We start from the raw sequence: 288,358 nt of genomic DNA, 5'->3' as shown, positions 1-288,358 counted from the left end.
CCCTACGGACAATGGGAATTAGCATTAAAAACACCCTTGGGACACTCTACGGACAATGGAAATTTAACATGGCGAAAAATCGTGGGACACTCTACGGACAAGGGGAATTTAACATGGTAATAAATCGTGGGACACTCTACGGACAAGGGGAATTTAACATGGGATTTTTTTTTTTTTAAATTTTTTAAAAAAAGGGGTAGGCAATGGAAAGGCTATCTCTTTTCGAGAAATATGGCTGGCCCTGAAAAGGGCCTTTGGGTTTTTCTTCTTCTTCTTTTATCTTCTTAACTTTTTCCAACATCTTCTTAATTTGTCCATCATTCCTTTCTTCTTCTTCTTTTCTGTTTCCGGCAGCCAGTCCGGGTGGCCCATGGCCCGGAACTTCTCTTGGATTTTCATCCAGTTTGTGTTCAGTTTTTCGAATTCATCCTTTTTTCTTCTATTTTCTTCGTCTTTTCTTTCATTGGACCACTTTTCTTTGATCTTCTTGACCTCTTTGGTCAGCACATTCCTCATTAGTTCTTCAGCTTTCTTAAGTTTTTCTAACCCCCACTTCGCGAAACACCAATCTGTCCATTCTACAATGTCTTCTAAAAAGCACCTTGCACTTGTCACATGATCTATTGCTTCTTTTAACTTACCCACTTTGACATACGGTAGGTTAATTAAACCTTTGATTCTCTTCTCCTCATCCTCTATCATTTCTTTCACGATGTTTACGGCTAAGTGCAGGCTGTTTACTTGTCTTGAGACGAAGTCTTTTGTCACTTCATACCTCCATTCCTGTTCAACCCTTTCTGCTACACTCAATCCATCTACCATCCAATACCAACTTCCCATAAGATCGTTGTATAAAGCTGAAGCTGCTGGCATCTTCTTGTTTGCTTATTCCGTAGAATGAGCTCCAATGGCCAACACTGTTAGTTTTATACTGAAAGTGCGGACGTGAAGGAAAACATCCCCTGAAAAACATAAAATTGATCTTACCTAGATCATGACCCAACAACGCGCGGACGTGAAGGAAAACATCCCCACTTTTCTCATTTCATATAATATAACCCAAACTATACTCTCCACATACGCTAAGAAACAATAAAGAAACCCATAATCTACTATTCACACTAACTTACTTTATTAGTTACAAACACAAACACAAACACACAATCACATACACTTCCACTATTAATAAAGAGTTAGTGTTTATTTTCACACTACTCTACCTACACACACACATTGGCAAATGGATCGTTATTTCTTTTCTAGAGTATTGGGTAGCCCTGAAAAGGGCTGTTTTTTTGAACTCCTGATGCACCTATCTAATGGTTGCACCTTCCTGGCCTGGCGCCGCACACGCATCTTCTTCCCCAGTCTTCTTTCACCTTTCTTTTGGGGAGCGCAGAGGGAGGATGATTCGCTTCAACACCCCAATCCTCTGTCTCGGGAATATTGAACGACATCCTCTCTTCTCTTTTCTTTTCCTCTTCTTCCCTCTCTCTTCTCTCCTCCTCCTCTTCCTTCTTTACTCTTGCTTCTTCTACTATAGCCTCTGCTGATAGTTCGTTTACTATCCGCCTGGCATATTCCAGGTGCATCTGGAGTTCTAACAGTTTCACTATTCTGCTAGTCATTCTTCTGGCTGTGTTGATCAATCAACAAGGGTAGCTAGACTGCCCAGCGAGTTTCAATTTATAGTGAAAGCGCGGACGTGATGGAAAACATCCCCCTAATAACGTAAAATTGATCTTACCTAGATCATGACCCAAAACAACGCGCGGACCTAAAAGAAACACTCGCTCACTTTTTATGCTACCCATCACTATTGTAAAATTTTTATTAATCACTTCAATAGACTATCCACATACGCAAAGCAATCCAATCTAACCTAAAATATATACCTCTAACAGCCAAAAAAACCCAAACATCATTTTAATCTACTATCCACACCAACCTATTTTATCACTTACAAACACAATCACACAAACACACAAACTCATACCCTCACATTTTTTAAGAAAGAGTTAGTGTTTATTTTCACACTACTCTACCTACACACATTGGCAAATCTATCGTTATTTCTTTTCTAGAGTATTGGGTAGCCCTGAAAAGGGCTGTTTTTTTTTTGTTTTGCTATGGCATTCTTTTTTAGTTTCTAAGAATGCGATGTCCTCTGAGGATAGACTTTCTGGCGATAGGTCTGCTTCTTCGGAAAGAGAAGAAGAACTCTTTGGTGTCGATACGACAATCGACAAAGCCTCTGTCAGGTTCAGGTTGCTGCTGCTGCTGCTGCTGTTGTTGTTGTTGCTGCTGTTGCTGCTGTCTCTGAAGTCTGTACTTCTCTGTCCATTCTTCTTTTTCCCTGTTCATTTCTTCTCTGAAGAGCTCTTCTATCAGGTCTTCAGTGATTTTTAACATTCTCACATTCTCTATTTCTTCTGGCTTCGGTATCAGACTGTGTCTGACCCTATGCAAATTCACGTAGGCTTCGTTGAGCTTAGCTAGTTTGGAGCACATCTTCTTAGGAGGATGAGTCGACAATGGATGGTTAGACTGGGAACAAACCGGTTCTTAAAGTTAAAGCGCGGACGTGAAGGAAAACATCCCCCACACGGTTTTTCGAGCCGCAACGTTCATGAGAGGGATAGTAAGAAATGAAAGAGCATCAATCCAACATTCTTATAGCTAAACAAACCACAAAAGCATTTTTTCAAAACACAACATTTTTTATTCAAAAATCACTTAACACTAAACAACAACAACTCTAACATTTTTAAAAATAATCCAACACTATAACATCAAACATTTTTTTTCTAATCACAAACATTTTTTTCTCATTTTACAACCTACTTTAAACAGGGCTGACAACGTTGTGAATGAAATTGTGATTTCCACTGTTGGAAATCATTAGGCCATTGATGGACACTACGTTTCCTAGCTTGAGACAAAAGATAAGCATAATGGTCACAAAACCATCGATCTACTTTCACATCGTTTCTAGCAGAAGAACGAGGATCGAAATGAGTCACTAAATGTTCTAAGGAATAGCCCAGGCTGCGATGATGCAGAAAATACACACAGTACTGTCCACACACCAAGGAATCTGTGCCTTGTAATTTCACATTATTGAATCGGGTGGTTTGAGCATTTCTTCTCATAAAGTCGATGATATCGTCTTCCAAAGGGGGCAATCCGTACGAATCGAAATATTCCACACATCCTTCTTGAGGAAAGTAGACGGCTACCCAGTGGGTTCCTGGGAGATGACTGTCGTCCGTGTTGATCACGTAAGCTTGATGGTCTTTAGGTTTGCGATGAGGGAGTTCATCTTTAGCACAGACGACGGGATTCCAAGAAGCCGTATACGAACTGTGGTTCAAAAGGTAATAAAGTTCCCAGGTATCCATTGTTTTGTGTTTTCTTCTTCACAGGTAATAATAAGTCGTCAATTCGATCCTGACTTTTTGCTTGAAAATGTCTGACGAATAAACGGTTATTCGTTCTGTTTCCTCACTCTGATTCAGGAGAGCTTCGATACGATGGATCTCTTGAGTGGTTAATGGTGGACAAGAATGTTCACGCAAGTCTTTATACCACTGGTGCAACACGTCTTTGTTCGAGATGAGACTCCAAGCTTCGTCCAGATACTCGTCCAATTTTTCTTCTTGACTTAACATTAGGCATTTATCGTGTTGAATTTGACTGGGATGATCGTTTTGACATCCATAGCAATTTTTCTTGATCAATTCCGTCATTTTATCGACCAAGTGTTTGGCAAAACAGGAGACTAAATGGGCTTCTTGTTCTGGCCATCTCGACTTCATTATGATCACTTCTTCTTCTTCCACAGTCTCCTCACATTTCATGTCCAAAGTTTCTCCACTAGGTAAAGAGGGATAACAGTCTTCCATGACTTCTAGTAATCTAGAATGACTTCTCTCAAACTGTTGATTTCTATGGTATTGTCAAATTCTGCATACAGGATGACGTTCACTGTGTGATCTGGAGCTGGATGTGCAAACTGAAGTTCCACACGAATCTGGCCTGATTTTATAGGGTGGAAATGTCCCTCGTCGCTGCCTTGGTCTGGAGTGAAATCGAAAGCCCACAAAGCGTAGCCTCCTGCATAATCGTCGTACGTAATGCCGTGACTGGTGTTGGTTCCTAACTGTCCGGTAGCTTCGTACAGGGACAAGTACGACCTCAAATAATTCCCGTCACCAAACTTAGGTTCTAAAGGCCGGGTACACAAGGTCTTGCCATCGCGACTGACTTCAATCTTGGACACATTGTAATGTTGAAAGTTGAAAGGATTTTCGTGGTAGGCTCCGTTGAAGGCTGAATTCTTCACTAAACCAACAATCAAACGTTTGGGTAACTGTCCTTGGAACAGATGATCTTGGATCATGGATCGATGTCCAGCAGGAATGGTGAACGTTTTCACTTCCACGCGTCGGATCGGATACTTGGCCGTCGTTCTGCTCAACGTCTGACTGATGTCGTTACCTACTTTAGGCAGCACTTCCACACGTCGCACGTAGAGTCTGACATCTTCGATTTTGGTTTTGTAAGTGGAATTTTCTGCAGCCATCAAATGGAAAGCGGCACTGTTGCGATTCAGTCTCAAGCGGATATCCACCCCGTTCAGCAAATACTTTTCTTGCAACCACATGTCCAAATGCAAGCGATCCATCAGTTCTAAACTACGACTTAGTGCAATTTTCGCTCGTCGGTCTACAAATCCCTTTGAATGTGCAGCATCCGTAGCAAGTACAATAGCGTTGAACTTAGTTGCTGGGTCAGGTTTCCATACCACGCAAGCATCCAGATGAGTGTTCTTGGCGTTTATTCCATACGTCAAGAGATTTTCCAGGTACGCTCGATAAGGGTAAGTATCCATGCTGCTGCTGACCAGTTTGTTATTCAAGTACAAGTCCACTTCGCTGAACAAGGAATGCATGAAATTGTTGACGGGAGCTACTGCATCAGTATTGTCTATGTCATCGTTGTTCGCTTCGGTTACTTTGACTTTCAAGTACAGGTAACTGCTATTTAGATCGATGTAATCTTCGGGTTGTCCTTTGATTTCGAACTCGATGGGAGCAGAATCGGTCAAAGAGGAGATAGGAAGAAATTCCACCCATTGGGATTCTTGCATGGTCATCATGGTGGGGGGCATGGCAAACAGATCCAGTTCCGTCTTGGAACAAGCACAAGACTCTCGGTGCATCATTTTTTTTCTGTGTTTCAATAATCGAAAACGTCTAAGTCTCGAACGGTTCTTCTTTTCTTCGCCTTTCTCCCTTGAAGTCTGGTGAAAGGGTGTTTTCTTCTTCGTCGTCTCTTTCTGCCTTGTCCTTGCTGAATGCTTGACTCGGTAGCGTGCAGGGCATTTATAGGTGTGTCTCGTCGGCCTAAAATGTCTTTGCCTGTTTGCAGCAAGACATTTTTGCCTGCCCTCATGAAGGCTTCTTTAGGGTTTTGTTTGTCGATGATGACATTTTGGAGAAATTCTTTGCCTTGTGTCAGTGCCGCATCTTTCAAGGCGTGCAATCCTCGTGTCACCATCGGTTTCAAGACTGGAGCCACCGAACGAAAGGCCGATTTTAACATGTCTCCTAAACCGTGTCCTCGCTGTCGAGCAACCCCTCGGTACACTGGATACATGACTTACTTACTTACGAGTCGTGAGAGAACCGTTTTCGAAAATGGAGTTTCACCGTGACTTTTCCTTTGGTGAATGTAATATTTTGTCCCAAATCTCTTTTTATAGTAATGTTGACCGTGTCCAAATACGACTTGCTGACCGGCAAATAGTGAGGATGGACAAATTCGCGGTGGACGTGGTAAGTGTTTCCACCTTCCTCGTCAGCGATTGTGGCAGAATCCACTTTGAAAGGAATGACACGCAGTAACGGCACGGAGGTGTGTCCCACCACGTTGTATTCCACCACATCGGAATACACAAAGATCAAATTCAGTCCTTGGTTCAGTTCTACCGGGGTACGAAAATACTGGCCAAAAGACTCGTTGCTGTAAATGACAACTTTTTCTTTTAGTGTATTTTCTACTTTCTTCCTCATTTTTATGTCACCACCCAACATGTCAAACAATTCATCATTAAAATAGAAACCCATGATTTTTTCCCCCTCAGGAAATTTCATCAGGAAGCGACGAGCTGTTTTGTGGTATTCCAGGGTGACAGCTTTGGACTTGAAAGTCTTAAAAGCTTCCCCAAACACGCCATTAAACTTGGAGGCTATGGCGCTGACCAAATGTTGACCACTAAAATAATAGCCCGAGGGAATGAACAACTCATAGTCGGTCCACTTTGGATTGACTTTGTTTTGTTTTTTATGGGGATATTTGTTATTGTCATTCATCCACTTTTGCAATGGTTCGTCATAAACTTCCACCGTAAATTTACTTTGATCGTCAATGACATTGAGGACTTGGGTCGGGTGAATCATTTCTACCAAAGCCACTTCCCAATGGGCTTCGTGATCTAAGGGGATGGCCTGAGGTAATTTGGCTGTGTAACAGCACAACGTGTTATTGGGAAACACCTCCATGGAACTGTCACTGGGTAAGGTTAAGTAAAATTGGTTTTGGTGACTCATAATTCCAGAGTTCTGTGGCTGTCCGAGGGGTTAGTGGATGTCAGAGGCGTGTCTCCGCCCAAAATGGGGTTCTGGTTGTGGATGTTGGAGTGGTGACTGGCACTGGCACTGGACACAACGTTCCCGTTCGAGGAGAATTTCAGGGAGGGATTGGGAAGCAGGTAACCGATGCAACTGCTCAATAAAATGGTCCACAATTGTTTGTCTCCTTGTTGCAAACTCAAATTGGCGATGGCTGCCCCGATGACACAATACACCACGAAGATTTGGCAGAAAAAGACGATTTGCGTTTTAGGCACACGTTCTCCACACCACACCCACAAGGGTTGTTTTTGTAAATCTTGCACAGAAGAACTAGGGGAAGAAGGAGTGGTCGACGTAGCTGCGTCTGCTGCTGTGTGAAAGGGCATGATGGTCACTTCTTCTTTTTATAGTCGATGACTTGCGAAGCGTCGATCCAAGAATCGAAACTGGGTGGATATCCTTTCCAACGTACTTTGACTTCTTTGACACGTCGTTTGCCCACTTTACGGGTTCTGCGTTCGAGAATGCTTTCGATGTCGTACACGTCGTCTTCTTTTTTGGTGACACGTTGTAACTCGGGCAAATAAAACGTTCCTTTGAGTACTTCTCCGTTCATGTCTTCCAATTTATAGACGGTAGGATGACGACCATGTACTCGTCCAGTGACGCGAAACAGTTCGGTCGTCCAGTTAGGTAAGTAACCTTTGTCGAAAGTGCGTTTGGTTTTGCCAATGCGCACCCAATCTCCTACGGTCAACTCTCCACTTTTCTTGGGGACAGCCCTCGTCGGGGACGTACCAAACAGGCGCTCGAACACCAGCACTTCGTTGTCGGGAGTCACGTCTTGCGGGGCACGTCCGATGCTTCGATGGTAAGATTGGTTGTACGCTTGCACCAGGTGCGGTAAGATGTCGATGTACTTCAGAGTGTGGTGATGCGTAAAATATTTCCACATGCGTTCTTTCAAAGTGCGTTGAAAACGTTCCACGATGCTGGCTTTGGTTTCGGGATTCTCGGTGGTAAAAAAATGAATGTCACGTTTCTTTAATTCTTTTTGGAAAGCTTGGTTCAGAAATTCGGTGCCTTTGTCCGTTTGCCATCGAAGAGGGTGACGACCGCTTTGTTTCAACACCCGATGCAGGGCTCGCACTAACTCGCTGCTGGATTTGGAAGTCAAGGGCACGACCCAGGCAAATTTGGAAAAGACGTCGATGACACAGAACAAATATTTGTAGCCACGATTGTAGCTGGCCAAATGAGAGACATCGGCTAAATCGGCTTGCCATTGATGATCGATGCCTTCCACTCGGGTGCGACTTCTGGCAAACTTGCGTCGAATGGGTTTGTGCAAAGTGTAGGTAGCTTGTTCTTGTAACCATCGTTGCACTGGAGGTAAACGGAGACTTTTCAGTCGCGTTTTGGCAGCACGATACAATTTTTGAACTCCTGCGTAACCTGCAGGATGGGAGGGATCGTAGTAAATGCTGGCTAAGACTTTTTCCATTTTTTATTTTGTGTTGGTGTGTTAATAAGTCACCCACTCTTCGGTGATGCTACTTTGGGTGGGTCGAAAGGGTGTTTTGGAAACGGATTTACGTGTCCGATGGGCTACGGGAGTAGAAGTCGAAGGTAGTGGTGGTGGAGGTGGAGGTGGCAATGGAATGGCTTTGGTTTTCTTTTCTTTTTTCGCTTCTGGTTTCCCTTCTTTCTTTTTCACTTCTGTCGAAGGAGGCGTGGACATCATCTTTTTAACCCAAGCTTTCATTTCTTCTCGTTGGGGTGTGGGGGACGGGGTCAATAAGGATGCTGCAATCTTACTCGAAATGGGAGCTGCTGACGGTGTTTGAAACACTTCGCGCGTCTCTTCTTCCTCAGGTCTTTGTGGGGTAGCATCTCTGGTGACGGTTGGGGATGACAGTAGTGGTAGTGGTGGTGGTAATGATGATGATGGTGCTGGACTTTTCATTAAGGTCTTAAAATCTTTCAGAGTGGGTAGAGCTGTTTCGTCTAAAGCTTTCTGGTGAAAGAGTTGCAGTCTTTGCAAGAGTTGACCGTACTTTTGCGATTTTTCTGTTTCGGACAAATCTTGGCGATCCATCAAGGATTGCAATTCGTGTTGTAACTGGGACATCTCGCTCAAATTGGGATTGGGAGGTAAATGCGGGGTGCGTTGTTCTTACCACCGATGGTATTCCATCCATCGTTTGTAAGGCACTAAAGCTAGTTTTCGTCCTTCCATGGGGTTGTCAGGGGTGAATTCTGAGATCTTGGGACTTCCGAAGGCCTTTTTATCTTGCTCCCACCAGTCCTCCCAACATGGTTCCCAAGACTCCTTTCAGCATGGGGCCTAACAAGAGAGGTAAAATGCCTCCACGTTGGACCAACATCTTCTTTTTTTGACGAATGGGAATTTTCTTTTGAACCATTTGGCGAAGAACGTGACGATGTTTGCCTAAGCATTGTTTCTGGTGTTTGGACAAAGGGATCGTGCCTTTCAAAACGTTCAAACAACATTCGCACACGGTATCGATGACCTCTTTGGAGGCCGTTTGAATGAGTTTTTTTCGTAGGGGTGGAGAAGCTTTGGACAGGACAGATAACAGGTCCCCATGTTTGGCTAAACGTGGTGGCAGTCCTTTCCTTTTCTTTCCTTGGGGTTTTCTGGAGGGTGACATCTTTGAGTCTTTAGGAGCACCAAAAGAACACTGATACCCTACTTGGTCACAGGCCTTTTTTATACTGGAACGCGTCGCCACTGATTGTCTTTACGGCGTATCAACTTCATGACAGGCATGACACGTCGTGCAGGGGTACGTAACGGACTAAATCGAGTCAGTTCTTGCTTGGACAAATCCAGTAAACTTTGTAACATGCCCGATCTTTCATGGACTTTGATTTTGGGAGAAGGTAATTTGTGAGCAGCAGCCACTGCCGCTAAATTGGAAGGTCCTGCCACTGGGGAAGTTCTTTTGGGGGTCATCAACGGAGAAGTTCTTGGTGTGATTAACGTCTCCAAGTACTCTTCAGTTCCTGGTGACATCAACGGAGAAGTGGATAAACGTGAGGCTGTCGGAGACACAGTCACCGCTGTGGCAGGTCGTGGTTTGCGAGTGTAAGGCTGCGTCCTGGCCGAAGTGCCTCTCTTGCGACTAGTTTTCTTCTGTGGACTTTTCTTTTTCTGAGGACTTTTTCTCTGTTTCTTTTTCTGGGGGCTTCTTTTCTTTTTCCGGGGTGGTGTCTGGTAAGAGGAGGGTCCCGCCACTGGAGAAGTTCTTCTCTTTGGGGACCTGGTCTTTTTCTTCTTGGGGCTTCGTTGAACTTTTGTCTTAGGGATAACTTTGGGGGCATTAGGATCCCATCTTAAGAGTGAGCGAATGATGACCCCTCCTAGAGTACCGCTCCCTCCAGGTTTCAAAATGATTTATTTTTTGGTTTGAGTGTCGATGCGGGGATCGGCCAGTTGGACCAAAGCGACTTTGTTTCGATCGAAAAAGCGTTTGGTTTGATGAGGAATCTGAATGATTCCTTGGAGTAATTGACGTGCCGTCACCGTGAACCATCGTAAGACTTCTTTGAGACTAGCTTCTAAGACACGAGCTCGTGTTTGTGGATCTTTTTCTCGACTGATGCCATACAAGGCACGAATCAATTTGACGGGAAGATGCGACTGAAGGGACGTCATGTTCGCACTGAGTGTGAGACAGACGAAAAAGGGTCTGAGGTTTTTATAGATTTTTTGATGGGGAGTGAAATGAAGTCGAGGACGGAGACGAGTACAGGACAGGCCCTCCGTCTTGGCACCAGTGGTGAAACAAGTGGGTACGAAATCGCAAATCCTCGGGAGTGGTAGGTTTCAAATCGACGAGTAAATAGGCGTGTGGCGTTTGAGTGGCATTGTCGTACGCCTGAGTCAGCCAAGGCGTTCCTAACTGTTTGGCTAAGACTTGCACTTGCGATTTATCTCGAGGGCTTTTAAACAAGACCACGTAATGTGCATTGAGACTGATGGTGCGATGGGCTTTACTTTGTTGAAACAAATTTTGGGTGATGTAAACGACACTGGCATTACGGTGATGCCCTTTGCGCGTGAACCACAATTTAATTTCTTCTTCGTCTTCTCCTAACATGTCGTCGAAAATGACCAAATGGGTTTGACGGGAGTCAGAGACGATGCCGTCGTCTTCTTTAGGAATGCCTTCCACAAACACGATGGAATCGCCTTGACTTTCTCGCAAAAGGCTGTACGCCGATTGCCACTCTTTGTAACACCACACGATCCGTTGAGGTGGCCGATCGATCAAATGATGTTTATGTTCGATCAAACGTTTGACGAATTCGGTTTTGCCTGAACCGCTAGGTCCAGCAATGAGCATGTTAAAGGGATGGCGAAGATACAAAGCCTCCCAACTGGCACGATCTAAGTGTTCGTCGATGACTTTGACAGTAGAGGAAGAGGGAGCAGAGACAGCAGAGGTAGCCATGGTGTGAGAAATGTCACTTGTGACACGAAAAACAAACAAGACAAGAGTTTATATACTTTTTTCAGAACACGTTTATTGAATGTTTCAAATATGAACACGAAAGACAAAAATACATACAACCCAAATAGTGATGTACAGGAATATAAAACACAGCAAAGCGATCAAAGTGGAATATAAACAAGTGTCTGTACAACATGTTTTGAGTAACCAAGATGTCCTAGGGACAGTGTGTAATGTTCTTACAGTCTCTACATGAGGTATTGTCACACAAGTGTCCTCCCGGAATGACCTTTCAGGAATGTCCATGACAGTCCTGTCCTGAAGCGAGTGGTTGTTCTCGGTGACGGGTTCTTCTGGCACCGTCACTAACACAGGTTGAAAAGTAACTTTTTTCCTTGAACAACTCTTGTGCATACTGGGCCACTTCTTGGGTCCAAGCCTCAAAACCCCCCTTTTTCCAGTCACGAACATCTGTCCAATGAGGGTGTAAGTCACAAGCTACACACACATCGTCATACACGTCTTGGGTAGCTAAAAGTTGACGAATCTTTTTTTCCCGTAGAGGTCGAGAAGTATCCAGATGAAAACGCAAGGCTTTGAGCAAAAGAAGTTTTTCGTGACCATTTAAGGCCATGGAGGTGGTAAGTACTGATCGTAAAGAGTCCACAAGGAATCGACTGGTAAACGAAATCCCAGAAAACAAGTCACTAAGACACACACCACTTGTCGTCCAAAATTGAATGGATACAGTTCTTGTAATAATTGATGGTAATGATCCACGGTTTGAATATGGTCATTGAGTTCCTTCCACGGAATCTGTTGGATGACATGTGACATAAACCGTGGCATGGCAGCCTGTTTTTATATTCTCTTTTTTTCGGATGCAATACACGTACTTTCTAGCCAGAGATCTTCGTTCTCCAGTAGGGAATCTAAATCTTGCATACTGTAACCGAAACGTCAGAGTTCGTTTAGAAGTTTCCTCTTCCGCTAAGTAGATTCCACGTAAAATATGTTGGTAATCCTTTAACTTGTCTTCCTCAATGTATTGCTGTAGGTGAATCTCGAAGTAACCATAATCATGAACATGTCGATCATTAGCGACCTCAAAGTTTTGAACAAGGTCTGACCATTGAAAGAATTTCTGACGAATCAGTTCTCTTATACCATTCAGGTACCAGTGGTTAAAGATCTGGTGACGTATCGGATGCAATTGTTCTTTACGTTTGACTTGTATTTTGACCAGCTCTCGGTAAATGCGTTCTCTCAACTCCACAGGCAAAGCACGAATGTTCTCTTGTAAAGTATCCATGAATAGGTCATACAAAATCCTCTTTGGTCTGACACAAGAAATGTACTGTTTGCACAAACATGGTTTTAATTCATTGTCGAATCTAAATCGTTTCACCACTAATCTACACATTACAATTCGTTCAGAAGTTTCCTCTTTCACTAAGTTGACATTGCATGAAAGATGTTGGTAATTCGTTAACTCTTCCTCTGGAATTCGATGCAGTACGTTTACAATGTAGTAGATAGAATCGTCAATACCAAACCATTCCTTTTTATAACCAGGAGGTCGTTGATCAATGTCTGTCCAATGGAACACTTTCAACTCAATCAGTCCTTGTATAGCCTGAAGGTACCAGTGGTTCAAACACCGGTGACGTAACGGATGCAATTGTTCTTTACGTTTCACTTGTATTTTGACCAGCTCTCGGTAAATGCGTTCTCTCAACTCCACAGGCAAAGCACGAATGTTCTCTTGTAAAGTATTCATGAACAGATTATTATGGTAAGAAGTTATTTCAATGTCTCGGTCCCACTAAAGGTAAGTAATGACAATTCGGTGACCATCGAGCATGTTCAACGTAGGCCGAATCTTGCGGTTCCCAGTGGTGAAGTGACACACCGCAACTGAAGCACTTGACTTTATCTCCTTCGCCCAAGTAGAAAAATCCGGCTCTGCTAATTCTTCGGGGGTCGGTCCTCCCAGATACTTAGGCCATTTTCCTTTGAACGATTGAAGACGATTTTCAAAGTCGCAGTATTCCGACAAACGCACAGGGAACGAATATTCGTCTTTCACAGGTTCGTTTCGATGAGGATTGAGTGACATGGGCAGGAGTTTGCTCAGGGCTGGATGACATCCGTAGGGGGGTAGACGTGAAGGTGAACATTCCCCTTTAAAACGAAACCCAGTAAAATGTCCAAGAGGACGAGCGGCATCACTTTCGCATCCCACAGGTTTGACACGCACAGCATCGCTTTCCATGATAGGGGTAGGGACACTAAAGTTCCCATGATGCTTTACGGCATCGCTCAGGTCACAACGTACAGCATCGTACACATCGCAAGGCTCACAATCGCACTCGTCTGCAAACTCCGTTACGCAATTACAATGGTAACCACATGGACAATCGCAGTTTCCTTCCGGACATTTTCCGTCGCAATGCCTGGGTCTTATCCATCCAGTATTAGTCACACTAGAGGAAGATACAACTTTTTTACAATCCCCAAACTGGAACGATGTCTCTTTCAAAGTATTCATCTTGTTCGCTCGGTCTCGGTAGTCCCAATGAACTATCGATCTTGCCTAGGGTTCCTTTTTATATACAGACCAATACCAACGTGACCGTACGGTAAGGTGAAATGATTGGGAAGTCGCACTCGCTTCTGGTACACGATTTGATAGACTTTTTCCAAGGGTCGACTGACGATGTGGTGAGTGGGTAAACGTACAATCTTGTTCGGTTGATAGGTGGTCACTTTAAAGTTTCCATCCTCTCCCGATTGCAAGGCTTCTTTCAATACCCCAAAGTTGACCACTCGACTGGTACGATAATTCAGAGTCAGTCCTTTCACTTTGCACGTCGTGTGCACTTCTCCTTGTTTGTCCCGGTATTCGTAGCCGTAATTTTTGGGACCGCCACTGACGAAACTTAGAATCTTGTCGTCGGGATGCTCGTCTGTCCAGGCTCCTAAACGGTCTCCTTCGATGTTAGGGTGATGTTGAATCGGGTGATGGATGTAAATGCAACTGTCCGTGTCAAAGTACAGGACGCGTTCTTCTAACAGTTCTAAAGCTTCGTACAATTTTAAGCGAGCATGGGCTGTCACGTAAGCCGCAATGATGACATTTCCAAAAGGGTCGTCTTGTACAAAGTCCAGATCTTCTTCGTAATTGACCAAGATTAAATTCTCTCGAACGACGTCCACGTGTTTCATGTATTTGGTTTTGTCGTGAATCATCTGGAAGTAGCGGGAAGGTTCTGTCAAATATTCCGTCTTGGGTAAACACGGCCGTTGTGCCATTTTACCCCACAAGCAATTTAACATCACTTTGGCAAACGATCGCCTGCCTTCGTTTTTCTCGATGTGGTCTAAAGTGATGCCTTCTTGTTCGTAATATTTCTCTTTGAATTTTATTTGGTCTTCGGGAGTGTGACACCAGGAAGGATAGCCGCTGGCTTCTTGCTTCAGTTTCAAAAAGGCATCCACGTAGTCGGCGAAAATGCCTTTCTGAGTAGGGTCACCCTTGCGGTACTGTTGTGTCTTGGGAAAGTGGCAAATTTCGTACACTTCTAACAGTTGGTATCCCATGTCCAGAGCTTTGAACAATTCTACGCTGACCCAGGTTCCCGTCAAGGCCCGTTCTTCCTGGCTGTGCTGACAAGGCTGATCTTGGTTGCACGTTTCGGCACAAGTACGGCACAAGGGAAACATCAGTTTGCCTTGACAATGGTGAGGTAAGACGGGATGGTATAGGTTCGTGGGAGGCAAAACTTTGCACTTGATCAAGCCTTCGTATTGTCGAATGTTGACCAGGTCGATGTGTTCCGTCAACAATTGCGGGTGCCCTGTAGGAAAGCGACAATATTTGCACACGTAGGGATACAGCGAACACACATCCAAGTATTTGATTTCTTCTCCTTTCTCTTCGTCGGCTTGGTACAGCAAACAGGTGGCATTGGTCCTTCCTCCGTACAAACTATCCCTCGGGTTCAACGGGTCCATGAACTGGTAACTTTCCACGAGGCGTTTAAACTCGGGATCGGTTTTCATACGGTGATCGTACTCGTGTTCCCACATTTCCACCACTTGGTATCCTTGCTGTTCTAACTTTAGGCGTCGCTGACAAGTGTCCTGGTACAGGTCTTCCATGGTTCGTTGCAAAAACTGATTCTTGGTGCCACGGTCAGGGTAACAGACGAGACATCAGTGAAATAAGCAACCGTTAAACTCGTACACGATCTTGGGGTTTTCTAAGTCCCAGCCATCGACCGAATACGTTCCGATGGTCTTTTCGCCCCCTCCGTTGCGGGCATGCTGAATCCACTTGTCTTCCTTGTCGCACAAGTAATGTAACCAACGTAGGGCTTTGACCGAGTATTGACGTTTGACAAAGTGGGTCGTTTGAGGACTGATGACAGCCACGGTCTTTTCAGGCATGAATCGTTGTCGATACACTAAGGAACACGCTTTGGCAATGGTGCAAGCTTCTTTCAAAGGATCGACCCCTCCGTGTTCCATGAACAGTTCTCGAAATTTTCCACAGCAACGCCGTAAAATGTCCACGTCGGAACGACAATACTTTAGCATTTCTTCCTGAAAGTCGAAAGGGTCCGAGGCGTGAATCTGGTACCAAGCGTAGAAAGCTTCTCGTTGTTCGGTACGCATGTTGTCGGGGTCGTAATAGTGAGCCTCTGGTAAATGGGGTAGAACGGCATGTTGATTGGCTTCCGTATTGAAAAAGTGTGGAAAGTACCCTTTAGCCATTTCTGTCATTCCAAACGTTTTAGGCATTCGACTCAAAGGCATGGCCAAATAGCTCATCGAATCTTTAAACTGTACTTGTCCCACTTGCATGAAAATGATTTTGGCTCCGTTCAAAGTCACTTTAGGACGTTCGGTGCCTTGTTCCGTATAGTACCTCAAAAGAAACTGTCCATCGTATCCGGAGAAATTGTGAGCCATCACCGTGGCATGACGATGACAATCTCCGTAACGTTCGATGTCCTCTTGGCTCCACGTCTTGTCGACGGGGTCTAAGACCCATTGGGCAAAATCGGCTAACGTGTTTGGTCCCCGAAAGATTTTTTCACGCCCTCCGGGAATCTTGCTACAGTGAGGGCAATGACTGAAGATAGGTTCTTGAATGCACTTCTCGCACGCTCGATGAGCCACGCAGAAATTAGGAATGTGAATGCCAGTCTCTTGCATGCATTCGAAATCAAAAAAGATGAAATTGCCTTTCTTCCTGTGACCGTCCTCTTTCTCTGGTGGGGGTTGGTATTTTTGCACGTAACATTGGTGTTCCAAGTCCACGATGTGGTGACAAATGTGACATTTTTTCTTTCCTGAACATACGTGTGCCTTGGTACTATTGGTACGTATGACTTGTTCACACGTAGGGCACAATCTCAGGAGTTGACAAGCGCATTTTTTCTGTGAACCTTGCGTCTTCAAATGTTGTTGGTAACAGGTAGGGCTGACAAACGTGCGCAGACAAGTGGAACAAGGCACTGGTTCTTCGCTCAGACAGGGTGAAGAGGCCAAACATCCTGTGCATTTCGATCCACAATGCTTGTGTTGCTCTCGATTGTTATAACCATGGTCACATTTCTCACAGTAATAACCGTATACTAGGAATCCGGTGATACTGGTAATGGTATCGAAATGGTCATCGTGATGATAAACATGAATGTATTTTCCGTCCTTAAAATCTTGGCCTCGAAACAATAGAGGCCCGCGCATTTCTTGAGGGTGCACTTTCAAGGTGTATCGTGGAGCTAGGACATCTTGCAATTTTTGCATCTCAGGAATGCCGCAGGGTGTGTCTTTGGGCAGTCCGGCTTGTTGTAACAGGAGTTCTGCTTCGTTTCGTTGTTTGGCTCGGTCGGAACGTTGAATAGTGTCCCAGGTTCTTTTCCATTCTACCGTGTCGTTCTTGTTGGCATAGGTTCGTCCCACCACGATGGCACGGGCTAAACACATCTGGTCATGAGGGTTGTTAATTCGGACGAGACTCGTTTTGGTGTTGCGAAGGTCGTCCACCAATAACATCTTTTTGCGTCCTGTCCCTTGAGGAGGAGAGACGTGGGTCATGTCCAGTGTGGCTTTACCATCGGTGATGTCAAACTGATCATTAGATTGTTGTACGTGTTGAATCTTGTCCATGACTTTGGAAGCAGTCAATTCTGCAGGGGTGCTAAACTCGATCCAAACAGGGGATTTCAAACCGTCGTGTTGTATGGAAAGTCTCAAGCGATCGTCTTCTTTGGGTTGACATTGTCGCTTGAGTGCAGTGAGCAAAGAATCCCACACCTCGGTGATGAACACTTCTGCTTTCTCTAACGGCACTTCAGCCTTGAAATCTTTAAACTTCACCGTGTATTTGTAAGCCGTGGTTCTAAATTTTCTAGAGGAGCGCTTTTCCGTCTCTCGAATGGAATAGTACTTTTCAGGGTTGACAAAGGGTGGTGGACTTGGTTTAGAGGGTTCGGATTCTGGTTCACTCATGTCCTCTTCAAAATCACTGGCATGAATTTGTGCCAAGATTTCAGCCCTGGTACGAGGCGATAGATCACGTTTCTGCCTCTTACTTTCTTCTTCTTTCTTCTCGAATGAATGGGATCGTTTCATCTTGAAAGCAAAAAGTCAAATGACTCAAGTTCAAACACCATAAACTACTTTATAGTCATAGCAGACCAGCGTATATAAAAGGGGGTGTGTCTTGTCCTTTCACTATTCATTTCACTCTCAAGCCGAGCACAACGATGGAAGAGACTAACCAGATGGAACGTTTCGTCAGAGCTTTGCGAGGGGTCATTAGAAAATTCTCTTCAGACCAGCCTACGGACTACTCTCCTTCCTTTAGAGATAAAAGTCAAGATACTTGCTATATCTGTCAGAAGAAAGGGCATTGGTCTTCAGAGTGTCCAGACCGTCAAAAAAGAACAAAAACAGGGACTAAAAAAGACAAAAGTCAAGATACCTGTTATTATTGTAAAGAAAAAGGACATTGGTCTCCAGATTGCCCAAAAAAGAAACAAGAGGAGTCAGAAGAAAAGAGGGATTCTTCAGAAGAAGAGAGGGATTCTTCAGAGGAAGAGAGGGATTCTTCTGAGGAAGAAGAGGAGGAAAAAAGACAATTCTATTTACAAGAGGCAAAGAAACAGGAGAAGAAGAAAAGAAGAAGGGAAGAAAATGAGGAAAAGACGGTGAAGAAATTTAAAAAACAGAGAGAGTAAACAAGGAGAAAGAAGAAGTCAATGAACTTTTTATTAAAGTGTTGTGTTGTGAATTGGATTGTAAAAAATGGAGAAAAGAATAAATGAATGATAAAAGGTAAGTGTCTTTGAGTTGTGATTTTAAAATAAGAAGCTACACTCACGCACTCATACACAGACACGTACTATAAGGGTAAAATGGGTGGTTTTTGTTTTTTTGAGTTATTGGCAAATTGAAATTGTATTTCTTTTCGAGAAATGTGGGTGGCCCTGAAAAGGGCCTTTTTCTTCATGGTGAAGGGGTGAGTTTAAGCAATCAACTTTAACTGCCTTATGCCTTTGCCACGGCCAAGGCCTACTTCTGGACTGCGTAATGTTGATGATGACTGGGTTGAAATCACTAAGGGTGGTACGGTAGGCTTAGTCACAGGGTTGACGTGTTTAGCTCGGGAAGGTCGTATTCTCTTCGGTCGTGATAAAGAAGTCTGATACATTTGTTTCAGACTTCTTAACTCCGCTAAAATGTCCAACAGTACCGTGACCGTTTGATTTTCACCCTCTTGTTTCTTTGCTGCTACTTCTTCTTGCTGTTGTTGCTGTTGTTTTTTTTTCTTACCTCTTCTTCTTGTTGCTGTTGCTGTAGGAGAAAAGCCTGTTCCGCTTCCTTTTGTCGTTGTATAAATTTCTCCAATTCTTCTTTCTGTCTCTGTCTAAAATTCTCCACTTGCGGTAATGAAGAAGGTAACGAAGGTTCCGGAACAAATTCTTGCGAGGAGAGAAAATCCACAAAATCCCAATTCACCTCTTCTGAAAGTAAGTCCGAGTTCCCTTGGGCAGTCTCCCCTGCTGGTGCACCCCAATGGATCGTTTTCTGAGTTTCCGTCATGTTGAATCACTGTCGCATAGATTGACTGCACACAAGCGCTAGCGAATCTATATAGAGTACGTGACGTCACAGACTGCACTCTTCGGATTGGATGCGGGCTGACTGAATTCTGTAACGCGTGTTCGGATTGGTGAATGAACTCAATCCGTTTCAATCCTTCCTGTCCCTATAAATAAGCGCCGTTCACTGCATTGATTCACCTATTCTCGGAGCCTCAACATGTGGACAGACGTTGAATCTTCAACCCTTGTGTCAACAATGATGTTCAGGACGGACATGCTCATGTATGTCCGATCCAAGTGGACCGTTGTCCACAGGACCAACAGCAGCCTGTGGATAAGAAGAGTCTATATAGAGAGACAATGTTGCCTCAAGAGGACTTTGATGTATGGCCCTGCTGTAAGACGAAGTTTGAGGACAAGAAGATGTCGCAAATGCCCTTTATGTTAAGGGCATATTAACATAAACCAAAGGCCCTTTTCAGGGCCAGCCATATTTCTCGAAAAGAGATAGCCTTTCCATTGCCTACCCCTTTTTTTAAAAAAAAATCCCATGTTAAATTCCCCTTGTCCGTAGAGTGTCCCACGATTTATTCCCATGTTAAATTCCCCTTGTCCGTAGAGTGTCCCACGATTTTTCGCCATGTTAAATTTCCATTGTCCGTAGAGTGTCCCAAGGGTGTTTTTAATGCTAATTCCCATTGTCCGTAGGGTATCCCCATTCACTACTTATATGACAACAGATAGGTATCATTAGTTCAAACAAGCAGTTGACGGAAACACGACGGACTCAGGTCCAGATCATTAACTTTCATGTCTTTACGGCCAAGTGGGTTAAAACTATAACACGTATGTCTCGTGGGGTCTATGGCATATATATGTACATTTCGTTAAAATCCGTGTTTCTAGTATAATAAACATCTTATGTTTAACAGCATAGTAAGAGGTATCCTGAAATGAAACGATGAGTCGGGGTTTAACTTTTGTAACCCTATATGTCTTAAACTCGGGTCTTGGATTTACGATCTGGACGTTTAACAGTTTGCGTGAATCAGAACCTAAATAGTATGCCTAAACAGTCCACATTTTCCCCGCAGTCAACGGGAGCACGCAGAATTCAACACAACCAAACCCAATCTTAGAAAGAAAGACAGAAGAATACAACAGTTTTAATTGAAAAACATTGTTCAAAATAAATGTAGTTAAATAAGACAACAAAATGTCAGATACGGGGTTCGAGCTACTGGTAAACTAAATAAATTCGCAACATGACCCACCCCACAATAAAATATATTTGCTCCAAAAACTACACGTTTGAACATGTTCTTGATTTCACTACGGATTGAGCAATGGGAATTAGAACCAACAATAGGGAATATGAAACAAATGAAGGAGGACAAGGGAAAGAAGAGAAAATAAGTTATACAAGGGGGGGGGGGATAATGTACAATTTTAAAGACTATTCATACCCAACATTTCGTTGGTGATTGTTATCGGCTATGTCACATACAAACTGGAGTCATCATCAAACCCAACAATAAGAAACAAAGACAAGAAAAACAAGCAACAAGAAAGTAAAACGACAAAGCCTGCAACATGTACGCAGAACAAACCAACTGTAAAATATAGCAACATCTATTACATCCACTAAATGTTGTGCATTTTGTGTCTTAAAATGTCTTAGACAGAAAACAGTTAAACATCATTTACCATGCACAAATCTGGCAGCCTTTTTGTGTGTGTAATTTGGATTTTAACGTAGCTTTTAAAAAAAATTCAGCCATGTCGCTACAATGTCTGCAGTGTGGCAGTTTATAGTGATGTCAAGCACTGGGGCAAAATGCCGCAGACACGTAGCAGGGTAACCTTTTTAATAGTTTCATAATGTACCCGAATGGGACAGCAGGTAACCTTTTTAATAGTTTCATAATGTACCCGAATGGGACAGCATCTAAATTGTTGTTGTTGCGTTGCTTACACTGTAACTGCCTTGGTCTCAACTATTTTTAGATGCAAACTATATATATATATATATATATATATATATATATATATATATATATATATATATATATATATATATATATATATATATATATATATATATATATATATATATATATATATTCATTTCGAGTACAATAATGTTGATAATTCATTGGGGTTAAATACGATAAATAACTTCAACGTAGATAACAAGATCACCAGAAGTTATTTTAATAAGATTTGTGTATGAATAATCAGAAAATACAGCAGAACATATACGGTAAACCACTGACATCACCCGTGATCCTTTAAGTAGTCCGAATTTTTTAAAATAGCAAACGTCATACAAGTCATATAGGTGTTCAGTACCGACTATTTCACTAATGGGTGTCATATGTTGTGTGTGTGTGTGTATATATGTGTGTGTGTGTATATATATATATATATATATATATATATATATATATATATATATATATATATATATATATATATATATCGCTTGTGACTGGGATGAAACTATACATTTGCTGCGTAATAGGCATTGTGGCATTGTGCTAAAGTAAAAATTATATGGATTGATACAAAGTGAGACAGGGTAAAATCCACCCCGTTCCTTTTCTTTTGCCGCCACTATCCCCTGGGTTGTTTAGTATCATACCTTTCTTAACCTTTTCCTACATACTCCATAAGTAATCTTCCATTTAATTTATTTATTGTTTTCTTCTCGCCAAGTGAGTTGTTTTTGTTTAATGGAGAAGAACTTTGCATGTTTTTGTGAACCTTTTTCCTATTCTTTTGCAGACATACGAGAGCAAGAAAAAATTTAAAGTTGGAAGGACGAAACAATCACGCGGTTAAAAATTTAGAAACATTGCGACGGAATAATGCAATTTTACAATGTACCACATCGAAATATCCTCTTTAACATAATTTATGCCATCGACACGTAATAAGGGGTATACTTGTCTAATTATCCAGAGCCCAGTAAACACATACACAAAAATATATCTGTCGATAGTAGTAATATCTGGTAAAGTTCAAACGATATTAACATTACGCCGTAGATTTACTTCGGGGCTTGTAAGGGATCAAACTGGAATTAAACATTACGTCTCTATGTTAAAAATACTGTTCAACATTCTGCGTGTAGTGACCAACTCCGATTTACCTACTAACCAACGAAACTGGTAGAATGTAAAAGGAGAATTAAATCACACGATGATACTATCAGACACAATCAAGTGTATTAGTGATATATACATGGTTCCCACGCTTTTCTAAAGATACATTTCCAGGGTTTTTCCAGGATGAAATTACTTTTTTCAAGGTTCACATATGACCATTGCTGAATGAAATTAAAGAACATTTTTAGACAACAAAACACGCATTTTCTAAACCTAAAGATGTTTCTCTTTCATGGCTCTCCAAAAACATCGAAGTCAGAAAAGATACTCATGTACAAAACCACAAATTGTATCACACGAAACAAGTTTGATTATATTCCTATAAATTGGCATGTAAAGTCATTTCAATGTACAGAATTAAAAATTCTAACTTTATTTTGCTGAAATATGTTGCTAAGTGGGGAAAACATAATGAACATAAATTATGTTTTTTCCTTTCAAACCTTTAATTCTAAAGAATTCTATAGCAATATATATATATATATATTTCCTATTACAGTATTTAAAAAAAAAAACAATAAACGCAAATATTTAGGATCTTGTCTTGTAACGAAAAAAGTTTAACCCTGAATTTATCTGTGCCAATAAAATCCCAAACAAGATTTTTCAAACTACCTAATCTATTTAAGACGATCTGGGTAAAAATCCATCATTTAAAAAACATTTTCAAAAGGATTTATTTAAATTCTGATAAAGGACCTTCAAAATTTTATACTGTTGTATAAACAAGCCTGAATGTTTCGGTAAAGTCAACTTGTCTTCTTGTAATTCGTTAAACCAGTACCCAAACCTGTTTTGATACAGGGGCTCGTATCGTTATTTAATATATAATACAAGGAACGACAATATTTCATTTCAGCTCTGAGATTCAACAAATTTGGCTTAAAACGAATAGCAGTCAGTTTTCTAATCCCGAGTTTCTTCCGAATATTCCCTCCCCAATTTTCATATTTGGACATTTATGTTTGGGTGTGTGGTCATTGCAACTGCATATCGCAAATGTGGAATTTGCCACCACCGTGCGGTAGCGACATATGGTAGTCGCTTACCAGCGGGCCAACAAAATTTAAACTTATGATGTATCGACTCATACCTGCATGAAATCGATAGGAACATTATTTATTTTCTCTGAAATGTCAGGTATTATAATCGTTATGTCGTTAATCCGCTGACAGACAAGACGAAACTACGGCGTAGATGAAACCTGGCCCAGTACTCGCCATTTGCATTACTAGTCACATGACTTCACAAATCTCAAATGACGACATCGGAAGTCCAATGGTCCCGTGATATCAACAACAAACTGCTTTATAATGTTGTACGGAAATTCAATTATATTAAATGAACGTCAGATACGTTTTGTAAAAACCAGCAATCTGACCAGTCCGATTTATCAAGCAGAGAGCGCATGTCGACGTGGTAGTCACGTGATACAATAAAACTCCAGAAGTTGTTCTCGGAATATATAAATATGGATAATTTTGTGTTCTTTCATTTTTGTATTTTTATTACAACCAGTATACGACTTTCATTTAATGTCCCCCCCCCCTTCTCTACAACATTTGAAAATGTGGGTTGTTAGATTTGTGTACTCATGCGACTAGCAATGCAAATCGCGAGTACCAGGTCACATTTCATCAACGACGTAGTTTTATCATCTTTCAACAGATTACAGACATAACGATTTCAATACCCACGATTTTTGAGAAAATAAGTAACTTTTATATCGATTTCATCATCCATCACTCGATCTAACAACGTTTAAAGTTGCTAGGCCATCCGGTAAGCGGCTACGCTTTGCCACCACCATGTTGGCCTCGTGTGATGCCAGACTTGTTTTCATACCTTCCATGTAAGGAAAGATAATCGAACTGACTTTGAAAATAAAAGTATACTAGACGAATCTAATCCACTGGGCATTTGGATTGACTCAGCATATATGTTTACTGCAAGCAACCAAATGATTCATACTGCACACTCCGAATATTCTGGTTAGAACTCGATAAATTTAACTCACGATCAGTTTAGTTACTACTCAATTACATGATTGTCTAGGACGTCAAGTGGTGGCGGAAAATTCCTGGGTTCTTCCCGACTTTCATCAATATTTGCGAAATTCAAGCACTCTTCACGGTCGGGATTTTTTTTAATTATTTCTCCCGACTTTTTCCCGATAGCGTGGGAATCCTGCAAATAAAGTGGATGAAGTTCTATCCGTTGAGATTCTTGCATCGTCATCATCTAGGTGGCATGGCAAACAGATTGAGTTCCAACTCTGAATAATCGCAAGAATCTCTGCATTATTATTTTTGGTAACGTATATACTCTCGTATAAGCCGAATAAGTTAGGAAAAAAAATAATGGAAGAAGAGGGGTCGGCTTGTTCGCTGTCCAGCGTCTAAAATTTGACGGTTTTAAGTCTTTTTGTTGACTACTGTAAATATTGGGACAAGAAAAAATATTTTTTCCCGTGTCCTATGACATAAGCATGTAAAAAAACCAACATTTTCGGTGTCCCGACATTTATTAATCTGTTATAAAGTAGATTGATTAATTTTGTTATTATTTTGCATGTGCCTATTTTCTGATTTCACAAACATAAAATTAAATAAAGGTAAATACAGACTTCATAATTCGCGGGCCGGTTGAGTTTACGCGGGAGACCAGGTTGAACTATAATGTACAGTACTTACACAGTACAAAGCGTGCATAGCGTCACTTAAATTATTATTTATTCCCAAACATATTAGATGCAGATTTTGCTTTATTCATTGTTTCGACCAAATTGCATTCTTCCAGATAACATTTCGGCTAGTACTTAACACAGGTGCTCGACACGAGCTTTATGTTGAGAAAAAAAATATTCTGAAGGAAAAAAGTCATACAAAGTGACAAAAATACCTTAGATTACCCCCATACTATATAAGAGCGAAGGTACGTAAATTCCAAATACTTCGTTCCACCCATGACCCTCGATTTCCTGCCACTATTTCCGTCTTTAAAGGCACACAACCATACTCTATGGCTTGTTTTACTCCTGAGACATTTTTCTATTAATCAAGCCATCAACGGCATCATTGACTTTTCTGCGTTGTACCAAACTAAAGTTATGGGATCCGAAACGTGCGAATTTCGCCTGCTGGGACAAAGTCGTGCTCATGTGACAACTGAAAAGAGCTACATATAACATGCTTGCGACTCTATGATACATCTACGATACATCACTTCTTTAATTACAGAACTGTGGTAGATGCAAAAGTAAGTTTTTACTTACCGTTAACTAGATTCAACTTTAGGAATCCTGTTCCATGGAAGAATTAGACATTGTCTTCTTCACTGTACGTACATTGTATACAAGTGACTCTCATTTTCAAAGTATGTACACTATGCGGCATACATGTCAACGGCGAAATATGACTGGCTCAAAAAGTTAATACTTAAATAACATCCATGCATCAGAGAACCGTTTCACTACGTAGACTATTTGTACCCACTCAAAAATAGGTAATAACATGATCTCGTCATATTAGAAATAATTTGAATGTGTTAAATTAATGAGAGTATAAGTATAACCTTTGGAGCCAATCATTTCTATTTAGTATCAACTAGACATCATAAGAATTCTTTCTGTGAAAAGCACAATATCAATATGACCAGCCATCTAAAAGAAGCAATGATATTAAGATGTTCAAGATGACCATTGTGGAAGTTATATCAGAAGTCAGACTGGCACCATTTCATTCATGTCCAACCGCTCTGGTGGACTAAGTGGTTAGAGTGTCAACCTTAGATGTGGGAGGTCACGAGTTCAAACTTATGTAAATTTATTGTATCATGAAGAAAAAAAAAAGAAGTTTGTTTTCTAAAATGTAAATCTGTTGACCCATGAATGAAAGAAAACATTTATTTTGTTTCTTGAAATGTAAATTTGCAGCACCGTTAAAGAAAAAACATGAAATTTGATTTATTTTAAAGGTGAATTTGTTGCACCATTAAAGAAAAAAAGGACCATTAATTTTGTTTCTTGAAATGTAAATTTTGTGCTCCATGAAAGGAAATAAAAAAGAACTTTGTTGGGGTTTTAAAAAAATGTCAATTTGTTGCACCATGAATGAAAGAAAATACAAATTTTGATTTTTTAAAATGTAATTTGCACCATAAATATGACTAATCAAAGTGTGTAACTTTCACCCACTAAGATCTGGCTTCCAGAGGTAACCAATAGTAATACAACCATTCTGGTTGCCATGGTTTGAACAGCGTTCTGAATAACATATGACATAGGGTTGCATATAACAAACTTTACTTGACAGATAAGGGTATCACTGTGGTAACTCACATGCTTTGAACACTTGAGTTTAGAAACAAGAATGAAATAAAATAAAAAAGACACCATATGATGAAGAAAACTAAATGATTGAGCAAAATTTGTCAAGTAGTTCTTAAGTTATATAATTTAAAGAGTCATCATAATAAGAGATTACTTTTTGTAAACTTATGACTTTTTTATATATAGTTTGATTACTTTATTTAAAAAAATGGTTTGAATACTATTTTATGGTAATAATAACTGCTTTCTTTTTTTTGTTTTACAATATATTAATTCTACACTGATGTGAATATATTGATAAACACATTTCTATCTACCAAGAAATAAAACAGATTTATATATGGGCTGTTTCATTTAAGCATACATGGTATCCTGGGAAGACAGTTTAAAAAAAATATATACAAACCAGAGTAACCTGAATTACAAGTTTTATGAAAATGATATAAAACTCCAAACTGTATCAGTGGGTGACTACTCCAAGTGCATACCCCCGATACCAAATATGTTTACTGGAATTGCAATAAAAGACGAACTGAAAACTTACAACTTAATTTGAATTAAGTAAGTCACCTATATTTGGTTATGTTGTAAGCACATCTTTAAGAACTGTTTAATGAAATACAAGAAAAATTTATCAATATAATTTTTTTATCTGGAGAAATTTCAGCTTTAATTAAAATGATTCAAATTCTAAACTTTGATGTACTTAAATTGTAAAAATTATTATGCAAAAGTGTATTACCATTTTTCACACCTTTTCACTTCAATAATGAAACAAAATTACAACGATTTGTTTTAAAAGTGATATTAGATTTTTTCAGAAATATTCATCTTTGTCTAGGATATAAGAGTTCATGAGAATGAATTAATATGTTTGATTGAATTTGTCTCCCCTGATTTTTTAAAATATAAATTAAAAATTTAAAAATGTATTTAATATAATTTGAATGAATTTTGAACTTTTTTTCATGCCTAAATTTCTACTTTATATTAATTATACTAATTTTTAAACTTAAATACAGTGGAACCCCGCTATAACGCGATGATCGGGGTCCATAAAATCGGATCGCGTTAAAAGCGGGGTCGCGTTAATGCGGGGTTTTACAATATTTAACTTTTTTTTCCGAGAAGATATACGTGTATACATGTACAATGATCAAAAGTCGGCTTATCATCAGATGAATATTAACTGGAATGCATTAATTAAGATATATTCAAAATAATCGATGGCTAATATATTTATAGGTTATTACTGTGCATTAAAAACATTTACTAATTTTTATTTGTTTGAACGATAATACAGATTGACCGATAATACCAGACTATCGCTATATCATGAAAAGTGTATCAACACCGTATGCTACCGTGCTGTCGTGGCATGCAGTTCATCCATAATGGATGTAATTTCATTGAAAAACGTACAGATTTAAAATATTCAATAATTTTGTAATAGTCTGAATTCGTCATGTAAAATATAGGATGAACAAAATATTGAAACCATTTACTTGCCGTCTGATATCGTACGGTCATTGCATGCAGCTATTCCCGGGTCTACATACGGTGTCTGTACAAATTTCATACCGCTAAAATCTTATCATATGCGACAACTGCAAGAATAATTAACAATCAACGCATGATTTCAGCGTGCAAATAACTTTTATTTCAGATTTTGTGAACATCAAAAGAAACATGTGAAAACTGCTAAATTAATCGTTGCGCAAAGTGCAAAGTCAGTGTGGTTCCAAATTTAAATTTCATCATTTCTTGAAAAATATATCCAATGACGTTTGCTTCTTTGCCGCGAACTGTTGGGTTCTAGCAAAGTCAAGAATGTTTCTTAATTGAAGGACTTTGACGCTGTCAACATCTTGTGTTTCCAGCCACCTTAAACTTGCTTCTAAATGTACTACTGCTTCAGACACTTTTGGTGGGGGGAGTAATGAAGGCCTGCAATGGTTACGAATCACTTTTTATATAAAACAAAATTAAGCTGAACGGATGTACAATTTCATACCCTTTTAATTTACAGATAATAAAGTGGATATTATTTACTTTCAACTGTTTGTTGTTTGATCACACCGCCAAGCACAGCATACATGTTGGTGGCTTTCGTCCTTTGATGTTTATTAAATTGTGCGACTCTTGTATCAACCACAGCTTTGTCTGCTGTTTGGCTGTGATTGCAGTTAAATAAGAAGCCCATGTTGGCTATTGTTTGAGCAACGACTGTATACAGAATTTATGGAAGACAATCACAAAGACGATTTACTGGCTTTACTCATGGATCCGTAATAAGTAACACTTTCGATAATGTTTACTTCGGCTTAACAATTCAAAAACCTAATGAAACCAGTTTTCTCTTCTAGAGTAGAATACGGAGCTTCACCACAACCTGTTCAAATTGATAAATTTCAGAAGCCAAGCGTTGTACACACTATTTCTCGTATGTTATATATATCATATTATTTTAGAATTCATACACGATCACTTCTCCAAAATCACTTAAAGAACCTGGACAAATTGTTAAGTTCCGATTGTTTATTATTAAAAGTCATACGCGAATTTTTCCACCAAATTATAATAAACGTTTTACACACTATTTCTCGTACGTTAAACAAATATTTCCACGGTCCGATAAAAATACAAGTAAATGAATTTCAAATTTCAGGAACCATGCCACGATCATATTATTTTAAAAGTCACAACTAATCTCATGCCCAAAATGAAGTTAATTTCTTGTTTTGTTTTTTTTACTTTTCTCCAAATTTTTTTTCTCCATGTGTGAATGAATATACGAAATTTCGGGAGCCATGCTACGACCGCGTTATATCCGAATTCGCGTTATGGCGGGGCGCGTTATAGCGGGGTTCCACTGTATTGCTATAATCTCCATTTTCAGCATAGGCGGGTTGAATGGTTTCCTATCCCGAGTTTGCAGCCTCCTCAGAGTTCATGCATTTTCAATGAAAGTGATTCTGCATTAATAATTGATAAAAAACACTTTTATTCCAACTTGCTTAACATTATATACAAGATAAATAAACATGAGTTCAAATGATTTATTTGTGGCCTAGGAACATTTCTCCCATCACTGATAATTGCATATGGAATGGTTGAGCTGGACAGGTCATTAGTAGCGGATTTGGTATCTGAAATGTATCATAAAACATTAATTTGTCAACAAGCATTCGCACATTTGGGCTTGTGCTTTTAGGCTGTATTATATTTGGAGTAAATGATGACAAAAGTTTTAAAACACTATTTATACCAGGTTCAAACAATGTGTTTATAGCCTCTTCACTGGCTGAATCTTTTTGACTGCCATGAAACACTTCTGATGTCTGTATAGTGACACTTAGTGGGCTTTGCCTTTCTGAGTCATCTACATCATCAGCCTCTTCATCTTCATCATCTAATTCATTATCAACATCTTTCACTTTGTCATCAATGAATTCTGTCCTTTCTGGAATTGATAATGAACCATGAGGAATTGATTTGGAATCATCTTCAACATTGCTCTCTGAATCAACATGACTTGACTTTTCAGGTGCAGAAACTCCTTTGCTTTCCACTTCAAGATCTTCAGACTTCTTTGTAATATCAGTCTTAATTTCTTCCACACTCTTGAGCTCAATCTCAGCATTACTATCTATATCTATTTGTATATTACTATCTGCAATAGCGGTACTAATTTCTTTAACTAATTTTGAAATAGTTTCATTAAGTGTTATGTAAATACCATTCTCTACATTAGTATCCACTGTAGTGCCATATTCATCTATTTTTATATCTGCACCTGTTGTTCCTTTACCTGCATCCTGATTTTTTCTTGACTTGAGCCACCTAACTCCCTCCACAGTATCTGTGCGCTCAACAATGTCTAAAAGGGATAGAAGATCAAAATTATCATGAAAATCTTGCAACTCTGCATCCTCTTGCTTTTTCTGCGAACTACAACAGTGCAAGGAAGCCATGTCAATAGGATGAGCCTCGGTGTTAAAAACGTACCCACCAGCATCAATTATACACTCACCACTGGGGGTTTGAATCACAGTGCCACTACCACCATTACTGTGAATGAAGTTGTCTGGATCAAATAGAAGATAAAGATATTTGGTTGTTTCAGCTAAAAAGAAGCTTTCCATTCTGTTTTCCAGGCGATGAGTCCTGACATCTTTAACCTGTAAAAAAGTGTATACATCTGAATAAAATGGTTTTGTTTTAGAGTTTTACTGCACAGCAACACAAGTAGGTTATTTAGTGAAGAGCTAACAGGAGTAAAGTGCCTTGCCATTGGACACACCTGGTTAATAAACCTGGACTGATCAAATGGCAGGATTAAAACTCAAACCTTTCTGGTCATTAGTTATCATGCTAACCACTGAGCCACCACAGTTCCCACCTCCATTAAGCACCTTCTGTGACATGGGGGGGGGGGGCTCATTGGGCCAATTACACATCCTTGAGCTTGCAAGGGGTTGGAATATAAATGTGAAAATACAATATACAAAATTGAATTTAAACCTGTGATTGGCAGGAATACTTGGATAAAGCAGTATTTTATGAGTCATCTCCTTGATGCTGACCACTGTTGCTACATTTACACTCAAATGTATGGAGCTTTGACAATCCCATATTAACAGCCTGCACAGATTTAGTAGGCACCATATTTATTAGTTTTTATTTTTTCGAGGCAATATGTGCCAATTGCAACAAGTGGGATTTATGTGTAGTGCCATTCACTGCTTGTTTTCTTAAGTTCAGTGAATACTATAATGAAAGGAGTTTGTCACAGCATCGCAAGTTAAAATGTCTTGAAAACTGTTGCATCAAAGACATTCAAATCAGTTGAAAATGGGTAGGTAAAACAGGAAGCAAGTAATGTTGAAGAGATTTATGTACTGTCATATTTAAGATATTGAGTCTAGTATAGGGTTATTACAGAAAGTGCTAGAAAGATTACAGCCATGGTTAAACAAAAAAAATCCACCTAAACTACTAATTGCCGAAGTAACCCCTGAATGCAGACATGGAATTGTAAAGAACTAAGTCACTCAAGCTAGCTTTTAAGTTCTGAAAAGCACTGTATTATGAATTATTTGCAATTCCATAGTTGATGGAAAGAACATATAATTATATAAATGAAGATTTCATAATTAAATTACTTTGCATTGTTGATACTGGGGAAGTTTAACTAACCGTCGCATATCCACACTTGGTTTTTGTGCTGTGTTCAATAGACTCCAACATATCCACACCTATCTGTAGCAGATAAGGGTCCCTTGTAGCCTGGTACAAATACATTGCACCCTCAACCAACTCTGAAGATAAAAATTCAAAGATTTTATAATGCTCAGCCCTTGATAAAACAGCACAATAGTGATTTTGGAACGAAGCATTTGCAAAGTTATTTGCTATATAATTTGTAACTATGTTCACATAAACAACAATGAATTAATATAGAAACAAGCAATTCTCTGATGGCTATGGAGGATCAATTATTGGTAAAATGGTGCAACCTGATGGCTTCAGAGGGTTGATCTTTGATAATGGGCTGCTGGATACATTTAGCTGCACATGAAGATTCTTGGTCTAATGGGACTGCTAGATACAGATTGCTGCAAAAAGTCAATTCTTGGTGTACTTGGACTGCTGGACACAGAGGGTAATTCATGATATAATAGGCCTGCTGGATAATGAAGACTATGGAGGGTAATTCATGATATAATAGGCCTGCTGGATATGAAGTCTGTGGAGGATAATTCTTGGTATAATGGGCATGCTGGTTACTGATGTCTATGGAGGGTAATTCTTGGTATAATGGGGTTGATGGATACAGATGTCCACCAGAGGGTAATTCTTGGTATAATGAGGGCCTGCTCAATATAGATAGCTACAGAGGGTAAATTCATGGTATAATGGATCTGTTGGATACAGATGGCTGCAGAGGTAATTCTTGGTATGATGAGGCAGCTGGACAAGGTAGGCTGTCTGCTGGATACATATGTCTGCAGATGGTAATTGTTGGTGTAGTGGGGCTGCTGGATATAGATGGCTGTGGAGGGTATATTCTTGGGATAATGGGTCTGGTGGAAACATACAGAGTAATTCTTGGTATAATCATACCTGCCCTATTCTCATAAAGTATTGTAGGGTTTTTGACACACAAGAAGTGTGTCTGAGTTCAGGGGGCATTGTGCACGACACCCCAAAAGTGATGTCTAAATGAGAATAAGCTATCTTACCAGAAGTATTAAAATTTAGTTTAGCTAGGTTTTGCTTTCTTCAATGATGGCTCATTGTTTCCTGAATCACAACAGCATTTTGACAGTTTGCCTTACAATATGAATTACATTTAAACTCTATTCCAACTACCAAATAATCATGGTTTGTATTTTATATATGGAGCAAAATCAGACTTTAAAGAAATGTTGCCACCATTCATGAACTTGCCAAGAATTTCCAAGATAAGTCTGTTTCTTTGTTGGAACTTTTTGAGTATATCGTTGAGAAACACCAACATACCAAATATGGTAACAAAGTATTTTCTTCTGACTGAAGTAAAATACTTACAAGATACCTGTAACTGCAGTACAATATTCATTGCATGATTTTTGACCTTGAACCTAATATCACAGATTAAGATCAAATGAAAATGTCTCAGACAATGTCATGATGTATGCAAAAATGTTAGATTTGGTTGAATCAAAGTGGTTTCATTCAAGGTAATCTTCAGATATATCCAAAACTGGATTAAAAGGTTAAAAAAATCACTCATACTTGTAAGTGTTATCATGCTCTGTAATCAATATAACTAAAACCCTGAGTCAAGACCCTCAGCCTTAAAATCTATGTCTGGATGCTGACTACCAACTTGTACATTGGAATGCATGTGTGTGTGTGTGATTTGGATTTTTAACATAACTTTAATAATTTTTCAGTCTCATCATTACAATGTCTGCAGTGTGGCAGTTTATAGTGATGTCTAGCACTGGGGCATCATGTTGCAGCCATGTAGCATGATGTCCCACCCAGTCCCATTATCCTGACACCAGTCTGACCAGTCCCAACACTAACCTCTTAATGCTGACAGCCAAGCACATTGGAATGCAACTAAATTCAAATTGTTGGATGTATCAGGAGAATACATTTTCATTTAGGACCAACTAGACCTTGGGATGAACAAGTTTGTACAGTTTCATGACAATTCTCCCAGCAATTTAGGAGAAGCAGCAATAACAAACTTGTGCTAATGGACAATGGATGCCAGATAGATGAAGGGACATCACATAAGTTCTTGTGGTCTAAACCAGTGGAGTTAAAAATTGAGAATCCTCCATGCCAGAATGCTTCTTAACAAAGTTTGGTAGAAACTGCTGCAGTGGTTTTTGATATGAAGTTGAAAAAAGCAACTGTTGATAGATGCACAATGGGCAATGCACGACAGATACAAGGCCATGGCATAATCTCACTTAGCCTCATGGTCAGGTCACCTAACAAAGTATATGTATCCCCTAAAAATACACTTCATAATTTTCATAGCATGCAGAATAGCACATTGAAAAATTGACTTTAAGAAGAATAATTAAATTTCCAGTTGATTGAGATAGTACTGTTATAAAGTACAGTCTGTTTGTCTATCAAATACTTGTATTGTAAATGACTTCATATAGCCAGTGTTTCCCTTTACACACATTTGTGCATTAGGGACGCACGCTGGAGAAAATTGACACACACATTTTGTTGCTGTGCATTTTTTTAAATGCAAATGATTCACATCAATCGATCAGGATTTATTTTATATCCAATGCTTTGGATGAGGGATGGCATCGTGTATACTTAGAACATAGGCATAGCCTGGTTCCCTGCTTCATATGCTCCCTGCCTTGCACTCCGAATAGCAGAATGCAATGCAGGGAGCATTAGAAACAGGGAACCAGACAAGTATAGGCACTGTTATGATGGAGTAGCTTCCCCTAAGCTCTCACCTGATTTCTATCGAGCTCATCAAAATGTCGTCCAGATGTTTAAAGTCAATGTTTGTTGCACTAGAAAGTGATCACCAGATTAAAATGGCTTGGACTAAGAATCATTAGCAAAAAAGTGAAAGAAGCAGAACACAAAAGAGCAACTGTGGATCTAACTTTAATGAAAAATGGAGAAAATAATTCCCTTGACTGGATTACGGCACATCCATTAGGATTACCAGTGTGACTTTTGATTGTATGATTGCGAAGACTGCAAAAGTGAATAATCCTTTCATGACAGGGTTTAAGAATTTTAAAAAATCTGCCCTTGTTTGCCACAAGATATCTGGAGAACATATTATCACCCAAGACATTCTTTCACAACAAAGAAATCAGTAAACTTGCCGAGACAAATGCATTATTTGGATTACAAAGTCAGGGGGTAATTGCTGATTTTGTTGATTTTTAACTTGCTGCAATAAAAGAAAGCTCTTTAAGTTCAAGTGTAACTTATTAGAAAGAAGATTAATCATTAGCCTTTTTGATTTTTGGATAAAAGTGTTCTTGGATGAAGTACAATGAAACCAATGATAATACACATTTTATGACAGGCAGTAAATTAACTGCCATTTGGTTAAAAAGATTTCATTGGCTTTTTGTATTGGCTTATATGTAATGTGTTGGTCTATAACAATGCTACAAAAAGATTATAAGGAGACTGTTAAAAGTATGATTTTAAACTAAAAGAAAAATGAACTAATAAAATTATTCTTTGAATGGACTATGCATTTTTTTGTTAATTGTGCATGTTGGTTTATTTGCATTTTGAGAGAGAGAGAGAGAGAGAGAGTATGTTGTGCAAGTTGCAAAATTCTATTTCAAGCTGAAAAAGTGCAGTGAGATGAAAAAATTTTAGTACATTTTTTTACCCCATTTTTTATTTGACCCCAAGTTCTGATACCAAGTATTTTTATTTCACCCTTAATTTTACACCCCTGGGGGATACACTGTATTGCAGATATTGAAATTACCAACACCTTGAAACTTGAATGATATTACAAGGAATCAATTCTAAAATGCAGGGAAAATCTACTACCATTAATATTGCCTGTTACCTGGTCTAAGTGGATAGCCTTCCCTGCCCTGATAGGCTTCATTCTTCACAATGTTGTAAAACTCTGGAATAAAACCATACTGTTTCCATACCTGATGGAAGTTGTGAATGGTTTTCATCCCTTTATCTATATCACCCAGCAAAGCCTAAAAAACAATGAAAACAAATTCAGATATTTATTCACTTATTCACAGATGTTAATTTTCAAGATACTTTAAACTCTTGAAACTGTGATTCCTGTATTCTTTCATGTTTTTCTTCACAATATGTTAAATTTTATCTTTAAAGACCCAAGTAAGCCAGAGATCATTCACAGGACTGACATCTTACAACCAAACTGAAGAGCAGTTGTTCAAGAAATCTGGGTCATTAAGATGCTTTCCGAAGACATTTTTTCCAATGCTGTTGATTTCATAGCTATGAAAACAATTTTCAAGTTTTCTCTAACTTGTGTATCTTCATCCATATTTTTGATGGTAAATCAGCATTATTTGTGCTTTCTGTCCATGTTGGTAAAATTATGCTAAGTGATTCTTTTGCAGAAATCTGACAGGTTTCCCTGCCAGTCCTAAACCTATAGAAGGAGGAGGGTTGGGCATATGGGCTAGCAATCTCAACCTGTAAAAATCCCTTTGCATACAAAAAACAATAATGAAGGAAAACAAAACAAACCAGTGACAGGAGCAAAGCTGACCAGAAAATGGGGCTTTTTATGGATGGGACCAGAATCAACAATACATCTCCACCCTATCTCCTGACAACTAAGTCCTTGCATCTGAGTTGGATGCTGGAATATCCACACATATTACCAGATGGAAAAGCTTGCACATACTATCAGAGAAATGCACAATAACAACCTGTGCCTCCAGGGTCTGACAGAGATAAGAGAGACTGGAATTGGAAAGCACAGTTTAGCTACAGGAGACACAATTGTCTGGTCAGGAAGAAATAATGACAACAATCAAGGCAGAGTGGCACTTGTTGCCAAGAAAGAAAAGGTCAGCATCATTCATTAATGAAACCAATAAATGAGTGACTGCTGAATATAAGACCAAGCTAAAAGGTTGACAAGCTCCTTACAATGGTCAGATATGTTTCCAAGAAGAGGCAGAATAACCCACTGTATTATTGGTGAGATCATGATGATGGAGATCACTTGTGCACATGGGCAGAATGTCATCTTCAGCACTTTCCAGTCTTACCCTTTGATGGACAGTAGAGGCAGGCCAATGGAAACATGGTGATCAATCTGATTAAAATCAGATCTCCACTGTCCTACGTGAAGATCTAATAGCGACCACTTTGGGGTCATGTTCTGGTGATCTATGTTACTACCATAATCGCTAATTTTATCAGCCAATCAGATGAAGTTTTAAATCTTTGCGTTTATCAGACTGAGCAGTAAAGCCAAAGAGCATCAGTGTGCTGAATGATGTGTTTCACTCTCAAATTTCTGAAAGCTGTATTTCCATTCGCTAACTCAAAGGTCACCAGAACATGACCCCTAAGCAGTTGATCTCAGATCTTCACTCAAGACAGTGGAGATCTGAGTTTAACTAGATTTCATGCTGATGGACTGCAGGAAAAGATCTCCAAAGCAGCTCCCTCAAAATCACTTCAAGCACTACTCCATGCAGAAGGTGAGTGATTCTTTTATTGATGAAGTTATGTAAATGTTTTTCTATTTTTAGCAAAGGCAGCATTCTGAATGATGGATTGGCATCATTTCAATAAACGTGAAAGGTTTTCAAGCTAGGAATCTTTCTGTCAGAGTTGCTTAAATTCTGTTAAGTAACTTTCAAAATATGTTTTAACAGTTTTTATGTTCTTAGTAGCAGCAGCCATATTTCATTGCAGATTAGCATCATTTACAGAAACATAAAAGCCACTCAAACCAAATGCTTTTCTGTCAAATTTGGTCAAATTCTGTAAATTGGTTTTGTAGAAAAAGTCATTTAAAATATTTTTTTTGCTTTGATTTTAGTAATGGTGACCATATGGAGAACCATCACCTGTAAGATTTGAACCCCATAATTTCAAAATGTTTTCTGTCACATAAAATCTGGTCAGATTATACTGAGCAATTTCTGAGAAGTTGTTTATAGTATTTTCTATTTTTAGTAATGGTGGCCATATTTTCTAGCTGATTGGCATAATCTGTACAAACTTGAAAGACCTTTATGTCAGGATGATCTATGTAAAATATTTTTTTGGTGGGGGAAGAAGTAATCTTAAGATTTCTTTATCTATTTTTAGTAACAGCAGCTATATTTAATTAATTTATACAGAACTGAAAGCCGTTAAGGTCAGGATGCTTTCGATCTGAGCTAATTTTGAGAGTTGTTTAAAGGTGTTTCCATTTTTAGCAATGGTGGCCATATTGAGTAATAGTTTGACATCCACTGAACAAATCTGAAATGCCTTGATGGCAGAACTCTCCCTGAAAAATTGTGTAGTTACATTCTTTTCCCCAGAAAAAGATGTAAACAGCAAGTGTGGACAGATGATAATACATGATGCATGGCAGATGGTCCATATGATAAGCTTTCTTGGCATAATGTTTTGGCATGCTAACAAATAGACCATTCTGAAGCAAAAGTTCCTCGGGTTAATATGTTTAACCATCTACATTTAATACAATACATCCTGTATGTTTATGGCCTTCGAAAACTTCAGATTAAAAACTAAAACATTATTAATAATACCACTTCTAAATGAAAATGTACATTCCCTATTGCAGGCAAGACAAATAGATTTATATGTGCAATATACCCCAATGGCTTAAAGCCTTGTGATCATTTAAGTGAAAAAGAGAGAAAAAACACAAGGAAGGACATAGCTGAAGGAAAAGTTATGAAAACTTGGTTTAAGAGAGAGGGAGAGAAACTGAAAGGAACAGTGATATTATTCAATATAGTGCAGAAAACCCCATGTCCAACACATCTGTCAGTTGAGAATTGTGTCCATTTAAACATAAATTCTTTAAATCTTTTGGGTTTATACTGAAAGGAAATAGTACTGAGAAGAGGACCAACCACACAAGTAGGGAAAACAGTTATAAAGACAGTATTACAAATTACACCAATATGTACTATCTTGCAGTTCATTTACTGATTTATTCCTCTGTAAAACAAGCAGGAAGGATGACAATAAATAAAGGGATTGAAAACTGAAAGGAGTGAAAAATATAACCAATATTCAATATAGTGCATATAATAATATTTGATACATTATCTCCACGTGGAGAATTGTGCCAATGTACATATAAGACTCTTTATTTTGGTTAGAGATTGAAAGGAAAATAAGAACCAATGAGATATGGACCAAACACACGTGTAGCAAAAACTGTTATAAAAAGAGCTGAAAACTCTTCCAATAATATAAACCCATGAAGTTTTAACACTTCTTTTTTATCTGTGAAAGAATCTGAAAATGCAGTCTTTTATTAGCTTTATTCCTTACATATTTAATTATTCATTTCATGGGTATCAATTTTTGTGTTTTTGCAAAAAACTATATTTTCATCTGAACTTCAATTCATGCATCTGAACTACATGTTCCGCTGTCATAAAATAAATGAAAACTGGTACCCTACCAAAAATACAGTGCTCTTTTGATTATCTGCTAAGTTTGTACATGACAAAAGTGGGTGATTGAGGAAGGTGGATAATCAAGATTCCTCTGCTAGACAGATAGATAGACACAAGTAAATTAAAACAGTGAATCATTAAAAAATGATGCACTGATGAATGAAATGAATTTTAATAAAATTCAGCTTTTCACATATTTACAGATAATTATAAAACAATTTTACTAAAGCTTACATTGGCATTCTGTTAGTTAATCTCAACTGCATTCATTGTGACCTTTGTTACTAGCATTAATCAGGCACAGCCTTGAGGGCAGTCAGCCAAGACTGTGATTGCAATAAGCACTTAGACATGCACTATTGGTTTCTCAAGATAGGTTGAAACTAAGTTCATAGGACACATATGCTAATCATCTTTACTGGAGGAGGTCAATAATTGATATTACTAACTGAAGCATTCTAACTGATGAACACAGTGGATGTTTGAGGTCTGTGATCATTACTTATATATTGTCTGTACATTGATTATGGTTGGTGGATGATGGGGGTGGTGAATGAATATGAAAATTAAAGAGCAAATCAATTTATACATTTAAATTTATTGCTTGTAACTGAGGGTTGCACGAAACTGGGGGGGGAGGAGACAAGAAATCAGGGGAGCAGTGCAGTGAATTCACAGTATTACCTGTATACCTGGATAGTATGCATCCAGAGATGTAAACACAGGAAGAGTAATACTGCCTTTAGACATATGAGCCCACATGTACCAGTCATCACGCTTCAGATACTTTTCCACCGCAGTCTCATAAGCTGCAAATTAGGAGTGAAAACTTACATGAATTAAACGTACTGAAATAAAGTCCCTTTTTTTCACACACAGAAAGCATAAAAATCCTTATCAGTTTTATGAACATGGCAAATATATTTTCTTCCAACTTTGTTTTATGTACCAGAGTTGTGATTAAAAGAACGGAGGCACATAAATGATATTTGTGTTTTCTTGGAGTACCTATTTTTATGGATTTCATGATTAATACAAACCATGAATTAAATTCAATGAACACTGCTCATTATGTGGGAACAAAATGATCCCAATGACAGGAACTGACACCCCCCTCTTTTTTTTGGACAAAATAACAAAAACTAATAAATTAATTTGCAGTATTCAAAGTGATTTACAGTTATTTACATGTCTGCACTGGAATTCACCTCAAGCCTCCTGCCTAATTTCCACTTCACTACTCATATTTCATTATCCCTACACATTAGAATCAAGGATATTGTGATGCCCTCAATTTGCCTATCCATCTGTAATTCTATCACCACCTAAACAGCAGGGGGAAATTTATCAAACTTGGTTGATAAGTTGCTGATATGTACAATTTATCATAAGGTGTAATTGTTGGCCTCTTCCCCTGGTGTCCCCAAGGTGAATACAAAAAATGCAATGACAATGATATTTAAAAGAATTTTTGGACCAAACTTGATACATGCAGTTATAGCATGATACACATACAACAACAATAACAATAATAATAATAATAATAATAACAAGTACAAAAGGTAGCTCAATTAATCAACCTTGAGGCCTTTTGTTATCTACAATATATACAGTATATATATCACAATATGACAACGATTTAGCTAAACACAAAAGAATTGAGTTACTCTGAAAATCAAACAAAGTTTCAAGCTTGTAATACACAAGCATCATAGAGCACATAAACACGAATGAGTATCATATTATACTGAAAAAATTATCTGTTAAAAAAGCTCTATAAGCAGAGAAAGAACAAGGTAATTTTATTATTCAGATTTGTTCCAGTCTCTTAAGATTTAATTCATTTAAAGCACTGATTACAAAAACAAGAAATGCCAGGAGCATGCATTATTTCACTGGTAATAATTTTCCATACCAGTGGCTTGTATACTGAAAGCTTTTTTTAAAAACAATTCCTTCTTTAACTCTGGTATAATGAAATCTTTACTTTTAACTGACTTAAATTTTGAGAACCATCAGCATCTCTTGTGGAGAAAGATATTGCAAAGTTAGACAAGAATGGTGTTTTACTGGACACTTTATAAATAAATTTGGCCTTTCTGAAGAATATTTTATCATATATTGGTAAAATTGTATATAGCTAATTGAATCCTGAAAATTGTGTATAACTAATCTAGATTTAATAGTATGCTCTTTTTTTGAATCTTAAAAGTTTTATGCTCAAATTAGATTCACTACCCCAAATTACATACCAGTAACAATAGTCAAAATGTGGCTACAACTTTTACAAAAGATGATCATATACTAAAGGAATGAATGTTCCCATTTTCTTAAGTTGCCAAAGATAGCAATTAACCTTTCTTAAACATATGCAATGTTATTTACAAATACACCATGAATTTTATCATGACAGGTCATATTAAGGTTAAACTTGTAAACTTGGAGTATGTCACTATCTAGCCTTGCTCATTTGTGTTTTGTTGATCTAACAAGATAACTGGGTTGGATTTCAGATTTATAACAAAACACTTTTGATGGTGATACAAATACAATGTTTAATGATGAATGACTTGAATGAGAAAAGAATTATGATTAATACATGCGTGTATAAGACCCAAATACTGGGCAAATAAACATAATCTGCATGAACCTAATGATGCAACAAATGAAAATACAAATAAATGACTTTACACAGTACAAGAACAAGGGTGAATGATTCACTAATTTCACACGACGAAAAAACTGAGGAGTTTACTCAAATAGTAAAAATGAATTCATTCAAATAGTGAAAAATGAGGTATTTTACTCAAATAGTAAAAAGATGAAAACAAAGGGACATATCATACAAAATATCTTTACAATCCCAAAACACTGGGTATTACAAACCCCAAAATTAGCCTATGTCTAAAAGATCACATGTATGGAGTTACACACTGTCACCAGCACACTTGGCAACCAGCCAAACTGGTCAATCAAGCAGTCACTATTCCAGGTAGTCACCGACCACCATTCAATTCCTTGGTCAATCAAGCAATCAGCGCCCACCAATTGGTCAGCAATGCCCAATCACCTGCTACTCGACAAGCAACACTGTTCACTCAGCTCTAAAGCTGCTATGGTTCAGCTTTACAGCTGCTATGGTCAACTTCTATGGTTAACTCTACAGCTGGTACCACATCAACTCTGATCAGCTCAATAGCTCAAGATGTGCAATCCTTTAAGTAGACTGCTCACTGACAAGACATTCTGTAATGTGATGATTTTAGTCTTACAGTGAGACATTTATACACAGACGATGCAGCCATACATCCTCTGTGTGCTGGAAGTATTCAGTTTTTCCCATCAAAGCATTTCGCACATGTGGCACAGGATAAATCGAACTCACTGTTTTTAAATATTGTTTAATATACATAAATCACATTCAGGTATCGTTGTACAGAAAAAATGAAACCCAAGTACATGTATTTAATAAATAACAGGATTTATACAATGCTGTGACAGTTGAAACCAGTAATGTACTCCTTGCTCCATACTTCCAGACCTGTTTAGAGCATTCTATTAAGTTATTTTCAAGTTCAGTTTGGTTTTACTTGATTCTGATAGTGTAGTGTCATCTATATTAAGGTCAGTGGAAGAAAATGAATTTCCTATCTTAACTCATTAACCCCTGGAGGTTTTTGTCGTTTTCACCTGAAATGCGAGTAGGAAACACATTTTGGAGGCTATTTCTGAATACATTCTAATACATCAACTTCCAAGAGATTTCCTGTTAACCTAATGCCTAATTGTGTTAGAAACATCATTTTTTGTTGGCTATTTTGCTCGCGGATGAGCTGAATGGTAAAGTTGAGTTCTTTTTTGTTTAACGGACCCATCATTTTCGTATTGAGACCATTCTTTATTCCAAATGCCCATCTTATCCTACTTTTTGCAATGGTTCACCTGTCTGTGTGCAGTTCAGACTGGTCTGCCTTAGAGATCTGAGGCCAAAAGTCTAAAATCTGGACACAAAATTGAATTCCAACCATGTCCGAATTTTGGGTGAAAAAAAAAATCAAGTCCAAAAAGTTAAGTTTTTCCCTCTGTATTTTGTAGTGCAACTAGAATGTTCAGATTATTTGGTATCATTGTAGAACTACATCTGTCTACCTTTCTATAATACCACCCACTTTAGTGTATCATACATGACCTTGACACTTCAAAGCTCGGCAGTAGGCTATTACTTCCTGACATGTAAACGTGGCACCAGGGGTTAATGAGTTAAGGGGTAAGTTGTTAATAAAGAGAATGAATAACAGAGTGCGAAGGATAAAGCCTAAGTATGTGTTATTCCACAATTAATATTTTTACTTTCAGCAAGGTGGCCGTTTAAGAGATACTTTTTTGCACTCTATCAGTTAAGTAAGAACTAAACCAGTTTATGTTTTCTTTACATCAATAGATTTTCAATTTTTCAAGCAAAATTTCATGGTCTGCAAGATCAAAAACTGTACAAAAATCAACCATAACAGTGCCAACCATTTATCCTTTATCTAATGCTTGTAGCCATTTATCAATCATACCTGTAGAAATGAGTGCAGTTTCACGAGTGATAATGTCGAATAGCTAGACTAATTAACATAAATAAGATTATAAGTGTCAGAATAGTTGCTGAATGAATCATATACATGTTCTTTTCTTGGAAAGACAAGGAAGGATAGAGATGGGTCTTTAGTTATTTATATCATCTCATTTGTCCTAGCTTTATGCAGTAGAGTTACCTTGGCAGTTTTCCAAGTCTGTGGATATTTATCAGACCTAACACAGTGATTGTAAATAAAAGCTGTACTCTCTCTACTAAGTGCAGTTACCTTTCTCCAATCATATCAAGTCCAATCATCCATATTTGTATCATGCTTCAACACAAATTCAGGACTCATTTTTGTAATTTAGGGAGTTTTTCAGAACAACACTGAGTTCCAAATGATCAGAAGAAATTTTAGGTTTTTTAAGCTTTTCAGCAATTCAAACAAAAAACCATTAATATATTTGAGATGTCACTTGGATTATCACTATAAACGCCTGTCACTGATTATCACATAAATACCTGCCACTTGGATTATCACTATAAATGTCCTCATGATTAAAGGAATAAATTTCAGTTTTTACTTTTCCAGTTCAATGCACAGAACTCAGTAAATGCACAAAACTCAGTAAAAAGACTCCAAATAACTTTGGGGTTATTTCTGTTTTTATCTAGCATTTTTTTTGTAGTGTGCTCTTTTAGCCCGGTATATCATTTTATTAACATAATTCCCCAAAATTTTATATTCAACATAATTTCCTACAGGTTTTAGATGGTCTCTTCTCTTTATTACATCTAAAATTTCTGGGGTGATCCAGCATGGCTGGTATTCTTTTTTTAACATGCAGATTTTTAAGAGGGCATGCTTGTTTACTGTTCCTATGAAAAGATCCCTCCAAGTACATAAAACATCATCAATACCATCAAATATTTGGAATGTACTCCATAGAATCTTTCAAGAATTAAGAAGTATCAAAGTTTTGAAAAGATCTATAAATAATGGATTTATGAATATTATTTTTCTTTGATTTGCTATTGGCTTCACATGCAAGGAAAATTGCAAAGTGGTCACTTAACCAATCTTTGGGAACCTTACTTCCAGAACATTTTCTTGTGTATGGGCTATAAGTCTTTTAAACATGGATATTATTCTAGTGTTTTCATTTACTAGTTGCTCCATACCTAAAGAAGAAATAAGGCCTGTTAAAAAAATTTTATTTTTTATTATTGAGATTTTCTCTGTTTTATATTACCTTGAATGTACAATTCTTTTTCTTCACTTGAAATCTTATCTATCTGAAGTTCAAAGCATTCAAACAAATCAGACAAACTATGTATGGTTTAACTTATTCTGCAGAAATCGTTAGCCAAATGGATCCATTTCCTGCATTTCTCGGTCTTCCCTTTTTTAAGCAACAGTACTAGTTTTAACATACACAAGGAGCCTACCTCTTCTTGCTTTCCTATCCTTATGACAAAGTTTGTCATAGCCATTGATATACAATAAATTTCACCCACATTTTCTGTGAGCAATGTTTCTGAATGTCCCAAATAAATACATTATTTTTTGGTGAGGTTAACAATACCTTTACTTGATCCATCTTTCCTCGAAAAACCCTGAATATCTAAGAAACTCATAAAATCATGCGACTGACATCGCTGTTATTTATAGAGGCACTTAAAGAGACATTAATGGTATTATAATTACATACACAATGATCACTGTTACAATTATCATTACAGCCACTGTATAAAACGTGTTTCTCTTCATTACAATAAATTGTTTTTTCATTTCATCATTTTTTTCTTCTTCTGAGTCCTAGTATATCAAAATGGCCTAAATAAAGTTCTTTTCCTCTGAAACCTATACTGAAAAATTTGAATTTAAATCACTGATCTTTGCTCAGTCCTTGCACCATATTACCAACTTTGTGTGACCTCATGGGCCTCAATGGAGTACATGATTATTACAAGCTATGTGCAACCTCATGGGCCTCAATGGAGTACATGATTATTACAAGCTATGTGCAACCTCATGGGCCTAATGGGAGTACATGATTATTACAAGCTACGTGCAACCTCATGGGCCTCATGGGAGTACACAAATATTAGAAGCTATGCGTAACCTCATAGAGCTTAAGGAAGTACATGATTATTACAAGCTATGTATGACCTCATGTGCCCCATGGGAGTACATGATTAATTATTACATTCATTAATATATGTATGTGACTAATTCTGGGTCACAATTCTATGGTTAGAGCTACAGGGCCTCAGTGGTCCTGAAGGGTACAGGTTCAAATCCTCTTCTAAATTGGCTGAGCCAGCCACTTAGAAATGTCTCTGGGCAAGACATTTTTTCCATTTGCTTTGGCACAATATAGCCATTTATCTGCTAATGTGTGAATCAGTAAATCAACCAGTCAGCATCATCTGGGGTATAATTAGAAAAGTGTGTTTATGTGTGTGTGTGTGTGCAGGCTATATAATACACAGTGTGGGGAACTACTATGGCTACAGGGATCAGACCACTAATTCATTTTCCATAGAACTTAATGTTAATATATTATAAATAATTTCTTCATTGGAATCACATACAAACCACACAATGTTTTAGCCTTGAAAAACATGTTTTTGCAAAATTTTCTTGAGTGTAGTGCAACTAAACAGTGGGCAAGGATGAATAACTTATACAATTTGGTTAAAAAAAGGAATATTTCCCCATAAATATTTCTAAAAATACTTATCTGATCACATTTATGTTAGGATTTAAGTCCTGCTGACTCCATGAGACCAGACCTCCCAGAAAAAGACAATCTTTTGTCTTTCCTATCCATATACCTTGCATATATACCGTATGTTACAAAACTGAATGTAAGGGAAAGAACTCTACCAAGATACTATTTTAATTACTTCTCAAATTTCCACTAAATGGCTATACCAGATGTTCATCAGTTTAAGCTAGAGGTGGCAGAGTCAAGTTTCATAAATTGGCCCCTGGCAAATTTCTTAACTTAAGGCTATGGTGTGACTTTTTCAGGTATTATTGTTTACTATTTAAAGATATGGATATATTTGTGAACTAGGTGTTACAGGCATGTCTTGTTCTTGAAATTGATGTCAGGCATGTACACCTTCCATAGCTACTCTGCAGTATGTTGATAGTAAAATACCAATAGTCGGCTAGGAATAAGAGCTAGCCTCCCATAAAAGTAAACACGTGGGTTTGGGGCAAGTAGAATATCTATAAAAACGGCTTGGATGAGAACTATTTTCAATTGCATCAGCCTGTTTAGTACACACCGTAATGCAGAAATGTCATCTAGGAAAAGGGTTTGTGTTTGTACTGTGAGCATCACATGGTGTCAAAAATAACATTCGGACATGAAAATTGCTGGTAAAAATTTGGGGCTGGGGTGCATAAACTTCTTCTGTTATGAACTGCCATTGACTTCTCTGGTCAAGTGAATAATATTCTTATTCTTTGTTTTAATATAGGTATCCAAAAATATGGACCATTTTTCACCTCACTTGTGTATTTGATTTTTTAAAGATTTTTTATACTAGGTCACTGATTGTGGCATTAAATTTGTACATAAAAACTGGCCTCTTCCCCCTGAGTGACACCTCGATGAGGATGCTTGCATCTGTGGGATGTGAGGGCTTATCTGATATGTGATAAGGTAAGTATTCTCAGGGAACTTAATTCACAGGGGAAAAAATCCTTTTCTTTTCTCAAATACATTAACCAATCACAATGATGTTAGGAGAATAAGGTAATAAGCATGAGGAGGAATGTTATTAGTTTATAGCAACCCACCACGCAATAGCAATAACACTTCTCACAGGAAATAGTTATAGGTTACTGCATTTGTATGGGAAAATATGAACGAGTTTTTTGGATGGAATACTGCACAACCTTGGGAGGGCAATATATCCATCCAACCAAATGAGTTCATATTTTCCCATACAAATACAGTAACCTTTTTATTATATGCTCATTTTCTTATTCTACCAAGGCTTAATTATATAAACAAAATACACTACAAGAAACAACGTAAATGAATGTATGCCATATTCCAAACTAAATACACAAGCGCAGATTCATCATTACACAACAACATTATTAATGCGCACATAACCAGATAAATTTGAACTTGTCCCACGCTAGACATAAGTTTCGAAAGAAAATGGCATTTTTGTCTAGTTAAAATTGAAATTTGGAGTCATATTGTGTATGACTGTGCATTGCAACAAGTTTTCCATTTGATCTGGAATGAATAGATTTTGGTATTTTTGTCAATTCTATGAAATTTTGTGATTATGGACTGGATTCATCTGTGCAAATTGTACATGAAATACATCGGATTGAAGCAGCGCAGGAGAGATGTGTTTACATCTGCAAGTGTGTTTGTTCTGTCACTGACTATTTGAAATCATAATAGGGGAAAAATATGAAGCGTTTCAGTTGCAATCATCAAAAAGACACTATTGAATTTAATGTGGTTTTTTTTTCATTCTGAGTGCAGTAAGGAGGATGTAATTGCACTTGGAATATACTTATGCAGTTGAAATTACAGTACAATTTCGAAATGTGTAATCAAGCTTGAGAACTCGTGACATGGTTCATGTAATTCAGATTTGCAGAACTAAGAAAGTACATTCTGAGGAAATTCAGAATGTAAAACTGTAAGTATATTTTTTGCCATTCTTATTACCAGCTAAAGGAGACAGTTTATGCCTTTATAACTGGCAAGTTATTTGTAGGTACCAAGCAATTTTATTAAATCTGGCGTCTATCGCCAAAATCTGAAACACTGTATCAAAAAAGTTAACACGAAATGTTGCAAAACAGTTGGCATGTGGCAGTCCATGAAACATCTGCTTTCGTTCATTCAGAAACAAATTTAATCAACCAAAACGTAAAGCATCTGCTACATGAGAGTACATGATTTGTTTACAAAGTAGTTCCTAATACATTATTGGGCAGATGTGTCCTGCGCATGGGGGCAATATAAAGGTGTGCAATATCGTAAAATATTGAATGATTCTGATAATGTAAAGTTAACAGAGAAAAAAAATGAGCATATAATAAATAACACTCTCTTAACATAAGTGGAAGTAAAAGCAAGGGTTATGATTAATAAAAAGCCCATGTAACATGTAGCTGACTTGATTCATGTAACCAAGAATGAAAGAAAGGTTCTTATTAAACACTTTCACCACTGAATCCAGCAAGGGCTATAAATGAGGCTGTGCTGATGTTATATGAAGTTTGGTGATCATCTGAGCCACTGCCATTGGAACCAACAAATTTATGTGTGTGTGAGTTGGATTTTTAACACACCATAGTCATATCGCTATGATGTCCACAGTGTGGCAGTTTATAGTGATGCCAAGCACTGAGGCATCATGTTGCAGACATGTAGACATGTAGCATGATGTCCAACCCAGCCATGTTATCCTGACACCAGGCCAACCAGTCCTAACATTAGCCTCTTAATGCTGACTGCATAACAAGGCAGCTGTTAGTACCATTTTTATAAGTCTTTACCACTAAATTTAAGTCTTTATGGTAGAAGCTGGAGAATGTAGACATTGATTGCCAGCTTACGTCAGTAATGTAATGGACTGTGCAGTTACTTTCAAAAGATGGTGCACTCAAAGTTGCATTTTTCTTGTGGGCCATGATTTAGATGTGACTGGTTCTGAGAGAATCGGAGTATTCTGGGTGAATTACCCATTTCAGCCAAGATGCTAACCCATTCCACAACAACTGGAAGAAAAGGTGTCTGGTAGCCAAAGCAAACACTTTTAGTACACTCATGTTAGTACTTCAGGAACCAAATTGGATCTTGAAGTCTAGCTTTTTTGGATTATTCCAATAAAATTGTTTCAAAGTATAGTACAGAACTTTGTAGTATATGTTGCAGGGTCTATGACTTTTGTGTCCAAATAATATTTTGCTCCATGAACATTTTGTGGCCAGTAACTAGTATTCCTGTAATTAAATTGAACAATTTCATAAAACCTTGGGCATGAGAACTTGTTGTTAACACAGTTTTTCAAAGAACACTTAGGCAATATATAGAATGTTTAATGTACCAATCATGTTCTTATATGCCAATCATTTTGAAATACATTCACCCACCGTACACTTCATAATTACTAGCTAGCTCCATCGTCTCAGTGGCACTGTTTTCCATAACAGGGCTTTGCAAATTCACTTGCTTGATACCCAGGACAAGCTCAAGTTTGTCTTGGGCAAGTTCAAGTGTCAAAGATACTTGTCTGTAGGCAACTGAAACAGTAATGAAGGGGAATGTTTTCAGTTTGTAATACTTTATGTCAAGTCTTATATTCTGCCATTTTGCCACAGTACATACATCAGTAACTTTATTTAGCAATGGTCTACCTAATGTTTGTTGGGATGATTTGCTAAAATTTAAGTAAACAGACCTGACCTTATTTACAGTTTGGGGTAATTTTCTATTACCATGATGGAGGTTTTCAGAAAAGGTTACTGCAACATAGGTCAAATTAGGATGTATATAAGGTTGTTTACATCAAAATTATTAATTCTTATTTTAACATCTATCTAGTGGAATCAGTCTTTTAGTTGTGTTCAGTTATAATTTCTGAGATTTTATTTATTTCAATTATTTATTGGAATTACAAAGTGTTCATTGATTGCTTGGACTAAACCACTATTTTTGGATTATTGTGAATTCATTCCAGGACAATCTGGATTATATCATTGTTGTACATCAAGACTGTTGGAACATCAGTTTATCCAAGACTGGGCACATCAGCACATTCAATACAGAAATTCATTTGGAACACTTCATATTTTGGAATTGTGATACATCTTTTATGACTATTTGGGATTTAATTCACAATACTGTAAGTTCTTTATGAAGTTTCACTTTGTATTCTAGGGAAATAAAGTGTTTGTTGAATTTTACAAACCTTGCAGGTTTTGCCTCTTTTTATTACTAAGTTGAAGAGTTATAACAGTTCTTTAATTTTTCAGTTCAAGATCTTTTACCTAAGCATCTCTCTCCAATCTAGCTATTTCGAAAACCCTTATTTACCAATCCATTTATCTAACTACATATATGTATATGTCTGTCTGTACTCTTGTAACAATATTTGCATTCTAACTTTTTTGTTCTCATCTACATATCTAACTACATATATCTTTTCTGTTAACTTTAATTAGTACCATGTGATTTTAAGGGTGCAAACAAAGATAAAAGGAAAAAGATCTTGATTTGTAAAATACACATAATGCAATTTCCTTAAAACATCTCATATTTTTTTTAACCTTTCCTTTTTACTTTAGGTGTGATATTATGTCATCATCTTTGGGGCAAGTTCAAAACTCCCAGGGTCAAGATCAATTTACTAGACAGCCTGCTCTTGGCAACCCAACTTTACAAATATTTGTAAAGCCCTGCATATGTCTGGGTACAAGTGTAGAACAAATGGACATTAAGATAGAACTTACTGCGAAACATCTGCAGGAGCTCCGGGTACTGAAACAAGACTGAACCTTTCACAAGGTATTCAAAATAGGAGTCCACTCCTCCTCCTATTCCAGCATCCAGTGCTGTCCATTTCCCTGTATTGATGTCCACATGATTTCCAACCTGCATGAAGATTTAATATTTAGGGCTGTCCCAATAAAACACATATGCCCTGGGGGAAGGCACTTTCAAATTCAACCAACACACAAAAGAAGCAATTAAAAAACAATTATGATCCACTGTATGATGTGTTTTAATCGAAAACATTGCCCCCTACAGGGGTATATTACTTTACATAGTTTCTGGCTAGGGGTTAGTAGGTGGTAAAAATGATTTTAGAATTGGGTTGGAGAGAGAAGTGATTTAAATTACAGCTATCTGAAAATACCCTACAGTGAATTCTTATATATCATATAATCGACTTCATATTTTATTCATATTCATTCTTTATAATCAGTTATCTTTTGCTTGTTTGTCTGTCAACAATTTATGTTTCTGATACTGTAAAATCTTAAATTTTCTTGGTGGCTTATTATTTGTGGATGCCACAGCTCAGTCCCTTAATACCTACTAATTTAATCTCCATGAACATAGATTTTATAATTGGGATTTCTGTTATAATACATAAATCATGAATTCGTATTATTATTAAAATGTCATTTGTTATGACTATGCATATTTGCTTATTTCAGTGATAGGAATGTTTTGCTTAATTTTGTTTGTTCTCAGGCATGCTACTTTTGATATGAATGATAGTCAAATCTTGTATAGATATTACAAATTTGTCAGTAAAAACCCAAATATTATTGCCTGTGGAAGTGATGTTGCATTATTTCTCCCTACTTTCACACCATATAATTTCTTGTAAGTAAAATATATTTTCAGTGACTTATATGTCTTATTTTTATGCCATGTTGCATGACTAATATAAAATTTAAAAAAAAAGAAATATAGCTGTCAAACATAATTACATCATAAATTAGATTTTAAAAATTGATGAAAATCTAGGAATAATTTTTCCCAGTGTACTCTTAAAATCAATGTCATTGCAGTTAACTTTCTACTGTCAACAGCAGCCAGCAGTAGCATCAATGATGGTCTAGCAGTAACATGCTGGGTGGAGTTCAAAAGCTGCAGGTTCCATCTCCCACTTTAAGTCTTTCATATGAGACTTACACTCAAGGTCCAAGAGGTTTCCATTGCAGACTGGTGCAAGATGCTGGTCTTGTGATCATTTGCCTCTCATCATGCATGTTAAAATCCCACTTGTATATGAGTATGTTGCCAGTTACTCGAAGAAGGCCTGTGATTCTACCCAGGTGGTAATTGGTGCCTGAAAAGTACCTGGGCTTTTCTTCAACAGCAAAACAAGTTGCCATATATAATTCTCTTGTGCTGAAAATTGTGTTAAAACCTTTCATGGTCTACAAGGAACTTGAGGTCTTATCTCTAAATGATCTTCAGTGCTGAAGAGACCTAAAGCACCAAAATCAGCTAGGGTCCTATGTGCCCAAGTGGCCCAAGGTGCTTGTCTTTATAGGTCATTCACACATCCACACATGTCCATGTGAGTTTCAGTCTTGGTTCAACCAACATGGGTATGTGAGTCAGTGAATCTGTGTCTTTCTGGGCTCTTCATCTACCAAATATACTGGCTCCCATGTTTAGCCTATCATGTGCTGAAGAATAATATCAAACCTCCAAAACCCAAACCAAACCAAATCAAACAACTAAATAACAGCAACACCAGCAGCAAAAGTACAGGTTCGTTGTTTCTGCCACAACTGTGTAAGTGTATTGATTTTGACCACAGTAATTGTTGTTAAACCTAAAACTATCATCAATTAATTTATCTGGCATTCATTTAATGAAAAGTCGTCATCAGTCTGTGCAAACAGATTTATATGTCTTTAGCTTGTATCAGTTTTCAGGGGTGAACATATGAGATGGAGAAGCCTTGAGTAAACTTGTATCACATGCCATACATTTTTTTATATTTTTAGTTCATTACAAATTTAAATTTTCTTTAACAATGTTAACTGTTCTGACTATATCCATCTATTATCACATAGCTGGTACACTTTTCCTACAGTGTGTGAAGTTCATATTTTTGATATTATACATGTGAACATATCACTTTATGTGATTCTGATTGGTCCAAATAAGCCCATGAAATTATTGTGCTGTATTCTCTCTACTGAATGGCTGCGATCTTGGGAAAACTTTTTTAACCCCACCTTCTGGAATTTTTTGTTTTCACTGAACATTTCTGGCTGCCATTTTTTTAATTCAACTTGCAAAAGGAAACTGGGAAAAAATGGTCTCATCCGTTTTAATATTGCCAATTTATCCCCACAGGGGATATCATAACATGAAAAATGGCAAAAAACCCAAGACAAGAACTATAACAAAAAGTAAAACTACCATATTGCTTAGATGATAACAAGGGTGGGGGTGGGGATGGATAGGCAGTATATCTGTAGCATGGAATTCACCATATACACAAGCTTGGTTTAAATGTGAACTTACTGAAGTAGATAAACTCACCCTTCCTTACAGAAGAATGTAGACATAAACCGGTCTCCCCAACTGACAGAACTTTATCCAACCACAGCATATCTTCGTGGTAAATATGTAATGCAAATCTAACTTAAAAAGAGATTTGTTTATGTCTTCTGTACAATCTAATGTTTCGAATCAAATACTGCAAATGTCCAGTCCATGTGTATTTCTGCATCCAGTAATCTTCTTTTCACAAAAATATCACAACAATGTAATGTTAAGTTGTGTTGTGAAAAATTTCAAAGTAAACACTGTCACTGTGTTGTGTAGGCCAATATCGAACCAGTACTGTGCACCATATCAAACAATGTGACATCATACGCGTTGGACATTTTGTGTTGACAAGTTTTTTGTCTTTTGTAAAATGTTCTGTTTACTTGGATGAACGCCTATCCTTTGATTATAGTTATCAATATACTTTTACTATTTCAACTTTGTTTGGGACTATTTTTTATGCACAACAAATGAAAGATACAACGTCTGTCAGAATGAACAAAATCATTTGTTCTTCTTTCTAAATAATTTCTACTGAAATAAAACTATGTGATAAAAAAATTTCAAATGGGTAATTTAATATTAAATTTATGATCCTCTATTTATGGTTTATTCAAGCTATATTTAGTGATATCTGGAGATGTTCATAGGAAGATAAATACTTTTAATGAACAAAATGAAAATGCAACAATGTTCTTCAGTGAAGCATCTGGACTGAGTAACTACTAAAATCAACAAATCAAGAAATCAAATATTCATGTCTGTCAGGAAAAAGCATACCAATAATCTGCCAATAGATTTTCTGATGTCTAAGTTTAAGAGATTTTTTTTTTCAACCATTATTTTTCAGGAGACAGAATCACCAGAATGGACAGGAATAAAACAGGTGTAATCACCAGAATGGATTGTCAAAATCATTTTAATTAATCATGTTAAAATCATTTTAATTAATCTTGTTAAGGAGCTTAACTTATTTTAGTATAGTTAACTGCACACCCTTTATTGCCCTCCCTTCACTGTGTTTTCTTATTCAAGCTGAGACAACAATGTCGCACAAGTTAAAAAAGAGGCACACCTAAGCTCATCACTGCCATTATTATAGACTTCTCCATCCCACTCCATTCTGTCCACCCTGTTATGTATATTTAAATTAACCGTTTGTCTGTTAGTTTTAAAATACTTTTTATTCCATTACATGTTATTGTAATGTAATGTTGTTTACTGGACTTGATTTTTTTCCAGAATTAAGTTAAGTTCTGTTTGACTTGACTGATTTTTTAAAAATATTTATTTCATTGATGTAAATACCTAATAATAGAAACACTGTATCTAGTTGCAGACCTTAAAATCAGTGACAGTTTTGGTAGACAATTTTTTAAATTTTAAAAAAAAATTCTACGAGTAAGAATCATTAAGTTGAGTCAAAGTCATACCTGGACTACGTGACATGAAGCACATGTTAATTTGTGAACAAACTTCTATATTTTTTAAAAGGATGAACAAGCGACCCCCATCCAAGAATCTATTTTGCGTTTTAGTTAGTATTATAACTGATGTTATAAGAATGCTATTAGTTGTACCTTAACACTTGAGACATCAAGTTGTTTGATGTTGTGTCCAGTTTGGGGCTGAATTTTTATTTTCTTCAAATTATTGAATTTCAAGTGATTGTTTTCCCTAAAAACACAAAAAAGCTCTAAATTAAATCTTGGACAAAAACATTTACCAGAATTTATACGGAATTCAAACACTGGAATAATAATTTCTTTGATTTAACAAGAGGCCGTTGACACATCAGTACAACACTGACTATTGCATATGTCATTCCCTTCCATTTTGGAATTTTATTGGGATTTGAACTGTGATTTACTCAGAACTTTTCATTGGTAGAACTTTTGTTTTAATTCTTGGATTACGATTTGGATTTAATTAAAAATACCATAAGTGCTTTTTTTCTTATTTCTTATATTTTTTTTACTTTGTAGTCTAGTGAAAAAAATTATATTTACAAAGCTTGTTGTCTTCACTCTTTTCTGTTACTTATTTTAAGAGTATAGTCTCATAACAACCTATACTGTTTGATTTGGTTTAGATACATCAGCACGCTTATCTGACTATTACGCTAATTTTTTGTCAACCTGAGAAAGTGTATACCAGTGTGAAATCAAACTAAGAGACTGAATTCCAAGATAGCAAACCTCTAAATTTCTAGATGTATTTTCCACCTGAATTCCATTTTTACATAGTGAGAATTCATCAACTCCCAATCTTTGTAAGCTTTCTTGGGCCATGCTGACTCAATACACTGTACAATAAGTAACAAGAATATCATGGGATACCTCAAGACTAATCATGGATTGCGCTGGGCTTGCCAATGTCGCAAATTGTGATTTGTTTTTCTTACTGGTGCCAAAATATACCATCTGGCGATTTTTTTTGGGCGACAACATTTTTGGCTGTTAAAAATTGTGTATACAGTTTTGGGTTTTGAGAGGAAAAATTCAAAGGCACCATGACAAGAAGTAACAAATTTGGATATAAAATTGCACTGGAATCTATTGTTAATAAACCAATCCTTTGTTCATATTGGCAAACCACCCTAACACGGCATTGTTATATCATAATCTGCTTATGCTAATATCTGGCCTTATTACTACTGCATGCCTTAAGATAACCAAAATAGTCATACTACCTGACTAGTTACAATCGATCACCTCTGAACTACCACAATCAACCAGATGACAGCAATATTTTTATCTTTCTGACAATGTTCCAGAAAAAATAGTTTTGCTAACGTAAAAATTGAAGATTGATTACCTTTCATGCACCGATCGTTCTGTATATATACAATTTGAAAACAAAAATTCCTTTTCAGTCAATGTTCTACAATTATTTGATGTTGCTGCAGCAATAACAAACTGGCATTTATTTTGTCCTTCAAAGAGGTCTTTTAGCAGTGCCTTCCACAACAAATGCACCTTCATCAAAGCAAGCCGAAGACCTTTGATCAACGGAAGTCATCATCAAATTAAAATAAATGCATTGTGTCATTTTTAATAGTGACTGGAACATATTTATTATGCCAAGAAAATTTTCTATTCGTAACAAAACAGTTTATGCTTACAATTGCTACCAATGGTATTGTAAAAAACCAAATTAAAGTTCCAATATTTTGAAACAATAGATATTAGGCCATCAAGTTAAATGAAGATAGGACTTCTTGCAAAAATGTTTGTTACTCTTTTTCATTTGTTCACATGTTTTCATTTCCCTATGAATAGCATCATCCCTTATATAGCCTCAGCACCATGGTCGTTGCCTCTGGTTAACCAAAATTTATGCCAATTTAAGGACATGACCATATAGCATATCAACAACTATATGGCCACATGCTACTATGATACTGAATATCAGAGTGAATTGTTTCGTGAAACATGTTTATTGACAATGAGATAGAGATCAAAAGAGGAATACCACATATATATATATATAGTGTTTTCTAACAGGATTTGACTGATACATGAATTTTCATACACATGATCTAATACTTGAATTAAAGGATTTTTCATATACAAGTACATTACTTAACACATTGTGGAGTGTACTACACAAATGTTAAGTTGTCAATATACAAGTATATTTCAGACTATTTGTCTTCATTTAATCAAAATCTCCATTTGTTTTTTCTTGTTCACTCTCTGTGCAAATCCTAGTCACAGACGACATGTCACTTTTTAAAAATATCACATGACTGCTTAATTTCAATTTATTTTCAGCCCATACTTACTTATCTAAACATCTGGTTATGTCAACAATATTACCTTGGTCCCGAGGATGTTGAGATAAACGGATTGAACTGTATTACGAAAATGGTGATATTTTGTTAAAATTGGCCACAAAATATTAAGGTTGGTTATTTGTGGGGGGACAACTTTTTGAAAGCCAGCACCAACCCTGCTAATAAAATCAAATAACCTCATCAAGTTATCAGCCCTGCAGAGATGCTCCCCTGCACAGAAAGGCAAATTAAGGTCAAGGGCTATCCCATCTCTCTCAGAGATGTCCCATTTTACAAGTCAGTTCAAGCATTAAATTCAAAAACAAAATGCAACTGAAAGAGTCAGGTCCCGGTAGAAAAAGAAGAGTCTCAAAGCTCATAAGCCAAGACGACAAAGAAGCCTCATTTTCTGCTGGCTCTCAACACCATACCCATTTTTCCCATTTTATATTTTTTAAGAAAATGTTTTGATTTATAGTACAATTCATATAGGTCATGTAGCTTGGGTACCTCCAACAGTGAGCATACAAGTGATAGGGCATAAAAATATGCCATCTAACTTACAGCTGTTAATAACAATGGCAATAAATGTACTTGCTTTTCTGCATCTTGAGTTTTTTCAAAATGTACTTTTTTAGTTATTTCTACTAATCAGAATTACATGGGTTCCAAAAATTGATTCACAGCATGAAACTATATTTACTACTGTAATGAGACTAAATTTCCAATATAAATCACATTCTAAAGGAGAATTTAATACACTAAAAAAATGAAATGAATTTGTTATTCACTAAAAAACAATATTTAATCCTGCATCTTGCTGAGAACTGCAATTAACAGAATTTCATATTTTTTCCCCACAGTATGATTCCAAACTATGAATGAAGGAACAGCAGCTGTGTCAAGGCGAGTACTTCCAGCCACGTGTACATTGTACGGAATTGACCCAACCAATAAATCCAGTCAATCACAGCTAGAAAAGCTGAATTTAATTTCATTGACAGAAAAACTAAATCCCTCCATTCCAGACCAACTGGAAAAGGCAAATTCCTAATGTTGTGCAGTATAGCTCAGAAAAACTTCAAACTGTCATATTTTCCAACACCATGCAGTAACCTACAAATATTCCATATATGCATATTTTTATGTATGTACTAATTATATAATGTTTACTATATCCTATCTGGGTTTAATTAAAATTCTTTTTTTTTATCATCCGAAACTTTTCATCTTCCATCAAGATAATATTATCCAAAAGATATTAGGTTTTTTGATAAGGTAAATAAAAAAAAACTTCAGTATTCTAAATGCAATCCTCTGAATCTTCTACATTATTCTAACGGCTTGCTAAGTCACATCACAAAGTTTTCTATATCACTCTAACGACTTGGTAAGTCAGTGTAAGAAAGTCTTACGCCTGTGACCTCAAAAGTTCAAAACAACCCAAAACCTAAACTTTCGCTTCTATTCCATGGCACTTTGAATTTTTAAAGTTTATGATATTGTAAATCATGGTATTTCCTCATTAGTTTAGCAGAAAAATTTAGACTGAAATTTTTCACATTATTAGCACTATAATTATAAGAAAGTGCAGTTATAATGGCAGATCAAAGTAAATTTTTACTGTAAATATGCTAAATTTATGGAACTGACTAAAGTTTAATGATGCTAATTTATAATGATTTCACAGTAACTCTGTAACTGCTTACGCAAAAAAGCATGCTGTTTGCTCAAATAAGCAATGAAAAATATTAATAAGATAAAGATTGTTGAAATGTGTTAAATCTGGATTACTATTCGTAAAGAAAATGGTTAAGCATTAAGATGTTGGCAGTACATGAAGTCAATCAGAAGTTGCATATGGAGAAAAGTTATGGAATGGAAATAATTGGTGTTAAAAAAAGATTTTATCAAAATTTGAAACCAAAAACTGATGATTTTATTGTACTGGTTAATCAGAAACCACTGACCATAAACAATTTCAGTACAGCTCTTGATTAGGATTTTTGCTACCTTTTCATATTAAAAGTAGAAGTGAATGGCACAATATATGAGTGCCCACTGTTTCATAGTCCTCTATTTTTGTACAATTACATTGAGGATCACTGGAGATTACTGACCTTGTGGTATCAATGACCTTAACATCTGGTCTTTTCTAATCAGACTTACCATAATCATAACTTCTGAGCTTAGACTCCTGAGTCCAAAGGTTTCATTATTACCATAAAAGTGCAAGCCATCCACACAGTTTGGTCAAGGAACATACTCAAGAATAAAAGTTACTATGTAAAAGCTATTTTTGTTTGAGCCAAAAGCAATGGCCTGACCATACCTAGAGTGCAAGCTCTCCACAAATTATGGCAAGGTAGGTGGTCCAGAATTAAAGTCATTATCAAAAAATGTGTTTTGCAGTCTCAGTGACCTTGACCCCCAAAATTTGTTAATCTTCTTCCTTACCCAAAGTGTAATGTAATGGTGCAAAATCTTTGTTATTCCATTTATTATTTTCATATTTTATTTTATTGTTTACTTGATATGGGTAGCATCACTAGTTTCATTCATCTCCTAGACATTGATAACCAAAGCACCTTAAAAAGTGGGGGATCTCACACATCATCATCCCACCTCATGACATAATCCATGCACAAGTCTGTTCAAGGTCTGTGATCTGTGATATAAAACTGTTGCTGTGCAGAGAAAATGTTTCTTCTTATAGTCAGAATGACCATGGCCTCTGATTTCTGGTCCCCAAAATGTACTGTTGTTGTTGTTGTGGGGTTTAATGCCATTTTTCAGCACATGATAGGCTATGCATGGCGGCCAGTATTAATGGTGGAGGAAGAACCCGGGAAAACCCTGAGAAGAATCACCGACCCACGAGAAGCTACTGGCAAGCTTTCTCACATACCCGCACTGGCCGAATCCTGGACTCGAACCCACACAGACAGAGGTGAGATGGCAGTGATCCGTAACAGAGAGCGCTTTAGACCACTCCGCCACCCAAAATGTATAGGCTTCTGTACAGGGTGGACAATATCAGTTATTGTGCAGAAACAAAATTGGTAACAGATGAATACGTGAATGGACATCATAACATAAAAACTCAACCAAATTAGACTGGGAGTTTAGGGAAGGTGAAACAATAAGCTATTTGATAAGATAGAAGAGTAGAAATGGCAGAAAACATTGTCTACAACAAATCAAAGCCATAAACAGCATAATAATTTTATATCAAAAAGCAAATCAATTCTTTATTATACTTTTATTATTAAATGGTGCAGGAATTGACACCATTAAATGGCTTAGGAATTTACTTACTAAAAAAGCCTTTATAAACTGGATTAAGGTTAAAGACCTAAACAATATTTGCAGCAATACACTATTATTTTGGCCTGAATATATTTAGTCAGTCCTGATTAAATGAAGAAGGTTTATATATAATTGGTATAAGAACAAGTCTGTATTTTGTTAAAGATTCTGCTGATGTCACAATCCGGATAAGACTTTCAACTCTGAACATAGTCTATTAGATCAAAAAATGATTCAGACTGCAGTATGAAAACAATTACATTATTGTTGACAATAAAACAAATATTCATGAATGTTATAGAAGCAGGACCATATGACTGAATACAATGAGGTTTAGCCAAGAATCCAAAATCACAGCACAACCTGGAAAATATATATTTACTGTATGCCTTAGTTTAAATTATATATGAAAATTCTACTAAGAAAAATGCAGTAAGATTCATCTGATAGTTCTTATGTATAAATATTTTAAACATGGGTTTGGAACATAAAAGTTACAGTAAAATATGCCTTGGAAGATCTTCTGTCATGAACAACCACATTTTTCATTCACAGATTAATAGTTTATTTATATAATATTATGACCTTGAATGAGAGACTACCTGTCTTGACAGACTACTTTTTGCTGGCAGAAGTCTTACAAGACAGTATTCACCACTGCAGAGATAGAAAACTCAAAGGCAGCATTTGTACACAACATAGCATACATAATAACTAAGGATTATGGTTACTTACCAGATTCAAAGAGGACCTTGCATTCCAGAGAGCCCTTAGGGCCCTCATAGCAACTTTCTCAAATATGGGGTCCCCAGTCAGTCTGCTGAGAGCTCCAAATTCCAAAACAAAGGTTCCAACTCCTGCTGTACAGGTGATAGTTGTCTCTCCTGGTGGAACTCCATGCTTCAGGTTCACAGTGCCATATGGCATACCAGTCATTGTGTCAAAAGCTAAAAGCAATAAAATTCCATGACAGTGGATGTGCAATGTTAGGATAGATGAATAGATTTGCTTGATCCAAACATTTCTTTGGTTCTAATGAAAAGCAAACATTTGTTGCATGTTTTAAATTAACTGCTGATCCCTTTTTAGTAAATTTTACATACACTAGGTGGAAATTATGTTGAATATATTCACTTTTATTGATGAATCTGTAATCCCAGTTTTAACTAAGCTAAATCAGTACTTTCCTTACTTGGTAACTACATCTAACTCATCTTAATGACATAAGCAATTAATATAAAAGTTGTCCACATGTACTTCAGTTTAGAACACCTTGGCACACCCTGTAAATATCTCTGTACTACAATGACTTAGTAAGGCCCAGCTCTCTCCCCCCCACCATTCTTTGAATATGCATACCAAGTTTTATAGAGTTACAACACATCCAACCAATGCCATAAAAATAGAAAGCTTTGAGTACAGCCTTACATCATAATAGTCAAATGAGAATATTCATCATTAACTCAAGACTCTTCTCACAAAGGGTTATTAAGGAAAGAGTTGTTTCCCTTGTCAACCATACTGGAAGGTACAAGGACTCGTGGTACTAATTCAGTTCCCATAGCAAACCTATACAAACACCATGATATGGAAAATTCAATAACTTAAAATTTCTGAGTGCTCATGATCAAACCTATATTTATCAGTATAGATGAAACCTGGATGTCAGCTTCTGGGTAGAGGAAAGGATATGAGCCATGTCATTTTCTGGACATGCATGTGTTTTGAACCATGTAAAGCTGTACCAATGTCACTTTTTGCCGATTATGCCGATACCATGTATAGCCGATTATTAAAATTGCCAATACTGATTATGAGACCAATTATTTCAAGAAACCGCCTGTTCTACAGTTAGTGAAAGCACTAGCATTTGATTGACAAGTAAACAATGCCCTATTTTTGTTATAACAATGCCTAAAATGGGTGCGGATTTATGTTAACAGTTCAAATGTGGTCTCAAGCTACCATACAGGTGATAACTATTTCCCACATTTTATATCCCACCTTATTTCTTATTGTTAACTCATATATGCAAATAAAACTCTTTACTAAATAACATATTTATTCCGAATTAGATTTTTTTGTGGCAAATATGCTCTGTGATATGTTTGTTCATTCCTTCTTTTAATTTAATGCTGGTAATCAATGCTTATATATGCGGTACAGTAATGCCAGGTCAAGTTGACTCATGTAAGTTTCATTGGTGGGAATGGAGATCATAATATGCTTGTTGAGAAAAAATCTACAGCATTCAGTGATCATTCCTGGGATTTAGGAAGCAGTTCACTAACAAGCAAAGCATGTAAAGCGCAGCAAAAATACATTTCTGAACTCCTGGTTGACAGAGATGTACTTTGTGAAGCTAGCCATATAAAGGGGGGGGGGGGAATTTAATTCCTGAATGTGTGAAATTGACAGTTGCATTATACGTCACTTATCTTACATTGCAAAGTACGATCATAGGGTTTTAGTATTAAAATGTCATTATCTAAATAAAGTTTCTTACAAAACTATTATTTGGAAAATAATATATGTAATATAGATTTGCTTAATACCTGATGTTTCTATTTTGTAATATTATGGCTATACTGCTTGTTGTCAATAAAGCAATAACTATCACATCGTTTTCAATTTTTATTGCCTATTAATTAATAGTCTTGGAAAAATATTCACTACTTATTCTGGCAACATTTTTTGAAAATTGGCAACAAAATATTGAGATTGGCGAATTTTCTTTGCCTACAAGTTTTTAAAAGCCAGGATCATCCCTGTAATGTGTATGCTGGAAGTTCAAGAGCCACACAAGGCCTCATTGGCTGGTTGTCTGTTGTGATTGGGATGAGTGTATGCATGGTAATGATAATTTGTTGTGAGCAGACAATCAGCGGTACTTTACAGCAAGCGTGTTAAAAAGTATTTACTTTTAAAAACATTATGTTTTTCAATTAACCCCCAAATCAAATGTTTATTCCTTAATTTCCACTATTTAATTCTGATTTAAAATTCAACCCATGTCAAGATGACTGTTATGATTAAATTTATATTTTGGAAATTTGTTTACATCGGCACTGATTATTTCTGCTGATGCCGATTATGCCAATTGTTCCAATAATTGGCCCGATTATGAGTATGGCCGATTAACTGGTACAGCTTTAGAACCATGTGCTTTCAATTCTGCACCAAAGAGTCATGTGCTAATTTTAGTAATGCATGTTCCAACTCAAGACTGTTAAAGGACTGAAATTCCATCAATTAAACAATGTCTATTTTTTTTCAGTTACATCTAGGATAAGTTCTCAAAAGATTCTTTTTCCTAAAATATAACTTACATTATTAACCAATCTTGGTCAGCCAAATTCATATATACATATACTCTATTTTAGGTTCACCCATTTCCGGGCTGGTTCCCATTTTTCCATATAATTAGTACCATGTGTCTAAAACTTATTCTGCTATAGATATTTATCAACAGTATTATATCAAATGTTTTCTTAATGATCAAACAACTTGAAGTAAAATAATGTTTAAGTAGATCATTGGGCCCCATATCATATTTGAACAGATAATGAGGTAAATAGCTACAGTAGATTTTTTTTAATTGGAACACTGGAATTACATTGAATTTATGAATAACACTTGGGTGGCACTCTACAGTTTCATATTTTGCACAGGGTTAGAATTTTAAGGAAAAAGAATTTCCCATAATTTCTTCACTGGTTATACTGGCTATATAATAAAGACTTGGTATAACTTAGGTCAGTTAAAAGAACTTTTAATTCCCTTTATTTTGATATATGATTGATGGGTGTTATTTAGCTTGGGCTCACTTAAGATGTGCTCGTTTAAAGAAACTGCTAGCTCCGCATGGTCATTTTCACTTCCTGGACTTCAGAGGTAAATTGTAGAGAAAAGAGCTGATAACGTTTTTTACTTTTCAGATATTTTGTACTTGGTTCATTGCACTTTCAGTAAATGCTATTGTCTACTTCAGCAAAATTCGTTTTCCCTATTTTAATAATTGCTAAAGTTAGTGTACTTTTGATTAATTCTGGTTCATTTGTCAAGCACAGGGGAGCATCCATTTTGTTGTACTGTGTGCTTAGATCATGTACAATTTTCACAAGTACAGTATCCAAAGAAATGTCAGCCATATTACATAAAAGTAACATAGAGGTATGCCAACATTATCTCCATTGTGTATGTTACAAATGCAAACAACTTCACCTTACCTATGTCACTCTCTCAAAAGTTCAAAATAACTGGTGAGCGCCCCCATAAAGAGCATTAGGGTGTATACCCATGGAGTTATATTTATTGCTGTTTGTATTAATATTGGCTCATTTAGTTTATATTCACTAAATTTTAGAACTTAAATGTGTCTTTCATTCCAAAATATGCTTTAATTAAGAGGTTGCAGGTAGGCTTGAGAAGAGTTAGGTCCCTTGTCATTGTACACAATTTGGCATTGACTAATGGCAATTAGAAACCTGTGTGTGTACTTGTTTTTGAAAAATACTGCATTAATTTTACCTTTCTCAAAGAAGACTATATCAGTTATTCTTTGAACTGGTAATAATATGGGTATTTTTTCTTTTTTTTAATTGTCAAATAAAACTACATGGACAAAGATGTAAAATAAAACACAACAAAATTCATTGTCATGGTGTTTAATATTTTTTTTTATTTTCAGATAAAAAATTCTATAGTATCATATGGTCTTGATATGTCACAAATATTTCACAGTAAATTAACAGATCAAGAATTAATTACATTTAAAAGAGCTTTAGCTCGACATACACAAGTCACCAGCAAGTGTCACATTTGGACAGGCTCACATGACCGACATGGTTATGGAATAATTTATGTAACCTTTCGTGGGAAAAGGAAGACTGTTTTGGCTCACCAACTAAAGTTTTATGTAGAAACTATAGTAAACTCACTACCATCTCAGTGTGAGGTATTGCATAGATGCCATACAAAAACATGTATAAATCCTGATCATTTATCACTTGAACCAAAAAAAGTAAACATGGCTAGAAAATCATGTAAAGCCAATGGTGAATGCCAAGGCCATAGGGCTATGGGAGGTGTGTACTGTGATAGTCAGGTAAATTTAATATTGGTTAAATGGTGTTAATTTAACAGATTTAATGTGTATGAATGTTCATTGGTTACAAAATTATTTATTGAATTGGCAAACATTGAATTTTGTACAAGTTTTCTGTTGCATTTTTGTTTGCGTTTGATGTAGCGTCTATACTTATACTGAAGACTCAATTTCCTCTCCCTATCTTTTACTGTTCTTTGATCTCATTCTACCATGTGCTGAAATACTGGATCAGATTTATTAGAAACAATTCCACGAGACTTGGCCAGTATGAGTGTAGACTTTCCTGTACCATACACAGAGCTATGAAGGGCTGAATGACATAATGCATCAAAATTTCTGCTCCATACTAATGTCTTAGGTGCATATGTAAAAATCCTATTGTGCAAGCTTTCACATTTATTTGTGTTTAGAAGGCGTGAAATTTTACTTAGCTTGACATCTGAGACAAAATGTCTTAGTACCGATTCAAGCTTTTCAATATCATCAGAAGAAAGAGTTAAATGCTTACCATATGGCAGAAATTTTGATGAATAGGATGCTAAATGGGCAAGGCAGACTAAGGATGTTTTTCAACAATTTCCATGCTTATTACTGAAACATTGGATAATATTTTGAATGGCTGCCTTTGCCTTTGCCATAAATGCTTCTTCAGAACTGAAATGTTGTTGTATGCATACAAGCTCAAAATGTACTCTTCTCCTGATAGCAGTTGCCAATTTTTGTTGAAAGAGTTGTTTGTCCTTACCAGAGAAGGGACCAATTAAATGTACATTTTTAACATGTTTTTGAAGTGTGCGCATTGCATGCACATAGCATGTAAATTGTCGTATGGGTCTCTGAACCTTAGCCGAATGTTCCCGGACAGTCTTTTCAAGCTGAGCGCTTGCATCAGAAGTTAAAGAATCAATCTTTAGTATGTTTAACAGTTCAAGCTTATTTAAATTTTCCTTTGCTAATTTGGTTTCTGTGGAGGACATTGAGTCTTCTGTGCAATGATTTTGTTTGCAGTTTAAGTGTATGCATTTTTTTCCCCAAATAATTTGTTTGCAATGGACACACAGAGGGAAAGTTTTCTGCTTGTGGAATGTTCCATGACTATAGCCGCAGACTGTGTGGCCGGGGCCCCGAGTGGCCGAGTGGTCTAAAGCGTTCTTCGTTACGGATCACTGCCATCTCACCGCTGTCTGCGTGGGTTCGAGTCTCGGATTCGGCTAATGTGGGTATGTGAGAAAGCTTGCCAGTAGCTTCTCGTGGGTCGGTGGTTCTTTCCCAGGTTTTCCCGGGTTCTTCCTCCACCATTAATACTGGCCGCCATGTATAGCCAATCGCGTGCTGAAAAATGGCGTTAAACCCAACAACAACAACAACAACAACAACAAAGACTGTGTGGCAGACTCCCCCCCACTCTGTGGTTGTATGCTGTGTCTGTCTGTACATGAATGCCTTTGTATGTTAACTGATTAACCTCATGAACAAATTTTTGATTTGCCACTAAAGCATATTCATTGACAGTTATTATAGTACTAGACAGTTCATTAAGTTTCTTGTATAAGTAGCCAGAAGAAGGAGGTTGAATGTTCAGACATGATATGATAAATCTTAGGTCAGTCACTCCAACTTTGGTCTTGTAGCAAGAAAGTGCCAACATCTCATTTAAATTTCCCGTGACTGGGCCTCTCTTTCTCTGTCCTGGTCACTCTGCTGGAAAGGCAGCCTGTTCTGCTTCCTGAAGATTGCAGTTTGTACATTTAATGGTCAAAAAAGCACATAGGCCTTGAGTTTTGCTTGCATACATCTGTGGACTGTATCGCTTGCAGCTTCCAACTCTGTCATGCATTATGTGCAACTTTTCCAATATAATATTAAGTTTTTGTATGTTAATTATTATATTTCCATTGATGTTGTCCACACTGGTTGCCTCCTCATGTGACCCAACAATGAAGTTTTCTTCATTTTTTCTGGGCAAAGCTTGGATGGCACTTGATTAGGGCCACAAGATGATAGTGACTCTTCATAAACATCTAATCTTGGCCACTTTATTAATGGAGATGCAGAGCCAGATTGCAACCTAGATCCTGGTTGGTCACTCTTGGCTATCTATACACCATAGTTGCATGGTTGACTCTGTTGTGTGAACTGTTGTGGACGCTTTGCTCTTTTCTTAGGTCTTCCTGCAGCCATGTTTTCTTAGGAAGTAGCTAATGTAGGTTGATGTAGTATCAGTGATGTTATGGTTACCAACTGTTCTTGGTTGTGATGGATCTTAGACAGGATATGACATCATTGTCAGGCTGGGGCTTGAAATTGTTAGGAAGCAACCCCCCCCCATGTATAAAAGTCTGCATGTTTGGAGGTTTTTAATTTGTTTGACCATATAATGCAGTAAACTTATTTCATTTTCATTGTAATCAATTGTGTATGTAATCAGCAATCACATTCATTGTCCATGGAATGGTCTCACCAGGAGTTAATTCCCCCTGACTTTTCATTTCAATTCTTTGGCATACAAAGCATTGGTAGGAATTTAAATTAGGTTACTAGTAACAAAGAAAAAGTAATTATTTACCAAAAATATACATTTTTGTCTACTGTTATGAAGTTATAGCATCAAGGACTTATTTTTCTTAATGCAATACTGGACAATTTTTGCACTATTGTCTCAAACTATATGGACTTTTCCCCACTTTTCTCTCTTGCTTTAAATGTAAACATGACTAAAGTATAGTATGCAACTTGGGAAATGATCAGAATACATCATTTAATGTTGGAATTGAAAAATAAAACAAATAATTCATATGTATTTTACTCTTGAATATCTTTCTTTCATGTACAAATTACAGCATTTCCTAGTGATGTTAGAATACAGTTTTGACGTCATGAAACTACATTCAAGCTACTTCAGAGGGGTATAGTAAATTAATTATGTGGTTGTCATTTTGAAAGTAAATACCATGTACAGTAGTCCCCCTCTTATAAGGCTACCCCTAATGCAGCAGGAAAGTGGCCTTATAATGCGGGTGGCCTTTCTAGAGGGGAATGACAAATGCGAATAGTAAATACATATGAAAAAAGTCACAAGTACATTTAATTTTAAATATTTAATATTTTAATTAAAAAATCACATGCATGATGTGAAATAAATGTAAAACAAACTTTGTCATCATTTGCAAAAGAATGCTATGAATAACCACTGATACAGTTTTAAAACTGTCTTTATAATTATGTTCCGGTTCACATCACGTCACTTTGTTGGTAACAGTTTAAAAAACAAACCAGTCTCATCACATTAAAAATATCCTTGCTGTCATATCCCCTGCATATATCGTTTAGTCTTTTGTTCCAATCTTCGACAACTTCATTATTAACATCAGCTGATTCACCGCTAATGACAGAACACTTGATATTGTGTCGCACTTGAAATCTGTGCAACCATCCGTTACTGGCGGTAAAGTCGTCACATACCAGTTCAACTGACAAATTTTTTACTTTTTCTTGTCTTTCAAATCAGGATACAAACGTCTCCTGGCTCAAACAATCTTCCTTTCTCCGTCCATTTCACCTTTCCACTTCTGCAGAATTGTTTCATTATCTTTCACGATATTGTTTATCTGAGTCTTCCCGACGTTAGTTTTCTGCAAGGATCCTCGACGACCCCCCACAACCACCACCACCGTCAGTTGAATTACTTTCATGTTCTCCTCTAAACTGAGAATTTTTATTTTCCTCGATGACATGTTGATCTTTTTGCAGTAAGTTATTTATGTTGCCAAGTACAATACTGATAAAACAATTTTGTATGCATCTAAACAAATTGCCGTATGTTTTTAAAGGAAGTGATCTTGTCACGTGATTCGTTAGTCGCAGTCTGGTACCCTATTGTTTTTATACATTTCTTGAAACTAGGTGAGAGAAACCAAAACGGCTTCGATATGTACCATTAACATCATGCAGATTTGACCTCACGGCCGCTAGGATTCGTAATTTTGACAATTATTGTCAGTAGTAATAGCCACTGATTACCAAAGTGAACAAGCTCAACATCTTACTAAGGGAAGCCATAAAGGCTATTAAACCATTTTCCTGCTGACTTGGGTATTGTACATCGATACTGCCACTTCTCAGCTGTTACTACTGTTCAATAATTGTATTCTTAACAATTATCAGAGTGACTAAATCGGACATCTTATGATAACACAGCAGTAAGGCTAATTGGATTACATGTACGTACCCTTTTGTATGGATTAAAATTTGAGTCTTTCTCGGTTTTTATGGAATAAATTTGGCTTCTCGTGAGGCATAAATGATATAATATTAACCTTAGTGGTAAATGTACTTTACTCAACACTTCTTTCAGTAACGAAAACCTGACATCGGGAAACAGAAATCGGATTACTTAACATATGTTACGAATACAATACTGGTTCTGGATACATATTCAAATAAAATGCGGCCGCTTGTGAGGGGTAAATTTTATGATTTTGCACTAATATGCTGGCCGCTGGTCGCGTTAGCCAGGTGGCCTTTTGCGAGGGGTACTTTTGAACACAAACTCGTCGGTGCCAACGGATTCTGGCCGTAAGGAGCTGGTGGCCACTGGTCAGGGGGGCCATTCAAGAGGGGGACTACTGTATAATATATCAAAATCCTTGAAATTGAATATGACAAATTTTTCTGTAAGTTGACAACACATTTTCATTGGTTCTTTAAGGTGGCACTCTACAGCTTCGTATTTTGCATAGGGTTAGAATTTTAAGGATAAAGAATTTCCCATGATTTCTTCACTGGTTATACTGGCTATATAATAAAGACTTTGTATATCTTAGGTGCTGTTAAAAGAACTTTTAATTCCCTTTATTTTGATATATGATTGATGGGTGTAATTTAGGTTCTAGAGTATACAGCTTGGGCTCACTTAAGATGTGCTGGTTTAAAAAAACTGCTAGCTCCGCATGGTCATTTTCACTTCCTGGACTTCAGAGGTAAATTGTAGAGAAAAGAGCTGATAACATTTTTTACTTTTCAGATATTTTGTACTTGGTTCATTGCACTTTCAGTAAATGCTATTGTCTACTTCAGCAAAATTCGTTTTCCCTATTTTAATAATTGCTAAAGTTAGTGTACTTTTGATTAATTCTGGTTCATTTGTTAAGCACAGGGGAGCATCCATCTTGTACTGTGTGCTTAGATCATGTACAATTTTCACAAGTACAGTATCCAAAGAAATGTCAGCCACATTACATAAAAGTAACATAGTAGTATGCCAACATTATCTCCATTGTGTATGTTACAAATGCAAACAACTTCACCTTACCTACATCACTCTCTCAAAAGTTCAAAATAACTGGTGAGTGCCCCCATAATTTCCAAAAATGCTTTAACATAGTGGACAAAGGGGGGTAACTGATTCAATGTGAAGAGTATCTATACCTTACCTGGCAACAGCCTTCTAGCCACAGTCTCAGCCATTCTCAGTAGTGGACCAGAACAGGGCCAGCCCACTTCCAGCTCCATTCCAGCTCTCTTGGAAAGCAGGTGAGCAGACAATAGTCCACCTACCACTAAACCAAAAATGACAACTATTAATCCTTGGACCCATATGATTTTAAGTCACATCTAAATATCATATAACAGCATCAGACTGTATCACAAAAAATATGGCAATGTTGCTATGTGGTTGGCATGACAAACTCAGGATCAAATGGCCATGAGTTGCTCCAGTTTACCCATTAGTGAATTGGGTACCTGCACCAAGAGATTATCTAGTGATGGACTGGTGTTCATCTATAAGAGTGCTTAAAGTTTATACTTTTTTTTCTGTTGTGCAGCAAGGCATTTTACAACATAAACGGGTTTAAATCATTACATATTATTTCTGACTGGAGAATACACAGATCATACTAAAACTGAATTAAATATTAAAAAACCTCATTTCTAATAGTGTTTGGCATTCCTATAAATTTTCAAGACCTTTTACACAACCTCATGGGTGAAAATATTTATCATGATACATATTTACTTTGACACCCAAGCCATACACATTCCTCAGTGAAAAGATATGCTTAACTGTCAGGGTTTTGTCTGGAAACAAAGACTGATACCTAAGTAAGCAATAATGAAGCTGTATAAATACATGTATCAAAGGTCTATCCTTTCCATGCCAGAACATACTGAGGAATAGCCATCTGCAAAAAGCCATACACAGAGCTACCTCCATGGTTCATACCGAATCTCTGGACAATATTTCAAGAATTTCAAGGACTTGCTTAAATTAACTTCCACTTCTATTACAAACCTATTTAATCTTACAAGGCTGATCTGGAGTTCAATACAGATGTTTCATGGTGATTCTGTATCATACACCCAGCCTGGAATTAATTTTACAACTTGAAATATTCAATAACAGTCCCTTTAAAAATATCAGGAATGATTTATTGCTATACATTTTTAAATTATTCAAAAGTATCAGCACATGTTTGTAATTTTAAGAAATGCAAGATATATTTCGGGAAAATGGCTGCTTTTGTTGCTGGGGATAATGGGGAAGTACCAGAAGTAGCAAGGAGGAGTTTACTGGCATTTCATGGTATCTGCCATGAAGAAATTAGAGTTAAAGAGTTAATTAAGGCTGACAACACTATTTTGTACAGAATGTCTGACAATGAGTTCTCAGATAAAAGTGACACGATATAAATGAGAGAGAGAGAGTGCATTGCTGCTGTAATCTTATGTTAAATGTTTAAATAATTCAGGCAATGTACGAGAGACTCTATGACACATCCCAAGATAAATAGATAATTAGAGGGCAGTAACTATGGCTTCAACATTTTAAATTGAAAAGAGTTTGCTAAATGCCACAAAGTGCTGAAATCTGGGAGCAACAACCTTTAACAAAAAAGTCTAAGTAACCAAAGAACAAAAACTTCTGATCCGTGCTTTTATTGATCTCATTCCCAGCTACCGCAATGATGACAGAGAGAAGAGACATTCCACAATATAAATCTTCTAAAATTCCAAACTTATCCAAAATCCATTTAAGCTTCTTATTGCAAAAATATGGTCTGCACATTTTTTTTTAATAATAATTTTTTAGGAAGCAAGTTTAAGTGGAATAAATTTCAATTGGTCTATTAATATTAGGGAGGAACTGAATTTGTTTAGTAAATCTAAGAATAAAATTGACAAACATTTTTAACATAAAGGTAAACATATCACAGAGAGCATCACCTGTTGTGACTGAGGTGCAAATTTAGAAGAGTTACATCTTGTTACAATGCTGCTGAGACTTTTTCAGCACTGGAGCACATGCTGTTCAAGTAGAAAAAAAAGACAGGAAAACAGCACAACACTGTTTATGATTTTCTTGTTAAAAGCCTTTCTCAACGAATATTAAAAATCTGATCCCCATGTTACAATGAAAACAAATCTTCGTTTTCTTAAAAATGTATGCATAAATTATCATCTTAAAATTTCAATGCATCAATAATTTCTTGTACTATATGAAAGCATAAAAACAGAGAGTTTGAAAGTACTGTAAAGTAATGAGCTTTCTGTATAAAAAATTTGATGTGTATTTTAATTACTGTTGGTGAAATTTCTTGCCCTGAAATTTGCTGGAAAGTAAAGCATGTTTATTCAGTGTTTAGGGTGTCTGAAAAAGCATCATTTACTGATCCAAAGCCAATCTTCCTTATTCTTTCTGCCCACTTGGAAAAAAATATATGTAGTTTTGTCCATTTACTGTATCTGTGTTGAGTTCATCTTCCAAATAATACAATAAAATGTAAAATTTTAAGTTCGAAATACAGATATCAACATATCAATGCAATACATAAAACATATATACAATAATGGTTCTGTCAGCAAAGTTATTGTCAATGCTTATTTTCCAGTTGTATGTATACTCTGCTTGTAAAGGGACTGACCATGTCATCTGCAGCTGTATACCCAACAAACTAACAAAATATCTTGTCGTAACTTTGTCACCTTGCCATTATTGTTGTATGAATATCCCTCTTGCTCAAGATGTGCCTTCTTTATTAATATATCACCATACTACCATGAAAAAGACACCTTCTTTTGTATATATTACAGTAAGTTTCTTCATTATTCTGCTATATCAAAGTGTTTCCCTTTACCCTCATTTATGCATCAGAGATCCTCCAATTATTTTTTGGTGAACCCCCAGTTCTGACACCAAGGTTTGTCTTTTACTCAACCTGACCCCAAGTTCTGATACCAAGGTGATTTTTGACTCTCAATCTTGCGCCCCATGGGAAAACACTGACCAAAGTTTAGCAGCTGTGCAATTTTCCTCTCTCAACATGAAAACTGGATACCATCACACTGTCAAGAATCCCCTTTGAAAATAAATTTGTGATGGATTAATATGATTTGAACAAGTTACGACTCAGAACTGTCTGCATTTTGCATAGCACTTTCTGCTTTCAAGGTATCTATATTTGAGACATTTAACTGTGATTGTCAGGGAGAGATATTTGGCCATAACATGAGTTCTGATCAATCAGCTGCATCAGAAGGATATGTAGCTGACTGATATCATTTTTCTCAGAATATATCTTGAAACAACACGAAGTCAACAATGACTGTTCAGAGGATTCCAAAGTACTCACTAATTCTTTTTTACATTTATTTTTTTCTAGCATATAAGAAAATAGCATACTCCCCCTTTTCCTCAAATTCTTTAAATTTATTATCCGAAATACAAATTGCTATTTTCAACTTTTAACTTGAGTCTATTTGGGATCTGGGAACCATTTTGATTGAACATGCATTTCCCCATTATCACAACAGACATAAAAATCGATGTTTACCTGCTCCATTTGCCATTTGCTCTGATGGTTTACCAATAATAACACCTAAGCTATACTTTGGGAAGTTCAGGTGAAAACAATGGTCTAGAGCCATGACAAGGGACAATACTAAAGGTATCTGAATTACAGCACTCATTATTGCTCAGCTTTTGCCCAAAATGGTTAAATACATACAAATGAAACACTTAATGGTAAAAATAAGTCAAAAAAGTGAAATTCAAGAGTCACGAGTTTTATAAGGGCTGTCAATGCAGGTTTAAGGACTTTTCAAAGTTTCTTTCTTCAGATTTTCAAATTTTGATGGATTTTTCAAGACCACACAACAAATTCAAGTATATTTCAAGGCCTGTATGAACCATATACCTCATTATGCTGCTGTGTTGAGGAACTACAAAAGTACTGTGTTATTTACAAGGCTGTATTTTACTCTTCTTGGTTCAATATAGTAACTATTAGGATCCATGACGACTTTTGCGTTATATGAGGACACAATCTAAGCTGCAATGTTTACTGTGCGGAACCACTTTTTTCCACTGACCTCTGATATTGGTCTCAAAGACTGAGGCATTGATATCCATGCTAAAGTCCATTCTATCAATCAGAAGCTGGGCCACTCTCTGGAATTCAGTGTGGTTTCCCATAATGATCAGTGTGTCCAGGGCATCTATCAGTGTCAGAGAGTAACTGAAGAATAAATATAGGAAGAAAGTCACTTTAATAGGAAAATCTGGGACAGTCCAAAAATTTGTCCTATCATTATGTATTCAATTGACAGAGTTTATTTTATTTTATTACATCTATACAAACTCGGCACAATTAGCCCAACAGTTCAGGTGAAATCAGCCTTTAAAATCTCACTTTTTCCAACACTAGTGTTCACCATTTTCTTTGAGAGGAGGCTGTATTTGTTATCTTAATTCTGTGTTAATGCTGTCAGGTCTACTGAACTCAACCTGGTGACTGCATGTGTGGAAAAGATAGAAAATATACAGAAAAAAGAGCAAGTGTGTATACTATTATTATAAGTACAAGTAAGTGAGCTCACTGCATTTTAAGTCACAAATTTTCAGATCAATGTTTTAATAAAATAACAAACATGATATACAGAATGCGCAACTGTTTGCCATATTTCATATTATTAATAATGCCATTTGATGAACATGTTGACCCTAATTCCTCATGAAGATGATAAATACACAAATTCTGTGATGTGCTCTTAACTTGTTACGAAACAGTGAAATCAATGAATTGAAATTGAATAAATATTCAAACGGTGAAAGAAAACATATGCTGCTTATGCCACTGAAAGAGCTGAATACATTAAATTCTTGAACGCATTTGAAAGTGAGGTAAAGTCTTCACACGATTTGGATGACATCTATTGTTCATTGAAATAAAAATGGTTTCAATCAAGAAAATCATATTTAGGCAGGGAGAGGGGAATCAAATGTATTATTCTAGATTCAAATTTTTCACAAAATATTTTTTTTTAGTCCCAAAAAATTAAAGGTTGCAAGGCAACCCTATTTAATACAGAAAAATCATCCCCTGGTCTTCTGATGTCACTGGCCTTGTTCCTTGTGATATCGTGAAAATATTAGCAATACCCCTACAAGTCAGTGGTCTTCTCACTGTCCTGATCACAAATGCCACCTTATGTAACCACCTAACATTCAATTCTGCCTGTAATGTTACTCAATATGTGAAGACAGAGTTTTCTGCACTACCTAAATGAAATAAAAGTTTAATCCAAGAAGAGGTTAAAATAGTAAAAAAGAGAGAGAGAGAGAGAGAGAGAGAGAAAGAGAGAGAGAGAGAGAGAGAGAGAGAGAGAGAGAGAGTTGTGCCCACCTTCCCCAGGTGTCATGTCCATCACAGGTAATTGGACGCAGTTCATCATAAGGATAGGCATAATTTATATATCCCTCATATGCATGCTGAAACATCTTAACCACTCTCTCCCTGAAAAAAACCAAGAAAAAAATAAAGCTGGATGAAGAGTAAGGTTGCAAATGGTTTGCAAACAACTGGTGCACATGTGAAAGACATACTTATGGCTATGGTGTACTTTGGTTGAGCTGTCATGTGTATGTACCTCTGTCCCCTTATAATCATCAAGACTTTAGGATTTGTTAAATTTAGGGGGACACATACAGTTTGGGATTGGAGAATGTCCCTAGGGCTCTCTCAAGTTGCAGCACTGACCTACAGTATACTAAAAATCCTACATTCTCTACCTTTTTTTTATAATTCCCAGCTGAGCAGAATTCTTGGTAAATTCTTGGATTAACAATGACAAACAACAGAACCCAACAAAAAATGTGAAAGGTTTTTTAAACAAGAATTCTGCATTTGTAAAATACATATTTTTACACCAGAGGTCTGGAAAATTGATGAACTGTTACTTTATCTTAAACATTTTTTTGACCATAAAATATGTTTGCAAAAGGAAATGAAACATATTCATATGAACTTACATGTTCCTATCGATTATACAAAACAAAATTACATTGCAAGTAAAAATAATGAATATCGTAAATGGAAGATTAAATGCAGAATAGATAGAAAAGTGGCAAAATAAGGAATAATGGAAAACAACTTGTAGGATGGTGGTAGTAAATGAATTGAAGAAAAGTGGTGAATTTTGCCTCAGGATATTTTGCATAAATTTAAAGCCATATAACATGTACTTCAACTTGAAAGAATATTACAGTATAAAATTGAATCAATATTATTATCAGCTGTCATAAATGATAATGTATGACAAAACTGAAATTATGTAAAAACACTGCATTATTTTCTTGAATGTGGCCAAAGAAGATGATGCCAGCTTCAAATCACTTAAACATGAAATAGCTCACTTTACAATTGTTACTTATTCTTGATTCTGTGTAGTGTTTGCATAATGAGCAAAATACAAAGATGGAACTAAACGTATAGAGCATTTAATCTTGGCAGCTTAAAAACATTCTGCAAAGAACTAAGAACAAATGATCATGCAGTAACTGGTGCAGACCATCTACATGAAATGTGGTTTGATGATGACTTGAGAAAAGTAACTGGTGGAGACCATCCACATGAAGTGTAACTGGACAATGACTTTAGGACAGAACCAAGAAAGTTATTGGAAAATATTTTAATTGCCGAAAATAAATTAACAGTTGGTTGGGATCCCACTGTAACCATGAAACTCAATTGTTGATATCAGACTTATCTGAAGCAGGGAACTGGTAGTGATTACATCATTCCATTTATAAAAGTACTAAGACAATTCACACCAGCATCTTTGCTAGCCAAGGTTTTGATATGTTAACCCTATCTACACCTTGGTGGACTGATCAGATATATCTTTGCTTTGTTCCAGTGACATCTATTGGATTTCATGGTTGCTTCCATTAGTATGAAATGTCAACTAACCAGAAGTGTGTCACAGTGGTGCTTTGTACGTTAGCTGAAAATGGTATTGGAAATTGACTTCAAAAGGAGGCTTTGCAAGCTTAACATTGAAAATATGACTATGTATCAGAGAGAAGACATTACGGGTGTATTTGAGGGAAAGTATGTATTTGTACAAACATGGACCAGCTGTGGAAAACTGCTTATTTATGAGTCCATTCCAGTTGTGTGCTCCCCTTCTTTGATCATGCAGGAACAGGCTCAAATCTGAACCAGCTGATTTTGATTGGAGGCAATGGCTTGCCACCTCATCCAATGAAATTCACAGACCCAAAGCACTAAAATCTGATTGATCTGCCAAGGTGTATATTGGGTTAACACATCAGAACCTAGTGAAGATGTCACACCAGTTGCAATGTACAACTTAAGAATAAGAACAGTTATTTATAAAGTCTGAATATGAGTTTCTAAGCAGAAACAACCCAATGTCTGAATTGGGTATTTTACAGACAGTCCAAAAATTTGTCCTACTGGACATGTCCAGTGTATGCCAATTCTGAAGACCTGCTCTGGACTTACCCGTCAGCCCCCCCCACTCCCTTGAATAACAAACATTAAACTTCTTGGTTAAGTAAATGGGGGGTAAGAATAGACCACAAACTCACTTCACCTGTATAAATTCATTCACCTTTTCATGCCCAGTAAGTGTCCAATAAGTATATACAGCAGGTGAAAGCATTTGGTTTACTTGGGTCTTATCTTTCATCATGCTCTAAAAGTATCAAATTCCAATATCAAAATTAATCTCAGAAACTTTTCAGAATAAATTTGAACATATTAACAATGAATATTTAGTATTAGAACAAAAATGGCAGAATTTATGTATTTTGTTTATCATCAAAATCTGAGGCCTAAACAGACTCAATTACCCACTTGAAATTAAATCAAACTGTGGTCTTCAATTGCTGGATTGCCAGTGATGATTGACAGCAAATTCATGAATATATGATATGTGTGTGTTGGGGGTGGGCAGTGGGGTAATCTCAATAGTTTAAAAGTTATGTTCGATGGGCCAAGTCCCTGTGAAGTAGGAATGTATCCCAGGAAGAATGTTAGCTGCATGCATAAAATTATGATCACATGCCCAGGAGCTAAGTTTCTTGAGGATGGGAAAAGACCCTAGGGCATGCCCATTGGTCTGAGTCTGACATGTTCTCAATAATGACACATGCCAATTCTCTGACATGGTGGAATAAATGCAGGGGTTATCTGAAATTCATAACAAATCTCACTGCCCACCTACCACCACCACCACCATCTCCAGGGACAAGATCAAAATAGCTATTGCTGATGCAAGTTTCCTGTGTTTAGCTTTAATGGTGTTAGAGTCAGTATGAATATGAACCTGAATTGAATCACAACCCAGTCTTATCTGAAAGCAAAGGAATAAAAATTCCCCAAAGACATATGCAAGACAAACAAAGTACTCTACTAGTGAATTTACACTATACTAATATTTTCATAATTTTTTAAAATAGTGTTATGTAGATAACATTTGTTGGCTTTTCTCAATCATTAAATGTTACATATATCTGTATTTTGTTACTGACCTTTGACCAAAAACAAGTTAATGACTATCTGACTAGTTACATTTATTTTGTAAACAATACATAGGTAATATTTCTATATGATTATAAATTGCAGCTGAGAGTAGGGCATTAGTTTTTCACTTGGACATTCATGACTTTGCCAACAACTTTGAATGTTTCAAAAAGGAAAAGATCTACATCCTCATCCTGGCTCTATTGTGTCTTAGCTTTTTATATTAATGTTACTTACTTCAAAATTACGCATTCCTACCTTAGCATCCTAAGTGGAATTAGTCTTATGGTTGTTCAGTTTTGTTTTAAGTGGATTTATTTAAATTATTCACTGAAATTACATAGTGCTCATTAATACTTCTTGGACTAAATCATTATTTTGGAATTATTGTGAATTCATTCAGGGACCTCTTGGATTATATTATTCTGTGTTACATCAAGGCTGTTAACACATCACCACATTCCAGTGCACTGGCACATAATCACATTCCAGACTACATGCACATCAGCAAATTTAATATTTAAATTTATTTGGAACATCACTGGAATTCATTTAGAACTCTACGTATTTGGACTTGTGCTATAACCTTAAGAACTATTTAGGGATTTAATTCACAATACCATAAGTTCTTTTTAAATTTTCACTTTGTACTCAAGGAGATAAATTATTTGTTGAATCTTACAAAACTTGTTGATTTTTGCTCTTTTCTATTACCGAGTTTAAAACTAAAGAGTTGTAACAAACAGAGACTTTCAGGTATAATTTGGGTTGTACCTGTATCACTCTTGTGCTAATTTTGGCAAATGTTGTGAAGTACATTTTACATTCTTAATTTAGTAAGGTGTTTTCGAGGACAACAAAGCTAAATTCTACAAATATATATTATGACATGTTTTAATATTTTTTCTCCTGAGTTATGTTTATAAGTAAATCAAAATGAGCAAATCTCTAATGTTCTATCATGGACGATTGGCTGCATACATAGGAGGAAATGTTCTGATTGCCTTTTATTATTCATTTTTGAAAATACCTTAATATCACATTTTTTATTTTAAGGTACCACTGTGTCTGCCTTTTCTGCATCTCGTACTATTCTGCATGATACATCATTTTCTGTAAACATGGGTCACATGTTGTCTTTGGTTGAATATCCAATTTGTATCAAGAAAGAAAAATTGCCCATTAATTTAGGTAAGTAATATTCATAACATGTAAAAAATATTTCACATCTCTATTCTGAATATATATGAAAATGTCCCTTCTAATGTCAATACGAAGATCCACCCAACGACCTTGAAATTGTGACCCAGAATCTATAATATATGCCCCCATTCATCAAAACCTATTTATCTTTTGGAATCACAAATAAATACATTATTTAAAAGATAGGAATGTTTACACTAGAATACTGCATCTTAATCTTAGTTTCTAATTTTTCAAGTTGTGCCACATCTACTTTATCGTCTGCTTCCCAACTTGCCAATCATGTGAGATTATCAATTCCTTGGTATATAGTCTGTTTCAAAATTCTTCAGTAGATTTTTTTCTTTCTTTCCATAAATGAAATATTGTAAACACATTTCATCAACTCATTTTTGTTTCTCTTCAATTTAATAACTTATTAAATGGCATGAAATTAAAACCTCATAAGGACTGGTATTACAGATTCTAAAAAAGATTTTCCGACTTGACAGTGCAGAGGCCCAAAAAGAAAGACATCTACAGATTTCAGAGCAACAATGAACTGAACATCATAAACTATTTTAAGGAACTAGAAAATATTTAGGTAAGTATCAGCTAAAAAACAAACCTCAGACAATATGCTGTAATGGCTGGTCAAAGTGCCATAACAGTGACTGTGGCAGGCAATACTCATTGTGAAACCATTCCACCATATGCTATATATATATATATATATATATATATATATATATATATATATATATATATATATATATATATATATATGTGTGTGTGTGTGTGTGTGTGTGTGTGCAAAAGACTAATTCCAGGTCTAACAGCTGGATGCTTATTACAAACTAAGTTTGCAGTAGCAATAACACCAGCAAGTGGTCAACATATCCATGTGGACTTTACATGTAATCACCAGACCATGCCTCTTATTTTATGATGGTCATGCAACCATAATCCATCAAATCTGATAATATTCATATCTTTGTGTGTGTGTGATTTGGATTTTTAACATAGTTTTAACAATTTTTCAGTCATATCGCTATGATGTCTGCAGTGTGACAGTTTATAGTGATGTCTAGCACTTGGGCATCATGCCGCTGACATTTAGGATGATGTCCCACCCAGTTACATTATCCTGACATCAAGCTGACCAGTGCTAACACTAACCTCTTAATGCTAAGCGCCAAGCGAGGCAGCTGTTAGTACCATTTTTGTAAGTCTTTGGTATGACTCAGCTGGGGATCGAACCCACTACCTGCTGCATCCAAGGCAGATGCTCTAACCACTTTGCCACCGTAGCGGTGTCATACCTTTGTTTTGCTACCTCATAGCATCCATCAGTTGCATCACTTGATGTTGGGATTTTTAGCCTTTTTAATACTGTTTTGTTTGCAGAATGTCACAAATTGAAACATTCCAAAGTTGGGCATCAAATCATCAGGCACAACATGCCTAAAGTAAAGCAAACTGTGTACTTTGGCAGCTGTTATTGTTCTCAACCCAACAACTGCCTTTTGTAAGATAAGGATAGTGCCTTTTAATCCCCATGCAGTGTCACTAACTTTCATGGAGACAACACAAGAACCCCTAAATATAGGAAAAAGCAGGTCAATGTAAGAAGTATAAAACTGCTTCTCACCAGCATGAGGACAAAACTGAACTCTTTGTTAAGTATGTCCCCAAAGAAAAGGAAGTATATTATTCCAGCCTGGGGTACTGTAATTACTGAAGTTGAATTGATGTAAAAGATAGGTGCATGCCCAAAGCTGCAAAGAATGTGAACGAATGAAGGGAACAAAAGGAAAACACCCTGAACACTCTCAGAGAAAATGTAAGGAGCCATCAGGATGAAAATTAATGAAATTAGGTGGGAAGAAAATCATTGGTGGAAATAGAGAAAAACAAAATCTGCATTTGCATGGGGTAATTAACAGTCAAGAGCCAGGACCAGGTACAAACAGAAAAGAATGGACAACATTTCATGATAGTGCCACAGACGATAATGATGAAAATGCTGATGTCTGTTGTGTATGCAATTTGTTTTCACAAGTGTTTGGAATATCCAAAAGGGTTGAGATACTGAGCTGGGCAAAATGACAGGTTCATCTCAAATACTGAAAGCATATGACATCTGTTGCTCACGGCAATAGTTTTATGCATTGCAGTTAATCTTTTAGAAATATAATTATTCCTTGTATGAAGTCTTAATTGTCATATGCTCCCATTTAAGATGCACAAATTGATAAAATGTTGAATTTCCATTATTCTTCTTGCCATTTAGTAGCATTGCTACATTCATTTTCTGAAACAAACTATAAATCTGACCTAGTTCCTCAGTTGAGCTGCTTATGAAAATAGTCCAAATTTTAATGTATTCCATTTCTGTAGCCTGGTGCATAAATATTACATCTTTTCAAAGGCATGCACAGAATAAGCCTACATATTGTGAGCCATGAAAACACATACGTAGTGCCCCCGTGTCCAGAATTTGCATTACTTTTAAACAGAATGTAGACATAGGACTATCAGGGGGCATAACTGTTTCTGGCTTCCCGTTTTCTATGGCCACTTAGGTTCCAGAACAGTGGTCTGCTTTTATGGCATATTTTGAGATAAATTTGAATTTGTTAATGTAAAAATGTTGGAACCCAACAGAATAAACATCCGAATACATGTTTATGGCACTAAGTGAATCATGAATGGAAAAATAAGTGTTTTTTTTTAGAAATGTTGAAAATTTTAAATTTTTTATTTTCATACATTAAGAGGAGGTAATAATCATAAACACAGTAGGTCTTAAGCTGCCAACCCTTTTGACTGTATCCATGTATATTTCATATTTCTGAGTAACCTCTATTTACCGTACGAAACCTCAATTCAGGAGTCCTATCTGGTCGTTTCAGCCATATCTGCAATGACCAATGCATAGGTAAAGTTATCCCTCAAATATTTAGCACATTGACCCAACTGTTGGTCAATGGCGTTATTGTTGAAACTCAATTTAATAAGAAAACTTCTTGAGGTTATTATATATATATATATATACATATATATATATATATATATATATATATATATATATATATATATATATATATATATATATATATCAGTGTTTCCCTTTACGCACATTTGTGCGTTAGGGACACACGCATTTTGTTACTGTGCGTTTTTTTGATGCAAAGGATTTTCATAATATGATCATGATTTATTTAATACACAATGCACTGGACAATGGATGGCATCGTATATACTTCGCGTAAAGGCATTGACTGGTTCCCGCTTTGTTTGCTCCCTGCCTTGCGCTCCTCTATTCGTATAGCAAAGTTCAATGCAGGCAACATATAAAACAATGAACCAGACTAGCATAGGCAATGTTATGATGGAGTAGCTTCCCCTAATCTCGCGAGCTTCTCGCGATTTCCATCGAGCTCAGCAAGCTGTTCTAAATATTTAACATCAAGGCCCGTTGCACTAGAAAGTGATCTCCAGATTAAAACGTCATGCACTAAAAAGCATTAGCGAAGAAAGTGAAAGCAGCGGAACACAAAAGAGTAACTGTGAATCTAACTTTAATGAAAAATGGAGAAAATTATTCCCTTGACTGGAATATTCATTATGATTACCAGTGTGACTTCTGATCGCGTGATTGCAAAGACTACAAAAGTGAATAATCCTTTCGTGACAGGATTTTAAAATTTTTAAAAATAGGCCCTTGTTCGCCAAAAGATATCTGGAGAACACATAATAACCTAAGACATTATTTCACAACAAAGAAATCAGTAAACTTGCAGAGACAAATGCGTTATTTGGATTACAAAGTCAGCGGGTCATTGCAGATTTTGTTGGTTTTTAACTTTTACTGCAATAAAAGAAAGATCTTAAAGTTCAAGTGTAACTTATTAGAAAGAAGATGAATAAGTATCCTCCTTGATATCTGGATAAATGTGTTCTAGGACAAAGTACAATGAAACCTATGATAGTACACATTTGATGAAAAGCAGCAAATTAACTCCAATTTGGTTAAAAAGATTTATTTGGCTTTTTGTATTGGCTTACATGTAATGTGTTGGGCTATAATATTGTTGAGGAGACTGTTAAAAGTACGACTTTAAAAGAAAAATGAACTAATAAAATTATTCTTTGAATGGACAATGCATTTGTTTGTTAACTGTGCATGTTGGCATATTTGTATGTTTAGAGAAAGAGAGAGAGTATGTTGTGCAAGTTGCAATATCCTATTTCAAGCTGAAAAAGTACGAGTCGTATGAAAATTTGTCAGTACATTTTTGACCCCCAGTTTTGACACCTAGGGGTTTTCTGTACCCTCAATTTTACACCCCTGGGGGATACACTGTGTATATATATATATATATATATATATATATATATATATATATATATATATATATATATATATATATTGATTTTCATTCAGATAAACAAAATAGTGTTTATGTTTCTTCTTTTGAAATGTATTCAATTTATTTAACTGAATGGTATCATGGCAATATTATACCTGCATGAATTTAGTCCTAGAAAGATCTATTCAAATTAATGAATAAATGACAATGAATCATGTAAACAATGATCTGGGTTTGTTTCACATATTTCCTATTCTTCTCTACTAGAAACATTCAGTACAAAAAATTTGAAGTGCCACATGCTAAGGTTTTTTTCAATATGTTGCCAATAGCTTACTTTATTGCATTCTTGGTAATAGGAAAAGACCCACTGAGTTATTTCCCCCTTATTATGGCCCCTTTACAAATATTTTTCATTTCTGAAGTTATGTATTTATTAAGCATGGCTATATTCTGTTGAAATAATTTATACAAATATATGAAACAGTTGTAATGAATATCGAACAGTTGTGTTCAATTTCATGAAAATAAATATGGGGTCAGGAAAAGGGTACACGCATTCCTCAGCAGGCTGACGACAAATGTGACTCGCTATAGCTTTCACTGTTTGTCCTAATTGAAACAAACTATAAACATGTTTTTTTTGGCATTATCAAGAGTTATTGACTGTTCATTTTTATTAATGGCTGAGTGGTCTAAAGATCTCTCTGTTACGGATCACTGCCATCTCACCTATGTCTGTGTGGGTTCGAGCCTTGGATTCAGCCAATGTGGGTATGTGAGAAAGCTTGCCAGTAGCTTCTCGAGGGTCGGTGGTTCTTTCTGGGGATTTCCCGGGTTCTTCCTCCACCATTAATACTGGCCGCCATGTATAGTCTATCGTGTGCTGAAAAATGATGTTAAACCCTACAACATTTTCATTAAAATAAGTTGGACTATGTTTTTCTGAAAATTGAAAAAAAACGCATTTTGAGAATTGCCCACCCCCACTCCTTCTGTGTCCCGAAATCATCAGAAACAGCATTTTTGTCATTCTTGGATGCATCTCCACTGAAAAATAGCTTGGTTTACTTGCAAAAACTGGTACTTCCATTTTCATGTCCTATACCTACATAATGTTCTGGTGACTTTAGCTGCTTTTCAAACAGTAAGCACTGTAGTATTTTATTTTTTAAAATTGGGTTAATTTGGTATGCGTTTTGTGCCAATATTTGTCACTGAAACCTTACATGCACATTAAAGCCTGACTGCGGTGTATTAAAAAAATGTTTTTTTATTAGCTTTGTGAAATTGTCCCATTGCTGATGAGAAAACAATTGATAGACTGAAATAATCTATACAATTTTAGATCACTCATGGAAACCAAATATTTTAGAATACCCTGACCATTACAATACTCTATTAAAAGCAGCATATACTACGGATAGAGCACAGCTTGTCCAACTTTTGTGAAGATATCTTAACTATTCTGGCAATAGCCATCTATAGTTTTTGAGAAAAATTTAATCTATTTGACGGAGTCATTGTCCTGAGAAAGTTTTTTTATGATGACAATGTATAAACTCCTATATTAACTCTCCCAACACCAACCCGTTTCCAAACTTCACCTACCCCTAACACAACAGCAGACGACGTATACGCGAATTATTTTTCTTACAGTTTCTCTAAACTTTCTTATTACTTTCTTTTACCTGTAATAATTTAAGTTCTTGGGGGCACTCAATACGCCATCAAGATAGGGGATAATGAGAATAATGAGCAGTATGTTGACACGTTTGCTTAACCCAACCATATTGTCGTCATCTCTCGTTCGAAACCCCAAACCACGTTATTATAACCAAGGTACTTCCTTTTCCGGTTTTGGCCAAACAACATTAACAAGGTAGTGTACATACTGTATAAAATATCAACGATTATCGCTTCATATATGAAGCATCAAACATTTTATTCCCCTTAGAATAAATAAAAAGAAGTTTATTTTCAAATGTGTAGCTCGTTACATAAATGTATCTGTTAAATCTGAAATAAATTGTAGATTTTACACATCATGTCTCATGTGGAAGTTGTGTTTCGGCGTACAACTTTGTGGTCGTAAGCATTATGGTGACTTAACTTATTGTTCTATTGATTAAATCACGAAAAAGCCTGAAGTGAAGGATATAAGGGTGTTTGCTTACATGCATAAACCGTTGATTTTATGACATTCTCTTTTCTCGTGGCAGGATGGATGGGTTGTAATTCTCTAATGTAATACGTCCACCCTGATATTTATGTTTGGGTCGACGTCTTAGTTCCAAAATAAACGGGTCGTGTAGCGTGTTCCTTGGTAGATTGACAGTGGAAGTAGATACCAAGAATATTGCACACACTTGGCAATCCATATTAACGCTTCCCACTTAATCGCTTTAGTCGGACTGATTATACATACCCCGATGTCTTTAACTGATGGAATCGGATTCTGACAAGCAATTGAACGCGTTTTCACTTTCCGTTGACGTATATTTAAGTTCTTTGAAATTTGGTGGTAGTCGAGGAATGCTTAAATTGAAGGAGGTACAAGCTTTAAGGTATATTGGTATCACAATTCAGTTTGGGTGGGTGGGGGTATTACGAAACACCCAAATACACACCCAAGTCCAGGCAAATCCACACCAAATCGCATTGTGTATACCGTCTCACCTATAAATGACACTGCTCTCCCCTCGCCTGATTATTTTTCTTTAAAATCGCGTTCTTGGGTTGATCAATAATAAATACAAATGCAATTTACTATTATATTTTTCGGCTTCAATCTCTTAAGAAATAAATGACAAATTGCTCGGCCAAATACTACACGATGGAGAGATGGAACGATTGGCCCGAACAGGATTCCATATAAATGACCTATAAAATATATAAATGACCAAAAACAAATGTTGCAAATATTTTATTGTCATACAGAAGTTGTTTTTCTCTCTCTCTCTTTCTCCTACATTATTGATTCGGTATCAAGATGGTGAAAAAGAATAATCTGTAAGTACATTACTTTATCCAATTGGTAATTTATAATATTTTAGTCCATTCTGATGCTGGTCGTTTCCGCTGGCCTGGCTTTTTTCCAACATTTTCGGAAGTCTTGAGACACTTAATGATTCAAAATTTAAAAAAAGTCCACAAAGTTGCAAAGAATTTTTTAAAAAAAAGTAGCATTACGTATATATTGTAGTTTTCCTTTCGAATATCTTGCCTCTTTAATTTCCTTGCCTTTAATTCTCTCATGACACATATATTTACTATTACTATTGATTTTATTAAAACCACCAATACCCCTAAATAATCTTTACTTGGTTTATCTGGTATGTTTCGTGCTGTATATAAATTTCCATAATATGTCTATATCAGTTTGCATAACTATAATGTCAGTCCTCAATTTCTGTCTCATTTCATCCCTTGCTTTCTGTCTGTTAACTAATTGCTTTTCTCTTTGTACTTTTCAAAAAATTTTGAAATTTTTATATCCAGTGTTTTTCTCCAGATTACACTACCTATAGCCGTTGAAGATACATAGATTATATTAATCGTGTTGATGAACGGTTGAGCTTGACCTTAATCTGATTATAATAATTATGTAATGGCTCTGAATGTGATGACAATTGCTTTCATTAATTGATGCTACAAATCCTGTTTATTTATCAAAGGAATCTACTATATGCATATCATTGCACGTGTCTTGAACATTGAAGATTTTTGTACTGTTTGACATTTGGAAACTTACAAGGAATGATTATTCAGGGTAACATTTAACTTTCAATGCCCCTTGGTATGATTTATATAATTTCTTTTTTTTTTTTTTTTTTTCCCTTGTTTTAGTTGTGTCCATTTATTTTGCATATGCCGAACATTATTAATAAACGTTCATTGTGACAAAGTAAGATGTTCAAATGCTTTATTAAAGCAAAGTGAGTGCTATCCACACTGGCTGATTATAACAAATATTATATTTAATGTAAATTTTAAATGTGTAGCCTTATGTGTTTATCAAATATTTATTAAGAGTCATAAATATATATTTTTGATTTACTATCACCGAAAAAGATAAACCATGGCAAAATGTATATACAAATATTAAATCAGGCATGAAATTTGCATGGAAATCTAAAAGATTCTAAAGTTATGAACATGCATTTGTAGTTAACTTTATCGAATGCCTTCTCCTGATCCAGGCAGATGAAGGGGCAGAGGAATTTTTTTTTGCTATGTATAGTCGCAGATGTTGTGAATCAAGTGGCCATTATCAAAACTTGAAAGGTTTTTTTACTCAACATGCTGGATCCGTGTGTATGATAGCTGTCATAACATTACTAGACTTTACTAGTCAACAGCCGTTTTGAATTTACTGCATTATTATTAAATGAAATATATTACAATTAATAATAAGATTCCAAATTTTGGTTGTATCATAATTATAGCACACATTTATGTTGTTTAAATTTTTTTAATAAATATTAGACAAATTAGAATATGTAAATTCGTGCATATGCTGCATTTGTTCTTAGATAAAATAATCATTGAATTGATTCAAAATCCATGGTACTAGATGATGACTACACACATTATTAGGGTTCTATTCTAAAAAGAATGTAGTTTTGCGTGCGCTAACCTATGCAATTTAAGATTATTTACAAATTATAAATAAGTGCCGATACTTACATTCTGCAGACGATGCATGCCCATCAGGTAGTCAAACTCTTTACCATCCAATGTACGACACGAAACGCACACAGTCCAGATAAATCTTTACCCACATTTTCAATTCATCATCCGAGATTTCTTGACATTTTCTATGATACCAGTTCTTACATAATGAGCATTTAACACAGTCATTTGAACAATTTGATTTGCATCCACCACATTGGAAACTTGGCTATGCCTATTTTTAAAACTGAAATCTGCTATGATTCACCTGAAAAATCACAAATGAAAACAAGAAATGTGCAGTATTTAAGCTTTGTTTCGAAATGAGAGACGAGCTCATGAAACATTAAGATTATATTCCTTGCATTTATTTGCTTGTAATTAACACAATAATGTTTGGTTTTTGATCAGTACAATATCAGAACTGATACTCAAAACATAAAATTTAATTTGCCTGAATAGAGATTTTGTTAAACATGTGGCTGTTTTTGTATAGAAATATAACAGTGAAGAATTAAAGTATAGAATTAAAACTATACACCAGTATATAATATGTGTATATATCGTATTAAGTACGTCTTCATTTTAGTCAATCCATGCATCTAATGCCTGCCTATACGAATAATTTCCGTATAGGCAAATAAGTCGTAACAATCTTAAACGACCACCAATTTTGACAAATTTGATATCAATTTATAGGTTTTTCATCTGTCTAAATCGATTTAACCCAATAGAACTGTGTAAAAATGCAAACTAAAAAAGTTGGTAGCTTTTGCTCATTAGCGCTCGTGACTTTACCAATCTTCACATCCTTGCTATGTGCTTCTACACTTGCCTTTTTTGTGATGGTGCCACATATTTCGAAGCTAACACTATATATTTGAAGTATAAAATTAAAACTATACAACAGTATATGATATCTATATGTATCTTATTGAGTACGTCTTCATTTGGGTGGATTTGGGTGTTTTGTAACACCGGGTGGGTGATGGTACTCTGTGAAGAAATGGCAGCAAAATATCGTAGGTGTCAACCCTAGTCCTACACTGTAAGACATAGCACATGTTGTTTTTGTTTTAGTGCTATGTCTTGCTATCCAGATAACGGCCTTGTATAGCGTGTTCCGATTCAACGACATCAGAATGAGTAATCACAGTTTCAGGAACATCTCACACACTTGGCAGCGAATACGTATATTGACACTCTTCCACTAATTTATGTGTAGTTAATATACTTAATGTGCTGTCTTTATCCTGATGGAATATAAATATAATAGCAAATGGATGCATTTTCACGTTCTTTGACATACATTTGATTTTGTTGCAATGCGATGGTAGTGGATGTATGCCAAAGTAAATTCAAGTAGGTACATGTTGGGGATATGTTTCTTGAATGTAGGCCAACGAAACGTGAAAACAGGTTCATTTCTTTTGTGAGAATATGAATTTTTATTAGAGAAAAAACATCACAGTAAGTAAAGACTAAGACATTATGACTTTGTACAAAAGCGTCATTATTTTAGTTTTCGGTTGTGTGAAATATTCCTGAAAATTTGACTTTCGTAACAATGTTAGTCAACATCAAAACATGCTACATAGCACTGTTAGTTATGCTGTAAGACCTTCACGCCCACAACATAAATATCAAGGTCTTGCATGTAGGACTAGTGTCAACCCCTCCAGATAAAAACCTATACGTCAGACCAATAAAAACCTTACGAAGACCAAAAAACCTTTCATGAAAAATGTATTCATACATTGTTTAAGATCAGCAGTTTTAAAACAACAAATGTTATACACAAAGTATTTTTACAAATATTTACAGTTATATTTCTGAAACTTTTATTTCATTCTTTTTACTAATACTTATAATACTATCATCTTCCTGCTTTGGCTGAGCAAAGAATTTGATGCTCTCTTCATTTATAAATTTCTTTCATGCAGTTTTGTCCTGAAGTGTTCCTCCAGATCATATGTGCATAATTATTACTAATATAGGTGGCAAAAAAGCGTAATCTGAGCATAAAAAGAGCAGTCTATATATTACATGCCATAATTGCAGAAAACTGAAAACTTTTCATATTTATTTTATTCAATGTACATTTATTTTTGCTACTTGCCTGTCTCTGCAGTTAAAATTTTTGTCACAAGTCTGCTAAACCCATGTTAAGTAGTAGTTAGTACAAGAGTATAGTCTACTGTACATGTCTACAGTAACTTTTGCGAATAGTCGAAAATCCACAAATGATGACTGTTGTATCCGTGGTTGGTCTCTTAACAAGAGCCTGGTGCAAAGTTTTAAGCTGAACAAAATCCCTCTCCTAACATCCATCAGTCACATCGATACAACCCGATCTGGTATATCTGGTGCCATTCATTTTTAATTTAGAATGGTTCGCTACATATGTAAAATCAAAATAGAATGAAACTCCGACAAGTAATTTCACATTCAGAATCCTGTCTGTTTTTTTGGAACTGTTTCATGTAAAATTGATGTAAAAATTACCATATTTACAAACATGGTGAATTTTTATTTTATTTTTTCAGTGCCATTAAATAATGAAGATTTTTCCCCCGTATATTTAGTTACATTAGTGAAAAGATTCATTCTGTATAGTTGTCCACTTTGTTCATTTTTTCCTAACATGGTTCATGTTACAGTAACCAGGTTTTTGTATTGTGACAAAACTATATGTTTTGGGTTTCCTGCTAATAAAAGAGGTCAATTAAAAACATGAAAGCAGCCCTTACTTGAACAGCTAACACTCACTACAGGGCCACAAACTTGAGGCAAAAATAGCATTACTTAAACCGGATATTTCTATTGTGCTTTCTTTTATTTGAACTGTAGTATGTATTTAAATTTGTTTTGTAAAATATTTTGTAATCAGTACTTACTCTTAGTGTTGATGAAAGGTATCGACCTAGTTAAGGCCATCAGGATCTCAAAACGGGTGGATTTAAGTCATGAGAAAAATGGCACATGAACCATAGATGGGCATGAAGTTAGGACAGTCTTGCATGAAATATCAGTGTCAATTCTTAAATAGGTGGCACAAGAAAGGAGAGAGAAGTGTCCTCCCTTGTATTATTATATAGTACAAGTATGACAAAGTAAATTGCAAACAACCATACAAGTCCCTGTGATGATTAAATGTGCACACAACATGAACCTTGAACTGTAATCGTTATTCTGTCTTCATCTGCTCTCTGAAAACTTTATTTTTAACAGGTTACCGGTTCATATTATTACCTGGGTTATTATCAACAGGCAGGTACCCAAGTAAGTGGTTACCCGTTGGCATCTTTACTTTGCACAGCCTAAAATGTAATTGATTTAGTCATACTTGTTCAGTTGGCTTCTATTTTTGTTTTACTGAAGCAATACCAAGAAGTCAAGTGGTTTGCATTTTCAAAATCAATTGTCTGCCATTGCATTTGGTTGAAGAGATGTGGTAGCTGAGTAATGCAAAGGAGTCCATTGAACTGGGGGTTGATTTTCATTAACAAGATAAACATCATAAAGTGAAATGCTTTATAGTCCGGAAGTGCTGTATTACCAGGTAATGCAGAGGCTAATGCTGGAGCATGTATCATGGATCCACCTCTAATAGCTATCCTGTACTTTTCATTGTCTGGGTAGTTGCACTTAGTGGTACAGTAAAGATAACTTCTTTTTACAAGTTTTGGCTTCTTAAAATGTGAGGTTATTAGTCTTGTAACATGAAAGTCCTGCAGGAGCAGCGCAGTTGTATCCCAAGCTAGAATGAACAATTGAATGGAGCACGAAAATATATCAGTTTACAAGATTTTGTTTAAGATGTGCTTTGACTATCGTTTGCTCATTGCAATTTTATCATTGTTGCTATCAAAGATAGAGACTTGTACCTTTTAGTTTCATATCATTTGATCGTTGTTTAGGAATATTCTGTTTGTTTAGGAATTCCATATACACAGTTCTTACTGTCAGTGGTTCTTTTCAGGTCGATTGACCATCTAAGTAAAGTTCTCAACCTGAATCTGATGAGGGCTCAAAATGAAGATTAATTTCACTTGTACTGTTAACGCTGAACAGAAGCCAGTTCAGTTTCTATTTCACTATGATTAATCAACACTAACTTGAAATGATAACTGTATTTCACCAACAAGACTAATGAATGAAGTTAAAGCTGTAAAACTTTAAGAAAAGTCAACTGGGCATTGATCCTGATTGGTTACCTGGCTACCCAATCAAGTGGAAATTATATTGATGTGAACCTGAACTGCTTTGATGCAAGTCCACACATCCACTCTGAAGAGGTATAAGCATAATTATTAATATTATGAGTGGCAAAAAATGCAATCTGAGCATAAAGTAATCTCTATTACATGACATAATTGCAGAAAACCAGATGAAAAATGTTTATTTATATTTGCTACTTACTTGGACTTGCAGTTTGTTAAAATTCTTCCCACAAATTGTCTAAGTCCATGTGGATAAATACAAGAATACAGACTATAAACAAAATGATAAATTATTTATACACAACTTTCACTTGAACTAGTCTTTCAACATTTGTAAACTGCTATTGATTTTTCCTTTTCCTGGTGCAACATGTTCTACACTTTAACAATATTCCTCTCCTAAAATTTTTTGTGATATAACATGTACGAGTCACATCGATAAAACCCATTTCACTTATTATTTGGGGCCATTTTTTTTTTTTTTTTTTCTCTTTAGTATAGACTGGTTTGTTATATAAGTGTATCAAAATATAATGAATCTGACACCTGGTTTCAAATAAGAAAAATAAGTCTGTTTCCTTGGAAATGTGTCATCTGGAGTTACTATACATAGAAAATAAGGAGACTGTTAAATGTACATAGCTGAATGGTCATACACATCATAATAATCAATTTTGACCATAAATTGGCCCACATTATTTTTTTTATCTCCATATAATATCCTAGTTAGTGTTGGGCAATGTCTTTAATAAGCCACGCCTGTTTACATGGGTCAACTATTCGCATCTGATTAAATGATGAAGTGCATACTACTAGCTCCTCTGGGTGAACAAGCCCAGCACTCTTCTTTTGTCCTAATGCCAGCATATGGAACCAGTATTTTTCATCTTTGACTTTACATACTCTGTGTCTGTGATCAAGTAGCATACTTTCTCATTAGCCAATTGAATATATGCACTCGGTGAGACCAGACACTTGTTTCTGTGCAGTGGCTAATGCTGGAGTATGTATAATGGATCCACCTCTAATAGCTATCCTGTACTTTTCATTGTCTGGGTAGTCGCACTTGGTGGTACAGTAAAGACAACTTTTTACAGGTTTTGGCTTCTTAATATGTGAGGATGCCAGTCTCAAAAAGTTGCACATTTCTAACATAAAAAGCCCTTCAGCACCAGCATAGGTAGTTGTACCCCAAGAATGAGCAATTGATTGGAGCAGACAAAGTGTTCAATTTACAAGATTTTCTTAAAACATGCTTTGACTTTGCAAATTTGAATTTCATCATACTTGCTGTCAACGACAGAGTTGTATTTTCCAACTTATATTTGACACCTACGTCATTCTCATGGAAATGCCGGTAGATACCTCTACCCGATTTGCATGCAAGTGTGATTTAATGCCTCTGCATGGAGGCATGTTTCGATTAAATGAAAATCAAATTAAAATTTGTACACATTTCTCCATGATTGAGATGAGGGGTGCACACAACTGAAATGGACTTGTAAATAAGTAATTTTCCACTGCCAATTTGCACAAATCCATCCTTTCCGTCAGATGCACCTGTAATGGCTTCTTTCTGGTATGTAGTCCGACTTTCATTATTAAACTTACAAAATATCTTTTTGAAGCCAAATGCCTGCACCATTTTCTGCTGATGTATGTTGTTTGTCTTGGGAGTTGATCTGTAATGCCTGGTGTGAATGAGGTCTTTGCCCTTGTATTTATCGTTTTCCAGATTCGATTGTCACTGTGTGTGTGTGTGTGAGAGAGAGATTTGGATTTTTAACGTCACATTGACAATGTTTCAGTCATATCGTTACAATGTCTGCAGTGTGACAGTTTATAGTGATAAGTGGCACTGGAGCATCATGCTGCAGACATGTAGCATGATGTCCCACCCCATCACATTATCCTGACACCAGGTTGACCAGTCCTAGCACTAACTTGATGCTGAGCACCAAGCGAAGCAGCTGCTAGCACTATTTTTATAAGTGTTTGGTATGATGATTGTCATTGTAAAAGGTTCATTTTGTTTGTTGGTATTTTTATCATTATAAAAATCAAACTAATTTGTCTGTTTTCTGTGGTGCAGGCATTTTATGCCCGTAATTTATAGAGTTAATATCTTTATCCCTGTGTGAATTAAATGTTCTGGTTTTGTCTTTAAATAAATATATTTTGTTTCTGGATGGGTTAATTCTATCATTTGGTTTTGTTCATTGTTTCATATATAATCCATAATTACCTAAAGTCTGATGGCAGTGCTAATTCATATCCTGGATGAATGTTATCAAAGATAACTGGTAATCTTGCACTTATATGTTATGAGAGACCACCTGTCTTGAGAGACCGTTTTTTGTTGGCAGAAGGGGTGGTCACAAGATAAGTTTTACAATAGTACCTTCCCAAGCTGAGCTTGACCTCCATGCTTGAATGGGTTTGAGCCTCGTCCTGGCCAACATGGTTATGTGAGAAAGCCTGCTAGTAGCTTCTTGTGAAGAAAAAAAATCTTTTGTAATAAAATTTTGAATAATTGTTCCATACAAAAAAAATGAGCCCTTGCTCTCGCACCAAAAATGAAATTGTTGCTTATTATACATATGCAATTGGCCCTATGTGGAAATTCAGCATCGTGAACATGTGCTGTTGTTGATGGTGTATATTACCGTTGCTAATTAAGGACGAAGCAGGTGGTTGACTTTTATACTTTTTGTACTTTAATTTTAAATAGCAGTGGTTGTCATTTGGAATTTAAGATTATTTTTAATCTTTAGCATTATGATAAATTTATGCTGTCCAAGGAAAGCCAAAAGTTGTGCCTCGTTAAGTTGGTATACAAGTTTGTTCCATTTTTTTAAATTAAGAAAAGTAAAATTCCTAAAAGGGCCGTTGCTCCAATTCCACTAATAATTCATGGGCTGCATGGTTTAAATTAAATTGCAAATGCACATAAATGTCTGACATTAGAAATAACTGCAAATAGAAGTAGTGCATAGAAGCAGATCATTCATTTCTAAACATATTGGATAAATAATAATCTTTTAAAAAAATTTAAAATTTTCCAGATATAAAATTGACATCAAGACCATTGATTTATAAAATGGTATCCAGTGGTAAATTTGATGTCAGTCTATCCATGGGTACACTTCTTGCATTGGCTATTCAAATGTCAAGGAATATTGACTAGTATCCCCCTTCACAGTGGAGTTGCACAACATGTACTTAATCACTCAGGTGATATGTAGTTATGTACCCCTCCACTGTGAAGCTTCAATATGGAGGTAATTAACTGCCCCACTGGAACCTTGAGCAGTGAAATATTGCATGAGCTGTACTGTTCATAATCAACAACTCTTAGCTTGAAAGCCTTGTGTTGTCTATTTCACAAGAAATGATGTTAGCAAGCAGGTGCATAAAATTCAGGGATCGTCCTGGGCTTCGCCAATGTCGCAAATTGCGATTTTTTTTCCTTATTGGCGACAAAAATATTCCATCTAGCGATTTTTTTGGCGACATACTTTTTGGTTATTTAATTTGTACATACAATCATGGATTTGGACTGAATAAATTTAAAGCCAGAACGAAAGGAAGCCACAAACTTGACTAAGCAATGCATTGGAATCAATCTGTTACACAAACGATCCTTTGTTCTTATTGACAACCCTATCTTTACAGTGCATTGTTACATCATAATCTGCTTACGCTGACATCTGGGCTGAGTACTGTATGCTGCAATACAGTCAATCATGCTACCGCACTATACCTACAACTGACTGACTTCTGAAGACGCGAATAGAACAGATACAATTAATTGTATAGCTAATCCTTCTGGTTTTTTTATACATATACCAATACAATAGTTTTGCTGAACCTTCATAGAAAACTGATAACCTCTGAAGTACCGACTACTGTGTATAAATACAAAGCAAATGGAAAAAATCTCAATCACAATTACATCTGTCGCCAGTGCAGCATTTTACTCATTGATCTTTTCCTTTTGCCATCAGTCCCGTGTTACGGCTGCAGAGACTTAAACTCCGCAACAAGAAATAGCAAAAAAAAAAAAAAAACAGTTTTGCATAATTAATAATAATTATTTATTTCTCAAAACACAGAGTGAAAGAATCCCGAAATTGGGCGTGAATTTACGCTTATATATACGGTCCAATATTGCCAGGTGTTGACTCGTGTAAGTTTCATTCGTGGGAATGGAGATCCTATTTTTCTTGTCGAGAAAATTTATACAGCATTCAGTGATCATTCTTGGGATTTAGGAAGCAATTCGCTACAAGCTTTGTGAAGCTAGCCATAAAGGGGGGGGGGGCTGCTGAGAGACTACAGGTGTCACCTGTCAGCACTGAGGACTGTGAACATGGATTCAGTAAGATGAACCTCATAAAAACTGACATCAGAAATAAGCTCTGCATCTCATCTCTCGAGAATTTAATGAGAATCAGCATGTACAGATGTGAAAAATTAGACTTTGAAACTGCATTCAACAAGTGGGCAGCCCTAAAATCGCGACGGATCTTCATGTAACACTTTGTAACATTTTGTTAATGCTTGTTGTAATTAAAGTATTAACTAATCCATCTTTTGTAACTTTCATTGCCTGTTACATTGATAGACTAAATTAACACTTGGAAAAATGTACACTACTTTTTTTGGCGACACTTTTTGAAAATTTGCGACAAAATATTGAGGTTGGCGATTTTTTTGGCGACAGCTTTTTAAAAGCCAGGACCATCCCTGAAATTGTTTACATAACGGTAAGAAAAATATTTGTTCTAAGACAATGAAATTACAGTTGGTGCCAACACCAGCAAAAATTCAGCAACTTTGCAATCACTGTTTATTCCTTTTTCAGAATGTTGATGCCAAAGAAAAATACTGTTGCCATCTATGAGTACCTGTTCAAGGAGGGAGTCCTTGTTGCCAAGAAGGACTTCACTGCTCCAAAGCATGGAGAGATCGATGTCCCCAATTTGCATGTCATCAAAGCACTTACAGCAAGTACACATTTCTTGTCCTAATAAATTATGCATAGAGGTTTCTTGTTTGACTAGTCTAGGTTCACTTGTTTTCAGCTATTTTATCAGGAGTTTGATTTTGCCAACAAGCCCTTCATCAAAGCAAATATCCCCCCCCCCCCAACAAAAAACAAAAAATATGCAGCACCCACATGATCTTGTAAGCCATTTTTGCTTAAAATTGATTTGGTTTTCAAGCACTTTGAAATGAAAAGCATTATGATGTAGTAGTATGTACATATGCATTTTTAAAACTGATTCATCATTAAGTGCAACATGTGTTAGAGATTTGGAGTTTAATTCTTGAGTGTGTACACAGTTGTATAGCTAGATGAATAGATGAATAAAATGCTAGGACACTGCTTTATAACCTGTGGTTCCATAAAATCTAGGATTTTTTTAAATTTTTGAATATTCTGTTTAAAGAGCTAAAATTATTACATAAATCATTTTATCTTGCCAGTCACTGAAGTCTAGAGGATATGTAACGGAGCAGTTTGCATGGCGTCACTTCTATTGGTACCTAACAAATGAAGGAATTCAGTACCTGCGAGACTATTTACACCTGCCTGCGGAGATTGTACCTGCCACACTAAAGAGGCAAACACGGCCAGAGACTGCCAGACCAAGGCCTAAAGGTATGGCTTAACATTTATGAGCTGTATTTCCTGCAATTAAGGCAATTCGTTGGCTCAGTTTTATCTGCCAGTTGGTGAGGACCATCAGTTCATCCAACACTTTTCTTAAAACTTCAGACTGTGTATGTTACCTAGAGATTTAGTACTGAAAATATTTAAATTCATCTGAATGATAAAAGCAGTACCTGTCTAGTTATTTTTACATTTGGCATCTAGAGGAATATGAACCAGAAGATCAATTGGCCATGTACTAGGATTGATGAATCTGTATTAGTGACCTTTAGTGAATGAATGGTGCATAAGGATGCAAAGCATCCAGAGTGCTACTGTGTGGATTGTTGCATATATTTAATCTGTATTGTGTAATTGACCTTGATAAATGGTATTTATATAACTGATGTTTCCCTAATTCTGTTTACAGGTCCCGAGGGGCCTGCCCGTACACCTGGAGGTGCTGACAGAGCAGAGTACAGAAGAGCTGGACCACGTACGTTTTATGAACTTATTTATACACAAGTAAACCATTCTAGTTCCATCAAAATGGTTTAAATATGGTCTAAAGTACGAGACAGTGTTTCCATTTACCCTCTTTTGTGCATTTCTGATGCCAAGGTTGTTGGGGTTTTTTTGTACTCTGATACTAAGGGGATTTTTTACCCTCAATCTTGGACCCATAGAGGAAATGCTTTTGAGAACATTGACCTATAGAGGTGCTAGATATTTCAAAGATATTGTTCCCAACTGTTTGCAAAAGGTAGTGAAAATAGTACCTACATTTCCCTCCATCTCATATTTGAGGTCAGGGGTTGAAAATTGTTAGAATTATACATCATCATTAGATGGTGTTTCACAGACTATGTTTGGGATCCTTCAAGGTCAGAGGTAAGTATTTCAAGTTTTCTGCTACCCCCTTCCTTTACACTCAGTAACTTGCAAGTTGTTTTGAGATTTAGGAATGAAACATCGTCACTAGCATTCATGTCACCTAACACATTAGGGGTCCTATCAAGATCAATTGTCAGGACTTGAGAGTTTTCTTCATGGCTTCACCGTTGCATAAGTTTTGATCCATTTTTGGTTAAGGGATGAAGCATTGTATATTTGTCATGTACAACAGTGGAGTTTCCATCCTCAAGGTCATTGTCACATGCCAGTATTTTAGGTCTTGCTAGCATATTCCCTTCTGTATAATTTGTAAGCTGCTTAAGATAGATGACTGAAACTTGGTATACTTGTATATTAGTGCTAGAAAATATGTTGCATTCCACATTTTGCACCCATTCTTCAAGGTCATTGTTACATACTTTTCATGGTTAATTTTGTTTCTGCTTTATAAATATTTTTTTAGGTTCACTGATGAACCATGGCACACTTATGTTTGATTTTATTTTCAAGGTCAAGGTCACTTAAAAATTCCATCCCATTTATGCACTTTTTCTTATGTTGTTTGAGATAGACATATAAAGCTTGGTCTCTTTCCTTTCCTGTCTAGAAGTTCCACAGTTCCGCCATAAGGATTTCAGACTTTTATCATGTAAACTTTTGATGACCTTGCCATCACGTTTGTACTGGTGGTGGGGGTGATGAACATATTCTTGATCCAAAATCTTGACCGTCTTTTAACCTGATAATCAGACACTGAATTTACATTTAGCATATCACCACCCAAATACATGTAGTACATGTAAAACTGATGTCCATATAATAACTATGAGAAATTGGCTTATTGGACCAACAATCTATGACAATTACTTGCATGAATAATCTATGAAATCCCATTGTTGCCCTGAGTTTTTAGTATTGAATTCTTAATCTCTTTTTAGTATTGAATTCTTAATCTCTTCTGAATGATAAATGGGGGATTACTGTTTTGTTCCTTGGGCCATTATATTGCCATGCTAAGCAACTTAACACAATGGAGTCGGGATGGAGTGCATGAAGAATTGGGCAAAGGGATCAGATCGTTTTTTCATTCCTGTCTAAATCGATGTTGTTATTTGGCATACTTTTGTTTAAATTTGTGGGCAAGGATCTCAGTAAACCAATAAATTGCCAGTTCTATTTACATACCTTGCACATAATATTTATTGAAATTTACGACATATTTGTAATATACTGTACCACATAGATTCAAATACACAAAACTTTTGTAAATAAAAGGTTGTTTTACATTTCAGCTGGTGGTGACAAAAAGGCTGATGCAGGGCCAGGAACTGGAGAGTTCCAATTTGTAAGTTCACGTATAGTTTCAGGATGCGGCAGGAGTCGAACATAATGTCTTATGCAATTAGAATTTCACAACAGCATGTAGCACTTTCAGTCATTTAGGGTTGCATTCTCAAAGGACAGTATTTGCTGAATGAGAATGCATCCCGTGTGGACAAAAAATGCTTGAAAGTAAACCAAGGTAATTTCCCTGCTGAATTAGGAGAGCAAAAAGTAATAGTAATGAAAAATTGAATATTTTCAACTGCAGTCAGTCAATATCAAAAGCAGAAGTTTGAGTGTGACTTTCACTGATCTGGTTTTGTTTTAATTCAGAAACAGACTGTTGTGTCTGAATAGTGTAAAATAATCTAATGTGTAATGAACTTTTGTCTTGATATATTTCTTGTGCATTTCCAAATATGATTACTGTTTGCATAATTCATGTTTATAATAATTCAATTTGGGATTTATTTATTTTGCAGAGAGGTGGATTTGGAAGAGGAAGACCAAGTGCTCCACAGCAGTAGACTTTGATAAATTATGCAAATCATGTAATAAAAAAATTATGGGGAAAATGTTTCATTTATTTGTGTCAATTATCAGTTTCATTTATATATAAGAGAAAAGGGTTTTTATAAAATTTTCATTTAGTTCATTTACATGAGTAAAATAATCACCTTTGAAGATCTCGTTTACATGAGTAAAATAAACATCTCTGAAGATCTCCTAATGTTCCCAAATTTAGTGAACATGATTACTGGTTAAAAAAAATGGTACTTTACTTTCTGAAATAATAAACCATTACCGGATTTCTACCTGACTGGATTTGCTCATATTGAGTCATTTAAGTTGAGTCTTCATCCGATTTGTTATGTCTGGTTTGGCAAACATTTTTTAGAAAAAATGGGGGCACCAACAGTTTTATTACAGTATATGCTCGACGTAAAATTAATATTATTGTTAAGTGAAGCAATTTTATCATAAGAAATTAATCAGACAACTGAATAAAATTCAGTGTGAAATAATAGGTAAAATAATTTCAGAAACTCCTATTAACACATTAACCCCTGGAGCTTTTTGTAATTTTCGCCAGAAAATCAACTAGGAGACACATTTTGAAAGCTATTTCTGAATAGATCCGAAAACACCAAATCCCCGGTGATCTTTCAATAACAAACTGCCTAGTTGTGTTAAAAACATTGTTTTTCATTGGCTGTTTGACTCGCGCATGAGCAGAAGGGTAAAAGTTGGAGTTCTTTCTTTTTGCTAAACAGAGCCATTATTTTTGTATGGAGACCACTCTTTATTCCAAATGCCCATCTTATTTTTGCAAAGGCTCATCTGTCTGTTTGCAGTTCATACTGGTTTGCCTTAGATCTGAGACCAAAAAGTCTAAAATCCAGACACAAAATCAGATTCCAACCAAGTGCAAATTTTGGGTAGAAAAAAGTCTGGTCCAAAAAATTTTTTTTTATCTGTATTTTGTAGTGCAACTAGATATTCCAGATTATTTGGTATCATTGTAGAGCTACATCTGTCTACCTTTCTATAATACCACCCACTTTAGTGTATCATGCATGACCATGACACTACAGAGCTTGGCAGTATGCAACTACCTCCTGCCCTGTTAAGTCATCGCTAGGGGTTAATGTGTTAATTAATTTTTGCATTTATGGAGACCAAATGATTTGATAGTTGCAAGTAGAAAGATAGTTCATGATACACTTCAACTACAATTATTTATGTGACAGACAAATTTTTTAAAAAATCTACCCGTACAGTTGTGTTATCGACCAGCAGATATGCGATGACAGAATATCGACGTTATTACACCAGGATTGTCAGAGAACAAAATCTTTGTCTTAAATGATATTATTTTAGTTCCTGTCAGTGTTGTTGAGTGCACGTTAACTATGGACAAAACTCAATGGACGCTAGGATACGCAATAACAATTCATTCATCACAAGGATTTAACCATCTCTGATACAAATGTTTGGATCGTCGATGATTGTATCGAATGGTCAAATTTAGTTTATCTTGCAGTGTCTCGAGTCAGAAGAATATCTCAGCTGTGGAGAATTGTCATAGACTTAACAGAAAATAAAAATCAAACTGCTGGCAATGGCGATATAATAAGAAAAAAATTAGTTATAAACAGTGTGACAAAAATTAAGTGCGACTTTGATCTTGATGATGAATTTATCATGACATTAAAACAACGGGATAATCATTGTGCAAGCTTAACACAGTAATGTGGCAATATTAAAAAAATAATCCAAGAAAATTTACCGTAGTCAGAGTTAAAAGTAGTCCTGGTCACATGCGAAAATATAATGCCGACCTGTCTTGAATGTAATCGACGTCTATGTGCTAGTTTACAAAAGTGCATGCAGTGGTAATTGTGTTTCTTCAGGAATTACTTGTAATTGCTTGCATACAAATCCACGAGGAGCAGTTGAATCCAATCAGTAGATTGCAGGTCTACCTGTAGATCTTACCACGCTTGATATTTTATGTGTTGTAATACTCCAAATAGTATCTGTCGCTCTTTTTTCACCGCCTTCATGTTCACCAGGTTCATATAAATACCTGACAGTCACATTACCTAACCCTGGTTGTTTTGAAAAGTCACGTCATTGTATTGGTACATGTTTTTTTTTGTGATCGCATTAACGGGTTTCATGGCGGCAGTTCGAGTAATTTCATTATTTAACGCAGCTATCACACTTTGTAATCTTGCAACCCATTCGCGAGGTTTCATCTTTCTGAATTGTTTCCTCTTCATATTGATGTTCAAATAACCGTTCAGCAAGTGTTCAATTAAATTGCTCAACAATTGCCTGATCACAATGAATTGTAGTATGTCCTTCCTTGTCTGATTTTGACATTGCGTTGCTTCATCAATGATGATACTGCACCAAGAAATTCCTTGCCAGGATCAACTTGTAGTAACTGTGGCCATCGTAAGGGTCCTCGATAAATTCGTTCAAAAGCAGATACAACTTCAGTTGCCGTTTTAGTTGATAACTGTTCTGCTTCCTTACATCTACTTGCAACGTCGATGACAGTTAATGCGTATTTGTATGTTAAATGACGTCTTCCAATTTTAATAGTATCATGTGGTAAAAATATCTGCTTGATGAACTTCATTAGGAATGCCGACATCAAAACTGGCATGCTGAATATTTTTTAGGCGGTGGTAGATAAATTTGCCTTATTGCCTGTTGTGCTAACCATTTTTCAGCAGCAGAATGTGTAACATTTGCTGCATGAGTGAGTTTACTAATCGCTGCTCTACTATTTCAGTATCATCTTGGGCTATAATAAATTGATTCCATTATTTAAATAATCGGTTGATTAATTACCAGCTCCAAATAATTACCTTTCATCGCAGATCTTGCCAACCAATTAGCTAATGATTCTCTGGAAAAATGTATTCTTTTTGGAATTTAATGCATGAATCAACTTCACATCTGCAATATGTCGTTGCAGATCTTTACTTTTATAAGCTACGTCATGAGCGTGACATGCTTGATCAATCACATTTATTGGGTACTCTCCAGGTTTTGTTTGATCTTTCTCGTCAAGTTGGATATCGAGTTCCAGGACCACAAAAATTATATCTTGGAAGATGTTTTTGTCCTGGGTATTTAGCCCATGGAGTTCCTGGTAATTTTCCCAATGAAGCAGTGATATCACCACCAATTTTATTATTAGAAATAAATTTATACTGAACCACATTTCACACATTTACTTGTAGGTGCACACTTTTTATTTTTTGTTGCTATTGTTGCCAATCCACGAGTGGACGTGAATGCTCTGCATTGAACGCAATATAAATTTATATTATTTATGATATTTATACAACATGGATGTCATTGATTTCTCTGTGACACAAAAACGAGCCAGTAAAACATATTTCAGCATTACCGAATTCCATATTAGGTCTGTCGGGATCGGGTAAAACAATTGTTTCTCAACCTGGCTCAAATGGGATAAGTTGTATTTAGTAGCTCCATCTGTAGATGATCAGCGATGCTACAAAGTGCTTAAAGAATTTAATGAAAACGCAAAGTTGCTAAATGAAAACGGCAATGACATTATTGATTTTATAACTGACATTGATGAAGTCCCATCTGTAGACGAGTTAGACAGTTTTATAAATAATTTATTAGTATATGATGATGTAATGCTAGATATGCAGTCAAATCCAGCTAGAATATTTCTCGAGGCAGACATCATAATACTGATGTGATTTATGTTACTCAGTGATATGCACAAATACCTAAAGTGATCAGAGATAACTGGAATATATTTATTGTTTTTAATGGAGTCGATACACATACTTTAAGGAACATTCATCAAACCTGGTATAGTGGAGACATGGATATGATTAAGTTCAAAAACTTCTTTTCAGAAGCACAATCTGCTCCACATGGATTTATAACAATAAATTTACATGATCCCCAATCGCAATATCGCATAGGTATTAATAAACCCTTTGGATGAAAGACTGATCTAATTACAGCAGCAGAGATGGTTAACGACCTCAGTGAAACATCCCACGGTAAATGAAAACGCGCATACTCCTCAAAAAACACCAACAAAAATAAACTAAACCAATTGAAGAAACTCTCGGTAAGTTAGAGGCTTCCGTTTGGCGCTATTGGCCTTTTATTTTTGTAGGAATTTCTTTTTTCAGAAATGATGTTCCACCAAAGGACTCTGTTCACCCTCTCTGCTGCTCACATTGGTAAAGTGATGTAGACTGACATTTAAACTGTGGGATCTCTCAAGATTTCATTAATATGAAGCTGCATGCTTGCGTTGAAATCCAAAAATAATTAAAGGAGGAGTTGCATGGAAATTTGGGGAAGTCTACAATAAAGGGTCATAACTCGCGTAAATAGGGCAGAAAGCTGATGACCAAATTCAGCCAAGACCTTGTCATTATCAAGCTCCATAACAAAATTTAGATGAAATTCAATAATTGTGGGAGTTCTTGTCTGAAAACAAGTTGGGATGTGTTAGACAATTATGGTATCAAGCTGCAAACCAAATTTGGTTCAATTGGTTACAGGCAACATTGTTTTATCAGCTGGGCTACAGAACCAGCTTAAAATGAAGGGTGCTGATTGGCTGAAAATAACTGCAAAATATTTTTTATTGCAAGGCTACATTATAGATAAACTCTATATAATTGTAGGCAAGTGCTAAAACAGTTTTATATTTGGCTGGGGCCTCGATGCAAGGTGATCACATTTACAGATTACTGACATCATACCTCTGTTTGCATGGAGTAGCTTTCCATGGGTTGGTGGTTTTTCCTCTAATAAATATACTGGCCACCATATGTAATGTGTGCTGAAAAATGGTATTAAACCACAAAAATAGTTTTTTTAATTCCAGTTGTGCCACATTGACTACTGGATGGGAATGGTGGAGATTTTTGCAATGGGCACATTTAAGAGAATTTTTTCTCACGAGTTGAGCTGGATTTTCTTTTCAAGTTTCCAAGTGGATTTGTTTTGCTGGTCTTACCATGAAAGTAATTGGCCAAATATTAATAGGACTGATGAGAATTGTCTGTGCTAAATAATCTACAGAAACTAAAGGACCACTCCGGTGGCCTAGTGGTTAAAGCGTCTGCCTCGGATGCATCAAGTCGCTGGTTCGAATCCCAGCCAAATCATACCAAAGACTTGTAAAAATGGTACTAAAAGCTGCCTTGCTAGGCGCTCAGCATTAGGAGGTTGGCCTGGTGTGGGGCTAATGTGACTGGTTAGGGCATCATGCTATATGTCGGTGGCATGATGCCCCAGTGCTAGACAAAGACTCGTCTCTGTCATAAATGAAGATTGTCAATGTATTATAATACTAGGAAGCTGGCAAAGAGAATGCCAATGCTTCATTTAAAACGAATCTAAATGCACCTAGTGAGACTCTTGACTCTCAATGGACACTATTGTAAATGCAAAAGTTAACAGATTTTCAGGGTCTGTATGTGTCTTTGAAGATGCCAATATATATGAACATTTAAATATGGAAATAGGATGTCAGATTGATAAAAGTAATATGGAGACAATCTCGGTGAGTACCCATTGCATGATGACATGCATATAATTGATACGAAACTAAATACAAAAGGTTTTAACATGGGTTACTTAAATGTACAAGGTGTAGTGGGCAAAATAGACAAGATTAAGTTAATGTTGTCTCCAAGGAAATAAATATACATGTTTTAGGACTTGCTGAAACCAAATTAAATACTAACTACAATGATAATCTTTTTCACTGTCAAGGCTACAATAAACCATTACACAGGGACAGAAACAGCAGGAGGAAGGCTTATTGTATACATTAGGGAAGATGTAAATTCAGAAAGGTGTCTTGACTTGAGTCTAATGAAATTGAGAATTTCTGGGTGGAAATTTCTCAAAATGATGCAAAATCATTCCTAGTTGGATTCATTTATAGGTCACCATCCTCCAAACCAATTTGGAATGATAATTTTTTTAAACAAATGGAAAATGCTCTTGCACAGGAGAAAGAAACATATACTCGGCAATATAAATAAGAACCTACTCAGTACTCAAATAAGGAATAACTGGATGGAATTTATTGAATCATTAGGCCTAGTCCAGCTTGTAAATGAGCCCACAAGGGTAACAGAAATATCAAGCACTCTTATTGATCACATTTATACCAACCTACCAGACAATGTTGCTTGTGTTAATGTACCGAATGTTGGTCTTAGTGACCACTATCCTACCTTTTTTTACCAGAAAGGTTAAATGCAAGAGAAATAAGAAAAATAAACAGAACTATCACTTACAGATTGTTCAAAAATGTTAATGAAGAACAATTTCTAAATGACCTATATAAAGTTCCATGGGATATGTTATGCATATTTGATTTAATTTAATTGTCTGTTAGTTTTAAATTTTTTTATTCCATTACATGCTTTGGTAATGTAACTTTATTTACTGGCTTTGACATTTTCCAGAAATTAGTTTGACTGACTGCTTTTTCATAAACACCTAATAATAGAAATTTTGTATCAAATGCTGACCTAGTTCCTGACCTTGATTCAGAATCGGTAAAAGATGAAGTAAACAACTTTTTAAAAAAAATCTCTGAGTAAAATCATTGCTTTTAGTTGAGGCCATACTGGGAGTATATGATGTTAGTTTTGTAAAAAGCTATGTTCTAGAAACATGATCATGTAACCATCATAGGGGAATCTTTTTTTGCGTCTTAAATTCGTGTATAACTCTTTCCTAAAGAGAATTTAGTCAGTTGGGCTATAAGCTATTAACACTTAAAGGTGTGTTGTTGTGACCAGTTTGAGTTGAAATTCTGTTTTATGGAATTATTCTTTTTCCTGGAAATATTTAAATGCTCATATAGAATTCTTTGACAAAGACATTTATGAAATTTTATTCGGAATTCAAAACTGGAATATTATTTTCTGTGGTTCAACAAGGAAGTGTTGACTCAGAGTCATTTAGGACTTTTTATTTCTAGGGCTATGTCTTGAATTCTTGGATTATTTTTGGATTTGATTAGTAAAATCATAAGTTCTTTTCTTCATATTTACCTTGTTTTTTTAGGGAAATAAATTATTTGCTAAATTTTACAAAGCTTAATAGGGGCCCCGAGTGGCCGAGTGGTCTAAAGCGCTATTCGTTACGGATCACTGCCATCTCATCTATGTCTGCGGCGGTTCGAGTCTAAGATTCAGCCAATGTGGGCATGTGAGAAAGCTTGCCAGTAGCTTCTCGTGGGTCGGTGGTTCTTTCCGGGGTTTTCCGGGTTCTTCCTCCACCATTAATACTGGCCGCCATATATAGCCCTATCGTGCTGAAAAATGGCGTTAAACCCCACAACAACAACAACAACAACAAAGCTTAATATGTTCACTCTTCTCTTGTTACTGTTTAAAAGAACCTAAACATGTAACAAATATGATTAAAATTTGGATGACATAGATGAAGCTCTGAGGGTGTGGATTGACTTATTTATGGATGTAGTCTCTACATGCACCACTGAAAATGCATTGAATAAAAAATTAAATCCAACCGAATTGGCTTACTACTGAAATCCTAGATGCTATAAAAACATGAGACCATTTCAAGGTTATGGGAAACCATGCGCAATATAAAGTGTGGAGAAATAAAATAACGAGTATGATTAAAAAAGCTAAACAACTTATTATCAATCAGTGCTTGAAAACAAAAGAAGAAACCATGCACAATATAAAGTATGGAGAAATAAAATAACAAGTATGATTAAAAAAGCTAAACAACTTATTATCAATCAGTGCTTGAAAACAAAAGAAGCAACACAAACTCAATTTGGAAATTCTTCAATTAACTCATTGAAGGAACACACAAAGATCAGATAAAATTCACTCACTTCGGGTAAATGACACCATAATCACTAATGACAGACATTGCATTAATGTTTTCAATGATTTTTTCACCAACATTACCACAAAGTTAAAAGAACCAGTGATAGAAAACAACTTTAATGAACTGAAAAAGTTCTGCAGCAGCAAAATCTTTAAGGAGGTATGTTTCTCCATCCCACCAGTATCAAAAAACTTTGTTAAAAATGTCTCAGTGAACTTGATACCAAAGAAGCTACAGGACTTGATTAGATTGGTCCACAACTCGTTAAACCTTCTGTCTCTGCTGTTTTGATAGCATAATATTCATAATCAATTCAAGTATTGCAACCTCATCTGTCCCCAAAATATGGAAAACTGCAAAAGTAACTCCTATTCACAAATCTGGTTCCAAGGATGATGCTGATAACTACTGGCCAATCTCAATACTACCAAACATGTCAAAATTGACTGAAAAATGTCCAAGACTCATTCATGTCATATTTAACCAAACACTTACTGTTACACCCTAATCAATCAGGCTTTAGACAGACATTCATGTGAGACTGCCTTGATCTCCCTAACTGATAAATGGCTTCAAGCACTTGATCAAGGTAGAATAATAGGAGCTGTATTTGTAGATTTCAGGAAAACTTTTGACATGATGGATCATGAAATCCTTTTGAAGAAACTGAAAATTTACCAATGTGTTGAAACTACAGTTAGATGGTTTAATTCATACTTAGGTGAGAGAACACAACATATTTATATAAAAAATGTTCTGTCTGAACCCGGAAACAATTGATTAAATATGGAGTACCACAAGGCTCAATTCTAGGTCCATTACTATTTATTTTATTTAATAATGACCTACCACTTTACTAAGAGACTCAATATCATCAATAGATCTCTATGCAGATAACACAACATTGTCAGACATCCGTAATACAAAGCATGAACTCAAAATTTCTTTACAGGATGCCCTAAACAAACTGGACAACTGGTGCACATGCAATGGCATAGTGGTAAACACTGGTAAAACTAAAATATTACTTATCTCAACACAGCAAAAGAGAAGAAATCTTGATAGTGATGAACCACGTCTGACATGGAAGGATAAAATTTGCAAATGGTCTGTTATGATAGACTACTTCGTGTTTTGGTACATAATAACCTATCATGGACTGAACACTTCAAACATATCAGTAAAACAAAAGTCAAATCAAGTTTATGGCTTCTCAGTAGGATAAGACATTTTCTCCATGAAAGGCACAGAAAACTTTATAACAGTTGCATACAACCCTATTTAGACAACTGTAATACAGTATGGGGTAATTAAAATGATAAAAAGATGGTACATCTTCAAAAAAGAGCATTTGGGCAAATATCAATCCAGAAAAAAAGCAAGGAAAATTTAGCTGTCAAGTTAAGAATATTACCTATTAAAGACCAAATCCGTTTGAGAAAAGCCAAATTAATGTACAGGATATCCAATAATAGTGCTCCTGAATATTTACAATCACTATTCCTGGCAATACTCCTCACCTGCGATCCATATCTACCAAACAGTATAAAATTCCCAAACCAAATAAAAAATTATTCAAAAAAGTTTCCAATACTCAGGAACTTTGCTCTGGAATAGTATTCCAGTTGAGATTAGAAATGCCCTTTATATTTCATTCTTCCAAACCCAATATATCCAGTGGCTTTAGAGATGCAGTTAAAATAAATTTCTTTGTACGAGGGCCTCAAGGTAGATTAGTTCTTCAGCTAATTGTATTGCCCTCTTTAAATAAAGTCATTATTATTCTGAATTTTTTGGAAAGCTATGTTAAAAATCCAAATCACACACACACACAGAAACTCAAGTGGGTATGTCAGACATGATAGGGGCAGTAGATCATGACACGGAACACTGAAAATCTCGGGCAAGGTCTCATCACTTTCAAGCTGCATACAATTTTAATAAAGTGAGTTGCTGCATCAAAATAAAATGTGGATCAGATAATCAGGGGCTATAACTCTAGTAAATGATGGGACATAATTCTGACAACTGAACTTGACCAAATGTATCATTCTGCTACATAACAATTATCATAAAATCTAATAATATTGGTTTTTTTTGTGTGGAAATGAAACTACGACAATGAAGGCTTATAAGTCTGCTAAATGATGACTTGGAGTGCTGACAGTTGAACTCTGCCAATGCAGTAGCTACATACCATACATGGTTCAAATCAAATAATGTGATAAGCTCCGCCACAATGGCAAGCAAATAAACACTCAGCACATTCTGAGAAATCATTGTCATAAAGGTCTTTTAATATCTGACAAACAATGCCAACATAAGATCAAACATTGATAATGAAAAATACTGAGAAACCTTGAAATGATCAATGCACTCCACAGCATTGAACAAAAATATCTACAGGAAGCATCCAAGATATATGGCCAACTGCTACTGCATTTTGCTAATTGGCAATGAGTGTCCTTGGGCCTATTTTTAGTAATCTGTTTCGCAGCATACATCTGCATTATTTTTTGTAATGTGTGGCCACATCTGGGTCTGTGCAGTTTGTTGAGTGTAACAAACAAGATAGACCCTGATCTACAGGCACATTATGCTGTGGCAGATCAGGATCTTTGTAGCTTGCAGTTTGACTTGATTTATAAGCAAGTATATATGGTGATAATCGGACACAATTTTTGATACAGTAATAGCTTGCATTATTTTTTGTTCATTTTTAAAGTTATTATTTTATTCTTTTACCGAGTCTAATCACAACTGATGTACCATATAATATAAGTCATCGCATTAATGCACTTGATCAGTGTCCATTCTACTTACAAGTCATAACAAACTGCATAGACATAGATCTGCCTTCACATTGTGATGGCAGATCTGGGTCTATGCAGTTTGCATATGGGTCCAACTTGTAAGAAAGTATATTATAGCAACTCTCCTTTAAATATTATACTTGATATTAAAATGCTCCTAATGAAGTGGGTACTAGATTTAGTTTAGTTTGTGTAAGGATAGACACCTTTTTGAAAAACTGTCAGTAGTTGACCTGAACAATTTTGTGTTTAATTTTTTTAAAAATTCAGATTTCAAAATAAAAGGTTCTTGCTGAAAGGGACCTTCATACAGTGAAAATCATGAAAATCTTGTCACTACTTTTCCTAAATGGATGGTTGCATCAACATGAAGTTTTCACTATAAGAGTTTTTACGACATAAGACATTTGCTTGGTCTAAATGAAAATGGAGCCATCTAGAAAATCTTTATCACTACTCCTCCTGAATGGAGTCATAACAACATGGAGTTTTCACCACAAGATTTAGTACGATGTCTACATAGTCCTAAATGAAAATGGTGTTGATCTGGGTTCAATATGGCTGCCACAGTGGCCAGCTTGAAAATCATGTTATCACTACTTTGCCAGATTTAATGGTCATATCTTCATGGTATTTTCACTAAGATGGTGCTGATCTTTCATCCAGTATGTGTCCATCTCGAAAATCTTGTTTTAGTTGCTCTTAACAGGAAAGATATTTTGACATGGAGGTTTTTGTCATCAGAGGTCTTGTGGTATCTACTTGGTCATAAATGAATGACTAACCAACACTATGGCTACCATGGTGGCTAACTTGAAAATATTATCTCTACTTCCAAATGGATGGCTAGATGGTTTCAATACTTGGCATTTAAAAGGAAGAAATGGTTTTGAATTCATTCCTGAAAATTGTCACCTAGTAGAGCATCAGTCCCATTAAGGGACTCTTGTTTGTATCTGTGAAATTCATGAAATGGTCATTGAATATGAATTATTTGGAAAGCATTTTAAAATTAAAAGATTTAGAGATAATTTAGTCTACCATATACTGGTGTCAGTGCACAAATATTAAATATGATTAATTTCAACTGCATGAATTGTATATTCAAATCTGCCATGACAATGTATAGACCATTATTAATTAAGAAAATATATTCAAAAATAAAATATAAAATTTATTCAAAGGAAACACTACTGTACCATAAGTGATATGATGAGAGACAAAGAAATCTGACAACATATGGTTAACATCCATTTTATTAATTTCAACTGCATGAAATACATAATATTTCAGAGATCTTTGACAAATACAGTGTTAACAATAAATCAGGTTTTAAAATTATTCAGACTTTTAAAACATCTTGTACATGATGCACAGTTCATCCAAAAAGTACAAACTCTGAACTGTGAATGGAAATGTCATCCTGTGTTTATTGCATATATTTGTGTATAAATTGGGCTCAGCTGCAGACGTGGATCTGTTGTTGCATACTACATGGACATATTGGGGTTGTTGTTGTTTACTCAACTTATTAGTCCTAACAAACAGCTTCAACTCAGATATACAATATATACTCATGTACAAGTCCAATCCACTGCAGACTGCAGAGACCCAGATCTGCCATCGCATAATACACTGGCATATCTGGGTTTATACAGTTTATTAAGGGTAATGAGCTGAACAAGCAATGCCTTAACACATTAACCCCTGGCAATGAGTTAACTTGGCAGGAGGTCATATCCTACTGCTGAGCTCTGTAGCGTCATGGTCATGCATGATATACTAAAGTGGGTGGTATTATAGAAAGGTAGACAGATGTAGCGCTACAATGATACCAAATAATCTGGAATTTCTAGTTGCACTACAAAATAAAGAAAGAAAAACATTTTTTGCACCCGATTTTTTTCTACCCAAAATTTGCCCGTGGTCAGAATCGGCAAACCGGTATTAACTGCAAACAGACAGATGAACCTTTGCTAAAAGTAGGATAAGATGGGCATTTGGAATAAAGAGTGGTCTCGATACGAAAATAATGGGTCCATTAAGCAAAAAAAAAAAAGAACTCCAACTTATACCCTTCTGCTCATGCGCGAGCCAAATAGCCAATGAAAAAAGTTTCTAACACAACTAAGCAGTATGTTATTGGATGATCACCTGGAAGTTGGTGTTTTCGGATGTATCCAGAAATAGCTTACAAAATGTGTTTCCTACTCGAATTTCAAGCAAAAACGACAAAAACCTCCAGGGGTTAATGTGTTAAGCAACTCGGCCTGCAAGGTCTTACTGTATAACACTACCTTAAGCAATTGTTCTGTCAGGTCTGGTTGTACATAACACTGCCTCAGGCAAATGTCAGATCTTATTGTACATAGCACTGCCTTAAGCAACTCAGCCTGCCATGTCTTGTATATTACACTGCCTTAAACAACTAGTCTTCAGTGTCTTATCACACTGCCTTAAGCAACTCAGCCTGCCATGTCTTGTATATTACACTGCCTTAAGCAACTGGTCTTCAGTGTCTTATCACACTGCCTTAAGCAACTCAGCCTGCCATGTCTTGTATATTACACTGCCTTAAGCAACTGGTCTTCAGTGTCTTATCACACTGCCTTAAGCAACTCAGAATGCCAGGTCTTATTGTATAACACTGCTTTAAGCAACAGTCTGCCAGGTCTTGTTTGTGTATAATATTGCCTTAAGCAACACAGCCTCGGGGTTTTATACAACACTGCCTTAAGCAACTGTTTTGTCTGGTCTTGTTTTATACAACACTGCCTTAAGTAATTGTTCTGTCAGGTAATGTTTTATACAACACTGCCTTAAGTAATTGTTCTGTCGGGTCTTGTTTTATACAACACTGCCTTAAGTAATTGTTCTGTCGGGTCTTGTTTTATACAACAATGCCTTAAGCAATTGTTCTGTCGGGTCTTGTTTTATACAACACTGCCTTAAGCAATTGTTCTGTCGGGTCTTGTTTTATACAACACTGCCTTAAGCAATTGTTCTGTCGGGTACTGTTTTATACAACACTGCCTTAAGCAATTGTTCTGTTGGGTCTTGTTTTATACAACACTGCCTTAAGCAATTGTTCTGTTGGGTCTGGATTCATAAAATAATGCCTTAAGCAGCTCAGTCTGCCAGGTATTGTATATAAAACTGCCTTAAGCAACTCATTCTGCCAGGTATTGTATATAAAACTGCCTTAAGCAACTCATTCTGCCAGGTATTGTATATAAAACTGCCTTAAGCAACTCATTCTGCCAGGTTTTGGATATAACACTGCCTTAAGCAACTCAGCCTGACAGGTTTTGTATATAATACTGCCTTAATCAACTCAGTTGCCAGGTCATGGATATAACACTGCCTTAAGCAGCTCAACCTACAGGTTTTGTATATTAAACTGCCTTAAGCAACTCAGCCTGCCAGGTCTTAAAACACATAACTAGTGCAGTAATACAAGCATTTACAAAGCAGATACACAGAATGCAGAATAAGAGCCAACATTCAACTTTAGAAAATACAAAATTCTGATACCAAAAATAAAATATTGGATATACATGTAATCATTAAATTGAAATTGTCAACATCTGGCAAGAAATTTGTATCAATATTTCTTGAAAAATATAAATTATAAACCTGGAAACAAATTAATACATTCAACAAAAAAACAGTTTTGGGGGGGTTCCAGGGGAGCAGGGGTATATTGTAACCCTTTACAAGTATCAGTGATGCTTGGATAAGAGAGATAATGCATAAAATATACATTTCAGACTTACTGATTATTAATGCATGTTGATCCACTTACATCTGAAATGATACACGTTTCATTAAGTTCTTAGTATTATAGAGTTCTATTCATAAACAAAATATAACTGTAATAATAAGTGTCCTATTCAATTATCTACCAAACATGCAGTAAATTCTTGAAGGTAGATATTACTGGATATCTGTAAAACTTGAGTGCAATATGTTAATAAATAAATACAGTATCCATTACATATCTTGAAACGGAATTCAGCAAAGTTGAAAATTTGCTCATTGCTTGATATTAAGATGTCTTAAGGATTGTTAGGCATGATTCAGATCTTTTTCTCTCATTTCCTCAGCGCGATTCAGCCAATACTGTGTTAAAAGAGCTGTTAACAAAACCACACAAATATGATCTTGCTCTCTTGTGCATGCAACAGTACATGCATAATAAGATGGCAGAGCATGGACAGAGTTTATCATTATGCCAAAAGATTAGTTTATTTCAGCTGTGCATTTGATTCAACATTTGAATAGGTTATAAATGCACTTAAGCCTCTTGACTCCTCAATTGTGCTATTAAACAGTGAAAATTAATCATTACTCTGAGCGCATGAGTCAAAGAACATCTGCATTTTGTGCCAGACTCTCCCTGATACACATAATGATATGCTATCATATTGTGCCTGAATTATAAATCTTTAAAAACTTGGGAAATAAGATGCACATATACATAGATACAAACACACATATACTCCCTTACAAGTCAAGTTAAACTACAAACAACAAAGCTCCTGATATGCCTTTGCATAATGCACCTGCAGATCAGGGTCATTGCTGTTTGTTCTACTGATTACATCTAACAAACTGCATAGACCCAGATCTGCTGGTGCATTATGCAATGGCAGATATGGGTCTCTGCAGTTTGTAGTTGAACTTGCCATATTGGTGAATATAAATGGTAAAAATAATAAAACAACACTCTGATATCACAAGGCAAACAAACTTGAGTATGTACTGGTAAATGTTTGAGTATGTACTGGTAAATATTTGAGTATGTACTGGTAAAGAAGAAATCTAAATGAATCTTCATACATGTAATTTTATGTCTTTATTATTTAAAACTTGAATACAACAATATGCATCAAAAAGAATCAAGTTAATATGAAAATTGAAATTGCAATTGTGCATACAAATACAATAATCTTAATAACATCTTTATTAAAAGAAAAGCATTCTTATAATAGAAAATACAAAATGCAAACCCAGAGAAGTAGCTGAGTGTCAACACATACAAACATAAAACAAGGCATGGGCCTGCATTTTAAGCTTATCATCAAAGCATTGCTGTGTATCCTTATTCTCAAGGTCAAAAGGTTGAGTGAGAATGTCAATGAATTAATCGTCTGAGTTTCAAAATGATTAATCCATGAAGAAAATCCATCACTGAACCAAAGCCTCATTGTAAATTTTATACAAGACAATGACCAAGATCAAAGGAGTGAACAAGTGTGTTGCAGAATGAATTGTCTTGGTCATCCCAAGTACAAAGAAAATGTATCAAGAAGTCTAGGAAACCAAGCTAAAAAGATATTGAACCAAAGCCTTAATGCAAATTTTAAAAAGATGTATATCAACTCCAGGGTTATAGAAGCAAGTGAGCATGTTGTAAAATTAATTGCAGCTTCATAATCATTCATGCCAAGTATGTCGATGACCTAACAAAAGGAATTTAGTAAATATAAGCAAACAAGAGACTCAATTGTACCTGATATCACTTACCTGATAAATGCACTCTGTATAATTTGATAAATTCTGTTGTTTTTTTCTGGTGGAAAACAAATTTAATGATTTTTCTGATTTTAGTAATGGAAATTACATTTGATGGTGGATTGGCAAACTGAACAACCTTGATGCCAGGATATGTCAAATTCGGTCAAATCCTGTTGAGTGCTTTTGAAATGATTTTCTAGTTTTATTAACAGTGGCCACATTTGAAGGAAAATGGACCTCCTCTGAATAAATTCTAAAGACCCTCGTGCCAGGATATTTTTTAAGAGTGAATTTAAAGATTTTAATATTTTAGTAATGGCAGATGAATTGGATTGTAGATGAGCCTCAGTTAAACAAATATGAAAGATATACAAGCCAGGAAGCTTTCTGTATAATTTAGCAAAACACTAATGAGTGGTTTTCGAGAAGATGCAAAAGGCAATTGTGAACAGTCAAAGATGACTGACAAAACACAATGGACGAAGGACCATACAATGAATAAACAAATGCTCTAAAACCAAAACCTCAACGCAGATGTTATATCACAGTGACATAGCTTCACAATTACGAGTGCCAAGTAAAACGAGATTCTATCAAGGGATTTAGGAAATATTTGTAAATAGAATATTTTAGCCAAAACCTTAATAAAATTATAACAATACTGCTGGCACCAGAAAAGTGACTGGTGTTGCAACTCTAAAACAAAGTCTCAATGTGTTCCTGTACCCAACTTTCATATGTTTTTAAGCTGTCGAAGAATTTACATTTAAAATGGATAAAGAAATATACTGTGACTATGAAGTACAGTGCCTGTGTAAATCTAAATCTGGATTAGCTTTCATGCCCATTCTGGAACCAATAAGACACTAAAACTGAACTTGAAAAGTCCACAGGTATGAGAAACCAGATGCAGAATTAATTCTTTATATACATTTAGATGATCTCTTCTAATAGACTAGCTGTCTTGAGAGATAATTTTTGTTGGCAAATGGGTGGTTTCTCAAGACTGGTTTTGCTACTACTCCGTTCCTAAACTATACACGAAGACAAAGGTAGCATGCCATTGAATTTTTCATAACATGAAATCATTTCTAGAATTGGAGTGAATATCTAAATGGGAAGCTGGAATCTTATGGGTAATTACCATGCAAGATGAATAACACTTGTATACCCTGGAATGTAACTTAATGATACCGACTGATTGATTGCTGTAAGCGATATTCATCTTACATGGTAATTACTAATGTATTTAACAGCACATCAGCACATAGGCAATATTGTGCTGAGGTATCTAAAGTAAAGTATTTTACCCCAAAAGATGCCATGACAGTCAAACTGGTCAGGTTTGGGCAGGATTCAAAAAATGCACCCTTCTGGTCAGGAGTATAGATTGCTTTCCACTTGCAATTAAATGACAGAAGAATGAAATAAGTGATTAATATTTTTACTTTTTTGTTATTCATTATTAACTGGAAAAAAGTTGCATGTTCTTATAAAATTTCACCAGACAATGCTGAATGGTTCTTGACCTGTGCAGGGGCCCTGAGTGGCTGAGTGGTCTGAAGTGCTCACCATTATGGATCACTGCCATCTCACCTCTGTCTGTGTGGGTTCGAGTCTCGTGTTCGGTCTATATGGGTATGTGAGAAAGCTTGCCAGTAGCTTCTTGTGGGTAGGTGGTTCTTTCCACGGTTTTCCCTGGTTCTTCCTCCACCATTAATACTGGCCGCCATGTATAGCCTATCTTGTGCTGAATAATGGCGTTAAACCCCACAACAACAACAATTACTGACCTGTGCCAGTTGCAGGCCACATCCCACATATGAAGATACCAATCTAATTGTCATGGGCCATAACTCTATCCCAGCTGGAGTTGATGAAGCACAACACACAGCATATCAATCACACATAGGTCTATGAGACAATATAAACACAAATTTGCATCAGAATATGTGTAAGGCCTTCTTAACTATGTTGGTTACAAGAATCTGCTATAATGGTGATTTAAAATTAATGTACAAGGGCTCATAGTTTGCAAATGTGTTTTATATTTCATATCACATTTTTTATATGTGGAATTCTTTTCTTAGATTCAAAATTAAATTTGTCATTGATATGTTTGAAATCACTGTTGACACAGTAAGAAATATGTGAACATATGAACTTGTCAATAACAATAACAATATAATTATTAAAAGTAATAATATGTTTGATAATCTCATATCCATCCAATGCATTTCATCAGTGACTCAGTTCAAGTGAAACTAGCTGTGTGTAAAGGACACTCATGGGACCACTAATGTTTGTCCCTTGTGGACAGGTACCCTTTATATACAGGCTATAAAATGGTAATCATAGTAAGAGGACAAAAAATGTTATCCATCAACAGGTGTCTTTTGTTATGAGGTGTGCCAAGGCAGGTTTCGCTGTATCTTCTGGGGATTTTTACTTTCAATTCTATAGTCATAGCCTTTAAAAAACCATCTTTATGTCAAACAATATCTGAATTACTTCCCCTGGAAAATATCCCTGTAACCACTGAGCCTCTCCTTGGGTAATAATGATAACTGTACACAAAACCATTAGCATTACAGCAGAGGAATCACATGTGCCACTTTTATGTCAGTTCTATTAAATTTAAGCTAAAGAAGGATATTATTTACAGATAGCATTATAATCATGTTTACATTTTCACAAGAAATATTTCTAATTTAAACTTTTAATGAGATTATCAGTAATTTTGTTATTCAACAGTCGCTTTTACAGAGTTAGGGTTACCCTGTAAAAGATCAAAAAGCTGATGAAAGTGATACGACCAGGAAGTGTTCTGCATATCTCTGGCAGAGAAAAGTATAGCTAAAATGTCTCCTAAAATTACAGAATAAACAAACTTTAAATTTTCTTCATATAATACTGAATAACTGACAGAGATAGTGAAATCCACACGTATTCAACTGGCCATTCAGATATCCTCTACTGTCACTAGCTAAATGTCATTTTGTTTAACAATCAACTGTATTAGCAACCACCTTCATTGTGCATATTATTTCTTGTAATCATTGTCCCTCATAACTTTCCAGTAAAATCAATGTGAAGGGCATCAGACCGGCGTCATTTGGGGCTGCTATAACTCCCAGCATTCTTCACAATTATGAATTACATGTTGACAGCTGTCTTACTCACATAACAAAGTCTCACTGCCTCTGAAAGAACCTCCCCATCTGAGTTATTGTTCTGACACCCTGAATTAAATTTTGCTATGAGATCGTTTAATGCAAATTCATTCACAGTTTAATCAATATTTTTCAAGACAAAGTATGTCAAGAATAAAAAGTATAAATGTCATTAATGTGGTAATCTGCTTAAAATATGCAGATCTTTAAATATTCTTCTTGAGATTCTAAATAAATATGCTATATCATCAACCTGCTTACAGGAGTAATCTCTAAACAAAATTATACATACATTTAATGAGAAAATATACATACATTTAGAGAGAAAATATACATACATTTAAAGAGAAAATACACACACATTTAAAGAGAAAATGTACATAAATTGAAAGAGAAAATATACATACATTTAAAGAGAAAATACACATACATTTAAAGAGAAAATGTACATAAATTGAAAGAGAAAAGGACTTTGTTACATACATCTGTATAAACAATATATGATAAAACTGTAAAGTAAAATTAACAATAACACAATGAAACGCTGTCTTAAATCTTTTGATTAAATCAAAACAGTTAACAAAACACATCATTATCTATTTTAGGAACTTGTGAACACAATTATAATCATAACTTTTTAAAACAAGGTTAACAGAAGGAAATATTTGGGTTCTTTCAGAGTGACATAACTGTACTTGCTTGTAAGTCAAGTAAAACTGCAACTGTGGAGACACAGATCTGCTGTCACATAATGTACTGGCAGATTTGGGTCTGAGCAATTTGTTAGGAGTAATCAATAGAAAAAAACAGCAACACACACCCTGACCTACAAGTGCTTTATGCAATGGCAGATCAGGTTCTATGATGTTTGCATTTATGCAGCTGGACTCGACTTGTAAGCAAGTACAGATAGTAACTACTAAGGTAATATTGTCTAATAATACCACACAAGAACATAAACACATGAAAGAAAAATAAAACACATCAGGAAACCTTTTCTAACTGGATAATTAAGTGTCTAGCACCGAAATTGATTTATTAAAAAACAATGTACTTTGCGTTGTAATGGACCTACTAATAAAGCTTTAATTACTCGACACAATAATACTTAAGTTCCTAAGCATTTACAGTAAAACTAAAATTTCTGATGACTTGTTCATCCAATTTTTTAAAAATCTTTTAAGATTTATAAATCAAATTAAGTCAGAATGAAGTCATTATATTTAAAAGAAAACTGGGAGGCAAAAGCATGTTAAGCTCTATATGTTTGTGTCTTTTTTATTTTTTAATGAAGCTTTAACAATCTGAGTCATATTGCTACAATGTCTGCAGTGTCACAGTTTATAGTGATGACTAGCGCTGGGGCATCATACCATAGACATGTAGCATCATGTCCCAACCAGTTACATTATCCTGACACCAGGCTGACCAGTCATAACATTAACCTCTTAATTCTGAGTGCCAAGCAAGGAAGCTACTAGTATAATTTTTATAAGTCTTTGATATGACTTGCCCAAGGTTCAAACCCACTAACTCCCACATCTGAGGTGGATGCTCTAACTAATTAGGCCACAGGACTGGTTGTTAAGCTCTGGCTTAGCAAGATTATATTGTCTTCTTTATAAGCTGAACCCAAACTTAGAAATACATTGTAAACTGAATTTTTTAATCTATGGCTATATAGACCTCTTGAGTTGAATTTAATGACATTAAACTAAATTAAAGTTAAAGTTCTGAATATAGCATTTTATAATTAGAAATTAATAATGGCTTTTCTTGCATTCATGGTACCTGAGGCAGGAAATATATAAAATACATCCCTGAGCCTAATGTATCCAGTCCAAATAATTTCACTTTCATTGGAGAATTACTGGACTGGTAACTAAATAGAAGAAATGTGGGAGAGCATACTTTTGGTTCCAAAGCATTGATAATTACAAAAATCAGTATAGTTACTTTATCACATTAAATGTCACAACCTAACCTGATGAAAAATGCCAAAGGGTATAAAGCTTTCCTTGGCTGTCCATCGAAGGTCAACTTGCAGATAAAGTTAACAAATACAATTTATGTACAACATGGTTTACTGCAATGCCTTGTGCAGTACATAAAGCTAAAATATCAAAAAGGCAATGAAAAATCCTAACATCTAGGGATATGGTGCATATTGTCAATTCTTCCAATAAAGACTACTTTGACTTTTGAAAGAATCTAAGCTGAACATAACCAAGCAATAAGAAGAGGCTTATGAACCCAAACAGAGGCATGAAGTACCCCCAGTAACTCAGATCAATTCTGTAAAACTGTAGCAGATCTTGTGCAGGTATTCTTGTGTTATTACCTTCAAAACATGAGAGGAAATTTGAACTTGTGGTACCTGTCTCTACAGCACATCTGAAAAGAAAGTAGGCTTCACAATAACAAAGTTATTAAAAAAAAAAACCTAATAAAGATTGGACCAAAATGAAAGGCAAATGTTTACCAGCAACAACAAAAACATACTTCAACTTCTTTGAAAGCAACTGTAACCAACTACAAGCACTGTTATCTAAAGACACATCATCTTGTAAAAATTGTGCAATATATATATATATATATATATATATATATATATATATATATATATATATATATATATATATATATATATATATATATATATATGTACAAATGTCATTGCAGAAGGCCTCGTGGAACAGTTGACCAAATGAGTTTCTTCTTTAAATACAATCATTATTGTTATTGTTATTATTATTATTAATACACTCACCAAATGATACAAAAATCATGGGAAATGTACCTTACATAGGTGCTTTGTTGTAAGTAACAGTGATTCCATGTTGCCTCAAATGACACGTACCCTTTTTAGTACATTCTTATTACATTTTTTATTCAGAGAATTGTTCATTTAAAAAACATCAGCTGTTTTCTTGTAAATCATAAAAGAATGTATCCTCCTGAATGTGTATGGAAAGCAAATTTTTAGTAAATTATGTTTTCTCCGAGAATACTTACCTGATCACATTAACGTTAGGATATAAGCCTGCTACCTCTCGAATCCAGCACTACTAAAAGAAGAAAACTCGTCTTTTCTGTCTATCTCATATTGACCAAAGGGCAATAACTCTTGCCCCTTACCTCCCCTTGCCACCGCCAGGTGTCACTAGTTTTTTAAGCTGAGCGATATATTATATACGAGGATGCTCGCATAGCGGGGTGGTTGGGAGGGTTTTTAAGTAATGTGATCTGGTAAGTATTCTCGGAGAAACATAATTTACTAAAAATTTGCTTTCTCCTTCAAATATGTTCCCCGATCACATTAACGTTAGGAGAATAGGTAATAAGAGGAGGGAATGCTGAGCATCCTACCTCCACCTCGGGTACCTTCTAGAGAATGATGGCTGGATTCCCATTTGAACGATAACCCGTTCTCCTAATTTCATCAGCAACACAGCCTAGGGTCCCGTGATGTGACCCCTATATACAGTTAAGAAGATAGTTATTGAAATCTTCTTACCTATGAAATTTCAATGGCGAATCCAGTGAAGCTGATAGGCTGTGCTGATTGTTTTAAATGGGTCTGGTGGTGATCTGGGCTGCCAACACCGGACCTACCAGATTCAAGGTTTGCCTTTGCGAAGCCAAATCTCTGAGATAAAAACTGGAGAAGGTTGACTCTGCATGCCAGCCAACAGCTTCTATTATATCTCGGATCGAAACATTGCGTTTAAATGCAAGGCTCGCCGCGATTGCTCTAGTCTCATGAGCTGTAATCTTCATGAGGCGACTCTGATCTTGTGAGACCTCAGAGTACGCTGAGCATATAACCCACTTCAGCCATGAAGCAAGGGCTTGAGAGGTGATATCCCGTTTACCAGCTTTGACCGGAAGAAAGAGGCGCTTACATGTGTCCTGACACGCCTCTGTGCATTTTAAATAGTGCTTGAGTGCACAAACAGGATCTTGCATGGCTGTTGTTCTTGACTTATCTATGGAAGAGAGCGAGCGAATGACAATTCTTTGATTGCCAATGGATGGTAACCTATTTTTGGCTATAAAGCCTGGTTGCGTCAGGAGGACCACCAAACCATCTGATCTAGACTGAAGAAAGTTCGGGTCACTGGAAAGGGCATGTAACTCACTCACCCTGCATGCTGAAGCTAAGGCTATCAAGAAACATGTTTTGTATGATAGTAGCTTTAACGAAGTGTGGGCTAAAGGTTCAAATTTGTCTGAATTGAGCCATGTTAAAACCCAGGACAGATTCCATTTTGGAAACAGGGTGAGGGATTTTGGTCGAATGAAATCAAAATTGGTTAAAAGATCTGATAGATCTTTGTTATGTCCAATATCACATCTACCATGATGGCAGAATGTGTCTGATATCATGGAGCAGTAGCCTTTGATAGTAATTGGGGCCAACTGTTTCTCCTCGAAAAGCCAGAGAAAAAAGTCGGCCAGTTGAGGGATTGAGACACTCAAAGGGACAATGTTATTGATACGGCACCAGTCCCTGAAAACATGCCACTTTCCCTCGTAAGCCTTCAGAGTGGAGGGCCTTCTTGCTCTTGAGATTCTCTCCACAACTGAAGGTTTAAATTGTTTGTCTCGCAAGGCTGTCCGGACAAGAGCCAAGCGTGAAGAAGACGGTCTGGGCAGGGGTGGAACACCCGTGACCGCAGTTGTTTGAGAAGATTTGGGCTGGTTGGAATCTTCCTGGGTAGATCTATCGCTAGATCGTGTAGATCGGTGACCCTGGACTTGTTCCATCTGAGAGGGGCAATCAGAATCATCCGACAGTTCTGACCCCTTAACCTCTGGATTATTTTCGGTACCAAAACCGTGGGAGGGTAGGCAAATGCGAACAACCCCTCCCAGCTGATTGACAGAGCGTCCACGGCCCAAGCCTCTGGGTCTGGAACCGGAGAGACGAAGGTGGGCAACTTGCGATTCCACCTTGTCGCATAAAGATTGATCATCGGACGTCCCCAAAGTGTGCAAATCCGAAGAAAGACTGATTGATAGAGTGACCATTCCGTGTGAATGACTTGACCTTTCCTGGATAGAGTGTCGGCCAAGATATTGAGTCTGCCGGGAATGTGTCTGATTTGTACGTTGATGTGGAGGTTGTCGCACCAATGTAGAAACTGCAAGATCAGAATGCACAGGTCTGGTGATTTGGTGCCCCCTTGTTTGAGGAGGTAAGTCACCACCACAGAGTAGTCTGACATAATGAGGACAGTTTTTCCTGAGAGTTGATCCTTCCAGAAATGAAAGGCATTGATGACAGCCCTCATTTCTAAAAGGTTGATGTGGAGAGGCCTCTCCCCTGGCTCCCACGTGCCGCTGACTGTAGCGAAGTCTGGCAACAGGTGGGCATCCCAACCATAGGTACTGGCGTCAGTACATACCGTTATCTCCACTTGGGGCATCTCCAGAGGAATCCCCGTGGACAGCCAACCGTGGTTGTGCCACTGACGCAGGAATGATTGTATCTCAGGCGTGATCATTATTGTTTGATTGAGGGGACTTGAAAAGGGGTGCCATTGTGCCAGTAACGTCATTTGTAAGGGACGCATAAAAAGACGGCCAAGCGGGATCAAGTCTGCTGCCGCATTGAATAATCCGAGGAGTTGCAAGAATTCTCTCGCTGAAATCCACGTCCTGTTGGAAATGGACTTGACGAGTTTGACGATCCGGATTACGCAAGCGCGAAAAAGCCGTACCAGATTCAGATTGGTGAGAAACTCCATACCCAGATGGACAAAATGCTGGGATGGACGGAGATCAGACTTTTCCCAGTTCATGAGAAAGCCTAGATGATCTAAAAGTGCTAAAAGATCATTTCTGCCTTTGAGCAGAATAGAACTTACCATATGTTTCTGGAGGATGTCGTCCAAGTACACTGCTGTCCCTGTAGATGAAGTCGAGCAGAACAGGGTGACGACACAATCCATAACCTTGGTAAAAACCCAAGGGCTGATGTTGAGGCCAAAGGGTAGGACCTGGAACTGATAAACTGCGTCGCGGTAAGCGAATCGGAGAAATTGCCGTGACGCGGGGTGGATAGGGATGTGAAAATATGCGTCAGTCATATCTAGACTGACGGCATACTCGTTCCGCCAGATGGAAAGACGGATTGATCTCGCCGTTTCCATCTTGAATTTCGGTGGTAAAACGTATTGGTTGAGGCGACTCAGGTCGATGATCGGCCTCAACTTGCCATTTGCCTTCTGGATAACAAACAGCCTGGAATAAAACCCCAGCGATTGCGTTTTTTTTTTTTTTTTTTCACAATCTCCACCGCCCGTTTTTCTATGAGTGACCGTTTCTCCTGTTGTAGAAAGATATCCTTCTCCCGATCGGACGGTAGGTCCGTGACAAGAGGAGAGGAGGACAGGGGAGGGGGTTGGATAAATGAAATCCAAAGCCCCTCCGAAATGACCTGGATCACCCAATCGTTCTGAGGAAAAAAAGGTGGTCCAGTGGTCCTGAAATTGCAGGAGGCGGCCGCCCACAGGTAGGCTGTCCGCGGGTGGTGGGGAGGGTATGTCAACTTTTAGAGCTAGGAGGCTTGAAGACAGAGAGACTTTGTTTCTTACTGCCTCTGCATGGTTGCCTCCTAGCTTGATTAGACTGTTGTCTCCTGGCATTGGGTTGGGATCTATACTGCACATTTGATTGTAAGGATCCCTTGTCCCTGGTCCGCCAATCATCCCTCCGCTGTGGCAGGGGCTTATTTTTTCTAAACGTCTGCGAGGGTTGGGCGGCGAGTTGGAGGGGCAGTTCCTGAGCTGCCTGCTTCCGAACTTCTTCAATTTTTCCTCCAAAGAGTAAAGGTGACCCAAACAGAGTCATCCATAAAGCCAGAGTATGATGGAGCTTGAGCGACGTGGACCGCAGACATGCGTCACGTCGTATCAGGTCTAAGTTGGCAGAAGCAGTCAATGCATTAGCCATGGAATGGTGAGCTGCCCTGTTAATAACGCTAGCAATCTGGGCTGTCGCTTCCCCAAGTGTGGTCATTGTCGGATTTTTCTGCGAGTCGGAAAATGGCTAATGAAGCCAAGTCTAACATTGAAGACGTAGTGACTACGTTCCGGATTAGCTTTGACGTGGCATGGAACACATTTTTGTCCACTTTGTAAAACAGTGGAGCGGACATGTGAACTGCTGCCATATTTTTGTCCAGGGCCGGAAGATCCGTACTGAAGGCATCTGAATGAGTTTTGTACCAGCGACACGAGAACATCGCTGGTACTTGGCTTTCTGAAAAGAACGCCTTAGCATTCCCCAGATAACCTATTCGTCCTGATAGACAATCATTGATCTCCTTAATTTTTGCCGACTTGGGAAGGAGCCGGAAGGACGGCGTCTCTTCCTCCCTGTCAAGATCTACAGACGCCTTAATTTTGTAGTCTTGAGTGGCGGTAGGAGGTGGAGGGCATTCTGAAGTTGCCAACACCCTATAAATTTCTTCCACTGCCGCCTTGAAGCCAAACTAAGTCCTTTCCATGGTTGGATCTGTGTACGGCTGATTTGCAGGAGTTTCATCACCCTCACTGTGTGCCAAGTCGTGTTCTGGAATAGCTTGCATCTCTGGATAGAGCATACCAGGTGGCATAGATGACGCAATTCCGTCATCCTTGACACTGTCACTAACTCTCCCTTGTGGACAAGCCGTGAACATATGGACGGCTGGCCCTGCCGGCTGGTTTGTCTGGCTTGTGGTCGGCCTGAATGTTGGCGACGGTCCTGCTATCACCGGTACCGGCTGCTCCAATGGCCTGGCTGGACGGACAGATTTCTCACTAAAATCTCTGCCATAGTATTGGTATGTTGCTGGCGGTACACCTTGACGGACGGATTTATCACTAAGATCCCCGTAAATCGTATTTGGTTGGACCGTTTTAGCAACAGGGTCCCCATGCTCAGACAGCTGGACGGCCGGTGACGTAGAGGTTGTATAATGAAATGGATCCGATGGATTCGGTAAAAACCCCATGTGTCCTGATTTACAGGCCCGAAGGCCATGCTTGGACATGCGAGGGGGACTTACGCCCACTGGGCAGCCTACAATTGGGGGAACATTCCCCCAAAGAGTCAGAAAAAGCTGTGGAAGCGAGTGAGGGAAATAAGGGTAATATCTGGCCTAATGTCAATAGCTGCGTCGTTTCCTGGACCAAACGACGCATCTGTTCAAAGGTGGACTGTTGTACCCTGTCAACATTATTTTCCTCCATTGCCGCTGATGTTACTGTTACGGTTGCAAACGACGAACTTTAGGTGGAGGGGGACCCCAACGTCCCCCCTGCCTTCTGGACTATATCAGCCCACATTTGCTCTGTCCAAGTATTACACACGCTGCATGGTATAGATGATGTACACTTGGTACATACAATACAAGAATCATGGTTGTCTTCTTTTGCTTTGAACTTTTTGCATTTCATGCATTTGGTTGACATTTCTACTGAAACAACACAAGAAAAGAAAACAAAGCACAAATTAGCAATTCAGCATGTTATTAATTTTCTAATACCATAACCGTTACTAACGGAGTAAGCAAAATTAGTCAGTGTCGCGTTAACTCTTAACTGACAACACGAGTTCAGCGATAGCGTGTGTAACATGGTCTTCAGTAGACGAAATCTGTAAGGGTGACAAAGTCACTCAATTTTGAAAAATTTTTTTAAATAATGTATACAACCTGTAGAAGAATACGTGTTATCAGTACAAGCGAAGCTTAAAAACTAGTGACACCTGGCGGTGGTAAGGGGCAAGAGTTATTGCCCTTTGGTCTATATGAGACAGAAAAGACGAATTTTCGTCTTTTAGTAGGGCTGGATTCGAGAGGTAGCAGGCTTATATCCTAATGTTAATGTGATCGGGGAACGTATTTGAAGGAGAAATAAAGTCACTTTAATAATCTAGAAAATAATGTAGAGCATTTTGTTTTGGGCAGCATGAGGGTTGGGTGTAAGGGAGGCACAAGTATAGTCAGGGTACTGGTGTGATCATATATTAAACTTTTGACCAACCGTTTAGTCATATATACTTGCATACAAACTAAAGCATCACTAAAATACATCATCCAAACCCTTAGGGTGCTATTCAGTTTTGTAGTAAAGGAACCTTGAGTGCTGACTTGTTTAAGGAATGATATGAAAAATTGTACTCGGCTTTTAAACTGCACATTTTAATAATATCCATGACAGATACACCAACCCTAAAAGAAAATTTACTGAAGTCTGAACTTCATTATAAGCATCAAGTTACATACATTTACACCTACTGGGGTAAATTCAGCCAAATACATGTATATCTGTTACAACTTTGTGAAAATCACAGGTGCAAAATGAATAACAGTTAATAAACATCCAGGAACACCTCATGTAAGTTTACACCCCAAAAGTCTGAATTAAATGTTCACAAACTTTGCAATTTTTCTTGTTATATATTCCAGCATATTTCTCTCATATTGTGTCTATTTATGGGCTTATACAAATAGTCACCTGTCGAGTTCATTACTTGTTCAGGTGTTACTTGATTAGAATATTAGGGAAATATATCCTGCACATTTTTTTTTATTACTTAAGTAAATGATTGATGTCACATATTCAGTTGCTCATTAAAAATCAGTAACAGATTTTTTTGCACAAAATCCATACCCCCCAATGAGTTTCAGTTCATCACTATGACTGGCTTCCACTGCCTCAGGTAACTTTTTTTCATTAAGTCCACCCCATTATTTACACTCTGATCTAAATGCAAGAAATTTTCATCAAAGAATATCCTTAATTAGACTATAGACTTGGTATTCTCCGGTCCAACATTTAATTTTAGAAATATGGCTGAATAGGGAACTTAACCAGCATGCTGTTTTTGTCCTGCCTGCATGTACACTGAACTCTAATTCATTATCATTGTTGAGCTCAAAATTACTCATTGGTATTTCCAGTGACACTTTCCAAGCTCCAATAATTGCATCTACACTGAAACTTTAAAAACCATTGTCATCACATCACCACTATCAACAGCCAAAATATAGCAAATGAAATCATCATCTAAAAATGACTTATTCTCGGAGTCAGCCATTTTGAGTTTTTCAGTAGCAGATGTCTTTGACCTTCATTTGCAAAACTGCTTTGCTAAATTCGAAGAAGAACTACAAAGAATGCTTGTTCCAGAGCCCATTGTACCAATAAAATATAGTTTAAAAACCATTCATGTTAAGCTGAAATACACTTAAAAGAGGAGTTTCATCACACTCACTGTGTGTTGAGTCCCAATCTGAGTCTGCTTGCAGCTCTGGGTAAGTCATACCAGGTGGCATGGATAGCTCAATTCCATCCCCTTTGAAAATATCACTAGCTCTCCCTTGTGGAAAGCACTGAACATATGGAAGTCCTGCACTGCCTGAACTGCTGGCTGGTTCGCCCAGCAAAAGGTTGGCCTGAATGCTGGCAGTATAGAGGATGGTCCAGCTATCACTGGTACCAGTCGCTCCAATGGCCTGGAGAGACAGACTGATTTGACACTGAAATCTTCATCACAGGAAGGGTATGTTGCCAGTGGAAAGCTAGATAGATGGATCTGTCACTATGATCTCTGTAAATCATTGTTGGCTGGACCATTTCAATGAAAAGGTCCCCATGCTCGGATGGCCAGTGATGGTTGGACAGCCAGTGATGGTGCAGTTGTATTATGCATTGGATTCAATGGCTCCAGACAAAACCCATGCATCCTAACTTAACAGGCCTGATGACCATGCTCTGACATGCAAGGAACTTATACCTACTGGGCTGCCTAAAATTGATTGGACCCCTCCCATGAGTTGGAAAAAGGTGCTGAAGTAGGCAAAGGAAATAGAAGTAATAATTCGCCAGATATCATTGTTTCCTGGACCAGGTGACAGATCTGTTTGAAGCCAGATGGTTGCACCCTTTCCACATGATCCTCCTGCTGCTGAAGTTAATGTAGCTGATGGCTGCAAATGACAAACTTTTGGAGTGGGGACACCAGCATGTTCCACAAGGCTTACAATGGAGGTTGACTTGCAGCATATTATTAACTCACTAATACCATCTCAATTACTAATGGAGTAAGCAAAAACAGTCAGAGTCACGCTAACTCAAAATAAGTACATGATGTCAACGATAATATTGTGTAACATAGACAAGGTCTATAAAGGTAACAGTATCAAATTCGGCACAAATTGTAAATATAGTCTATTCAACATGCAGCAAAATGATTATTTCATAAAATAAATCCAAAACGAATGTTGGATGGTCCAATCTGAGCAAAGGAATGGCTTGGACTGTCAGAGATAAACTGTACAATGTTATCAGTACAACAGTTATACTTGAAACTAGTGCCACCTGTGGTGGGAAGGGAAGGTAATGGGCAAGAGTTATTGCCCTTTTGTCTCTATGAGACTAAACAAATGATTTTATCTTTCAGATGGGCTGGATTCGCAAGGTAACAGGCTAATATTCCTATGTAATGTGACTGGAAACGTATTTGATGGATAAACTATGGTGCTGTGTCTTTTACATGATCTTGATTATTGTTAAGTAATTAACTCATTGGTGATTTTACTGAAAACTATTGATCAATCCTAAGGTTCATACCTCAAATATATGTCGATAACTACCATTTGGATCACTGGCTATTTACAAAACAAGGACTGATCAAGAAGTTCTGATTATTCAAACTATTGTTTTAATTTGTAACATCTCAGTCAAACCTATAGTCAATCCAATCATTGTAATAGTGAAAGTGCTCCATTTATGCGGGGTTTACTCAACAAAACCTTCGCCTGCCTCCAAAAATTAAAGACACTTATACACACAATTCCAATAACCATAAATATAAATTTTGAAGAACTGCTGCTGCTGATCCAGCAATATTTAATAACAATGACTTAAACATTATTATTCAAAGCAAGGAGAAAAAAAAGCTATTGTTCTTCAACATGCATCTCTTACTTAACTTGAAACAAATACAGTTATTCCACTTCATGTACTTCACTAAGCCTAAGGGGTTTTACTACAAAGATTTCACAACAGAACACCCAGATATTGTCAGTCAGTTAAGTAATCTGTGCAAGGGTGGTCGTTGAATCACCTCTATGACAATCAGCAGTCTAAACCTCACGTATTGATAGTATTCCAAGAGCATTAGGCATGACTGTTTGCAGTCTATATAAGTTTTTGGCATATCTTGCCAAGAGAGGTCTTTGTTTGTTGCTAAGATGGCTGAAAATAGTGCTTTTTTCAAAACATGACCGTGTTGGGGGTGGGGAGTAGCATGACATGTCATGCTTTAGCAGGTTTGTTTTACAAATCTGAAAAGTTAGAAATAAGAAAAAGAATGCTATTTATGCTCATAACCATTAACGCCCAACAGGATAATTTTGCAATCAGTCCAAATACTGATACCATTGAACATGTCAGGCATAAGTATGCTACATTTAAGACCTTTGGGAGGTCCCATATTATAAGTGTGTGTGTGTGTGTGTGTGTGTGTATGTGTGTGTGTGTGTAATTTAGATTTTCAAAGTAGCTTTAACAATTTTTCAGTCATATCACTATGATGTCTGCAGTGTGACAGTTTATAGTGATGTTTAGCACTGGGACATCATGCTGCAGACATGTAGCATGATGTTCCACCCAGTCCCATTATCCTGACACCAGGCCGAGCAGTTCTAACACTAACCTCTAATGCTGAGCACCAAGCGAGGCAACTGTTAGTACCATTTTTAAAAGACAGTATGACTCGACCTGAGTTTGAATCTGCAACCTCCCACATCCGAGGCGGACACTCTACCACTAGAGTGAAATGAGCAATTTCATAATATATACATAAAATGTTTCCACTAACTTCATACTGTGAAAAGTTTTAGACATGTCCTGGCCTGAAGTATATCTGTTGACAGTAGGGACTTTGGTGTCAAAAGTGGCATGTGTTTTGTAACAGGAATGACAGAAGTAGATATGAGGAAAAGCCTGTTGATGTTTGGGTCTTACAATTTTGAACAGTGTGAGATATCGTCAACTTGACAGGACTGTTGTAACTGTTTGAATTATGGAAGGTCTTTCCTGGTTAAAAGGGTCAAATGATGCTGAAATTCTGTACAAGACCATTGATACAGCAGGAAGGAAACTGCAATCTGGAAGCATAAGCCAAATGGATGCACAGAAGGCTTAGTCTTCCCTGGGCATAATTTGACAGAGTTAAGAATATGGAACTGTGAGTGAACAGTTTCAAAATCACAGGTTTGGGGCAACAATGATACCCCATGATCGTTGCATGACTGAATTAGTGAAGCAGGTAGTAAAAGACAATGAACAAAGCTGGAAATCCATGATTGGTCTGATGATCTCAAGGAACTTATTTTGAGTGTCATCAAAAGCCTGATTAAGTGTGCACCAGGAATGGGATGTCACCATAGTTGGCACTGGGACATGATGATGCCAATTCCAGTGATGGACCTGCCCAATGTCAGACCATTATGCCTTTATAGGTCCAGTATTGGATACTCTGGGAGACTTGTTGATCAAATTCAGTGCCAGTTATGCTGTGTGCCAATGACAGAACCAGGCATGGATGTCATCTGTATTTGGCTATGCTGGTAGACTGTACTGGATCCTAATTGTAGAGGTCATAGGTTAGGGCTGTGCCTGAGCCGGAGCAGACAATGTTGGGGTGGACTCGTATCTAGTGTTGAGGACACTAGTACCACGATTTATATGCAGTATTGGGATTCCCAAGTCTTTTCCATATGGGACTCCATACTGTGTCAGTACTGGCCCTTGAAACTGTTTAGCGCTGGTATGATCTGGATGAAGGACTGTGGTGACAGTGGAACCAAGTCTGCATTGGATGCCTAAGACGGCAAAGACTGCCAGACCTTCTTTGGAATTGGTCAAGTGACTAAAAAAGTTGGCATGAGTCAATATTGCTAGCATCTTCATCCTTGTTGGAGTATTTTGTGACTTTCTTACTAGCCCAAGTAAATTTTTATTATTATCAGACATTTTCATCTAGCCTGAACATTTAACATGCCTAGAGAGCAAAACAATTGCATATAATGGCAAAATCTGTCACACTAAGCTTACAGTGAAGTAGACATGGTGAACTAGGATGAAAGAAAAGCACGGACATTTTTTTATTTCTAGGAATAAAAGATGTAATGTACAAAAAGGTTGGGTAATGAGATGAATTACCACTTTACCCTGACTTTTAGGACAGGCAATTAAGACTATATTTATTAGCCTATCATAGGAATAAATAAACAAGTACAATATATTCATATGAGATGATGACAGAGCTAAATTCAGTAGAAGAAATATATGGAAAATAATCTACCATGGAGAAAATAATATCTGCTCAAGCTGGTACAATATAGAAGATATTTGTGAGGCCTCTTAAAACATCATACTAATCAGGCATTGGCAGAAAGAGTAACTAATGACCAACATTATTTGGTGCAACTACCTCTATCTTAGGGGAATGTACTATTGCCTTGTTTCTGCCTTGGCAACCATACGACTTTCAGCACTTTGACAAACAAAAGGTATCGATAATATCATTTTAGCTTGAGAGAACTGGATCAATAAGGTAGTAGATATTCTCTCAACATTATTATGATTGGATAATAAATTTTAAGAAAAAATTGAAAACATTTTTAGTTTAAATTTTTGTACGTACTGAATAGGAGATCCACTACTAAGCTCTAAGTAAAGGAGGGCATGGAATGTGTAGTGAAGAAAGGAGAAGTACTTTATCCATGAGATCCACACAGGCATGTTTCTTGTATAAAAACCACCTGAAAAAGAGAAAGTCAGGAAATTCAACGTTGCTTATTTAATAAAATAATGGCAACTTCAACTTGGATCTTTCATCTTTTCCCTGCTAACCAGTGAATGCAAAGACTGATGAAAATATGTGGATAAAAATTATAAGAAAAAAGTATTAGTTTAATACTATATATAAAACTGAAAACAACACAAAGTCTGAACTGGTTTGATAGCAATAGGGATGACTACAACATAGGAATTGGAACTATATGTGGTACACAAGCTGTTATGCTCTGTGTGAGAAGTCACATTACCAGTGTCATTGTAATACCTTGACACGCTTTAATAAGCACATTCCCCTCTTTTAGGCGAAAACATACCAAAAAATATCCCATACTGACTGCATAGTTCTTAATCTCAATATGCCTTGAAGCAAGGAAGTATTGTAACGTGCCAAGGGTCAAGGTCAAATAAAATGGAATAGATGGACAGCTCATGCCTTTATCAGTTACTAGACCTTTCCAGTGTATTGTAGTGTCAAGAAATGTGTGTTCACTACAAAAGTTCTTCTATAGATCACAAAAGCACAAAACAAAACGAATATAAATAGTCAACACAGTTTATTATATGTCTTTCAGGGTTGAATGTGTTTTCTCACAAAATCTAGTGCTCAGAATAGTGAATTATATGATTTGCCAATTTTCAGAACAGATGTTTCATAAAGCATGTTGAAATGACAACAATAATTTCAGTGTTAAATTGCATGTGAAAATCAGCAAAAATGTTCCATTTGTCCTAATTCACATGATCTCTAACTCAGATAATCCCAATTCCCAAACTAATCTTATACAGAAAAAGAAGCTAATTATCTCAAAATCTGGTCATATAACGTACCGAAGTGGTAATGATATTGTGCACCCAATCAAAGTTCGGAACCAGGCCCAGGTTTGTCTTTTAGAGTCCAATGGTAAATATGTTAGAGGCACAGTGTGGAACCGGATGTTAATAGTGTGTCGCATTTGATGGCTGAGGTGGCGCTATACAGTTTCGCATTTTGCATAGGGTTAGGATTTTAAAGAAAAAGAATTTCCCCGGCTTTCCTCACTGGTTATACTGGCTATTTAAAAAAGACCTTGTATATCTTAGGTATAATGCAAAGAACCTTTAATTCCCTTTATTTTGGTGTATGATTGATGGGTGTACTATGGGTTATAGAGTATACAGCTTGGCCTTACTTCAAATGTGCACCTTTCAAAAAAGTGCTAGCTCTACTTGGTCATTTTCACTTCCTGAACTTCAGAGGTAAATTGTATAAAAAAGAGCTGATAACATTTTTTTACATTTTATATATTTGGTAATTCATTCATTGCACTTTCAGAAGCTGGTATTGTCTAGTCTGGCAAAATTCATTTTCCCTATTTTAATAGCTGCTATGTATAGTGTACTTTAGACTAATTCAGACTGATTTTTTAACACAAGGGAACAGTCATTTTAGTTAGCAGTGTGCTTAAATCATGTAAAATTTCCAAAAGTACAAGATCCAAAAGAAATATCATCCACATTACACTAATGTAGCATAGAGGTATGCAAACATTCTCTCCACTGTGTATGTTTTAAATGCGAACTACTTCACCTTACATACGTCACTCTCTCAAAAGTACATATTATCTGGTGAGCGCCACCTGAGACACAGTGTGTCGTTTTGAGCGACACAGTCTGAAACCGGATGTCGATAGTGTGTCGCTTGAGTTCAATGTGACAATGTGTGTGTCGTTTTGTAGGAACAAAGTGTGTCATTGTGTCGGGTATATTATTTCGACAGCTAAATGACACAACCACTACAAAATGGATGGAAATTTGTGATTTCCAAATGTTGCATGAAATTGAGTAGGAAATTGGATAATGCCAATCAGAATATTAAATTTCCAATGGATAGCAAACAGCTGTGTTGATGACGACACAGTGACAGTGTCATCAGCTTAATCCCTCTATGGGACTTTTTATCTGATATAATGAGGAAATAAATGTTGAAACAATTTCAGAGAAACTTTATAGCAGTCATTATGAGTACTAAATTTAATGTGTCGGTAGTAACTAGTCTACCTTGCTTTTAAGGCTTGAAATTAACAGTTGAGACTTTTTGCTTGGTCTTGAGATCTTTACTGGAATCCAGTAGAACCACAACTGCCAAAATGGCAGATCTCACCCCTATTTATAGGTTTTGGGGACACACTCGGGAAATTCATGACAAAGTTTTCGCGAATATGACTAAATATGGAAGAATTCGGAAAGATTAACCTGAGCGCCTCCTAGTGGAAAGCCAAGTGCCCAATACACACAGTAGTAAAAATGGCGCCCGATTTCAAACGACAAATATAGCAATTATTTCACAATAAATTATACTAAGATTCAACACTGATGATGAACGGTTTCATCACACTAGTGACGAAAAATTATGAACATACACGAGTCTTATCTTAATCCTGGAGAAAAATGGATAAAACTGCCTATTTCTCTCGCAAAATGGAAGGTAAGTGATAACAGTTTACAATCCTGTCATGTACATTCGGGGCTTCAAAAATCTTTACCCAGATGATAAATATTTAAACAAATCATTGTTATATGATTTACAAATTGTATCAAATTACTTTTCCTTTGTCCAAGCGTCATATTACAAAAACTGATACTACAGTTACTATTATTTGCATTGGAAATAGAGGTACGACTTTCTAACATGAAGGGAATGTAAACAATAAATGGAGATTATAAATTATCTCCAACATTAATGATATGTGCAAATGCACTTTATAAAAATACAAGTTGACAGGGAGTCAGGATTGTTTCAGTATCTACTAAAACAAAAGTACACCTTAATGGTTTTCATGGAGCTTAACATTATGCATGGCTATGTCTTGCTAACCAATTAACTTTACGGGTTAAATCAGGTTAAAAAATAAATCTACACATGCCTCATTAAGCACAACCATATTAAGAGAGACTATGCATCTCTGAATTGGGTGGGTCACAATGTAAAGGGAGCTAACTCTTCTAGTATATACATAAGATGAGCTTTAACCTGATGAAATTTATCCAAACAATAAATTTTATGCTCACAATGTGGATATTACATTGACTATGTTATGTGGGTGACAGTACCGTATGGATCAATATATTTTCTTTTTAAGTTTGGCACATCTAATACATGGGAAACTCACTTTACCTAATTCCATGTCGCTCTAGTAGCTAGCTGGTGTAGTAAATATTAGTATTCGGCATCAAGTGCTACATGATATAATAGCTCATGATAAATACGTGATATAACAGAGAGGAATTAACACAAGGTACCTGAGAGAACCTTACATACATTCTATTCAAAATGAAGTGCAAGATTTAATAGTGATATTCAATTTTGCAATCTATTTATCCTATAGATATAAAATTCTTGATATTTAAATACCTTCAATTAGTTTTATTCTAACATATATTAATTCTCTGGATATATATTCATATTTTGTATATGCATATGACATTTCATGTGTTTTGTGTTGGTGCTGTAGTGTGTTGCTGAGTGTTCTTAGAACCATACATATGCCACTGAAAGCCAATAACTTACAAAACAAAATGTTACAGCACTGTAATCCTATAACTTACCTAACATGTTACAGGACTGTATGTGAGTGCTTTGGATTTTTAACAGTTTTAGAAATTTTAATCATAAAACTACAATGTCTGCAGTGTGGCAGTTCATAGTGATGTCTAGCACTGGGGCATCATGCCACTGACATGTAGCATCATGTCCTACCTAGTCACATTATCCTGACCCCAGGCAAACCAGTCCTAACACTAACCTCTTAATGATGAACACCAAGCAAGGCAGCTGTTAATACCAATTTCTGAAGTCTTTGGTATGACTCGGCCAGGGTTTGAACCTGCAGCCTCTCACATCCAAGAAGCTCAAATCACTGAGGCCCCTGGAGTGGAGCACTGTAAGCCTATAACTTACCTAACAAAATGTTACAGCACTGTAAGCCTATATTAAACATACCTAACATGATGTTACAGCACTGTAAGCCTATATTAAACATACCTAACAAAATGTTACAGCACTGTAAGCCTATATTAAACTTACCTAACAAAATATTACAGCACTGTAAGCCTATATTAAACATACCTAACAAAATGTTACAGCACTGTAAGCCTATATTAAACTTACCTAACAACATGATAAACATTATAACCACTGTAGCAATAGAAATGCCTCTTCTCATGTCCATACACAGGATTCCCAGGAAGAGTCCCATGGTCTGAAAAAATATTGAATCTTTAAAGAAAAAAATTATTTAAAAAATAGTTATGAACAGGTTGAATAACATAATTTTTCTCCAACACAACCCAATGAAATTGTGAACCTCCATAAATTAGGATTATCTATGCAAAGTAATATGAACAAGAGACCCATGTGGGGCTGACATTACGACCATGGCATAGTAATAAGGCAGATATTTAGATTGAAAGACATATATCAGAATAATTTCCAGCAATCTGTCTGAAAATGGTGGCATTTGACATGACGTTCAAACATATTTCTATTTGAGTAACTTCAGATGAACTAGACTCTGCCTATTAAAATTTATTTGATTTGGTCACATGGTTTTGGAGAAAAGGTTGTTCTATGTACATATTTCACTGTATCCTTTTTTGGTTGTGAGTAGAGTATACTAATCACATTGCCACCACAACTCCTAAGTTCTACAAGGGTTATGCAGAATGCAAGGTCTCAAATGTGATAGCATTTTGAGGACATATGATTCTGCTTATGCAGATGAGATAGAAAATCCTACCATATCAGGGTACAAATATCTGATACACTAATATTATCCCAAGGCCTCAGTTGTATACAACTGATGTAGACAAAAATTAATATTATCCCAATGCCTCAGTTGTATACAACAACTGATGTAGACAAAAATTAATATTATCTCAAGGCCTCAGTTGTATACAACAACTGATGTAGACAAAAATTAATATTATCCCAAGGCCTCAGTTGTATACAACAACTGATGTAGACAAAAATTAATATTATCCCAAGGCCTCAGTTGTATACAACAACTGATGTAGACAAAAATTAATATTATCCCAAGGCCTCAGTTGTATACAACAACTGATGTAGACAAAAATTAATATTATCTCAAGGCCTCAGTTAAATACAGCAAACGACACAGAAGAAATGTAAAGCACTTGATGCAGACAAAATGTAATATTATCCCAAGGCCTCAGCTGAATACAACAAATGATGTGATGTAGACAAAATGAAATATTATCCCAAGGCCTCAGCTGAATACAGCAAATGATGTGATGCAGACAAAATGTAATATTATCCCAAGGCCTCAACTGAATACAACAAATGATGTGATGTAGAGAAAATGTAATATTATTCCAAGGCCTCAGCTGAATACAGCAAATGATGTGATGTAGACAAAATGTAATATTATCCCAAGGCCTCAGCTGAATACAACAAAAATGATGTGATATAGACAAAATGTAATATTATCCCAAGGCCTCAGCTGAATACAACAAAAATGATGTGATGTAGACAAAATGTAATATTATCCCAAGGCCTCTGTTAAATACTGAAACTGATAAGGAAGAAATACAATAATATCCCAAAGCCTCAGTCGAATAAAGCAACTAATTTAGAAAGAAATGTAATATTATCTCAAGGCCAAAGTTTAATACAACTGATTTAGACTAAATTTAATATTATCCAAAACAAAATGTAATATTCGAAGGCCTCAGTTGATTACAACTGATACAGAAGACATGTGATACTATCAAGGGCAAAGTTTAATACAATTGTTTTAGACAAAATTTAATATTATCCAAAAGCCTCAGTTGAATACAGCAACTGATGTAAACAAAATAGTAATATTATTCCAAGGCCTCAATTGTATACAACTGATACAGAAGAAATGTGATATTATCCCAAGACCTAATTTAACTGAATATAGCAACTGATGTAGACGAAATGTGATATTATCCCAAGACCTAATTTAATTGAATATAGCAACTGATACAGAAGAAATGTGATATTATCCCAAGACCTAATTTAATTGAATAGAACAACCGATGTAGAAGAAATGTGATATTATCCCAAGGTCTCAACTGAATGCAGCAACTCATGTAGAAAACATGTAATATTATCCTTCTAGCTCAATACAGCAACTGATTTAGAAAAAAGCTGACTCTCAAAAACTTTAACACAGAGTTAAACATCAATTTTAATGCAGACGTTGCTGCAGTAAGGCACTACAGGCTTGCAAAAAGTGATACCTTTGTCTCGCCATTCACAGATGTTATATATTTTAATTTGTATTATTTATTGGCTTTTTCTTAATGGTTATATGTTGTATACATTTGTACTTTGTACTTGACCTTCTCCAAAACTGACTAAACTGTGTACCTGACTAGGAGCACTGATTCTGTAAACAACATGAAACATAGTTAATATTTTTCTGTGAGAATAGACTAAATATTAGGATCATTATCAATGGAAGTAAAGATGGCCATCTTAATCTGAGTATAGAACATTCATATTCCCTGATGGAAATACCTCATCTACCTAATGTTTCCCAAGTACTTTATCATAATTTTAGTAATAGACCTTTTCTTGCTGACAACTTAAAATGTTCTAGAACTGAACTTTTGACCCTCATCCTGGTTCTATTTTTGTGTGTTAGCTTTGTATATATTGTTTAGTTTACAAATTATTCATTCTTGCATTAACATCTTTAAATTAGCAGAATCAGTCTTGTTGTGGTGTTCAGTATTTCATTTTTGTCAAATTATTTATTCAAATTGGTCATTCACAGGATATACAAAGTGCTCCTCAGAAGTATTCTTCAACTGGAAAATCTAAAATTATAGTGAATTCAGACAAGGACAAATCTGGATAATATTACTGTGATATATCAAAAGACTTAGCATATCAACACACTACTGGCCACTGGCATATTAGCATATTTGAGACTACAGGCATCATCAACACATCTAATTTGATTTGGAATACTGCTGGAATTCAATTAGAACTTTATACATTTGGAATTCTAATAAATCTTTTGGGATTATTTATGATTTAATTCACAATACTTAAGTTCTTTTTAAATTTCACTTTATGTTCTTCTGAAATAAATTATTTGTTGAATTTTACAAAACTTGTTTTTTGCTATGTTCAGTTACTTAGTTTAAGACCTTAGAGTCGTAATACAGGACAAAAACATTAATCAAAGCCACAATTCACCCAAAGAAAGGTATTTATACATGTTGGCAGAAGAATATGCTTTTACCTGTCCTACAAAGGAATGTACAAATATGGTCCCCATCGTGGCAAAAAAAGGCCCTGGTCCACTGAGTCCCACACTCCAATATACAATGGTCAGAAAAAAGATGGGCTGTACTATAATGAGGGTAATTTCCGTGGTTATCTTGGCCAAGTAGTAGGCAGAGAGTCTGTACCATCCTGCAGCTCTCTCCTTGTTAATCACCAACTTTTCCATTGGAACTGTAGGTAAAGTTTATAAAAGTTAACATTTTTCTCAACTTTTTAAAATCTTTTCACTTGAACTGCATGTTAAAAGTCAAAGAAATATCTTAAAGGAAGCTTTGGTACTGAGGCCCTTGGTCAATGAAATGTCATAGTTACAGCTACCTCCAAGCTTCTGTTTAATTTTTAGTGTTCAGAGCTTTGAGGGGCCCCGAGTGGCCGAGTGGTCTAAAGCGCTCTCCATTATGGATCACTGCCATCTCACCTCTGTCTGTGCCAGTTCGAGTCTCGGATTCAACCAATGTGGGTATGTGATAAAGCTTGCCAGTAGCTTCTCGTGGGTTGGTGGTTCTTTCTGGGGTTATCCCGGATTCTTCCTCCACCATTAATACTGGCCGCCATGTATTGTGTGCTGAAAAATGGCGTTAAACTCCACAACAACAACAACAACAACAGAGCTTTGAAATATTCACAATTTCAGTCACATCAGCTTGGATTCTCTGTACTTAGAAGAAAAATTAAAAAAATAAAAGAAAATAACCAGAATTTAAGACATTATTAAAGCTTTACAAATTCTTCATTTAATAATTTCTATGTATTAAACTTACTGTTTTAGGTACTTCCTGCTAAAATTAAATCTCATTTAATAAACTGAAATAGGATAAGTATATATAAAAGGATTTTTTATATGCATGTAAATTGCAAACACTTTAAATAATATTTGGTTGGATCACATCACTCCTACATAGAAAATAAGAAAAAAGTATCAATGACAGAGAAGGTAAGAAAAAAAACTTACATGAAATGACAGCATCAAAAAGAGGTGTGAAGCCCCAGTGCATTGAGATATAAAAGAGCTGAAAAAAATGGCAAAGTTCATTACAAAAAATATGACTTGAAAGAGCAGTTTTTGGAAGATCACCTGAATTTATGACCAGACTCATTACAATACACCTCTCCCTCGATAACTCGCGCACAACGGGGTCCACAAACATAGACCGCACTATAAGCGAGGCACGAGTTACCGAGGGACCTCCAAAAATTTTAAAAAATTGATTTGACATCGAGAAAACCTTACCTTAGTGGGGCGTTAGGGAACTGGGCTGTTTATGACTGAATCCTCATTTTACAATCACATCGATAATAATTTTTAATAATGCGCTTTTTCTAATGAAGTTGTTTGTTATTCTGTTTAAATAACATTTTTTCTCTCTCAAAATATCCAACATATGAAAGATCGTTCCAAATGGTTTGAACAACCATCACATGCACGCGAAAAATCTGCATATTACGTCACTGCTTTTTGTTTTCTTGATGAGTCTGGTTCCCGGAGTGGTATTTAATAGTATCTTGCCAAATCAGTAGTCCACAATTTAGAAACTAGACTAACTGTTGATACACCACCAAACAAGATTCCGTTTTTTCTCTCAAAAACATGCGACATTTATTTCGTGACACGTCTACGTTGAAACTCAATTTTTTATTGTTCAATTAGTACAATGTTAATGTCGTGATTTCAATGGAAGTAATAATGAAATTTGTTATCATCCCTGAGGATATCTCAAAATGCCAGTTCAAGAATTCTCTGAAACTCACTTGCCCACAATGGTACGTATCTGTGAAATCAAGCTCTTTATTTTACGAAGTATTCTTTTCGCTTTGCTGCCTTGTTATCTTTGATCACAGTTATGAAAGAGTCGGTTAATTTAATGTAGTTTCTGTTACATACACAATAACATTTATTACAGTGTTTGATTGATCAAATGAAGTTAGTTCATACGACCGAGGCTGCTAGATTTTAAGTTAGTCTGATTTTTGTGCCTTTTAACTTTTCTTTTATTCCACCTCCTTTTATTATTCAAAAGATATAATTAACGTGATAATATAAAGGAGGCCAGCTTTTAATTCAGTGCAACAATACAACAAATACTTCTGCAAGTCAGTTATTAAAACACGGTCGGCACTTAATTAGGTTCTCAGAGAAACGCTCGCGGACATAGCTGTTATGGTAGATTGACGCATTTTACGTTTAATTACAAGAAGACACATTGCACTTATGACGATTACACTTAAAAGGAACTAAAAGATGGAACTAGAACCCAAATTTCAAGTGATAAAAAAATTACTTAATTTGTATTTATTTATTAAAGTACTGCCTCCACTCGGTGGGACATTTTCACTGATCGAAATTTCCTTACATATCATTAATTGCGGTGTACTAGGAAAGTCATTTGGAAAGAAAATGTACAAAATTGTACGAGTTATTTTTAAATTTTATATTTCATAGTGTTGATTAAAATTTTCAGGTCCTATCTACTGTTTTCAAAGATAAAACGAGTGATACATCAAAGTTTCCGTTACCAATGTTGATTGCGCTTTTCTTCAAGTTCAACAAATAGGGTTTAAAAAATGGGATCCACGCCTGACACCGCATTATAAGCGGGTTCGTGGGTTATCAGGGCGCGAGTTATCGAGGGAGTGGTGTACATGGATCAATTTTATTACTTTGATTTTAATGTGATGACTCTTCTTAAAGACCATCTTTCTTGACCAACTATATTTTGCGAGCAGGATTGGTATGTCAAGAAAGGTTTAATTGTCTTAGATCCAAGCATGAATAATATAAGCGATAAAGAACAAGCCGATGCAAACTTATACAAGTTGTATTCAAGTGCTAACTCAATCTTTGATCATTAGAGGATTAGTGAATTTATCAACAGTGATCAACTGCCAACTCAATCTTGTGTCACTTGAAGATAATTTCAACTTGTTGACAGTGATCAAATACTCAATTTTTTGAACATATGGGGATAATCTGAACTTATCAATAGTGATCAAGTGCTAAATCAATCTCTGATTATTTGGGGATAATCTGAACTTATCAATAGGGATCAAGTGCTAACTCAATCTATCATCAATAGAGGATAATGTGAACTTATCAACAGTCATCAAGTGCCAACTCAATCTGAACATTAAAGGTTAATGTGAACTTATCAACAGTCATCAAGTGCCAACTCAATCTGAACATTAAAGGTTAATGTGAACTTATCAACAGTCATCAAGTGCCAACTCAATCTGAACATTAAAGGTTAATGTGAACTTATCAACAGTCATCAAGTGATAACTCAATCTTTCTTCATTTGACAAATAATGTAAACTTATCACCAGCAATCAAGTGCTAAGTGAATCTTTGATCAATTGAAGATAATTTTAACTTATCAACGGTGATCACAGTAATCAAGTGCTAACTGAACTTTTTGTTCATTTTAAGATAATCTGAATTTGTCAAAAGTCATCAAGTGGCAACTCAATCTTTGATCACTGGAAAGTAATTTGAACTTATCAAAAGTTATCAAGTGCTAACCGAATCTTGGACCATCTGAAGACAATTTGAACTTACCAACAGTGACCAAGTGCTAACTAAATCTTTGATCACTTAAGATAATTTTAAGTTATCTACAGTGATCAAGCGTTGACCAAATCTTTGACCATTGAAGACAATTTGAACTTATTTTGACAGTGATCAATTTCTGATCATTTGAGGATAATGTGAACTTGTCAACAGTGATCAAATACTAGCTCAATCTTTGATCATAACAGTATAATGTGAACTTAACAATAGTGATTAGCAGAGTATGTCAATTAAAACAGTGCATAAGATTGGTTGACAAGGTCTTCCAGAACAATTTAAGGTCTTTAATACCCATATTGTCACATCTAATCTAATTATTATGTCTTAGAATCTTGTATGCTGTGTGATGTAATGTCTTTAGAAACATACAACTAAAGGAAAAGCACCAAGTTTTCAAGCAAACTGTTTCAAAAATGCAACATATACATGTTAGGTGTCAAGATCACTGATAAATGTAGCATTATTACATGTTTGCTTTGATCTCAGATTAGGTGTCAGCCCAAGTTTGCCATATCAATCTGAAGGGAAAGAGTTAATGCGGTCTGTGGGCTGATACAAATCTGAAATCAAAAGAAACACTCAACGTAAGGCCCTTCATTATAAAATGGTTCTTGTTATAAAGCAAGGTGTTATACTCTATAACCCTTAGGAACAGTATTAAAATTAATAAAATAATGATTATGCAATGCTCATGTCAAATTATACTATTGCATGTTGTAAAAAAAATCGGATCATATTAACACAGATGTAACATACTCTTTTTATAACACTCACTTATCTGTCAATCCATAAAATATTTATAACACTCCAATGTCTACCAATCCATAAAATATTTAAAACAGTTCACTGTCTTAAATCCAAATAACATTTGTAACACTCCACTCATCAGTCAATCAATAAAATATTTATGACACTCAGTTCTCTGCCAATCTATAAAAGATTTATAACACTCCATTATCTGTCAATTCATTAAATATTTATAACACTCCACTGTCTAGCAAAAAACAAATGTTAATAACAGTCCACTATCTGCCAATCCACAAACTATTTATAATACTCCACTGTCTGCCAAAAGATAATATTTATAACACTCCATTATCTGTCAACTCATTAAATATTTATAACACTCCACTGTTTGCCAAAAGATAATATTTATAACACTCCATTATCTGTCAATTCATTAAATATTTATAACACTCCACTGTTTGCCAAAAGACAAATATTTATAACACTTCATTATCTGCTAATCCATAAAATATTTATAACACTCCACTGTTTGCCAAAAGACAAATATTTGCAACACTTCATTATCTGCTAATCCATTAAATATTACAAATCTTTCAGACAAGCTGACAAATATTTTCAAAAATCATCTCAAAGTTACATAAATTTACCTTGATTTATAGTCCTCTGATAGTAAAAGAAACTTTATCATTTTCATTTATGATATATTTGCAAAGTTTAACACATGCTTTACAGTAAAAGCACAAACTGCAACCCCAACCCCAATTTTGTAAAAGAGTTTAAAGTTTTTTTTTTATCCTTATACATGCTGCCTCAAAGGTTGTAATAATTCTTTGACAGATTCAATGGCACATACATTGGTGAAATCATTATCATTAAAACAAACATCACCAGACTAAACAGGCAGTCAGCCTATTGTACAGCAGTCAATACAAATCATTGTACAGCAGGCATCAGCCCCTTGTACGGCAGGCATCAGCCCCTTGTACAGCAGGCACTACAGACCATTGTACAGCAGGCAAAAAACTAATGTATGGCAGGAATCAGCCCTTATACAGCAGGCAATATAGACCATAGTACAGCAGGCAATACAAACCATTGTACAGCAGGCTTCACCCCCTTGTACAGCAGGCAATAAACCACTGTACAACAGGCATCGGCCCCTTGTGCAGCAGGCAATAAGCCACTATATGGCAGGCATCAGCCCCTTTTACAGCAGGAAATAAACCATTGTACGACAGGCATCACCCCCTTGTACAGCTGGCAATAAGCCACTGTACAGCAGACATCAGCCCCTTGTACAGCAGGCAATACAGCCTCCCCATAATAGCATGCAGTAGCTATATCACCAAATCATAATATTTCAAACAAAACAAACTGCATTACAAGTAAATTTTAAATCAAAATTTAAAGAATGTTTGCTAGATTAGTACTTAATAATACTTTGCACAGTCTTTTTACGTATGAAAATCTTCAGTTTAAAATATATATGGCTTTGTAAAAAAATTGTATGCTTTTGAAAACTTATTTGAGAAACTTGTTCTGTAAAGTTAGATTGACCAACATCACTGCATTCTCTAATGCTGATACATCAGTGACTGAAAAAACCTATATTGTTTTCAAAGAGTTTCACTTGATTACAGCAACTGACGTAAATATATATGACTTTCAGAACCGAGGTGCCTACTACATGCATACATACTTGTTATGCTTATGCAGGTAAGACAAAATTCAACTACAGTCACTTACTACACCCATCCTGTCTCGCAGTGTCTCTTCAATGCGTGGTAGTTGGAACCAGATTAAGCTAAGCAAGACTGTCAGAAAGACTGTCTCTATCAGTTTAAACTTGTTCATGATTCGTTTCCTGGACTGTCGAAAAGTTCGCAGTGTCAGCTGCTTGTATTGTGTGATAAACTTTGTAGGCCACTTCCGTCGGCTGAAAGTGGTGTTCTCCAGATCCAAGAGGCTCATGTGGATACTGCCTGTGTCTAGAACAGAGTGAGAGTGTACACATTCAACTTATTCAAAAGAGATGTATTGAATGACACTTCATGAGAATACACATTCAACAAAGAGAAGTGTTGAATGACACTTCATGAGTGTACACATTCAACAAAGAGGTGTTGAATGACACTTCATGAGTGTACACATTCAACAAAGAGGTGTTGAATGACACTTCATGAGTGTACACATTCAACAAAGAGGTGTTGAATGACACTTCATGAGTGTACACATTCAACAAAGATGTGTTGATTGACACTTCATGAGTACACATTCAACAGAGATGTATTAAATGACACTTCATGAGTGTACACATTCAACAAAGAGGTGTTGAATGACACTTCATGAGTGTACACATTCAACAAAGAGGTGTTGAATGACACTTCATGAGTGTACACATTCAACAAAGATGTGTTGATTGACACTTCATGAGTGTACACATTCAACAGAGATGTGTTGATTGACACTTCGTGAGTGTACACATTCAACAAAGAGGTGTTGAATGACACTACATGAGTGTACACATTCAACAGAGATGTGTTGATTGACACTTCATGAGAATGAATAAAATTTAATAAAATAATAGTCGCATACTTTATCTTACTGTAACAAGAGTGGCTTGAATAGCTCATCATGTATTATACCTCAATTTAGGCACTAACAGGGTATGGTTGACCCTGGAGATTACTGACCACTGGGTCTCAATGACCCCAACCTTTGGTCAAGGTATGCTGTCTTGAACTAAACTCAATGTGCAGAAATCACTATTATCTTGTGTCTTACCATAACTATGACCTTTGACCTTTACACCGCAGAATCATCGAGTTTCTTGATTACCCTAAGTGCAAGCCATCCACAAAGTCTGGGTAAGAAACTTACCCTAGAAAGCAAATTTTTTAGTAAATTATGTTTCTCCAAGAATACTTACCTGATCACATTAACGTTAGGGATATAAGCCTGCTACTTCTCGAATCCAGCCCTATTAAAAGACGAAAATTCATCTTTCTGTCTATCTCATATAGACCAATGGGCAATAACTCTTGCCCCTTACCTCCCCTTGCCACTGCCAGGTGTCACTAGTTTTTTAAGCTGAGCGATATATATTATACGAGGATGCTCGCATAGCGGGGTGGTTGGGAGGGTTTTTAAGTAATGTGATCAGGTAAGTATTCTCGGAGAAACATAATTTACTAAAAAATTTGCTTTCTCCTTCAAATATGTTCCCCGATCACATTAACGTTAGGAGAATAGGTAATAGGAGGAGGGAATGCTGAGCATCCTACCTCCACCCCGGGTACCTTCTAGGGAATGACGGCTGGATTCCCCATTTGAACGATAACCCGTTCTCTTAATTTCATCAGCAACACAGCCTAGGGTCCCGTGATATGTGACCCCTATATACGGTTAAGAAGTTAGTTATTGAAATCTTCTTACCTACAAAATTTCACTGGCAAATCCAGCGAAGCTGATAGGCTGTGCTGATTCTTTTAAATGGGTCTGGTGGTCATCTGGGCTGCCGACACCGGACCTACCAGATTCAAGGTTTGCCTTTGCGAAGCCAAATCTCTCAGATAAAAACTGGAGAAGGTTGACTCTGCATGCCAGCCAACAGCTTCTATTATATCTCGGATCGAAACATTGCGTTCGAATGCAAGGCTCGCCGAGATTGCTCTAATCTCATGAGCTGTAATCTTCATGAGGCGACTCTGATCTTGTGAGACCTCAGAGTACGCTGAGCATATAACCCACTTCAGCCATGAAGGGCTTGAGGGGTGATATCCCGTTTACCAGCTTTGACTGGAAGAAAGAGGCGCTTACGTGTGTCCCAACATGCCTCTGTGCGTTTTAAATAGTGCTTGAGTGCACGAACAGGATCTTGCATGGCTGTTGTTCTTGACTTATCTTTGGAAGAGAGCGAGCGAATGACGATTCTTTGATTGCCAATGGATGGTAACCTATTTTTGGCTACAAAGCCTGGTTGCGTCAGGAGGACCACCGAACCATCTGATCTGAACTGAAAAAAGTTCGGGTCACTGGAAAGGGCATGTAACTCGCTCACCCTGCATGCTGAAGCTAAGGCTATCAAGAAACATGTTTTGTACGATATTAGCTTTAACGAAGTGTGGGCTAAAGTTTCAAATTTGTCTGAATTGAGCCATGTTAAAACCCAGGACATATTCCATTTTGGAAACAGGGTGAGGGACTTTGGTCAACTGAAATCAAAATTGGCTAAAAGATCTGATAGATCTTTGTTATGCCCAATATCACATCTAACATGATGGCAGAATGTGTCTGATATCATGGAGCAGTAGCCTTTGATAGTAATTGGGGCAAACTGTTTCTCCTCGAAAAGCCAGAGAAAAAAGTCGGCCAGTTGAGGGATTGAGACACTAAAAGGGACAATGTTATTGATATGGCACCAGTCCCTGAAAACACACCACTTTCCCTTGTAAGCCTTCAGAGTGGAGGGCCTTCTTGCTCTTGAGATTCTCTCCACAATTGAAGGTTTAAATTGTTTGTCTTGCAAGGCTGTCCAGACAAGAGCCAAGCGTGAAGAAGAAGACAGTCCGGGCAGGGGTGGAACACCCATGACCACAGTTGTTTGAGAAGATTTGGGCTGGTTGGAATCTTCCTGGGTAGATCTATCACTAGATCGAGTAGATCGGTGACCCAGGACTTGTTCCATCTGAGAGGGGCAATCAGAATCATCCGACAGTTCTGACCCCTTAACCTCTGGATTATTTTCGGTACCAAAACCGTGGGAGGGTAGGCGAATGCGAACAACCCCTCCTAGCTGATTGACAAAGCGTCCATGACCCAAGCCTCTGGGTCTGGAACCGGAGAGACGAAGGTGGGCAACTTGCGATTCCACCTTGTCACAAAAAGATCGATCATCGGACGCCCCCAAAGTGTGCAAATCCGAAGAAAGACTGAATGATGGAGTGACCATTCTGTGTGAATGACTTGACCTTTCTTGAATAGAATGTCGGCCAAGACATTGAGTCTGCCGGGAATGTGTCTGATTTGTACGTTGATGTGGAGGTTGTTGCACGAACGTAGAAACTGCCAGATCAGAATGCACAGGTCTGGTGATTTGGTGCCCCCTTGTTTGAGGAGGTAAGTCACCACCACAGAGTAGTCTGACATAATGAGGACAGTTTTTCCTGAGATTTGATCCTTCCAGAAATGAAAGGCATTGATGACAGCCCTCATTTCTAAAAGGTTGATGTGGAGAGGCCTCTCCCCTGGCTCCCACGTGCCGCTGACGGCAACAGGTGGGCACCCCAACCGTAGGTACTGGCGTCAGTACATACCGTTATCTCTGCTTGGGGAATCTCCAGAGGAATCCCCGTGGACAGCCAACCGTGGTTGTGCCACTGACGCAGGAAGGATCGTATCTCGGGCGTGATCATTATTGTTTGATTGAGGGGACTTGAAAAGGGGTGCCATTGTGCCAGTAACATCATTTGAATAATCTGAGGAGTTGCAAGAATTCTCTCGCTGAAATCCACGTCCTGTTGGAAATGGACTCGACAAGTTTGACGATATGGATTACGCGAGCGCGAGGAAGCTATACCAGATTCAGATCGGTGAGAAACTCCATACCCAGATGGACAAAACACTGGGATGGACGGAGATCGGACTTTTTCCAGTTCACGAGAAAGCCTAGATGATCTAAAAGTGCTAAAAGATCGTTTCTGCCTTTGAGCAGAATAGAACTTACCATATGTTTCTGGAGGATGTCGTCAAAGTACACTGCCATCCCTGTAGATGAAGTCGAGAGGAACAGGGTGACGACACAATCCATAACCTTTGTAAAAGCCCAAGGGCTGATGTTGAGGCCAAAGGGTAGGACCTGGAACTGTAAGTGAATCGGAGAAATTTCTGTGACGCGGGGTGGATAGAGACGTGAAAATATGCGTCGGTCATATCTAGACTGACGGCATACTCATTCCGCCGGATGGAAAGACGGATTGATCTCGCCGTTTCCATCTTGAATTTCGGTGGTAAAATGTATTGGTTGAGGCGACTCAGGTCGATGATCGGCCTCAACTTGCCATTTGCCTTCTGGATAAGAAACAGCCTGGAATAAAATCCCGGTGATTGCGGTTTTTTCACAATCTCCACCACCCGTTTTTCTATGAGCGACCGTATCTCCTGTTGAGGAAAGGTATCCTTCTCCCGATCGGACGGTACGTCCGTGAAGAGGGGAGAGGAGGACAGGGGAGGGGGTTGGATAAATGAAATCCGAAGCCCCTCCGAAATGACCTGGATCACCCAATCATTCTGAGGAAAAAAGGTGGTCCAGTGGTCCTGAAATTGCAGGAGGCGGCCGCCCACAGGTAGGCTGTCTGCGGGTGGTGGGGAGGCTATGTCAACTTTTAGAGTTAGGAAGCTTGAAGACGGAGAAACTTTGTTTCTTACCGCCTCTGTATGGTTGCCTCCTAGCTTGATTAGACTGTTGTCTCCTGGCATTGGGTTGGGATCTATACTGCACATTTGACTGTAAGGATCCCTTGTACCTGGTCTGCCAATCATCCCTCCGCTGTGGCAGAGGCTGATTTTTCCTAAACGCCTGCGAGGGTTGGGCGGCGAGTTGGAGGGGCAGTTCGTGAGCTGCCTGCTTCTGAACTTCTTCAATTTTTCCTCCAAAGAGTAAAGGCGACCCAAACGGAGTCATCCGTAAAGCCAGAGTATGATGGGGCTTGAGCGATGTGGACCGCAGACATGCGTCACGTCGTATCAGGTCTAAGTTGGCAGAAGCAGTCAACGCATTAGCCATGGAATGGTGAGCTGTCCTGTTAATAACTCTAGCAATCCGGGCCGTCGCTTCCCAAGCGTGGTCATTGTCGGATTTTTCTGCGAGTCGGAAAAATGGCTAATGAAGCCAAGTGTAACATTGAAGACGTAGCGACTACGTTCCGGACTAGTTTTGACGTGGCATGGAACACATTTTTGGAACACATTTTTGTCCACTTTGTAAAACAGTGGGGCGGACATGTGAACTGTTGCCATATTTTTGTCCAGGGCCGGAAGATCCGTACTGAAGGCGTCTGAACGAGTTTTGTACCAGTGACACGAGAACGTTGCTGGTACTTGGCTTTCTGAAAAGAACACCTTAGCATTCCCCGGATCACCTATTCGTCCTGATAGACGATCATTGATCTCCTTAATTTTTGCCGACTGGGGAAGGAGCCGGAAGGACGGCGTCTCTTCCTCCCCGTCAGGATCTACAGACGTCTTAACTTTGTAGTCTTGAGTGGCGGTAGGAGGTGGAGGGCATTCTGAAGTTGCCAACACCCTATAAATTTCTTCCACTGCCGCCTTGAAGCCAAACTCAGTCCGTTCCATGGTTGAATCTGTGTACGGCTGATTTGCAGGAGTTTCGTCACCCTCACTGTGTGCCGAATCGTGTTCTGGAATAGCTTGCATTTCTGGATAGAGCATACCAGGTGGCATAGATGACGCAATTCCGTCATCCTTGACACTGTCACTAACTCTCCCATGTGGATAAGCCGTGAACATATGGACGGACGGCCCTGCTGGCTGGTTTGTCTGGCTTGTGGTCGGCCTGAATGTTGGCGACGGTCCTGCTATCACCGGTACCGGCTGCTCCAATGGCCTGGCTGGATGGACAGATTTCTCACTAAAATCTCCACCATAGTATTGGTATGTTGCTGGTGATACAGCTTGACGGACGGATTTATCACTAAGATTCCCGTAAATCATATTTGGTCAGACCGTTTTAGCAATAGGGTCCCCATGCTGGGACAGCTGGACGGCCGATGACGTAGAGGTTGTATAATGAAATGGATCCGATGGATCCGGTAAAAACCCAATGCGTCCTGACTTACAGGCCCGAAGGCCATGCTCAGACATGTGGGGGGACTTACGCCCACTGGGCAGCCTAAAATTCGGGGAACATTCCCCCAAAGAGTCAGAAAAAGCTGTGGAAGCGAGCGAGGGAAATAAGGGTAATATCTGGCCTGATGTCAATAGCTGCATCGTCGTTTCCTGGACCAAACGACACATCTGTTCAAAGGTGGACTGTTGTACCCTGTCAACATTATTTTCCTCCATTGCCGCTGATGTTACTGTGGCTGATGGCTGACGGTTGCAAACGATGAACTTTAGGTGGAGGGGGGAACCTAACATCCCCCACAAGACTCGCAATGGAGGCTGTCTTCGGATGTATACTGAGGACATCAATGCTATCTTTCTTTGACTTATTTCGTCTATCCCTCCCTTTTGCTGCCTTCTGGACTACATCAGCCCACATTTGCTCTGTCCAAGTATTACACACGCTGCATGGTATAGATGATGTACACTTGGTACATACAATACAAGAGCCATGGTTGTCTTCTTTTGCTTTGAACTTTTTGCATTTCATGCATCTGGTTGACATTTCTACTGAAATGACACAAGAAAAGAAAACAAAGCACAAATTAGCAATTCAGCATGTTATTAATTCGCTAATACCACAACCGTTACTAACGGAGTAAGCGAAATTAGTCAGTGTCGCATTAACTCTTAATTGACAACACAAGTTCAGCGATAGCGTGTGTAACATGGTCTTCAGTAGATGAAATCTGTAAGGGTGACAAAGTCACTCAATTTTGAAAAAATTGTTAAAATAATGTATACAACCTGTAGAAGAATGATTGTCCAACGCAATAAATCCAAATTTAACTTCGGATGATCCAATTTAGTGCTAAGATGGCTTGGATTGTTTGGAGGTATAATGTACGTGTTATCAGTACAAGCGAAGCTTAAAAAATAGTGACATCTGGCGGTGGCAAGGGGAGGTAAGGGGCAAGAGTTATTGCCCTTTGGTCTATATGAGATAGAAAAGACGAATTTTCGTCTTTTAGTAGGGCTGGATTTGAGAGGTAGCAGGCTTATATCCCTAACGTTAATGTGATCGGGGAACGTATTTGAAGGAGAAATAAAGTTACTCTGTAAAACCCAATTTTATTTGAGCCACATGACCCTGACCATTGACATGTTGGCCTAAAAATCAATGGTCCTCTTCCATACCTTAAGTGCAAACCCTCCCCAAAGTTTAATCACAGAATGTGGTCAAGAACCAAAGATATTAAGTATAATCCATTTTCTTTCTTTCAGTCACAGTGACCTTGATGTTTGGACCCAAAATTAATAAGCTTTTTTCTTATATCAATTATATGTGTGCGTGTGTGTGTGTGTGTGTGTGTGTGTGTGTGTGTGTGTGTGTGTGTGCACGAGTCTGTTGGATTTTTAACATGGCTTTAACAATTTTTCAGTCATATCGCTATAATGTCTGCAGTGTGACAGTTAATAGTGATATCTAGTACTGTGGTATCATGCCACAGACATACAGCATGATGTCCCTCCCAGCTGCATTATCCTGACACCAGGATGACCAGTCCTAATACTAACCTCTTTATGCTGAATGTCTAGCGAGGCAGCTTTTAGTACCATTTTTATAAGTCTCTGGTATGATCCAGCTGGGATTCCAAACCATGATCTGCTGTATCCAAGGTGGACACTCTAACCATTAGGCCACCAGACTGTAAGTTATGTACAAACTTTGGTGAAGATACACAGCCGATATGTAAAATTTGTGTGCAGAAACCATTTTATCAGCCACAATGACCTTGACTTCCTTTCACTAAGTGCAAGCCATCCAAATAATTTCATCCAGATCCATGTACAACTAATGTCATTATGCAAAAACCATTTCTACTCATTCAGTCAGTGACAGTGACTTTTGACCTCACAGCCAATAGGCTTCTTTCTTATGCACATATGGTGCCTCGAGTGGCAGAGTGGTCTAAAGCACTCTCCGTTACGGATCACTGCCATCTCACCTCTGTCTGCGTGGGTTCAAGACTCAGGCTCGGCTAATGTGGATATCTGAGAAAGCTTGCCGGTAGTTTCTCGTGGTTCGGTGGTTCTTTCCAGGGTTTTGCTGGGTTCTTCCTCCACCATTAATACTGGCCACCATGTATAGCCTATCTTGTGCTGAAAAATTGTGTTAAACCCTACAACAACAACAACAATAACAACAACTTATGCAAATGTGTAAGATTTCTAGAAATTTTGAAAAATGTAGATGATGTAAAAGTTACTATGCAAAACCTTTTTTGTTTTCTTCAGTGACCTTAACCTTAGACCTTTTGATCACAAAACTGTTAAGGTTCTTTCTTACCTCATGTTCAAGTCATCCACAGAGCTAAGTATCTGTTGATGTTAGAGAACTAGAGCTATTGAGCAGAAACCATTTCACTTCTTTCATGCAGTGATCTTGACTTTTAACCTTTTGCCCCTAAAGATGATACATTTCTCTCTTATCCCAAGTGCAAACCATCCACAACATTTTGGTAATCGTAGATGATGGACAACTCTAGTTGTTTTGAAGAAACTAGATTTTCTTCTTCTGTCAGTTACCTTGACCTCTGACCTTTTGACTCCATAATTTATAGGGTTATGAGATAGGAATCCTGGCATAAAAAGGTACAACTTCAGCCATACAGTAACAGCATACAAAGTTTCAGTCAAAAAGTAAATGAGATAGAATGATGTGGTTCTAACAACTTCAACACAAAATTGAAATGTACACCGACTTATGGCAGAGAAATAACTCCTATGCAACTATTTCCATCTGCTAAATGCAGATGGAACATTAAGTTATTGGCAAGGAGAGCTGCAATTGTACAAAAGGTGAGAAATGGGAATTTTACATTATTTTGTTACTTTTTATGACAAAACCTTGACTAGTAAAAATGAACACACTTTGCAAATTTGAACAAACTTAATAAAAAGCATCTAGATCCGGATCAAACTCAGCCCTTCTGGTCTCATATAATTCACATGCTGACACTGCCAACATTATATGATAGCGCAACCCAAGTTAATGCACTGACATAATATACAGTAAACATTTCCTAAAATGGACACTACTGGCACCAAATCTTCTGACCATTGTAGAGAGTTGTCATAATAGCCTTATTGGTATCAATACATGTGACCAGTCTGCAATGGAAACTACCTTACAGAACAGCTGGGTTTGGGAAGTAATACAAAATGTGATTTTTGTTTTAATTGCTAGTCTATGTGGAATAAAGATGAATGTTACAAAACTTTTTCAACACACCTTCCTCAACATTGTCTGATGGTTTTGGTTTCCTCTTCAGTTTGTTGAGGACTTTGCCTGGAACTTGCCTCCATTTCCATTTTCCCTGATCCATGTCTCCCGCCCCATCCACTGCAGCACTAACCTCTTTGTGGATCTCTTCAAGATTACAGTCAATGTTGTCTTGTTTTGACATGCATGGGTCCTTCAAAACTTTCCTAAGAGTTAAATAAGCAAATGCAATGCCTCTTCCCTTCTGTGTCAAAATGTTTTCAACTCAACTTTCACTTAAGGGTCTTTTCTTTATAGTCTGCAGCAAGAACCTTTAAGCCTTGTATTGAGACCAAAAAGAAGGTGATGGTATTTTTAATTACAAAACAGCTCTACTTTGTAATATCAGTTCAAATGAGTCCAAAATTTAAAAATGTCCCACAAAATGACTGGTCTCCATACAGAGCCCAAATTTTTTAATTAAGGCCATTTATTAAATAAAATACTTGAATAAAATTAAACTGAAGTTTCTGATGATACGTAGTGAAAATATAGAGATACTAAATATAAGAAAAAGATGTTCATGGAAAATGACCTGGTGAACAACAGCATCAAAGAAACTGACCTGAATTTTAAAAAATTATTGGACACATGAATGGATGGATGGACATGGCTAACAGTAAATGCTACTACCAGATGCATTGTAGGGCATACATAATACTTGATCTGTCAGTAGAGAAGTGCTTATGAAATACTCAATACTGTACTGATAAATAGTAAAAATACAATTATCAAAGAATGTGGAGATAACTCTAAAAGAACTAATTTGACAAAAGCCAATTCTTGTATGGAAAAACACCTGTTCTCAAATGTATACAAAATTTCTTGAAGATATCTCAAATGGTTCTCATATATTAACCAGACAAAAGTGTGAAGATAGTTGAAATTTGTAATAGCAATAGGAATAACTCTTAAAAAGCTGATCACTTCCACTTTTTATTCCACTTTTTACAGGGCACAATGTTTAGCCATGCTATACAAAACAAATTATGTGTACAAAGTTTCATGAAGATATTTTAAAGGCATATCTGTCCAACCGCAGAGTGGTGTCAACATAATTATTGCTATTACAAGACTGTAATCTGAGCATAAAAAGGGTCATCTATATATTACATGCTATAATTACACGAAACTATATGAAAAATGTACATCTATATATTACATACTATAATTACACGAAACTATATGAAAAATGTACATTTACTTTTGCTAATAACTTAGATCTGCAGCTTGTTACAATTCTTGTTACAAATGGGCAAAATCCATATGGATTAGAACCAGAATACAAACAAAAAACATGCTGACAAATTATTTATATACAACACTCTAAATGTCTAACTTTCACTGCATGATCATAAGGGCACATAAATTCTGCAATGAGCATGATAATGTGCCCAGTCTGAGTGCAGTGTTACACCACTCGCATATCCTTCATTCTAGATTTCTAAAGTGCTAGTGATTTGTTCTTTTTCTGATCCAAACTTAAAAAAAAACTTTACAAAGATCCCTCTCTTCTAACATTTTTCAGTCATATAACATCCATGTGCCACATCAATAAAGCTAGTTTAGCTCAACACCTGGCTCACTTTTTTTATAAGCAGAGACTTGTCCACTACCTAAATATTTTTACCAAAAGAAAGTTAATCTGTGAGACAAGTTTTTAAATTGAAGAAACCTATGTGCTTGCTTGGAAATTTGTTATATGCAGCTGCTATAAATAAAAAGCAAGTACATGATTATTTACGATGGACAAATGTACGCTTACACTATTCTTATGCAGCTGTCTTCTTCTTTAGAATACTGTGTGTGTCATTAAAATGATATTAAAAATGACAACACAACTTTTTAAAGCTTTATTTTTTTTTTCAGTGTACCCAAAAAATCTTAATCCATCTATAGTTGAGCACAGACATAATTGGATGAAAAAACCCATAATGGTTGACATATATGCAAACAACTTTTTATTATCTTATTTTTTTTTTAATGTTATCAAAAAATCGTAATTTATATACAGATGAGTGTAATTAGGGGAAAAAAACATGTAGCTGTCTGCCCCATTTATGTTCCACACATGATTAATATATCCTACTCCCTTTAATCCATCCCATAAAGTGCTGATGCTTTAAAAAAAAAAAAAACCTGACAAAACACCAAGTTCACTATAAACTTAGAATTTATATATGATTGTGAAGCAGAGGAGAGGTTAGGCAATTTGTATAATCAGGTTTATGTGCAGGTGTTCTCATTTCAAACATCACCTGGATACACCAGGTGTTCTCATTTCAAACATCACCTGGATACACCAGTTGTTCAGCTTGATATAATCAAAAGAATCAGCTTATGAAATGCATAGGGAATAATGTGGCTATTGTTATTAACACCTGACCCTGATAAGATGGGATGAATTCTCTCCTCACAGATTAACTTTCTTCAACAGATATAAAACAGATTATGGAATGAAAGATTTCAAACAATAAATGTCACACTTCAAACAACGACAACTCCCATTTCTGCTGCAACTATATGACTAAATCTCCAACCATCAAGCTAATGAACTGTTTCAACCCTCTCTCTCTCTCTAATAACATACCCATCATAAACATGACATATCACGCCAAAATCATGACCATTTATTCCCAAACCCACTAACATGATTGTGATTTAAAAAAAAACAAGACTTTCAGTAATCTTAAAAACAGAAACCTCAAAAGAACCACCACCTCAATATATGCCTGTAATATGTAGCATGTATAAATGATAAACTGTCCTTCTTAGAGTTCATGTAAAACTATCCTTGGGGCAGTTTATACAGCCAAATGTCATAGGGGCAATTAAAAAGTAAGGCAGTTAGTTTTACTGGTGGATGTAGCTAGGGTGACTAGGGTGAGGTGTTTAGTCCTTTGAATACTGCTGTGGATAAAGTCCATTATGCTAATGGCATCAGTAAAGTTCACAAAGTGGAACAATCCAATTCATTTTAAGTTATAGGTAAATCAAGCAGAAGTATGTTGAAGAACAAAAGTTATCACATATCATTATTACATAACACTGCCTTAAATGAAAATGATTAAGCCCATGGTATTCAAGATTTCTGGCAAGTTAGTAACAGTGGTACCATTTCTTTGAAGCTGGATTTACTCCATATATAAAATGCAAAACATGATTATTCATTCGTCAGAACAGTGTGATCCCTTTTTGAAGGCAAAATGTCTAAGTGCATTTCCTGTGATTCAGGAAGCAGTAAGCTATTAGCAAAGACAAGCAAAACTAGATGTTAGAACTCCTGGTTCACCAAGTTGTACATTGTGAAGCACAGCACAAGGGGGCTCATTTAATTCTTTGGACATACTGCAAACAACAAACTGACATAAGTCATTCTGGAGTGTAGGAGGAGCCACCGGTGGCTCAATGGTTTAAATAGTTCACCTTTACCAATCAATGCCATCTCACCACTGTCTGTGTGGGTTTGAGTCTTGGGCTTAACCACTGTAGTTAAGTGAGAAAGCTTGCCATTAGCTGGTTTTCCTGTGTTCTTCTCCATCAGTTATACTGGCCACCATGCATATTGCATCTTGTGCTGAAAAATGGCATTAAGCCCATAACAGCAACAATAGTGTAGAACATGTCAAAATAGCAGTACCACCTATAACATTGGGAAAAACCTGAATATATTCAACATGATGAACTGAACATTCAGATTAGCTCCCTTTCTTATTATTCACAATCTTAATCATGTTAAAATTCCCCTTTCTCCCTGTGAAATGGTCAGTGATATGGTCTGAAAGGTGATCTATATTCATTTTTCAATTGAAACAAGCATATCTCGTCAAACTGCATCGGATATAGTTCTGGCAATACTAACATTATGGATATTGTTATGACTCTATGGTCTTAAACTAAGTAACAGAAAGCTGTGAAACCAACTTATTTAGTAAAATTCAACAAACAATTTATTTCCCTAGAACACAATATGAAAATTTAAGAGGACCTTAGTATTAAGAATTAAATCCTAAATATTCCTAAGTGCTCTAACTTAAGTCCATAAGTACAGAATCTTCCAAATGAATTCCAATAATTTTCATATAACAAGAGTCTCATGTCCCAAATCTCCTAAATATCTTGATGCATCAATAATCTTGAATGTGCTGATGTACCAACTGTCCTGACCATGTTGATGTACCAACAATCTTGATTTATCACAACAATATTATCCAGAATGTCTTTGAATGAATTCACAATAATCCCAAAGTAGTGTTTTCGTCAAAAAAAGTCAATGAGAACTTTCTTGATGGTACTGCTGGTGGAGGAAGAACATGGGAAAGCCCTAGGAAGAACAATCAGCCCAAGGGAAGCCACTGGCAAGCTTCTTAAGTACCCACATTGGCCAAGCCTGTGACTTAAACCCATGCAGACAGAGGAGAGATGCTAGTGATCTGTAATGATTAGACCTCTTGGCCACTTGGTGAGTTTGAGCACTTTGTAATTCCAATGAATAATTTAAATAAATCATTCCCTTCAAATTATATCAAAACTAAAAGTTCTGATCATAGATTATCAAAGACTGATATGAACAGGAATGAAAGCCTGTTTACCTCATCCTATATATACTAATTTCATTTGACCTAAGATACAATAAAATGTCTACCTCATCGTATATATACTAGGATGTGGGTCATTTTAAATGAAAAATTCCATCAAACTGTAAACATTTTGACTGTTTGCACATATGCCTATGTATGCAGTGATGATACTGGACAATAAGTCTACCCAACTATTTTTGCCTTTTAATTGTACAAATGCTTTAAAGATTAAACAAATAAGTTATTTTCTTTCATTCAGATTTGAACCTCCAATCATTTTGTATAGGCTTATATGAAAAGACAGCTTATTCTTGATTGGACAGTGGACAACATTGCTTTTTGGGGTCACACACACTGCACCCTCCACCCCCCCGCCTGGGACCTCCAAATGCATCTTTTGAGTCTACTAAGACTGCATCAGTCTGGGAATATGGCAGTTATGTTAAGCTAAAAACCAACTTGTTTTCAAATTCAGCACATATTTTAAATTTCATTGACAGTGTGATTGGAGCACAATGATTACAATAAAGAAAAAAAAATATATACACATCAATTCAAGCTATACCTTTATCTAAACAATACATTCTTCACTGAACAAAAATTCAATTTGCACTGATACAGCATTCACTGCTAATATGTTCCAATGGCCACTTAAAATAGGGAGAAATCATTATTTAGTTAGGAAACACCTGCCAATAACAGTGGAAAGCAAGTGATCATAATACACATGACCCTTATAATGGAAATTTGCCAGAGGGGAAATCAGAATGGCTGTTCTAGCCAGGTGACCATGATGTGAAGGTAATCATTTGGGTAAGGTTTAACTGTACCTCTTTTCATAGGATGCTTTGATGATTTTCTCCTGAACCTCTAGCCCTGATTTCAGTTTCTCCACTGTTAAAAGAAGTTAAAAAGACAATGTGGCACATGCTTTTGCTGATGAACATTCTAATTACATTCTAATTACTCTTGTAATTTTGGTGGCAAACCTATCATACTGGAACGGATTCTTATTTATCAATGGATGCCATTGTTAGGTTTTAAAAATATTAAATCAAAACAGGGTGGTTGCGTTTTTGTTCATAAAAGAGAAGAAAAAATCTTACAAAATATTTTTTTGTGTGTTTAGCATCGATCCTAAATAAGTTCATTGTCCAAAAAATCCAATAAACCTGAAAATCAAACATACTCTGCAATATGTAAATATTAATTGTGAAGAAAATAAATGGTCCTTTGCCTTACTATGGACCAAGAGTTCTGGTCATGTCTTTATATTTTATTACCTCCCTAAAAGACTGATAGGAAAAATTACTGAAATCAGGCTTGGCATAAAGACCAATGAGTTTGTCAAACAAACAGATTGGCACATATTGGAATTCATTTGCTCTGGGAGATTTTAATATTTGCTCTGGGAGATTTTAATATCTTGATTAAAAAATTCCACCTATCTTAGAAAATTAACAAAAAACCATAATAAGTGGTGCATCATAATAAAAATGCAAATTTATATAAAATGGAAAAGATTATTTTCAAATCATAAATCAGAATTCCAAATTTAATATTTTAGAGATCTCCCTATGCTGGAATTGATTTTGTACAAATGTTTTCAGTTGGTGATCTAGTCTCAGGACACAATTACAATTTCTTGATGCCATGCACTACACTAAATCTGTGAATCTCTCAGTATGTTTGTTTTTGTATGCTTCAACACAGAATTTTTACTCACAAATGAAGTCGGCTGGGTTGTAATGTGAGGTCATTGGTAAATCAATGCTGGCAAAGTAGTCCACAACATCTCTTGTACTTCCATAATAAACCGACTGAAAGAAAGAAAAGAAAGAAATTAAAACAAATATGGTAACAACAAATTATAACACAACTACCATATGCAGTCGCCTATAAGTCAATCTGCAAACAACAAAGATATTGATCTACCATGGCATAATGTGATTGCAGATCAGGGTCTATGTTGTTTGTTCTACTGACTAGACTCCTAACAGACTGCACAGACCCAAATCTGCTTGTGCATTATTCAACAGCAAAGCTGGGTAAGTGCATTTTGCAGTTGGACTATAATTACAAGCGAATACAAATGGTCAGTTTAGTTCCTTATAGTGTTTGATTTGTGTGGTCTGTCTGAGAAAATTAGCTCAATTAGAGCATTTAAATCACACATGAAAGCCAGATAAACAATGGCTGTTGTCAGATCCAAGGTCACGGACATATTGATGACATAGACCTAGTTACTAAGTTTGATCAAAATCAGACAGAAAATACAAAGTGTAGAGTGAAAATAAGCTCAGTTCATCAGATGCATGATAACCTCATTAACATGCAGTGTTTATAAGCTCATCTGCGACTCTGATTATGTAAGCTGATTGAAGCACTAAATATTATTTGTTGAGAGTCATGTGCCTACATGCACAACGTTGGATGAAAATCTATGCACTGCAATACATTACAATGCAATCATCAACATGTACAATTATTTATGCTTGTCAAAGGACAAAAAAACCAGGTAAATGCAATACATGTATAAAAATACATTTCTATCAATAATTTCACCCATTCATTTTCACACAAACCCCAAATCCAACAATGAATGAGAATCAGTATTACTCTGCATTTTCAACTCCATTATAGATGAATACCAAATAAAATGATGGAGTTAATATGGTAGTCCCTCTCTTATAAGGCCACCCCTAGTGCAGCATGAAAGTGGCCTTATAATGAGGGTGGCCATTCTAGAGGGGGATGACAAATGCGAATAGTAAATACATACGAAGAAAGTCACAACTAATTTAATTCTAAAACATTTAATATTTTCATTTAAAAATCACATGCATGTTGTTAAATCAATGTGAAACAAATCATTGATATAGATTTAAAATTACATTTATAATAATGTTACAGATCACATCATCTGTCTCCAGTAGACACTTCAATACATGTACATATGTTCCTAAGAATTCTTAGGCTTGAAAAATTTATCCAGTGTCATTTGTCCCATGCTTTCTACAGCTTTTCTTTTATCTTTTTTAAGAATGTCTTGTGTTTTCATAATTATGTCCACAAGTTCAACATTGTTTGTTGCGAGGCCATAATCCATTAATTCTGTGGAATGTAACCGTGCAGTATGCAGTGTAATGCACTGTTTGTCTGGGTTTGGATTGTCACACGTGTCACTGTCACAGTCACTTTCCTCATTCTGGCATGTTTCACTAGAATTTCTGGCAACTTCTGTCATTAATGACTCCAAGTCATCACTAATTGTGTTCTCTGTAGCTAATGCATCATCACACTGAACATAATCCTTAAGGGTTGTTCCAGTTGGTATTAGAGGAAGATAGTCCTCTTCATCCCAGTGTTCCTCCTCTGCCTCTGGTACACCCAATACCTCTTGGAAAAACCCACATTTCCGAAAGCACTTTTGAATCATCTCAGCTGTCAGGACATCCCATGTTGATGTCAGCCATTGGATTGCCTCTAGCAGATTCACCTTTTGTGCTATCTCTGATGTAGCTGTTATATTATCCATCAGGAACAAAACATGTCTCAGCAGCTTTTTCCTGTAATTCAATTTGACCATCTGGATTATCCCTGCATCCAAGGGCTGAAGTTTTGAAGTTGTATTTGGAGGAAAGTATGAAACCTTGACATTTGGCAAATCCAGTTTTGGGTGTGCAGCACAGTTGTTGAGGAAAAGCAGGATCTTCCTGTTCTGTACTTTCATCTGCTGATTAAGTTTTTTGATCCAGGACTCAAATATCTGTCCTGTCATCCATGCTTTTCTGTTTGCCTCATATGTAACTCTCAAATGTGTTCAGCTATATCCTTTAAAGCACCTTGGAATTTGCGCTTTTCCAATCACCAGTGGCTTCAGTTTCTCACCAGAACAACTGGCGCAGAGCAAAACTGTAAATCTCTCCTTTGCTTTTTTCCCAAATTTACATAAATCCCTTTTTTGTACAAGCGACTTTGTTGGTAAAAGTCTAAAAAACAAACCAGTCTCGTCACAATTAAAAATATCCTTGCTGTCATATCCCCTGCAGATATCGTTCAGTCTTTTGTTCCAATCTTCGACAACTTCAATATTGACATCAGCCGATTCTCCACTAAGGACAGAACACTTAATATTGTGTCGGACTTGAAATCGGTGCAACGAACCGTTACTTGTGGTAAAGTCGTCATATCCCATTTCAACTGATAAAATTGTTGCCTTTTCTTGGATCATTCGACCGGTGAGCGGAATTTTCTTAGCACGCGCAGTGCAAAACCATTCAAAAACCTTGTCATTCAAATCAGGATACAAACATCTCCTGGCTCTAACAATTTTCCTTTTTCTGTCCATTCCACATTCCCATTTCTGCAGAATTGTGTCCCTGTCTTTCACAATATTGTTTATCTGAGTCTTTCCGACATCAAATGTTTCTGCCAGGATTCTTGAACTCTCCCCCTTTTCGGTCAGTTGAATTACTTTTACTTTCTCTTCTAAATTGAGAATTTTTCTTTTCTTTTCCTCGATGACATGTTGAACTTTTTTTTAGGAGTAAATTATTCCAATGTTGCCAACCACAAGACTGATAAAACAATTTTTCTGCATTTGAACAAATTGCCATGTGTTTTTAAAGGAAGTTATCATGTCACATGATTCGTTAGTCACAGTCTGGTACCCTATTGTTTTTATACATTTCTTTACACGAAGGGAGAGAAGCCAAAACGGCTTCAATACGTACCATTAATTAACATCACACAGATTTGACCTCGCGGCCATTAGGAGTTGTGATCTTGATTACTAATTATCAAAGGTGAACAAGCAGAACATCTTACTAAGGGAAGCCATAAAGGCTATCAAACTATTTTCCTGCTTACTTGTGTATGTACAGCGATACTGCCACTTCTCAACTGTTACTACTGTTCAATAATTGTAATCTTAACAATTATCAGAGTGATTCAACCTGACATCTCATAATAACACAGCATTATGGCTAATTGGTTGACAAGTACTTCCCCTTTTGTATGGATTAAAATTTGAGTCTTTCTTGGCTTTATGGAATAAATGTGGCTTCTGGTGAGGCGTAAATGATATATTAGCCATTAACCATAGTGGTATAGAAACGAAAACCTGACATCGGAAAACAGAAATCGGACAACTTAACACACGCTATGAATACAATACTGGTTCTGGATACCTATTAAAATAAAATGCGGCCGCTTGTGAGGGGTAAATTTTATATTATTGAACTAATATGCTGGCTGCTGGTCGCGTTAGCCGGGTGGCCTTTCGTGAGGGGTACTTTTAAATACAAACTCGTCGGTGCCAACGAATTCCGGCCATATAGAGCGGGTGGCCGCTGGTCAGGGGGCCGTTCAAGAGGGGGACTACTGTAGTAGTAAAAGCTTATCAAGAAAAATCTCACTATGTAAAAAAAGTAATAGAAAAAGTTGACCATGACCGTTGTTCTGCACAAGTACTTACTTTGAAGGAGAAAAAAAATGCAGATGCTCATGCATAATTACTTCTAGTTAAACAGTCACCTATAACAACTGTGACCTTGAACTTAATCTCAAACTCAATTGGCAAAACAGTTTCCTGCATAAATCTTACATCGTCACAAGCCACCATTTCCTAAACTTTCTAAGCCATTTTGGACTGTTTTGACATTTAATTACCATATATACTCGCTTATAAGACAAGTCCTGCAGCAAACTGCACATAATGCACCAGCAGATATAGGCCTTGCAGTTTGTTAGAAGTAATTAGTTCGACAAACAACACAGTCTGACTCGAAGTATAAGCGAGTACATACAGCATATAAAAATATCCTTTCTTTAAAGAAAAGTTAAAATATTGTTTTCAACAGAGATAATTCTTAAAGGCTTTTGCCAAACATAAATAATAAACGTACATGACCATTGCACATGAGAAGGAGGGTATCAAACTGGAAGAAGATCTGAGATGACGGCTGATGTATCGTAGTAACTACTGTCTTTTGGTGATGCTCGGTGTATGTCTTCAGTGTCTGGATCAAACTGAATGCAGTGCCATAGTCCAGACCAGAAGTTGGCTCCTGGAAAAGAATCTAACTAGTTCCAGACAATACAGTGACATAATCAAGACTTTGTGAGCACTATATTAAAAAAAAATATTTTACCCAATCCAGTGTGAAACCTAAATATGGTATAAACATTTAAACTCTTAAAAAGGGGACCTGATTGATAAAATACATTCCTCATCATTGTTTATGAATTTAAAATTAAAAGATAAAGACTGAACAAAATTGTTCCCTCTGACCTATCCACCCATCTGCATTGCTTTATCCAATGGGATCTAAGTTCTTACTACAATACTCAAGGTGTATGAACTATAATCAAATATGTACAACTCTAACATGCCAAGCAACACTGAAAATTCGGGGCACTTACAGATATCATTTGGTGTTCTTAATCCAGAGCCACAAATGTTAGTTTAACAAATAATACTAGTCAATTCTAATTATCATTTGAATTTTAACCAATCAATATGCTCCATTCTAGACCTAAAAGTCCAAAATCAAGTTCTCCTGGTGACATCCTTAAGTGCCTGATTTTAATCATGGAATTTATTTAAGAACTTCATATTTTAAAGTATTCATGAAGTTACGAAGCTTGCAAATCAATTACACATTGCATTAACAGTCACGTTGAAGCCATCGCTGTTCATGCATAGATGTAAAAAGGATTGTCAAGCTTCATGACTGCATGGATACTGTGAAATATAAGTTCAATTCTTATAATTGTTGTTGTTATTGTTATAGGGTTTAATGACATTTTTCAGCACAAGATAGGCTATACATGGCGGCCAGTATTAATGGTGGAGGAAGAACCCGGGAAAACCCCAGAATGATCCACTGACTCACGAGGAGCTACCGGCAAGCTGTCTCACATATCCACATTGGCCGAGCCTGAGACTCGAACCCATGCAGACAGAGGTGAGATGGCAGTGATCTGTGACGGAGAGTGCTTTAGACCTCTCGGCCACTCGAGGCCCCCCAATTCTTATAATTGCAAATAGTTCTAAAATTAATAACAAAACCTGAGGAATAAATAACAAAATCACATTGTTATAAATATTATCAAAGCACATGAATACACATGTTGTTTCTATTTGGTATTATGAACTAATAACCTAAAAGGTAAGCATCTACATGCTTGTACAACAGACTTTTCAAAATTCAAAATTATTTAAGGGTACTTATGATTAGAACAAACAATTAACTCTCGAAGAGGAAACCAATATCTTGTTTACTTTGTGCATTATATTACCAGAAGAATTAGAACATGATATGATATACAGTGTAATCCACCAAAGCACGCTTCATTATCACGTGATTATGGATAAAGCACAGTCGTGGCATGACTATTGAAATTTTACATGAACTGCATGATTTTCTAAAATATGTTGTATTCTTGAAGAAAACAAAAATATTGCTTTTTATAAAATTAAAGAAACAAGACTTTGATATAATAATTTGCAGAAAAGAAAAATATTGCTTTTTGCTTATTTTAAAAGACATTAACTCCTTAACAAGCTTATGATTGTTAATTCAATTATTACAGAACTACCAACATCCTGTATACAATCATTGTTGCACCCAGAATAAACAATAGACAACAAATATTTTCTCAGTCAACTGGAATACACATCCAAGTGACAAGCAATGTGGTGATTGAAAATTCTTCACTCAAATCTATAAATCAATCAAAAATTGCTAAAGCACAGAAAAAAATATACAAGGTTGTGATTGCTAACATCAATATTTTTATACATTTTGCTTTGTCAAGTGTTAGTTGGGACTTGGCTAAAAGTAAAAAGTGGTTAATAACTGGTTTCATTCCCACTGATAAATAAACCTGTCTTTACAAACTTTTGGGGCAAAAACATAATTATGCTGAATTTCAAACACAGCTCAATAATGCAGTTATCTACTTATTTTAAGTGCAAGTTGATAAGACCAAGTAAAACATTTTCTAAAACAAGAGACCTGAGTGGGCCTGAGATCATTCTTATCTGCATGAAAGTCAATTGCCAGAGCAGTTGGCCAAGAAATCAAGCTTTGAGTGATGAACTCTGAAATTTAAAGTTTCTTAAAATATGTTTCATCAGTGGTGATATACTGGATGCCAGATTGGCATCAGCTCTGTAAATCTTGATGGTCTTTATTGAAGGATGCTTTCTGTCAAATATGTTCAAATTTTGTTCATTAATTTTTCTACAGAAGTTGTTTTAAGTTTGTTTGGCTGGATCAGCACCATTCATATAAAAATTGAAGACTTCATGCCAAGATGCTTTCTGTTGAATTTGGTTAAAAACATTTCTGTGATTTTGGAGCAGTTCTTTAAAAGTTTAAATATTTTTTGGTAATGCCAAGTTTCATCATTTATTCAAAATTGAATACCATTCATGACAAAAATGCTTTCTGTCAAATATACTCAAAATCTGTTCAGCGGGTTGTGACAAGAAATCATTTGAAACTTTTTCTATTTTCAGCAATGGTGACCATATCTAATGGCAGATTGGCATCATCCATGTAAATCTGCAAGGTCTTTATACCAGAATGCTTTCAGTCCAAAATTTGGTCAAATTCTGCTCAGCTGTTTCACAGATGTTTTTAAAGGTTTTTCTATTTTTGATGTGGATTTAACACCATTTATCAGCACATGAATTGCTATAAATTGCAGCCAGTTTATCTGATAGAGGAAGAACCTAGAGGTAACCTTGGTGAGAACCACCAGCCCACAGTAAGCTAATGGCAAGCTTTCTCACATTCCCACACTGGCCGAGCCTTAGACTCAAAACTAACACAGACAGAGGTGAGATGTCGGTCAGCTGTAAAGATGAACACCTTAAACCACTTGATACCCTGGGCCCCTCCTATTTATTTGAAATGGTAGCCATGTTTGATGTATAGTAGATCAGCATCATCTGTAGAAACTTCAGAGTCCGTCATGTGACAATCTTTTCTGTCAAATTTTAACAGCTTCTGTTCGGTGGGTTTTAGGAAATCATGAGAAAGATTTCTCATTTTTCAGAGTAATGATGACTATAAGTGATGGTAGGTCAGTATCAGCTGTACTAAATTGTGAGACTTCCATGCCAGGATGTTATCTGCCAAATTGGTTAAAGAAGTTTTGAAATGATGTCATCTGAAGGTTGTTTAATTTTATCAATGGTGACCATACCTGATGGCAGATTGAAATCGTTTTGTAAAAAATGAAAGGCCTTTATGCCAGGGCACTTTCTGCTAAAATGAACTGAAATTGGCACATGGATTTTGTAGAAGTTGAAAATAGTCAAGATGACAAATGACACATGGGAAATGGATGGATGGAAGACATATAATGGACATAGGACCATACCAGAAGCTCACATGACCTCACAGCCAAGAAGTTACAAAAAAAAATCAGACACATCATCTCTGGTTCATTACAAATTTGAGAATATTTGTGCCAAAAAGATGGTCTCAGACTTAAATCAACCAAGAAGAGAAAATGATTTTGTTCAGGTTTTACCAAACATACCCTTAGTGATTAACTTACATCCAAAAGTATGACATCTGGATCTGTAATCAACTCACAGGCAATGTTGGCACGCTTCTTCTCTCCCCCTGATAATCCAGGGCAGAACATGTCACCCATAACTGGAAAGAATTGAAGTAAAACAATGTGGTCACTCAATGGAAGAAACCAGCATGTGGCAAATTTGCTCTCAAACTTCGTGGCATTATCACGCAGGTGTAGAAATGATTTCTCAAGTGGACTTCATTAACTGGTTTTCTGAGTGGGTGGGAGGGAGAAGCATGGGAATACATTATATATCTCCCTTATTTGATAGCGTATACCACAAGGGAGCTATATATCCTGTGTAATAATATAAAAAACTATAAAAAAACAATGATTGACTCAATAAATGAATAAATGAAATCAAGGTAAATATGAGTATACACAAACAGTTAAACAAATTTATAACCTGTCTAATATATCAGATTTACAACCAGTCTAATATATAAAATTTATAACTAGTCTAAAATATCAATTTATAACCAGTCTAATTTATACATTTGTTAGAATGCATGGACATGGTGATCAACACTTAATTTTATAACTTATGAAAAGGGGGTGGGTACCATGGTTTAAACACCCTGCCATAAATAAATATATACCAGTAATATACCCAAGCTGAGTGACCTATCATTACTTATAGAGCGTGACAAACTGATAGGACAGCTAATTAAAACATAATTGACTAGGATCCCATGGTTTATTTTAGGATGTGTGGTTGCAAGAATCACAGTAATTTCTTAACAGTTGTTCCAGAATATCAACAGATGTATGAAACATAATAATACCAAATGCATCTGTATAATTAGAAAAATCTCCCTACATTCTGAAAATTCCTTGCTATTTTCATATGGAACGGGGAATTTCCACCCCTACCCTCTCCAATTTTAAGCCAAAATACAGACCCTGAGATCATGGATATCTAACTGAGAATATGAATAACCCGTTCAAGGTGCCATGACCCTTCTATCTGCCCATATAAGGAAAAGAAAGTTTGCTAGATGACTCCCATCTGCATCATGTATCATACTTATCTACATTAAATTCCACAGCAAAGTATTTCACATTCATGTATATACTGTATTTTTTTCATTATTAGTGGACATGGAGTATAAGCTAAATGGGCAAATTTTCCATGTTTTCATTCCATCATACAAATTGATGTGATCAATAAGACCATCTCCAAACCTCACCCCACCACATCCATCCCAAAAAACATTACGCCCATGCCCAAAAAAGGATGCCTGAATCTCTATCAGGGTCTATTCAAACAGAAAATTCGGAAGAAATTTCTGCCTCTATTTAAAACAAGAAAGTCTCTCAAAAGGACTGATGCTCTGCTGGTGGGAAAGAATTTCCAGGAATCCAAGATAAGACTGTTTCTTCTGTCCTTTTGTTCTTTCTACCTGATAAGCATTGAAACCATTACTGTTTAAAGTTTTTATCAATAAAAACAATAATATCTTCTATTTTATTACATATGGTTTTATATATAACTATGCAGACGATAATACTTGGTCCTTTTCCTCCACAGAAATTGCCACAAATTAACACACTAAAAGCAGAGTCCAACATTCTGATTGACTAGTTCACTACAAACAAAAGGCAAGCCAACCCTGAAAAGTTTCAAGCACTAGCTGTGGGTATAAAATCATTCAGTATGAAGCCTGTACTAAACATACTGTATATAATCACTTATACATTGAGTCCCACTGCAAACAACATAGATCCTGATCTACCATAGCATAATGCACCAGCAGATCAGGATCTACAATGTTTGTTCTACTGATTACTCCTAACAAACTGCACAAACCCAGATCTGCTGGCAAATTATGTGACGGCAGATCTGGTTCTATAAAGTTTGCAGTTAGACTCCTCTTTTAAGCGAGTACATACAATTAGTGCTATCATAAACTGTTCTAGGATTTGTGTATGAAGTCTACACAGATGGCTAACATAAATTCTTACTTATGCAAAAATTGCCAATCCTGAAGGTAAGTAAGACTTCAGGTTATGGCTCTAGTCTCAACTTTCAAAATTCTGAATAAGTGTACTCTCAAAAGTTTGGATGATTTAAAGTTTTAACTACAGCAAAACCTGGCATGAGCGACCTCTGCTATGAGCGACCACCTGTCATTTCCGACCACAATCGCAATGCATGGATCGATTTTACTATATAAACGCTCTGTTATGAACGATCACCTGCTGAATGCGACCAGCGACTGCGATTTTTGGCAAAATATGCATTTTTTGACACTGCTATGAATGACCGCATCGCCAAAAAAACAAAACAGATTGACACCACTGACATTAACTTAATCCTTTGTAAACACTAGAGCTCGGGATAAATGTAGTATGCTAACAAAAGTACACATTAAATAACACTATAGTTGAACAACCATATATCGAGATAAACACCTCTAACCATCATTTAATCCTTTGTAACAAAGACTGCATAAATAGTAAAGATTGCTCTAATAAAGTATTTAAAAAGAATTTGTCTTGCTACAGTACCAGTTTTGTGAAATTTACAATTCCAGTGTACAGTGTCGTTTGTAAACTGCAGTGAACCAGACTAAAGTACATGCCACTAACCGCCATTGTTGTTGTTGTTGGGTTTAACGCCATTTTTCAGCACGCGATTGGCTATACATGGCGGCCAGTATTAATGGTGGAGGAAGAACCCGGGAAAACCTGGGAAAGAACCACCGACCCACGAAACCGCCATTGTAGTGCCGAAGTCATGTGAATAGCCAGTAAGAGTAACATCAAAGGGAGTAATGATGGATATACACAGTCAATTTAGAGGTTTGTATTTTTTCTTTATCTTTACGAAAACTCACAAAATGCCGGTAGTCCTTATGTCCCAGTGAGAAATCATTTGAAAGGGCTTCAGTGTAGGTTTGAGTACATCGTTTGTCTTTCCAGTTAATCCATAATGCCTGGAGGGTGAATGAGCTCATTGTCTTTAATACTAGTAAGTGAGAATCATTTCCGGATTTTTTTAAATTATTTTTTTATTTCTTTTGTTAGCGTTTCACCAAGCCACCATCTGTTTACCTGGGTGCAGATGGTCGCAACCTTTGTTTATCAAGCTATAACGCTGTTGATTTAAACTTCGTCTCAGAATAAATGTATTGTTTCTTGATGAGTTAATTATGTCTTTTGGTTTCATTCATCAATGGTACATAATATACATTTATTCCACATTTCCCCAAAACCTGATCAAAACCGATAGTCTTTATAATGTCAACACTAATAACAATGGCAGAACCTCCGCTGAAAAAAAGAAAAATTTTAACACTGGAAGAAAGGATTAATGTCATTGAAAGAAATGAAAAAGGGGAGACCGCTCGCAAAATAGCAGTCAGTTTAAGCGTTGGTAAAACGCAAGTTCAAAATGTAATCAAAGACAAGGAGTCCATTAGAAACAAATGGCAGAAAGGTGTGCACAAGCACAGAGGAAATATGCCATGACACGACGGACAGTTTACAGAGACCAAACAGCTGAGTAAAACATGTCAACAAAGAAGTATAATGGATATCTTAAAAAACAAGTGAATAAGTGTATACAATAAGATATATACATCATATCTAACTGTTCATTTTTTGTACATATTAATGTGATGTTGAAATATAAATTTTATTCTCGTTGTTTGATAGATGTATATCTTTATTATATAAAGATATTTTGAGAGGAATGCATGCAAGATTTATGAATAAAGGATATGATACATGTACAGTGAGTATGGGTATTATTTATTTTTCAACGATGCTAACTACTGACCCTGAAAACCAGTCCATTTTCACACACCTCTTATGAAAGACCACCTGTCTTGAGAGACCGCTTTTGGTTGGCAGAAGGGGCGGTCTCTCATAACAGGTTTTACTGCACTTTAAATATGATTTTAGATATTCAAATATTTTAGATGTCACAAGAATTAAAACCTCAACATTTGGCAGAAAATATATTACATCTTGAACATGGTATCATGGAAAGAAAATCACTAAACTTGTCTCAGACAATGTTAAGATACACCAACATGATATGTTTGGTTAAATCTATATTTTTGGATAAGAAAAAAGAAGTTTTTAAGCGTCAACATTCATCATATATGTCCACAATCTGGGTCTGGTAAAAATCTATTCATACTTGTTTGTGTTTATATCATGCTCACATTTAAGCAGAGCTAAAATCTGGAGTCATGCTTTCTCCTCCAGTAGTAATTGAAGATTATCTCCTGTGAGTTGGTGACAATCCAGGTATCAAGGGGAGATTATTCTGTCACCTAGGTAGGCAGATAACTTATCTTTTTAGCTACAAAGTTTTAGCCTGGGAGGGCTGTATATACAAGGTAGTAGATCTACAAATTTATTATGACTAGGTAATGTATTTGAAAAAGAAATAATATAGTTACTTGAACAAATTAAACTGATATTGGTGTGTGTGAGTGTGTGATTTGGATTTTTAATGTAGCTTTAACAATTTTTCAGTCAGTTTATAGTGATGTCTAGCACTGAGGTATCATGCTGCAGATATGTGGCATCAAAACTGATATTGGTTCTTATATAGTGAATTGTATTATCATTATACCCCAAGCACATATTGGGTAACATCCTTATCATAAATTATGATCATAATGTAATCTCAAATAAATTATGGGATGGTGTTCATGTATAAAAAGTGTTAAAGAATGACAGATGTTCAGGAAAAGCAGATATTCTGAAATGTTCAGTCTTCAGAAATGACCTACATCAAGAAATAATAAAGATAACATTTTGCAAGTGTTCAAAATATTTTGGGAATTACTGATGGTAAGGGACAAAAAAATATTCCAACAGGCAAGATGTTCAGCAATGACAGGTATCATGCATGACATGCATGTGGTTAGAAGAGTGCAGCAATAACACAGGGGCCCTGAGTGGCCGAGTGGTCTAAAGCGCTCACCGTTCTGGATCACTGCCATCTCACCTCTGTCTGCGTGGGTTCGAGTCCAAGGCTCGGCAAGCGTGGGTACGTGGGAAAGCCTGCCATTAGCTTCTCATGGGTCGGTGGTTCTTCCCTGGGTTTTCCAGGGTTCTTCCTCCACCAGTTATACTGGCCGCCATGTATAGCCTATCTTGTGCTGAAAAATGGCGTTAAACCCTAGATCAACAACAAAAAATAAAAGCAATAACACAACTCACTTTACACCTCTGCAGGTCTCAGGAAAACCATTCATCCTGTAATCCTGACTGGGTAAAGATTAACAAGGAAAACTTTAAAAATTTATTCATCCCTGGGTCAAGCTGATGCAGGTTCATACCTTGAGAATAAACCCAGGTATCCAGCGTATAATTATTGATTACCTCTGCCTACTTGTTGTCAGTCCAGAACACACATTAGAATCTGACTTTTTTTTTTACAAAGATTAATGACACAAACTTGCTACTACAATATTATGTTCAGAATGAAGACAGTAGGTTTAAAATACTTCTAATACATGGGCCCTTTTCAAACATATAATAAGAGAAAAGGTTTGTATACTAAATAGAGAAACTTCATAGTTCCACACCTAGCCCTCAATTTTTGAATGGTAATCACAAATGACACATACAGAGATAAATTCTGCTAACTATTGCATCATTTTAATGTCAATAAATTTTCCTTTAAAATAAGCTAACAAACATCTTTATAAATTAGGCCTGTGATATGTTAAGAGCTAGAGAATGTCAAATTTGCATTAAATACTGTTATGCTCATTCCAGGTCACTAACATTTTCAAGACTGTTCAGCTTTATTTATATATTGTCATGACAAATATAAAAAAACAGCAGATATTTCTAAAGGTAACTAATTACTTTTTACAATAAAAATGCTACTAATTTAGATCTGATCTTACTGCCTCTTAAATTCTCATGTCTCACTGATAAAGATGTGTAATAGCTTGTTCAAAAGTAAAACTTCTTCCAATCAAAATGACATCACAACTAATAAAAAAATGTCACTGAAAACATAAAAACCATTAATAAATTGTGGGCAAAGTGAGAAACTGCAAATTTTCAAGTTACAAACTTATTATATATCTATGTATTGGAAGAGTCTGAAATTGCTGTTTTCACTCTGAACATATTTTCATTGTCTGGACCCATTTTAGTATCAAGCTTGTGTAGGGCGGTTTATTGTTGTTGTTCTTGTTGGGTTTAACACCATTTTTCAGCACATGATAGGCTATACATGGCGGCCAGTATTAATGGAGGAGGAAGAACCCAGGAAAACCCCAGAAAGAACCACCAACCCAAGAGAAGCTACTGACAAGCTTTCTCACACACCCACACTGGCTGAATCTGAGACTCAAACCCACGTAGACAGAGGTGAGATGGCAGTGATCCGTAACGGAGAGCGCGTTAGACCACTCGGCCACTCGGTGCCCCTCGTTGGGCGGTTTATAATACGAGTACATGCAGTGGAGTGGATATGTGTACTGTGTAGAGTCAAGTGGAGTGGAGTGGATATGTGTACTGTGTAGAGTCAAGTGGAGTGGAGTGGATATGTGTACTGTGTAGAGTCAAGTGGAGTGGAGTGGATATGTGTACTGTGTAGAGTCAAGTGATAACAGGGAAGAGTATCTGTTGGAATTCTCTCATCTGGGGTACGGGACAAGTGCTTGGAAAAATTTTCCCTTAGCACTGAAGACCTTGACTCTATTCCCATTTCCAGATTATGCCACGGTAAATTGTTGCCCATCCAAGGTTGGTAATTTGCACTTGGTTGTCTGCTTTTCTCCACCTCAAAGACCACCCCATATCAACATCTGAGCTTCAGTGGGTGACAACATCTTAGACAAACTAGCCCATACAACTAAATATTGGTGTCTGGCAAGTGAAATTTCATGTAAGTAGCCCAAATATTAAATAGAAGAAGAAAAAAAGGGAACAAAATTTGACATGGCACCATATAAAAAAATCTGTCAGTCTTTGAAAAGCCAATATAAAATTAACATAGAGAACATTTACCTTTGTAAAACCATGCATAATTTCAGAACTATATTTATAGTTCACTGTTTTATACCTTTAACTTGCCATTAAACAGTCCTACATCATGATTTCTTCAAATACCTCCAATGTCACTCTTTAAGGATTGAGAAGTGTTCAAGCACTGCAATTAGTCATGACATATTCAAGACTTACTAGTGTCCATGCACCTTTCAAGACCAAGCTCTTCTGCAAGGGTCATCATCTTGTCCAGTTTGTCTTGCTGGGGCATCTCCTCTGGGAGCCTCAGAATGGCTGTGAACTGAAAAACACAAGTTTTATTACTTACTGCAGAAGTATATGGTAGAAATAATTACACTAAAATATCAAATAAACTGGGGGCTTGGTTGGTTGGTTGGTTGAACCGCATTATCCAATCAAAATAAATGTAGATATCTTTTCAAAAAGGGAACAACAAGGAAAAAAGCCCATTCCTTCTCAAAATCAAATACCCAAATAACAGAAATGCTGGACAACACTCCTGTTTGTTGTTCAGTACCAAAGTCAAGCAGGAAGCAAGACCCAGTTTCATATAACTAGTTCAACTTCTCTTCCTCCAGCTGAGATATTTCAACTTTCTTTGGTTCTCGTTTCGAACACTGAATTTATCACTGAACATTCTACTGTATATGCCTGTTATATAAATTGCAATACTGTCAGAGATGGCATATGTAGTATGAATCCAAAATTTTAATTTAAGGGAAACAAAGTAATTTAGTGAATCTGGAGCGAGGCCATGTTAATGACATTGACAGAAAATGTTCAAGTCTGACTCAACCTATTAATGAAAATCACTTTTTGTCACCATAAGTAGAACCTATCCAGTCTTGTTCTAATAATGTATGAGCCACTGTGACAGTGGACAGCAAGCTGGGCTAGAAAGCAAATCTTGAACAGATCAGCCTGGGTCAGCTTATCTTGGCTCTCAAAATATACATTATGGTTTGTTTTCAAATAAGGCACTTGACATGGTTTGTTCAACCCCTGACAGCTTTATTCAATGAGTTTTTAATACACATTACTTTGTTAACTATCAGTGTTGTATCATTTGATCTATAAAATGTATCTATTTTTCTTTTCTTTATTCATTATTCAAGAACAATTCATACAAAAGGATTTTTCAAAGCTATAACCAACTGTTTTGAAATACAAGGCAACCCTTCAAATTCAAGGATTTTCCAAGGCTGTATAAACCAATCTTTAATTCCATTACTAGGGCATTCCTTAAGTACTGGTAGCTGGGTAACATACCTGCTTCAATCTGCCAGAGCAACTGTCTACTTTTCTGACCCTGCATCCATGATGATGCAGGATCCCCAAATCTCCCTGTAACTTTAAAATCTTTACTGGCTGCTTCCAGTTTTATGGAATGCCCTGCATTATCACGGCATTGTTTTGTCTTTCCATTGTTGTGTCCAGACCACTAGTTAGTGCAGGGTGCTGGATTCCTGTCAGGGTTTTAAGTGTTACAAGTCAATCCTTAGGATTACTCTTCATAAGAAATGACGTCTGTGCCATGCGGTAAACCTGAGGATTTAAAACACGGCAGCACCCCAACCTGGCATGGTACACCTCACTGTGGACAGGACGCAACCGAGGTAGGGAAGAATGTAACACTCTCATGAAACAGGCTAGGGACAACACTGCTTTCATGTGTTGATGTGCCACAAAAACCAAACCATCACTCAGGCAAGTGAAATTGGCCCCTCATAATGCTACTAGTAACTTCCATCTAATCCTTCCAATCCTGTAGTCTTTACGACCCATTAGTAAACCTGCATGATCAGAATCCAAATTACATTACACTTTTTAGCATATGAATTTGTCCTCACACAGAAATGGCAAAAATCATTATTGGAAATAATGCTAAATTTTTATGCTTCCAAATCACAATGGTAGCTATCAAAACCCCACAAAATAATATTTGATCTCTGCCAATTCAAAAGTCATCAAGAAATATTCTAATTTTTCAGAGTCTTCTCAATAAATTCTGAGCCTCCTATATTGACCACACATCTTTGCATACAGATGGTTTGAAAGATGTACACAAGCCTGGAGCTGTGGTTCAACACTATTTGGCACCATATCGAGCCAGTTACCAGATAAAGCATGCATAGTGACAATAAAAATGACAGCCATAATCAAATCGTTGAACTACACTGAAACCTCTCTAAAAACAAATCCTATTCATTTAAGGTTCTCTTTCCATGCTATAAGCTTTGTAAAACCTCAAATATGACAACCCATCAATATCCCAGATCTTACAGAAACATGCTTTGCTCATACAAAATGAAAAAAGTACTCGATCATGCTGGCTGCCTAGGCACAATGGTATTAAGGGTAATGAAAGGACAGATAACCTTTTAGCTGCTTTATCTGCTAGTTTTGGCTGCTTTATCTACTAGTTTTGGCTGCTTACCTGTGTCTGAATCAAAGATTCCACAAACTGACTTCAAATATATAAATCAACATGTTCTATTTACTTGGAAAACTCCACATACAAGCTTTGTAACATTAAATCCATCATTGCAGAATGGCATCACTCATACTGAAATGAGTTGATATTATGTCAAGCATATACATCAAAATAAACCTATCTGTGGATGGGTGAGCCTCAACAGTGGGATGCAGTCTGGTAAAGTATATCAACTTCCACACTGAAAGACAGAAGTTTTTTATGTCAACTTAATAATAAATGAACTTTTGTGATGATGTACCATCAAAGGAAATCTTCGACTTTTTGAGGGAAGGTGATCTATACACAGTGTACCAAAATTTTGTTATAGTTTATGAAAAAAAAATTATATTCAAAGAATCTTGCTATATTTCAAGAATTTTAGTTTTGGACCTTTATCTTTAATTTTAAAGAGATTTTTTCAGAATTTTATCTTACTTACTCTTGATCTTTTATCTTGTGATGTTAACATTTATTTAGCAGGGTTTATCTCAAGTTTTTGTGCAATTCTTCATTTAACATTCTCTGAACTTTACTTTTAATTGGCACTATATAAGCATTACTGTGCTGACATGCTACTAAATGCTAAAATATACAGACATATGTTAAACACCAAACCAACAAATCCTTCAATTATGAATGGAAGTGCAAAAATTTAAGTCAAACAGGGAGCATAACTCTGTCGCTGTCCTCAGGACATTCTGAAATATTTCAAACATAAATATGTTAATCAATTAAGTTGCAACCCAGCTGTCCTTTCTAGTGTAATCAAGCACTGAGCTCTCTGAAGACCTTTGACACTAGGAACCCTCAACTCTCAATCCCCAGTAACTGGGAGTCTAGAAAAGAAATATGGTAGTCCACGTGAAAAAAAAAAAAGAGTATAATCCATCATCAGTCATTCAAGGTAAATTAATAAAAGTGTATATTAAAAAAAATCCTTTTTATTATATACTTAAATGTGAAATTTAAAGACTTGTTGGTGAAATAATTTTTGTTCTTTTTTTTATTACTATATTTTTACATGTGAAAAATATATCTTTATACTTTCATGTGAAAATGTAAGATTTCCCATCCTGCCATGCAATGCTTTATTATGTGTGTCTACAAAATTTGTACCTGCAACAACGAAAACAAATAAAAAACTGCCTTACATTTCAGACATGGAAATTAATCTTTGAAAAAAAAATCTGACCTGATGCAATTCACATCTTTCTGTAGTTATTTCCCCTTACTTCCTTGACAACAATGACAAATGCACTGTGGTGCATTGCTGAATCAGACTTGCACTGTTTTCAGATAATGTTAAATAATTTCCAAAATGACAAAAATGTAATTTACCTCGGCAGGTTAGGTCAACTGAATCCTGACACTTTCTTAAGTCACATATATTTATATGATCAGGCTATAATAATAATAATAATAATAATAATAATAATAATAATAATAATAATATTAAAGATAAAGAATTTATTTAGAGAAGGTAACTCAATCAGTTACTGAACTAATCTTCCTTGAGGCCTTCAATCTGTTATGTACAATATATACAGTATATACAACATGATGTGAAAAATCTGGCTTGTCACTAAATAATTAAGTGATTCTAAAAATCAAAGTATCAAGCCTGGAACATATGCACAGGCATCTATGAACTACATAAACATATATACAATGTAAAGCATCATCATGAATTGAATAATTCAAATGTGAAAATGATGCAAAATTACAGAAAAGCAGGTGGTATTTATATTACTAGAACTGTTCAAATGTCTAAAGATTTCATCCATTTGAGAAATTGATTATGAAAAGAAGATATGCTGGGAGCCTGCCTTATGTAACTGGGAATGTTGTTTCATACAAGTGGACCAGTATATTGATAAATTTTATTAAACAATTCCTTCTTTGGCCCCAGTATAATGTAATTTTTACTTCTTATGGACCTTAAATTTGGAGTACAATCAGTATCTCCTTGGTGAAAGATACTTACATAGACAGGAATGGTGTTTCTGGATACGTTAAACATCAATTTGGCCTTTCTAAGAAATATTCTTTCAGGTATTGTTAAAATCTTATATTATTCATTGCATCCTGGAAATTGTCTATACATTGATCTAGAATTAAATGGCATACCCTCTTTTAGAGTCTTAAGTGTTGTTATTCTTGAATTAGAGGTATTACCCCAAATTACATTACAATAGTCCAGATCTGGCTGAATATAACATTTATAAAAGATGACCCTATACTGAAGAGGAATGTATGTTTTGATTTTCCTCTGTAGCCAAAGATAAGAATTAATCTTTTTTGAAACATGTTTAATGTGAATAGACAAAGTAAGATTGTTATCCACGAATACACCAAGAATTCTATCTTGATTTTTGTTGTTGTTGTTGTGGGGTTTAACGCCATTTTTCAGCACACGATAGGCTATACATGGCGGCCAGTATTAATGGTGGAGGAAGAACCCGGAAAAGCCCGGAAAGAACCACCAACCCACGAGAAGCTACTGGCAAGCTTTCTCACATGCCCGCATTGGCTGAATCTTAGACTCGAACCACCGCAGACAGAGGTGAGATGGCAGTGATCCATAACGAAGAGCGCTTTAGACCACTCGGCCACTCGGGGCCCCCAATTCTATCTTGAGAGGTCATATTAAGACTCAGATTGTCAAACAGAACCTGGAGTTTGTCACTATCTAGCCTTGGTCATTTTTAGTTGCATTGTAACTAGAAGGGCTTTTGTTTTTTCTGTATTTATGATCATGCTGTTTTCCTTGCACCATACTTTAAGTATGTTTAGAGCATCCTGTAAATTACTTTGAAGTACAATTTTGGTTTTTTATCCATCTCAGACAGTCTAGTATCATCTGTATAGAGGTCAGTGGAAGAAACTGAAGTTCTTTTCTTATGAGGTAAGTCGTTGATAAATAGAATGAATAACTGAGGTCCAAGGATTGAACCATGTGGTACTCCACAATTATTCTTTTTACATTGAGAAAGTTGACCATTTAAAGATAATTTTTGCACTCTATCAGTTAAGTAAAAAGCAACCAGTTTAGCTAGTTTTCACTCATTTATAGAATTTTAGTTTTTCAAGCAAACTTGCATGGTCTACAAAATCAAAAACATTACAAAAATCAACCATAATAGTGCCTATCATTTCTCCTTTATCTACTGCTTTCAGCCATTTATTAATCAAAGATATAGGTGCAGTTTCACAGGAGTGATTCTGTCAAAAGTCTGACTGATTATCATGAATAAGGTCATAAGTGTTCAAATGGTTGAGAGAATCATGTACATGTTTTTCTAGTATCGGAGAGACAAGGAAGGATAGAGATGGGTCTGTGGTTATTTACATCATCCTTTGTTCCTGCTTTATGCAGTGGTAGAACCTTGGCTGTTTTCCATGTTTGTGGAAATTTATTAGACCTAATATTTTTATTGCAAAGGAAAGCTATACTCTCTACTATTGCTGGTGCAGCTACCATAAGTAGCCTTGGTCTAATCATATAAAATCCTATAATTTTATAATCATCCATTATTAGAATATATTTCAACACAAATTCAGAACTCATTTCAGGAATTTCAAATTTGATATTGTTTGTGAATTTTTTTAGCACAGAAAGTTTTCAGTTCCAGATGGTCAGATGAAGTTCTGTGGGTTTTTTTTAAAGGTTTTTCAGCAATCTGAACAAAGAAACCATTAAAAATATTTAAGATGTCAGTTGGATTATTGGTTTAAATGCACTGATGATAGAGGAATAAAATTTCAGTTTTACTCTTACATTTCCATGCACCAAACTCTGTAAACACTCTCCAGAGAGCTTTCGGGTTATTTCTGTTTTCATCCAACACTTTTTTGTAGTGTGCTTTTTTGGCTTCATGCATTATTTTATTAACTTTATTCCTCCAAACTAAATAGTTAGCATGATTTCCTATAGATTTTAGTTGGTCTCTTTGCTGTCTGGCTTTTAAACTTTCTGGGGAGATCCAGCCTGGCTGGTTGTCTTTTTTATCCTTTGTGTTTTTAAAGGGGCATGTTTGTTTACCATTTTTATGAACAGATCTGTCCAAGTATGTAAAAAATCATCGATATCTCCAAAGGTTTGGACTGTATTCCATGAAAGCTGGCTATGAAGGTGCAATTTACCAACGGAGGTATGGGTGAACATTTTGCACTAAGTAAGTTTAATCTTCTAAACTTCGATTCTGGAGTAAGTTTGGTAGGTAATAAAAATAACACTTTCTTTCCCTACATTAATACCAGATATATTTCATCTTGTGGTATCCAAAACTATATATTTAAACTCATGGCTTCACCACTCGTTAAAATATCATGCATTTGGTTAAAGTAGAGTGAACAAAGAAATTAAAAGACGGAACAAAATTACATGTAAATCAATAGCAAACTAAATTTCTAGTAAAAATTAAGCAATCAAGGGAACATTTAACAGTCACATTAAGTCTTTTGAAAAATAATACATTCAAACTGGTTCATATAAAATCAAGGATTGACACTGATGATGAATGACAAATGGCCATAACTCCATCAAGAAAAATCTAAAATGGTACATTACATTATTATATTCCAAACAGGTTCAATATATGCATGCTGGAAAGCTTGTTATACACCTCAAACAATAAATATCAGCAACACCAACATTAAATTCACACTGTCAGGACAAAACCTTGGTGTCACTCTGGTCAGTACTCTCACGCTGCACAAACATGTCATGAACATATGCAAGGCTGCATACACCGCTCCCTCGATAACTCGCGCCCTGATAACTCGCGAACCTGCTTATAACGCGGTGTCCGGCATGGATCCCGTATTTTTAAAAGAAAATATTCTAAAAAAATGAAGAAAATCATGATCAGAACTGATGAATGAAACCTTGATATATCGCCCGTTTTATCGTCGAAAATGGCGGTTAGTGCCCGAAAAGTTAGAATTAACATTGTGAAATTTTCAGGTTTTAATAAGGAATCACATATCTTGTTAGATTTTATCAGAAAAAATATTTTCTCAGTTCACTGTAAATAATAATACTGTATATGTATACGGCGAAACAGCGATCAATGAATTATAGTAAATGCTAACAGGTGGCAACACTGAATGAAATGAACACTAATTAAATATGTCTTGTCAGGGGAAATTAGTGTTTTAATCTTTTCATTGTGTTGCAGCGAGCACATCTGTGAGAACCTAATTAAGTGCCGGCTGCGTTTTGATCGACGACTTGGGGAAGTGTTTGTTGCATTGTAAAAATCAATTAAAATAGACCTGCTTTGTTTTATCACGTTAAGTCAGTCTTTTGTATCAAATCAGGTAAAAGACGTACAAAAATACAAAAGTTCAAAGGAATGCAAATCCTACATGCATAAACTCTTGTGGTCAATATCGTGTCTCAACATCAATCAGTTTAATTGGACCAATCGAACATGGTTTCAAATAGTATGTACTTATTGTCATTAAAGTATATATTAATCAGTAATGTATCCTAATCATTTGTAAATGTGACCATGGAGATCAAGGGAATCAAGCGAAAGGCGTACTCGGTGAATGAAAAGCTTACTGTCATAGAAAAGGTTCATAATGGTGAATCAAGATCAAAAGTTTGTAGTGAACTTAAACTTGCCAAGTCGACACTCAGAGGTTGGCTCAAGGATGAGAAGAAATTTCGGGATTATTTGCATGAAGTTGATTCTGATGATGGATTTAAATGGAAACGGGCACGCACTGCAAACGACGCAGAATTAGATGATGCTGTGTACACCTGGTTCACACAGCAACGTGAACAAGGTGTTCCGATTTCGGGAACAATTCTCAAGGCCCAGGCAGAGAAAATGGCCAAAACTATGGATACTGATTCAGATTTCATGGCAAGCCATGGATGGCTTTGTAGATTCCAGCGCCGACATGGAATAAAACAAAATTCGTTGTCGGGAGAGATACGCTCAGCAAATCAGGCGGCCGCATTTAGTTATCCCAACCAACTCCGAGAGATACTGACCCGTGATGGATATACAGACGACCAAGTTTATAATTGTGATGAGGCTGGTCTATGCTATCGGATGATGCCAGACAAAACTCTAGCTACCAGAGATGATACACACAAAAATGAGGGTTTCAGGCTGAACAAAGAGAGATTAACACTTTTGTTTTGTGTTAACAAAACTGGCACACATAAAATGAAACCATTATGTGTTGGCAAATACAAGTCTCCCCGTTGTTTTCATCACATTTATATGGACACCCTTCCATTTGTATACAGAAATAGTGGAAATGCATGGATGACTGCAACAATATTTACGGAGTGGTTTTCTAAGATGTTTGTCTCCGCCGTCAGAAACCACCTGCGATCCAGGGGCTTAGAGGAGAAAGCTCTACTGCTATTAGACAATTGCCCAGCAAATATTGTCATATTCTCACTCTCGTATTTGTATTCAAATTTTTTTTTTTATTTTTTTTTTTACATGTCTGACGTTTAGACCCATTAAATTCATGGTTGGTAATGGTCTATCTTTGTGAATTTATTTTTTTACATTTTACTCAATCAATCTATCTATCTATCTATCTTATCTATCTAGTGATAGCAAATTTTTTTTTTTTAGAGCAACACAAGTTTCGACGTTGTCGTTTTTCGATATGAATGTTATCTTTTTTGATAAAAGAAATCTTGATTCATTTTTAACAAACAATAAAACTAGAATGTATCCAAATCAACACAAAAAGCAGTGATGTAATATACAATGTGTTTAGCGATACACATGTTAAGAGCACTGATACCTCGTGGAATAATGTTTGTTTTTACGATCTTTTCAAGATACTTTATCCAGAAATTAAAGGTAATTTATAAAGAAAAACGAACAACACCTTTATAAAGAAATACTTATTCACAGTTATTTTCAGCACGATTATAAAACGAATATTTAACAATGCAACCCCCCCCCTTCGCCTCTCTCTGTCGATCTCCATCTCTTTATTAGTTTTTTTATAGGTCCCTCGGTAACTTGCGCCCTCGCTTTTAGTGCGGTCCATGTTTTTGGACCCCGTTGTGCGCGAGTTATCGAGGGAGCGGTGTATCTTGAGCTGAGATGCATCAGCTCAATTCGCAAATATCTTTCAGTTGATGCCACTAAAACACTTGTGTGTTCATTAGTACTTTCAAGACTGGACTATTGTAACTCAATTCTGTCTGGTTCATCTCAATATCTACTTCAGAAACTTCAAAAAACTTCAAACAGAGCTGCTCAGATCATACTTACAGTACCACGATCAGAGCACACCTCCCCGCTGCTCTGTACCCTACACTGGCTATCCATTCAATCCAGAATCAAACACAAAATTTGTTCTCTGTGCTACATTTCACTGACGGATTCCAGTCCAACATACCTAACAAACCTCACCCATGTGTACACACCAGCAAGATACTTACACTCCTCTTCTGACAATTGTATACTCATTATTCCCACTATGTAAATGAAGTCATATGGACAACGTTCTTTTGCATACCAGGGCCCAGCAACATAGAATGAATTGCCCACTGAACTTAGACACAAAGACACAGTGATCCCATTCAAGAATGCTCTTAAAACTCACCTATTTTGACTGCAAGAACAAACTTAAAGACCTAATAATGTTCTCTACCTTAAATATTTTCAGCATGTTTTTTATGTTTTTTAATTTCATGGTGTTAGTTTTTTTGTAATAATATCATTATATATGGGGTTTTTTGTGTTACAAATGTTGTCTAATGTTGTAAAGCACTTAGAGCTTCTAAAGATTAGGCGCTATACAAAGTCCTCATTATTATTATTATTATTATTATTAAATATACTATTCATCTTAATACAGTCAAAAGAAAGATGAAAGTTAACACTTTAAATTTACAAACTTAGATTTAAAAAGACCAATTACAGTTTTCACTAAAATAAGTACCATGATGTGAAAATTGCCCTATACTTACGGAAAGTGTTTCCTTCAGTGTCAAGTTAGAAAAGAAAATATCATTTTGCAGGACATAGCAAATCTTCCTCTTGATCCTCCTATCAACAGGAATTCCATTTAGAGTTATTTCCCCCGAATCAATTGACAGGCGGCCTGAGAGTGTGTTTAGCAAACTTGTCTTCCCAGATCCTAAAATAACAATCTTCATCTTAAAATGAAATATTTAAAAGTAAAGGATATAAATTATTTGGAAGCTGAACTACTGGATAACTTCAGTTAAGTAGTCTTTCTTAAGGTGCATTAAGAATTACAGAGACAGTCCAAAGATACAGATATGTCAATCATATTTTTTCAAAATTAAAGGAATTTATAGGGCCTCTGTTCTCAACAATATAGGGATTTTGAATGTAGATCATTACAAAGAGCACAGATAATGATGAACTTATATTACAAATCAAATACCAAAGTTTTCATTATTTTAACACAGCAATTAGCCAATAAATGCACTGAAATAATGATTGGAACATACATACATGTAATAGTCAAACCTTTCTTGAGAGACCACTGCTATGAGAGACCACCTGTCTTGAGAGACCAGGTACTCCATGTACAGATTTATTGATTATATAGTGTTATGACCTGTTATGAGAGACCACCTTTCATGTGAGACATTATGTTTTGGCAGAAGGGGTGATCTTTCAAGACTGGTTCCACTGTACATTACTGATACTTCTTTAACATACCAAGTACACACATTATTATGAATCATTATATGATCTTTAATATACCAAGTACACACATTATTATGAATCATTATATGATCTTTAATATACCAAGTACACACATTATTATGAATCATCATATGATCTTTAATATACCAAGTACACACATTATTATGAATCATTATATGATCTTTAATAAACCAAGTACACACATTATTATGAATCATTCTATGATCTTTAATATACCAAGTACACACATTATTATGAATCATCATATGATCTTTAATATACCAAGTACACACATTATTATGAATCATTATATGATCTTTAATATACCAAGTACACACATTATTATGAATCATTATATGATCTTTAATATACCAAGTACACACATTATTATGAATCATCATATGATCTTTAATATACCAAGTACACACATTATTATGAATCATTATATGATCTTTAATATACCAAGTACACACATTATTATGAATCATTATATGACCTTTAATATACCAAGTACACACATCATTATGAATCATTATATGATCTTTAATATACCAAGTACACACATCATTATGAATCATTATATGATCTTTAATATACCAAGTACACACATTATTATGAATCATTATATGATCTTTGTTTCACTGTGCAAGAAAAGTCAGCATGCGGTTCTCACACAAAATTAAAGTGATATTATACAGATTTTGGAAAAATAACTAAAAAAATATATGTACAGTGTGACCCTGCTATAGCATGCTCCATTAAAATATGATTTGGATATAACATGATCGTGGTGTGGCTCCTGAAACTTCATATATATGTATTTTTCTTGTTCATGACATAAAACTTTTTCTTTCTTAAAAGTAGGAAAAATAAAGTGTAAAAGGTTTATGATAATTTTGGGGAAGAGATATCATATGAATTCTAATATATGATAATTGTGGTGTGGCTTCTGAAATTTCATATACTAGCACTTTTCTTGTACACAAAAAAAATAGTTATTTTTCCTTAAGAGTATGAAAAATAACATGTAAAACATCTATTCAGGGATCATGCTGCATTTTGCCAATGCTGCAAATTGTGAATTTTTTCCCTTACTAGGCAACAAAATATATCATCTGGTGATATTTTGTTTGCAACAATATTGGCTGTTCAAACTTTTGTATAGAATCTTGGGTTTGGAGCAGAGAAATTCAAATGCACCATGAAAGGAAGCTACAAACTTAAAATAAAATGTGATGGAATCTGTCACATAAACAAATTCTTTGTTCATATTGACCAACCATCTTAACAATGCATTGTTATATCATAATCAGCTTGTGCTGACATCTGGCATGAGTACTTACTGTATGCTGTGATACACTCCAATAGTCATGCTACCAAGACTAGCTACAATTAATCAACTTTTTACAGCAGGAACATTAACTGCGACAGTCAATCAAACTATGGCAAATTCCTTTTTTTTAAATATAAATGTACCCAGAAAAAATTGTTTTGCTGAAACTTCAAAGAAAACTGATTACCTCTGAAGCACCGATCTTTGTGTATAAATACTAAGCAAATGAACACAAAATCAGTCTCAATCTATGTTCTACAATTATTTTGATAATGCTGCCACAATAAGAAATGAGCATGTGTTTAGTCCTCCAAAGCTGTCCTTTATCAGTGACTTCAATAACACATGCACCATCAAATAAAGCTGACTACAATCTTTAATAAAAACAAAGAACCTTTCATCAAAGGAAGTCAGCACCAAACTTGGATTGTTGCATTTCCAAAGTGACGAACACATTTACCATGCTGTGAAATTTTCCTTTATGCAGGAAAAAAGTTTATGCTTATGGTCACTAGTAACGGATGCAGAAAACACAAATTAAATTTACAATCCTTTGATGCCATCGATATCTGGCCATCAAGTTAGATGATGATAGGATATTTTACAATGATGTTTGTTAAACTTTTTAATTTCTTCACATTTTCATTTCACTATGAATAGCTCATCTACTGGGTAGCCCCGGGAAAATGATAGCTATCTCCAGCTGATCATAATATGGGCCAAAGTACATGTAGCATGTAAATAACTACAGCCGTGTACTATTGGTGACAATATCATATGCGTAATCTGTGTTTTGTAATGGGAGGAGACTGATACATGAATTTGATAACATTTGATATATACTCAAATTAATTAATTTTTACATGTACAGTACTTAAAGGAATATAGACTACTACACAAATGTAAGTTGTCAATATACAAATGTATTTCAGACTAGTATGTCTTCATTTAATCAAAAGCATGCATTTTTGTGTCCACTTTTATTACCAACACCCCCACCCCCACATTTTTTGTTCAGGCATCATTTTCTTCAGCTAACTGACATGGTTGGTTATAACACAGTTTGGTCTATAGCACAGTTGGGTTCTATGGACCCCATCCACCATGTTATATCAGGTCCACACTGTATAAAAAATATATTAGGATTTTATAGGGATTTATATAAAATATAGGGTTGAATAGGAGGACCAACACTTACCAAAACCTTACTCTAAAAACTTGCATATACTTCAGGATTTCAATTGGTTCTGACTTTGTAGTCATATAGGTGTGATTACCTTACCAAAAGTCACTCAATTCATGATTAACAAGATTAAAACATAAAATAAAAAGAACTTAATTAATTATTTGCAGAGATGCATGCATCTGCAGCACTAACAATGACTATAATAAGAGATTCTATTTATAAATGTTATTCAGATAACTAAACAGCTGTTAAAATAATCTAATTATGGTCAAGACAGTACTGTACATTATATATATATATATATATATATATATATATATATATATATATATATATATATATATATATATATATAAACATACCACTTGGCCCCATGACAGCAAGAAGATGGCCTGGGAGAGCAGCCCCACAGACATAATTTAGTAATGAGGTCCCATTGGCATGCACACTGACATTCCTAAACACAAGTCCCTTAGGGGCTTTAGCTGTCTCTTCTGGGCTAGGGTCAAAGTCCACATCTGTCATTTCTGGACAATGTCCTAAATACTCGGAGCCAGGCCTTCAAGATCATATATCTGCCATTTTGCCTTCTCTGAACACACATGACAAAACAGAAAAATTCTTTATTACTGGTAAGAAATAATGAATTACAACAAAAAATACAAAGGTTACTATCAATTATTTTATTTATGTCAGTATCAATTTTCCTTAGTTTTGCAAAAACTATTATTTAGATCACTCTTTAAAAACGTAGATTAGAGAGGGGTCCTATTGTTTGTTTTGGACATACTTTTGTAAGTTGCACCTTTTAATTGTTTTTATTTCACAGCAATCATGAAATCAACAATTAGTAGTTCTATCACAATATGTAACAATTCAGACTAAAGCCATTGGCACAGGAATGTCTCATTCTCATCCAGCAATCACAATGCATGTATACCATTATGTGATGGAGAAGCCATGAAAAAGTAGTTGATTCATGAACAATAATGCACAGCTTGGAGTGGTTTCTTCATCTAAATTTATTTTCACTTGTTTACATGTCATGATTAACAATTTAAACATTACATTTTAGAAAATATGTTTCAATGGATCTGGGCCGGCATGTCCAGCCCACAACAAAAAGATTTTTTGCTGTAAGAGATGTCACTTTGACCTCAAGGTCAAAAGGTTAAATGAGCATATTGCAGAATGAATTGCCTTGGCTTCATATTGAGTCATGCCATGTATGACAGGAATCAATCAAAGGTATAAGCAAATTAATTTTTTTAACAATAACCATCCTGCACATTTTCTATCAATGTGACCTTGATCCAAAAGAAAAGCGTGAGTGAGCATGTCAATTGTCCTAGTTTCCTAATGATTCATGGTAAGTATGATAAGAATCTATCAAGGGTTTTTGGAAAAACGTGCAAAAAACTTTAACCAAATCCCTAAGAAACTGTTGACACTGCCACCTGTGGAAAAGTGACTGCTTTGGCTCATTTCCCACTAACATGGACTCCACAGAAAGCCTCAGCAAATCATTTCATAAATCTTTTTTCTAACCTTTCTAATCTCACTCTTGACTCTACTGAGCATTCTTACATGGGATATGAACATGTTGGCTTATCAATAGCCAGTAACAATGGTCATTCTTGGTACACATGTAAAAATTGTGTCCTTATTAATTTTCTAAATTATCTGGATATTCAATGCCAAATCATTCCAAATATTTAGGAATATATTACTGCTGAAGTTGTTCTTGTGTTCAGAATTATGGATTATTAATAAATTCTGAGCCAATAGGGGCATATTGGATGTCCCTGTACCATTATAATTTAGGACCAACTAAATGTTGGGATGAATGTGTGTAAAGTTTCATGACAAAGTAGTTTTGAGTAGTTAGGAGGAACAGCAATAACAAACTTGTGCTAATGGATAGACAAATGGAAGATGAAAGATGAACCATCCCATAAGCTTTCTGTTCCAGAGGATCTAAAAGTTACTTGTACAATAAAGGAATGCATGTCATTCAATACTTGTATTGGAGTAACATTCATCCCATACTACTTCTCAGTATTATGATCGAACACTGGGCCTTAAACATGGAAAACATACTTTGATAATTCTGCATGATTTAGAAGTGGGGCCAAGATCCAAACTCTCAATTACTGTAAGGCATAAATTTTAAACAATATATTCAGATCAGTCACATGTCAAATCTTTTCTTTCTTCAAATACATTCTATCGACACACAAAGACTAAGTATTATTTCCTTGAAGAAGAAAAAAACCCAACTGTTTTGTTCATTTGTTGTTCTTCATAACTCAACACAATATTTACAAACTTAAAAAATGTTAAGATTGTTACCCTTGCTGAAAAAAATATAAAGGTTCACAAATTTTATTGAAAACAGAAGTCTTTGCATTTGCTGTTGATAATCAGGTTCTGTACATACACCAATACAGCACTGGATAAACACACTCGGACAGCACTATCAGTAACTGGGTAAACAGAGACAAGTCCAGCAGTGCCATCATTAATTTGAGTCAGCAACTGCAAGAGCCAAAAACTTGGATGCATACAAAAATCGTTTACTGCCAATACTACAGCGTGACAAATGGGAATGGATGAAACCCATTTCTCATCTAGATTTGGCCCTAGTAACAATAACAAGGCACTGAAATTTCATTTTTTAGTGGAGATCAGGAAGTTCTGGGTGAAAAAAAATTCCAGTACCCAACCCCAAAGCTTGAAAAACATCAGTTGAAAACAGAAGACTACATTTCTGTATACTTTCCGATCTAAGCAATCATTTTTTTCTTACCTTTTAGACTAACTTCTTTTTAAAAACAAAACTTGTTTCATTTCAAACTATAGCAATAAACTGACTTACCTTTCAAGTGATCTTCTGGTGAATCACATTGTGTATATATATATATATATATATATATATATATATATATATATATATATATATATATATATATATATATGTATATATACATACATACATACATACAGGGGCCCCAAGTGGCCGAGTGGTCTAAAGCGCTCTTCGTTACGGATCACTGCCATCTCACCTATGTCTGCGGCGGTTCGAGTCTAAGATTCAGCCAATGTGGGCATGTGAGAAAGCTTGCCAGTAGCTTCTCGTGGGTCGGTGGTTCTTTCCGGGGTTTTCCGGGTTCTTCCTCCACCATTAATACTGGCCGCCATGTATAGCCCTATCGTGCTGAAAAATGGCGTTAAACCCCACAACAACAACAACAACAACATACATACATACATATAATGTGATTCACCATATATAAAAGTTTCTCTGGATTACATGAAAGAAGTTTATTATTTCCAGATAAATTTAGAAATAAACAAATTCTATTTAATGATTTTATCCACACCAATGATGTCTTTTCATAATTTTAACTGCAGTTTGTACAAAAAGATACAAGGATAAAATATACACCAAAGTGGGGCAGATTAAATGCAACACCAGACGCTCCAGTGTAAATAAAATGCAGACTTGTTTTTATGTCTTATGTACTCTAATTGTGGAAGATCAGTGGCTTGTCAGCTGCGTTCAAAGTTTATTGTGTGTACTTAAGGGGGATAAACTAATATAGCTGCTTTATTGCTTCGTGTAACAAAAACACTAAACCCTTGTTAAACAGAAACTTACATCATTCATGACATATACATCGAACCACCATAGTTTACTTCCTCTTCTTTTTCATTAATTTGTGTAGTCATATATTTAGAAATTCTCCAGTGTATCTCTTTTCTTTTATTTCATTTGTTCATTCTTTCACTAAATCGTTGTCTTGAATATTCGATGTGCAAAATCTTGAAGGTCTTGATGTTCCAAGTCTTGAATGTCCTGATATACCCATGATGCAATCCCTAATGTCGAATTCACAAAAATTCCAAAATAATGTGTTAATCCAGAGTTAATGAGCAATTAGTAATTGCAATGAATAATTCAAATAATTCTTCTAAAACCATACCTGAACACAGCTATAAACTCTGAAAACAAATGGATTTGACATGAATGATTTGTTAGTTTATGAATTTTATATACCAATTTACACTTGACCTATGATGCAAAAAAATGTTCTGGAAAATGATTCATTACAGTTAGAAAATTCCACCAACTAGTAAATAAGGTTGAACATTGAACTCAAATTTAGTAAACATCTTGCTTACTGCTTACAATCATGAAAAAAGTCAGGCATGCAAAACTCCACAACCCTCAATCATGGACAAAAAGTAAGTACACAATATGTGTGTATGTGATTTAGATTTTTAACGTAGCTTTAACAATTGTCCAGTCATGTTGCTATGTCTGCCATGTGGCAGTTTAAAATGATGACTAGCACTGGGCTATCATGCCATAGATATGTAGCATCATGTCCAACCCAGTCACATTATCCTGACACCAGGCTGACCAGTTCTAACACTAACCTATCAATGCTGAGCGCCTAGATAGGCAGCTGTTATTACCAATTTTAGAAGTCTTTGGTATGACTCATCTGGGATTCGAACCCATGACCTCCCGCATCCAGGGCTGATGCTCTAACCACTAGGCCACCAGAGCGGTCTAAGCACACAATATAGATATACATAACACTTGAGCGAACTCTATATAAACAAAAGCATAATTGATCAAATTTGTAAAATGTTATTGAACATCCTTGTTATCACAAAGCCGCAGGTTGAATAAATGATTTCTCTTCAACACACACCTATGTGACTATCTTTTATTTGTCTATTGGAACAATTCAGTGCTACACAAATGAAGGTGCTGATCCCCATTATTGCAATAACAGATAACAAAAAGATTGCACAGCACAGCGACACTAGTAGATTATTTAGTATTAAGGCAACTGGAATAAAGTGCCTAGCCAAAGGAAACACTATGAAAGCTGACACAGGCTGGTTTTAATGGTAAGATTTGAACTGGCATCTTTTTGGTCTCAAATCTGACATGGTAACCAGTGAACCACCACAGCTCCTGCCTATATTAATCACTTCTTATGACATGTCGGAGGGCACACCAAGACTTATTTTATATCCCGAAGCCTTTGATCCCTATTTGTATTTACAATAATATAACATTGGTACAACTAGCTGCTAGAATTACAATGTATAACTTTCCTCCTGTGCTCAATGAAAGTAACATGGCCAAAATACAAGATGTAATGACCAAAACTGAATATTATTTAGCAAGGGAAACTGAATTCTGAGATATTATATAACACAGGCCTTGGAAAATCCTGAGTTTTGCCAGATATTACCATTTCCTTCTGATAGGCAAATGAGGTTCCCAGTGGTCAATTGAACAATAGGATTAAAAACCACAGTAATAATGAATTTACCCTCCATCAACAAACCTGGTTGTGCTTACCTGGGAAACAGTGTTATGTATATCTATACTGCATTCTCAACTTTTTTTCTATGATTACAGATTATACTTTAAGATAATGGTCATTTGTAAACAGCATCTCAACATTACTAATTTCTGTCCATGGCTGTAGGTTGTAAATAATATGGAGACATCATCTGGAGTTCATAATATTTTAGAAACAGACTTGTTTACAATTTGATTAGAATTTTCCATTGGAATGACTCAGATCTAGGTCAAGTGAAAATTTATCAATAGGGACATGATAAACAAATAATACATTCCCATCTTAAATCAATCTCTGGAATCCATTTGTTATCTGAGTTTACAATTGTGTCCAGACAATTTGAGAGGAATTCTTTTTTAATTATTAATTGGAATTACAAAGTGCTCACAGACTTTGGACTAATATATTAATTTTGGAATTAATGTGAGCTCATTCAACGACATTCTGCACTGCATCACTGGTACATCAGGACATTCAAGACTATTGGAATTCATTCAGAACATTCTGCATTTCTGGACTTGTGATAGGATATTTAGGATTATATGGATTTTAATTCATAATACTGAAAGTGTCTCTTAAATTTTCACTTTGTAAGTTAGAGAAAAAAAGTGTTTCTTGATTTTACTTAAATTGCTGGTTTGACTTCTTTCTGTTAATTAACTGAAGACCTTGCATGGTCACAACAGTTTGAGGAAAGCTGTAACTGTTTTGTTGGAATATTTTTAATATTTTTTATCTTTTGTACTTTAAATTAAGATTTAACATTTTGGTAATATCAGAAACAAAAGAAACACCAACATTCCCTTCTATTCTGATGTAAATATTTGTGTAATTTATTTAAAGTAACAAGGATGAGATCATTGAAAATAACTCTTTTACCTTCTTATAAATTAACTTGATTTTCAATTTGATGTTGTTGTTGTTGTTGTAGGGTTTAACGCCATTTTTCAGCACAAGATAGGCTATACATGGCAGCCAGTATTAATGGTGGAGGAAGAACCCGGGAAAACCCCGGAAAGAACCACCGACCCACGAGAAGCTACTAGCGAGCTTTCTCACATGCCAACATAGGCCGAACCCGCGACTCAAACAGATGCAGACAGAGGTGAGATGGCAGTGATCCGTAACGGTGAGCACTGTAGACCACTCAGCCACTCGGGGCCCCCGATTTTCAATTTGAAAGTATTAAATTAAAAGAAAAAATGATTGAGTTAAAATATATAGCAATTCATTTTTCAGTGTAATAAGACAATATAAATACAAATGTTATTAATATACATCACATACAAAATTTTACAAGATGATTACTAAAAGCCTTCCTACATATTTTCCATGTTAATTCAAAATTCCTATTCTCTCATTTATTTCTATCTAAATATGTGTTTAATGTTCAAATAAATTACAACAATAGCTTCTTACATACTTTGCCAATAAAATGACTCCTTTTTTCTCTTAGGGAGAGACCATTTAATTTCTGGGAAGGTGATGAGAATTTGTAGAAAACAAAAATGATGTCCCCCAAATAGCTTTACAAAACAATTCTTACTCTGAGACTTTGAAAGAAAACAATCTAATTAAATCCATTATACTAGCTAAAGAAATATATCATAAGGTAACAATTTTTTCCCAAAATATCCTCATTTGAAAGAAAATAACAGGTTACACACACACACCTGAAAAACTGGTTGGTCCCTTATGCTAATGATGAAATACAGGTCTGGAGCAGTATGTTTTGCAAAATATATATCATGAATCAGAGAAATATATTACTCAAAGTGACATATGTATATGCATCTCTGCAAGATTAGTTTCTCAAACCCTTGTCCTACAATGCACGATATTAATGGTGGAGGGGGGGGGGCACCGAAAAACTATATGTCGTTAGACATGTTACACTGTTGAGCTTCCCTAAGCCCTACAACATATCCCCTGTTTGCATAACAGCTGGAAATAGGTCATATCTGATGTGACAGGTAGGGAATTCCGATTACCCCGAGTCCTACTACAGGATATGTCAACCGTCACCCTGATCGGTATGACGAGAGTCAAACCCCTATGGGTCGGCGTTTTACACTTTATACGCCTACCAACGACCCTGTGTTAGTATCAGTTAGTATGCATTAGAATAAAATGCAAATCACCTCCATAAAGCAATAATCATGTTGAGTCATGCACGGCTGAAAACGCTTTTATATACAAAACCGTACTTTGCTATGCATACCTGTGCAAATGTCCAACACCGCCACCCCATCCACACTATAATTTTCATTTATTTTATGCCAATAACCTGTCAAAAATCAGATGAAACAAGCCATATTCTTTCAAATGTGCACGAAAAGTGTTATCTGTATCACTTTAAACAGGTGTTCAAATCAAGTTCTGATCAGTGATTATGTCACAATTATGCAACTGCTGTTCTCTCCCACCATCTCCTAAACCGCCGAAGCTTTACATTGCCATCCTAAACTGCCGAAGCTTTACATTGCCATTAGAACAAGTGTTCAAACATTTTATTCTGGCGGTCTTTCTGCACGTGCAATAAGCCCAAAAGTTATCAAGAGCATACAAACCTAGGTGAGACTTTTACCTCTGACGGAGAGATTAAAAGAAAACACTCTCGACGTTATCTCCGGCGGATAAGAGCGAAAACTCGTCATACATGTTTACCTACTCCGCATGGTAAAGGGAGACAATTCTAACTTTGGCTTCAGGGTACTAAGCCATCAGTCAATGAGACAATCAATCATTCAGTCAGCGTATGCTTCTTTTTAAGATTTTATTTAATATCAGCGCCATTAACACTGTTAGATATGGCCTGACCTGTATTTTTACTGTTGGCGTCATGCGTGTCATTTCATCTTAAAATTGATCGAATCACATCGTATTGGAATTATGAATATACGGATATATTGCTTTAGTCTTTAGAGATTGTTGTATTTTTAATATTGTATAAGTTCGCAAAATTATGGTTTATGAGTATTCAAGGACTCGTTATAGATTAAAAAATGTCACAGTCTGCTGTTACTTTTTAGAAGACAGCTGATTCTACACAGAAGGTCTAGTCTAATATCATTTCCATGCTTTTATAGTTCTGTCTATTTTGGTGGCGGTCGTGGTGGTGTTTGTGTATTTGTTGTTATTGCTTTTGTTTTCTCTACAATCTTGTATTGTCAGACCGATCGTTTATCTGAACGAAAGAACTTCATTCATCCATTTCTCCTCTGGGCAGTCATCCGCTTGCCTTTTGCCAGATAGTTGTTAAATTAAATGGGATGAGAGAAATACTATCTACATTTAAGTAATGTTGGGGTCTATTCCAAGCCTCGATTTAAAATGATTGCCACTTATTGTTGCCATATTTCCTGTCATATTGACAGCTCGAAGACTGCAATTGTTATATGTGTTAGACATCGAATATCCCAAAGAAATGTACAATATTATGCTCCATGTTAAGAATCAAATATATTTTGTCTAATTCAGTTTCAAGCTAAGACTGCATTTTTTTTTATTAAATTCTCTCCAAAAGTATTATTTCGATCAAATATAAAAGAACAACATTGTTGTGTAATGTTCAAATTCGTTATATGTATAATTCATTTTAGTATAATATTTACTGTAGCTCACATACTTGAGGGTGCACAAAACCTTTGAACACGCTATTAATGAGTCATAAAGACTAAAGCATTTAGTAATGTTTCATCATACCCCCTTTTTTTGTTCAATGTTTTAAGCATCTTTATCCAATAAAACTGCATGTGATATGAGACTAAGGAATATGAATTGACGAAGTGAAAAATGAATCATTAACTTAGCAATTTTGTCTCCAGCATCAATCCTCTGGACACACTATTAACAACGTGTAAAAACTTCTTCAAAAGCACGATATAGCAACCATGACATAATAGTTTATTGCTGCATGATAGAAAGCGTTATTAATATTTTGTGTTTCACTCGACATTTATCATTATGTGAAATATATATTGCTTATTGCCTGAAAAGTAAAGTATCTATATTACTGAGCTGTAAGATTAAGCCTACCGCACACAGGATGAGTAAGATACACACATGGTTTTATCTTGTTGCTGTGATGTTCTGATTGTCACATAGTTAACTTCAAAATCTTTTACAAGTGGATAAGGAAGAATATGTGAAGAAACAACATAACCTTTCAAAGAGACTGACAAGGTATCTTGAACAAAAATGTCACAACCTATTATGCAGTATGCTTTATTTGAGCTTTATGAACGCGAACATATTCTTTTTTTCTTTCCCACAAAGTGCTTGCAGCACCGTGTGATCTTGTATGTTTTCCCTGCTCTTTCTTCAAATACCCACCGTTTGCCTTTTTATGTAGTGTTAACATTGTTCAGATTACAAATCTATTTGGATCTTTTGGCTTTTGTGAACTTACTTTCTCTGGTAAATGTGCCTCTGGCACATATTGCCCTTTCCATGATTTTGTCTTTGATACTTCAACATTTTTCTGCTTGGTGTCCCATCTATTGACATCAACAGCAAAACGCTACAATGCCTATAAGAGTTCTGATGATTCACCCATTGATTAGATATTGATCTGTTTTTTTCCCTCCAAACAACTGTCACTTGCATTCAGTTCATATAAATTGTAAAATAGTGCATTGCTATATTGGGTTGGTATCCCCATGCGGCCTCTGACATCAAAGACGCTTTTAATCTCTTTTCAAGACAAGCTAATAAGCCAGTGCCAGGAAACATCCAGTTTCAAAATTGCCACCAGAAAATGTATCTCAAATAAATATAAAGCAAGTTGGTGGACACAATAACACGGAAAATCCATTCAGATATGATAACCAAGACTTATCAATCTGTCCTGAGCAGAAATCCTAACGCGAATAGAAGTCACATTCCCCAGTGTAAAGCAATGAATGTCCTCACAAACTTTATATGCGCATGGCAAAATGTTAACATCAGCACAACAACGAATCCAGATGAATTGACACCTTCCAAAGTGATTGTCAGTCCAACAGTATCAACCTTTTGCATCATTGTTTGGCATAGTTTATTGACAAAGATTTTGGTATGTTCTTTCCAACTATATTCATGTAGTTCCTTTAACTGAACAATAATGTAATGAAGTTGCAGCGTCTAATAATCCGATTTTCAATCAGCGATTCTGTCATGCTGGCCGACATAAAGCTTACCGGAGCTGACTTGTTATTTAAGAATTTTTAAAACTTTTTATGATAGAGTTGCGGGATAAATAAAATACACGTTTTGTGTCTTCGAACATAAGATTTGCTTGATCTCAGGTCGAAAACATTAAGACAGCTAGTCACGCCTCGCAGTCTAACTCTAGACAAAATAAGCCTTGCATCTGAAGACACTAATCTTATATTCTATTCCATGTTGCTCATTTGATCCGTCTGATCCCGATCAGCAAAGAAAATGTTTCCACTGTCCAAACACTAAATGTATGATTGGCAGTAACATGAGATACAAAATAAGAAAGGTGACTTCGAGGAAAGAAACTGAGGAGCACAAGAAAATAGTTGAATCAGTCAGATTAATAAACTTTATCATTGAGGAGATTTTGATCAGTAGTGCGCAGTCTTTTTATCATTACTGGCTTCATTTCACGACATGCAGACGTTTTTAAAATTAAATTTGTCATAGCAATGCTTGTCAGAGGTACAAACGCGTTAGTCAGTAAAACTTGTCATAGCAATGCTTGTAAGAGGTACAAACGCGTTAGAAAGACTTGTCATCGCAATGCTTGTCAGAGGTATAAACGCGTTTGTCAGAAAGACTTGTCACAGCAATGCTTGTCAGAGTTACAAACACGTTAGAAACACTTGCCATATCAATGCTTGTCAGAGGTAAAAAGCGTTACGCAGTAAGACTCGTCATTATAATGCTTGTCAAGGGTACAGACGCGTTAGAAAAACTTTTTATATAAATGCTTGTCAGAGGTAAAAACGCTTGAGAAAGACTCGTTATATCAATGTTTGTCAGAGGTACAAGGAAGAAATAAACAATGGACTTGGCATTGACGAATTGCAACACAATTTTGAGACATCCCACCACACATAATAAATTTTAAAAAAATTAAAAATTAAAGTGAAAAACAAAACATTACTTTATGTAACCATATGGTAAGACAGCACGGAAGGCGTCGTCAAAATAATGGCAGCACCCAGCACTGTGGCAGACCAGACTTGACACAAGCTGTTGGTTACAATTGGTTGAGTTAAGATAATAAATAATGGGTGATACCGGTTGAAGATACTCAATATACGTATACATTATAACCTACTGCCGTACAAAGACAACAAACGTACCTGATGAAATATAGGCGTGAACAATAAACAGAAATTAGATGGTTTACCAACATGTCAGAGGAACAGAGACTTGAACATATCATTAACAAGCAAGATTTCAAAGTGGAGAGATTCCTCTTGCAGTGAAAATATTATTTGCTACAAAAGAAAAAAGCATTTATATATTAAGTAAACAAATGTCGAAGTCCGATGTTGAAATATATGAAAAACAAGTTATAGGGATAAAAAGGACATCAGCAAAGAATGCAGACCCCAACAAGGATCACATTTGCAAGAGTTAGAATGTAAAATTAATTGGTCATCTAACAGAATCGTAGAGAGGTTTCAGGGAGAAGAAGGCCCCCCCCCCCCCCCATTTCAATAGCCTGAGACAGAGTACCGTCAAGCGAATGTCTGAAACAACTGTTTACATGAAAGGGCGTTAAAATAGTTGCTACGGCTACTGCAACATGTATGACATTATCAATTGTTACTCTGTGACAATCGATTATAAAATGTTTAGTAAGAATGGTGGAAAAGATGATGTACCATCAGGGGCCAAGCTGCTTTTTGGCAAAATGAAAGGGGCTCTGTTTGAGTTAGGCAAAAATGGTATCAGCTGCATGACCTTGATGTATGGATACAACAAGCTGGTCCTTGAAACGAGACGGACAGGTTATATCTTTCCTCGATGGAGGTGAAGTTTGCAGGAATACTATCATAACTCCTCTTTAAATAGTTTGTGTGTGGGGGTGGGGTGGGGGGGGGTGTTCTCTATAATTTCTTGTGACTAGTCGTTTTCCGGATGTACATGACAAAACCTTTGTTCAGGAAAAATACGTAGTTAATTGAACAACTGGGTGACACACTGATATACCTTTCAAAATGAAGTTCAAGAGACGTTTACATCTCATCATGAGAATACTTTCAATTCATTAAATTTTCAGTTCTCTTTATCTTGTTCAAATTCTCAAAGACCAGCCTGTAATTTTTATGTTTTATTTGCTTTTTAGATTTCTGTATAAAAAAAGTATTTTGAATCAACTTCAAATTTTCTTCCGTTATCTCTTTTTATACTTTGTGATGTCCTTTATTTCCATGCCAAGACATTGGTTACACATTGTCGTCACCTTATCCCGTTACTCAATCGTTCAATTTAGGTGATTAACTATGTCTTTTTGGTGGGGGTTTTCTGGGGGTGGGGGATTTGTTTCACCACTTTTGTCGCATGATCGCTCTCTAATTTTTAATGCATTTTTTTTTGGCAGTTTGTTACAATCCAGAACTTATCTTTTAAAAACTTAAAGTTTGCATACTGCTTGATACTGCTCCACATATATTGCAATTCCACCATTTGAACTTGAACGTATTATATTTGTCGTAAAGTGACAACTCGAAAGCATGCCCTCTATATTCCTTCCTCTGACTCTTTTGTGCATGAAAAACACCTTACACCGTGTGATGAGAATTCATACTCCTTCTGGCCCATTATAAATAGTCCTAATTTTTTTCACAACAAATGCTTTTACTAGTGGGGCATGAGTGTGGGTCGGGAGGAGGTAATCTGGAAATAGCAACAGCATAGTATTACATCATTACAAAAAATGGGGGGGGGGCTATTTATTTTATGTAATACTTACATGTTGCTACTGCAAGGCTAGTACTTTTCCGGGAGGAAAATACCCGAGCCAACGACGGAAATTCCGTCCTCCTATTAGTATGAACCAGAATCATCCAGTACACCGAAACAGTCGTGCGCGATACCTCATGTATCATTACACTGTAGTTTCAATACACACACCCCCAACCGCCAAAAATTACATTTTAATGTCAGTAATATCGAACCTGTTGTTATTGCAGAACTAAATTTGCATTCTGATGGTAAAAATAAAACAATGAATACTCACCCGCACAGTGGGGCAGAAAGCTGCTGAAGGATGGAATCCGTATAAGCCACTTTTTGAGCAACGACGATTAGGCCCAATGAGAAAATGAATTCGCTTTCGTGGGCTAAAGAACAAAAAGGTAAAAGGAGGAGAGAGGAGTGTGGGAGTGCCAAAACACGATTTTCATCATACCCTCCAAAAATGAAGTTATTAGATATGCCCACGAACTTTATGGGCTTTAATTCTCATAAGGGACAGGTCCCTATTAATAAGGGATTGGTAAGTTCTCACAATAGCTAATGCAGTTGATGTAGAAATAGTGCAAGCTGAAATATCAGCTGAACCTTTAATCGGTAGGAAAATGCGTTTCCTACCCTTCCTTCCCCATTTAGATGCAGACAAGTAAAAACTGAGAGCCCTAGCTGGGGGTAAAAGTCTATCTTGGACATCCCCAGCACAGATACGACCGCGACTGTAGATAGATCTCAATTGGGAGTAGAGCAACCGAAGGAAGATGTGGTTTTTTTTCTTTTTTTTTTTGTTTCTGCTGCAAAGAGTCTTGGTTTGCAAATGGCTCCTAATTCCCACTGAACCTGATACAGCCCTACTCGATGGATAGTGCGTGAAGTTATCACCATTTTGCATTATATACCTTAGAGTTTCATCTCTTGTATTGAATGTACTGTTGACTAAGTAGGACTTGAACAAAGTAAGTCTTGTGTTCTGAATACCAAATACATGATGGAGACGGTGAAGTAATATATTATGGTCTATTGTGTCGAAAGCCATAGACAAATCAAGTCAAACCCTCTCTGTTAAGAAATTCATCCACACTTAGACGAAATCTTGAGATGGATTTAGCTCTGATTTCTCTGCGTTTGTTAGAAAACCAAGCATGGTCTCTATGGACAAAGAGCGAAACAGGTCTATTTTACGGGACTCTGGACTGACATTATGGATCAACCAATCGTCGAAATATTGGAGGACTGTGATAGCCAATGACCTTAAACGGACTGCAACTACTCTCTTGGTAATGGTAAAAGCTCTTGGTGCGGACGCTAGGCCAAATGGGAAAGCTTAGAACTTGAAGACCTCCCCATTCAAACAAAATCTGAGGTACTTCTGTGGAGGAAAGATATAGATGTGATACTAGGCATCCTGAAGACCGATGCAGACCGCCCAATCGCCAGGTCTAATGGCATTCCTGACTGAGTCTATGGTTTCCATCTTGAATGATTCTTCCAGCAGAAATTTTGTGTAGGAACAAACGATTGATAATTAGACGAGACTTTCTCCCCGTCTTGGGAACCATGAAAATCAGGAAATAAAAGGCAGGAGATTTGTCTTTTAACACTCTAATTACTGCATTCTTGCGAGGAAGGAAATCGATCTATTCCTTCAACCGGGTCAAATTTAACTTTCAGAAGCAAATGCGGGACCTTACTAGAGGAGGGAGATGCCGGAATCGAAGCCGGAAACCATCTCTTATGATAAAAAGGACTCAACCATCGACCGTATGCCTGACCAGGTATGCAAAAAAGGCTTAGCCAAGTGCCAACTGGAACCAAAGGAAGATGTGTGGTTTGCAGTAGAAGGAACGCGCCTCTATGGTTGTCCAACCTTGACTTCGAAAAGTAAAGGCAATGCGAACATTTTTCTGCGCCTTTGCGGTGCAACCTTCTTGAGCCTGTCTACAGAGGGGGAACTCTGATATTTGGATTTTGCTTCAACTTGGGATAAACTGCTTTAAAGAATGTAGCCGCTGGACCCTGACAGCGATGATTTCGTTTCCTAACTGGTTTCGAATAGCCAGAAGAGAATGCAAGTGACAGGTGTTGATGGTCTCTCAAATCCTGAACACCCACAGAGGGGATGAACCCTTCAATTACAGTCTCAGCCTCCAGGGGCCAGCTTCGTTCTGTGCTATAGTAAACCCTTGCAAACGTCCAGTGTCGCATTCATGCGGAGGTGGAAAAACCTGCTGACAAGGCCATGGACAAGGACAACACATGCACAGAAGGTTTTTGCCACTGCTTCCAACAAACATTAGAGAGCCAATGGCTACTGAGATTCCTCTCCTGCAGCAGCCTAAATGAGGCTGCTGAAATAGGTTAATATGCGAAGCTACGGTCACTAATGATCTAGCCATTTGTTGTTATTGTTGTGGGGTTTAGCGCCATTTTTCAGCACACGACAGGCTATACATGGCGGCCAGTATTAATGGTGGAGGAAGAACCCGGAAAACGCCGGAAAGAACCACCGACCCACGAGAAGCTACTGGCAAGCTTTCTCACGTACCCACATTAGCCGAACCCGATAATCGAACCCACGCAGACAGAGGTGAGATGGCAGTGATCCGTAACGGAGAGCGCGTTAGACCACTTGGGGTCCCGCAATTTGTTCTAATAACTTCAGCATTTTTACTTGATGGTGAACCCAGGTCCCTGTAGAAATACCCGCTTGAGCCGCGTCAGCGTCCAAAGGGGGAATATTAGTGGGCCAGGAAGGAATATGACCATTGTAGCCAGAAGCAGCTACCAAGGATCTTAACGTAGAGAGCGGGACAGAGCCTTGTCCCTTGCTAAACGTTTGAGAAAGCCTCTCGATCGTAACCGAGTGAGGATGAACAAGACATCTGGTCCAGAGTTTGGTCCAAAAGGTTTTCTAAATTAGAAAGTATTTTAGAGTCACCAGAACCTGAAGGTTTGGGACACATGTTGTTGGGTAGGTGGCGTTAAACCTTATTCATCGCTTTATGAAACGACCAGGATTCCTTCTCTTCTGTCTCCTTAATAGATGATTGAGTTGAGAAAGAAAAGGTGACCAGAATGGAGGGGGGCATCGCTTTGGCCTGGTCTGAGTCAAACCCATTGACTTCAAAAATAGAAGAGAAATGAAATCATCATACGCTATCTCCTGTGAGAGAAGACTACGTGACAGTGTCTCTCTTCTTAGTGGGAGACTTAGCAAGAGAAGATACTTGATCTGGAAAATAATCTTTTAAAGTAGTAGTTAGTGGTTGATTGCGAATCCTTGCCCGCATAGAGCGTTTAGGGGAATGTATATCCCATTCTCTGTTTTAGACCCAACCTTGTACGACGAAGTAGGTGTATGGCCCACGGGTACAACCTCACTACTATGCAGCCCAGGTCCAGACATCAACGGCTGGCATGTAGGAAAAGGCCCAATCGCTTTCCCTGGAAGGCCCCATATCCCATTGAGATCAAGGAATAATATGAAGGGGATACAGATCCGATTCCATACCCTAATATGGCATCGATTCCAGTCACCCTTGGGTTGAAAAGATATTCTTGAGAAAAAGGTTGGCCTCGCCCTGATAACACATGGACTCCAGAGACCCATGAACGGTGCCTAGCACCTGGTCAAGGACTATGCAGTAAGTCAGATATGTCGCATGAGCCATCTTCAGATCTGATCAAGTTGGATCTGATCACTCTCTTCTTTAGGGGACTAGGTCGCTTCGCTAACAACGGGTCCTTGGGGCTGATAGGGTACTGATCTCCTCCGAGGCTGGACTCATAATCAGCCCTTACAGAGCTGTGGGTCAGTAGAGGGTGCTGCTCCCCTTATAGATGGGGTGTGTGGAAGGACTCGCTCTCACTCTCTGCAGTATTGGACGTGTCAGGGTGCTACTCTTCCTCGGGGAGAGGGAATGACTCGCTCTATATACTAGTGGTAAAGAGAGGGAGTTGCTCTTCCCACTTGGAAAGGAGGAAACTCGATTACTACCCTAATGTAATGGGGGCGATGCTGCTCCATCCTCTCTGGAAGGTGCAATTCACTCTCCACCCGTTTATACCTTCCCTTGGAAGGGAGCCTCTAAATTATAGTAGTCTTGAAGAAGACCAGGTTGATCTATTTCTGACACTCAAGGGACTCAGAGAAAGAGAACCCTGAGAACTCTGATGAAGAAGATGAGACCTTCTTTCTTGCTTGGTGGTTTAATAGACTCTCAGTGAAATCCCGTATCTAGTTAAACAAAAGGCTACAAAATGGACAGCCGTCTGCACGTCTACAGTGTGTACAGGATAAACAGGTCAGGGTATGTCCCAGGGAGATTTCCTGTGGCCACACTTATCCACGCCTTGCTTAGACATTGTTACTGAAATAAAAACTTCGAATGAATAAGGTGGACTAAGTCTATGCTAATATAATTCATTCACCCAAAATGCATTGTATGAGTGTTTCACTAAGAAAAAGAAGCAATGCTGGGCTGTCAGGGCATATAAAGCAATAATTAAGTCAACCAGGTTTTTTTTTAAAGCAAGTGACTATGAAAGAATTAGATAAAACAATTGTTACTATTTCTTATACAAGGAAAATTTCTGAAGGCTATCCAAACTAAAATTAAAAAGAATCAGAGTTCCTGATAAACAAGTTTTATGAAAGCTGAACTTAAGGAGTTTAAGACCTGCTTGCCACATATAAAATGGCATGATTCACGATATAGGCAAAGTTAATAAAATGATTGGCAGATGAGTCCGTAGACTGCAAAAATGTTAGGATAGGAAAATTTAATAAAATACTTCTCCATACAGCTTAGAAAATTCTGGTTCACACTAATGGGGAAAGGAATTTCCATCATTTGGTAGGGTATTTTGCTCCCCGAGAGTACTACCTACGCAATAGCAACAGGTACAATATTACTAATATTAAAATCAGTTTTACTGCCACCTCCACCCCCAAAAAGAAATCCCAAACATTTTAATATTAGTAATGTATACCTTACTGAATTTGGCAGTTCCGTGCCAAGCATATGTTACCATAACTGGTGAAAACTTGCTCTCACTATAGCAGTGTTCACTACAGCCGGATGGTATCCGCATGGGTCACTTTATGTACTATTTCTACCATCCACAAAGAAAAGACACCTCCAGTTTGGTGAACTAAAACGTGAATGTAAAAAAGAGAAGGCTATGTGAGATTGCCAAAATGTGGCTTTCATCACATCCTCCACAGATGAATTAGTTTTATGAGCCAATGAGGCAGCAATGACTTGAACCTCATGAGTTATTGGCTGGCAAATACGGTGTTAGCAATGTTTAACCCAGAACTCCCATAAGTACTCTACTCACATGTTGGATAAACATTCTTGTATTTGTTGGCTGGGTTATTTTACAATACAAAGGAACATTTAAAACATACAACAAGAATCCCTCGTCGGGACTGATGCTCCACTAGGTCATAAGAAATTCCAGGAATGCAAGACCATTTCTTCCTTTTTAGTGTTTAAACCGTCTATGATATTCTTCAGTATAAACAAGATTTTCAAATTAGCTGCTGTCAACAAAACATTATAAGAAGTAATTTAGTGAAAATCCTATAATCACAATCATTCATTTAGTAGTCACAAGATTTTCAAGATAGTTTGCCATGGCAGCCATCCTGGATGTCAGATCAGCACCATTTTCATTTAAGACCAACTGGTCATCATAAGGAGTCTTCTGGTGAAAACCCCACATCCATATGACTGTCTGTTCAGAAGAAGTTGCAATAACAATAAAAAGATTTTCAAGAGGGCTGCCATTGTGGCATGTTGGATGTCAGATCAGCAATATTTTTAATCTGGACCAATGAGACATCATAAAAAGTGATTTTAATGAAAACTTGTTGTTAACATGACAATCCATGTATGTGGAGTAGATATAAAAATCTTAAGACACCTGTTGTTCTAGCCAAATTGGACATCAGATCAGCATCATTTTCATTTAGATATGATAAGAAGTCTTTTAGTGAAAGCCCTTTATTGATATTTTCATCTATTTAGGAGGAGTATCAATAACAAGATTTTCATTCAAGACCATCCAGACATCATAAGTGTTTTAGTGAAAACTCCATGTAGATATGACCATCCATTCAGGAGAAGTAGTGATAAAATTTTCAAAATGGTCACTGTGGTGACCATATTGGACGTCCAAGAAGCACCAGTTTCAATTATGATCAACAAGACCATAAGATGAATGTGTGTGTAAAGTTTCATGATAATTGCCCAAGAGGTTTAGGAGGAGTATCAAATAACAAACTTGTTCTAACAGACAGAGAGATGACAGACAATCCTCTATGCCCATATGCTCATCTGGTCTGTGATCATAAAGTTGAAAACGGGTTTATATTAATAGTTCATAAAGTGAAATGCACACATTATGATTTATATGTAGAAATCAATGAATATGAAAACAATAAATATTGTTCATTGAATGAGAAGATAGCATTTTCTACCTCAACTCTGTTAGGGTTGCAATGGGTACCAAATTTAAGACTCTAGTACTCAGAGTAACAGACTCAACATAGGCTTGATTTATCAAAATTGTGGTCAGCAAAGGTAATGTCTCTGAACAGCAAGAGATAATCCTTACCCACTAACCCACACATTTATGTTAAGTTTTGAAAATTTGTTGTATTTGATATAGACATCTCATCTCATACATATATATATATATATATATATATATATATATATATATATATATATATATATATATATATATATATATATATATACACACATATATATATATATAATATACAGGAAAGAATATGAACCGCAGTAGTGGTCACAAAGCATCAACTTAAATTAGAATCTAAGTAGAAATTATCTCCTCTTTTTTATGTTTCATACGCCAGAATTAAGGCATATTTCCAAAACGTGTTGTTCAATATACTGTATACACTCACTTTTTATAAGAGATGAATCTAACTGTAAACGACAGAGACTCAAATATCCAGGTCTGTGCAGTTCATTAGGTGTAATCAGTAGAACAAACCGCATAGACCCTGATCTGCGGGTGCATTACGCTACAGCAGATCAGGATCTTTGCTGTTTGCAGTTTGACTTGAATTATAAGCAAGTAAATATGGTAAATTAGAACAAGGATACCCTCACCATGGTCTGTAGTACTTTAGCTACGTACTAGAAGAGAAGAGTTGAATTTTTATGACCTAGACCTTTGGTTAAGGTATGTGGCCTTGAAGTAAAGTTACTGTGCAGAAATCATTATTTTCTTATTAGACTTACTATGGTTGTGACCTATAACCCCAGAATTTAGGGCAAAACATCCATAAATTTTGGTCAAGGAACTTCTGTAGAAGAAAAGTTGTTAAGCAAAACAGATTTTTCATTGAGCTTCAAACCGTTCCGGTGGCCCAGTGGTTAGAGCATCTGCCTCGGAAGCAGGAGGTTGTGGGTTCGAACTCCAGCCAAGTTATAACAAAGATTTACACAAATGGTACTAACAGCTGCCTCGCTAGGTGCTCAGCATTAAGAGGTTAGTGTTAGAACTGGTCAGCATGGTGTCAGGATGTGACTGGGTGGGACATCATGCTACATGTCTGCTGCATGATGCCCCAGTGCTAGACATCACTATAAACTGCCACATTTCAGACATCGTAGTGATATGACCGAAAAATTGTAAAGATACATTTTAAAAAATCCAAATCTAAATCATTGAGCTTCAATGCCGTGATCACTGGCCCTAAAATCAACAGGCCTCTTCCATACCATGATTGCAAACCCACCACAAACTTTGATCAAAGTGTGAGGTCTAGAACTAAATAATTACGCAGAAACCATTGTTCTCCTTTCAGCCAAAGAAACCAAGTCATTTAACATTTTGACCCAAATCAGTATGCTTCTTTCTTACCCAACATGCAAGTCATCCAAAATCTTTGAAGATAAATGGTTCAGAACCAAAATTTCACCGAAAAAAATTATATGTTCTTTTAACTTCAATCCAAAATTTATATGCTTCTCTCCTAAAAGAAGTGCAAGAGATCCAGAAAGTCTGGAAACTGTACATAATGGTGAACTGAGGTTATGATCCAAAAATAAAAACAGATGGAAAGACAGTCATATGATAGCAAAGGTATATAAAAAAGAAAAAGTGTGTGAACAGCAATGTCAGTTTGACATGTGAAGTCAGATATTTTACACATTATATCCAAACAGAGATCCAGTTTTTTTAATTATCAATAGTTTGCATGTGTTGCAGTCATACAAAAGTCATTTTGAACAGTTCTACTTCACTAGTTGGTTTGACTAATGTGTTATGAGAAACACTGCTAAGATGCAAAACAAATTCATATCAATATCTGTACTTTGTGCAAAGTAATTGTTAAAGTCATATCAATATCTGTACTTTGTGCAATGTCATTGTTAAAGTCATATTAATATCTGTACTTTGTTGAATAGTCCTTTGGAGATACCACCAGACCCCTTCCTTTCCTGGCACCTCTGTATACTGTTTCAACAATGTCAATAAATTCCTGTACATCTTCCATCGCCCAGTTAATCTTATTATTATTACCAGTTCCCAAGTCAATCATTATGTGCTTGTTTCTGTAGAAGAACATGATAGTACATGGGTCGTATAACTCGTACATCTTGTTAAAGTCGGGAACTTCTGTAATATCAACTAGATAAATGACAGCAAAGTTTTTCATTTTCTCTGCACATTTGTACAGAGTTTCATCCATTACCATGCAAGTTGGGTCCCAGTCATGGCCAAATCGAATGATTAAAACACGGTCTTCTTCTGATAATATAGCCTGGTCCACCTGCCATCCATTAGTCAAATGCTGTAACATGTAACTCATGATGCCAAAATAGCTTGATCTATCCTTTCACAGAATTAAAAATGTTCTTTCTTTATGGACACCACTCTGAAAACAGAAACAAATCCATTAACTCGAATGAATTCTTTGTTATGCAAAAATACCAGTAACGGCGTAAAACAATTGGGTAGGAGGATCAGGCCAGATCTTTTTCTAGCGCATGTTATTTCATGTCAGTTTCTAATCTAAACTTCAGATGTGGATAAACTAGCCATTTTGTGTGTGCTGCATATGTGGAAAATATGTTATATTGATCAGGGTCATTAAAATAGTATAGGCCAGGTTCCTGGAACCACACATATTTATTTCTTTCCTTAGACAAAGAGAACATGGTATAAGCATTATCTAATTTATTCTATGATCAGGCATAGCTAGGGTTCAACTAAATAATGCTTATACCCTGCCCTATATATGAATTTTTAAACTCCACTAATTTCTCTTATGATTATGTCAACAAATGTCATAATGAGATCCACAATGCTGACTAGTTTGTCTTTCAGTTGAAAATTTGGGTTGCTGATGATGTAAAGCTTCTCTCAAACTCTGTGGATCAGCTGATATCATGATGCAAAACCTGGGATGCTGATGATGCAAGGCTTTTCTCAAACTGTGTCATTAACCCTTGCTCCCTGATGATGTATACAGATTTAGCACTCATCATTAAAATGTATAAAATTTACTTCAGTGAACAAACTGGATTGAGATTTTGCCAAAAAATGTTAGGATTACTGGTCAGTGATGGATGTTCTGTTCTTTGGAATTCATTTAATAATTATACTGGTGATAACTTAAAGTTCATTTTGTTGGATAATACTTCTGCATGGAATTTTATGGGTTTTTTTCTTATTGCTGGGATCACACTACCAGGCGACGTGGGTAACTAAGTCACTCGAAAAAGATAAACTTTGCCAGCTGTCTTATAGTTGAGATGTACAGTGACTGATAATAGTTCATGGCTTCTGAGATGCTCCCTCAGCTCAGGTGAGTAGTTAGTGTTGCATCCCCTAGGCTAGATTACTGCAGTGTTTGTTAGTGCTGTAAATTACACAAACAAACTAAGGTCTTCCACATTTAGAGGCAAGTATTTTAAAAACTAACTGACCAGTAAAACAGCACTTATTAATGGAATGTAGAGTACCATCAACAGGATTTACATCAGACACACTTCCAAATACGGCAATGTTACCTGGGGGCTAGCCATTTAAATTTCAGAAGGGGTTGCAGGCAGGCGTTGGGATTTTCTTTCATGCTGGAATATTATATTTTCCTTTAACCTCAAGCTAATTTATTCTGACAACTAATACAGCACACACGCACCACAATGTTTTCTTTAAGCTATAACATAGAGCAAAAATATTTGTTTCAAGCTATTTGTGAGTCAGACATTTCTTTAAATCCCTCCCTTCTTTTATAAAAAATTACAGAGTTAGTCCCTTAAGGTTTATGTACCCTTTACATTGCAATTAATTCTAACTTACTGTACTTATATTACATTAATTTAATTACAAATAGGTATAATAGTTAATGAATTGCCACTAAAACCAATTTAATTTTTTTTCTTCAAAACTTCCCCAAAAATTGATGAAGTCTAAAAGATTTGGATTTAGTTTGAAATAACTCCCTCAACAAGTGCACAAAGTTGTAAAGTTGGGGTTATTCATCCGTATCTTTACTGACCACTGTGGTTTGTATAGAGGCACACTGGTGTGAAGATGCCTGTGCAGGTGCTCTCATATACATTTATACAGTTTATAAACTAGTTTCGATATGTTTTGTACTGTCATTTTCTTATGAAAGTTTAGAAAGTTGAAAAATTAAATTGCTTGTTAAAATGGCACCTGATTAAGTGTTTTACCTATTTGTAATAACAATCATGCAAGATAGGTACTCTTACTAGTTAAAATGAATTACAATGTATAGTTTTCAGCTGTGCTCATTTGAAGTCACATGGCTAATATACTAAGTATAATGAGCTGAATCAAAACCATGTACATGTATGTCACAAAACTTAGTGAAAAGCCTTGAATATGCTAAATGTGAATATCTAAGGAAGAGCCAAATATGAATGAGGTTGACTTTATCAAAGCCTTGGGAAAGTGTAAAGAATAAAAAGTCAGAAAGATATACATAATGAAAATCAATGCTGTGGTTTGTTGCATGTAGTCTAGCACACTGAAGATCTAAGTGAGTTATAAACCTTTAAAAGTTATAAACTGTCTATTGATGAAACTTGAGTCTAATGATATTTTGATGATGGTTGTAATAAAACTTTGCTTTATTTATGTTCATACATCCAACTTCCATCCTGCCATCAATGTATATATCTCCATCACAACATATACACATTCAAGTTTGGATACACTGCATATGAATATAATGTGTGTGTGTGATTTGGATTTATAATGTAGCTTTAAAAATTTTCAGTCATATCACTATGATGTCAGCAGTGTGGCAGTTTATAGTGATGTCAAGCACTGGGCCATCTTACCGCAGACATGAAGCATCATGTCCAACCCAGTCACACTATCCTGATGCCAGACCGACCAGTCCTAACACTAACCTCTTAATACTGAGTGCCTAGTAAGGCAGTTGCTAATACCATTTTTATCAGTTTTGGTACGACTCAGCTGGAGTTCGAAACCCACGACCTCCCACATCCGAGGTGGATGATCTAACCACTAGGCCACTGAAGCGGTCTGAATATAACACATTCATACACTTAAAAAATGTGTGATATGCATACCACACAGGATTTTTTACCTGAAGATAAAATATTGCTTAAACCAATGTTTAACAGTTACATGCAAATATGCATAATAAGAAGTTGAGGCTTGGAGAACATTTAAAATAGCCCAAACATACACATATATTTGATTGCATTTCTTGCTTTTTTCCCCACCTCTTCCTGTTAAGCTCTTACTTATCCAAATTCTGTTCGAAAGGTGATGTCACTTCTCTCTAAAATTAAAATTTAACTTGACCCCTGTTATTGGTGCATGTAAGTACATAAGATTCTTATTATTCTACCATTTTTATCAGAATGTTGCTGAAATTCGTTCAATGAATTATTCAGTGTAAATATTAGATGCACTGCCACATGTTCCTTTTCAATGGCTATACGAGTTTACAATTATGATTCTTTATCTTAGTTAACTCTTCTGGAAATTCAGAATTGTGATTTTCAAATGGATGCTAAAATTAAACAATTGTAAAGTTATTGTATAAGTTACTGAATGAAAAGATACCAAAGTAGTCTTTTTTTTCTCACTGCATTTTATTATTTCATGCATCTCTCTCTTAATGTATGAATAGAGTCATTACAAGAATGATGTCTGGGTTATATTGGATTTGATGAATGAAATATGTATCAAGTTTAACATTTGATTGGAAAAATAAAAACTGTTTTCGCTATTTTAAAAAGGGTAATGCCATAGATAACTCTATCTCAATGAAACTCTTTAGCACTTTAGCACATGCTTGTTGTGGCCACACAATGTAAACCATGCCCACTTTGTCAATACTACCTCACCTCTATGGTGATTGGAAGATGCAAATCCATGAAAAACAGAGGACAGAGCCATCTTTTGCCTTAAGTTCCATCAGAACATGTGAAGAGATGGTAGAGGAACTTTTCTTAATCTTCCCACCACAAATGTGATGCATGGAGAAATGAAAAACTGTTTAAGATGTTTCATAAGTTTCATCTAAAATGACATGGGAAAGTTGTGTAAATTATTTCATACATATCATGCAATAACACCAGCACTAGCAAATCTCTGGAGTAATTTAGATAACATCAATGCATTACGGCACTGGATAGCAAAAGATAAGTGAGCTGTGAAAGGCAGCATAATTTAGATATCACTGCAGTGGGTGACAAATAATAAGGGAGCAGTGCAAAGCAGTGTAATTTAGATAACATCACTGTATTACTGCACTGGGTGGAAATAGACAAGGGAGCAGTGCAGGGCAGTCATAAATTAATGTGGACCAACAATGGACACAACTCTTTCTACATTAAAAAACAGCCTCACTTTCACATCCATGCTGACTGGCCTTTCAGGGGTGTTCCATTACGCTGTTTCTTACATTTATTTCCACTGGTTGTTTAAAATTAACATCTAATATAAACTCTTGATACATTAAATTCGTAGTGCAGTCACACTAAGTTCCAAAAGCATGCTGGAATTTAGGATTATGATTGTTTTGAAAATTTCAGGAACTTGAATTCCATGGTAAGAGCTGCTGCACTGATTTAATATTACGATAGTTTTGAACTGCAATCAACAAAAAAATATATACCTTCATGGATTTTAAGTGTAATGGCCATAAAGTGTTTGAACTTCAATTTCAATTGAGGAGTCATTTATGTGCAAATCAGAAGTTGATATTTTAAAGATGGCAACTGCCTAAGAATTTTTTTGTTTTGGACACTGACTTTATAAGTTTCTGCACTGAACGCTTCTAAATGATATTTTTGATTGGTTGATTATTCCATGGTGAAGGAAAGGTTAAACAGTCTAAATTCTTTTCAGTAGGATCTTTTCATAATTACTCACTTTTCTGCTGATTTTAGGGTGTTGGGTCAGAAAGGACCTATACAGAAAAGGCCAGGTAAAAAAGGCCTGGTCCAGAAAGGCTGGTAACAGGTCAGAATGGACCATCATGAAAAAAAAGACCATTATAAAAGATTCAGTAATAATAATAATAATAATAATTGTTCTTATTACAATTTCATAATTATTTCATCCTTGATTTCAAATAAGCCTCTAATCACTTTTCTTTTCCTTATTTTTGAAATTGTAACCTGCAGTATTTTCAAAGCCATATTAGCAATAGGTGGTCAATGTCATTTGCCTAAATTTTTCCAATGTTTATCCTGTTTTCTTTCTCAAATTAATGACAACTTTTCTTTAATACCTGTGTCTATTCACTTCTTATCACTTACATTTTTATATTTATTGCTAATCATCAAGTATCAAAGAATTAAGCACTAGTGAGGATTAATGCCAAGACTCAAATAAAATACTGATAGCAAGCAGCAGACCTATTCAGATTATACAGAATGCATTAGGGGCCATCCATTATGTATGCAAAAATCTGGCAAAGCTTGACCCCCTCCCCCCACCTGCATACATACACTTGACACACCTCCCTCCTGAATTCTATATTACGGCTTATATTTAATTCACACAGAAACAACCAAGGATTAATAATATTAACGTGTTTAGTAAAACAGATAGTCTACCGATGTGGAATGTCTGGCTGCATCAAATAAATAAACTGTGTAACTGTGGCTATTTTGAAGGCCAAAGTAGACAAATTATTATCGAGGTTTCACCCCCCCCCCAATTTCCTATGCATACATATATTATCAGTATAACCCCACCCACCCCACCATAAGCAAGCGTATGCATTTGGGTTAAATCCCTCCCTCCATGAGTAAGTAATAAATGGACAGCCCCTTACCAGTATCAGGAAAGAGTCAGTGTCCACATTTTACCTTTCAAACTTCCTTTACCTGTTTTCTGTCTCAGAAATATTTATTGTCAGGATACTTTTATAATCACAACTGAGACATGAATGCAAGTCTCTGCAATCACAACTCTTTCCCATGCCTTCAGTCTCAACAGAGCTTGATGTGTCAGGAGCTTTTATCAGCTTTTGTAGTGATTACTGATTCACTCCTGTCTGAACTACCCCAGGTGATTACAGGCCAACTTCATATATCAGAATCAATATAAAACCAGTATTGCCAGTGCCATCTTTGTTTTAAATAGTACTTAACAGTTGTTTCTTATTCTAATAATAGGTAATCTGATTCTAATAAGCAGTGAAAACATAACACATTTTCTCCATTTGAATCTTTTCTTTTTAGTCTGATTAAATAATGCAGCGGATTCTTATAACCAGCGAACACAATAGCCAGTATCTTCCGTGTGTGTGTGTGTGTGAGAGAGAAAGAGTTGTATGAAATACTTGTTACATGTAATTTACTTATTTGTTGTCTGTAACTACAAAAGACAAAATAAGCTATGAATCACAAGTGAGAAATTAAGTTTGTCTCATTTGTATGAGGATTCCACTCTTTTTTTTCTGCTTGTAACCATCACTGCTCTTGATAACCTAATCTTTCTTTGCCTTTTTCTGCTGATGGTTCCATAACTTTTTCTTAGAAAAATCCCTGTGTATCCTTGACTCTATGTCATTCTGGTTCAGATTTTTCATTTCTTACCTGGATCCATTTTCTCGTCTACAGTATCTATGAAATCTTTCAGATTTAGATGTTCTCTACTTCTGAATAGTGGCTTGTATTGAACCATTAGAATTTGTATGTATGTTGTGCATTGTCCATTCTTCTTTCCATACTTCCCCGAGTAAACATTTCATGAAGATTTCATTATTCAACTTCTGCTTGTAAAGTTGTTCTGGTTCTTTCTTCTCAAGTTTTGCTAAATGACATTCTTTTTGACAGGCATTTTCTTGTTTTAAAATATCCTCTATGTTTGGACTTATAACCCCATCACTCAAAAATATTATGGGCAGTTTGTTCTTGTGTCTTATCCACTGACTTTCAAGATTATTACTTTTGCTTAACAACCCTTGTATTAATCAAGTCCATCTGTAATGGTTTTAGTTCAGTGTTTGGTTTCCTTTGAGTAGTCATAGATATTTCAAAATAAAAAGTAAGGAGTTTATATTTATTATAATTTATTTTGATTAGTATACATAATAATTAGTAATGGATACAAAAATGGCCTTTTTTTGACTGGGCCTTTTAAAGAACAAGTCCGTTTTGACCATGAACTTTTTTCATAGAGGTCCGTTTTGACCCTGAACCCTACACAGTGTAGTGTAGTCTGATGAGTGTAGCTGTTACCTAAAATGTTAATATTCTTTTATTATGAATTAAAAATCTCAATGAACAAATTGGGTCAAGACAAAAATAAAGTGCCTCCCTCCCATGCCTCTCCCAGCTCCACCACGTTACCTTCCAGATTGCAGCCATAACCATACATCCATTCACAAATACTGGTCAAAATTCAGCATGTCTCAGACTGAATCAGTGAGTAAATGACATATACTTTACAGCCATTATACTTGTAAGAAATGATAGTATATACTACCAGAGTTCTGTAAAAAGTACTGTGTACACCTTTTAACTTTAAAATTTAGATTCAAATGGAAAATTTTGTGAGATAAGTCACAAATTGTTTGCAGATTAATATATTCTGTGACATTAGTTTAAAGCAGTATTTGCCAAGTATGACAGTTTTTTAAAGTCCTTTTTTTGCCAATCATCCATATTTTGAACATATCTTTGCAACAGCAAACCTTGTAGCCAATAATTTTCCTATGGTATTTCTAATCAGTTTATCCTTGAATGACCCGCATGAAAAATTAACCTAACTTGACTTTGTTTTTGACATGAGATGTGAATATTCCAAACCTGCAATGTTCTTTAAAAAAAAATTTTAATGCAGGGGAAGGCTCTAGTAGTGTCAAAAGAAATGTTCCCTCTGACTTTGGTGTATGGGTATATTTAAATTAAAAAGAGTATTTAGCATAGTTGGTAGCTGTCACATTTGCTGAACAGTATTTTGGAAAGGAAAAAAATACCTTTCTTATGTATCCCACTGTAAATAGACAAAAATGCATTTACAGGTTTTATTGAATATTGCATTTCTTGTTAAATGACATGCTTAGTATGAAATGACAACTTTTATCAGATAAGACAAACACAGTGTAAAAGAGAAAAACACTGTAAAAGGTTTCCATGTCTTGAACACTATTTCCTTGCTTTTTTCATGCACTGTTAAGTACTAACACTATAACTTTTGAAACAATGGAAGTTCAAATATTTTCTGATTGTTTGACTACAGGCCCCATAAATTGTTTTTGTTGTTATAGGGTTTAATGCCATTTTTCAGCCATACATAGCGGCCAGTATTAATGGTGGAGGAAGAACCCCAGAAAGAACCAATGAACCACGAGAAGCTACTGGCAAGCTTTCTCACATACCCACATCAGCTGAATCCGAGACTCGAACCCACGCAGACAGAGGTAATGGCAGTGATCCGTAACGGAAAGCGCTTTAGACCACTCGGCCACCCCCCACCCCCGTAAATTAAACGTTCCATCAGTATAAGTCTGTGTGAAGCAACATTCATGTTGTTATTCTCTCAGTATCACAATTTTATGTCTCAACCTAATATGCCCCAAACTAAATCGAAAAAAAAGTTCAACAACTGCTATGATTATAATACATAACAAATATCTAGAAAATCTACTTTTGGTCCAAATTTTAAATAAAACAACAGATTTTTAAAACAGTTACATAACCTTTATGACTGTGTGAAATTCAGTTTTGATGTCTAAAAATAAAAAGGTAGTTTATGGTACCACCTTTTGAGACAAAATAATAGTTGAACCATATTAAGTCAACATTGTTTTAAAAAAATTCATTAAAAAAATACAATTTCAGACATATTTTCATAAAATAAACTTTTATATGTTTCTTTGTAATAGCATTACATGAGTGCAAATTTTGACTGAGTTATCATTCAAATAATAAAAAAAAATTGGTTCACCCTATATTAGCTATGATGTCGTAGCCTCAACTTGATCTGTTGTGGTTGAGGCTATGAACTGATCCCACATCATGTAATGGAGCAAAAAAAATCATCACTAAGTCAGAAAAACAAATGGTGTAGAAATCTACTAAGTAAGTATAATCATGTTGTGAAAGAAGTTTGGCTTATTTTTAACTTATTAAGCCCTTACACGATAAAATAAATTGGTATGGTTACACTAACCTCACCATGTTTACCATGACAGATAACGAGAGACTCTCGCCATGACCCCTTTTCTACATAAGGCTCACCAGACCACATCTGGATATTCTACACTATGTTATTATCAATCAAGTGGCAAATAATTGCTTCTTGGTGGAATTTCAAAAGTTATAGATAAACCAGGGATGGTCCTGGCTTTTAAAAAGCTGTCGCCAAAAAAATCGCCAACCTCAATATTTTGTCGCCAATTTTCAAAAAGTGTCGCCAGAACAAGTAGTGTACATTTTTCCAAGTGTTAATTTAGTCTATTAATGTAACAGGCAATGAAAATTACAAAAGATGGGTTAGTTAATTCTTTAATTACAACAAGCATTAACAAAATGTTACAAAGTGTTACATGAAGATCCGTCGCAATTTTAGGGCTGCCCACTTGTTGAATGCAGTTTCAAAGTCTAATTTTTCACATCTGTACATGCTGATTCTCATGAAATTCTCGAGAGATGAGATGCAGAGTTTATTTCTGATGTCAGTTTTTATGAGGTTCATCTTACTGAATCCACGTTCACAGTACACAGCACTGACAGGTGACACCAGCAGTCTATCAGCAGTCCGCCCCACCACCCCCACCCCCTTATGGCTAGCTTCACAAAGCTTGTAGTGAATTGCTTCATAAATCCCAAGAATGATCACTGAATGCTGTATAAATTTTCTCGACAAACAAAATAGGATCTCCATTCCCACGAATGAAACTTACACGAGTCAACACCTGGCAATATTGGACCGTATATATAAGCATAAATTCACACCCAATTTAGAGATTCTTTCACTCTTGTATTTTGAAAAATAAATAATTATTATTAATTATGCAAAACTGGTTGGTTTTTTTTTTGTGCTATTTCTTGTTTTGGAGTTTAAGTCTCAGCAGCCGTAACACGGATTGATGGCAAAAGGAAAAGATCAATGAGTAAAATGCTGCACTGGCGACAGACATAATTGTGATTGAGATTTTTCCATTTGCTTTGTATTTATACACAGTAGTCGGTACTTCAAAGGTTATCAGTTTTCTATGAAGGTTCAGCAAAACTATTGTACTGGTATATGTAAAAAAAAAAAAAAAAAAAAAAACCAACAGAAGATTTAGCCATTCAATTAATTGTATCTGTTCTATTCGCGTCTTCAGAAGTCGGTCAGTTGTAGGTATAGTTCGGTAGCATGATTGACTGTATCACAGCATACAGTACTCAGCCCAGATGTCAGTATAAGCAGATTATGATGTAACAATGCACTGTAAAGATGGGGTTGTCAATACGAACAAAGGATTATTTGTGTAAGATTGATTCCAATGCATTGCTTAGTCAAGTTTGTGGCTTCCTTTCGTTCTTCCTTTTAATTTATCCAGTCCAAATCTATGACTGTATGTACAAATTAAATAACCAAAAAGTCTGTCGCCAAAAAATTCGCCAGATGGGATATTTTTGTCGCCAATAAGGAAAAAAAATCGCAATTTGCGACATTGGCGAAGCCTAGGACGATCCCTGATAAACCGTATTTATTTTTAATGCGCAGAATTTCTGACTCAAACCGTGCCAAATTTTTACTACGATTTGTTTCCAAATAAGGCCTTTATGTCCTTATATGGCACACAAACAAACGAGGCTGAGAATAGAAGTAATCATTATTTGAACTAATATGCCATATATGGCAGACGATTTAAACGAAAATATCAGAAAAAAAAGGTAAACAAGATTTTACAACTATTTCTACAATGATTTTACATATTTCCAGTATTAAATAAGAGGACTACTCAATTTATTGGATTATATTCAAGGAATATGTTCAAATTGTTATTACTGGGCTAAAAGAGCACCGGGTGTGAATCACACCCGGCTTGCTCCATTGACATGTATATGCTCATGTTAGTACCCTGTCCACGAGGTAGGAGTAAGGGTACTAATATTTGTACTAACCCTACATATGGAACAAAATGTCTAAAGTTTCTGACGACTTTTATCAAGCTGCCAAATAAGGATGTTTGTGCTTATTTCAACAAGTCAGGAATTGGAAAATAGTGTTATATTTGAACAATCATTTCCCCTGAACATAATAAATCCCTGTATTTCGGCTACCTTACCTCTGTTTCCTATGACCGGCTATGAGACCATATTCGTACGCATGAAAGACCTATCAAGTTTTTAATAGAAAGTTCTAGAAATCTGACCGATAAAAGTACACAAATTAAACAATTTTAATCTGTTTTATTAGTGTATGATGATGTTTAAAACAATTTTGTTTGAAACATAACTGTTTGAAAACAAATTTATACAATATTTGCAATTAAAACAAAGGGTAGCTGTCAGTCACGAAAATAGGCAATGAGTGGCATCGAAAATACGTGCTAATAGGTTTAAAAAACACCTTCATTTAAAAGTTCGCCTATTTTTCAGTAGTATTTGTAAGCGTTTTAACTATACAATCAGCTAAACTTACGCAATGTAATTATTTTTCTTCTATCGATAAAATCTCAAAATCGCTGATAGTACAGCGTTGAACTTGTTCATCGACTACCTCGTCTATCCGACGATTCTTAGTCTGGTTCCCTGCTTCGTACGCTCTCTGCGTTGTACTCCGCTCAAATTCGTACAGCAGAGTGCGACGCAGGGAGCATACAAAGCAGGGAACCAGACTCGACGATTCAAACACTCGGCTCCAGAACAATGTTAATGAAAGGAACATACATTTTTATACACTTTTTAAATTCTTTATTTTGAAGATAATTTGTTTTCTTGCAAACATATGATGAGAAACATCATGAATGTTTTTAGAATTTACTATTACACAAGTTCATTTGGACGTAGTATATACACATATATAATTTTATATAATGGCAATATTCCGCTCCATTTCAGCCTTTTCTAAGATGAAAACCTATCATTCCAGGAAGGTCAGGTGGCGCTCACGAGTTATTATGTACTTCTGAGACTTTAATGTAATGTGGCTGACATTTCACCAGTTTCGTATTTTGCATTAGAAATTTAAAGAAAAAGAATTCCCCCAATTGTCCTCACTTGTTATAATCGATATTTAAAAAAGACCTTGAATATCTTAGGTGTTATTCAAAGAACCTTTAATTCCCTTTAGTTTGGTGCACGATTGGTGTAATATGGGTTAGAGGGTATACATCTTGGCCTTACTCCAGATGTGTTCCTTTAAAAAAAATATATATAAAATGCTAGCTCCACTTGGTCATTTTCACTTCCTGGACTTAAGAGGTAAACTTATGTTTCCCTTGCGCCGTACTTGTGCCGAAACGTGTAACCACGACCAGCCTTGACAGCACACCCAGGAAGAACGCGCCCTGACGGGAACGTGGGTCAGCGTGGACTTGTTCAAAGCTCTGGACCTGGGATACCAACTGTTAGAAGTGTACGAAATTTACCACTATCCCAAGACACAAAAATATCACAAGGGCAGCGAGACTCAGAAAGGCATTTTCGCAGACCACGTGGATGCCTTTTTGAAACTGAAACAAGAATTCAGCGGCTATCCTTCCTGGTGCCACACTCCAGAAGACCAAATGAAATTCAAAGAGAAATACTGGGACTCACAGTGGGAGCAGGAAGGCATCAGTTTAGACCACGTAAAGAAAAACGGAAGGCGATCGTTTACCAAAGTGATGTTAAATTGCTTGCGGAGAAAAATGGTACAACGACCTTGTTGAGTATTTTACAGAAAACCTTCCCGGTACTTCCAGATGATTCACGACAAAACCAAATGCATGAAACACGTGGACGTCGTTCGTGAGGATTTGATCTTAGTCAATTACGAAAAAGAACTGGACTTTGTAGAAGCCGACGAATTTGGAAATGTCATCATTGCAGCTTACGTGACAGCCCATGTTCGCTTAAAATTTTTTGAAGCTTTGGAACTGCTAGGAGATCGCGTACTGTACTTTGACACGGACAGTTGCATCTACATCGATTGCCTGGGTCAATGTCACCCTAACATGAAGGAGACCGTTTCAGTGTCTGGACGGACAAACACCCCGACGACAAGAGTCTACGTCTTGCTAGTTGCGGTCCTATAAATTATGGCTATGAATACCGGAACTAACAAAGAGAAGTGCACACGCAATGTAAATGGAAGGGATTGACTTTCAAGTATCTCAACAGTGAAGTGGTGAACTTTGGGGTATAGAAAGAAGCCTTGTAGTCTGGACAGGATGGATATTTTAAGGTGACATCCTACGAACCGGACAAGATTGTACGTTTACCCACGCACCAAATCGTCAGTCTGCCTCTGGAAAATGTCTATCAAATCGTGTATAATAAGCGAGTGTGGATTCCCAACCACTTCACTTTACAGTACGGTCACGTCGATATTGGTCAGCATGTAAAAAGGGACAACGTCCAAGATCGATAGTTCATTGTAACTACCAAGACCAAGCGAGAAAGATGAATACCTTTAAACAGACATCATTCCAGTTCTGGGATTCTCAAGTCGAATGCGTTGCTGTACCTTGCGATGAGACTGATGCCGCACGCTTTGAACTTAGCGATGCAGTACCCCATCATGGTAACTTTGTTATAACTACTGCAATACCTACCATGGAAAGGGGTGTTGTGCGTGTCAAACCTGACGGATGCGAACGCGATGCCACTCGTTATCGTGGACTCTTTACTGGTTTTCGTGGTGGATGTCATTCTCCGCGTGAAACCATGCAGCTACCACCCTACTGATGTCGTACAAAACTGAGCAAACTCCTGCATATTTTACCCTACCCTCATCGAAATGAACCTTTGAAACACGAATATTCGTTCCCTGTGTGTTTGCCTGAACACTGCAACTTTGAAAGTCGATTCCAAACGTTCCAAGGAAGATGGCCTAAATATCTAGGAGGACCTACCCCCGAAAAATTAGCGTGAGTCGGATTTTTCTACTTGGGCGAAGGGAATGAAGTCATGTGCTTCGGTTGCGGTGTGTTACTTCACCAGTGGGAGCAGGAAGATTCGGCTTACCTGGAACATGTTCGATGGTCTCCGCCTTGTCATTACCTACCTTTAGTGGGACCTAGTCATTGAAGTGGCATACCATGTCGTATAAGAAACCAGCTTGGCTAGGAGTCAAACGTTGGACAACACCTAGACAAGTATGTAAACCCCATTTAAAAATAACATTCAAGGATTACCAAACGAATTACAAGAAAAGATCCACAAGGATGTTTGGCAGGGACTTGCCAGAGCAAAATCTCAATTGGTGACGGTAGAACTTTTGTGTCGAGAAATTCGCAAGAGGAAAGTGAAAAAGTCAACAAACGCGTCAGATTTCCCTGGATCAAGTCTGCGATCATCCGATTATTCCATTTTAGAGCATTTACATCAGAAGATTTTATTGATATTCATGACCGTTACCCTGAATGGCAGTGGTCAGAAATTGCTCACTATGTCCATTACTTACGTTCTAGGGGAAGATTTTAAATAAAATAATACTGACTGACATGATCATGGATAGATTACAAGAGAACATTCGTGGTTTTCCTGTGGAGAGAACGCATTTACCGAGAGCTGGTCAAAATACAAGTGAAACGCAAAGAACAATTTAATCCATTACATTACCGACGTTTAAAGCATTGGTACCGGAATGCTGTAAGAGGACTGATTCGAATGAAAGTGTTCCAATGGTCAGACATTGTTAAACTAGACGTGAGTAATAAGGATTTGTTTGCTGTGATTCGTTCTTTTTACTACAAGGTAGACTTACTGAAATGAATTCCAGAAGAAGAGTTAGAGAGTTACCAAAATCTTTTACACAACGTAAACTTAGTTCACGAGGAAACTTCTGAATTGCGTCTTATGATGTGCAAGTTAGTGACTAAACCATTTAGATTTGCCGCTGGAGTACGATCATCTCTGTGCAGAAAGTACACTTATAGCCTCCGACAAAAAGAGGTATAAAAACAAGCTACCATACCACGGCCTTTAACAGAAGTGATACAACATATTCAGTGGAAGGAAATCAATGCGAGTATTCAAACGGTGGAGGATTACCAATACCTGTTACGAGAAATGTGTTCATTGAATTGGGGTCGGTGTGTGGTGTGTGTCTTATTGACTTGCTTTCTATGATTTCGTTTACCAGCCGATTCCTTGTGGATTCTTTACGAACAGTACTTGCCACCAAATAAAACATGAAAGTGGTCCATTTAAATGAGCACGAGAAACTAACTTTGTTAAAAGCCGTGTGTTTTGATCTGGATACTTCTCGACCTCTGCGGGGGAAAAAGGTTCGTCAACTTTTAGGTGCTGAAGATTTGTACACGATGTGTGTGTAGCCTGTGACTTACACCCTCACTGGACAGATGTGCGTGACTGGAACAATTGGGGTTTTGGGGTAAGGACCAAAGAAGTTGCCATTTATACCGAAGAGTTGTGATCCTCAAACGTCCAGTGAAACAATTAGCTTTTAAACCTGTGTTAGTCACACTGCTAGAAGACCCCGTCACCGAGGACAACCACTCGCTTCATGACAGGATTGTCATCTACGTTCCCGAAAGGCCATTCCGGGATGGCACCTGTGTGACTGCACCCAATGTAAAGACTGTAAGAACATTACACACTGTCCCTAGGACACCTTGGTTACCAAAAACATGTTGTACAGGGCCTTGTTTATATTCCACTTTGATCGTTTTGATGTGTTTTATATTGCTGTACTTAACCATTTGGCTTTTATGTATTTTTGTCTTTCGTGTTGTTCCATTTAAAAAAAGTCAATAAACCTGTCCTGAAAAAAGTATAAAGATATTGTCTTGTCTGTCTTCGTGTGAAAAGTTACATTTCTTGCACTATGGCTACCTCTGTTGTCTCTGCTCATTCTTCCTCCATTTTCAAAGTCATCGACGAACACTTAAATCGTGACAGATGTGAGGCCTTGTATCTTCGCCATCCCTTTAACATGTTAGTTGCAGGACATAGCGGTTCAGGCAAAACCGAATTTGTCAAACGTTTGATTGATTGTCCACCTCAACAGATCGTGTGGTGTTACAAATAGTGGCAATCGGCATACAGCCTCTTGCGAGAAAGTGAAGGCGATTCTATCGTGCTTGAGGAAGGCATTCGTAGCGAAGACGACGGAATCGTGTCTGACCCCAGTCAAACCCATCTGGTCCTTTTCGACGACATGTTAGGAGAAGACGAAGAAGAAATTAAACTGGTTTATGCGCAAAGAGCATCATCGTTATCCCAGTGTCATTTACGTTACCCAACATTTGTTTCAACAAAGTAAAGCCAATCGCACCATCAGTGTCAATGCTCATTGCGTGGTCTTGTTTAAAAGCCCCAGACATAAATCGCAAATGCAAGTCTTAGCCAAACAGTTAGGAACGCCTTGGCTGACTCGTGCGTACGACGATGCCATTCAAACCCCACACGCTTATTTACTCGTGCATGTAAAACCCACCCCCACCCCGATTATTTGCGATTTCATACCCATCTGTTTCACCACTGGTATCAAGACGGAGGACCAGTTGTGTACACGTCCCTGTCATCAACTTAACAAAAAGATATACAAAAACCTCACACACTTTGGATCTGTCTCACACAGCGTCAACATGATGTCCCTTCAGTCTCATTTTCCCGTTAAATTGATTAGAGCCTTGTACGGCATCAGTCGCAACAAAACAAAAAAAAAAAAATCACAAATACGTGCTTGTGCCTTAGAAGCCAGTCTCAAAGAATTCTTCCGATGGTTTACGGTGAAACCACGTCAATTACTGCAAGGCATCATTCACATTCCTCACCAAACCAAACTATTTTTTGACAGAAACAAAAGTAGCATTGACACAACTGGTCGATCCCCACATCGACATTCAAACATAAAAAGCAAATCATTTTGAAACATGGAGGGAGCGTTTCTCTAGGAGCTGTCATCATTCGTTCCCTCTTAAAATGGGATCCTAATGCCCCAAAGTTCTCCCCAATAAAAAAAACCCACTCCCAAAAAAAGCTAAACGAACCCCAAAGAAGAAAAAGAGAAACGGTGTCAAGACCAGGTCACAACTCCAGAAAAAGAAAAGCCCTTAGAAAACAGCTTTTATCCGCAAGAGAGACACTTCGACAGAACGCAATCTTACATTCGCAAACCACGACCTGCAGCGACGGTGGCTACGTCTCCAGTAGTCTCAGGTTCTTCCACTTCTCCGTTGTTTGTGATATCTGCCAAACCCAAGTTGACTCCCGTTCTTACTCATTTCATGAAACAGTGAAAACCCACGTCTCCAGAACTTCTCCTCCAGCGGTGACACCCTCTTCCTCTTTAACTGAAGTGACAGCTGCTCACAAAGTATCTGCCAAGAAAATCAACGTCGAAGAGAGATCGGGAATGTTACAGAGCTTACTGGATTTGTCGAAGCAAGAACTGTCCCGATTTAGTCAGGTGGGAACCACTCCACGTCGCGTGATAAGTTGATACGACGTACAAACAATCAGTGGCGTCGCGTTCCAGTATAAAAGAGACATGAGGCAATGAATGAGAATCGGTGTTATTGTGCTCCTGAACACCCAAAGATGTCAACCCTCCCCTCCCAAGAAGTTTTCCCTCTTCTAACCCCAAAGGAAAGAAAAGCAAAGGACTGCCTCCTCGTTTAGTCAAACATGGGGACATGTTGTCCATCCTGTCCAAAGCTTCTCCACCCATTCGAAAAAAAACTCATTCAAACCGCCTCCAAATATATCATCGATACCATGTGCGAATGTTGTTTGAACGTCTTGAAAGGCACGTTACCTTTGTCTAAACACGAGAAAAAATGCTTAGCCAAACACCGTCACGTTCTTCGCCAAATGGTTCAAAAGAAAATACCTATTCGTCAAGAGAAAAAGATGTTGGTACAATGCGGAGGAATTTTTCTTCTGCTGTTACGACCCTTGCTGAAAGGAGTATTGGTAACAATGCTGGGAGGTCTCAACTGAGCGAAATAAAAAGGACCAGGAAGATAAAAGGGACCTCTGGAGTCAAAAAATCTCTGACGTGACCATTGAAATCGAATGGAAGGACGAAAACTGGCTTTAGTGACTTACAAACGATGGATGGAATACCATCGTTGGCAAGAACAATGGACCCCGCATTTTCCTCCCAATCCGAATTTGACCGAGATGTCCCAGTTAGAACACGAAATTCAGTCGTTGATCTAAAACAGAAAAATCGGAAAAGTACGGTCAACTCTTGCAACGACTACAACTCTTTCAACATAAAGATTTAGACGAATCAGCTCTGCCAACTCCGAAAGATTTTAAGACCTTGATGAAAAGTCCATCACCATCACCACCACCACCTCCAGTGGTCAAGACAGACGCAGCGTCACGAATGCCTGAGGAAGAAGAGGTACGAGAAGTCTTTCAAACACCGGCAGCAGCTCACATTCCTAGTGAGATTGCTGCCTCCTTGCTTACACCTTCACATCTCCAAAACGAGAAGAACTGAAATCTTGGGTTGAAAAGATGATGCCCACTCCTCCTTCGACAGAAGTGAAAAAGAAAGAAGGGAAACCAGAAGTGAGCAAAGAAAAGAAGACAAAAGCCATCCCATTACCACCTCCACCACCACCACTACCCTCGACTTCTACTCCCGTGGCACATCGGACACGTAAAGCCGTTTCCAAACCACCATTTCGCCCCATCCAAAGTGTCATCAGTGAAGAGTGGATTACTTATTGAAAAATGAAGAAGGTGTTATCCAGCATTTGCTACGATCCATCCCATCCTACAGGTTACGGAAAAGTTCAGAAATTGTATCATGCTGTTATAACTCGACTAAAAAGTCTCCTTTTACCTCAAGTGCAAAGATGGTTTTAAGAACAAGCCACGTACACTTTAAATCAACCAAAATTCGAAGAAAATTTCCAGAAGTCGCACTCGAGTGGAGGGCATCGATCATCAATGGCAAGCCGATTTAGCCAATATCTTTCATTTGGCCACCTATAATCATGGCTACAAATATTTGTTTTGTGTCATCGACGTCTTTTCCAAATTTGCCTGGGGCGTTCCATTGACCTCCAAATCGAGCAAAGAGTTAGTTTGAGCCCTCCAACTGGTGTTAAAACAAAGCAGTCGTCACCCACTTCGATGGCAAACTGACAAAGGCACTGAATTTTTGAACCAACCTTTCCAAAAATAATTAAATAAAGGTGACATTAATTTTTTCACCACAGAGAATCCTGAAACCAAAGCCAGCATCGTGGAACGTTTTCAATGCACTTTGAATGAACGCATGTGGAAATATTTTACGCGTCAACAAACTCTCAAGTACATCGACGTCTTACCACACTTGGTTCAAGCGTACAGCCAATCTTACCATCGAAGGATCGGACGTACCCCCCAAAATGTGACTCCCAACAATGAAGTGACCGCTTTCGAGCGTCTATTTTGTACGTCCCAGACGATGATTGTCCCCAAGAAAAGTGGAGTGTTGTCGGCAGGAGATTGGGTGCGCATTGGCAAAACCAAACGTACTTTCGACAAAGGTTACTTGCCCAACTGGATTACTAAATTGTTTCATGCCACTGGACGAGTGTGTGGCCGTCATCATGCCGTCTATAAATTGGAAGACATGAACGGGGAAATATTAAAAGGAACGTTTTACTTGCCCGAGTTACAACGCGTAACCAAAAAAGAACAAGTATATGACATTGAAAGCATTCTCGACCGAAGAACCCGTAAAGCTGAAAATCGACGTGTTAAAAAAGTCACAGTACGTTGGAATGGATATTCACCCATTTTAGATTCTTGGATCGACGCTTCGCAAGTCATCGACTATAAAAAGGTGTGACCATCATGCCCTTCCACACAGCCTCAGCTACCTTTAGCACTGCAGTGACCACTCCTACACCCAGTTCTTCTCTGCAAGATCTACAAAAGCAACCCTTGTGTGTTTTGTGAAGAACGTTCTTCTAAAACTCAAATCGTCTTTTTTTCTGCCCAATCTGTGTGGTATATTGCGTCATCAGTGCGGCCATTGTCAACTTGAGTTTGAGACAAGGAGACAAACAATTGTGGACCATTTTACTTTGAAGTTGCATCGGTTGCCTTCTTCCTAATCCCTCCCTGAAATACTGATCGAACGGAAACAACGGGAGCCTTGCGTCTAACCTCAGTCAACACTTCAACAACAACAATATTTTGGGAGTAGACACTCCTCTCACTTCCAGTGACCCCTCGTACAGCAGAATTCTGGAATTATGAACAACAACAACCAATTCTACCTAACGCCACCCAGTGACAATTCCATGGAGGTATTTTCCGATAATACTTTTTGTTGTTACATGGCCAAATTACCTCAGGCCATACAATTAGATCACGAAGCCAGCTGGGAAGCGGCTTTGGTGGCAATGATTTATCTACACAAATCAGAAAATTCACTGAAAATCAAAACACTTTCCAGGTCGAAATTCTGAACGTCTAATTGCAAGAAGGGATGAATAAAATCGGTTTTTCAAGTGACACGAAGTCAGCAAGCAATCCATCATACAGCATCTACACGTTAAAAATTGCGTAAAGCTATTATTTTAGAGGTGAACATTTGGTTGACACAATTGCTGACAGAGTCGAGTTAGCATTTCGCAAAGCCCTTAAAAGAGCCCAAAAAATGTTAAGATTGAGTACCTTGAAGTGGCTTGTCGCCTACCGATAAAATTTCAGGATAACGACACGTTCTTCCCAGGTTTAATGGTAGTTTGTTTGACATTTTGGGTGGACATCCACAGATGGTAGCACAGAATCTGGTCCCAAAGATCAACACTAATATGGACTTTTACAGGTTTTTTGGATCCCCAGTAGAACTGAAACAATGACTCAATTTGATCTTTGTGTACGCCGATGTAGTGGAGTATAACGTGGTAGGACACACCTCTGTGCCGTTACTGCGTGTCATTCCTTTCAAAGTAGATTCTACCACGACCAATGACCTGAAAGGTGGAAACACCTATCACATTCACCGCGAATTTATACATTCTCACTATTTACACGTCAGTAAGTCGTATTTCGACACTCTCAACATTACTATAAAAGGAGATATGAGACAAAATATTTCATTCTCCAAAAGGAAAAATCACGTCTCCATTTTCAAAAAAGATTCTCTACCGAGTTGTAAGTCATGTATCCAATGTACCAAGGAGTCGCTCGACAGCGAGGACATGGTTTAGGAGATATGTTGAAATCGGCATTTACTTGTAAAGTGAAAGTGATCGGCACATCGACGGACGGTCCCGACATAAAGGACGAAGATAAAATAGCACCCGTCAAGAATTTCATGCATTCCTTGTTCAGTCGAGTGGATTTTTATATGAATAACAAACTGGTCAGTAAAAGCATGGACACTTACCCTTACTGAGCGTACATGGAAAATCTCTTGACGTACGGAAAGGAAGCCAAGAACACTCATCTGGATGGTTGCGTGGCATGGAAACCTGACACAGCGGACAAGTTTGACGATACTGATTTGATTACAGATAAAGACTCCGACCACAATGGGTGATTCAAAGCCCGACGAAACAAAATCAAAGGCCGCAACACAAATTTAGAACTGATGGACCGTTTGCATTTAGACATGTGGTTGCAAGAGAAGTATTTGCTGAACGGAGTGGATATCCCCCTGAGACTGACTCGTAGCAGTGCCGCTTTCCAGTCGATAAGTGATGCTGTCTATTACAAAACCATCATCATCAGCGACGTGTGGAAGTGTTACCTAAAGTGGGAAACAACATTAGTCAGACTTTGAGCAGAACGACCGCTAAGTATCCGATACGACGCGTGGAAGTGAAAACGTTCACCATTCCCGCTGAACATCAATCCATGATCTAAGATCACCTGTTCCAATGACAGCTACCCAAACGTTTGATCATTGGTATCGGCAAAAATACAGCCTTCAATGGAGCCTTCGAGGAAAATTCTTTTTGAGTTCAGCACTACAATGCGTCCAAGATCGAAGTCAGTCGAGATGGCAAAACCTTGTGTACCAAACCTTTCGAACCTGATTTTTTAGTGACGAAAAGAAGAATTACTAGAGATCGTACTTGCCCCTGTACTTTGTGGGACTTTTATTTCACCCCAGACCAACGCAGCGACGAGGGACATTTCCACCCTATAGAATCCGGCCAGATTCGTGTGGAACTTCAGTTTGCAAAGCCAATACCCGTAAACAACACGGTGAACGTGCTCCTGTATGTCGAATTCAATAATACCATATAAATCAACAATCTGAGAGAAGTCATTCTAGACAATTAGAAGCTATGGAAGACTGTTATCCCTCTTTGAATAGTGGAGAATCTTTGGAATGGGAAGATACCGTGGAAGCAGGACCCCAAGTCAAAAACGAAATGGACATAGCCATGAAGTCTAGATGGCCAGAACAAGAACAACATTTAGTCTCCTGTTTTGCCAAACACTTGGCAGAAAAATTAAAGAAAGATTGCTATGGACGTCAAAACGATCATCCCAGTCAAATTCAACACGATAAATGCCTGATGTTGAGTCAAGAAGAAAAATTGGACCAGTATCTGGACGAAGCTTGGAGTCTCATCTCGAAGAAAGACGTGTTGCACCAGTGGTATAAAGACTTACGTGAACATTCTTGTCCACCATTAACCACTCAAGAGATCCATCGTATCGAAGCTCTCCTGAATCAGAGTGAGGAGACGAAACGAAGAAACGGTTATTTGTCAGACATTTTCAAGCAAAAAGTCAGGATCGAATTGACGACTTATTATTACCTGTGAAGAAGAAAAAAAACACACAAATGGATACCTGGGAACTTTATTACCTTTTGAACCACAGTTCGTACACAGCTTCTTGGAATCCTGCCGTGTGTGGTAAAGATGAACTGCCTCATGGCAAACCTCAGGACCATCAAGCTTATGTCATCAACACGGACGACTGTCATCTTCCAGGAACCCACTGGGTAGCCGTCTACTTTCCTAAAGAAGGTTGTGTGGATTATTTTGATTTCGCATGGATTGCCACCTTTGGAAGACGACATCATCGACTTTATTAGAAGAAATGCCCAGGCGACATGATTCAATAATGTGAAATTACAAGGCACAGATTCCATGGTGTGTGCACAATATTGTGTGTGTATTTTCTTCATCAACTTAGTCTTGGATATTCTTTAGAACGTTTAGTGACTTATTTTGATCGTCACTCATCTAGAAACGATCATAAAGTAGATCGATGGTTTTGTGACAATTATAGTTATATTTTGTCTTTAGCTAGAACATGTAGTGTACATCAATGGCCCAATGACTTCCATCAGTAGAAGTCTAGCTTCACTTCACAACGTTGTCATCCTTGTCCAAGATAAACTGGATAAAGTAGATCGATGGTTTTGTGACCATTATGGTTATCTTTTGTATTTAGCTAGGAAACGTAGTGTACATCAATGGCCCAATGATTTCCATCAGCAGAAGTCTAGCTTCACTTCACAACGTTGTCAACCTTGTCCAAATTAGATTGTTATTTGGAAGAAAAAAAATGTTTGTTTTTTATTGTTAATTGTTAATTGTTGGTTGTTGGTTATTTGAATAAAAAACTTTGTTTCGCAAAAATGTGTCTGTCGTTTATTTCTAATTTTTGTGATGAACGATGCTCTTTGACTCGTCTATATCCCTTACCCTCAAATCAAACTATCCTAGTGTTCCGGCCCAATAAAAATTGTAAGGATGTTTTCTACCGCATCCGCGCTTGAACAATATAAAGTGGGGTAGTCTTCTGTCTAAACATTCGGCAATGAAATCTATCTTATCCAAATAGTTTTAGCCAGAAAATAACATCACACAACGTGTACAGACTAACAAACTTAAACATAGGGAACAAATAAGATCAGATGTCTTTGACACGTCTTAGCGACCCGATTAATCGGCAGAGATATATGTCTTATCGAAATAGATATACCCTGGAAATAAACATCACATAACTAGTATTCAGGCTAAGAAACTCAAATTTAGGGGAAAATAAGATCAGATGCCTTTGACACGTCTCAGGGAACCGAGTAATCGGCAAAGATATCTGTCTTAATCAAATAGACAGCCTGAAAATAAAAATAACACCAAACAAATCTAATCACATAAAATAACACCTGACAAATAAGGCACCTAAGAATAGAAATAGGAAGGGGAGGGGAATAAGTAAAAAGGGGATTTTTTCCACCCTTTTTCTTCGGAGAAAGAGGGAAAAAGGTAATTTTCGGCTTCTTTAAAAAAATACGAAATTTTTTTTTACAGATTATTTCTCTTTTATATATTTAATCTAACCACTTCTTTTCCCCTTTCTCTAAACAATACTTGACAAACCTAGCATGCACATAACACCACTAATACCTCTGATAATACTCTAGCCGAAGGTGACATATATATATATATATATATATATATATATATATATATATATATATATATATATATATATTACAAGAAATTCTAGGCCCCCAAAATTAGAGCATGAAAGGTAGTCCAACACCCAAGACCATCAGTGCCAGCTGCACAAAGTAGCTAAACTATAAACAACTTTATTACCAATTACTTCCCCTAGGAGCAATTAAATAGCCTACCCTGTAGGCATAAAGCAGAGGTACATGCTCGAAAGAGCCCAATCCTCTTTAATCCAACATAGATAGATAGATAGATAGTCTAAACAAAATATATAACATAAACATCGAAACTACATACAAAAATATACTATGGTACCTTAAACAACTTAACAAATATGATAAAATATAAGCAAACATAAAAAAATACATAACATCCAACAAAACATTAATCACTAGACAGGACTAAAGCGGTAGGGTAAGACATCACATAAAAAAACATCACATAAATAAATCTATCCACAAGCTAGGAAAATAAATAAAACAAATAAGTCCAAACTAGTATACAGGCTTACAAACTTAAAATTCGGAATAAAAAAGACCATTTGTATTTGACAAGTCCTAGCGACTCGAGTATTCGGCAAACATATGTCTTTTCAAAATAGATTTAGCCTGAAAATAACATCATATAAATAACTCTATCCACAAACTTGGAAAATAATCAAATCAAACAACAATGATCAGACAGGACTAAAGCGGTAGGGTGAGACCGCCAGCCAAAAGGCAAATCCATATTGAAAAAGGGGAAAAATGTGTGTGTGTGTGTATATATATATATATATATATATATATATATATATATATATATATATATATATATATATTTGTGTGTGTATGTACGTGTATCTATAAATGTGTATGTCTGTGTGTATGTATATATATTTTTTTTAAATAATTAAAAACATTAACACTTCCTCCCTTTGAATGTGTTCAGGCTATTAATACAATATTAGCCATACAGGTTTTAAAGAACTACACAAATAACTCTGCATCTCACCCATCCAAGAAACAATGTATATAGTATGGCTAACCGTGCCACCAGGCCCGGTTGCACAAGGTAACAAAGATGGGTAATGTATAAACAAACAGCAAAAAGATTCAGCAAAAGAATTAAGACTATAGGGTGACAAAAGCCCTGTCATCGGGCCCACTGCACAAGGCGGAAAAAACCCAAATACACAGACCTCAAATTATTAAACACACAACACTAAAATCTCAACATTACCCCTCAGACCAAAATATTTATAAATAACAAAATTAAGAGGCAGAAAATTCCAACAAGTAAATAAGAAATGACAGTCCATAGACCAGTCGCAAACATCATGGCCGGCCTACAACATTCCAAGTAGAGTCGGAACCAAAAAATATAACTGCAGCATCATCCCAACAGAAAGGAGAAAGAAGAGAAGAAAAGAAAACGAAGAAGAAGAAAAAGAAGACCGACATCGACTTTCAAATCGCTTTCTTATATGAGGTCTTTCATTTGGCTTGTGAAGTCCTCTTTTGATAAAAGCTCCATTCCCAAAATCCTGATCTGATCCTTTCATTACCGACATCAAAATTCAAGATTAAAGAAAATATAACATGACACAAAAAGTACAAAGGGGGCCTGACACCCAGCTGATTGGTACTATTTAGAAAATTGAAGGTACACCATGTAAGCAAAATTCTAACCTTTTGTCAAAATAGTAAAGGAAATTATACAACTCAATGAGATTAGAAAATTGCACAAGTGGCTTACAAGCTATTGGGAAAATAATTGTCCACTAGCAAAACTGGACTAAAGTTTGATCATACGCGCTTCAACGTTTTAGGGCGTACCGCTTTCCTGTGAATTTTCGCGTCCCCGGGGTGCCTTATTTCCTTGCCTCGCGTAGACATGTCCAAAATTAAGGAGTGCGACATCTGCACATAAAAACGGGGCTGTGGTGGCACCATACCCACATCCCCGACCAATTAAGAATCCTGACCTTCAGGACTTAACCGATCGCGAAGGCACTAGGTGCATAGACGCTCTAAATTTTATTATCATCATCAGTCTGACCATCCGTTCATTCCATTCATACAACAAGTGGACGTCGACCAGGCAACATCGTGGATCACTCTGTCATGTCGTCCGCGTGGCGGCTAAGAGATTTATCACGAAGATTGGGGCTAATCATGAGCCACCAGCCAAACATGGACTACTTGTTTGCCCAGGACTGCCAGGAATAGTGTATGATCACCCTAGGAGATGTCAAAAGAAATTAGCCGGAACGCCGATCATCATTCGAAAGGGGAAGAGATAGGAGCGATAAAGCGTTCTGCGCATGGCCATGACTAACTATTAACATAGTTTAAAGAAAAGGGCGCATGGCAATGTACATGTGCAAGCCGCTCGCGTTAACCTGTCTACTTACCTCGTCGGGTCTACACAGACAAAAGAGCTGAAACTTTAAGTGGTGGACTTCGTTATTGATGCATTATTAACGCTGAGACTGAAAAATTATCACGACTGGGAAAAGAAGATGGCAGACTTTATTTGAAGAGGCCACTTAGTGCTGCCCACAAGTGAAGAACATGCCTGACCGTGTACCAGTGGAGGCCATATCTAGACAAACTGAGATATTCCTGAAACTCAAAATGTACAACCGAGTTACTTTAAAAGTTGCCTGGTCGAATAATGTTGGTTCTTTTTTTGGTTATAGAACCTATTTGCGAATATCTGTTTTTAAAACAAAACCTAATTTGATTTGTTTCGTTACCCCATCAAAATTTTGATTCTCTTATTTTCTCTTATGCGTGATACAAATTACCTTTAGGTCATTTCGACTTTACCGATTGGTATTTAATTAGTATATCGAATGTACACTTTGTACACTAAATTCCAACTTTGGAATGAATCATTTTTTTTTTTAAAATTTGACTTGAACAATTGCACAGGTGGCTTACACACTATTGGCATTTTACTGTCCATTTCTACAACTGGACTAGATTTGAATAAGTACAATTGGTTTTACTGGGAGTACACAACAACCGTGGCTGGCTTGCCGAGTTTCTTGCCTTTCCTGCCTCTCTCGGACATCATACATTGACGGAGATGTGGAACCATTTCCACCCGTCCAAAGCTTGGTTTCCCGATGTGACGTCATAGTGGTGACCAGTCGCTACAGGCGTCACATACTGCTTTGTTTGACACCCTTGTTCAGTTCTGGCAGACTGTAATTCGTCTCTGAACATGAGTGTGTGTTGGGTCCATTCCCACTCATGTAAGCCCTACATTCAGGTCGTTGGGGACTTTAGCCTTCGGGTATTAGTACCACGATCTGACGGCTCAATTAAATAGTGATCTATGATCACAGCCATTCCCGGGGGATGAGGCTCTAATTCCTATCCCCGGGATCAATTAAATAGTCCCTGTATGGACATAAACCAGACGCACATGCCCTTATAGGGCGAAATTGTCTACAATCCAAATAACTAACTAGTCTGACCATCCATTGTTGACTCATCCTCCTATCAGGATGTGCTCAATACTAGCCAAGCTGAAAGAAGCTTAGGTGAATTTTCATCGTGTCAGGTAAAGCCTGATACCAAAGACTACAGAGATAGAGAATGTCAAAATTTTAAAAGTGACCGAAGGCCTGATAGAAGAGCTCTTCAGACAGGAAATCAAGAAAGAGAAAGAAGAATGGACGGAGAAGTACAAACTTCAGAAGCATAGAGAGCATCAGCATCAGCAACATCATCAGCAGGAACCAGACAGAGGTTTTGTCGAATGTCGTGTAGACACGAAAGAGTTCTCATTCTCTTTCTGAAAAAGCAGACCCTGTGGGAAAGCCTGTCAAAAGATGGGGACACAATCTTTGACAATAAAAGATCGCTATAACTCCTCGTCCACAAAAACAACCATTTTCAGAGCTACCCCAATGATCTAGAAAAGATTTAATTCAATTGCCAATGATATGTTAGTAAGTTAAAAATAGAAGTGTGTCTATAAGCACTTCGTTTGTTTGACTTTGCTAAAAGTGTGTCTATAATCACTTCGTTTATTGAACTTTGTTAGAAGTGTGTCTATAAGCACTTCGTTTCCGTAGCTTGTCAAATAGTGATTTTTTTTATAGTAGTTAGGGTTTGTAAGTAAAAAAAAGTGAGTGTTTCTTTTAAGTTCGTGCGTTCCATGTTTTTTTTGTGTTGATGATATGGATATTGTTAGTTTTGGTATCATGGGTGATGTTTTCTTCACGTCCGTGCTTGACAAATATAAAGGGAGCGCTCGTCAGTCCGGTTACCCATTGTCAACAAGACAACTAAAAGAAAATGAGCAGGATAAGCAAATTGCTTGAACGCCAAATGCACCTGGAGTATGCCAGACGTTTATCGGCTGAGCTGGCTATGGAGGCCGTAGCCAAAGAGGCCAGGAGAGACAAGGAGGAGGAGGAACAAAAAAGAAAAAAGAAAAGAGGAAAAAAGAGAGGAATCCTGCCTCACATCACGATATTCCCATGTTAAATTTCCCTTGACGCTATACAATCCACGCTATGTTCAATTCCTCATTCACAATACGTTAAATTTCCCCATGTTAAATTCCCCTTGACGCCAGGTTACAACCCCCCCCATATTTTAACATAGAAATCCCCATGACGCTATAGTATCCCACTATACTACTGATATACAAGACAATTACCCTGGTTTCATAAAAATATATACTGATGGATCCAAAATACCTGAACCACCCAGAACATCAGCTGCAGTAGTAATCCCAGAATATAACATACATATGGGAACCAGATTACCAGGTCATGGCTCTATATTCACTACAGAATTCTGAGCTATTGTTAAAGCATTAAACCGGATTAAAGATAATAACATCCAAAAATCATTAATCATCAGCGACTCTCTTGGTGTAATTACATCAATAAAAACCCATAACACTAAATCAAGAGAAAATTTCCTTACTAAGATCTATCAATTGCTAAAAGAATTATCCACTAGGAATCAGATAGCTGAATGGATGTGGGTACCATCGCATATAGGAATCTTAGATAATGAACAAGCTGATAAAGTTGCCAAAAGCATACTAGGAGACCCAAACTCTGCCACATTTAAGTATAGCATCTCCGAAGCCCAAAGTTTTCTTAGACACTATATCAACCAAAAATTACAGGAATACTGGAATGCTACCCCCACAGGTAGAAAGCTATATTCCACCCTAAAGGAAGTCAACAGGTCCATTAAACAACTTAAAGTAAACAGCTCGGACAAAAATAATACATCATTAATCGTATTATAACAGGCAAGACAAAATTAGCAGGCAGTTTTGGTAAATATATAGGAACCAAACCTGCAAACATAAATTGCTACAACTGCCATACAATAGAGGACCTCTTTCACATTTTCGATTTATGCACTAAATATCAATTGGAAAGAACTAAATTCCAAAAAGCTCAAAAAGGAATCGGATCCGCTATCACATACCCGGAAATAATAGATAATAACAACCCCAAAATAAATATAACACACCAAAACATCTTAAATTTCCTATGCGAATCCGGGCTCAAGAACAAAATATAACACACCACCCTATCAGGCATTAAAAAATAAAAACTAGCCGAGGAACGGGTGTCTTTGATACATTATAGGAGATCTGTTTACACAGCAAAGATACCCGCCTCGAAATTGGAAAACTACCAAACTGATGCTGTTGTTGTGGGGTTTAAAGCCATTTTTCAGCACACGATAGGCTATGCATGGCGGCCAGTAATAATGGTGGAGGAAGAACCCGGGAAAAAAAAACCGACCCACGAAAAGTTACTGGCTACCAAATTGAAAAAAATAAATATATTTAATTTAAAAAACAAATACCAATGGAGAGGGAGATGTGGGGAGGGCTCCGTTTTACAACCCAAGTAGGGTTCTGTACCGCCAGTGCGCGGACTGGAGCCCTAACTTCATCTCCCACCCCAGGCAGTTAAAACTATATCCACTTGAACACAAATTTAAACTAAAGTTGAAGAGAACGATAATCACTAACTAAAGTATCAAGATTTGAAACACCCAGGAATTAGGGAGAAATAAGTAGAAATATAACCATTCAAAAAATAAACCATCTCTCCAAAATAACTAAACAGTCTTATTATAATAATAATAATAACAAGAGTAACAAGGAAGGACTTGCAGGGGTCACGGCGTGCCACCCCATCAGGAGGAGTGACACGCTGCGCCCCATAACTACCTAACTGTTATTTTTTTATATAAAAAATCACCTCTGTAACTGACCCGTCCAACTCCATCCTATATATTTATGCAGAGCCCATTTCAAAAAGTTGTAATTCGCCAAGTGCTTTGATAGTCTGGTTCACGGCCAGTTAGCAACACTATAGCTCTGCACCAGTCTGGTCATCAAGGTCAAAATGGCTGCAGTCTCTCGGGTCGTCCTTCTTGGACGTAAGTTAATGTGGATATTTTAGATTTTAGATCTATTTTTTAGTATTTTTTTGAATATTAAACACTTACCATTTAGGTGGCAGATGCAGAACAAATCAAGATCAGCTATACATTGCAATACTATAACGGGAGAGGGTAGAAAATATAACTGTCGCGGTCATGAATCGAAACTACTATCGTGGCCCGGTAAAGCAGATCCCAGACCTTACCGATACTGGTAGACGGTTTGGATGTGATTCCACCTGTTCATTAAATCGTGCATTCGGTACATATAAATATGTCCAAAAACCTATCAGAGTAAGGTGTGGAGACATTCAGAGCTCTAAAGGACCCTTAAATGTCGGGAGTAGATGGTGGCGTCCAGGAGACTTGGGGCGAAGCTTTGTGTGGGGGAGGGGGGAGAACCCCACCAGAAGCCAGCGCATTTAGAGTAACATCAGGAACCAGTGTTTAATACTTCTCATGGCTTGTTTTTGAACAACAAATATTTAACACAATTTGTTGATACTGAACCGAACATTTATGGTAAATGTTAAAAACACGTATATAAAAATAATACTTACTTTAGCTTTAAGATTTACTATGTTGAAAGTACATGTCCAAGAACAATATTCACAAAAGTTAACAGTTTTATTTACAATCAAAACTAAATGGACTATATGTGACCTGAAACATGATAAGCATGTTTCACAGCATAGTTTTATGTACTAGTAAATTGTGAAAAACTTACTGATGCTCCTTGTTGAACTTCCATCTAAAATTCTTAGATCTCCCAATCACCAACTTTGTTGGATCATATTCACTGTATAGTATTTTGTTATTAAACTGTCTTTACCCTCAGAATGGTGCAGTGAGTCATCAGACCAACAGTGCCATAAAGTCCTTTTTTTATTCTAATCATGCTCCTTTTCTGCATTCCTTTAAAGAATAACCATCATAACTTAAACAAAATTGGTGGTTTGTGAAGTATATGAGATGCCCAATGTCAGTCCAGAATAATAAAACAATTTCCATGACTTCACTCTTGGAAACTTTGTAAGTAAGAGGGTTATTCTAAACAAGAGAATTCAGCCTTGGGGACCCTCTCATAATAAAAATTTGTCCACATTGCATTTTAGACAAAATATAACCTTTTGACATCAGTCTGGCATTGATGCGCACATCTGACATATTTTCCACACATTGTACAGTGGAAGTGATTTACCAATTATGATTGCTTGACATGATACTGTACATACATATTGATTCCATGGTCTAGTTCAGGGGTATCAAACTCAAATGACCCTGAGGGCTACATGAGGGCATTTTTGATTGCCCAAGGGCCGCAACACCTTTGTTATCTCTTGTGACGCCAATCATTTTGCTTGCCACAGGATCCAGCTTGGCGGGCTGCAGGCCGCGTGTTTTAGACCCCTGGTCTAGTTGTTCTTTAATGAATTTATCTCTGTTTGGACATCCAATATGGCCACTACATTTATGCATGGATGTTATAAAGAAAATATATATGGTCGCCACATAGGCCATCTTTGAAATCTTATTATCATTACTACTACTGAAGTCATATCAACTTGGGATTTCCACATAAAGACTTTTTATAATGTCTGTATGTTTCTAACTCAAAATGCTGCTGATCTTTTGTCCAATATGGCTGCCTGCCATAGTGTCTATCTTGAAAATCATACTGCTATTCATCCAGTCATATTGACATGGAGTTTTCACAAGAAGTCTAGTTGGACCTCGATCGAATGGCACTAATCTGATGTCCAATATGGCTATCACAGTGGCCATCTTGAAAATCTTTTTATTGCTACTTGTGCTGAAGGTGCTTTCACTAAATGACTTCTTCTTGAAACTCTTTGTATTGTTACTTGTGCTGAATAGATGGTCAGATCATCATGGGTTGTCACTAAATGATTTCTTAAAATGTATAGTTGGTCCCATATACCTGATATGCTCCCACAGCAACCATCTTGAAAATCTTGGTATCACTACATCTCAATGGCTGTTCATATTGAACCACTTTGATGGCCCAGTGGTTAGAGCAGGGGTCAGCAACCTACAGCATGTGTGCCACAAGGTGGCATGTCTAGAGGTTTTGTGTGGCATGCATAGGGCAGCCAAAAATATTGATTTTAACAGTGTTGCTGTCTTATTGGTAGCACATGCTTGTTCATTTTGTAGTTAATCTGGCAAAAAGTGGCATGCTGTGTAAAATAGGGTGCCGACCCCTGGGTTTGAGTGTCTGGCTTGGATGTGGTAGGTTGTATGTTTGAACCCTGGACAAGTCATACCAAAGACTTATAAAAATGGTACTAGCAGCTGCCTTGCTTGGCACTCGGCATTAAGAGGTTAGTGTTAGGACTGGTTGGCCTGGTGTCACAATAATGTGACTGGGTGGGACATCATTCTACATGTCTGCGGCATGATGCCCCAGTGCTAGACATCACTTTAAACTGTCACAATGCAGACATCTTATCAATATAATTTTTGTTTTAAAGCTACATTCAAAATTTAAAACACACACACACACACATAATGACATTGTGCTTTGCTAAAGGACTTCTTATGATCTCAAGATGTCACCAGACAGAGATGGTGCCAGTCATATATAAAATATGGACACCATAACATCATTCTTGAAAATCTTGTTAACATTGCTTTTCCAAACCAGAAATCTGTATTGACATCGGGTTTCAACCAGAACATTTTTTATGATTTGTTGGTTCTGAATGAAAATAGTCCCATGTTGATATCCAATATGTCAACCACAGCGGCTAATTTAAAATTCTTATTATTGCTGAAGATTATAAAAGATGGTTTCAGCACTATACAGTTAAGAGGAATCTCTTATCCTGAATTCTTGGAAATTCTTTTCAGCAAGTAGTATATTTACCATATATGTTGGGATACCGTATGTGTTTGGACACCATAAATTAATTTTTAGAGTAATTATTTGTGCACTGTATGTTTTGGGACACAGTTTTTTTGAGTTGTAAGTTGTAGGACACCTTTTAGCTCTTTGGAACAGTACATGTAAGAAAATGCACTCCAACTGAAATTTTATTTTCAAAACATAAAACTGTACTTGAGATAAAACTCTTTAATCCACTGCATCATCATCTCATCGACACTCATTCTGCACATGTATGATCCATTCTTTCTGTGCATGAGTATTTTTTTATATATGTTTCTCATGCTGTGAAAAATTATCATTTGAGGCAACACATCTCCAGAAACTCCAAGGATTAAAGTCAGATTTTTAAAAATCTACACCAGTCGTGATAATTCTGACATTTTTATCCCCCATCTTATTGTCATTCTGTCCAGGATTGAGAACAAAGTACACAAGAATTTCATCATGTTTATGATCATATTGTTGGTGAAATCATTTCTTCTGGCCTTCATGAATTCATAAAATAATGTTATTTTCTCCAAATCTTCTGGGTGATGCTGGGTTGTCAATGTCCGTGCATGAAGCAATATATTGTCACTTTAAAAATTGTTCCATTTCGATTTATTTTCAAAATTCCTGTGAATACTGGTGAAGTGGAACCAAAGTCAGCTCTATATCTCGGTCAACTTTGAATATAAAAAAAAAGAATTGGCACACTTTAAAGAATCCAAAGACAGCATCCAAGATCAGCTTGCTTTGTAATAAGATCACCTTGGTATTGATATCCTTCTTTTTTTTTTAAATTGGCTGAAAAGTATTCAAAGTTGGCTTCCAAGATAATCTTGTTTTGTAATTAAAATAACTTTTGTCTTTGATGTCATGTCAAAGTTCAAATATTGATTTTACTGCTCATTGCCAGTTGTGTTTATTCACCACCCAGGCTTCTATTTACTTGGCATCTGTAGTTATATTTAATACAAACGGACACTGATGTCTGCGGGTAAATAGTATACACAGCAATAACTTGATTTAACACATTAACCCCTGGAAGTCTTTGTTGTTTTCACCTGAAACTCGAGTAGGAAATACATTTTGAAAGCTATTTCTGAATAGATCCGAAAAAACAAATCCCAGGTGATCTTTCAATAACATACTGCCTAGTTGTGTTAGAAACATCGTTTGTCATTGGCCATTTGGCTCATGCGTACGCAGAAGTGTAAAAGTTCGAATTCTTTTTTTGTTGTTGCTAAACGGAGCCATTATTTTTGTATCGAGACCACTCTTTATTCCAAATGACCATCTTATCCTACTTTTTTGCAATGGTTCATCGGTCTGTTTGCAGTTCATACCGGTTTGCCTTAGATCTGAGACCAATAAGTCTATAATCCGAACACAAAATTGGATTCCGACCGCGGGTGAATTTTGTTTAGAAAAAAATCAGGTCCAGAAAAGGAGGTTTTTCCCTCTGTGTTTTGTCGTGCAACTAGAAATTCCAGATTATTTGGTATCATTGTAGAGCTACATCCGTCTACCTTTCTATAATACCACCCACCCACTTTAGTGTATCATGCATGACCATGACACTAGAGACCTCGGCAGTAGGCTACTAACTCCTGCCACGTTAACTCATCGCTAGGGGTTAATGTTTTAATAATACTTTTGTAACCCATGCTAGCAAAAAGATTGTCACTTGCACTCCAGTGAATGTAGTTTCAAATAATGATTTTTATTTATGAGATACTGTCATATAGTTGACCTGGATATAATTCAGTCTTGATTGTTTTGCACCTAACACCATGTCATGCTTGAATGGCAGTTGTCTTCATGCAATTAGTTGATTATTTCACTCTCGTTTGTATTTTTTGTTGGATCCAGTTTTCACTCGGATCACATATTCAAACCTTTGAGTAAAACCAAGCACAATTTGTTTGTCAATGTTCTTGTCACAAAAACAATGTTTAATTGGACATAAGCGATACTTGCTACAGTATGGCTGCCTACGCTACATACCAAGAGTTCGTGGGTATATTTTATTCTTTAATGCTCATGATAAAATAAAGGAATGAATGATAACAATACAAGGTTAGTTTCTTTCATTTTATTATGAAATAAGTATTTTGTTCATCTGTTTTATTGCAACATGCAAGGTGGGCATCGGGGTGCAAATTCAAACCAAATTTATTTCATTATTAAAGTCTTGGGACATATGACCGAGGTGAAAAACTTTCACCATAAGTTCCTGGACATGGGGGGAAAAAGTTTATTTTATCATGTCCTAATATATATGGTATAGTCTTAATCCCTTCAAGAGACTCTTGTTTGAAAGTTACTTCCCTTTTTTGGTATTAAAATGCTGTATATGCTATATATGATGATTCTTCTGTGTACCTTGTCCCACAGCTTTTGATAAGTTGCACAAAAGCTTGGTAGATATTATTGACCTGAAGGTAATTTGTGCATATCATTCTGTCTTAATATTCCCATGCTTATTTATCAAGAGTTATGCCCCTTTTTGTGGTTACATGTACATGCTGTATATAAAAATTCCTGTGTATAAAATTTGTCCCATAGTATTTGGTGAGTTGCCATTAAGCTTGCCAGGTATTATAGACATAAAGTCAGCATGCTCATATCATTGTCATTGTGCACATATGAATTTTCACAAAGTTTTGTCCTTTATGATATTAACTCTTTATTCTATGTACATATAAGATAATTCTTGTGAGTGCAACAGGTTCCTCATTTTCTAATGAATTGACCAGAAATTGGCTGATATTATTGAAATCTTAATATCATACCATACTCTGTTGTGTTTGACTTGAATTATGCCCCTTTTGGTGTGTGTGTGTGTGTGTGTGATCGTACATACACACACACAATGATAATTGATATTTAATAGTCCCAGAACTTTTGATGAATTGGCCTTGAACATTATTACATTACTGACATCATGTTCTTATTTGCATAATCTTCGATGAGTTCCAGTAGTTGTGGTTTGCACTTGTTTGTGTTTCTTCTTTGAATATGTCCTCAATCATATTATGTTAGGAATATTAGCCTGCTACCATGCAAATCCGACCCAACTAAAAGATGAAAATTGTTGCTAGTTCTTAGCTTCACTGCATGACTAGATAACATTGTCCAGTTTATTCTCCGACAATCCAAGCTATTTTTGAGTTTTAGTTTACTTGTCCAACATTCCTTTTGGATTTATTGTGTGGATTAATCATTTTACTGCAGGTTGTAAACAATTTTTTTTACATTTTCTGCCAGTTTTGAGTGATTTTGTCACCTTTATGGACTTTCTTCTTTTAAGACCATGTCACACCATGCTGTTGACTTCTGTAAGGTCATTATTAGTTAGTGTGATTTGACTTTTTTTGCTTGCTCTGTTTGTAATGGAGTTGGTTTTAGCAACTATTTAACATGCTACATTGCTAATTAATGGTTAGTTTTTCCCTCTAGTGTAGTTTCAGTAGAAAGGTCATTTAAATACTTTAAATGCTTAAGTTCAAGGCATAGTCTCTAAGTTTGGAATGTGAGACTGATTTTTTTTATATTTCTTTGTTAGTAACAAGGAATTTACTTCTATTAGTGAGTTAATAACTTTTTGAATTACTAATTTATGCTTTGCTTTCTTTTGTGTCATTTCAGCAGAATGTCATTCAAATTCTGTTTATGCAACATCAGAGCATGGAAGTCTACCTTGACTCTTCTCTTATTTATACTAAGTATACACTGTATATGATATGCAGCATCTGTAATACATGGACAGAGGAAGTCTGCGCTACCGTATTAATTAGTTAATCACATACTGATTTGCTAATCTATGCTTTGTTCTCTTGTGTCGTTTCAGAAGAAATGTTCACTAAATGCGTGAAATGTACATTCACTGTCATAGTCCATTCGGAATTGTAATGAAGGAAAGACGGAGTAGGTCAAGGAAGACAATCTACAGTTCATTGTTGGTGATACCGATCTGTTGGGGAGTATTCCCCAATTTTGGGCAGTCCAGTGGGTGTAAGTCCCCTTACAGGTCCAAATTTGGCTTCAGGCCTGTAAGTCAGGGTGCATCAGGTCCATATTGGATCAGTTAGATCCTACTCTTTATACCACTGCACCATTACCGACTGTCCATCTTTCTCTGACTGGACTGTCCTCTTCTTTTTTACGCACTCAACTCTTATGAGGACAGCGTTGTATATAAACCCTTCAAGCCTTTGATTGTGGAGAGGATCTTAAGAGCAAGAAGTCTCTCCACTCTGGAGGCGTATGAGGGAAAGTGGCATGTTTTCAGGGAAAGTGGCTGACTTTTTCTCTGGCTCTCTGAGTAGAAACATTTGGTCCCAATCTCTATCAAAGGCTACTGCCCCATGATATTGGACACATTCTGGCATCATGACAGACATGATATTGGGCATGATATAAACCTATTGGATCTTTTAGTCCTTCTTGTACCCAATTAACCGAAATTCCTGTTTCCAAGTGGAACCATTCCTGGGTTTTAACATGGCTCAGTTTGAATCCATTCGAACCACTAGCACACACTTTGCTAAAGTCACTATCATCCAAGTCATGTTTCCTGATAGCTTTCGCTTCTGCATGCAGGGTAAGCGAGCTGCATGCCCTTATGTTGACCTGAACTCTCTTCAGTTCAGATTGGGGGATTCAGTGGTTCTCTTGACACAACCAGGCATTGTAGCCTAAAATAGGTCACGATCTGAATGTAACCAAAGAGTCATTTGCTTGCTCTCTTCCATAAACAGGTCGAGAACAGCAGCAATGCAAGATCCTCTTCACATTCTCAAGCACTACTTGAAATGTAAGGAGACAAGTCATGGCATGTGCAAATGTCTTTTTCTTCTAGTGTAAGTCAGAACACAGGATATCACCCCTCAAGCTCTTGCTTTGTGGCTCAAGTGAGTTGTACTTCTCAGAAGATTTAAGCCATCTCTGCGAACATCATGTTTGAATGCAACATTTTGATCCAAGATATAATAGAAGCTGTTGGCTGGCATCTGGAGCCTTCATCTTAGAGATATAGTATTGCGGATCCAAACCTTGAAACCTGTAGGTCTGGTGGTGGCAGCATAGATGACCACCAGACCAACTAGATCAGTCAACATTGCCTGTTAGTTTCACTAAATTTGCTGGTAAAATTTTTTAGGTAAGAAGATTTCAATATTCATCTTCTTAACTGTGTGTTAGGGTCACAGATCCAGTGACTCCAGGATGTGAGGGTTATTGTTCAGATGGGGAATCCAGCTGTTCTTCTTTAGAAGGATACCCGAGTTAGAGATCGGATGCTCATCATCCGCTCCTGTTCTTATTCTCCTAATGTAATGTGATCAGGGATCGTATTCAAAGGAGACTGCAAAATTTCAAATAAATTGTTTCTCCAAGAATACTTACCAAATCACATTACTTAAAAACCATCCCAACCACCCACCGCCCATGCAAGCATCCTCATTAATATTTTGCTCCGCTAAAAGCTTGTGAGACCTGGCAGTGCCAGGGGAGGTAATGGGCAAGAGTTATTGCCTTTGGTCTTTTGAAATGGACAGCTAAAGATGATTTTTGTCTTTTACTAGGGCTGGATTCACGAGGTAACAGGCTAATATTCCTAACATAATGTTATTGCTTAAGTTTTCTTGGAGAGACATAATTTGCTTCAAAATTTGCTTTTTGAGCATATGATGGGCTACACATGGTGGCCACTACATTTGGTGGAGGAAGAACCTGAGAAAACCCCAGGAAGAACCAACAACCTTCCAAGTAGTTACTGACAAGCTTTCTGATATCCACACTGGATAAGTTGAGACTTGAACCCATGTGAACAGAGCTGAGATGTCACTGATTTGTGAAGGCAAGTGCCTGAGACAACTTGGCCACCCATAGCCCTCTAATGGTGTTACAGCACGTTTTTCATTGCACCACTTATTCAAACCCAGTTGAAGATGAGCGACATCCATATCCTATGGGCACATATCTAGTTTTTGTACAAATTTGTCCAATTTTTCAGTTATAAAAATTATTTCTGCTTGGTGCAGAATATTGATTGTTTAAGAGTTGTGTCAACTGGTTATTATGTTATCTATTAATGAACAAATAAATAAATAAATTAAACTCTTGCAACATGTATACCAGTGGTTACTAGCTAGGTTGTGTAGGCAAAGGAGCATGTGGTCAGTCTAAATATTCATTTCAGTTTCCTTGATTTTCCCATTAAGATATATTCTCATTATACAGCAGTCATCATTAAAATACAGTTTTCCTATCTGTTAAGAACATCCTTTATAAAATCCATAATTTATCATTGGATAAAGGAATAAACATTGCATTTTCTTGATTCGTGAATTTGTTTTTCTTTTTTAGGACATGGGATACCCAGAGTGACCAGCAGTGTGTATATCAGCAAAAGGGACAATAGTGAGATCACCCAGGCGAACTACCAGAGAGGGAGGGGTGGGCGATCTTCCTTCAGCGGTACAGTGGCCACTGTATTTGGAGCAGGTGGTTTTGTTGGAAGATATATTGTCAACAAGCTTGGTAAGTAGAATGAGGTTAAATACAAAGCCAGCAGTGTAACTTGAACATGAAAATATTCTAGGATCTGAACATTCAGCTGTCATTACAGTTCCTTTTAGGCTGTAACTCAGTAACTTATGTTATTGTTTTTATCACAATATCTGAAAGGACTTTAAAAATATGTTTGTATGTGTTGATATCACCAACAGGAATTTGAGTCATGACATTTATTTTTAGTCTAGAATTGAGAACTTAATTCTGAAATGTAAGTTTTACTTAAGTTTGCAAATTTAATTAAAGTCTATACTCGAACTGTATGAAATGTTGGCAACATTGCTTCTATGATTTGCATCTGTTAGGAATGGTATCTTGTGCCAAGATAATGAGTTCTTTGACAGATCATACAGTTCAGACCACATCTGCCAGTTAGTTGCCTAACTTTTGTTCTATTTATTTTGGAATGTAAATGTACTTTAAAAGTCGATAAAATTATTTCAGCATCATGAATGACATTGATCCAGTGAGAAGGCCATGTTGGGTTTATGTCTAAATGATTTAAGCAGAAGACATAATTTTTTATGCACTTTGATACCGGTTACTCATTTATTTCTAAACATCCCATTTTAATGAAGAATTTAACAATGAATAAAATTTAGCATTGGAAAATCCCATTTTTGTTGGATTTTATTGTCAGGCATTATTGCTTCCTTTAATATTTGAACCATTTCATTTAATTTCCCGGTCAAGCACAGTTCGATAGAACAACTTCTAATGTTATAAGTTAGTTCAAATGTAAAGATCTTTGATTGGTTCATCATAACTGATCAATCATTGACTTTGTTTATTGGGACATATTTTGTACTTTTTTGAGCTTTCTTTGTCAGAGAACAGGAAACTGAATGGGATGGCCTGTTTTACACTGTCTGTTGGTTATCCATTTGTTCAGTAGGTCAGTTCCTGAATGGACAGTCATCAATATGGGGTTTTGACCAGAGTATTTTATATGATGTTTAGTTAGTCATACTGCTCACTAATGAGTCAACTGCTACCACAAGTTACATACTCCTGTGACTGTTGACTCACAGTGGACAGCTACACTTGGCTCCCTCAAGAAAGTCCTCTCTGGTTGATCAGTCAGCCAAACAAATGTGCTCATCACTGCAACTGTGTAGGCAGATGGCAAAAACTGTTTATGCAGCACAGGGCATCAGGTCAAGTGCCACTGGATTCAGATAGGTCTCAACAAGAGTGAGGATGACTCTCTGCAACTTTCCCTCACTTAAATCCAACTTTCACACAAGTTATGACATTATTCCTCCCCCACCAGATACCCTCAAGTCCTGTGGTGATGTGTGAGTGGCTGAGCATCAGGTGTGGAAACACTGGGAGCTATAACTGCAGACCTGCACAACAGAATCTATGGGCATAGGGTCACTTTTTACTGGCCAGGAGCAGCATGAAACTTGACACACCCCAGGGTGACTGAGCAACCCATTTTAGGATCACACTGCTTACCTGCATAGAATGTAGAAGTGGCCAGATAATGTGCCCTAAACATTGTCTGCTTCACCTTAATGTTGGTTGGCATACCATGACCAATAGGGATTCCACTATAACAGTCTAAAAGACAAATGTGATGCAACTCAACATCAGTGGCTAGAATCCTAAATGAAACTTGCCTAGCTGGGGAAGGAAAAATCACTGAAGTATTAGCCAGCTATACATTCTGGAGTGTCCAAAGTAAGGAAGAGTGACAAGATGTTGGTGTTTGGTTTGCCATCAAATTACAGTCTGTGAGTAAGTTTACAAATCTCCCAAAGGACTAATGCAACTGTCTCTCATCAACACCTTTGTACTCACCATGACCAACCCAGATGAGATTGAAGACAAACTGTATGAAGACCTTGAGTCTCTTATTGCAGAAGTACTGAAAGCTGAGAAGCTTATCATTCTTGGTGACTGACAAATGTCTTTCATCAACACCTCTGCAACCACCATGACCAACCTAGATGAGATTGAAGACAAACTTATGCAGGGTTCCCATGCTACCAGGAAATTGGGAAAAAATCAGGAGAAATGATAATTTTTTTACCTGACCGTGAAAAGTCCTTGAATTTTTGCAAATACTGACAAAAGTCGGGGAAAAACCTGGGAATTTTCCTCCACAACTTGATGCCTGAAACAGTTACGTAATTGAGTTGTAACTGAACTGATCAGGAGTTAAATTTATCAAGTTCTAACCAAAATATTAGAGGTTGCAGTATGGATCATTTGGGTGTTTGCCATAAATATATTTGTTGAGACAGTCCAAACGCTCAGTGGATTCGATTCGTCTAGTAGACTTTTTGTTTCACAGACAGCTTGATGTCTGTATCTTTTTTTTATATGCAAGGTATGAAAACCAGTCTAGTGTGTTTGTGTGTGAGTCGGATTTTTAACATAGTTTTAACAAGTTTTCAGTCATATCGCTACGATGTCTGCAGTGTGGCAGTTTATAGTGATGTCTAGCACTGGGGCATCATGACGCAGACATGTAGCATGATGTCCCACCCAGTCACATTATCCTGACACTAAGCTGACCAGAGTGATAACACTAACCTTTTAATGGGAAGCGCCAAGTGAGGCAGCTGTTAGTACCATTTTTGTAAGTCTTTGTTATTACTCGGCCAGTGATTGAACCCACGACCTCCCGCATCCGAGGAGAACGCTATAATCACTAGGCCACCAGAATGGTTGAAGACCAGGTTAGCATCACAAAAGGCCAACATGGAGGTATTAAAGCATAGCTGCTTAGGGGATGGACTAGCAAACTTTAATGTCATTATATTGAGTTATACCTGCATGAAATCAATATGAAAATTATTTAATTTCACAGAAATTGCAAGTATTAAAATTGTTATGTCTTTAATCTGCTGAAAGACGATCAAACTAATGCTTTAATGAAATTTCAGCTGGTAATAGCAATTTCAATTGCATACGTAGGGAGCATACGAAGCAGGGAAGCAGACTACTTTGCTTGATGAATCAGACTGGCCACGTTTCTTGTAGTTGTTCTCTAAATAAATATATTGAGAATTCTATGTTCTTTCTGGTTTTTACAAAAGGTATCAGACTTTCATTTAATATAATTGAAATTTTGTACAGCAACATTAAAAAGATGTTTGCTGTTGATATCACGTGACTATTGGACATCCGATGTGGTTGTTTCAGATTTGTGAAGTCATGTGACTATTAACGCAAATGGCGAGTGCCTGGTCAGGTTTCATCTATGCCGAGTTTCATCTAGTCTATCAGCGGATTAAAGAAATAATGATTATATTACTTGCCATTTTTGAGAAAATAAATAATTTTCCTATTGATTTCATGCAGGTATAAGTCGATATAACAGTTTAGATTTGCTAGGCCCAATGGTAAGCTTTCTTACGGTGGCAGCAGATTCCAAATTTTTTATGTGTAATTGCTCTGAACCCACATTCCATCCTAAATGTCCAAATGTGAAAAATGTGGTTGGAATATTCAGAGGAAACCCAGATTAGAAAAATTTTGAATTTCTGAGCTGAACTTTGGTGTGAAACTATTACACAGTGACATGTAGCTTGAAGCATTGGTTTCAGATCTTAAATAGAATGCAGGAGAGATGGGAACTTGTCATCCCTTTTATTATATATTAAGAAACAATAAGAGCCCATGTAACAATACAGGTTTGGGGACTGGTTTATTGAACTACAAGAAGACAGTTTGATTTTACAGAAAATTCAGTCCTTGTTTATACAACAGTATATAATTTTCACGGTCTTTTGTCAAAATTTAAGTCAACGCATTTGTAAATGTCTTTAAATGATGGAATTTTGAACCAAATCATCTTAAGGAGTTTTGGTTGGTTGAAAAATCTTGTTTGAGATTTTATTGGTACATATAAATTCAGGGTAAAAGTTTTTTCGTTACAAGATAAGATTCTAATACTTTGCATTTATGTGGGGGGGGGTCATACTGTGATAGTAAACGTTTAATTTGTACAACATGCACATATATTGCTCTAGAATTCATTAGAATTAAAGGTTTGACAGGAAACAAAATAATTTATGCTCATTATGTTGTTTCCATGTAGCAACATAATGCAGGTCAGCAAAGCAAAGTTAGAATTTGTATTCTGTACATTGAAATGGCTTTAAATGCCAATTTATAGGAATATAGTCAGATTTGTTTTGTGTGACTCATTTTGTGGTTTTGTAAATGATCATCTTTTCTGACATATTTTTTTGAGTCTTGAAAGAGAAACCTCTTCAGATTTGGAAAATGCATGTTTTATGATCCAAAATGTTCTTTAATTCCATTTAGTAATGGTCATATGTTAACCTTGAAAAAATTAATTTAATCCTGGAGAAGACTTGGAAATTTATTTTTAGAAAAGCGTGGGAACCATGTGTATGAAGACCTGGAGTCTCTTATTGCAGAAGTACTGAAAGCAGAGGAGCTCATCAGTCTTGGTAACTTCATTGCTTGAGTTGGCACAAATCACCAGACATGACCAGATGTCACTGGCAAAAAATGGCTTTGAAAAATCCAACAACAGTGGACTCCTCCTTCTGATGAAATGTATTGAAGACATCATTCTTATCACCTACACAGTCTTCTGGCTGCCAAACAGCACCATGATGTTTTGGATGCACCCATGTTCCAAGCGCTGGCATCTCATTGACTACATCATCGAAGGGATGAGACAAGCAGGATGACCAAGTGACGAAGGTCATGAAAAGTGCAGAATGCAGGACTGACTAATGGCTCATTGTCTCTAAGCTCAATATTCAGATGCAGCCTAGCAGATGATCACAAGGGGAAAATTGCTCCAAATTGGAAGAGGAAAATGTGAAACAGGAATTTGTTGAAGAACTTTGCAGTTGACTAGGAACAGTTGATGCAAACTCTGAGAATGAAGAAAAACTTTGCATCCTTCAGAGACTAAGCTGCATCCAAAACCCTCAGTCCAACAACATTTAAACATCAGTACTGGTTGATGAGAATGAGAATGCCATAGATGACTGAATGAAAAAGACCAGCTTTAAAAGGCTTGTTTAGAAGTTTAGAAGATAGTACTTTATCCTTAAAAAGTTGCAGACATCACTAGCATCAAGAGGACTGTCCAGTACAAACTCTGAGTTGCAACACTCATGGCTGAGCAACAAGGCAGATGGGATTCAGTCCTACACAAACAGGAATGTCATGAAGAACTTAACTTCTATGATACTTTGAAGACAATCTATCCTCATCAGAAAAATCTCCAGTATTGAGTTCAGACAGCACCACACTGCTCACTGACAAAGAAAAGATAACAAAAAGATGGGCAAAACACTTTAGCAACATTCTCAATCAACATTTATCCGTCTGTGACGTGGAAATCGATAACTGCTGCAAGTGGAAATCAGCATATCTCATGGTGATCCTCCAGTGTTAACTGAAACTGAGAAAGCAGTTGACCTTGTGTCACTGGCAAAGCATCCGGAGCAGATGCTTTACCAGCAGAAGTTTACAAAGCCAGGGATTCACACATGGAGCAGAAACTGTCTAACTCTTCCAGACAATGTGGACTAAAAGAACTATACCCGAGGAGTACATCTATTGTCCACTTGTACAAGTGGAAAGGTAACAGACAATTCTGTGATAACCATCAGGGCATCTCCTTGCTATCAGTAGCTCGCAGAATCCTCACCTAATTTCAGGTGAATTGCCTTGTACATCACATTGATAAAGGGTTCCTCCCTGAGAGTCAGTGTGGTTTCAGGAAAGGTTTTGGATGCCACTTAACATGGTGTTTGCAGCTCATCCACTCCATAAAAAATGTCAGGAACAGAACTCCAACCTGAACAGGACTTACTGACCTGACAAAAGCCTTGGCACAGTCTTGTGGGTCTCTAGAAATTCATGTCAAAATCTGGATGCTCAGAGAAGTTCATTGTTATGGTTTGGTAATTCCATGATGACATGCATGCTGATATATCATGGATGATGTTGAGTCATCAGATTTACCAGTGTAGTCAAGCAAGCAAGGCTGTGAGTTGGTTCCATCCCTCTTCAGTATGATATTCTCTGCCATGCTTAGAAATGCCGTGACAATGACACGGGGATTGACATCAGATACTGGACTGGTGTCAAGCTCATCAGTTTGTGGAGATTACAGGCAAGGATGAAGTTACAGGTTGTGACTGTTCATGATCTCCTATACGCTGATGACTATGCAACAGAGTATTGACCAATTCTCTTCAGCTTGTGTCAGTATTGGTCACAAAATCCATATGAAGAAGATAGTCTTGATGCACCAACTTGTACTAAGAAAGCCTTACATAGAACCACCATCACAGAAAACTCCTGGCAGCAAGCAAGTTTACCTATCTTGGCAGTACTTTTATCATATGAAGAACATGTAGATGATGAAAGGAACACATAATTGCTAAAGCAAGTGTGACCTTTAGCAGACAATGCATAAATGTGCAGAGGCATCAGTCTGAAAACAAGACTGAAGATCTTCAAAGCCATTGTGTTTCTTTATACATGTCAAACCTGTAGTGTGTACAGATGCCATGTCAAGAAGCTGAACCACTTTCACGTTGTCTGCCTGCAGAAAACAGATGAGGATGAGATGGCCGGACAGGGTCCCAGAAATGGGAGGTTCTCACATGGGCAAGCATTTCAAGCATCCACCATCAGTTTATGAAATGATATATGAGATAGGCAGGCCACGTCATCAGGATGTTGGAAGTGTGACTACCGACAAAGATCTTAGGTGGCAAACTGAAGGAGGGAAGCATTGTAAGGGTGGTCAGAAGAACACTTCAAAGATTCCCTCAAGTTGTTCTTGAAACACTTTGACACTGACCCCCCCCCCCGAGTTCTGGGAGGATCTTGCATCATACACAGGATAACTCCACCTGCCACAGTCTCATCCATAGTAGAGATACAGATTTTGAATTGAGGAGAATTGCAGAGGCATTGCAGAAGCACAAACAACATAGATCTCAGAACTGCAGTACATCCTGTATTAATCAAGCAGCTGCAAGTAGCATCTCCTGTCCATTGTGCCACAGACAATTAAGCGCATAAATCTAACAAACCATTAACCAGAATAAGATTCCCACTTTTTTATGCATCACAATTTCGAACAGTCTGCACTTTGCCTGCAGACTCTACTCAACAGCCATTGTTACAAAGGATTATAGAAAGGTAGATAGTGTTAATATTTGGTTTTACATTATGATTGATGATACATCGAACAGTGTTGAAACATATTTGTGCCAAAACAATCACTTACTGATAGCATAGCAAGCATTCACTTGCAGTAGTGCATTGCATAGTAAAACTGGTCCATACATTAGAGTTGTCACAAATGGCAGGTGTTCGCTCATAGCAGAGGTTATAAGACTAGATTTTATTGTAATTTGATATGAAAATCATTGAATGGTGATTTAACCATTGATTATTCAGATATTTTTAGTACAAAGTATGCACATACTAGTTTCAGTGTATAATTAACATATTTGTTAATGATATTTTTTTGTGTGCAGGAAAAACCGGATCTCAAGTAATCATACCATACCGGGGAGCAGAATATGAAATTAAAAAGCTCAAGTTGTGTGGAGATTTGGGGCAAATTCTTTTCTTTGTGAGTGTATTTCATGCATATATAGATTGAACTTCATCCTCAGTATGAGGAGAATAACAAAAGATCACTTAAGAGTACTGTATTACAGCATTATGTTTTTAGTAAATATAAAATGATCCCTGCAGTTGTAGATATTGCACTCAGTATGACAGTGTCATGCAGATTCAATCCAACTACACCCACAATTAAAGAACTTTGGTAACAATGAATTAAAATAGTTTCATAGAAAAATGAAAAGAAAATATTAATATTTTTTTTATATTAATGAACAATTAGAACATAATGTTTCCAAAAAACTTTGTTGAAACTTAGAATTCAATTTGCAGGGTCTCTTTTGGAATGCATGATTGTTAAAATCATTCAGATTTCTTAAAAATCATGCTGGAAAATGAAACTAGTGTCTGAAAGTCCACATTTTCTTTTTTCAAGCCTTGTCTCTATTTCTTCACTGAATCCCTTCTATGTTTAAAAAAATCACCCTTCTTCCATCTTCATTTCTAGAATTTAGATAATCATATGCCCGTACTACAGCCTAAGAGCAGCAGGTTCTCTTGTACTGATAGGATTTCAGTTCATGATATTATTTTAGTCTTCTCTTCTTTAGGGAAGTTTTGATATCAGTTCATGATATCATCCTAGTCTTGTCTTCTTTATGGTTGTCTTGGTTACAGTTCTTGATATTATCTCAAGTTTTGTCTTCCTTAGCAGTGCCTTGATTTCAGATCATATATCTTCTTTAGGGTTGTCTTGATTTCGTTTCATATTATCTCAGTTTTGTCTTTTTTAGGTAGTCTTGATTTCAGTTCATGATATTATCTCAGTCTTGTCTTCTTTAAAGTAGTCTTGAGAGTTTTAGAAAATGATGATAATTGTGACCTGAGGTCAAGTAGAAAACTATATAATCTTGTTTATCTAGAAATTATTCATTCATGCTCTAAGATCTTAGCAAAATCAGTGGCATTTTTTGTTGTGTCCAGTATTTTATTTGGGTTGGAATTTACTCAGAATGTTGTATTCTTGGAAATAGAGTCTTGGATTTATAGTAAAATAAAAAATAAGGATATATTGTAATATTGTGATTCAGCAAAAGACTGGGCACATCACTATGACACAGGCCATCAAAGGCACATCAGTACTTCCAGCATTGGATTTATTTTGGAAAACTGCTAAAGTTTATTTGGGACTTGTGTTAGTAATTCTTGGATTATTTGGGATTTAATTCACAATACTGTGTTATTTTTTGGACATTTTCACTTTTTTATTTTAGGGTAAAAGCTTGTTGAATTTTAAAAAACTTATTGGTTCTCACTTTTTTCTTTTTCTTTAAGACTGTTGAGTCATAACTATGAGAGACATCTGTGATCTTTAACATGTGCAAATTGTTATAAATATATAAATTCACTTTCAGATATTATTTTATGGGCCGTGTGTAAACTTTTCCCCTTGGTCTGGATTCTAACTTGGGGATAAATTTTGAACAATGAGCATTGAAAATGCACATCAGCCTATAAATTATTTTGCAATATTGGACTGGTCGGCCCACTACCTATATAAATTATTTTGCAATATTGGATTGGTTGGACCATTACCTATATAAAAACATACAATTTGTAAAAGGTTAAATCTTCCAACATTTCACCAGTTATCATCTTTCATGTTGTAAATCAGAGCTAAATTGCAAAAGGATATTCCTTCTAATCTTTCTCACGTTTTCATGTTAACCCCTGGCATCATTGTTACAGTATTGGAAAATGTAATAATCTATCTAATTAAATGAATACAAAAAAGTTTGCTGTGACTCCTAGTTTTATGCAAAGTAAGTTATTGAGCTTTTGATGCTCGTACTGAGTTAAAATTTCTACATTCTTCTTCAGCCCTATCACTTGGAGGATGAAGAATCCATCAGAAGAGTCATGCAGTACTCAAACGTTGTCATCAATCTTGTTGGTCGGGACTGGGAGACTAAGTACATGCAGCTTACTAATGATAGTTTCCCATAATTTTCTATAGGTTTACTTTTACCTACATTGAAATATAGTAACAGTCAGGGCATTATTGGTATTAAGAATGTTAAGATTCGTGAGAAGATTTTTGATGCAAGGTTTTTGAAAGTTTTACATTGTGTTTTCATTTATTTTCATGAGTCTAAAGTTTAGTGGTTGTGTAAAAATGACATTTTAGCAGGTACTTAAATTTGTGGATTTACCTGTCAAAGTTTGCATATTTCTGTGTTTTAATTTCATCTCTTAAATACCTTAAATAAAGAATACAAAAGAACCAAACTATGCCAATAACAAATGGCAGTTGTTTGAATGGTTAAAACAATACTACCAGTTGTATGAGCACAAATTACACCATGTTTTCATCTGAGTGTTCAACATGAAAGGGAGCCAGTGCAGCTCACATCATAATTAGTAATTCAGCAATTTCAGGATTATTTACCTGACAGATATTTTGTGTGTACCAGGAAACTAGATTGAAACAATGTTGATTCATTGGTTTTTTTCTTCTGAAAATCAGTTATGTGTGAGCTTGAGTACTCTGCCCAGTGTTTTATTAATAGTTGTGCTTCATGCAATAGTTGTAGTGTTTTACAATCTTGTTGGTCATTTGGATTAAACACGCTTGCATATAATGTAACATACTTTCAGGTGGATTTAAATTTGTCAACAATAGAGGAATCGATTTGAATAAATATTAAATATGAAATATAATTATCATATACATCATTTATTCTTGCTTTCCTTTTTTGTTAATGCTAGTGTTTGAATATCATATGCTTTTTTTTTGTTCTTTCTATCCTTACTCATATGGCAGTTTAAGGCAGTGAATGGAAATTACCCCAATTGTATACTGTATACATATGCTTTGAAATATAAAATGCTTTATAATTCTTGTTTTTTTAAATTATTAAAATAAAATAAATATGTAAAAGCCAATATTTGATTACCAGATAACAGTAATGAAATTGATTTATCAGATAGCTTTTGTTATTGCTAGGAATGTTTCTGTAAGGAAATAGGTGGGTATCTTCTGTATTGCATGTGGCTAATTTTTCAGTGTGACCTTGTTGTTTAGGGCAACAGTGAAATCCATGAAAATGAGTGATTCCACAGTATTACATGTGGTAGAGTTTGTCAGAGAATGAAACTAACTTTATAAGAGGTACCTCAGATGCTCTAATGTACCTATTTTGTTCATGCAAATCACCAAGGTTGTCATGTTCTTACTTTCATGCTGTAGCATTGTTGTCCAAATGGAAATGTCATCCAACAAATGAAAACACACTGAAGGTGAAGAGGATATTAAGCCTTTCAAAAAAGAGTCCTAACTGTGGTTACAGAAGTAGAGAAAATGAATGTGCAAATACTTTTCATTGCTTGGAATAAAGCAGGAAGGGTGATAATTTTCTGACATTAGTATTCCCCATGGAGGGTGAGACAATCATTTTGGTCAAAGTTTATTTTGTGAACTACATATGTTGCATAAAACAAAGCTTCTGAACTTTTGTAATTGATTTTTTCTAAGTTGATAGTAGCAGTACTTATAGGAAAATGTCTTTGGACTTAACATGGTCTTTTAGGACTGGCAGGTCTGTATTCATCCAGTGTGTCATTCTTGTTACTGTACTTAAACTCTTAACATTTCATTGTCTTCATAATTTAAATTTGTTGAAGCTGGTAAAACAGTTTTTTTTTATATAAAATTTTTCCGTAGGTTTCAATGTTCTTTAATCATAATGCCAGTTTTAATGTCTTTTTTATAATATTCTTTTTTTAAACATTGCAGAAATTTTGATTTCAAAAAAGTGCATGTAGATGGAGCACGAAGAATAGCAAGAATTGCTAAAGAAAGTGGTGTGGAAAAGTTCCTTCATTTTTCATCACTAAATGTTAGTCCAAACCCTAAAAAGCTTGTCCTGCGACCTTCAAGATTTCTTATTTCCAAGGTTTGAGATCATTCTTTTTGCTTCATTATTATTTAATGATTGAGGGAAGTAAAGAAATGCTTATATATATATATATATAGAGAGAGATTATTAAGTTTGGTTGATTTTATTTTAATTTTAAATATTAATATGTTTCGTCTAAGATTATATGTGATGGGTTTCATTGGCTCACTTTGTGGTTTTCAGTAATAAATTTTTTTTAGTTTAATACCTTGAACTTTTCGGCAAAGATATATCCCTAAAAGCAGCTGTCATCAGAAGGATAAATTTGTAGTTAAAGTTGATTTCATGAAAGTGCCTTGTGCTACTCTATAATATATTTAATTCTGAGAATATTAAAAGCTTCCATAGTGAGGATTTCTTTAAGTTCAAATAAACTTTCATGGGAATGGGGGTTTTGTTGAAAAAGAGAAAATTATATATTTTCAGTTGAATCTAGCTAGAAAAAAATTACATGTCCTTGGGATATGGTTTTACCATCCAAGATTTTCCAATATTTCCATGGTTTTTGACATACGCTTATTTCATAAGTTGTAGTTGTGTATATTTGCTTGATAAGATCCAAGCAATTAGCCCATGTGTTAACACAAGGTGCAAGTGCAGCAGTATATGTTTTAGGGCCTTGTCAATACTCTGCAGAAAGTTTAAATTGCAGGCTTGCTTTGATTGGCCACCAGATAAAGCACTATTTTAATGCATAGTGGTATGTATAGTTAATTTTTATTATGTAACTGACTTTTGTCATGTTTGTGATTGAAGTTTTGTCTGCCTGACTTTCATTGTGATTTTAAGTAGTAAACTAGATGAAGATTCTAGAGTTAATGGAATTTTCATTGCCAATTTTGGTTTTCCAGAACAATCTATTGTCGTAAGTCAAGTGGGTATTTGATTATAAACGGGACTTCATAAACAATTATTTATTCCTGTTTCATATCAGTCTGGGAAATTATGATCACAGTTTATAGTTGTGTTTAAATGAAGAAGAATTATTTATTTGAATTATTGATTTGAATTACAAAGTGCTCATTGACCTTTTTTGACTTAAACACTACTTTGGGATTATAAAGAACTCATTACAATTGTGGCACATCAAGACATTCAAGACTATTGGAATTCATTCTGTACATTCTATACTCTAGGACTTGTAATGGGACATTTAGGATTATTTGGGGTTTAACTCATAATACTGTAAGTATGTCTTAAAATTTTCACTCTGTAACTTAGAGAATTAAATTAGTTTTTGTTGATTTTATTAAACTTATTATTTTGCTTCTTTCTGTTACGTAGTTTAAGATCTAGAGTCATAACACGTGGCCTCTCAAATAACATTGGCATTGTTTTGGATCCCATTTCAGGGATAAATGTAGTTTTGATACTGAGCCCATCTCATTATGAGGCATCCTCACTTATAATGCACTATACTTTAATAGCTACCATGAACAGTGTTATAAAGGGGTATTACTGTATTTATACATAATTTGCAGTATGAAGGAGAGCTGGCAGTGCGAGAAGAGTTCCCAGAGGCCATCATCTTCCGTCCAGCTGATATATTTGGGTTTGAAGACAGGTTTGTCAACTACTTTATGAGTACTTGTAAGTATTTCCTCTTTAGCTGATATAATTAGTATAGCTTTTCAGTAAAATCAGGTGCAGCAAGGGCAACTTGGTTCACCCGCATCCTTCCATATGTCAGTATGTTGCAGGCTTGATTATTAGCATCATTATATATTCAGAAGAAAAAAAAACAACACTTGACATGGAGGAATGAAATTCAGTGAACATTTTGTGCATTTGTTGATGAGATAATTACTTTTTAATGCTGTTTAAATGATTTTCACGTTTTTCATCCGTCATTTGCACTTTATTTTGCACTAATAGGTTTTAGTGCACAACCTTGTTGGATAAATATGCAAAAACTGCTTGGCTTAGCCATGTAGAATTTTTAATCTATACAGTCATGTACATATTTGGATGATATTATTCATTTTTTGTGCCTTTAAATGGTTTTTGCAAGTATTGTGTTGTTTTTGTTGAGCACACATTAGTGGGCAATTGAGACAAGGCAGTTACTTTTTGGCTGGGCAACATCAACATTTTTTAAAAACTTTTGGTTCAAGTATTCATTTGCATAAATTTTTTAATTACCATTATAGAATAACATCATAATTGGCATGAATCTTTAGCCGAGACAGTTCATTCTGTGATGCTTGTTCACTCATTGGACCTTGGGATCATAGTCACAGAAATAGAAGATCTGTGTCAAGGGTATGGTTAAAAAAATTTTTTTATAGGATTAAAGAGCTCTAGGTAAGAATTTAATAAACACGATATTTTTTTAAAAACATTTTTGAAATTTGATGGGTTATTTTGTAGACATCTCAAAACAAAACTTATTATACCAGGCTGAGTCTTAATCATCAAGACATTTATCATACCTTTTTGAATAGATCAGCAGCTTAGTGACCAGGACTGTTTCAGGGTGCATTTGATTATATTGGCTGTGTTTGAGTTAGTGTTCTCACAGAGTTCATGTAAATTAATGTCAAACATGACCAGAAGGTTTGGAACTGGCACCAATAGCATAGTTTATATTAATTGAATGCAACCATCTGTACTTGGATATGATCATAGGTGTGAATTTCCTCAAACTCCTATTGCACTGTTAAAGCTAGACACATGACATTTGGGTGAGTGGTAACCCCATGTATATAGATTGTGCCAGCATTTTTGATCATGTGCCAAGGATGGGTCTAGAGGTAGAGGTGATTTTATATACAGTACAAATAACTGCTAGATTATATGGCCAACATGTCTGAGGATTGTAACACATGGGTGATGTCCCAGGGTCTTTTCAACCCCTATGGACTTTAACCCTAGGTTCATAACTTGTAAATTATTCATATCCTCACATGGAATGTAACTGACATTGGTCTCAGGGTCCATCACCCCCACCCACACCACAACACTATAAAGATCCCCACCCTATAACAGTGTAGATACCTAATATTTACAGTCATTACCGAAATTGACATACCCAATAGACTCAGACTTTGTGTGGAGGTTAAATCAGGAAAGTGCATTGATATATTTTACAAATTCAATCTTTTCCTTTTTGTGCTCATACTTTATTTGCTTCAATAGGTGCATACGTGTTTTACTAATATAAGACAAACTTTTTAATTACTTTTTTTACAGTCAGGAGAGTTAGAATCAATTTACTTCCTCTGTACAAAAAGGGAGAGGAAACCATCAAGCAACCAATCTACGTAAGTTCATTTTAAGTCTTAGACAAGAGACAGGTTGAGAGAGAGGACATTTTATCCTTCAGATATTTTCTCCGATCACATTAATGTTAGGATATCAGCCAGCCACCTTCTAAATTTAGCACTATTAAAAAGATGAAAATTTGCCTTTTCTGTCTATCTCAAAGGGTAATAACTATTGTCCATTACTTTCCTTTGCTTTGCTTCTGTTCTGTCAATTTCATATGGATACCTCTGTCCAGGCATGTCTTCGTTGACATATGGAATGACTACTGCACAGCCAGTAACTGTGCTGATCATACTCCTGGCAAACCACTAGCTATTATGGCATGACAATTTCTCCAACAGATCTGGCTTATCCATAGTTCACAGCTTATCTGCATGGGAGGGACTGTGACTTGTACAAAGATGATGGCATTGGGTCATTTATACTACTGTGTATGTTTTATCTATATATTTAAGCAGAACCTGAACATTATATACATATAGTGAGTGTGACAATCCCCCTACAAAACAGCCTTACTCAGATCCAACCATGGAGCAGACTGAGCTTTTATTTCATGGCTGCAGTGGAAGAAATATACAGGGTATTTTTGGTTTCAGAATGCCCTGGACCCACTACTGTAAAATTAAAGCATCAGTAGATTGCTATGACGAGGAAGAGACTCTGTCCTTTAGGCTGCTTGTCCAGTTGAATAAAATTTAAGGTATTAATTACCTTCAGTATGGAAATTTTTTTGACCTGGGGAATGCTAAGGCTTTCTTTTCAGAAACCCCCAAACCAGCAACAATTTCATGCTTGTATAAAACCCTCTTTGACACATTCTATAATGACCTCCCGGCTCAGGATAAAAGTTTAGCAGTGGTTCACATCTGTTTGCCACAGTTTTGTATAGTGGACAAGAATGTATTCCATGTCACTTTGAAACAGATTGGAAACATCACTGTGTCTTCAGTGATATATTTGGCTTCATTGGCAATTTGTCAACTTAAGGAAAATTGGACAATGACAATGCCTGGGAAGCAATAGCCCAAATTGCTCAGGTTATTAATTGGGCTAGTTACCATTCCATGGCCATTGCACTGATAGCCTCTGTGAATCTTGACCTCATATGATGTGAAACATGTTTGCAAACCACATAGCTTAGGCCACATCATACCCTGGTATAACAGATGACCCCATTTGGCTTGAATTTACTCTTATGGAGTGAAATGGAGGATAGTTGGAGGCAGGCAGCTCAGGAACTGCTCCTTCACTAGCTTCCCAAACTGCTCAGGCTTTTAGGACCAATTAGCCCCATCTGCAGCAGAAGGACAAGGAGTCTTTTAAGTCACACATTCAGTTTAGTTCCCAGCCTAATGTCTGGAGGCAATAACCTGACCAGTTTAGGAGACAACCTTACTGGGACAGCAAGAAATCAAGTTTCTTCACCTCCAAGCCTCCTAATGCTAGACATAGACCTGCTAGCTGCACTGCCTGCAGACACCCTGCCGGTGGGAGCTTCATTCAAAATTAGATTGCCCTATTTCCTCAAAAAGAGTGGGTGATCCAGGTGATCATGGGGGGGGGGGGGGGGCGCTTCAGATTTTTCTATCCCACCTCCTCTTTCCTTCTCTCCCCTTTTCACGGACTTACTATCAGAGTGGTAGAAGGATGATTTTCTACAGCAGGAGATATGGTCACTCATTGACATATGAATGGTGAAGATTGTGCAGAAACCACAATCTCTATGGCTTAATTCCAGGCTTTTCTTATCAAGAAGGTAAACGGCATGTTGGGGCCAATCGTCCAGTACATCATGCCACCGGATTTCAAGATGAAGACAGCAGGATCAATAATCTCTCTATCAGAAAGGATGAGTATGCCATTAATCTTGATTTTCATGTCCCGATACAGTGACCTCGTAGATATTTCTGTTTTGCTCACCATGACACTGTTTATCAGTTTCAAGACCTGCCTTTTGGCCTAAACATCAGCCTGTGTACTTTTACCAAAATCATGGATTGCATTGTCACCCTGTCAGTCAACTTCATTGACAGTGACAGCAACATACTTGGATGACATCCACTAGAAACATATGGTAAGTTTTATTTTCCTCAAGGACAGAAATGTTATCCTAACCCTTTTGAATCATCTAGGTTTTATTGTGAACTGGAAGAAGTCCCATCTTCATCCATCCCAGCATTTTGATATGGAGTTTCTCACTAACCTCAGTCTTGTGTGGCTACCTCAGGTTTGCATAGTACAGATTGTTGAATGCATAGAGTCCATTTTGAACAGGACTTGAACTTAAGTGACAGAGTCTTGTAACTCAGATTTTGAGTGCAGCATCAGACTTGATCCCACTCATCCGTATTTTTATGCGACCTATACATATGACCCTTCTGGCCCAAATGCTGCACCTTTTCAAGTTCCCTTTAATCAAAAAAGTCGTGATCACACATGAGGTATGATAATTCCTACATCTGTGGTACTTTAGTTGGCTTATGCCATGGATCCCTCTGGAGCAGCCCCATGTGGAAATGACATTAGTACCAATGCCAGTTTGTATGGTTGGGGTGCCCATATTTTTCCATACTAGGGTCACTAACACATGGAAATTAGGGGATCAGCCTCTCCACATAAACCTATTTGCAATCAAGGCTGTCATCAACACCTAAGTTTTGAAGGAATCACCTCACAGAAAAAACAGTCCTAATTATGTTGGACAACTCTGTAGTGGTGACCTACCTCCTCAAACAGGTCATGCACCAGATCACATGACCTGTGTGTTCCAATTTGTCTGTTTCTATGATGGTCCGACCAACTCCATATCAAGATACAACTCAGGCATATTCCTGACCAACACATTATCCTCAAGGGTCAGATCATTCATACAATGAGAAACAGTTGGTCTGATTTACCATCAGAGGATCCTGCACCATAATATCAGACACATTATGGCACTGTGGCAGATGCAGTATCAGTCCAAATAAAGATTTGTCAGACCTTTTAATCAATTTTGAAATCCCTCACCCTGTTTCCAAAATGGATTCTATCCTGGGTTTTGACGTGGCTCAATTCAGATAAATTCGAGCCATTAGCCCATGGTTAGCTGAAGCTACAGTCCTACAAAACATGTTTCCTGAAAGCATTAGCTTTTGCGTGCAGGGTGAGCCACTTACATGCCCTCTTGAACTATCTTCAGTTCAGATCAAATGGTTTGGTGGTCCACTTGATACAACCAGGCCCACTAGCCCCAAATAATAGGTTACCATCAAAGGCAACCAGAGATATGTGATGTGCTCTCTCTTGTCCATAGATACGTCAAGAGCAGCACTCAATAAAGACCTAGTTCATGCCTTCAAGCAGTATTTGAAGTGCACAGAGGCAGGTTATGGCACACACAAGAGACTTTTTCCTGGTGAAAGTCCTGTCTTCATGGCTGGAGTGGTTTATACGCTCTGTGTTCTCTTAGGTCTCAAAAGATCAGGGTTGTCTCATGAAGATTTCAGCTCTTGAAATCAGAGCAGTCTCTGCAAGCTTCGCATTAAATGCCATATTTCAATCTGAGACATAATAGAAACTGCTTGCTGGCATGTAGTGTCAACCTTAACCTGTTTTTATCACTGAGATGTAACTGTACAGAGACAAACATGGAATCTGGTGGGTCTAGTGGTGGCAGCCCAGATGACCACCAGGCCCAGTTAAAAGTCATCACAGCATATTGGGTTTGCCAGGAAAATTTGTTCGTAAGATTTCAGAAACATAACAGGTATTTGGTTCACAGATCACTTGACCCATGGCTGCATTGCTTGTCAGATGAGGAGAATGGGTTATCTTTCTCTTGAGAAATCCAGCCGTTATTCCCTGACAGGATACTCGAGGTATATGTCCAATGCTTAGCATCCCCCCTCCTAGAATTCTTGTTCTTAATGTGGACATTTTTAGAGGTATGCCAACATTCTCTCCATAGTGCATGTTGCCAATGCAAACAACTTCACCATGTGCTGGTCCCTCTATCAGAAGTACATAATAACTAGAGGAGAACCAATAATAAGTTATTTGCTATATTTAGCTATTCTGGCCTTTTCACCTTTCATAATTGAAAGGCCAGTGAAGATATGTAAATGGACATAACTCAGTCTGTCTGGTTAGTAAATGATTTTTCATAGATCTGTAATTTTATTTATGAGCAGGACAGTCTGGTATTATTGTATAAATATATAACAGCAGGCATTTTTTATGAAGAACAGAAAGTTACAAGTTTTGATAGGTATAATAAATATCCTATTAATCAAGGATTGCAGACATGTGACATATGTTATTACTTACAAAAGCCTTTACATTTACAGGTTGGTGATGTAGCAGAAGGTGTAATACAAGCATTACGGAATCCAAAAGCAGTTGGGAAAGTTGTTGATGCAGTTGGGTAGGTCTTTAAAATTCATATTTGGTGACTTTACCTGTCACATCATACCACCGAGTTAATACAGAAAAACTTCTCTAGAGTCATGCATTTACATTTTTTTTTTTTGCTTTTAGTTTTGCTGACAAATAAGCTCGTATCTAAATTTTATCAATAATGTTTAAACCATAATCTACTAGTAGTCTTTGCTCTTGGATAAATTCTACATTATTTCAGTATTCATATCACAACATGAAAGGCAAAGAATGCTCTGATTGTGACTTTGTCTCTTTCTGCCCCCATGTTGTTCCATGCGAATGAAAGTAGTTCATAATAAAGTTCTCGCTTTCAGAGATTCACATGCAAGGCTTCTTTTTAGGATGTTGAGTGGGTTCTAAATTAAAATGGTGCTGATGTGAACTCCAATGTTGGTACCAGTGTAACCATTTTGAAAGTCTTGTTACTGCTATTTTTCCCAAATGGAAAGTTGCATCTGTCTAAAAAAAGCCAATTATCTGACTGAACTTTTTCCATTTTTTTTAAAAAAATTTTTTACGTCTTGGTTCAGAACAGTCTGCATGCTGCCTGCAAACTCTACTCGGCAGTTGTGGTTACAAAAGTTAAATACTGGTCTGTAGTGTTTAGAGTTGGTTTTACTGTATGGTCATTCATAACACTGTTGAAACACATATTTTGCCAAAGACTCATGTTGGCTGGTCATGTTTAGCAGGTGGTTAAACTCACAAGTATCTTTATATGGTAAAATTGATACATGCTGTATGATTTTTAGTCACTTGTATATGATCGGTCATAAGAGAGATCTCTCAAACTCTTTTGCTGTATGAGTGAGACCTCGGCATAATAATAAGGTGTAACTGATGGTAGAGCTTTTATCACCCTAGATTGTACTTTTGAAAGTATTTTTGATTAGATTTGGTAATATGATCATAATTCTGTAATTTGCGAAATCTACACGTATTAATCAGGTATTTTTCCTTCTGATTGGCTGATGTTTTACCTCTTTAGAAACAAAGGTTTTCTTCCAGTCTCAATTAAAAGTTGTAAATAAGTTTATATAATTAAGATCTTCGATAAGTAAGATATATTCTTATTATTACTCCTTTACCTTAGGAAAGAATTTAAATCACACTGCTATAAAATGGGTAAAATTTATATTATTTAAAGTTTGAGAGATAGTTTTAAAAGGATGTGTTCTTACAATGCCATGTGAACTGATTTTTTTGTTGTTGTTTTGTCACACTGCATAGTTGATAATTCATTCCATCTTTGGATTGAGTGATCCAAAGTAGCTAAGTAGTGTTTCCCACAGGAGTGCAAGATTGAGAGTCAAAAATCTCCTTCTTGTCAGAAATGGGGATCAGCCTGAGTAAAAAACGAACCTTGATGTCAGAACTAGGGATCAAATTAAAAAAGTGGGGGTCTGTGATAAACGGATGAGGCTGAAGGAAAACACTGCCCAAATTGGTAGAGTGTCAGATTAGTAATCCAGCGGTGGCATGTGCAGTACTCATCCAGACCTGCATGGGTTGGCTGCCTCAAGAAAGGCACTTTGCCCCTAATTCCACAACATGATATAGCCAGTAATGAATTTTACCTGAATTTTATACTGTTAACAACATTTATTGTGCTTTTTTTCACTTTAATATCAGTAACACATTATCTGTTGATATTGCATAGATTACTCTTTTCTTGATGGAAAATACCCTCACTTGCATTGTGTGAATTCATCCTGTCATTGGCTGACATTCTGGAAAGATCTAATGCCTTACTTGTGACCCTGGCTTACTAGCCCTTTCTTACCTCTAGTTATTTGTCATGAATTGAGCATTTTCAATATATGCATTTTTTTTACCTTGCTAGATCAAGTGTTATTCCTGTTGAGATTGAATTCTCTCATTATTGGCATTTTTTAGTTAAGTTTTTTTTTATGACCCTGCAGTTAGGTTACACACAGATGCACAAACACATAACACAAACAAAATGTATTCCTTTTTCTTGTTCAGGTAGTTATCCCTATCCTTCATGATTTGGTTTGCACTCACATTTTGATTCATTTATAGTACTGAAGCATCAGAATTCATATTCCATGTAATCAGACTTTTGCTATTTTTATTCTCTGCAAGAAATGGGCACACCAGTCCATACAGTTATTTACGTTTAGTAATTGAACACCTTTCATTTTTAAAAGTCAGTTTAGGATAGTATTCTTTATTACTGTTGCCTCATTATCAGCATCTTATGAAGCTGATCTGTATTTTGCAAATTTTTATATCAAGTACCTAGAATAAGTTTTGCTGACATCATATCAATAAAGTATCTGTATTGTGGTTTTTTTAATCCTTATAATCCAGTACCCAGCATAAGCCATGCTGATATTGTAATGTTAACATCATATTGTATTGTTGCAATTTATTTAAAAGAGACAACACCTGGACAGGTAAGATCTTGCTTTTTCAGATTGACTTGACATAGTCCAATGCAAACACTCTTGCCTGATACTTCATAGAAGCTTTTATTGTTCTTGTTTTACAGGGTTTTTCTCTTGCAGCAATGCTTAAGCAGAGTATGGTACAGTGTGGAACACCTACCCCACTTGCCTAGCTCATGCAAATTATTAAAGGACAGATGGTTGTCTTTTCTACAACCTCTTAACCCAGTCAGAGAATATCGGGACCTCACTTTAAATAGATGAATTTCCAAAGGGAGGAAGAAAGAGTCTTTCTCTTGTTGTTAATTTTCTAGTTGTTTTTCATTTGTATCCCATGGATAGGATTGGAAAAGACTTTCTTCCTTTAGGAGGGTTGGGAGTTGCTCTCACCCACTTTCTGAATCCACTAGGGATAGTCTCTTTACTCTAAGTGAAGAATTACAGGTTAAGGTCCCTTTTTAACCCCATGTCTCCCCCCAAAGCAGAAAGACATTGGGTCACAAAGTCCTGTCTCCCAGGAGTGAGAGCAGGATGAGGATGTCCTGCCACTCCTTACAGAGTGTCACAAATTTGATGGAGAACATTCTGAGGGGTATCCCCTCCCTTCAATCTTCTGCCTCCTCACAACCAGTGATCAAGGGGGCAGAGAAAAGAGATCTGGTCCTGTGACAAGGCGGTTAAAAAGGTTTACCATCTTTTTCACTGCAATCTGTGTCTCAAGCATTCAGGTTGTGGGACACTGAAATTCTCTCCAGCTTGGAGAAATTCTCTGGGACTACCTTCCTCCCAGGTCTCTTATTGCTCCCTGACTTGGCTATGGTTAAGGAGCATTCCGTGAGGTTTTTTGTAAGGGCCAGGACTTTGCTAAACAGCATAAGTAATGATCTGTTCGTCCTTGCCAACTCTACATTGAGACCTTTGTTTTCTACAGTTATAGGGTTCACACCCCATCCTGGCACCTTAAACCCCTAATTTGAATGCTGGAGCACCACAAATGGGTTTTCCCAAGCAAACCTGGAGGCCTTAAAATTAAAGACTAGGTCTTTAGTTTCAATAGCTATGGTGCAGTAGAAAATGTTTAATCCAGGCTGTTCCTCATTGAGTGCAGTTGCTGATTTACTTCTCTTTTAGTCCAACACACTAAGATTTTCTAAATGTCTGCCATTTGTGTGGACTCTCACATAGCAGACTAACCCTACAGCATAATTATTATCACATGATATTTTTGGTTTGGTGATATGTCTTACTGCCTGAATAACGGTCTTGTGTAGCATGTTCCAAAGTCAACTGATAGGAGGATGAGAGGTAAAATTTTCAGGATTTATTTGCTTATACTTACTTTGCTTTCTTTATCCTGATGAAATCAAAATCATAGAGTAGCAAATGGACACATTTTCATGTTCCATTCAAATGGTTTGAGTGCAATAGAAGCTGGAAATGCAGAAATTGGATTATGTTGAAGAATATTTATTTAACAAAACGAATAAAAATATACTAATATAGAAGAAAGTGTTTAGATAGCTTCTTTTCTTTCAAGATATTTATCATCCTATAACAATTTCAACATTCCCAGTTTCCAATGCATTCCAACCAACTGAAATTTAGATCAATGGAACTTGAAAACACATCCATTTGCTTGTGTGAGAACTTAAATTTATTTGTAAAGACATCAGAGTAAGTAAAATCTGCCTAAATCATCATGACTCTAATTTGTGGAAAAGCTTCTATATGTGCTGCCAAGTGTGTTTGATACTCTTGAAAATTTGGTCTCTTGTTCTGATGTCAGTAAACATTAGAACATGCTACACAAGGCAGTTATTTAGGAAGAAAGATGTAGTACCAAAATATAAATAGCATGTGATAAATTTTACATTGTAGGACTAATAGCAGACCTGATTAGTTATTTCAAGCTACAAAGATGTGTCTTGCTCACTAATGCCAGGATGTAATCTCTCGTTTGTCTTATAATCTCTAACTAAAAACTTCTATAAACTTTTGAGTGAAACTTTTTTCAAGAACCTTACCTCAGGACTGTTTTCTTGCTGTCCTTAGCATCCACGAGAAAAAGAGTGAGTTTCATAGACTCAATAAAACCAGGCTGTCTGCAGTTCATTGGAATTACGAGTTGGTTTCTCTACTTTGCCCCCCCAAAATTATAGCAAAACACTACCGTCCATCAGTTACTCCACTCCCTGTTGAAATCCCCTATCTCAGTCTTTTCTTTGCTTTGGATGATCAAGATAGACTTCTATGTCCATTTGGGGCTAAACAATTTTATTAGGCAGCTTCTTAAGGGAGAACAGATAGTTGGAAGCATCTTTTCCACACCCTGAATTGTTCAATATGACATTTCAGCTTCCACCATTTCAAGGTGGATTACTATAACATTCATGAGAGCTTATCAGTTCCTTACTAAGAGGTACCTTTTATTCATGGAGATTAAAGCCCATCAGGTTCAAGCCATCGCTACCTCATAGTTCTTACTAACCCTTTTGTTTCTGAAGGATATGATGATAGCCACATTTTTACAATCTTACACAACCTTCTTTATCGACATTTACTCATTGACTTACCATAGGCAGGAATTTGCCAATCCACTTCAGACTTGCCAACCCTTATGATTTTATGGTAATTACCCTTAAAATATTGACTTACAAAATAATAGCAAAAATTACAGAAATATGATTATTAGTGTAAAATCGGATACTGGCTTGTCTTTGTTTGATTTGGATCCTGTTTTCATATTAGGATCAACAGATTTGGCTGGGGAGCCAGTCTAACTTTACAGAGGTATCTCAGATGCTTTAAACTGCACATATTTATTTTCATTTGAAACATCTGCATGATGAAACTGTTGCTTATAAGATTTTGTAAAAACACATCTAACAAACGATACATGTTCAAAACAAAAGGGACAATAAGCCTCTTAAAAAGGTTAAACAGCACAGGAGAATGAAATGGAATATTCAGAATTATATGGTAAAAAGCTGGAAAGGCAGCATTTACATTTATTAGACATGTTGATTTGAGTATGTCTCATGGCAAGAGAGATGATTACTATTGCCTTATGAAAAAAGGCCATGGTGTACATCATTTTGAGAAATAGCAAGAAGAAGCCGTTGAACTCCATAGGGTTTGGAACTGCCACTTGTGAAACTATACTGGAGCTAATTAAGTTCTAGTTGTACTTTTCAAACTTTTAATGTTTACCATCAATGTATCAGTCTCTGATCACTCTTCTGAACTTTAAATGTACGCTTTATATTCTGCTTGTTTTATACACTGCAATCTCACCACATTAAATGTACCAGTATCCTTATTTAGTGTTTATTTGTACAACATTCTTCTATTACATAACTAGCCACATGGAATTTCCATCTAGTTGTCAATGTCAAGGTAGTCTCACATTTTCTCATGCAGTGAATATTTACTATTTAAAGCAAATTTTGACTACTATTTACATCTTATCAGTTAAATATTAATCATAATCTTTGTACAAATCTGGGATTTGCCGATTTTCAAGACCTAACCTAGACTTAAGAAGATGGGAAACAATTGGCTTGTCATAGATTGTTTTGATGTATGTCACCAATTTTAACTTGGGTAGGTGTTAACTGTTAATAATGTAACTTTTGAGATTTCATAGACTGGTGTATTTGGAAGTAAAAAGCACTCTTCTCCAAGGATTAATCTGCTGGAGGATTTTGTTCAGAACATGATCAGTGAACCAAAAATTTAGAACCAACAAGCTGTGTTTATTTGTTGCTTACATGATAATTACAGAAGACCAATACATACTTATTGCTTGGCAAACAGTTAAATGGATAAAATAAGTTTTAAATCTTGAAAGTTGGCTTCTCAAATATTTCGATGCATGTCACTGATTTCAATGTGACTGTATTGTAAGTCTTAAATGGATGGATAAAATAATATTCAGCAATCCTTAAGTTATGAGTATAAATCAATTATTACAGTCTAGCTTTTAGTTTGTTATTAGGGCAGTTGATAAGTCAGCTATATTATCTTGGCAAAAAAATGAAACTTTATGAAGTTTCTAGCTCTAATAGACCTGCTTTGAAGAAGAACAATGAGTATGATGCTACGAAATGTGTAAGAAAGTTCCAGTCATCATGGATTAATGAGTATCCCTGGCTAGAATATTGTTATAGCTTGTTTAATCTTTTCCTTTAAGGACTTTTGCATAAACACATATATCTCTCTCATACTATAAAATCTAGCCATTTCCAATCCCATTTATACCTATCTATTTATGTGTGTTTTACACATCTTACTATATTTGCATTCTAACCCTTTTTCATTGACATATCTATCCATATGTATTATTTACATATATATGTTTTTGACAGCTTTAATTATTGGTATATGGTATTAGGCGCCAACAAAAATAAAGAGAAAAAAGCAGAAAAAATATCTTTTGATTTCCTTGAAATATCCCATATTTTATTTTATATTTTGTACTCATGTTGGTATATTTTTGTTTTGGCAAGCTTAGACTTCTCAAGAGCAAGTTCAATTTTCTAGTCACCCTGCCCTTGGCAAGTGGATGTTTATAAAATTTGCTAAGCCATGCCAAAGGGAAGGCATATTTTCTTTGATGCCAATAGAAGTATCACAGAAAGTGGCTAAAGGGATACCATCTGACAGTAAGCTACACTTCTACCTTATGGGTGAGTATTCCATCCTTTTTCCTTCACTAGTTTGTGAGAGCACAACCTCCTCCCAAACTGGCAAATTCAGCTATGCAATAGCAACAGGTATGTGTTACTGATGTACAAATGTATTTTGGGGGGGAGGGGGTTCATATTTATCTGTCACCATAATCAGAATATCTTCTACTGCTCCTCACTGATATCCCACTAGCTTTAAGGATATGTCCTCAAAAAGAATGAGAGCTAGTGTGCATTAGCCAGGGTCACAGGTTTGATGTTGCATCTTTCCAGAAAGTCACCCTTTGGGAGTTCAAATTATCATCATAAGAGTTGAGGGTATTTTCTATCCATAAAAGAGTAAGTTATGCAATAGTAATGGGTAAGTAACTATTACAATTTGTTTTACCCCACCCCCAAAAATACATGTTCAGATTGTTGATGTAAAGAGAGAAATTTGAATTGGATATATTTTATTGTACACAAATTACACTCTTCTAAGTTGTTGCACTGTTCTGCATTGTAAATTAGCACATCCACACTCTGCATTTAATAAAAACTTGCCAGAGGACTAAATTCTTCACACCAACTATTGTTTCAGAAACAGCTGGACAACTGCTAACTACACTGAACAGTTTTTTTTATTTAATTTTGTAAGAAGAAGTATACTAACAGTATGCTTTAATTTTATTTTCAGTCCCAGTCGTTATTACATGTCAGATCTTATGGACTACATGTATGCACTTACAAGACGACAGCAGTATAGGAGAGTTGGCCTATCACCAGCAATTATGTATGTGTGCCATTCATCATTTCTGTCATGGGAATCATTGCAATAAAATGTTTAAAAATTACATCCTATAAAAGCACTGTCCTTGATCCTTATAATCATCTTCTTGTGTCAAATATGTGAACAAAATCCATGAGAATTCAGATGATTACAAGTATTCCATAAGTAATTTCTGTAAGTATGTAACTAATAACTTATGGAGGATAAGTTATACTTTTCCCAATTAATAATGAACCTTATCTTCGCTAGCCAAGGTTCTGATAACCCTATCTACACCTTGGCGGATTGAATAGCTATATCAGTGCTTTGTCCTAGCGACATCTATTGGATTTCGTGTGTTGCCTCCCTTAGCATGTAATATCAACTAACCAGTACCATAGTGCATTGTACATCCGCCGAAAATGGTGGTGGCAATTGACCTATGTTTAACATCAAAAGTATGACTATGTACCAGAGTAATGCCATTACAGGTGTATTTGAGTGAAAGTATTTGTGCAAACACGGACCGGCACTGGAAAAGTGCTTTTTTTATCAGTCAATTCAAGTTGTTTGCTCTCCTTGTCTCGATCACATAGGAACAGTGTTCAAATTTGAACAACTTAATTTTGATTGGATGCGGTGGATTGCTACTGCAACCAATGAAATTCACAGACTCGAAGCTCAGAAATATCTGCTCAATATGCCAAGGTGTAGATAGGGTTATCGGAACCTTGGCTAGTGAAGATGTAATAAACCCATAGCAGTTTGATTCAAAAGATGGCAGACAACTATTTGCAGTAGAGGTAATTGTAACAGTAGCTGCTAAGTTATCCATGAGTAGGTTACAAAAGTCTCCAGCCATAATAAATAGTTTTGCAGGGATTTTCCCCAACATTAATCCACAAAGATCAACTGTTTTAAAATCAAAAGTGGATTGAGAAGGACAAGAAGTCATGCACAATAGCAGCAATAAATTAATCATTCTTTATCATGTACTGAATTTGTAGCCATTACTGGTGTAGTACTTGGAAGTGTAATTGCCTTTTATTCTATAATTTTAGCATGATTACTGTAGCTGAGTGACCAGAAGCTTTTTTAAGTTGCTTTCATGAAAGTAAACTACCACTAAGTTTTTATGGTATTACAATTATTTTAAAGCATTATTTCTGAAATTTATTTATCATATTTTGGAAATAATATTGAAATTTAATGCAGTGGTGCCAGTAATTCAGAATCAAAGGATGTACTTATTCAGCACAAGTTAAAATCTTCATTGTACATGCCGTGATGCCATTATGTAATTACTGTTGACTTTCATCAATGTTAATGCAACAAAGCATAAACTGACAATTGTAAACTAGAGCATAGAAGGGAGAAGTTACTGTTTGTATGAGTACAGCATCCTGCTAATGCTAAATTCTTGTCATAATCCTAAATCTAATAAGAGAATGTCATGGGATTTGTTGACAGTGTGTAATTATTTGTGTCCAAATCATACAAAATTTAACTTGACAACTGAACATGTGAGCCCAGAATTTTCAATGGATTGATTGATCTGTCTCTGTCTATCAATGTAATTTAATTTTGCAATTGTAGTCTATATATTTGTAGTAAATTTTCAGTGAACCTTTTTTCATTTGTATATGTGAGATTCTTCTTTCTCTTTCTTTGCAGTCTAAGGTCATACTTGATGGAATTCATTCCATATGATCCTAAATGCTGCATAGCAAAGCTGGAGAAGGTGAGATACTTGGCATTTTATTCTTGGCCTGTTTTTCACAACATCCAACTGACTTTAAGTTGAATTATGCTCTAGAAAATTGCCATGTAATGACAGGGTACTCTCCTTGTACAAGTCTTACCATATTTGTTTTGAATTAGGGATGGCTGTATTTGCTTAATGTTGATACACACTTAGCAACAATGAAATTTAAAACTACCTTATAGTATGCCATACTAATGGACAAGAGTCATTGATCTTTCAAGTCTAACCTAATCTTCTTTTAGTATGGAAGTTGATCTACCACATGAACATCACTCAAACTAGACTTGAATTTTAGGGAGAAGTGACTTCTCTTTTTGAACCGAACAGGGAGAAGTGGAAGCAAGCAAGAAACTACACAGATATATATATACATATATATATATATATATATATATATATATATATATATATATATATATATATATATATATATATATATATATATATATATATATATATATATATATATAATGTGTGTGTTCTCTTATTTGAATTAATACCCTCTATTTCCCAGTATTCATATTTGCATTTAACATTGGATTTAAGCAATACTAAAGTTCAAGTTGAACATTTTCTGAGTTATTTTGGTCATATCATGTGAAACAAGAATAATACAAACTACATTGTAATTAATTTTAACTGCGTAACCAGATAACATTATTGTAAAAATGCTTAATCAATTTCTTTTTAATTGTAAACTTTCTAAAAGGTCACAATAATGGTAGTTGAAAGGTTTTTAAATGCATTTGAAACAACTCCTGTAAATTTGCAAGAACTCCAATGCTAAATTTTGAATGATCAAGTAATTACCTTTGAATTTCCTAAAAGATTCTAGTTGGACAACCAGGTACTTTTGCTGGGCAAAAGATTTTCTATATGGTTGCACACAGATCAGATATGCTTTGTGAAAATTTGTCAACCCTTGCACATATATATGGTAACATGTTCATAATATTCTTTGCATGCAAGAGGCAGTGTTTCATGGAACTTTTGTATTCTTTTTTAGGAGTTCCTCACCGACACCGTGGAAGGGGACTTAATTCTGGAGGACCTAGGAGTGCAGCAAGTGAACACCTTGGATAGAATTGCATACTTTTGTAAATCATACCTCACAACTGCCCATTATGAAGAAAGCCTGGGTGAATTCGCTCCTGTGCCCAAACCAGCTATGGCAGATGCTTGATAAAAACTCTAGATTTGTAGTAAACTTTACCAAATTGAACTAAGATAATTCAAGAGTCAGTTGTGTCCAGTTTTACCCTAATTATGTGCCAATAGTAAGCACCATCTGAAGTGTAACAGACATGTGGTTGGATACAACTTTGAAATTTACTGCAGTGAGATATGCTTTTTGTTTTCCTTTCTTTTACTTATATGAAGGTAATCTTGGGTGATGAGTATAGAAAAATTCCAAGGCCTTTGCAGTCCATGGGAAAGATATATTTAAGCAAAACAAAAAAGTGGACAAAAATTGGATAACAGTGTGTTCTGAATAAAGAGTTAACTTTAAATCTTTTCTTGTTTAATGATCTTGCACAGAACTGTTACTTCATAGAGATTAATTAATTCAGATGCACAGATATGTGAAATTTACAGCAGTGTAATAAATGAGTTTGTCTCCATTAACAAAATCAGCTAGCAGGGTGGATGAATGGTCTAAAGAGGTTACACTTTTACTGATAACTGCCATCTACCTCTGTCCACATGGGTTTATTTCTCAGCTCACCCAATGTGGGTATGTGAGAAAACTTGCCAGTAGCTTCCTGTAGGTCAGTGGCTTTTAATGGAATTTTCTGGGTTCTTCTCCGAACAGTTATACTGGCTGACATGTATAGCCTATCGTTTGCTGGAAAATGATGTTAAACCCAAAATAACAACAAGAAAATCAGCAAGAGCCCTAGAAACCACTATTAATTCATTTGTTTTGCTTTGGTTTTGGCAGTGAAATTTTAACAGTGAAATTTTAATTTTCTGTGATTTAGTAATGAACATGATGAAATTTATTACTATCTATTGTTTCAGCCAATATCCCTGGAAGCTTGTACCCCCTCTACCAATTTTAAAGAAGAATCAAGGATATATAAATGCACAAAACTTGCTCATTTCATTCATTGATTTATAACTTGATCACCAACAAGTAGTTTCTAACATTGTCACTTTCTTCATGTTTTGTTTTGGGCCCAGAAGGTCCTAGGTAAAAGTCACTGCATGAAAAGAAAAATAGTTTAGGTTCTAGCAGTTCACATTAACTGTAGAGGACTGTATACGAAGTTTCAGCACTTTAATAAATGATTTTGTCTTAATTAAGCCCTGCTCTATGACATTGGCAGAAGCCCTGATATTGACAGTGTCTGTCC

At 36.6% G+C, this 288,358-nt stretch overlaps 5 protein-coding genes across 6 annotated transcripts; 2 read left to right on the top strand and 3 right to left on the bottom strand.

The window, feature by feature from the left end:
- Positions 1-29,719: 29,719 nt before the first annotated feature.
- LOC149785706 (ER degradation-enhancing alpha-mannosidase-like protein 2) lies at positions 29,720-87,467 on the bottom strand. The gene is made up of 10 exons (XM_089979572.1): positions 87,335-87,467; positions 76,939-77,049; positions 75,626-75,771; positions 71,689-71,814; positions 61,882-62,093; positions 51,485-51,626; positions 40,095-40,219; positions 35,822-35,966; positions 31,939-32,060; positions 29,720-30,920 (listed from the first exon to the last, which is right to left on the bottom strand). The coding sequence occupies exons 1-10, from the start codon at positions 87,433-87,435 to the stop codon at positions 29,799-29,801; spliced, it is 2,352 nt and encodes a 783-aa protein (XP_089835698.1). The 5' UTR covers positions 87,436-87,467; the 3' UTR covers positions 29,720-29,798.
- On the top strand, positions 87,423-102,991 carry LOC149785705 (small ribosomal subunit protein eS10-like). The gene is made up of 6 exons (XM_089979573.1): positions 87,423-87,525; positions 99,408-99,549; positions 100,034-100,208; positions 100,630-100,695; positions 102,386-102,438; positions 102,899-102,991. The coding sequence occupies exons 2-6, from the start codon at positions 99,409-99,411 to the stop codon at positions 102,941-102,943; spliced, it is 480 nt and encodes a 159-aa protein (XP_089835699.1). The 5' UTR covers positions 87,423-87,525; position 99,408; the 3' UTR covers positions 102,944-102,991.
- Positions 102,992-114,884: 11,893 nt separating this feature from the next.
- On the bottom strand, positions 114,885-202,911 carry LOC149785704 (uncharacterized). Of its 2 annotated transcripts, none has more exons than XM_089979571.1 (15): positions 202,828-202,911; positions 195,213-195,442; positions 191,620-191,789; positions 181,355-181,460; positions 174,164-174,264; positions 170,494-170,655; positions 166,311-166,404; positions 165,415-165,478; positions 159,975-160,171; positions 150,584-150,825; positions 145,478-145,535; positions 144,482-144,696; positions 141,352-141,442; positions 137,050-137,167; positions 114,885-124,731 (listed from the first exon to the last, which is right to left on the bottom strand). In XM_089979571.1, exons 2-15 carry the CDS (start codon positions 195,373-195,375, stop codon positions 124,527-124,529), a joined length of 1,986 nt encoding a protein of 661 aa, XP_089835697.1. In that variant the 5' UTR covers positions 195,376-195,442; positions 202,828-202,911; the 3' UTR covers positions 114,885-124,526. The 2 variants fall into 2 exon arrangements, with proteins under 2 accessions (XP_089835697.1, XP_089835696.1); XM_089979570.1 differs by having other exon boundaries at positions 202,811-202,902.
- A 13,474-nt stretch (positions 202,912-216,385) lies between these two features.
- On the bottom strand, positions 216,386-228,477 carry LOC149785703 (thioredoxin-like protein 4A). The gene is made up of 2 exons (XM_089979569.1): positions 228,336-228,477; positions 216,386-217,101 (listed from the first exon to the last, which is right to left on the bottom strand). The coding sequence occupies exon 2, from the start codon at positions 217,033-217,035 to the stop codon at positions 216,607-216,609; it is 429 nt and encodes a 142-aa protein (XP_089835695.1). The 5' UTR covers positions 217,036-217,101; positions 228,336-228,477; the 3' UTR covers positions 216,386-216,606.
- Positions 228,478-247,580: 19,103 nt separating this feature from the next.
- Positions 247,581-287,512, top strand: LOC149785702 (NADH dehydrogenase [ubiquinone] 1 alpha subcomplex subunit 9, mitochondrial-like). The gene is made up of 11 exons (XM_089979568.1): positions 247,581-247,676; positions 256,945-257,118; positions 264,654-264,751; positions 266,626-266,717; positions 268,541-268,700; positions 270,185-270,293; positions 271,896-271,966; positions 276,299-276,375; positions 284,165-284,260; positions 285,911-285,977; positions 287,008-287,512. The coding sequence occupies exons 1-11, from the start codon at positions 247,643-247,645 to the stop codon at positions 287,182-287,184; spliced, it is 1,155 nt and encodes a 384-aa protein (XP_089835694.1). The 5' UTR covers positions 247,581-247,642; the 3' UTR covers positions 287,185-287,512.
- The last annotated feature ends 846 nt before the right edge of the window (positions 287,513-288,358 follow it).

Source organism: Sinohyriopsis cumingii, chromosome 13 (assembly GCF_028554795.1).
Source record: "Sinohyriopsis cumingii isolate HCF-2022 chromosome 13, ASM2855479v2, whole genome shotgun sequence".
Classification (NCBI taxonomy): domain Eukaryota; kingdom Metazoa; phylum Mollusca; class Bivalvia; order Unionida; family Unionidae; genus Sinohyriopsis; species Sinohyriopsis cumingii.
Note: the sequence above shows the minus strand (reverse complement) of the source record. Positions and strands in the feature narration are given on the sequence as shown.

Coding starts and splice junctions, on each gene's coding strand:
- LOC149785702 (XM_089979568.1), top strand. CDS start 247,643: ATGGCTGCAGTCTCTCGGGTCGTCCTTCTTGGAC. Junction 257,119..264,653: donor ATATATTGTCAACAAGCTTG/GTAAGTAGAATG, acceptor TTTTGTGTGCAG/GAAAAACCGGATCTCAAGTA. Junction 268,701..270,184: donor CAAGATTTCTTATTTCCAAG/GTTTGAGATCAT, acceptor CATAATTTGCAG/TATGAAGGAGAGCTGGCAGT.
- LOC149785704 (XM_089979571.1), bottom strand. CDS start 195,375: ATGACAGATGTGGACTTTGACCCTAGCCCAGAAGAGACAGCTAAAGCC. Junction 150,826..159,974: donor ATCAGACAATGTTGAGGAAG/GTGTGTTGAAAA, acceptor ACTCTGTTCTAG/ACACAGGCAGTATCCACATG. Junction 141,443..144,481: donor TACATTCCTTTGTAGGACAG/GTAAAAGCATAT, acceptor ATATTTTTTCAG/ACCATGGGACTCTTCCTGGG.
- LOC149785706 (XM_089979572.1), bottom strand. CDS start 87,435: ATGGTTGGGTTAAGCAAACGTGTCAACATACTGCTCATTATTCTCATT. Junction 62,094..71,688: donor GGCTAGAAGGCTGTTGCCAG/GTAAGGTATAGA, acceptor TATTGCTTTTAG/CTTTTGACACAATGACTGGT. Junction 51,627..61,881: donor CAAGGTCCTCTTTGAATCTG/GTAAGTAACCAT, acceptor ATCTTCATGCAG/GTTGGAAATCATGTGGACAT.
- LOC149785705 (XM_089979573.1), top strand. CDS start 99,409: ATGTTGATGCCAAAGAAAAATACTGTTGCCATCTATGAGTACCTGTTC. Junction 99,550..100,033: donor ATGTCATCAAAGCACTTACA/GCAAGTACACAT, acceptor TTATCTTGCCAG/TCACTGAAGTCTAGAGGATA. Junction 102,439..102,898: donor GAACTGGAGAGTTCCAATTT/GTAAGTTCACGT, acceptor TTTATTTTGCAG/AGAGGTGGATTTGGAAGAGG.
- LOC149785703 (XM_089979569.1), bottom strand. CDS start 217,035: ATGAGTTACATGTTACAGCATTTGACTAATGGATGGCAGGTGGACCAG.